The 288,358-nt window shown below is 43.2% G+C and overlaps 5 protein-coding genes across 18 annotated transcripts; 3 read left to right on the top strand and 2 right to left on the bottom strand.

The window, feature by feature from the left end:
* The first annotated feature begins 6,793 nt into the window (after nt 1-6,793).
* On the top strand, nt 6,794-10,689 carry RPL29 (ribosomal protein L29). Its single transcript, XM_073352458.1, has 4 exons — nt 6,794-6,950; nt 7,546-7,590; nt 8,433-8,497; nt 10,104-10,689. The coding sequence occupies exons 1-4, from the start codon at nt 6,809-6,811 to the stop codon at nt 10,191-10,193; spliced, it is 342 nt and encodes a 113-aa protein (XP_073208559.1). The 5' UTR covers nt 6,794-6,808; the 3' UTR covers nt 10,194-10,689.
* A 16,883-nt stretch (nt 10,690-27,572) lies between these two features.
* On the bottom strand, nt 27,573-44,365 carry TNNC1 (troponin C1, slow skeletal and cardiac type). Its single transcript, XM_073354867.1, has 6 exons — nt 44,234-44,365; nt 38,130-38,160; nt 36,113-36,259; nt 34,430-34,544; nt 33,258-33,394; nt 27,573-30,966 (listed from the first exon to the last, which is right to left on the bottom strand). The coding sequence occupies exons 1-6, from the start codon at nt 44,255-44,257 to the stop codon at nt 30,935-30,937; spliced, it is 486 nt and encodes a 161-aa protein (XP_073210968.1). The 5' UTR covers nt 44,258-44,365; the 3' UTR covers nt 27,573-30,934.
* A 10,756-nt stretch (nt 44,366-55,121) lies between these two features.
* Nucleotides 55,122-115,117, top strand: NISCH (nischarin). 10 transcript variants are annotated; one of them, XM_073352447.1, is made up of 21 exons: nt 55,122-55,436; nt 64,661-64,744; nt 65,643-65,825; nt 73,752-73,800; nt 75,779-75,942; nt 77,890-77,985; nt 88,190-88,285; nt 88,950-89,102; nt 94,367-94,435; nt 94,933-95,118; nt 95,350-95,478; nt 96,739-96,852; nt 98,598-98,703; nt 101,646-101,767; nt 103,170-103,225; nt 103,813-105,141; nt 105,650-105,824; nt 106,974-107,127; nt 109,864-109,992; nt 112,364-112,525; nt 113,692-115,117. In XM_073352447.1, exons 1-21 carry the CDS (start codon nt 55,350-55,352, stop codon nt 114,318-114,320), a joined length of 4,272 nt encoding a protein of 1,423 aa, XP_073208548.1. In that variant the 5' UTR covers nt 55,122-55,349; the 3' UTR covers nt 114,321-115,117. The 10 variants fall into 10 exon arrangements, with proteins under 10 accessions (XP_073208548.1, XP_073208550.1, XP_073208549.1 ...); XM_073352449.1 differs by lacking the exon at nt 94,933-95,118; XM_073352448.1 differs by lacking the exon at nt 95,350-95,478.
* Nucleotides 115,118-126,079: 10,962 nt separating this feature from the next.
* STAB1 (stabilin 1) lies at nt 126,080-226,634 on the top strand. 4 transcript variants are annotated; one of them, XM_073352441.1, is made up of 70 exons: nt 126,080-126,096; nt 127,265-127,423; nt 130,547-130,683; nt 133,022-133,137; nt 134,713-134,798; nt 136,347-136,416; nt 137,822-137,917; nt 138,389-138,505; nt 139,855-140,051; nt 141,042-141,172; nt 143,833-143,960; nt 146,146-146,237; nt 148,168-148,296; nt 150,638-150,784; nt 153,516-153,578; nt 154,707-154,820; nt 155,283-155,336; nt 158,440-158,520; nt 158,837-158,995; nt 160,618-160,680; nt 163,352-163,453; nt 165,127-165,213; nt 166,900-167,011; nt 167,768-167,948; nt 168,258-168,351; nt 170,215-170,373; nt 172,540-172,635; nt 173,088-173,183; nt 175,442-175,489; nt 176,800-176,930; nt 178,813-178,924; nt 179,148-179,225; nt 179,609-179,710; nt 180,466-180,573; nt 181,349-181,480; nt 184,120-184,248; nt 184,854-184,910; nt 186,652-186,747; nt 192,043-192,238; nt 192,584-192,679; nt 193,275-193,320; nt 194,647-194,726; nt 195,943-196,068; nt 196,642-196,715; nt 197,116-197,190; nt 198,526-198,645; nt 199,815-199,862; nt 199,999-200,082; nt 201,412-201,558; nt 202,062-202,199; nt 203,264-203,323; nt 203,435-203,611; nt 205,720-205,806; nt 207,868-208,014; nt 208,230-208,295; nt 210,536-210,764; nt 211,471-211,620; nt 212,991-213,095; nt 215,140-215,247; nt 216,307-216,500; nt 217,556-217,700; nt 218,560-218,693; nt 219,608-219,773; nt 220,279-220,385; nt 220,715-220,834; nt 221,175-221,327; nt 221,467-221,586; nt 223,196-223,342; nt 224,898-224,996; nt 225,937-226,634. In XM_073352441.1, exons 2-70 carry the CDS (start codon nt 127,343-127,345, stop codon nt 225,985-225,987), a joined length of 7,776 nt encoding a protein of 2,591 aa, XP_073208542.1. In that variant the 5' UTR covers nt 126,080-126,096; nt 127,265-127,342; the 3' UTR covers nt 225,988-226,634. The 4 variants fall into 4 exon arrangements, with proteins under 4 accessions (XP_073208542.1, XP_073208541.1, XP_073208543.1 ...); XM_073352440.1 differs by lacking the exon at nt 126,080-126,096 and having other exon boundaries at nt 127,215-127,423; XM_073352442.1 differs by lacking the exons at nt 126,080-126,096; nt 221,467-221,586 and having other exon boundaries at nt 127,215-127,423.
* A 2,813-nt stretch (nt 226,635-229,447) lies between these two features.
* NT5DC2 (5'-nucleotidase domain containing 2) lies at nt 229,448-288,036 on the bottom strand. 2 transcript variants are annotated; one of them, XM_073352445.1, is made up of 14 exons: nt 287,501-288,036; nt 274,402-274,586; nt 271,767-271,841; nt 269,884-269,939; nt 265,727-265,820; nt 256,925-257,053; nt 251,656-251,716; nt 250,917-251,019; nt 250,183-250,284; nt 245,923-246,004; nt 235,971-236,057; nt 232,827-232,967; nt 231,384-231,448; nt 229,448-230,370 (listed from the first exon to the last, which is right to left on the bottom strand). In XM_073352445.1, exons 1-14 carry the CDS (start codon nt 287,835-287,837, stop codon nt 230,109-230,111), a joined length of 1,779 nt encoding a protein of 592 aa, XP_073208546.1. In that variant the 5' UTR covers nt 287,838-288,036; the 3' UTR covers nt 229,448-230,108. The 2 variants fall into 2 exon arrangements, with proteins under 2 accessions (XP_073208546.1, XP_073208547.1); XM_073352446.1 differs by lacking the exon at nt 235,971-236,057.
* Nucleotides 288,037-288,358: the final 322 nt, after the last annotated feature.

Below are 288,358 nucleotides of genomic sequence, written 5' to 3'. Positions count from 1 at the left end.
CTTCATCTCTGCAGGAGTGGATTCATGAAGAATGCAGCAGGACTTCTTTGCTTCTCCCCCTGTGCTGTCTGAATGAACACTTCTGTTCATTTTGCATTTCCATTGTTCCTCTTAACAATCTTTGCCTCCAAGAAATCTTATTCTTTTAAACAATATAGCTTGTCTATTACACTCACTCCTGCTAATTGGTACCAATTGTAATTGTTGAGACACACGTGTCTGTCCACTAGGAACTGCACTGAGACAAGCAACTCCTTTAAACATGGGCTACCGAAAAAGAGTATCAGATGGTCTGGCATTCAGGCCCTGCTGACGTGGACCAGATTAGAACTGGTTTCAGATGACCCCTGACCACTTTACCAATCCCCTAAACCAACCAGTTCCCCTAAGGCAGTTAGTCACTTTCAATCAGCTAAGAAATATTTTTAATGACCTTCCTCAGTCTTAAAAAAAACTAACAGGTATCAGAACAGAAGAGCTGCAGCCAAATAGAAGAGCAAATAAAATGGGAAATTCCTGCATATTTTGCCAGTATTCCCCAGAGATTTCTGTTCTCCCTGATTGTGACTAATGATTCTACTTTACAAGGTCCAAACCCACTGTTTGTTTCCTGATGTGTTACACTCGGGCTCCTTCCAGTGGTTGCACTGCCTCACATACTTGCTTGTTTTATCTGCTATTCTTGCCTTCTAGGTTAGAATTGCTAAGCTTTTTTTTTCTCACTTTAGTGCTGGAGTCACCCATCCACTCTGGGATTTGCTAAATCTGGGTTAGGATTTAGGTGGACCCTGGGCCCTATTGCCCTTTGCAATGGGGCAGTTCTGTGGTGCTACAAAATTGCCTCATACCAGCATAACCAGCCAGTGGTGCTCTCTCGGACTAAGGGAATGGCTGGTAGTATAGCGCCTACAACCCACCCCTAAGCCCATGGAGCAGTGAGAGTGTGTCTGGGAGGGAAAAGGATTGTGAGGCCAAGGTGTTCCTACACCCAGGTAATCTCCAGTGGACAGAATGGTCGCCCTGATGCAGTCTGCAGGCATTACAGATTATAGCAGCCTTTGGATTGCTCTGTTCATGGACTGTAACAGCACCAGGGCAGGACTGGGTGAGAGTAAAGGTGTATTAAAGCCACCTTTGCATTCCTCCCCCGAGCTGTAAAGAGTGCAGATTATGAGGGCCCTGGTATGGTGACACTGCAGCAGAGGCTGTCTGCTCGTGAAAGTTGGGGAGCTACACTGTCTCTATGTGTCCAGCATCTTAAATAAAGAATCCCCTCCCCTCTCTCTCGCTCCCAAGGGGCAAACTTTGGAAATGGTTAGCATTAGGGACAACATGGGTCTGCCTTGCAAAATACAGTGTAACACAATTCCAATCACAAGCTGGTCTGGTGTAATTGACAATGTCTGTAAACGCCTCAAGCCTGTTGTTTCAAAATGGACCGTGCCAGGGAAAGGCAGATGAAAGGGCAGATTTGTTTTCTCTTTTCATGATGGGATACATTTTGCCATAATCATGAATGCTGTAAACTCCCATAATTAAAGTATAACATGTCGTACATTATAAAGTGTTAAGGAAATGCTTAATGAAAGTCTGGCATATCATCATATAAACAGATATATTAAAAAGGAAGAATTCAATTAATCCAATCATAGCACAACCTGTAGGCAATGTAGTTCTCTGCATACGGACAGGAAAATCTGCCAGTTTAATCTCCAGCTGCCTTGTTTTATTATTTATGTTATGGTAGTGCCTATATACCCATGGTGCTAGGCACTGTACATACACATAGTAAGAGTCCCTATTCTGAAAACCTTACACTGTATCTAGACAAGACAGACAGATGGGGAAGTGAGGCACAGAGAGTGCAGCTGAATTTTCTCATGGAAATTCAGTGGCACCTTATTCCCTTACCCACCTTTTTGAAATCCCAGTTTAAGTCACACAGGATGTCAGTGGCAAACCTGGGAACTGAACCCCAATCTCCTGATTCCCAGGCCAGCCTTCCTCTCACTGAGCAACACCACAAGGAATCTTACAAAGACTGATGCTTCCACCACTTCTATTTGAAGTCTTGTAGAAAGACATACTCGCAGGGTCAAAGGGATGAGCCTAGAACAAAAGGGTGAAAGTTTGCACAGCAAAACATTGGTCAGGCTTCTTTTTAAATGATTTCTTGGACCTGCAACAAAAAGCCACCCATTTCTTATGCGTTAGTCCTCCTACGCCACTTATGTACCATAAAGCTTCTCCATTACTGTAATATTTTGTGCTTATCAATTCCATTTATTTAGAAATGAAAGGCCTCTTTTGTGGGAAGATTTCAGCTGCAGCAGAATGCAGTTATGCAACTGAGTGTCTACTTTAACTCTTTGCTTTCTTTTTGGCTGGGCTTTAACAATCTGAGGGCCTAGATTTCCCCTTTCCTGACCTTTGGGTTGTCATTTAGCCCTGTGCAACATGGGGATAAAATACTCCCATTTGGAGGTGGCAGCATTTTACATGCACTTTGCACAGGGATGAATGGCTGCACAAGGACAGGCCCTGGGTCTCCATTTGAAAGGTAGCCTTGGCACAGCAGGAGGGTGGAGTGAGTGGAGAGGACACTGGGACCGGGGTTCAGGAAACCTGCATTCTCACCTTAGCTCTGCTGTGCGAGCTTGTGCAAATCAATCCACCTCTCTGGGCTTCCGTTTCCCCTCCCACCTCTTGTCCGTCATGGCTATTTCAGCTCCTTAGGGCAGGGACTGTCTGTCACTACATGTCTATGCAGTGGCTTAGACAACGGGGGCCCTGATCTTGACCAGAGGCCCTGTGTGCTACCGTAATTCAAATGATAAGAGGGATGTAGTGTTGTTAAACGTGCACAGCCAACAGGAAGTGTTGCCACTCAGACCTGTCACGTCTCATGCCAGTAGGAGGTGGTATCGTGTGTGTGTGTGTGTGTGTGCCTTATATAATATCTTGTTTTTGATCCCCAACTAGCTTCCTCTCATCTCCCCTGGCTCCCTGGCCCATCCCACCCATTGTGAGCTGGCTCTAGTTAGCTAAAATGCACATGTAGACAGGAACATACTGGGTGGGAGGTTCCCGCTGAAAGTGGACAACTAAGGAAATAGGGTGTCATTTGGATTTTAAACCCATAGCACTCCCTTCAAACTGTGCCTGCTCCCTATGCAATGTTGGAGACCACTCAGAAGTAGGCCAAGGGCTTTCAGAATCAGCATCGCAGATCTGAAACTAAGCATCAGCATGGGAATTGGCATATTTGCATGTAAACAGGTTGTTATAAGCACAAAGGTATCTACCAGCTTGCAGAGTAGTGGCTCATTTAACAAGGCTTACTGACAATCTCTGCTGTCCAGCATGTTCCAGCATACAGATTGGCAGTGGCACCTGAGGCATGAATCTACTGACAATGTACAACTCAGTCTGCTAGCTACAATAGCTAATGATTGACCGATGTCCACAGAGTCCTAGATTTTTCTATCGCATGCAAAGGGTTCCTTCATACCTGAATGCCTCTGAAAAGTTCCAATGACTGTTAAATGCATCCTAAATACATAAGGACTAGATCATCAGTTGCGTGAATCAGTGTAGCTCCACTAAGTCAGTGATTTACAACAGCTGAGAATTGGTCCAGCGACTATACTTCCTTGACAATCGGTGAAATAAACGAATGAGGGACTACTTGTGTTAATTCATTGCTCCAAGTATAAAGATAAGATAAAGGGGGTGGTTTCAGCAATGGAATTAGAAACTGCTTCTGAGATGTGGGAACAACAAAGTAAAATGAAATAATAAGGCTATGAGTGGCATATAGAGATTGTCTTCCATTGGCTGATACAACACTGTCTGTTCCTGTCATTTCAAAGGCATTTTGAGATTTTCATTTTAACAAATGCATTTTTAAAATCCCAGTTACAAACACCACTCTTTAACAGATGACACTGAGAATAACACTAAGTAATGAAGTCTGTAATCATTAAAACTGTTATTATACTCAAGATGGCCAGCTATTCATGATAATACAATAACTGAAGACATCACCTGGCTCATTAAGGCTCAGGATAAAAACTTGGGCCCTAATCCTCAACTGCTGTAAGCTAGCATAGCTCAATGGACTTCAACAGAATTATGCTAATTTACACTAGTTCAGGATCTGAGCCTGAGTGAAATGTGAAGCTATTTGTCTGAGTAGTCCTAAGCACGTGTGTTTATTATACAGCTTTACTCTGGGAACTTGACCTGATTTTCTATCCTGTACAACCAGAAAGAGATGAAAAGGGGGGGAAACTTCTCCATTTCTCCGTGTCTTTATTTGGTACATTTGACAGCACTAGGTGGATAGTCACATTCATTGTTTCCTCTGTGTAGCTTGCTGGGCTTAATGGGACTACTCGTTCTTAAAGATAAGCATGTGCATAAGTGCTTGCAGGATTGAGGCCTTTAATTATCATTTTAGCTGCACACTGATGTGATATTCCAAAGGGAGTTATGAGCAGTGTCTCCAAGAATCAAAACAGCATTTGACTCTCATTTGAAAAAGGCCTATATTTTATGAAAATAAAGCCACTCTTAACAAAGAGTTGCTAAATGGGTAACATTTTAATTAACAAATTGAGAACAAAATTGCTAATAAAATTATGTAACGTACAACCGCAGATAAGTATTTCAGTCCAAAATTTACCAACATTTTATTTTAGATGTTCTGTTTCTGATTCTGTGGTCAAACAGTGCCATCAAGTGAGAGAAACACACACAGATATACCAGACTCCAGTGAGAGACTGCTGAATTGGAATTCATTTGCAAATTGGATACAATTAACTTAGGCTTGAATAGAGACTGGGAGTTGCTAAGTCATTATGCAAGGTAACCTATTTCCCCTTGTTGTTTCTTCCCCCCACCCCTTTCCTCAGACTTTCTTGTTAAACCCTGGATTTGAGCTGGAAATGGCCCACCTTGATTATCATACACATTGTAAGGAGAGGTTTCAGAGTAACAGCCGTGTTAGTCTGTATTCGCAAAAAGAAAAGGAGTACTTGTGGCACCTTAGAGACTAACCAATTTATTAGAGCATAAGCTTTCGTGAGCTACAGCTCACTTCATCAGATGCATATCGTGGAAACTGCAGCAGACTTTATATATACAGAGAGAATATGAACCAATGCATCTGATGAAGTGAGCTGTAGCTCACGAAAGCTTATGCTCTAATAAATTGGTTAGTCTCTAAAGTGCCACAAGTACTCCTTTTCTTATTGTAAGGAGAGTGATCACTTTAGATAAGCTATTACCAGCAGGAGAGTGGGGCAGGGGACGAGAAAACCTTTTGAAGTGATAAACACCCATTTTTTCATGATCTGTGTTTATAAAAATATCCTCATTGCATTTTCCACTTTTATGCATCCGATGAAGTGAGCTGTAGCTCACGAAAGCTTATGCTCAAATAAACTGGTTAGTCTCTAAGGTGCTACAAGTCCTCTTTTTCATAAAGCAATAAGTAGTAGTTGCATTTTTTTAAGGGAAGGAGCTCTTTGGCACTGTTGAAGCAGGTGAGTGTTTTCTTACTTGAAGCTTTTCTGGGGAAGCAGAACTGAAGGCAGAGTCTAGAACTGTTGCGTTCTCAATTGGCTCGGCAACCTAATCTCATCCTAGCAGCAGAATTCCATAGCCCTAGATTTGAATCCCTAAAAATCAGAAACAGAGTTTTCTCTGTGAACATCATCCTGGCTAGGTACTTTGCTCCACAGACCAGCTGTCAAGGCAAGTTTGCTATTCTTCATGGTGCGGAGACCAAGTATTTATTTCTCGTTGGGATGAGGTTATGGAGGTTTTCTCACGGTTAACATGAAGGGGTGGTGGATGAGGGACTGGCTATTACTGTAAGCAGCACTGGTTGACATTCTATGAGTTCTCTTCTCATTTATACCAGTGATTTCAATAGATTTACTCTTAAAATACACTAGTGTAAAACAGAGGCGAAACCAATCCTTTATAATGTGCCTAAAGGACATGACTGTCTGTGCATAATAATAATAATGATTAGGGCCAGATCTCATCCTCTCTTTAGGAAGGAGGGTGTGTGAGTGTTGCTTTGTGGATTCATCCCCATTTCAAGGGGGTGGGGGGGAGAGGGAGTGTGAGTGAGACACACAGGTGGGCAGTCCCCGATGGGCTGAAGCTGGGGTGGACACGCACTGTCCCTCTTATTGCCCCATGGAGCCTGCCCAGAAAAGGTAACAGTCTGGGGGTCCTGGTGGAAGGCAGTACCTTCCTACCTTCCCTGGGGAACTTCCTCTGTGGAATGGCCAGAGGGCTAGGGCTTCCCAGACAGCATGGCTGCTATAGCGCCAGGAGAAGAGCTGCAAAGAATGCAAGGTCTGTGCACCACCGGGCCTTAGGGCTTCACACAGCACCCAGGGGAGCCTTCAGCCTGAGAGCAGGTCCTGCAGGAGACAAATCTCACACCCCTTCCCCCAGGGAAAGACGGGGGGGGGGGCTCCCTCTTGGAAACCTCGTGGCTCGCCGTGTCTCAGGCCCCCGGCCGTCACACTGGGGCTAAGCCAGGGCTGCCGTTCCCTGGCCAGGTTTGCCCAGGACTACTAGGCCCCCACGGCCACCTCAGCCCGGCTCTCCCGGTCCTGGAGCCGAGCCCTGCCCTGCCCACGGAGCGCTGGGCGGCTGCAAGCGGTGAAGCGCCCGGAGACCCCAGCGAGGGCGCCGCGGGGTATCCCGGCCACGCGACCCCAGCCTCGCCCCCAACACCTCGTCCCGCCTCCCCTGCCTACACCTCCCCGCCCCGGAACCTCCATGGTCGCGGGCCCTGTTTCCAGATGGACTCAGGGGACCGAGGTTTCCGGTCCCCGCTTTCCGCTTCCCTCGGCTGCTTTCCCAGAAGGCTTTGCAGCTGCCCCTTCTCTTCCGGCTCGGCCGGCGCGGTGGTGGAGCGCAGGTGAGTGTCGCTCCGCAATCCGGCCCCATCGTGCCCGCAGGAGGCGGTGGTGGGGCCTGTGCAGGGCGGGCTGTGATGGGGGTGGCCCCCGCTCTCCGCCTGAGGCGCGGCGGACGCTCCTGTGCGGGGCGACCCTTGGCTGGGAACGGGGGGGGGATCTCTGGGATCGGGCTTTGAGGGCTAGTCGGATCCGAGGGTAGGAGCTCGTTGTAGGGGGGAGCCGCTGGGGCTGCTGGGGAACCCCTGGGGGCTGGGGCTGCTGGGGAACCCCTGGGAGCGGGGCTGGGGCTGCTGAGATGGGGAATGTTAGGATGACGCTTAGGTCGAGTCTGGCTCCCACTGGGCTTGGGGCGCACATGTGAGATTTGTGGAACCAGAGGCAGGAGGAATTGGAACAGGATATTTCCCATTGGGTGGGTTGGGCGTGTGGCTGCAGGGGGACGGTTAGGGATAATCTCTTGGGCTGGGTTATATAGGCTGGGGTTGCTTTTTCTGCAGTCCCCTCTTGGAAGCATCAGAGAGCATGTGGGTGCAGAGGAGTCTGGTGTCTCTGTTCCTGCCTGTTCTGAGCTGAACGTTTCTTTCCCCCTCACAGGTTTAATCATGGCCAAGTCCAAGAATCACACGACTCACAACCAATGTAAGTTTAGGTCTGGTTCTGACCCAAAAGTATTGAGAGTTTAAAAACGTTGCTTGGTTTAGTACGGTCAGGTACAGTTTAAGGTATATTTTCAACACTGCCTCTTTAGTGCTTGTGGAAGAGAGATGGTGGAGATTGCCGGTGGGGGGTGACACATCTGCCAATAACACTAATACTTAGCATGGGCTTGGGATAGGTAAATATTTTGCCATCCTCTGGTTGTCAGAATAATTCCAGGTGTGTTCTGCTAGACTGCTAGTTTGGAGAAAGATTGGGTTAGGGTCTTCATTTTATTTTTCCTTCAGAAGAAAACCAACCAGTCTGGTGAGTTATTTTACACTTTTATGTCACTCAACAAGAAAGCATTCCTGCTCTTTTTGTGGCCTAAGGTGCCTCAAGTTGAAGGAAGTGACTGTAAACAAGCAAAAATAAAATGTAAATGGTCAAGTTGGTATATAGCAGCACAGAAAGGATTTGTGCTCACCTCAAAAAGCAAGGAAAACTGGTTTCTATGGATTCTTGAAAATCAGTTGTACAGTTGAATAAAATATTTTCTATACCGTTTTTCTCATCAAAACTTAGCTACAATAATAACATAACTGTTCCAGCAACTATTAAACTTCATGTGATGCAAAGGGAAGGAATTACAGAAAGCAGGAACTTTTTTGTTTGTTTTAAATTACTGATTGTATTTAAAAAGTTTAGATGTGTTGTACTGAATTCTGTATTGAGTGGGGGGTTTTTATCTGATAAATGGTGGGCAAAAATAGCATACTAGCCGGAATATTAGATAATATCTGCAGTTCTGTTTTTAATCTGTCAATGTTTCTATCTGTCAACAGCTCGCAAATGGCACAGAAATGGTATCAAGAAACCCAGGTCCCAGAGATATGAATCTCTGAAGGGGGTGACTATTTCTCTTTTTATAATTTTGCTGTCAGGTTCTGCAGTCTTACACATGAGCTGTAGACATCCAGCATCAGTACTTGCACACTTACTTTCCAGTCCTCTGGTTGAAAATGGTTGTCTCATTTCCTGATATGCGTGGGTTTAAACTTTACTACAGTAAACGTTATTTTTCTCTTTTCCCTGTTTTGCACTTGCCTTTCCTGCAGTCATATACTGTGTTGCAGATTTGTGTAACTAGCTATCCACAAACTGTGTTTAGTCTCACAGGCCTTGTCTAGACTCCACTTTAACTCTACTGGCTTAACACCTGTTAAAGCTGGGGGGTTATGACCCCTCAGGTGATCGTGAGCTGTCAGCCTCCACCCTCAAACCCTGCTTTACCTCCAGTATTTATAATAGTGTTTAAATATAAAAAAATGTTTTTGTTTTTTATTTATAAGGCGGGGTCACATTCAGAGGCTTGCTGTGTGAAAGGGGTCACCAGTACAAAAGTTTGAGAACCATTTTGTTAAAAGCATGGTACCTTACCTCTAACTAGGCTGCTAACATACATTAGCTGACACCTTTCAAATCCTAGTCTGGGCAAGGGTTATCTTTATTATTTCCCCTGTTTCTCTTCCTCAGTGAATATACGTGGGTTGGGTAATTATTTTCCATTTTGAATCCATTTGTTTTCTGCCTAAGTTTCTAACTTCACTGGTTCCCTTTGTATTATTTCTCTGTCCTTACTGGTGTTGAGAAACTCCCCTCTCTATAGGACAGAAGTGGCTTTAAATTCCTCTTAACTGTGAAATGAGACAGCTGCTATAACAGCGCCTCCCTTTTTTGGAAAATAAAGTTTACTTGCACTCAAAAGTGAATAAGACAGTCCCTTTGTTTAGGGGTTTATCTGTATTCCCTTGAAACCTTGGTATATGCAGTCATTCTTCAAAGCTTCCATAATGTTTTTTGGTTATGCCACAATTAGGGCCATTTTATAGTGTTTGACTGTGTTAGCTTGTGTTCACATTGGTGTGTGTCCACACATGCTACTGCAGTGGTACTGTGGCATAGATTGCTCCAAGAAGCACATAATTATTTCACCCTTATGCTTTATGAGTGAATGGGGAAAAAGATATCTTCTTACCCCATGTTAGCTAACACATGGTAAGAACAGACCATTTAACCTAGTGAAGACAAGGCACTGTTGGTATTGACCTGGAAATACTAAGAACTACCCCCAAAAAAATCAACAGGATTTGTTGGCGGTGATATTGGATCCAGAATAAATCATTACATGAAATTTTGATCTCATTGCATGGAAATTAAATTTGCCGTATTAGCGTTATCTAATTTCTGCTCCAAAGTGCTCTTTGTTACTGTTTCTAAAACTGAGGGGAAACACTAGCTTAGTTCTAAGAACTACACCTGTTGTGTAGAACTCTTATTTCTGAAGTAGTTTCAGATTTAAATGCCACCAATATTTGGGGACTTTTTTTTTTTTTAATGTGTAATGTATCTGTCCCAAGTGGGGAAACACTGACGCGCTTCCTCGCTTGAATATACATTTCAAATGACCTACGATTCCCTCCCCCAATTTGGTTTATTTTTACTTTGTTTTATAGGTTGATCCCAAGTTTCTGAGGAACATGCGATTTGCGAAGAAGCACAACAAGAAGGGACTGAAAAAAATGCGGGCCAACAATGCCAAGTAACCAGCGTGCCTCTCTGCAATGAAAGGACTGGCTTGTTTTGAACCTGAAAAGCAGTTTTTTCTATTGGCATTTTTTTCACAAAAAGCATTTTTATACAAATAAAATGAGAAGTAACAAAATTCAAGAGCAAACATCCTGGCCTTTTGAGTCTGAAGGCGAGCCTTCGAAATGTTGAGTTCTCAAAAATTCAATATTAAATATTCAAATTGTTTAAATTCCATATTAAATATCATTTGAGGTGTCTTAGAGGCTATTTATAGTCACCTGTGTGTGTATCTTTGTTCAGATTAATTGGAGTTTTCACAGTTGCCAGCTGATGTCTGTTGTCCTCAAAGGAAACTGAAATGACTGTTCCCCCATAGTGCTTTTTTAGTCTAACACATTATTGGTGTGACTCTGGTTTTGGATTTTACATACATGTTTCACACTAGCCTATTTTTCCAAGTTACAAAATGTGTGTGTTTGTTGAACTCTAAAAGTAAAGCTGGCAATGGAGCACCTTGTGTAAGTTTCTTCAAATGTAAAGTGTTTGTGTTGAATACCTTCCGAAGGAGTAGTCCTGTTCAAACAGTATTTCTTGGTACCAAAAGATATCCACTAAACTCTACATTTATATAGAAATAAACCTGAGGAATCTGTCATTGCCTAAGAGGTAAAATTTACTGTCAAATTACTTTGACAAATTACAGTAAAATGTCTTTTCTGTGTATGAACCAAAATACATGCTCTAAAGGACTAGCTTCCTTTTCCAGAAATTGCAATTTAAAAAATAGTTTTGATGCACCAAAATTCTTGCTCTAGCGGTGGTAGGTTCTACTACCGACAAGGTAGTGTAGTTATCCGGGGACATCCTAACTTTGCATAACCAAATTCTATTTAGGTATTTCTGCTGCACCCATCACTGAGGTCAATGACAATTTATCTAAAGCCAAGGGATTATATATAAAATGGGATAGCTGACAGTTTTAAATACACGGGGGAGGGCCACAGTAGCTGTAGTTTTCTGTCTAATGCCTTAAAGATAAAGCATCACCTATGAGGGGTGTGCATCCCCACATTAACAATGAGTCACTGCCTTATATGACTCTGGGCTACCTTTACATATCATCTGTCATTAAAATGGCCCCTTTTTACACATCACTGGCACGAGGTGTATCTTGGCTGTAGAGTTATGATGCTGGTAAAGCCAGCCTAACACAAACATTTTAAACAATTCACTTCAAAGTATGCTGTTGGCCTGATTCTCATTTGGCCTGGTCAACACAAGGTTTTTGCATCTGTCAGGCGTGTGATTTATTTTACTGAAACAGTTATAGTGTATGGGAAAGGCCTATACTTGTGTCAAGTCTACATTACAAAACTAAGTCAACCTAAGTACAGCCACCACAGTAATTAAATCACTTTTGCATGTCTACACTACACTCCTTGTGTCGGCAGTGTGCATCCTCACCAGAATGCACAGATTTCACGGTCAGTGGGGGGCATTGTGGGATGGTTTCTGAAAGGCAGCAATAGTTGATGTACGCAAGGCAGGGTCTACACTGTCACTGCATCAACCTATGTGCTACTCCTCTTGCAGAGGTTAAGTCAGCATAGTGGGCAGGTTACATCAGTGGGAGTTACATTTTAGTGTAGATACACAGGACAGGTCAACGTAAGCTGTAGTGCAGACCAGGCCTTGGATGACTGTATCCGCACTAAGGGGGTGTCACTATACCGGTGTAATTAAAACAGGGCAGCTTTTGTGTGTAGGCAAGTCCTAAGACCTCTTCACAGCACTCTGGTAGTGTTTGAAGCCATAAAGTAGGTGTTAGCTGTTTGGCTGTATGTGTGCGTGTGTTCTCTCTGTGTGCTGCCCCAGCTCTGCGCAGAGAGCAGGCCCAGCAGACGTCAAGCAAACTGCCCAATGACCACAAGATCCATTAAGGTACGAAGGCACCAGGCCAGGTTTATTGTCGACAAAGCACGGTAATAGCACCTGGCAGATTCTACAAGGATACCATGGCATGTATGCCTGTGACAATAGATGCAACTCAGTGAATGGCAGGACCTTCCATTCCCCCCACACCCCCCTCAGCTGGACAAAGAGACTCCCTCTGAGATACATCTTTATACCCTGAAACAAATTAGTACTGCCTCTGACATAGTTACTTCCCCCTGATATGGCTAGTTATCACCCATCACCTTGTATATGTTGGTTGAATCAAAACATCTCTATTACGTAAAGTCATCCTGACCTTATCTTTTGGGAGGGCTCGGTGTGTTCCTGTTATCCTTGGGGAATGTTTTTTGTACCATCCTTGATTTCGGGATGTTCTGGTACCACTTGATATCGGGATGTGTTTGTGTGAGTAATCTGTGCTTAGCATTTCTTAGGAATGTGTATTTCTGCATTGTCAGCCCTGTTCTTGCCAGATTTTGTGAGCAAGTCCCTCATACCAGGCCTCTGATACAAGGGCTTATATTTCAGGCTCTCTTCCTACTACATCAGTTACCTCATTTCATGGCGCCTTTACGCTACTAGAAAAGTGTAAAGATGGCTTAAGTGAAGAAGAGTGTCTCTGATCTCCAGCTGCCCATTTGGAAATGGTTTGCCTCTGGTTTTCATCAACTATCTCAGACCTGTTCTAAGCACTCTTGGTGTTGCTAGTCAGAAGAAAGCTTCTGTATTGCCTAGAAAGGGGACACAAAGCCAGTTGCATTTCCATTTCCTTGCTGGGAAGGAGATTGAGTAATAAAAATAGAGGCAGAACTATGCTATAGATCCAGCTGACTATTTTATTACACTGGGAAGAAATTGTGTGTATTGTCATTTATAATAGGATTCAATAAGGTACTTGAAAAATAATGGATAACTGTTGGGAGTTCAGGTGTGGCAACTGTCACCCCTGTAATTATGGATGTTATCAATGGCTCCCTTGCTGAAAACATGTGATCCATGTTTGTAGGGTCATGTAAAATTGCCAGACTTTAAGCAATTCCTGATGGCTTTACAGACTTCTTGTATTAAAATTAGTTGTTACTGTCTCTTTAATGAACTTGGTGGTGACTTGACAGTCCTGGAGATTGAGAGTCTCTACTGCTCCTCAGAGCAGGGTGCAGCACAGTGCCCCTTCATGCTGTCTCCTGCCAGTGTGCAACCTGGAAGAACAAGTTGTGACAGCGTGAGGGCTGACGCCAACCCTGTGTCAGCTCTTTAGATCACGTATTGTTTTTGTCTTTGAATATGACCATGGAGCAATTATTTGGTGGTGGGGTTGCTGTAGTGACACTTCACCACCAGATGGTGCAAAAGCGATGCTTGTCAGGTGAAAAATGGTCTGATGTTTATTCAAGGCATACACCTGCTCCCTTTTTTCCTTCTGCTTCTCCCTTGTAACTGGAGAGTCCCCAGGAGATCTGCCTGTAAAAACTTCTAGATACCTAGAGGATGAGTGTCGTCTCCCTTGGACCCAAGGAAGGGTGCTCTGTAATGAGGGGCATGTACCCCACACCCAGTCATGCAACAAACGGGTTAAAAGCTGCTATAGGAAGAAGCTGCCTGGGCTGTCAGTCAGTGCCAGCTGTGGCTGGTTAGGAAGCAGGCTTGAGTGAAAGGAAGAGAGAAGCTGTGGGTGTTTGTTTTTTCCTCCTCTGCAACAGAGAGCTGGGCTGGATTGTTGCTTTGGGAGCCAGGAGGGAGCGTAAGTCACAGAGGTCAGAGATGGTGAGGGCTTCCTTTCAGACCACCCCCCTGCCAGTGAAAGTGTGTTTGTGTTTTCTGGCCTAGTTTCTAATATTGCTGGTGACGGCCTTCCCTGGGGAAACTATTCCACAGTCTAACACAGGGATCGGCAACTTTTGGCACGCGGCCCATCAGGGAAAGCCACTGGTGGGCCACTAGCGGCGTGGGCTGAGGGATGTGCTGGCTGCCCTTCCTGCAGCCCCCATTGGCCTGGAGCGGTGACCAGCGGTCAGTGGGAGCTGCGATCGGCTGAACCTGCGGACACTGCAGGTAAACAAACCGCCTGGCCTGTCAGTGGATGTCCTTGATGGGCCGCGTGCCAAAGATTGCTGATCCCTGGTTTAACACATCCCCTGTGGGGAAGATTTTTCTCCTGTTTAGCCTCAATTTTCCTTCTTTTATTTCTGCCCCCTTAATCCTAGTCCAAGTCCCAGCTCTCTGTGCTGCACAGACTGTTCCTCTCAGGCTCTAGACCCATCAGTTATTTATAAGCTTTATTATCTCCCTCCCTCCCCCATCAGTTGACAAGCTCAGCATAGTTAGCTCTTTGAACATCTCCTCTAAATCAGCCCCTGCAGCCTTGGTGTCAGGGAGAGATGAATGAATGGAGGCAGGGGAGAGAGAGGGGGCAGGGCATAGAGAGAAGGAAGGCGGGTGAGAAAAGGGGAAAGCACAGTACGTACCAGAGGTGAGAAGAGCAAGAAATAACATAAGAGTCAGAACAGGGGAGACTTAGGAGAAAGGGAGCTGGAGGTGCAGATACAAGGTAGAAAATGGCCAGTGATACACAGTGAAGGGGGGGGGGGGATGTAACATGACCCAGTTTTTATTTTGAAAGAAGGGGGGGAATGAAGAGTTAGTAGCTGTCCCTCCCTATCCCCCTTCCCTTGGCTGCCATAATCTTGCCGAGTGCTTGTCTCTGCCTGCCCCCAACCCCCCCCAGTAGGCACCCTGCTTTTCCCACTTTGAACATTAAGTTCCCCTGCCAGAGGGTGTCTGAGTGAGAGGAGCTTCTGAGCCCAGAGGCCAGACTGAGCCCTGTTTCAGAGTTGCTACAGCTTGTTCAGGAGCTGGAGATGGCCTGTGTTAAATACATTCTGAAGCAAGGGACGCCAGTCCCTACTCTACAGGTAGCAAGGTTCCTGCATGGGCTCAGCTGGCGGGAGAGAGCCCTGTTAGTTTTAACCCTTCCTGCAGAGTCTATTTTTAGAGAAATCCCCTGGAGACAATCTAGTCCCCTGGGCCCAGACCTTCAGTCGTATTTAGGTGCCTCGCTCCCATTGATTTCAGTGGGAGATAGGTATCTAAATACCTTTGAGGCTCGAGGCCTTGATGACTTTTAAGAACAGGGCTGGTCCCTTCATGAACAACTTCTCGGTCTCTGTAGGGGGTCAAAAGCAGGACCGGCTCTAGGCACCAGCAAATCAAGCACATGCTTGGGGCGGCACGTTTCCAGGGGCGGCGTTCCGGCCATCCTTCCCCCCCCGCCCCAGCCCCACTCAGTCAACCAATGAGCCCCTGCGTGGGGCGGGGCGGCGACCTCAGCGTGGGGGTCCCAGCCCGGAGGTAGTCCCTGCCTTGGCCCCCCGCCACCAGGGGACAGGGGCGATGTGGCTCCTCCCCCCCGCCCACCCCTGCCGCACGTTGGAGGAGCTGGAGCAGAGAGGAGCCTGGGATCGGGGCAGGATCCATGGCCAGTAAGGGACCCACTGCCCCGGGCGGCTCGGCGCTGAGCGGGCGCCCTGGTCCGCCCCCCTCCCAGTGGCTGACCCGCCCCCCAGCCACTCTGTCGGTTATTGTCCCCTCTGCGCGGCTGGGGCTGGGTCTGAGATCAGGCTGGGGGCCCACGGGCAGGATGGACAGCCCCGAGCACCTCACTCCAAACACTGGGATAGCATTACGCATTCTTTTAACGTTACTAGTATCAGTGGCTTCTGGTGAGCGCAGTTTCTCGAAACTGAAATTCCTAAAAAATTATTTGAGGTCCACCATGTCTCAAAATCATTTGTCAGGACTTGCATTAATTTCAATTGAAAGTACCATTGCAAAAAATTTAGATTTCACTGAATGATTAAAAGACTATAAGTATAGCAAGTATAAAAACCAGAAAAATTCAGTTAATATAAATTCTTTTAATTTATGAGAAACTGGGCGCCCAGAAGACACTAACGTTTTTCATTACAGGGTATAGTTGAACCCAAATTGTTTGTAATTGTGATTTTGTTAAAATTAAATGAGTACACTCATAGGAAACTGTTTTATTTCACTAACTACAAATTCTGTTTTCATTTTTTTTTATTTTAAACAGTGAAAACAAAACAAAAACATTGCAAAGTGCAAACGTGTAAAAGCCAAAAAAAAGGGGGGGGGGATTTTTTGGCTTGGGGCGGCAAAAAACCTAGAGCTGGCCCTGGTCAAAGGTGACAAAGCTGCGGATCCATCCATGTATCTGTCATTCTGTCTAGTAAGGCATTGCAGTTACAATGCTTTATGCAATTGATGGGAAGAACAGATTGCCAGGAGCAGAGTTATAGTGGCTGCGGGGAGGCATGTACATTTTTTGCTGTACATTTTGGTGTATGTAAAATCTCAACTGTAACTTTGCCTTAAATCTCTGAGGCGATTACTCCTGGATGGCAAGTTCCACTTTTCCTTGTCCCCTCAGCATTTTCTCCCAGAAGTGCCAGCACCTTGAGTACCTTGCTCACAAGCCACAATACTTAGTGGCCACAGGAGAGGCACTTGGTCAGGGTTAGAGCAGGGGCTTCTGGTGCTAATGGGGAGAAGGGCCTAAGGGGAGAGTTTCTGAGCCTTTCTCCCCCACAGTAAAACTGCCTTTCTGAGGAGCCATTTCTCATCGCTGCCCTTCAGCCTGCCCTTCAGCCTACCCTTCAATGTGAGAGACTTTCCCAAATATGGGCGCAGCTACTTCCTGACCAAAATAGCCCGTGTGACACAATGCAGTGTGGAATAATGTAACCTTAATCCAGAGCTTCATTGTGCAGAGAGAGAGAAACGGGGACTCTTGAACTTTCACAGCTGCTCAGTGTCAGGTTTACTTTGTCTGTGTGCCTTTTTGATTCTTCCCTGTACGCGCTTGGGCATTCTCCAGAGGAGCCTTGGCATGAGCAAGACATTTGATTTCCAAACCCCAGGCAGCTGGAGGCAGAATCACACAGCTGTCCTTTCCTGCTTTTCTATTTTACTAGACTTCTGCTAAATGCAAGTCCATAGCGAGCCACAGCTTGTTTATGATCACCATTATGTATTATTTGTGTCACAGTAGCACCTGGGAGCTCTAGTCCTAGACTGCCACCCTGTTGTGCCAGGCGCTGTACCAACACCACAAAAAGCTGGTCCCTGCACCAAAGAGCTCTCAACCTGCATGTAGGCCAGATGCTCCACTCCATCCTCTTGGGCAGAGGAAAGCAATATGAGTAGAATGGATGGGGCAGCCTACGGTGGGATGGCCTGTGGGTTTGAGTGTAGGGCTGGAAGTTCCCAGGACTGACACCGACTGCTCCTGTGGCCTTAGCCAAACAGTTTAAATGCTCTGTTTTCATTTTCCCATTGGTAATCTGAGGCCGCTTAGGTGTATTTATAAAGCCATTTTCAGGTGAGTTCTAACCCTAGCCACCTAACAATGAGATTGTTCTGTATCACAAAACATTACTGGTCACCTAGAAGTTCTAAAATAGTTCCTATGAAGAGAAGCTATGAAATAAGAAAGGAAGCCTGTATTCTTTATTGTGGTCTAAGAGTAGTTGAGCACAGAGTCGGTGCCTATGGAGAGCTGCTGCTTCCTCTTAGGCACTGAAATCTTCCCATAGAAGTGCGTGGAGGTGCAAGGAATGCAGGGTCAAGTGCACAGTGCAGCAGATTGCACTCTAGATCTAGGGCACCGAAATGTTGTTTGTGTCCCTAATGTTTATTTTAGGAGTCCTAGGAACAAACACTAGGTTATGGGCTTCCCAGGGACTTTCAAAAAAAGGTGTTTGGCAGCAAGAGACCCTTAAACCAGTAGCAGTCAGCTTTGTCAGTAATTTTCTATACTTCTTTTTCCTTTATGTTAGCTATAAGTTTAAATTCCAGCCTTCTCCCTCCCCACTTGCCTTCACCATCTGCCTGATCCTGTCATGAAAGCATAGCTCTGTGTTTATGATATAACTGTGATGTCATCAATGTCAGATGTATGAATCCACAGCAGCAGCAAGTGGAGGAGAACGCCCTTGGGTAAACAGTCAAACATCCTTGATAGCTAGTAATGTGGCTATAGAAGTGCCTGGAAACAAGTGAAACAAGACATGGCTGTAACTGAATATGTAAGACAGAAATGTATTTTATGTTCTACTTAAAGTCTGCACTGATATTTCAGTTAGCTTTAACCACCATGAAAGTCCCTCTCGCATATGAGAAGATGGAAGGTACTTGATCAGGAAGAGTAGCCTCAGGGTTATGAAGGGTCTGAGCTTTATGCATGTGAAATTACTGTTGATAGAAGTACACCAAACTGGACGAGGCCAAGAGTGCAAGGTGGAGTGGATCTGGATTAGCTGAGGTGGGGTTCATGGTCTGGGTCTGAGGCTGAATCAGTGTCAGTCCTTGTGTTTGGGATCAGATTCCGTGGTACAGAAATAGCACAAGCTGTCCTTGCAAGATTTTGGCCTCAAAATAATACGCTTTGGAGATTTTCAGTATTCGGGGATGAATATCTTACAAGGTTGGCTGTGTCCTAGCCAGAATCAGAAACCCTTCTGGTGGTGGTGCAGCCCAGATTTGTTGTTATGGTTAACTCTTTGTTTTATAGTACACCTAGAGGCCCTAAGTGAGATTAGGTGCCCATTGTGCTTGGTGCTGTACAAACAGCTAGTGAGAACCAGTCCCTTCCCCAATTCACTTATACTCTGAATGGGGGGGGACGACAGAGAGGTGAAGAGATTTGCCCTGGGTGACACAGCAGGTAGTGGGAGATCTGGGAATATAACCCAGGTGTCCTGAATCCTAGAACATGGCCCTATTCACTAGACTACTTTGCTTCAGATCACAAGTGTCCTTCCCATCTCTCCACCCTGGCATGTAAAGGGGTTCAGATCAGAGATGCGATTCTGGGTTTGGCCCCTCTCTAAACAAAGTACATGGGGAAATAGTTGATTATGGAGTAAGTCCTCATGCAAAGCTTTGTGACCATGTCAGAATGTAATACCATGTGCCAATTTAAAACACCAAGAAAGGCTCTGGTGAGGGCATTTGCCCAAGAGGGCCAGTATTTACAATGCCATGGTACAGTCAGTTCAGCTGAAACTTTTTGCACAGAATCATGCTTTGGTGACAACCAGAAATAAGGCTAGATGTGGGTTTAATTTGTAATGCTTTGTACACAGGGCTCACGAGTACTTTTGGGCTGCATTTACACACACATGCTCAGGTGTCTCAGAAGTGAACTGATCTATATCCCTGCTTTGATCAGGTTCTACAGCTCTTAGGCATATGTCTGCATGAATGACGTTTTCACATGGTGAAACATTATTTATTACTAGTGATCCCTAATGTATGCCCATTCAAAAAACATGTATGACACTTTATTCACAAGATCAGCTGTCATTGTCTTGGTCATAAACCTTCTGTCTACCTCTCACAACAAGATGCATAGGAAGTAGCTTGGTTAGTGTAATGCAGTAGTCCCCAAACTTTTGAGGGTTGCACCTCCCGAGAGCCAGGGCCAGGAGCGGGGCTGTGGCCTGGGGGAGACAGACAGGAATAAGGGGGCCAAGGCTGGAGCCGAGGATGGGGGTGCATCAGGAAGCAGAACGGCAGCCAGGCCACAGAGTGGGATGGCAGCCGAGCCCCCTCCGGGGTGCAGAGCCACGCAGAGGCTGGGAACAGGGTCAGGCGTCACGGCTGGGGGCGGGGCCAAAGCAGAGCTGGGGGCAGGACGGGGCTGGGTGGCGCTCCCTCCCCGCCCCATGTGGGGATTGGCCTGGCCTGCTGCCACCCCCCCCAAAATGTTCCTCCACGCCCCCCAGGCACACCCCACAGTTTGAGGACCTCTGATTTAATGCATAACCAAACCTGTTGTGCCCAGCTCTGAGTGAAGTGAGGATCTGAATGTGCAATATACCATGGCTAGGGTGACCATATTTCCCAGAGAAAACGGGACCCCCCTTACCTGAGGCCCCCCCCCCCCGTGAGGTTGTTGTCCATTGCTGGAACCCTACCACCACCCCCAGTTCTGCCTCCCCCCTCTGCCCCCACTGACATCTCTGCTCACCCCCCCACATTCCTCCGCACTGCACCCCACTTTTGGGACAAAAGTGGGCATTTGTCCCATGTGCTCTTGCCAACTGATCTACTCAGTAAGAGCTAACGGGACAAATGGCTCCTTTTGAAAAGAAAAAAAAAAAGTTGGGACAGGGTTTAAAAAAGGGGCTGTCATGGCCAAAACAGGCAATGTGGTCACCCTAACTGTGGCAGGAATGCAATCTCTGCCGGCTAAAGAGGGTGCACAGAACATGCAGCTCTGAGCAGGTTTACGTGCCTGGCAAAAAGTGCCTGAGCCCTGGTTCCAGTAGCAGCTGAGCGCTGATACAGCAATGCCCTTGCTGGCAGTTGCTGGAATGCAGGTCCTAATTGTATTAATGTAGTTGCAGACGCATCCCTTTCGCCTGTGAAGTGGGAAATGAAAGAGAAGGGAAAACCTATCAGAAAGTGGTTTCTTCTGTTTCACTAGCCATTGCTTAGTTTGTGCCGGTGTCTAAAACAGCTTGGAAAAACGAGGGCATAGTGTTGTTCAAACTGCATAAGTATTAGGATAACTGGGTAAAAAGACTATGCTTTTCTGACGGATGGGAGGGATTTTTACCATCTGCAATTGTATCAGAATTGCCCCATGTATATGCAGTAGAATAGCAACTGCAGTTATAATAACTAGGATCAGAATTCCAATCCTCAGTCTTCAGGGTGTGGACTGAGCACCAAGAAGGAATTTCCTCCATGGTATAATAGTGCACAATTTAGGAACGTTATTTATGCCTTTCTCCCTGACATCTGGCATGGGCCATTGCTGGAGAGAGGATACTGCCCTAGATGGACTGGCCACGCTCATAAAATACTTGGCCCCGTTCACATGTGGCATGGACCATCCCTGACCCCTCAGTGAGGTGATGAGTGCCCTTAATCCGCACTGAGGTGAATAGGATCTGCTCTCTGCATTGTAGTCCTGGGCTTCCTCAGTATCCCTGTAAGACTCCTGGTTTGGCTCCCAAGACTTCCATACTCTCACAATTACAGTAACCAATCATCTTTTCCTTCGCCCAGATCAGCCCACACGCAGGAAACTTGGGGGAGGAGATCCAGGGTAGATGAACCTCTGTGTTCTCTGTGTGGGGGAAGGGTTTGTCCTCCAATCCTATGGAAGAAGCAGAGAAATGAGACCCCCAAGCCACACAAATCCAGATCTTGGGGATCCACTGTGGCACAGGAACTCTTGTGCCCATCTGCCCTGCCTGGCTTCCTGCCAACATGGCTGTGATGGGTCTGTGTTCACAGGGCTTCTCCTGCCAACAGTGGCTCCTGGAACCTTGGCTTAAGATGGCAGGAGGTTCCCTGCCCGTACCCATCCTGCACCTCACCAGTCCTGGGTCCATATCTCCACAAAGGACTCTGAGATCCCATTCCCTGCCTGTGAAGGGTGAGATGCACACATAGGAGCTGGGGAGGGTGGGGGGCCACGAGGAATGGGACCTTCCATGCATAGATCTCAGGGGGAAAGCCAGGCTCCTTGTGCTTCCATTGGGTTGAATCCCTGTTGGTGTCTGGCCATTGACTTCAATAGGGCCCAGATCTGGCCCTTTGTGAGCGTCGCCCATTTTCATGACTCTTGGGGGCTTTCACTGTCTTTTGAAAGGGTTGAGAACTGATGTGACTTGTTGGCAGCAGCTCCCATGGTACTGACAAGGCGTCACCTTCTCCCCACCTTGCAGATGCTCAGACTAAACCCTGACAGAGACATGTAGACACCAGCATGTCAAAGGGGATGACAGCCAGGGACAGAATGAGCTGACAGCTGCCTGATCAACACCTGCATCAAGTATTCCCAGCATGTCAGGAATAATATAGCTAGAAATAGACACTGTCGTACTGGCATAGGACATACCTCGCCTAAATAGTTTTAATGGGGGGTTTTAATTACCACAAGGCAGTTGTTTCCAGAGCCCTATGAGCATGTGCCGGCTGCATCCAACAAACCCAGAACCACAGAGCTCAGCTGGAACCAGTGGGGTTGGCTGGTTTTCTGCCTGAATAATGTAGTAATAACCCCTTGTGTCTCACTCAGTACAGCCCGTCTCCTCAACAACGCCGTGCAGTATGGTCCAGTGCTTTGCCCAGTCTCACGTGATGCGATTCCCTCCATTTCCAGTAGGAGGCCATTCTCTACATAATTCAGCTCCTGTTGGAAAGATGTCCTTGATACTCTAGATTCTCTCTCCTAGTGGTACCCGCTGTGTAACCACCGAAACCGTGAATCCCCCCAGCTTCACTCTGGACCTTGTGGCAAACTGGTTTTGCGATTGTAACACGAGTTTTAAGTGTGTTTGCGCAGCTATCTGAGAAATTCAGTTGCTCCCCTTAAAATGCCTGTGAATGTCCTGTTAAGAAATATAACCGGTGCAGACAGCCTTTTGGAACACTTTTCAGATCCTTCTGGACTCCATTCTGCAAGGCGCTGAACACCCTCAACTCCAAGGAGGCGCTCAGCACCTTGTAGCTGCTATTCACTCTGTGTCTGTAGGCGAATACCAGAACCTTTCTGTGCCTCCGTTTACTCTGTTGTAAAATGAGGATGATAACACTTCTCCCCCCCTTCAAAGTGCTCTGAGATTCCCCAGTAAGTGCAAAGTATTATATCTTAGGTATAAACACTTCCCTTTGGACTGAGGAGATTCTCCTTTCTGAGGGTGAAAAAGAGTTTGCCATAGGACAAAAGAATAAGTCTTAAAGGAATCAGGAAGCAGCAAACAAAATGCTACAGCCAGACAAACAGGCAAGCCAGCACCATGTGGTTCTCAAAGTGGATGGCTTTGAACGGCCTGCACCCCAGAAACCGCTCACCTTAGGACCACAGGGTCATCGGCTCTGGGAATGGCAGAGGAAGGAAAACACATGAAAGCAGAGTCCAAGGTACAGTTAATCAGACACAAGGTAAAATTAACCATGTGATGCTGCAACCAAAGATAGCAAAAGAGAAGGTGCCACTCTATGAAAATGAAGCATATGTTAGGGGTGGGTCGGAGAGCCCACCGTGTTTGCATGAAGAGTTTCAATTTGGGCCTAGTTAGCAGACAGATCCAAGTTTTGGGGTTTGGATCTGAATTCCCCCACAGTTCAGGGAGTGGAATTCCAGATTAAGCCCCATCCCTAGTCCATTCTGTGTATGTAAATCAGCAAGGCACGCTGCTCTGCACGTGCTTTGTCAGCGTGTATAATGAATGCTGGGTCATGGGAGCCCCAGAATACAGGGAATGGGTGCAGAGCAGCAGCCTGGGATCCAGCAAAGAGGCTGACAGATGTGAACAAGCTCCCCAAAGGAGCTCTGTGTGGCTGGGAGGGGTTGAATGGGGATGGGGAGCTGGGACCCTATTTGATTTCAGAGGGGAGAGTAGCATCCAAAGGTCTGGGTAGTTCAGAAAAGCATCCAAGTGCTTAGAAACTCATCTGAACCGAATCCCTGAACATTTTGGAGGTTCTTTCACAACTAAAGGAATGCACTCTAGCTGGCTAACATTTTACCTTACTACCCATAGCATAGTTTTGTTTAGTCTGTGATGATGGGGCCAGAGAGAATCCCATGGGTGCACAAGGTTGTGGGGAGGGTACCCTTTGCACATACAAATATGGAGTTTGCATACATAAATGCATGGAAATGTAGTCTGTGCATTATGTGGGTATGTAAGCATGTGAGCACGTTTTTGACCATGTGGCCATCAGTATTTAATTGAGGTAGTGTAGCCCAGCAGCAGACAGTGTCATGGGCTGGGTGTCAGGAGACCTGAATTTCTGTCCCTGCCACAGACCTTGCAGTGTGATGTAGAGGAAAGAGTGGGCAGATCACATTACTGCTCTGTGCCTCAGTTTTCCTAGCTCTAATATGCAAATGTTAATCCTCATTAGTAAAGCACTTTGGATGAAAAGTGCTATGTAACTACTAAGAATTACCGATGTTATTAATTAGGAATTATGATTATTAATAATCACCCTCTCTTCTGAGATTCTCTCTCCCCTGACATTTAAAAAGTCCATCAGTGGCATCCTGCAAAATGAAATTCAAGACTCTGTTTAAAACATCCTATTTATTTTGTATGTTGTTTGAATATGCTGAGTGTGTGTGTTGGAGTTCTCATTAGATTTTATTCCTACTTGGGGATTTAACTGGGCATTTGGACTATTTATTGTAAATTACATTTTTAGTTTATTTTTGCTAAGGTCCCAAGTAGGGCCTTTCAGGCATGAGGTGGTTATAAGTTAAAGCTTATGGACCATATATTCTAAAAAACACAAATACACCACTCTGAGACAAATGCTCACATCGTTCATGCTTAATTTGTGATTGCAATTACTGCAGCTGCACTTATAAATCGGGTAATTGTGCACACATCTCCTTAACTGGCCATTTGTGAACCAATTGAACGGATTTGTGCACACAGTTCTGGTAACTGTGCATGAAAACTAGGTACACAGCTGCATATTTAATGCTTTAAAATCTGTCTCTGTTGTTGTTATTAGGGGTAGAGATAAATGGTAGGCAGGTCTCAAATACACATATATAGATGCAGGTCCACTGACGGGGGGGCAAAGGGCCCGGAGGCCGCTGCTGCTGCGGTAGCTGGCGCTGGCATGGCCAAGGCTTCCGCATGCCCGCTCGGCTGAAGAGTGCACCCAGCCGCGTAGCCAGCAGCTCGCTGGGCACCAGCCAGTGCAAGCGCAGCACCGCCCAAATGTCAGGCGGACCACATCCGTGTGGGCACAGTTTGTGCGTGTGCGCACCAGCCGCTGCATGTGGTCCAGCTCCATGCCCATGTGGCGATGCCATGCTAATGCGCAGCGGCAGCCCATTGACTGTTCTGCCCTGGGGCCCGGAATTGCTGTCAGCGGGGCCTGTATAGATAAATTCATTGTAATCCAGCATAATTCTACTATACATCAGAAGCGATACTGATAAATAGCATATCAGAGCTTTGAATGTAGGAATACTACAGTGTGGGCCAAATTCTGGCTAATGCAGGGTAATGTGTGACCTCACTTCTGATGGGCACAAATATACCTATCACAAGCAGTATGAAAATTTGCACCTATTCTGCTTGAGTCCAACCCTTTTTGTGCATCTTGCTCCCTCATGTGCTCTGTTCTAAGAGTAGCTACAGTTTGCATGGGGGCCGTTCAGAGGGAACAACACTTGCTTCAGATGGCTGCATATGTATTTGAATATGTCCATGTGGCCCATGCCCATTTCCTTGTGGCTGTGCCCTTTGACCTCCTGCTCTTCCCAGCCGATCTACAAAGTGGTCTGTGCTCTGTGACTTCCTAAAGCTGGTAAAACTGAGCTGACAGCCTTCTTCCAACGTGCACTGCCTGTCATTTTTCTGCTCTGCAGGAATGAGCATCCTGACTGAAAACTTGGCCTTGTATCCATGGCCAATCCACATTTTTGTTGTTCTGTTTCAATTTTATTTGGTTAGCACCCGTTCTCGGTGTGGCCAGCTCCGCACAGTTCCCATTGACTGCAATGGGAACCACCTTTGACAATCAGGCCCATATCGCTCATGCCAGACGGTCATCTCTGAATAGAGAACTCCTCCATTGATCCACAAAACACGAGCTTCCCTGCTGGTGCGCCGTGACCCTCAGGGTCCATTGCTAGGGTCAGAGTCCATCTCCATGTCATTCAGTCCTTGGTTTCTCTGCCAACAAGGTAGTGAGTTACTGCCACTTGTGATGGATGCTGGGTTTTGTGATGCAGATTCTGGTTCATTGGGAATTGGACTGAAAGCACTGAGGGCCCAAAGCAGCATTCAGAGAAGTCAATGCAAAGACTCACCTTGGCTTTGATGGCTGTTGGATGGTGTCCCAGTTTCTTTTATGTAAGCTGTTTTATTTTTATGACACAAACTTTGGCATAATTTTAGAGCTGGTTAAAAGATGAGAGTTTTTCATGAAATATTGAAGTCATTTTTGTTTCACAGGTTTCAATCCAGAACAATTTTGTTTATTGGAAATTTGGGGATGGGGGAGGGGTCTTTTTTTTTAACTTAATTTTCTTTAACTTTGGGCTTCCCTCCCTGACCCTTCATTCCTTGTTTTCTTCCCCACTCTCTTTTTCCCCTTTCGTTTGCCACTGAAAAAGGGGAAAGGAAGGAGAAAGTAGTTTAAAAAATTTGGGTTTGGTTGATCTATTTTTCCATTTTCCATTTTCCATTTTTTGCTGAATAAATTTTAAAAAATGAAACTTTCTGATCTTAAAAAAAGGCCAGTTTTCAACTAAAAATGTTTTGGTAGAAAAATGTAAATGATCTCACCCTATTTTATATTGCTGTAACTGGAAGTTGCTAATAACAGACTGATGCATCTAGCATCCTTCTTAATAGAAAAACTGGAGGTGACTGCTCTGGCAAAGCTACTTCTTTCTTGAAGGTGACCTTCAAAGGAAAACAATGAGTTTCTGTTTTGGTTTTGTTTGGTTTGGTTTTGTGTGTGTATATGTGTTTTATCATATGCATAAACAGGCCTGAAAGAGTTTGGGATTTTTTAAGCAGCTGTTGTGGAGGAAGAGGGTTGCTTGTTTTTTTAATCTTAGAAATATCAGGAATGTCAAATCTGATCTCTGGTTTTCTGGAGGTTTCTTTGGATGACGCAGATATGTGGGAGTTTTCTCACCATTTAAGTGAAGGGGGACTGAGTACTGAATCTTCAACAAAGAGAAATTACTCCCAGGAGTTGAATAGGTGTTACACACCTTGAGTTTTATTGTTTGCAGTGGTGTTGTAGCCATGTTGGTCCCAGGATATTAGAGAGACAAGGTGGGTGAGGTCATATCTTTTATTGGACCAACTTCTGTTGGTGAAAGAGACAAGCTTTCCTGTTACACAGAGCTCTTCTTCAGGTCTGGAAAGGGTACTCAGAGTGTCACAGCTGAATACCAGGTGGAACAGATAGTTTAGCATAAGTAGTTAACACATCTAAGGGACCATTCAAGGTGAAAAGGCCAGTTAATACCCCTCCAGTTATAGGACAAAAAAGGAGTTACAGGTTGTTGTGATAAACCATAAATCCAGTATCTCTATTAAGTATCTCTACTAAGACTATGATTTTTAGTGTCTAGCGAAGTTATAAATTTAAGTTCCCAGGCTAGTCTTTTGTAAGTGTTGTGCAGGTTTCATTTGAGGACGAGGACTGAGAGGTCAGATCTAGAGTGGTCGTGTTGTGAAAAGTGTTCACCCATGGGTGATTGGTGTTTTTGTCTTTTTATCGTTTTTCTGTGTGAGTGCATTCTTGAACCAGCCACTTCAACTCGAATGGTCCCCTAGAACGCGTGTTAAATCCTTCTGCTAAACAGTCTGTTCCACTTTGTATTTAGCTGTGACAGTCTCAGTACTTTTCCCAGACCTGAAGAAAAGCTCTGTGTACCTCGAAAGCTTGTGGCTCTCACCGACAGAAATTGGTCCAATAAAAGATATTACCTCACCCACCTTTTCTTACCTTGAGTTGTAAACAGTCTGAATAAAAATCACTTCCTCACCCCCCCATTCCCCCATTAATCATGTTTTACTTGCTTGGCTTCTCTGACGTTACAAACCTAGACACAGATCCTGCGAAGGCCTACTCACATGCTTAACCAGTGCTTAATTTGTAATGAAAGAGGTGCCGGGGCTCAAGCAATTTTTTTTACATTCATAACTGATGTAGCAAGCCCAGAGGTGCTAGGACTATGAATTGCCAAGCCTAGAGGTGCCAAGGCTCAACCCTGGAAAGCCCTGGCACAAATTTAAGCATTGAGCTTTACATACAGTGCTGTAAGTTAAGCAAAGCATGTATGTGGATCATTACAGGACAGGTGCTCTCCTGGATCTCCAGTCAGCCAACAGGGCCTTTCAAGTAAAACAGAGTAGACAAGGCTGAATTTCCAATGTAAAATTCGAACAACCAGAAAAGAAATATCTGTGGCCTTCTTCATACCTCAAAAGAAGCAAAATAGCACATGAACCCAATTTTCCTTTGCAGATCACCTTTAAGACTCTGCCCATTTTGTATTAAATAAGTGGCAATACACTCATCTAAAAGAAGAGAAATGCATAGGGTGGGATACAGGCCTCTCAGCTTCGCATACATTTTTAATTTCACATAACTAATCATTTAAATACTTTTTTTGTTCTTAGCTAGAATAAAAACATCCTAGAGTAAACTGCATGCTGAAGGCACCAGGAGCTCTTTCTCCCTATTATCAAAGCCACTAGGCAATTTCTGACAGGCCCAGCGGAGAATTCCTCCAGCAGTAATATCTCGGTCAATATTTAAGGCCCTGAGCGATGCAGCTCTCTCAGCCTTTGGATGTTTTTGCTTTGCTTGGGTAAATGTTTGATTTCAGCAACATGAAAGCAATGTGAGAGCTGAGCTGTGAGTGTTAATTCAATGGAGATAAACAGCATGGCTGAGCCATGCGTGGGAGGAACTGTTAATGCTACAGGAATGTGATAATCATCTTCTCAGGGCGGGGTGGCGGGGGGACCTTGGGACCACTATTAAAGAGAAATAAGGGTTGGAAAAGAAGAGGAGATACTCCTAAAGAAGTAGTCCTCTGACCCTTCCTCTCTTGCTGCTCTGACTGCCCCCTCAAATCCCTGTCTCTTAGCTCTTTGTCTTCCTCATCAGGCCCCTCCATAATCTTGCCCATGTCTAGACCTCTTCTCTCATTCTTTTCTGCTCTCCACTTGCCCCTGTGCCCCACTTACTGCCTTTCTGTGCACTTGGGCCCTAATTCAGCAAAGAACTTAAGTGCCTGAACTTGTGGTTAGATCCCACTAAAGCCAACCGGATTTAGACTTGTTCTACACTTAAAACAGCTGTTGACACTGCGATGGTTCCCAGGGGCGTGAAAAATCTACACCCTGACCCCGTAGCTGTGCTGACCAAGGAGATGCAGCTAGGTTGACAGAAAATTGCTTCGATCATCCTAGCTCCTGTCACTCAGTAAGGTGGAGTTCCTACAGCAATGGAAAAACCCCTTTCATTGCTGTTGTCTGTGTCTACACTATGGGGTTGCAACTGCATAATTACGGCACTATAGCTCTGCTGCCCTAGCACCCATAATGTAGACATTCTTTAGGCTTAAGTGCTTTGCTGAATCAGGGCCTCTCAACTTTGCATTTTCTGTCATGCTCCCCCTTATGCTTGGAACAGTTTCCCATATCCTGCCCAGCAAGCTCTCTCAAATGCTCCTTCACATCCCTTCTTAAACCTGCTTCCTCCAGGGATCCTTCCTACCTTATTCCGCTCACCAATAATCTTGCCTCATTCTCCCTTCCATAAACTGTAGTGCCATATTCTGTCTCTCTTAGATCATAAGTACATATGAGTGTATATTTTTGTTTGGTGCCGAAACAAAGAACCACAAAAAATTGTTTTGGGTGGCTTTTACCCTTGGAGGGAAAAAATTAAGCACCTCTAACTAAATTTAACCACAAAACATCATTTTGAAATGAAAAGTCAATGTTTCATTTAGAAAATGTCTACACAAGCCATTTTGACTTTTGACTTTCATTTTTTATTCAACCAAAACTGTTTTGAATTCGACCTGAATTTGTGGATAGGTTTTGTTCATCACAAAGCTGCATTTTCCAGCAAATGAACTATTTGACGAAAAATTTTTGCCCAGCTCTAATCAAAAGCTTCTTAGGGCCATGGATGTGCCTTACTCAGTGTTTGTAAAGTACCATGGCCATTTGTGGCACAATCTCAGGGATATCTGCGCTCAGTAATGGAGATTATGAATAGGTTATTCTGAGGGAAGTGAGATATATATCTCTTTCATCCTGAGATACCCTTCCCTGCCCCCCTCTCTCCCTCCCTCCCAACACTGTGTGGTTTTATTCAGACCTGACACTTCACTGAGTGTCTTTCATCTGGGAATTCCTTTTGCTGGTCTTACAGCTGCAACTATAAATTGCTTCTGTGAAACAAGCAGGAATGAAATAACTACTCTAGCTTATGAATTATTTTATTAGCATTTCAAAAAGGAATCTTATTTCTGTACACATTGCCCGTACATTGGACTTAAAATCAATGGTTGGATGTGGAGGAAGAGTAGAGATTGTCAGAATGTTCAGTGACAGTTTAAGTGTCTCAAATCATCATTCAACTGAAGGTTCAAATGCTAACTGTTTCACTATAATATGTTCTAAGAGATGTGATGCAACCCATCGAGCGCTGGGGGGGGCCAAATCATGGTAGCATCAAATCCAATGGCAAATTCCTAACAACTTCATAGGAACAGGAATTTGCTCCAAATGCCTGATTCAATGTCTAGCTGTAAGAAATATGCAGGGATTGAGCATCTCAAAAAGGGGTTACATGTGAGTTCTGTGCCCTGCTGGCACAGTCTGCTGGCAGTCACTGGTTTTGCTTTTTACAGCTGATAGGTTCTTACTAGACTATAGGAAAAAATTCTTTACAGACTTAATGATATGTTCACTATGTTATCTGCTTCAGAGTGTGTCAAGGGACTCAAGACTTGGCTCACTCACATTTGCAATCGCTCAAAGGATCAACATCTTTGATAATTATTAGGTCTCTTACTTAAATATCCATGGAATGACCATCTGAGGCACTTAATAACAAACAGTGTATTCGCCTGATGGCCACCCTGTTCAGCACTTAGTCTTCATACTAGCAGCCAAGGGGACTCAACCACATAGACGAGATGAGGAATCAGAGGGCTTTAAAAGTCGAGGCGGCACGTCTTGTTTCAGATTTATTCAACTCCCTTCATGAACTCCAGGAATTCTGCCAAGGAAGGGAAATGAAAGACACATATTTTAGATGACAACCGGAGAGTCAATGTGTAGCACTTCACACTCTTTCTGGGTATCTCCAGAATCACCCTTCTTCTCTCACCCTTTTTCTCCCCTTTACAATTCCAAATGCCTAACAACATAGCTAGCTTTGCTCCAGTCATGGAGGGGTTTGTTACTCGTCCTGGAAGTGCCACTAACGTGATTCAGCACAGTGAAAGACCGGCAGTACAGAAAGACTTGAGGAGGCTTACTAGCTGGAGTCTGGGCTTAATAGACAGGTGGTCAAATTTCACTTATAAATCAGCATAGCCTCACTGAAATCAATAGATAGATGCCACTTGACATCAGATGACGATCTAGCTCAAGATCTCTAACATTCAGAGCAACAACTTTCTAAAAATGCCCTGTGCATACAATTTGAAACTGCAGCTCCCATTTTTTAAAAAAGAATCGTATTCACTGGAGCTGGTAGAGAATTTTAGAAATTTGACAAAAGTTAAAACCCAACCCTTTTATTTTATTTTTTTAAAAACCAGCTTCATTGAGTGGTGATATTTTAAAATTCTTACAAAATGTTTTTGACAAGCTCTCGTGTGTGTAACAGTTTTATTTTCAGTTTCTGACAGTGACGATGACTCCAGAGCATGGATTGTGCTGGAGACTGGTGCCTCTGTAGGTATGATGAAAGCTCTGATCCTGCAGCTTGGTGCATTCAGGTGAGTCCAGGTGCCTGTATAGAGCCCCTTTGAGTCTCTGGGGTTCTGTGGGGCACAGGAGTCCACTTGCATGGAGTCAGTTTCAGGATCAGGGTCTATGTAATTATAGTTCTCTGAAGAAGGTACCATCCAAGACCCCCCCACTATGAAGTCAGTTGTGTCGCTTGTGTGTAACGGAGAAGAGAATTTGGCCACTAACCTCCTGTTGTCAGGCCTCTAGCCCTTTAATACACCCCCATGGCCAAGAGTTTGATAATGGCAGAGTTGCCTCAGTTTCCTTTTTGGTATTCTGAAATGTGGCCTATAGCACTTGGCCTCTCTTTACAGCTCCAGACCCTTTGTCTGGGTCATTGGAATCTCTCCCCTTCTGGGGTGGTAAGGGGCCTCCCACCACTAGGCCTTGGGCCCAGTATCCCTCTCTCCCTTTTTCACCAGAGAAGGAACAAAGGAAGCAAAAACAGAAATAAAGTCCAACAGTCTTATGTTAGGGCTGCCAGTCCAAATCTGAGGCTTCAGCCGTTCCTGCCCCTTCCCTCCAAACTCACCCTCTCCTCTGGGTCCCAGCCCAGGAAATCTGTATGAGGCAGTCACGGGCATTTGTTTAGTTTCTGGGCTGCTTTCTACCTACAGCCTTTGCAGGCCTCTTCCGTATGGCACCCTTCTGCCTGGAAGTTGATATCTCCGGGCAGCTTTGCCTCATCTGATGCTGTGGAGCTTCCCTATGATGGCTCACAGCCTCTCCAGCAGTCACCCTGCTCTGTTTGGTTGCTGTTTTTTATCCCAGCTGTTTGCTCACAAGCCATTGAGCCCACAGCAAGAGCAGTTATTACTCTATTCATTCTGTGTCTTGCTGCTGTGTGGGGTCTATACACCCATCATGCCTTCCTTAGGTAGTTCTGGCAATAATAATAGTACAGAAGTGGCATAGGCAGTTATAAAGCAGAATCTTTATCAATATCATTCTTTGTATGGTCTAGGGAAAACCCCAGCCAACTCTTCAAATTTGTACCTGCAACTTTGTATGCATAATAAACCATATCTATGTGAGCTAAGAGGACACTTTGAATACCTCTCACCAAACAAAGTAGGACTCGTGCAAGCAAATTCAGGTGTTTGTTCTCCCCAAATATTGCACATGCACATTTAGAAGCTATTTTGAAAGGGTGGGACTACCAACTGTCATGTTTCAGAGCCTGAACCAAACCTTCTGGAATTTGGAGAGGAAGGATTGGATCCAGATCTTGGTTTTGCACAGATTCATTGCCTCTGTAATGGGTGGAAACCAATACCTGCGTCTGAACATCCTTCAAGATTGGGGGCAGAGGGTGTAACTCTGTACCTAGGTGTGCAGCCTAATTTTGAAGCTGGCTCATACTCTATGAAAGACCAAACACTAATCCCATACCCACACACTCTCAAACCGTGTGGGAATTAAAACCTGGATCTGAATTGTGAGTCTTGGGCCCATCTCTAATATATACTACTTACATCTCTTGTTAAGGTTCTGAGTTCCTCAGGACAATAGAGGTCCCATTTTTACGTTTAACCAAATTTAAACACCTACCATCATAGTCAATCTTGCCATCATTGTTTTTGTCTCCATCCTTCATCAGTTCCTCTATGTCATCTTCGGTGATGTTCTCTCCAGTAGCCAGCAGCATGCACTTTAGTTCATCAAGGTCAATGTATCCATCAGCATTTCTGTGCAATGACAGAATGGCTCAAAGATAAAAACCAAAAATACTATAAACGGATGGACAACCGCACCCCATGTTACATCGCTTCCACTTGGTCTCCAATCTGGTTTTTATCAATGAACTGCCCTTTAGTGACTCATTCTCTTGGGTTTCCTGTCATGAATTGGTAGGATAAATAAATGACTGGACACAACTCTCCCCTTTCTGCAGGTCTCTATTGGAGTAACCCTACAGGATTTGTGTGCCTCCTGAGACAAAGAAAGCAGAGAGTAGTAACTATTTGCTTCTGCTAATGAATTAAGGGATGGTCTTCATGGACAAATAGTACATGGAGAAGTAAAAGTCTTTTGTAAGTGATGACGACCTGATTCAGCAAACTGCTGAAGCATGTGCTTGGATCCATTTTGAAAGAGGGAAATTCTTTGAGTTTCCCTGGAGGAGACATTTTTCCATACCAACTTCTGCTGAAGGGGAAACGTTAACTTATGAAAAGTAAAATCAAAAGACAGCCCTTAATACTATATATTTCTTTTTCAGAACTACTTGTGGCACCAGATCGACTCAAGATTCACGTCTCTGCCTATTTACACAAAAATTGCCAATGTCTGAGCTGGCTCAGCCTATAATCTATCATCCTAACAATTAGATACAGGAATTGTCAGAACTTAATTACAACCTAATTTCTTCAAAAAGAGCCCGTGCACAAGATTTCAATGAGTCTTAACTATGTGAAAGTTAAGAGTTAATATCACTTGGCACAAAAAGGGTCTGACGCAGAGCTAACTTTCTAAAAGGACCCGTTTTAAAATTAATTTTAATTTATAAACTGATGAATGGCTTTACTTGAAATTTCTCAGAAAATGAATTCTATGCTCAAAGAATAAGTGCCGTCGTTTTGTGTTCTTCAGATATCACAAAGTGGTTGGTTGCTGCTTTCAGCAGAAAACTCAACTCTACTGTAACTATGGGGACATATTCGGCAGCGCCATAATATCTAGCAGTGTCGTTTGTTTTAGTGTATTACATTCCAGTCTCTTACTTATCAAACATTCTGAAGAGATCTGAGAGTTCCTCTTCTGATTTTCCTTTGCTGTCATCTTTCATACATCGGACCATCATAACTAAGAACTCATCAAAGTCTACAGTGCCGCTGCCTGAAGGTGAAATAAACGAGGTTTAGATTACACTACAATCTAGAAGGCAATTTTCCGTGTTTGTTTGTTTTGACAAACAGGCATATACATAAAACAGAGATTAAACTTTTATTTAGTAATCCAGCCACAGACTTCATGTTAGCAGCACTAAGGAGTGGGTAACAGATTATGGAATGGATTCACCATTGACTTGCACCTTATGTAGTCATTTAAACAAGTGCAAATTGAATATAAAACACAACCACTGGTGTAAATGTGTGGAAAATTCTGATCTGGTAGCATTTGACACCCTTGTTGCACAGATGTAAATTACTATGGAAGGTGCAAGACAGTGGAGAATCAAGCACTGTATTTTTAATGCTGATGGTATGTTATCATTTGTTGTTTAAATGACACTGGCAAGATATTTTCCTTAATTCTTAGCATAAATTTTCTTGCTTTTGTGTTTAACGAGCTTTTGGAATTTTGGAACTGAAATCTATATCAGTTTCTTTCCTAGATTGTTTTCCGCCAATCTGCACATGCTGGTTTGTTATTGTGAAGTTGTTTGTGGGTATATTATTGTGCGTCTACATATCCACACACTGAAGAATTTGTTTTTGTATTAAAAACCTGCACATCTACAATTCCATAGAATTTGCAAACACAGAAGAAAAAAATGGTGAATGAAATTTTCAACCTATAATCTTTGACGTGTCCTCTTCTGTATGCATCCTTATACTGCCCTCATCGCTATAGTATCTGAGCACTTGTGTCTCTTAAAAAAGGTTTGAGAAATCTCTTTGCATCCGTTATAGTAGTAATATTTTTAGTGCCTTCCATTTGTTACACTGGAATATTCAAAGGCATCTAAGACACTTAAGCATTCATTGAAATTCAGTGGGTGTCTGGGTGTTTGAAAACCTCAGCTTTAGCATTTTATAACCTACGGCCCCAGTCTTGCAACTTATTCCGCACAGGCAGAGCTCTGCTCCCATTGAGTCCTATTAGAGTTCCAAAAGGGTGGAGCGGTCCACCTGCATAGTTCAACTTGCAGGACTGGGCCATAAGTGCCCACAATAGCTCTGCAGTGCACCAATTTATGCAGTGGGTAGTGGCATCCAACTGGTGCACAGCATGCTGTGATGCCATTGCAGAGATGGAATTGTGGCCAATGGCCTTGTGGACAATTCAAAGTCTTACACAAAATGGCATTGTATCTTTACGATCCGCTCCACAGAATGTCCGTATCTACAGTATTACCAGAAGTGATCCCCCTGCATTAACCAGTGTGGTTACTCAGTTTGGCTGACTCCAGAAGTACAAAAGAACAGGTAAATACTACCAGAGTGTGGTTCTCTGTTTCCAGGGTGTCTCAACATTCCTGGTGCTTGGGATACTAATCTACTTTCTCTGGTGGAAGGAGAGTGCACTCTGTTTTCTTTCATGTGATTCTTGTGCCTGGAAAGCCTAACTGACCACTAACTGCGGAGTATTTAAGGTCCAGCCAATGACCACTGTGATTCTGGCCTTCTGTAAATGCTTTGCGGTGCACTGAGACACCTAGAGGATTTAAGAGAATAGCTCACCATCTTCATCCACCTCATCTATCATCTCCTGCAGCTCCTCAGGGGTTGGATTCTGCCCCAGCATTCTCATCACCTTCCCCAGTTCCTTTGTGCTGATGCATCCGTCCTCAGCACCCAGGACGAAGATGTCAAAGGCAGCCTTGAATTCTAGAGAGGAAAAGGAGAAATGGAGGGGTTTGCCCTTTTGATACGAGTTAGCACGCAGGAAATCAGTGGGAGTTTCATTGCTGTGGTGATCCAAGAATGGACAAACTTCAAAGGTGTGTCTGCGGAAGACTTTTTAGCTGTGTCAATGGAAGTCAAACTTAATTTCCTCCACCTCCCGTGCATTGGTGTGAAATCAGTCATCCTGCTGGGGTAAGCTCCACTCAACACCCAATTTAACACAGTGTGATCAACCCCAGTGGAAGAACCTGAGGGATTCTTTGTCAGCCATCGTAAAGTACAGTTGGAGAGTCTAGAGTAGACAGAGCTTAATGGCTCAATGTTTGGATAAGTACCCAGAAGTTCTAACGAGAGGCTGCTCAAGACAATCTGCTGCCTTAGGCAAAGCTTCAGTGTGCTGCCCCCCCCCTTCCTTCCACAGAGGGGTCTATGGGGGTGTGAAGTATAGAGCCCTCTAATGTGTTGCACTGTAACTGCCCTGTATAGACCTTCTGGCATGAACTAAAGGGAACCTAGTCCATGTTAACATAGTCCTGTTCACACAGGACTACATCAGCACAAACTCGCTACCTCTTCATTCCAGCAGGGTCTAGATGGAGCCATTAGAGCTCTATACGTTTGAGAGCTTTGCAGTCAGGGCTGTCCCTAGCTATTCTGAGGCCCTACACAGCTCCCCCACGGGGGAGTGGGACCCCAAGCCTCTGCGGGGGGTGGGGCTGGCTTGGGGGGCAGGTGGGAACCGCCCCCCAGCACTCACTGGCGGCATGGCTGGGGGCAGGTTGCTGCACTTCCCGCTGCCAGTGAGTGCAGGCCTGGTCCTGCGGCAGTCCTCAGGGGAGTGGGGGCGGGGCAGGGGCTTTGGGGCTGGGGTGGAGCAGGGGTGGGAAGAGGCGGGGCTGGGGTGGAGCAGCACGCAGCTGCACAGGGCACCAGGAAATGTGGTGCCCCAAATTTCCTGGTGCCCTACGCAGCTGTGTACTTTCTGTATGGGTAGGGACAGCCCTGTTTGCAGTTCACACCCCTGTAAATCACCTGCAGCACCGTGTAGACAAGCATGAGCATTTAAAAAAAATCACTTCTCCCAGAAATCTCTATGCCGCCCCCAGAAATCTGCCCCTCAAGGCAGCTGCCTAGTTTACCTATAGCTAGAACAGCCCCTGGTTCCAACTTCCCCACCACTGAACTTTTCAAACATCTAAGCTCTACAAAATTGGGCTGGAACTCTCACGAGAACAGGCTTTGTAACAAGATTGCTGGTACTCCCTTTCCTTATTATTATCCACGACTTTTGGCACATAACTGCCCAGAGGCCCCTGTTTAGCGCAGAACTCCATTGGTTTTCAAACTAGGGTAGGCGAGCTCTCATCAGGGGATACCCAAGGAAAAGCCTGTAATAGCAGACAATGCACTTTATTTAGCAAGACTTGGGAAATGAATCATAGGAATATTATGACCCTATGTCAGATGGGGGTATGCAGTAGACTACATTATTTGGAAAGGGGTACGCAGCCTAAAAAGTTTGAGAACCACTGTGCTAGATGTTGGCTGGACACACAAAAAGATCTTGTGCTTGCCCCAAAGAGCATTAGGACCAGAAATACCATGAAACATTATTGTAGCAATGCCACTGCCGGCCTCTTAGCCCTTTTCCTAAACTTGGGGATGAGAAGCCATTTGCTTTGCATTGTACTTTGGCAGCTGGAGGTATGGTTTTTCACTTGTGGCAGCAATTGTTGACCCTGAGCTGGCCTGTTCAAGCCACAGGCTAACACCATGGGTTGATAGCGGATTGACTATCCATTACAGGGAGTATCTTCTGTCTACAATGGTATCAGAGTAAAGATACACATACCATTTTTCTGTTCTTCTGTCAGCTGCTCAACCTGAGATGAAAATAGAAAGAGAAATTCATTTTTATTACACTTAATCATTATCATTAATTGATAATACCACTTATACTGCACACTATTTGTTCAAAATGCTTTACAACCCTTAACTAATCTTCACAACAGCCCTTCTTGTGGAGTAAGAGGGTCGTTTACCTAGATTGTTTTGGCACAGTTCCCCCCCCCTTTTTTTTTTTTTGGTATATCGCATTATTCTGTTCATCTTTTAAAAATATTTTTCACTCTTCTGGAGTTAACATTATTTTTAACCAGAGTACGAGTCTCAGGCATGTTGCATGATTAGCTTTTAGACAGTCAGGGCAGCATTTAATTATGCAATGTTGGGGGACTGAATGGGAGGAGCATTTGTCACACCTGAAGAGCTACTGTGTGGTGGTTCTTCCTATGGCTGATGTAGATGTAGAACAACTATAATTTTACAGTTAGCTTAAGCCAGATAATTGCATCAGGAATAGTGGAGAGCGTCGCTGTGATGCCTCCTTCATATTTGGGAATCGGACACTGAGTCGTTATATTCCATGGTCTGTTCTGGGTCACACACTGGAGCGTTTTTAATTTTCCATTTGTGCATCAGGTATCTGCAGCTGCCATGGTTTGTGCGGGTGCGGCTTAAGGTTACCCATAAGCTTTGCAGAAGACTGAAGCCTCAGATCTTCTGTGTTTGGTCTTTCACAAGATGTTTGTTTGTAACTTCTTGTGAACTCCATTCAGCTTTCCAAGCTTCATCAGGATTGAAGTCACATTGTCGGAGAGTAAGCGCATCATCCAAAAGGGCTTGTGTGACTTCAAGCAGTGGTAAGGGATATCTTTGAAGTCCTGGTGGATGGGAAGACTACTTTTCCTCGATTCATTAGACTTCTTGGAGGGTTGCAGCATTGCAGCAAATGGATGGGCAAGCAAAGTGCAACAGCACGGGCAGCCATGGTGTTGGGATCAACTTGATGGTTCCAGCAATGCACCACATTGCAGTGTTCAGTTGGACATCAACAAGTCAAGTGTGGCTACTTCTGGTCCATACCAGTGCAAAAGTACTCGGGTAGACAAAGATGCTGATGCCCCCCAGCTTGTGCTTGCCAGTTTCTGGACCAGGTTGACCCTGGTCTTCGTCTTGGTGGCTACCTTCTTCAAGAGTGGAAGATGGCAGCCTTCATGTGGTCCACTCTATTAAGTGAGAAAATCACAACTAATGCCATCAACCCAGAGACCGAACATAGATCATAGGGACTTCTGTTCTTCCAGTTTCTGTTATAGTCTTACATCATTGGTGCTCTAAAAGTGTGCTGAAAAGTGGAGGTAATACAGAGTCTGAAGAGGAATTAAATAAGGGTAACAAAATGAAATTGCATTACTACAGTTTAATGTGAAAAATCTTAGTGTAAAATTCACCCTGCCAAGTCCTTGATTAAGTAGGCTTTGTGCTCTGGTGGGAATGGACACCTGGAGCAATGCACAGAGTGGAGGCAGCTCCACAGCCCTTCCACAGTCTATTGAAGTCTATGGGTAATCCCAGAACGAGTGGACCTGGCCTGTCATGCCCTAGGTCTAATCCCCAAACTCAACATACCCATGGCCTTTGCAGGTTGGAGGAGCACCCTACTCTCCCTTATATAGGGGTAGTGGCTTTTCCCTGCATGTCTGCTATGCATCATATGTAAATGAGTTCCTCTAGTCAAGTACTGAATTAATACTAGACTGTAAGATAATTTCTATCTCCTTCCCTGATTATCAAGAGCAAACAAATAGGGGGGCTTAGTGTAAACTTGAATTAATAAGATACATCTACAGGAACAGAACATAAGAGCAGCCATACTGGGTCAGACCAAAGGTCGATCTAGCCCAGTATCCTGTCTTCCGACAGTAGCCAATGCCAGGTGCCCCAGAGGGAATGAACCGAACAGGATCCATTCTCTGTTGCCCATTCCCAGCTTCTGGGAAACAGAGGCTAGGGACACCATCACTGTCCATCCTGGCTAGTAGCCATTGATGGACCTATCCTCCATGAACTTATCATGAACAGCAAATAGGATTGTGTAGTTGAGTTACGTGCTAGTGGTCTGGACCAGTGGTTCTCAACCAGCAGTATGTGTACCCCTGGAGGTACTCAGAGGTCTTCCAGGGGGTGTTCAGTTCATATAGATCAGTGTCTCTCAACCTTGGGGTTGCAGCCCTCGGGGGGGGGGGGGTCACGGGATGGGTGTGGGGCATCACAAGTGCAGGGCTGGCATTAGAGGGTGGCAAGTAGGGCAATTGTCCAGGGCCCCATGAAGCTAAGTTACATGCTTCAGCCCCTGGTGGCAGGGCTTCAGCTTCACAAAAAGATCATAAGTGAAAAATAGGTTCAAATATTGCACTGAAATGTAAGTACACTATTTATAGTCCATTCAATTTATTTTATAATTATATGGTAAAAATGAGAGAGTCAGCAATTTTTCAGTAGTACCGTGCTGTAACACTTTGGTATTTTTATGTCTGATTTTGTAAGCAAACAGTTTTTAAGTGAGGTGAAACTTGGGGTACGCAAGGCAAATCAAAGTCTTGAAAGGGGTGCAGTAGTCTGGAAAGATTGAGAACCACTGGTTGGACAATGTTAGCACCTCTCCTCTTATCTGAACCTACTGCCCCCTCTCAGTTAATTCCTTCCTGATGTTAATGCTTCATTTAATACCACAGACCATAACGTCCTATTCAACCAGCCTGCTGAATTCGGTGGCACTTTCAGCACCTTCCTGGTTCCTTTCCTCCAGCAGCTATCCAACTGCTACGGCTTGTCGCCACCCACGCTCCCCTGTCACTAGGCAGCTCTATTGTGATGCTCACAGGGTTCTGCCTTTGGTCCTGCTCTCACGCCATTTCCCTACCCCCTTTCTGAAATCAGTTTGTGTAAATAGGACCCAAATCTGCAACCACTTTACCAGCCTATAACATAAGGCCAATGAACCACAGTCATTACCGATTGCTTCCCCAACTTCTTAGTGCTATATCCCCAGTGTTGCCAGTACACTCTGTTCCAGAGCTGTATCATGATCTTTATTCCAGTCTTGGGCCCTGACACCGCTTTATCAATGCCCCTTAATCTGGAGCTGCAGCACCCTGTCAAACAAAACACACATGCAGAGGACAGACCAGGGAAGCTGATCCATCCATATCAGATGCAGATAACAATAGCAGCAGGATTCTTCTTCAGCATTGCATCACGAAATCTGAACCTTTTTGTCCAGCCACCCATGATGGAAGGCAAGCAGCTGCAGGCTGCTCTTTCATTGTTTTGGCTGTAAAATAGGATAGCTGGGGACTCTGAAGGTATGAGCTATGCCTAGTAAATAAATGCCTATTGCCACTTTTGTGCCTTCCATGTAACTCAACTCTTTAGGCATGTTAGCTATTTATAAGCCCCAATGATTGAGGTGCTGGAGATAAAGATAAACCTTCTGATTATTCCCAGGATGTGAATGGCACTGGTATTTATCCTTGGACCCTTTTATCTGGACACTTGTCCTTGGCACTGTTCTTAGCACGGTTCAGTGGAGTCTGAAAGCATTACCAAAATAGCTCGGCATTTGTATAACCTTATCTAGACATGAATAGGCAAGATGAAAATCCACTGGACGCTGTTGGTGCATTTAGAGAAATTGGTGGGAACTAATTCAATGCTTTATTAAATGTGCCATCAACTTGCAACAAACCACAAATGGTCAATTCCTTTGAATCAAGCTAAGCCTCTTTAACTAGTGCCCTTTGTGTGCATAGATTTATAGATATAGGAATGTACTATACATAAATTAAATGATGGGTAACAATAATGCTAGGAAGATCAATTCATTGCAAGACTCTGGTAACAAGATAATAAACCATGAGATGAAATTCAAGTGGTTTATGATCTCCCCAAGACCCCATGATCTATTCCTGACCTTTTTCTTTTAGTCTCTGTATCTTCTTGTTTTGGGGGTTGACTTCTTTCATTACTGCCTCAGTGTGTAAATGCTGAGGATGCTGTCAGGATACATAAACAATGCCATAAGGTGCTGTCTTGGTTATTCCTTTTTTGGCTTTGTTCTTCATTCACTGTTTCCATCTGAAATTGTGCTGGTGAGAGCCAATCAACTTTGCCTTGCTTTAGTTACTCTCTAGATTTCTTCCAGTTTAATATTTTGTTACAGTACATATATTTAGGATCTTTCTTTATGGAATGGTCCAAGGAAATATCCTTTTCACTCAGTTGTACTGCATTTTAGAACCACGTTTGTGCCCCAACCCAATATTATTTTGCCTTTGTAAATTAATTACAGTACAAATGCAGCTATATTAACCTGCTCAAGACAGGAATCCCACTTCATCTAGCTACATTACAGTTTTTTACTGGTTCTCATCAACATAGTATCTGAATGTGCCCCAAGCTAAAAAACATTGGCATAGCAAAGTCTCTACTGGACTTCACGGAGTCTTCTTCTCCTCTCTCTTTCTTGGCTTTAGAACGACGCTATGCTTGGAGTAAGAAGTTTGTTGGTTATGGGTATGGAATTTCTTGTATTTGTGGCCCTTTTTTGAACTAAACTCAAACTCCATTGAAATCCATGGAGTTAGATTAGGGATTAATTTGGTTTTCTGGGTCTTTGACCTGTATGGGGTTTAGCAGGTTGAGAGGTATGAAAGAGGCTGAAAGTTGTGCATGGGAAACCTTCCTCTATCAGTCTCTTGACTCTAATTCTTTCCTTGTGCTAGAGAATGCATTCCATCCACCTGACTGACAGATCCATTTGGCTAATTGTTAGCATTGCTGGCTTCCAAAATGTTTCAGCGTTTCTTCATAACCATATGTGTGATGCCTCTAAACATTATGGCGCATGAGTCTAATTAAAGAGCCAATTGCAGAGACATGAATTTTGTTTACTTCTATAGGTCACTTTTTTATTTCATTCTTTTTGAAGACCTGGACTTTTGGCTCACTGAACCCAAGAGGACTAGGGTCTGTAGAATGGAGTCCCAGTTCAGTGCAGGTCATAGTTTAGTCTAATATGAAGGACAACTTGTTTTGTTGCCATGTGTCAACCACGATCCTGTTCCTTTAGGACATCTTGAACTTTTGAAAGAAAATATCCACATTTGATTTATCTTTATGCTCTTGATAGAAATGTGAAGATCAACCAAACCAATTGTTAGCTATCTGCAACACCATATATAACCCTGTAACTAACAACAAGAGTCATGTACAGAACATGGTAACACAGAATTTAAGGTACAGGGATTTATGCAATACAGATTCCAGAAAGATATCACTCTCATGTTGTTCTGCCTCCATATCATCAGCTATTTAAGGTACAAAATAATGCTGCATCTTTATTGGGGGGAAGACAGAACAGTTTGGGTTCATACAGTAAGCTTGATATGCAATGGTTGAAGGCAAAACTGCTTTCTTTTGTCCTCTTTAGAAAGCACATTTTACATTATAATTTTTTGCAGTATAGATATCAAGAACAAGGAAAGAGACACTGCAAATCAGATCACTTATTTCCTAAGCCTTTATCAAAAGGGGTTTTCAAAATATATCTTGCAGAAAAACATTCAGCCATGGAAATTGGAAATGGCAGCATTTTAATACACAAAAATAACAATGCTTCTTCAGTTCCTCATTGAAACAGTTGACCTGTCAGGTCCTGGATCAAGCAGTAACCATACCTGATACTTTGGTAGATTTTTCAGAATATATTTAAAATTACACTTATATGCCATCTCTCTATTTCACAACACAGAACCAGGGAAAGACTTATTACAAATAATTTAGCAGCTTATTTTTAGAATTATCTGCTTACAAGAAGAACGTTACATATTTAGAATTGCCATGGCATGAAAAATTCTATGTTCTGAACTAGAAGGTGCCTCACTACAGCTAACATTCCTAAGTGCATTTCATTGTTACATTAAGTACTCGCAGTGTAAAGACAATCATTGCTGTGCCTTATTGTGGCTTTAGGAAATCAGCAAAAACTCTTTGAAACATCATTCTAATACAACAAAGGCACCCTCACCAAGGTAACTTAAATATATTACTTACTGCTGCCTTGTAAATATCATCCATGGTTAGTTATTGCTGGTCAGAAGCTGGATAGGGAGGGCAAACACTACAGAGACAAACTTCAAGTCTCTGTCAGCTGTCCCCTCCTTCTATGCCTGCTAATATAGCAAGGTGTCAGCCCTAAATGTGTCACTCAGGGGCTGCTGCTCACCACATCAGCAATCTAACATATATCTATCAATGATACCCACTCCAAGCAAGAATTCCTCACCCCTGTGAGGAGGGGAGGGAAGGGGCACTGTGCAAGGCCTGCAGCTGGCATTCCAAGGGCCCAATCCAGCTCTCATTGAAGTCAGTTGGCTTAATACATTAAGTGAATACTGGCAAATATTCGTGTCAGGCTATGGGTTTGATCCTCTGGAGTTCCCTGGCAAATTTCCCTTTGAAGTCAGCGAGAACAGAAGGGTGTCCGGAACTAAATATAGACATCTGTTTGGACAACTAGCCCCTTTCTTTATAACAAACTGAACCCAAACCCTGGATCCAAATACTCCCAATACCTGTAATAGCTTGGGTTCTGATCCAAACTATCTCTGCTTTCTTTTTTTACAGAAGACAAACAAGTGGAAGAGCTTCCAATGAGCAATTTATATACATTTCTCCTCTTCAGAAAGTGAGTAAGCAGAAAAGGCTGTCACTTAAGTTTATGCTATTTCTCTCTCACTGCACAGCTATCAGGAACATAATACAATGGGCCATTGGGGTTCATCTACAACTCTGTCACTGACTCACTGAGTGACCTTAAGCAAGTCACCTAACCTCTTAGTGGCTCAGTTTCTCTGTCTGCAGAATGGAGATATTTAATATCTAGCCTCCTTCATAAAACACCTTGAGAGATGTTAAAGAAAAGACTATTAAGTGCCACTATTGTTTTATTGTATTGTAAATTCTCAGTTACCCTGGTGATGCTCACAAGTGACTTCACAACTCTCTATTCACTCATAAATTGTTGGTGCAAATCCTGTCCTCAGTTATACGGGTGCAAATCCATTGAAGCTGATGAATTTACTCTGGATTTTCTCCAGTGCAGCTGAGAGCAGAATCTGGCTCAGCAAAAATAAGCTTATCATCATTAATTGTACTATATGCATAAATAAATACATGAAAAGTGTTTGGCACATTGCTAAAGATCTTGGAACAAACATGGAACCCATGGTGAGGTCCTTTTCCTTTAGTAATCCGGGGCTCCCTCTTGTGTCCAAATGCAGACAGTAAGAAAAGCAGCAAAAGAAGTCAGCTAAACGTGACACCCGTGTGTTTCTTGAACTGTTTTACAAATTAGCCAATACCAAAAGCAACCGCTGTCTCTGCCCTACTGAGAAAAGGGATGTTCTGTAGGGGAGAGGATGGCTCTGAGGACCGGTAACATGATGTAAAACTCAGGTCAGTAATGATCATTTATGGCCTAATTTCCAGAGGTGCTGAACACCCGCTTAATTGCAAGTTTTGGGGGCTCTGCACCTCTGAAAATGAGGCTAAAGGTGGTCTATGTGAAATGAGTTTGGTGGCCTCTGTCCAGTTCTCTTTGGACAAGTATCCATATTGGCACTGATCAAAAAATGGGAAAATGAGTTTGCGAACAGTTTTCAAAGTTTTTTTTTCCCCCTGTTTTGCAGGCATGGAAATGAACCTGTTTTCAGTTTTTCTCCAGAAAAATTATGTGATATTATTTACTGAAATTGACTATTTTTCATTTACTGACCACCTGGTTTTCAGCAAGAAAAGATGGCTTCCAGTAACTGAGAAATTTTCATACCAACAAAATTACCAAAAATACCACCAAAAATGTAACCAAAAAAGGAACCTTTGGTTAATGCTAACAATAGTTTGCAAAAAGGTTACTTTTCCGTGGGGGGCAGGTATTTTGTGCAAACATTTTGACCATCTCTAATCCATATCATAATTAGCATTCATTGGCAGCCTTGTTGGTGGTTGCAGGGAGGCCAAGGACCAAATAATCACAGGAACATTCCCGTGAGAAGTAATTGTTCCAGGTTAGGATGGATGCACGTTGCCAGAGTGGCAGAGGAGAAACTTATTGTGCAGCTGCCTGTGTTTTAGCTGTTCTGCAGGCTCCTGCTAGCCTTGTTACACCTGTTCACCACACACAGCCGGCCTCTTGTCAGCATCAGCCCAACAAAGAAATTAAAAGAAAAAGGTTATTTTTTTTTCTTTTTAGAGCATATTAGCCTTTCGTAGGTAGCATATTAGTAGGGGTTCGGTGCTTTGGACACACAAAGGTCAGCACACGGCAAAGTGCTTCGTGGCTGTGAGTCATGGCCACTTTTCAAGAATACACTATTTTAAGGGAAACTGAAGCACAAAGAGCTCAATTTGTCCAAGGGCATTCAATGGACTGGGAACAAAACCAAGGAATCATGACTTCCAGTCCCCCTGTTCTAACCTCTTGACTGCACTTCTCTCTTGCTCACAGTTTGATTGAGCTTATGTCATTAGAGGCTTTATAATCAACACAGAGTAGTAGTTCGATCTGGGAGTTATGTATAGTGTAGCATACTATACAATAACAGTTCTTTGTCAGAAAAGTTCTATTCACAGCTAATATGTTATTTTATCTATTTTTGTTTCCCAGGCAGATAATATAGGATTCTGTGCCGAACAATACCATACTCATTTCAGGGAGCTAATGTGTAAGCCTGTTTGTGACCCCACAATGGCCTTGAAGGTCCATTGTGAAGCACACCTGTAGTGGGCATTATTCTGAGTGTGATGCCCAGTTCATGCTCACTTCCTGCCACTCTGGGAGGTGATTACTATGAGTCATTCCCCTGGTATTTTTAGTGCCTGGTCCAAAGCCCTTGGAAGGCTTTGGCTTTTGATCAGGCCCTCTGAGAAGTGAAACAGTGATTTAGTTAGGGTGAACAGAGGTTGGAAAGCTGTAACACATCTCAGTCAATGGTGTTTTGAGAAGGCAGAAGGGAAGGTGTCTTTCTCTGCTCACCAACCCTTGCTGTAAACAGCACAGTGCTTGTCCCCTGTGAATAAAATCCCTGCTCGCCCATTACTAGTATTTGTCTCCACGGAATGAAAACTGCAGTCACTGGTTGGTTATGTGGAATTCTGCAGAAAAAAAAATAGCATGCTCCTCTGAAAGTATAAGGGCTGATTAGACTGGCTGATGCAAAGGGCTTGTAAGATGTACTGACATCCCTATACCCAGAGGCCAAAACCTATTAGCCAGAAGGGAAAGTTACTTCTGTATCCTTGCGCAAGGACCAGGAGCATGACCTGGTTAGAAACCTGTCACAAAGCTCCCCAGCTCTGGCTGACCAGAAAGGGTCACTGTGATTCCCACCTATTCCTAGGCCCTGCCCTGTGTCTCCCTTTTTCGTATGGTCCTTAGCAAATGGATGTCTGATATGTATCAAGCTCTCTTCCCTCCCTGCCTCCTGATTGCTGTGATGGGAAGCTGCCTTTTGACTGCTTCAAGTAGAGAACTTCTCTTTGCTCCTCCCTCCTCTCCGCAGTTGGAGGGAGAATCTTTCTCCCCTCACTGTCCCTGCCTCTTGCTTGCTACCAAGAAAAGGTGATTTTTTTCTCCTCCTCAAACCAGCCTCCTGATTTCTGTGAGTTACTAGGACCAAAGTGGTGGTGTTGGCAAGGGGCTGCATTTCAAGGAATCCCATCTATTGGGGAGGGGTTACAAATACACCAATGTTTGTTCATTGTAAATAAGTGCTGAGGTGCTACAACTATGGAAACAAAAAGTCCATGAACTACAGAAGCTGCAGGGAGTAGAGGCAGATGTAGTAGCTGAAACTCCTTGAAACGCTTTTTAAAAATGAAATTATTTGACAGCGTCCCTTTAAAAACTAACCTGCTGTTTTGGAAAATCAGTCTCAAAAGCTTTCCCTTATTTCAAAAGCCAACACTAGCACAGTAATGTCTCTAATCATTGTGGTGTTGTAAATTGCAGTGCTTTGCACAATTACTGTAGAATGCTGTAGTTCACTGACTACAAACACGAAGTAAAATTAACCAGACTAGTTTTCTTTCTGGAAAGAATGAACCACAAAACCTGAACAAATGGGAGCAAGGGGGAAATGTGAATCCTTTCATTTTTAATAATCTGAAGCTTATGAGTAACTCAAGTAAAGAAAAGCTTTCAGTATATAGTCTGATCCTGCTGTCCTCCTGGAAGCAAAACTCCTGCTGACTTCCATGGCTGTTTGCTCTCCATTTTGATCATCACCCTCCTTTTGTGGGAAATCAAAATACAGTGCTGGTTACTGGGGATTGTTTCAAAGGGCATGCTCTTGCAGTTGTGGGAGGGCCCCGAATGCCATCTGCTTCTGAATCCCCCTCTAACCTTTAGATGTGATTCCCCAGGGAGCAGCATGGAGGATGCTAACATTCCTGCTTGTCCATAGTGTAGCTGTTCTGTGGGTAAACAGAACATCAGTCTGCTGAATGTCAATACAGCAGAAATTCACGTAATCTGGAGATCATGAGAGGCAGTACCTGTGGGCCGCAGGCTCTTTGTGGTACAATAACTGTCATTTCTATAACCTCATTCGTCTGTTAATCAAAACCATCTAAAGAGAAGAGGGTGGGAGGATTGTGTACTGATTTCAACACATTTTCTGATGCAGCTATAGTCCGCTTCACACACTCTAAGAGTGGCTATAAGAATGACTGTCTTTGGTTACACAAACAGGGAAATCAGAAAGGGGAAGGAGTGTAAGTCTCTGAGCTCTTAAGAAAGATTTTTTTTTCACTACTCACAAGGGAGGGTTTGATATGGCAAGGAGCTGAGCACGTTCTGTAAGATATTGAGTGTGCTCCTCTCCCTGCAAATCAATTGCAGATAAGGGTGTCTAGCACTTAAGAAGATCAGACCCTTTGTGAGCTCTTGAATTTAGTCAAGCAGGTTAAACGCTCAGTTAGGGTCAAATTTTCCTCTGTTACATCAGTTCAACCCTGTTGATTTCAATGGAAATTAAATGGTGTAATGGAGAGGGAAATTTCACTCTTGGTACTAAAGCAGTAGTGTCATGTGATTTTATCCGCCATAGACTAAATTCTGCACTGATTTACATCCTGTGCAACCCAGGTTAAATCAACACAGACTGACCCTGTGTTTGCTTAGTAAAGTAACTGAACTGCAAAAGAACATAAAAATGGCCACAGAGGATCAGATCAATGGACCATCTAGCCTAGTATCCTGTCTTCCCAAAGTAGCCAGTGCCACATGCTTCAGAGGGAATGAACAGAGTGGGCAATCATCAGATGATGCATCTCCTGTTGTCCAGTCCCAGACTCTGATAGTCAGAGGTTTAGGGACATGCAAACCATGGGGTTGCATCCCTGACCAGCTTGGCTAATAGCCATTGATGGTCTGATCCTCTATGAATTTCTCTAATTCTTGTTTGACCCAGTTATACTTCTGACCGTCACCGCATCCCTGTCAATGAGTTCCACAGGTTGACTGTGCATTGTGTGAAGACATACTTCCTTATGTTTGTTTTAAATCTGCTGTCTTTTAATTTCATCAGCTGACCCCTGGTTCTTGTGTTATGTAAAGCGGTAAATAAAGTACTTGCTGATTCACTTTCTCAACACCAGTCATGATTTTATAGACATTTATCATGTCCCCCTTAGTCATCTCTTTTCCAAGCATGACATTTTTGTGTAATGCTTCCTTAAACAGTGATAGGAGAAATGGCTGATGGGACGCTGACTGCATATGCTAATCCTGCCACCCACGCACAGTTGAGAATTAATTAGGAACAGGAGAACAGGATGAGACAAGATGACAAACATGCCAGTACAGCAAATTGTTATTTACCTAAGAAGATGGAACATTCAGAGGGATCTTAATTAAAATTGCTCTCTAAAAATATTTCCCTCATTATGACACAGTGCTTAGCAGCAGATCCTGCAGATGCTGTGGTGATGGCAGAAGACCTTTTTCCTGGAATGTATTCAGCTTAGGTCTTAGTCTTCTCACAGGCACTATCCCCTTTGAGGTCACAAAGCTGCGGCAAAGAAGGCCAGCGCTCCCACGCTCAGGAAAGAATAAAAAAAGCATGCATATATCAAGCTGGCATTTGCCCTTGGTGGAAGACTTGTCCTGCTTATTTACTGTCCAGTCCCAAGGTGCTCCTACCTGTTCTCAAGACACTGAGACTCTCAACACTTACTCTGTGATTCAGTTTTCCCATTTGTAAAATGGGACTAATGATACCTCCATTGTAAACTGCTTTGAGGTCTATGGATAAAAAGTGTTACATAATGTAAAGGGGGCTAATGATACCTCCTTGGTAAAGCACTTTGAATTCTACTGATGAAAAGTGATATATAAGAGCTAGATACTATTAATCATAAAATAATATTGGGACAAATTCTACCCTCACTTACAAAGCATAGTGTAAGCAATGGCAGAATTTAAACTGTCCTCTACACTGATTTGGAAAAAGAAAAGGAGGACTTGTGGCACCTTAGAGACTAACCAATTTATCTGAGCATAAGCTTTCGTGAGCTACAGCTCACTTCATCGGATGCATTCAGTGGAAAATACAGTGGGGAGATTTATATGCACAGAGAACATGAAACAATGGCTGGTACCATACACACTGTAATGAGAGTGATCAGGTAAGGTGAGCTATTATCAGCAGGAGAGCAGGGGAAAAAAACCTTTTGTAGTGATAATCAAGGTGGGCTATTTCCAGCAGTTGACAAGAACGTCTGAGGAACAGTGGGGAGGCCGGGGGGGGGGGGGGAGGGGAGAATAAAAATGGGGAAATATTTTTACTTTGTGTAATGACCCATCCACTCCCAGTCTTTATTCAAGCCTAAGTTAATTGTATCCAGGTTGCAAATTAATTCCAATTCAGCAGTCTCTCATTGGAGTCTGTTTTTGAAGTTTTTTTGTTGAAGAATTGCCACTTTTAAGTCTGTAATCGAGTGACCAAAGAGATTGAAGTGTTCTCCGTGTAGGGGCATTAGGGGACGAGAGCTGAGGAAGCGTTGTTCTAAGTCAGCCATAAAAATGTTGGCATACTGTGGGGCCATGCAGGTACCCATAGCAGTGCCGCTGATTTGAAGGTATACATTGTCCCCAAATGTGAAATAGTTATGGGTGAGGACAAAGTCACAAAATTCAGCCACCAGGTTTGCAGTGACATTATCGGGGATACTGTTCCTGATGGCTTGTAGTCCATCTTTGTGTGGAATGTTGGTGTAGAGGTCTTCAACATCCATAGTGGCTAGGATGGTGTTTTCAGGAAGATCACCGATGGATTGTAGTTTCCTCAGGAAGTCAGTGGTGTCTCGAAGATAGCTGGGAGTGCTGGTAGCATAGGGCCTGAGGAGGGAGTCTACATAGTCTACATAGCCAGATAAACCCAGGAACCTATCCTTGCAACAAAGCCCGTTGCCAACTGTGTCCACATATCTATTCAGGGGACATCATCATAGGGCCTAATCACATCAGCCACACTATCAGAGGCTCGTTCACCTGCACATCTACCAATATGATATATGCCATCATGTGCCAGCAATGCCCCTCTGCCATGTACATTTGCCAAACCGGACAGTCTCTATGTAAAAGAATAAATGGACACAAATCAGACGTCAAGAATTATAACATTCAAAAACCAGTTGGAGAACACTTCAATCTCTTCGGTCACTCAATTACAGACCTAAAAGTGACAATTCTTCAACAAAAAAAACTTCAAAAGCAGACTCCAACGAGAGACTGCTGAATTGGAATTAATTTGCAACCTGGATACCATTAACTTAGGCTTGAATAAAGACTGGGAGTGGATGGGTCATTACACAAAGTAAAACTATTTCCCCATGTTTATTCTCCCCCCCCCCAACTCCCCGCCGTTCCTCAGATGTTCTTGTGAATTGCTGGAAATGGCCCACCTTGATTATCACTACAAAAGATTTTTTCCCCCCGCTCTCCTGCTGGTAATAGCTCACCTTACCTGATCACTCTCATTACAGTGTGTATGGTACCAGCCATTGTTTCATGTTCTCTGTGTATATAAATCTCCCCACTGTATTTTCCACTGAATGCATCCGAGGAAGTGAGCTGTAGCTCACGAAAGCTTATGCTCAAATAAATTTGTTAGTCTCTAAGGTGCCACAAGTCCTCCTTTTCTTTTTGCGGATACAAACTAACAAGGCTGCTACTCTGAAACTGATTTGGAAGGTTCTATTTACATATGGGCCAAATTCTAGTTTCAATTACACCCCATGCAACTCCGCCCACTTCCTGGGGCATATCTCAGATCAGAATTTGCTCCATAGTTCTCCACAGGTCTTTATCTTAATTGAATTAAATTAACTCCTAATTCTAATTCTTATTTTTAATTAATTCTTCTATCATCTCTCTCTCTCTCTCCCTCCTATTTTTTGTATTTCCTTATTTCTTTACAGTACTTCAATCAAGTTGAGCCTAATTCAATCCTAAATTGCGTGGGTATAACTGAGGGGAGAATTTGCCTCTTTACTTTCTTTGTCTGGCATCCTTAGATTCTCTTCTTTTTTCTCTAATGTCTGCAGCTGGGGCTAGATTCTGTTATCAGTAACACTGGTGTAATTTTGGAGTAACTACAATGCAGTCAATGGGGCAGATCCTTATTGGTGTAAATGGAGTAAACAAAGTGGCTTTAGTGAAGTCAAAGTAGTTATGCCAATTTACACCAGCTGAAGATCCGGCCCCATGGATTAACATTTTTGTCACTGAAGTCAGAAACTGTTCCACGCTCTCTGTTCAGTTTAAATTGCCATTTCCACCTACCCTGGAACATTCTAATTCTGGCAATCTTCAGTTTAAAGCGCTTGTCCATGTCAGGCAGGGGCAACTCTGGGACAAGATTTCCTCACAGAACTGTTCTGTTGAGATGCTTGTGAAAGCTGCCATTACCACATTCTTATACTGTCATCTGCCTGAAAGGCAGGGCAGCTACTGTTTGATGAGTAAGACCTCAACTGGCTATTACAACAGCAAATATCACTATTCTCTACCATATTTCTTTTTGTTTCCAGCCCTATGTACCAGGGAGGGTATGCACTGGAGGGTATGCACTCCTGGAAAAATGATTTACTAGGTAGAGTGTATTGCATGAGTGTAACCCTTCTGCCCATCAGAGTTGGCAGCAACAAGGGCCAGGTTCAGTATCTAGGGGTTCCATTCCAATAACACAATGCAAAACCGGCTCGAGCCCCCACCCAGTGACCTGGGACAAATATATACCACCCCTGCTGGGCGCCTCCAAGAGGCAATACATCCCCTCTCGCAAACACGGAGTCTGAGTATAGCAAAAAAGCCTTTTAATAAGGAACAATTATTCCACAGAGAGAAACAATGTGGCATCATGTTGGGGAAACACCACCAACAGGATTCATAACACAATCCATGAGCAAAAAGCCACCCCAAGCAAATTGGGGTGTGTCCTTTCCCTTGGGTTCTTGAGTCCAGCAACCCGAAATCACCCAAAGTCCCAAAAGTCCAATGGCCCAAAAGTCTCTGTCCCTGGTCAGGGCAGCTCCAGAGTTCGAAAGTTTATCTACAGACTTTTACCTCCCAACCTGGGTGGAAATGGGGGGGGAAGGGGAAGAGGTAAGGGGCACCTTACATGATCTGAAGCTGACTGCCCCACAGCTCCATAGGGCTGTGCTCCGCTCCGCTCCACTCCACCAGCCAGTCCACGAACTGCTCCGCTCGGCTCCGCATCCCACAAGCAGCTCCCGCCGTCCCATGAACTGCTCTGCTCGGCATCCCACAAACAGCTCCTGCCGTCCCTTGAACTGCTCCACCAGCCAGTCCACAAGCCGGTCCAGCTGTCCCACAAACTGCTCCACAATATATCTTCAGGCTCCCCCACTACTTAACACAACACTCAGTGATTTCAGTTCTTAGTTTTTAGCTCTTTTGTGATTTCAGCTTGTAAGTAAGGGAGCCTCAGTGCTGGTGCACCATTAACCCAAAGTGAATTCAGCTCAGCAGCCTGTAACTAGACTCCTAATGGAATCAACATTAGCTCTGATATTCCACAGTGGAGAGAGGAGGAAGTGCAACTATCATGTAAGGCCCTCACCATGGGGGCCCATGCCACCAAGTATAAATACCTGTCCCCAGCCTGTCTCAATTCACAGAGTTTTGGAACCCATGTCCCTTGCCTAGTGAGTGCTACTTAGTTGATGGCAAGTCCCTCCATCATAACAAAAGACGCAGTACAGTTCCAAGCACAAAGAAAAGGAGTACTTGTGGCACCTTAGAGACTAACCAATTTATTTGAGCATAAGCTTTCGTGAGCTACAGCTCACTTCATCGGATGCATCAGTTCCCATAATCCCAAGCACAGTTCCCATAATCAGGGTAAAAACAATTTATTCTTCTTGCCCCAATAACAGAGACACTGGGGATCCCACAGCAGCCAAAGTGACCATTTGGGCAGCTATGGGCTCATGCTAGCCGGGGTGGGTGTGCCTATGCAAATGAGATCAGCCCTTGAAGTTCTTTTCCACAACTTGCCACACCTCACCACCAGATGTCAGGGTGGAGCTCATCCTGACTCTGCTTACATGAGTAACCCTCCTGGCCTAGGGTGACCAGACAGCAAGTGTGAAAAATCAGGACAGGTGATGGGGAGTAATAGGAGCCTATATAAGAAAAAGACCCAAAAATCGGGACTGTCCCTATAAAATTGGGACATCAGGTAACCCTGGCCTGATCCATAGCCCCGCCCCTAAACTGCATGCCCCGCCCTTTGAGCCATAGCACTGCCCCCAAACGGAAGGCCCCGCCTCTTGAGCATCAGGCTCCGCCCCCACCAGTGCTACGTCCTGGCCCCCAGCGCTGCCTCAGACTCAGCCTGGTCGTAAGCCCCGCCCCTCGCGTGTGCCAGTCGGCGGCGCAGGCTCCCAATAAAGTGGCTGTGCTTGGGGCGGGCCGCTGCCTTGGGGCGGCCGGGAAGAGACAGCGGGATGCAAACAAACATGGCGGCGGCGGTTGGTGGCGGGGGAGGCGGCGCTGCTGCCGGGGCCAGGCGGAGGAGAGCGGCCGAGTGAGCGCCGCGCAGCCGGAGCCCGGCCAGCCAGCCGCCCCGCGGGACGAGGGATGGAGGCGGTGGGGGCCGGGGAGGAGGGTGAGGAGCCGCCCAAGGAGGCCCGGATACTCGGCTCCGAGCTGGTGGAGAGCTACACGGTGAGCGGTTAATGGTTAACGCTGGAGGGCCGGGGGCCGGTGTGGGGGTGACGCTGGAGGGCCGGGGCCGCCCCCCGGGGGCCGGTGTGGGGGTGACGCTGGAGGGCCGGTGTGGGGGTGACGCTGGAGGGCCGGTGTGGGGGTGACGCTGGAGGGCCGGGGCCGCCCCCCGGGGGCCGGTGTGGGGGTGACGCTGGAGGGCCGGGGCCGCCCCCCGGGGGCCGGTGTGGGGGTGACGCTGGAGGGCCGGGGCCGCCCCCCGGGGGCCGGTGTGGGGGTGACGCTGGAGGGCCGGGGCCGCCCCCCGGGGGCCGGTGTGGGGGTGACGCTGGAGGGCCGGGGCCGCCCCCCGGGGGCCGGTGTGGGGGTGACGCTGGAGGGCCGGGGCCGCCCCCCGGGGGCCGGTGTGGGGGTGACGCTGGAGGGCCGGGGCCGCCCCCCGGGGGCCGGTGTGGGGGTGACGCTGGAGGGCCGGGGCCGCCCCCCGGGGGCCGGTGTGGGGGTGACGCTGGAGGGCCGGGGCCGCCCCCCGGGGGCCGGTGTGGGGGTGACGCTGGAGGGCCGGGGCCGCCCCCCGGGGGCCGGTGTGGGGGTGACGCTGGAGGGCCGGGGCCGCCCCCCGGGGGCCGGTGTGGGGGTGACGCTGGAGGGCCGGGGCCGCCCCCCGGGGGCCGGTGTGGGGGTGACGCTGGAGGGCCGGTGTGGGGGTGACGCTGGAGGGCCGGGGAGTGGGACCAGCCGAGGGTGCCATCCCAAGCATGGGGTGGAATGGGATCGTGGGAGGCAGGGAGGGGAGTAGGTTGCCCCCAGGTCCCATGGGTGAGATGGGGCCGGTGAGAGGGGAGCAGGACAACCCCCAGTGCACTAGTACTTAGCTCAGGGTCTCCTCGCGGAGTAAGGAAGGGAGTTGTCTGAGTGCTGGCTTTGAATAGCGATGCGGCCAATTTGGGTATCCTCCTCATTTCACTCCTCCCTCGGCTGCCCTAGGGAACGGAAGGGCAGAATTTTCAAAAGTGCCCAGTCCCTACTCCTGGGGCCAGATTTTCAAAAGTACCCAGTACATTGGAGAATGAGCCTTGCTCCTAATGGCGGAGCACTCTTCAAAATCTGGCCCCAATTGCTGGTGCTGAGCCCTTGGAAATCTGGCCCAGGAGCTCATTTGAAAATCTAGCCCTGTGGAGCAAAGCAGTGCCTTTTATTTTGGCAGGATTTGTATGAGTGGCTATCATGTTCTTAGCATCTGTTTGCTCTGAGAATTTGTCAGTAAGGGAAGATCGCTTTTAAGCCTAGACTAAATTAAATATTTTAATGGTTGACATAATGAAAACACTTTAAACCTGTCTTCTAGTTGAAAAGTTTTGAAAGCTTTCTTGGGGAAAATCAGACGATTTGGGGGGGTGATTGGGGTTAAAATTCTCAGTAGACATTTCTGAGTTTACTTAAACAACAACTTGGGGAAGGAATTTAAAAGCACGCAAATTCTGTTTCTAAACTATGTATATAGGAATTATGCTATACAAAATAGTTCCTTGGTCTGTTTTTCCGGAAGAAGCTGTTCAAAATAAAAAAAAGTAATTGCACATGTCCATTAAATTACTCTGTGTCTATAACTAAACATTTGTTCTCCTCCTAGGCTAGTTTACTGTGATTAGAACAATCTCTTCTCACTGAATCCATCAGTATGATTGCACAAACTTCATTCTGCCCACAGAATGAAGTGCTCTGAAAATGCTTAGAAAATTTAAAGGGACACAGTCAACTTAAAAATGGCTCTTTCTGAAATTTTTTTACCTACTATTGTTACAAGTACATCTAAGCTTACTGTAGCTGAAATTTTTGAAAAAAACTCCTTTTTCATGTTACCTCTGTGAACAGGGGTGCTGGAACAATTTATATAGTGAGGGTGCTGAGAGTCATTGAACCAAACTGTAAACCCTGTATATGATAGAAACTGTTTCAAGCCAGTTGGTGTGGCAGCATCCCCAGAATCCCTAGTTCCAGAATCTATCTATGAACCTTCACACAGTTTTTAAATAGGCAAGTGTGTAGAACCAGGAATTGGCAGGAGGACTCAGACAGATGTAGTGCCTGAAATTCTGTAACTGTTTAGAGTGATTTCAGAGTAGCAGTCGTGTTAGTCTGTATTTGCAAAAAGAAAAGGAGTACTTGTGGCACTTTAGAGACTAACAGATTTATTTGAGCTCAAGTTTTCGTGAGCTACAGCTCACTTCATCATGAGCTGTAGCTCACGAAAGCTTCTGCTCAGATTAATTTGTTAGTCTCTAAGGTGCCACAAGTACTCCTTTTCTTTTTGTTTAGACTGACTAGATTTCAGGTTTGTGTTGTCCCTTTAAACATGTGTAATGTGACTATTCTCCCTATTTTTTCCACACTTTGCAATGAGTCAGATGTGACAAGCAAATTTGTTTGCTGTTTAAGAGCAATCACTGTGTTCCCTGTACAGCAGGGGTTCTCAACCTTTTTCTCTCTGAGCCCCCCCTCCCCCCCAACATGCTGTAAAAACTCCATGGCCCAGCTGCGCCACAACAATGGTTTTTCTGCATATAAAAGCCAGGGCTGGTGTTAGGGGGTAGCAAGGGTAATTGCCTGGGGCCCCACACCATAGCGGGCACTGTGAAGCTAAGTTGCTCAGGTTTTGGCATCAGTCCTGGGTGGTGGAGCTTGGGGCCCGAGCGGCAGTCCTGCATGGATGGACTTCAGCTTTCTGGCATGGGACATAGTGAGTCTAATGCCAGTCACTTGTAAACTTAGATTTGACCTAAAATTTAAATTTTTATAAAATCAAGCTTTTATAAAACCTAAGGCCAATAGTAATGTTTTTATACATTTTTTAAAAGTCTACAGATTTTTTTAAAAATAAACACTTGTCTTGAGTGTTTGGAACTCAAACATTGCAACACTGAGAACGTGGAAGTGAAAGAGCCTACACAAAAGTAAAATGACTTAATTGTTTTTTTTTCAATCTGAGAAAAATGTAAAAAAAAAAAAAAATAGCAGCAAACTGAATTTTTGCAATTTCCGCTTTTAGTAATCCAAAGGTAGTGGTGGCAGCATTTATATTGTGATTTTTAAATTCTCTCCTTTGAAAGACAAACAAAAAACAACCAAGGCCTGGTCCTGGGTTTTAATAAGGGGCACCTGTATTAAAAATGCAGAATTAACTTAAACATTTAAATTAAGGGGGAAATAAGGTAAAAGTCCACCTCTGCTTTGAATTTTCTGCATGAACTTTTATTTTATGTTGTTGGTTTTAAAAGAATCAGATTGCTTTCTCTTACTGCTTCTTATTTTCTTCCACTCCATGAGACTACTGAATTCAAGAAGGTCACAGAGACTGGAAAAATTTAAAGAGCCATTTTAATGCCTGTATCTTCGTAACAGCTTTGTCCTGTAAAATATCAGGGGTAAGGCAACAGTTCTAGGTGGCTTAAACAGATGTTGGCAATTACCACTGAAATTGTTACAGGTGCTGAGGAATGGAAAGAAGGATTAAACTAACCTGAAAGAAACTAAACTTGCTATTGAGTCGCCGTTTGTCTTTGAAAACATTTATCAACGAAAATGTGAAGTCAGGGCTTTCTCTTGCTTTTACTACCTTTGTATTGTTCTGCTTGCTATTTAAGCTTTAGACATACCACAGCTTTGTCCTTCCTACATAAGCCATTGCTATTAGATACTCACTGAAGGTTGTCTGGTTAAAGAAAGGACTCATACCACTAGCACTGCATTTGTTTCCCCAACACACCTGGTTCATTGCCCCTGAGTTATGTGCTCCTGCATTTCCTGGCAATTGCAAACGTTTTTTAATCTAAATACTTTTCTTGATTTTTTAAAGGAAATTATTGCAGCTTCTTTTATTGATAGAGAGTTTTTACCTACTTGTAGCTTTATTAGGGAGGAAATATGATTTTGTGGTTGTTATGGGTCTGAAATTTGGAAGTTGTTGGTGATCTGCACACCTCTGCCCGAGACTTCGGGCAAATCCCAGTTTCTCCTTCTGTAAAATGGAAGTACTTGCCATTTTCACCATTGTGTTAGGCATAATTCATTAGCATTTACTATGCTTTGAGATCCTCAGGTAGAAGTTGCTATGGAAGTACAAATCATTCACGTCTCTAATGTGAGACCAGCAGCTTTCTTCCTTGCACATAGAGCAAGTGAACTGGAATCAGGCTGTAGCACTGATGTTCACTTTAGCAAATGGGGTTAAAAATCATACTGTTCTTTTTGAAATACTAACTTAATATAACATTTTCTTTATGTGCTTGAGAGGAATTCTATCTAGGATATAAACTCCTAACTACAACATCAACCTTAAAAAAAAATCAAAATTCTTATCAGCTATTTGTTTTGCATGCTAAATATTGGTCTTTGATACAAACATTTCAAACAAATAAAAAACTTGAAGTGACTAGACTGAATAAACAGCTTCATGTCAAGAATGAAGAGATACACGTGCTCAGTACTGTAAGAGTATTAGCACGAAAAAATGACTGGTCTATAGATACACTGAAGACTTTACAAAAGAGGATCTAACCTGTCCAAGACAATTAGTATATGCTAAAGGGAACAGAACCCCTCACTAAACAGAGCAATCTGGTAAAATGAGACTGCCTGCAAAGTGGGAGTTGTGCTCAGAGGAGCAAGCCAGTGAACAGTCGGGTTGTAAACAGTTCTGAGATTTAATGAAAAACCTGTGTATGGCTAAAATGTATGCAGAGGTCTCTTGCAGTAAGTTAATTTTTGTCTGCAAGACCTTACAGGTTGATGCAATTTTGTCATCTTTTTCACTTTGTTTATATCATTCCAACAGATGGCTTGATAGACACACAGCCCATGAAAACTCGTAATATAATAAGCGTAGTCAGCCTTGTTGTATTAGTGGGATCAAACAAAATCAGTTAGGAATAGTTTTAAACATTAGTCTGACAAATCTTTTTTTAATCAGATTTTTGCTTTAACAATTGGTAGTTAATTCTGTATCAGTTTTTGAAGCATTGCTTTGCAGGAAATCCAAGGCTCTATTCCTATTTACTGAGTAAGTTATGACAGTGTGGATTATTGTGAAGTGATTCACCAATACTCTGGTTGCTAATGCTTTTAGGGGTGTGTGTATATGTGTGCTAATACACGGTGAACAAAGTCTAATTCCTTCCTCCTTGCCGCAGGTTATCAGTTTATATTGAGAAGTTTGACGTTTGATTAACTGTACCTTTTACCATAGCTTGACTACTTCGAGTATTTTTGATCAGACATTATCCAGTCTGTGTTTTACATGTAGCCACAATGTATAACCTCCCATAATAGTTAATTCATAAAGCTGATTTTGCTGCATAAAGTATTTCCTCTTATTAGTTCTAAATTTAATACCCTCCGCTTTCATTAAGTCTTCCCCTTGCTTTTATATGGGAGCAGGTTATAGGGAAGGGACTGATAGTTTTAATCATATACTTAATAATTAGTACCACTCCAGTTTGTTTTTTTTGAATAGTCCTAGGTCAGGTATACACTAGAGCAGTGCTCTTCACTATTTTTGAAGTGGGGGCCACTTAGACAAAAAACCTTCGATGTGAAAGCCACATCAACCTGTCACAGATGGCTGAACACTCAGAGTTCTTTGTTGGTTGATATGGTAATAATACGGTTATTGGTAATATTGCTTGCGGTGCAGGAAGGGGTATGGGAGGCTGGCTCTGGGAGGGGACTTGGGACTGGGGTGCAGGAGGGGGTGAGGGGTGGAAGCTCTGGGAGGGAGTTTGGGTGCAGGAGGGAACTCCAGGCTGGCGCAGAGTGTTTGGGTGCAGGAGGGGGTATGGGGTTCAGGGCAGGGGCTTGGGCTCCAGGAGGGGTTATGGGGTGCAGGCTCTGGGAGGGGGCAGGGGCTTGGGTGCAGGAGGGGGTATTGGGGGCTGGCTCTGGGAGGGGCCTCGGGGTGGAGTGCAGGAGGGGGTGAGGAGTGCAAGCTCTCCGGGAGGCTACAGGTTGGGTGGTGGAAGAACTATTCAGAACCTGCCCATTGAAGGGGGTGGTACTTACTTTGGGTGCTGGCCCCACACCACTCCTGAAAGGGGCCAACTTGCCCCTCTGGCCCCTGGGGGGGCACATGGCTCTGCATGCTGCCCCTCTCTGCAGGCACTGCCCCCACAATTCCCATTGGCCACAGTTCCCCGTTCTCGGCCAAAGGAAGTTGCGGGGCGGTGCTTGTAGGCAGGAGCAGCGTGTGGAGACCTCTGTTCCACCTATTATCCCCTGGGGCTGCGGGGGCCTGCTGGCCACTTCCAGGAGCAGCCAGGGTAGGCAGGGAGCCTGTCTTAGCTGCAGCCCCACTGCGCTGCTGGACAGCGTGATTGACAGGGAGCCGCACTTGGGGTCCATGGGAGCTGCCACTGGCTCACGGGCCTTGCAGGGAGAACACTGCACTACAGACTTATATCGGTATAACTGTCTTTCTCAGGAGTGTGAAAAATCATAGAATATCAGGGTTGGAAGGGACCTCAGAAGGTCATCTAGTCCAACCCCCTGCTCAAAGCAGGACCAATCCCCAACTAAATCATCCCAGCCAGGGCTTTGTCAAGCCTGACCTTAAAAACCTCAAAGGAAAGAGATTCCACCACCTCCCTCGGTAACACATTCCAGTGCTTCACCACCCTCCTAGTGAAAAAGTTTTTCCTAATATCCAACCTAAACCTCTCCCACTGCAACTTGAGACCATTACTCCTTGTTCTGTCATCTGGTACCACTGAGAACAGTCTAGATCCATCCTCTTTGGAACCCCCTTTCAGGTAGTTGAAAGCAGCTATCAAATCTCCCCTCATTCTTCTCTTCTGCAGACTAAACGATCCCAGTTCCCTCAGCCTCTCCCCATAGGTCATGTGTTCCAGTCCCCTAATCATTTTTGTTGCCCTCCGCTGGACGCTTTCCAATTTTTCCACATCCTTGTAGTGTGTGGCCCAAAACTGGACACAGTACTCCAGATGAGGCCTCACCAATCTCGAATAGAGGGGAACGATCATGTCGCTCGATCTGCTGGCAATGCCCCTACTTATACATCCCAAAATGCCATTGGCCTTCTTGGCAACAAGGGGCACACTGTTGACTCATATCCAGCTTCTTGTCCACTGTAACCCCTAGGTCCTTTTCTGCAGAACTGCTGCCTAGCCATTCCATCCCTAGTTTGTAGCGGTGCATGGGATTCTTCCGTCCTAAGTGCAGGACTCTGCCCTTGTCCTTGTTGAACCTCATCAGATTTCTTTTGGCCCAATCCTCTAATTTGTCTAGGTCCCTCTGTATCCTATCCCTACCCTCCAGCGTATCTACCTCTCCTCCCAGTTTAGTGTCATCTGCAAACTTGCTGTGGGTGCAATTAATCCCATCATCCAGATCATTGAGAAAGATGTTGAACAAAACCAGCCCCAGGACCGACCCTTGGGGCACTCCACTTGATACCGGCTGCCAACTAGACATGGAACCATTGATCACTACCCATTGAGCCCGACAATCTAGCCAGCTTTCTATCCACCTTATAGTCCATTCATCCAGCCCATACTACTTTAACTTGCTGGGAAGAATACTGTGGGATACTGTGTCAAAAGTTTTGCTAAAGTCAAGGAATAACACGTCCACTGCTTTCCCCTCATCCACAGAGCCAGTTATCTCATCATAGAAGGCAATTAGATTAGTCAAATCCACGCCCCTGAGGAACAGTTATACTGACCTAACCCCCAGTGTAGACAGTGCTATGTTGGTGAAAGAGCTTCTCCTGTCGACATAGCTACCACCTCTCGTGGAGGTGGATTAACTACACCGAGTCAGCGTAGAAGCATCTTTACTTAAGCACTGCAGTGGTGCAACTGTAGTGTAGACCTGTGCAGTGTTTTATGTGTAGACCTGTGCTTTGCAGTTTCTCATGGAGCGCAAGTTCCACCATGCCCTTTGAGACTTCATAATTGGACTCAGTACTCAGGTGAATTTGTAATTCTTTGTTTGACCTAACTTCTGTCTTTTCGTTACTGTGCTTCAAACACCCAAGCAATGTTTTCAGTAGCAGCTGCTGTGCACTAGGTAGACTTCTTGATTGCATTCTGTTGTAGACCTCATTTTTCCTGCAGCATACTAACATATACATTCTGATGTTTCATGAACAATTAAGTGTCTTTGACCACTTTTAAAGTGTTAAATTGTAGCCTATTTTGATATCCTGTATGCTAGTCTTCTGGGTTGATTACATAAAACAAAGGCATTCTTCATTTATTAAGAAGATTTGAAAACTGATCATGAGTAATTTTTTTTTCAAATGTGATTAGTGATAGAACTGTTTCATTGAGTTACAACAGCTGTGAAATGGGACCACGTGGCCTGCCATCTCTTCCACATTCCTGATTATATCAAGTGATTTCAGGGCTCGCTGATCAGCTGATTATTCACTTCATGCACATCCCAGAAGAAGGTTAAACAATGTGGTGCCTTAAATTTTGTGTTTTCCCATTGTTGTACACATGGAGGTTGGCTCTGTTGGTTCAGGGTTCACCTCTGCTGCCCCTTTTATCTTCCTCCAACACCTTCCAGGTTTCATCATGATGGCTTCCTTCCAATCCATCAGAAGGTAGATTGAGAGTTTCCTTTAGAACCAGTCAGTGTGGCTTTAAAAGGTCATCTGCAAATGAAAATCTTAAGGTTCACCTATTCAGCACATCCATAATAAAATAGTTTTTGGGTCTCCCGATGTCAGTTGCTTCCAGCTTAACTGTAATAGCCATTCATGCAGTCACACTTGCCATGAAGCTCTGTCATAGCCCGGAGCAAGGTCATTGGGCCTTGAGTAATTCTGTTTATCTTGTCTGGCTTCTCAGTTTCTATACCCTCAAAGGGAATACAGTTATTTAAAAAACTGAAAAATCATTAAATGGACTTGCTTAGGAGCTCTGCTGGAGTTTCATGGTAGCTGTGAAGTCTGTACATGGTGTATGCTAAGTTGTCACACTGGGCATGATTTTGGTAGATCTGGAGGAGAGATGTTAGCTTTTAGAGTTGGGAGAGGTGCTTCTGAAGAACCTTTTATCCTGGCTGGAGGCAATGTTCAGAGCATAGTGCAGAAAGAGGTGGGATTTTGAAATATTTGTGGTTCACCTTTAAATCATACAGATAAATGGTAGCTGAGTTTAAATGCTCCTCAAGTGCCTTACTCTGCTGTTTGCTTTCTTTAGGTATACATTATTCAAGTCAGTGTTGGGAGTCATCAGTGGACAGTCAAACATCGTTACAGTGACTTCCATGACTTGCATGAAAAGGTAAAGATCAGAAGTCTGTGGTCTTGAGCTCTTGCAAAATAAATAACTTGTCAAATCCTGCTCCATAGCACAAGCTTACTGACATACTTTATATATATTTTTTTAAAAGGAAGGGATATTTGGCCTTTGGGATGTAGCAAACCTGCTCAATTAGTGCAAAGCAAAACCAAATAAACAAAAGCATTATTGCGCCCCTTGGAAGTTAGCATCTGCCTGTCACCAAACCCTAGAACCAGCCCTGCAGACTCTAATCCTTACACTCTTGGCTGAGAGTGCCATATGTGATCTGTTCACTAGAAGCCGGTTTCAGACCAAAGACTTGCTTCATGTGGGTTACTAATGAGCAGCCATTGGATAGTAATTTCTAATACCTACCAACCTGTACTGATTTAAACAGCAATATCGAAATATGGAATTCAAGGTCCAGACTCCAGAGAAACATATTTCACACTGCAATAATAAGTAAATAAAAAGATTTTGTGGTCCATTCAAAAGCATCTGGCAGTCTGGATTTGTCCCGTGGTCCGCCAATTAACTATCCCTGGTCTTGTGGAACAATGCTGGTGGTTGTACTTAATGTTTTTGGGGAGGCTGGGGAGGGTTGACGTTCAAAAGTTTGCACACAGTGAGTGCCAAAATAAAATATACTTATTATTGTTAAACTTACTGTGGTTGTTTTCATGTTCTAATATTCTTAACTCCCTCCAAAAAAATCTGCCTGAAATTTATAGAAATTGAGATAAGAAGCCAAACCTTTTGAAGTAACTGCAGTTTCAGAGAAATGTTACAAGAAAAAAGAAAACATTCTCTTAATATCTTAAGTTGTACAATATTGCATCCTTCTTGCAAGATCAAAAACTATTTCAGGTAATAACTTGTAATATTGCTGTTTCTACAGCTTGTTTCAGAAAAGAAGATAGATAAAAACCTGCTGCCTCCCAAGAAGATTATTGGGAAAAATTCCAAAAGTCTGGTGGAGAAAAGAGAGAAGGAATTAGAAGTTTACCTACAAATGCTTCTGATCAAGTTCCCCATTGCTGCACCCAAATTGTTGTCACACTTCTTACATTTTCATTTATATGTAAGTTGCATCCTAGCTATCTAGGTATTTATAAAGTGCCCTCTCACTGTGATATCTTGCCCATTTGAGTCAATGAGTAGAGCAGGAGTCTAGTGAAAGTTCACACCCTAATTTTGAGTAGCTTGGGTTTTTTTTGATGTGATTAAACAAAATAGCTTTAAAATCACTCCCTTTTCAGGATTTGGGCAACATAAAAATTAGGCCATAGAATGAGCTTTTCCAGTGAAATCTTTGATGCTATCCCTACTGTCATTGAAACTGTGCTAGCAAATAATGTGGACAGGGCCTTTGACATAAAACATGTGTTGGAGGGATACTCTGGTGCTTCTGAATGAATCTGCAGTTGCATTAATTGTTTATCTGAAATCAATATTGTTAGGTCTCAAAAGGAACATTATGTAATTGAACGCAACCCCTGCTTAATGATTAGTGGTTAGAACTGTGGTTCATATTAAGACAGCTTCCAGTAGGCCAAATGAAGAAAAATGGTCTCTCTCCAGGAAAACATACTGATGGAGTGGCCTCTAGAGAAATATCTCTACACAGCAGGTAGAATATTATAGCAGAGAATGTTTGAGGTAAGACGCAATAACTTCTTATTGTGATTCACAGATTGAAAATGGTTCATTCATCTTTTGTGATTGGGTTTCTCCTTTTTGTAGCATGCTGTTGTGTTGTAAGGATAAGCAGACATTACAAAGAGGAATATGCATTGGGGTTTGAGCAGGAAGGAAAAGTAGTAATTGCTTTAAATGGATGGATATGTGATGGGGTGGATCGTTATAGTTAAGGCTATGATTATGTCACAGAGGTAATGGAAGTCATGGAATCTCTGGCATTGAGGGATCCACGAGCCCCAACAGCAGTGGGTGCTGAATCCACTTATCCCTTTTGTCAGGGATATTTTTAGTGAAAGTCAGGGACAGGTCACGGGCTTCCATGAGTTTTTGTTTATTGCCCATGACCTGTCCATGACTTTTACTAAAACTATCCATGACAAAAACCTAGCATTAATTATAGTTCAATCCAGATGTTTTGGAATTGAGTCACAAATGATCAGTTCAGTATGTTGAATAAGCTTTACTGACTGAAGTAAAAACCATTTCAAAACACATAATGTGATCATGAGTTTATAAAGGTTGACTTGAATAAATAGAGGGTTTGTTTCACATTATTGCTATTGATCTGTCATTTTGAGGAGAAGAACTAGTTTAAATTAAATGACAACTTTTAAAAATATAACTACATAGTGACATGGCATAGTGTTTAAAATACAAGATTAGGAGATAGCTCTGGGTTCTAGTTTGACTCTGCACAGGCTTCTTGTGTGACCAAGAGCAAGTCACTTAATTTCCCTGTACTTTAGTTTCCCTATCTGTATAATGGGGGTTAATACTTTGATCCATTAATGTTTTGGAAGGCGTTTGATTTCAAATGGACGTACTTATATAGAGGACGTGCAAAGCATTATTGTGTAGGCAATTTAACCTATATTCTCCCCCTTCAAAAAAGTATTGATTTGGAAAATAGCATATTTAGGCAGACTTCTAGATCTAAATACACATTGTTTTTGTTTCTTAACTGTGGCTGCCCAATTTAAGATACTATGAGGTGTGAATTTCAAAGGTGCATATACCTGTAACTGCTGCTGAAATTGTGCTTGCCCCACACCTCTGAAAGTCAACCTTACGTGTCTGACATTGAGCATCTCAACTGTAACAGCATGTGTAATACTCTGTTTAAATTGATTTTTGGTTTAGCATGAAAGCTAATAATTTAATTCAGAGTACTTCAGGATTTAGAGTGCTTTACAAACCTTACTATACCTAGACTTGTGAGAATTAGATTTTTATTTTTTTGTAATTTTGACATAATAAGGATGTTTATTTTTAAGCATTTTTTTCTATTTAAATTTTCACAGTTGTGAGAAATTATGGGGGGAATATGTAAGAGGGGTCAGACAATTTACTGACAGTAGATAAGATTCAAAAAGTTTTAAAGCTTTATAGCTGTTAATACACAACTTGTCAACATTACATATCAAAATATACAAAATAAATATCCTTCAATCAAACTCGAATAAGTTCTCAAGCAGCACTTTTCTTCCTTTGCCTGTCTGTACATTTCAGTTATTATCTAGGGTAGTAGTTTTTCCTCGGTTTCTATTTGTATGCTGAAATCAGCATTTATTGACATTTACCAATAGCAATCTAATCCTTCCAAGCCTAAGTATACCTAATGAGAAAGGCATTGTAATAACATTTTACAGTTGTTCAAACTTAGGGACAGAGGTTGAGACTTTCCGATGACCATCTGGCAAGTCAGTGCTAGAGGTGAGAAGAGGACTTGGAGCCCCAACCCCCTGTCCTCTACTCTTGTGCTAGATTACTTTCTCCTTTGTGTCTGGAATATATCCAAACCCAGCTCATTGAAACTTACTTACTGCTACATATTCATCCACTTATCTTTATTTAAAAAATATTAGAACTGGGGTTAGCTAGCTAGAAATCATTCTGTCTTTGGATAGTACTTGTGTATTAGCAGCAAAGTGCAGTGCTGCTTAAATTATACCTCTTTTCCCAGTAGGCAAATCTGGGTTGATGTATGAACTCATAAAATCTTTTTGGATGTTCTAGAATACTTTCAAATATTTGCGTTAGTTACACATCAAAAACCCCTAAATATTAACTTAGCAATTCTGCTAAATAAAAATACCCTGCAGCAGGCTTTAAGAACATGATGACTGCTTAGGAAGGAGTACTGTGGAAAGGGATCTGGGGGTCATAGTGGACCACAAGCGAAATAGGAGTCAACAGTGTAACAGTGTTGCAAAAAAAGAGAACATCATTCTGGGATGTATTAGCAGGAGTGTAGTTCACAAGACATGAGAAGTAATACTTCCACTCTAGTCCACATTGATTAGGTCTCAACTGGAGTATTGTGTCCAGTTTTGGCACCACATTTCAGGAAAGATGTGGACAAATTGGAAAAAGTGCAGAGAACAGCAACAAAAATGGTTAAAGGTCTAGAAACATGACCTTTGAGGGAAGGTTGAAAAAAAGGGGTTTGTTTTTGTCTGGAAAAGAAGACTGAGAGGGGACATCATTACAGTTTTCAAATACATAAAAGGTTGTTACAAGGAGGAGGGAGAAGAGGTGTTGTTGTTAACCTCTGAGGATAGGACAAGAAGCAATGGGCTTTAATTGCAGCAAAGGAGGTTTAGGTTGGACATTAGGGAAAACTTCCTAACTGTCAGGGTGGTTAAGCACTGTAATAAATTGCCTATGGAGGTTGTGGAATCTCCATCACTGGAGATTTTTAAGAGCAGGGTAGACAAACACCTGTTAGGGATGGTCTAGATAATATTTAGTACTGCCATGAGTGCAGGGTACTGGACTAGATGACCTCTCGAGGTCCCTTCCAGTCCTATGATTCTATAACATAAGAATGGCCATGCTGAGTCAGACCAATGGTCAGTCTAGCCCAGTATCCTGTCTTCTGACAGTGGCTGGTGCCAGATGCTACAGAGGGAATGAACAGAGAATAGGGCAATTGTTGAGTGATACATCCTCTGTCTTCCAGTCCCAGCTTCTGGCAGTTAAATGTTTGGGGACACTCAGAGCATGGGTTTATGTCTGTGAGTAGCATGGCTCATAGGCATTGATGGACCTATCCTTCATAAACTTATCTAATTTTTGTTTGAACCCAGTTATGTTTCTGGCCTTCACAACTTTCCCTGGCAATGCGTTCCAAAGGTTGACTGAACATTGTATGAAAAATTACTTTCTTATGTTTGTTTTAATCCTGTCACCTATTAATTTCATTGGGTGATTCCTGGTTTGTGTGTTAAGTGAAGGGGTAAATAACACTTCCTTATTCCTTCCTCCATACCATTCATGATTTTATACACCTCTATCATACCCCCCCCCCCCCGTCGTCTCTTTTCTAAACTGAACAGTCCCAGTCTTTTAAATTTCTGCCCATATGGAAGATGTTCCATATCTCTAATAATTTTTGTTGCCCTTCTGTACTTTTTCCAATTCTAATATATCTTTTTCTGAAATAGGGCAACCTGCACAGCATGTAGTATTCAAGATGTGGGTGTACCATGGATTTATATAGTGATATATTTTGTCTTATTTTCTATTCCTTTCTCCTAATGGTCCTTAACATTGTTAGCTTTATGTGACTGTCGCAGCATACTGAGCAGATGTTTTCAGAGAACTGTCCACGATGACTCAAAGATCTCTTTCTTGAGTAGTAACCTTTAATTTAGACTCCCCATCATTTTGTATGTATAATTGAGATTGTTTTCCAGTGTGCATTGCTTTGCATTTATGAAAATTGAATTTCATCTGCCATTTTGTTGCCCAGATATCCAGTTTTGTAAGATCTTTTTGGACCTCTTGGCAGTCAGCTTTGGACTTAAGTATCTTGAGTAATTTTTTATAATCTGCAAACTTTGCCACCTCACTGTTTACCCCTTTTTCTAGATCATTTATAAATGTGTTGAACAGCACTGGTCCCTGTACAGATCGTTGGTGGACCCCGCTAGTTACCACTCTCCATTGTGAAAACTGACCATTTATTCCTACCCTTTGTTTCTTATCTTTTAACCAGTTACTGATCTATGAGAGGACCTTCCCTCTTATCCCATGACTGCTTACTTTGGTTAAGAGCCTTTGGTGAGGAACCTTGTCAAAGGCTTTCTGCAAGTCTGTGTATACCAGTGGTTCTCAAACTTTTGTACTGGTAACCCCTTTCAAATAGCAAGCCTATGAATGTGACCCCTCCCCCCCACATACCCTCTTATAAATTAAAAACACTTTTTAATATATTTAACACCATTATAAATGCTGGATGCAAAGCGGGGTTTGGGGTGGAGGCTGACATCTTGCGACGCCCCGCTTGTAATAATCTTGCTACCCCCTGAGGGGTCCCAACCCCCAGTTAGAGAACCCCTGGTGTATACTATATCCACTGGATCATCCTTGTCCACATGGAGTGAAAATTACAGGTACAACCATAAGTATGTTCCAGTATATTTATGCTTGTATCTGTAATTTTCACTCCATGCATCTGTAGAAGTGGTTTTTTACCCACGAAAGCTTATGCCCAAATAAATCTGGTAGTCTTTAAGGTGCCACCGGACTCCTCATTGTTTTAATTTGGTGTTTGAGTTCCTTCAGAACTCTTGGGTGAATCCCATCTGGTCCTGGTGACTTACTGCTGTTTAATTTATCAATTAAAAGGATGTGGGAATCTCCCTCGCATCCTCTGTAGTGAAGATGGATTCAAAGAATTAATTTAGCTTCTTTGCAATGACCTAGTCTTCCTTGAGTGCTCCTTTAGCACCTTGATAGTCCTGTAGCTGCACTGGGTTCCTGTTTCTGATGTACTTAAAAAAATTTTTTTTGCTGTTAGTTTTTGCATCTTTTGCTAGTTCCTCTTCAAATTCTTTTTTGGCCTACCTAATTATACTTTTACTATTGACTTGTCAGAGTTTATGCTCCTTTCTATTTTCCTCAGTAGGATTTGACTTCCAAACTTTAAAGGATGTCTTTTTGTCTCTTCTCACCTCTTTTACTCTTTTTAGCCATGGTGGCATTTTTACTGTGTTTTATAATTTGGGGTATACATTTAGTTTAAGCCTGTATTACAATGTTTTTAAAAAGTTTCCATGCAGCTTCCAGGCATTTCACTTATGTCACTGTTCCTTTTAATTTCCGTTTAACTAGCTTCCTCATTTTTGTGTAGTTCCTCTTTGTGAAGTTAAATGCTACGGTGGTGGGTTTCTTTGGTATTTTCCTCCATACAAGGATGTTAAATTTAATTACATTATGGTCGCTCTTACTAAGTGGTTCAGCTGTTTTCACCTCTTGGACCAGAACCTGTGTACCACTTAAGACTAAATTAAGAATTGCCTCTACACTTGCAGGTTCCAGGTCTAGCTGTTCCAAGGAGCTTTTATTAATGGTGTCTAGACATTTTATCTCTGCATCTCTTCTTAAGGTGTCATGTACCCAGTCAATGTGGGGATAGTTGAAATCACCCATTATTGGGTTTGCTGTTTTTGTAGTCCCTCTAATATCCCTTAGCATTTTACAATCACCATTGCCATTCTTGTCAGGCAGTTGGTAGTATATTCCTACTGCTATACTCTTATTACTCAAGCATAGAATTTGTATCCATAGAGAAACTTGTTGCACAGTCCTGTACTTACTTTTGACACCTGAATTGTCTCCTCTGCTATACTTACAAAATCTTGTAGCAAAGAAAAGAGGATGGGTGCTCCTGGAAGTGTAGCTGAAAACCGATCCTGTGAACAGAAGACTGCTGTGAACTAGACAAATAGAAATATGATTAGAGCAGTGCTAGAGACAGAGATTTGTTTCACCACCTCCCGGGTCTGCTGTAGGAAGAGGGACTCTTTACCCACAAGCTGATTGCTATGTGGCCTTTGGCAAAGTCATTTAACTTGTTCATATCTTACGGATGGAAAAACTTACTCTCCTACATTACCAGTGAGGTGGTGAGGATTAACTGGTGTTTGTACAGCTTTGTCATCAAGTGCATGTGTGCTAAGAATTACTGTTATAATTTGTTCATTTAAAACAGGAGCAAGAACAATTCTGTAGCACTGAATTATTTTTTAGAATGTAGTTTTTGTAGCTTTTTATCCTAAGTTTATTTGGTTTGAACATTTTAGGCTCATCCATACTCAGTGTAGTTTAAGTTCAGTTTATATTTTAGGATCATATTTTCTAAAATACTTGCTTCAATAAATGAGCAAAGTAGTGTATAGCTGATGGACAACTGATGAACTCTTGTCTTTATCCCCTTGTTATGAAGCATTAGAGCTGTCTGTGGACAAAGTAAACTTCTGGTTGAGTACTGAATTAAGAATTATTTGACTTCTGTTGCTTCCTCCATTATAAATGAGCTGAGTATTTCAAGGTTAAGATTAACCATTGCATGAATGTTTACTTTGGATACTGTTTTGGCAGGGCTTTCTTTGTGTCGAACAGAATCAATACAAGAATTATCTTATTACTATTGCATTGTGTCCAAAACAGCCTCTGAATTTCCATAGGACCGTTGCTCATCGTGGGTGGGAAATATTTCATTCTCATCTTGGTGCCTTTCATTCACCTCCTCTATGGACTTGGGGAGGCAGAAGTGTTGACATCCCTCTATTGAAATTTTTTTGCCCTCATCTTCCTTTCCAAAGTTGTCTACACATCTACCTGTTGACTCCTGGGGCTGCATTAATGGTGATGCCAGAGCAGGAGGTGGTGGCATAGCATTTATGCTGTCAAAAAGCAAATATGTTGAAGAAAAGTCTAGAGGAATGAATTTAATTGCCTTTTCTATAGCTATCCTTTTCTTCACACCTGTGCAAGCGAAAGAAAGCATATTTTCCATGTTAGCGGCATGCAGTCTGTCTGACATAGGAGAGGAACTCTTGAATGTTTAATAAATGAATAGCTTATTCCAAGACCTCTTTTCAAAATAGTCGTCTTGCCATTTCTCAGCATTGAGTGGTTACTAAAACTTGTTTAAGGAGTTAGCTTACTTTCAAGTAGTGCTAATATTCTTGGTAATATTTATTCTAGCGTCTGTTGCATTTAAAAGAGTAAAGACATCTAGTTAAGAATGTGCCTATTTACCTGTAGTCTAATGCTCTCTATCTAATTTGACTATTTTAATTTTCAAAATTATTGCAGGTTATTTCCTTAGTGACTTTAGTATTCTAAAAAATCCACAAGATATAATTATGATCTCAATATTTCATTTTTTAAGATATTTCTGAAGATCTTCAATTATGGCAGGAAAGGGAGATTTCTGATAAATGTCAGAAGTGTTAAACATTTGAAGAATGGAAAACATTTGAATTCGTCAGTTACAGTGGTTTGTTCTTTGCAGGAAATCAATGGGATCACAGCTGCGTTGGCTGAAGAGCTCTTTCACAGAGGTACTGTAATGAGTTGCCTAGAATTTAACAGAGAACAATAGCGTGTATTTGGTATGCAAATTTTCTTAAAATTATATTGCATATGAATATACATGAAATGACATGTCTCCAGACAGTCAGATATAGATTTTCCTTTTGAATGTTGTGGATCATGTTTTCTTTGGTGCTTTTTTGCTCTTCTCCCCTCTCTCTTGCTATCAACTCTTCCCTACTGCGTGCTCCTTATGGACAGATGATTTTGGTTTGAGCAATGCTCAAACCATTGTCAATGCTGGATTGTAAAGATGCTCTCAATAGCAATGTGGAAATGCAGTAAATAGACACTACCATGAGTCTGCTCTCCCCGGCTCTTGGAATGGACTTACTGAAACTTCTCCCAAACTCAGAACTCTTATATGATGAGCCCAGGGTGCCCTCGTCAGGAAACTTTCATCATACCTCTTGACATGACATATTATTCCAACGCTTCCTCTTGCAACTTACACATAAGTTTTTTCCACATTAATTAATATTATTTTAGCATAAGCTGAATTAAAACTTAATTTGTTCACTGTACGTAAATTTATGGCTATTTTGTACTTCTAACTTTATGGCTATTTTGTACTTCTAACTTAATAGCTTAGTTAACCTCATAATTATAGTATCGTGAATGCATCCTAGTCAGCTTGTTTAAAGGCATTCTTTCCTGAGACTTGGAGACTGAATGTCTTTTCCATTAGTGTAGTGAGTTATGCTTATGCTGCTGATGGAGCTGGTCACTATTACAGCAGAAGGGAACTTACGAAATTGTAAAACCGTTTCAAAGGGAGTATTAAGAAAATTGTGGAACTCTTTAAAATAATAGTTACAGGACAAAGTTGTATCCTGACTTGCAGTAAGTGCCACCTCATTAGCATCAACGGAGTTGCTCTAGGTTTACACTGATGTACCAGTAGCAAAGCAGAACCTGGCATTAGTCTGTAACTTCAGCACTTAGGATGAGATTTCCAAAGTCGTCAGCAGCTGGCCTTCCTCTGCTCCCATTAAGGCAGGGTGGGGGTGAGAATCATTGACTGAGTGCTTTTGGAAATCCCATCCATAATTTATAATGTTTATTATGAAAACTGATGCCTGTCCTGTTCCTAATGTCTAATTGCTGCATCTGAGTGAGAGGAGTAATGCTAACAATTCCAGATTAGTGTATTTGTAGTTTATTGGCTAGATAAAGGATAGAATTTTCAGGTGTCCATGAGGGCTGACAATCTGATGCTATTTCTTACTATTTGAAGAACAGTCCAAAATAAGGGTACTAGAGTGAGAAGGGACTGAATTAATGTTGATGGAAAATCAGGATAAGTGGAGATGCATTTTGTATTTCAGATAGTGGGAGTTCGTTTTGACATTGTGAGTACAGTGAGAGCCTTAGACCTACCAGTATAGCCATTATAAATGTTTTCTATAATTCCCCGTTGTATACAGCAAATGCTGGGAAGTTGGTAAATATTTTTTATTAAAAGGAACAACTGTTCTGCAAATGGAATGGTTAGTGTAAATTGTTAGGGAATTTATCTAAGGATAGCTTGGAGAAAGAGAGATCTTTTACATTAGATAAGTGGGCTTCAGTATGTCTGATCCTGGTCTGTTAAATGTAATGGGAGAATGCCTTTAACTCCGTTAGGAGGTTTAGGCCTGTTGTGGCTGAAGGGCCTATTTTAAACAATTAGATTTTCTGATGCAAGAAGTCCATAGTTTTCTGTTCTTCAAATACTTGGTTAAAAAGGCAAAAAATGTGGATGTTGCTTCAGTACTTCAGTCAGAGCTAGGGTGTAAAGGGCAACCAGTTAAATCTCTAGCATGAGACACCCACCATCACCACCGTAAATTCTCCTCTCTTGCGCCGTCCCCACAGCAGTGGTGGGCATCAGCTGTTTCTCCCTTTGGATGAAATCTTAAAATATTATGACTTCATGTTTCACATCACTGTACTCTTGTTTTTCAGGAGAACAGTTACTAATGGCTGGAGAGGTCTTCAGCCTCAGACCATTGCAGTTATATGCTATCACTCAACAATTGCGGCAGGGGAAACCTACGTGCGCTAATGGAGATGCCAAAACTGATCTAGGTCATATTCTGGATTTCACATGTAGACTCAAATATTTAAAGGTAGAATGTATTGATGTAAATAATGTAGACATTGTTTCCTGCAGTATACATTAGAAATTAATGGTGTGCTGTCAGTGTCAATCCTTTGAAAGCATGGAAACACCAATATTAAGGCTGATTAGGTGGTCCAGAGTCTTCACTTTATTATGCCTAGAAGCAACAACACATAGCAGCTGATATTTTCCAGCATGACATGGCCTCCCCAGAGCCCCACTGTAGGCACTTTGTACATAGGCATACAACCATGTAACCTTTCTGAGCATTGGTTGGCCTTTGGGAACGCACATAACTCCGTGATACTGTCCATCTAATGTAGAATTTATAAAAACTCTGCACCTGCCCCCACAACGTTCTCACTTCATTGTTTTATATCTGTAATTGTAAATAGTAACTGTTCCGTAGTTGAGGGTTGCAACTGAGTTTCCATTAAAGATCAATTTTAGCCCCTTGTAATCTTAACAATAAAAGCTCATATGGCACCTCAAAATTGGTAGGTTCAGTCTGGAGTCATGGCAGATTTTTCTTCTGCCAAATTTGAAGTGCACTGGAAAGGTTTTCCTCAGTTCTGATGTACGAAAATTAGAGAGCTCATCAGAATTAAAAAGACAGATATTTTTTACTCTTTATAGCAAAAAGAGAACAGCTTCTCTGACTTCTGATTTAAATCTATCCAGTTGAACTTAGTTTCTGAAGTCCAGCTGTAAAGATGACCTTTCAAGAATACTTAAAAGTTAAACCACTCGTTATGTTCTTGCATCCTTAATTAAATCTGAATCAATTTTTTTTATCTGGGATTAGAATAGTTATGGTGTCAAGGAGCAATGGGGGAGTCCAGTTCCTTAATAGGCAAAAATGAACAGCTGGGGAGAATATGGAAACTTCATCCGAAGCTTTTGTGCTCTGTGGAAGCAAAGATGTATCTGCAGTTCCATTTCTATGGAACTTTCCATTTCCCAGCCTTGTAGCTCCAATGCTACAGAATTTACACAGTCTTAGAGAGAGAAGCCTGTGTTCTTTGGCCCCAGTGGTGTTTTTTGAACCTGTAAGCTGTGATCGCTTGTGCCAGCTCCTTCAGAGCTTGTAAACCCCAGATGAGTCCAAGCAAGATATCCTGCAGACTTCTCAAATTCAGATGTTCATGGCAAGTGTTTCTGAACATTCTGTATTGGTACTAATATTATTTGAAGACCAGCAAATAAAACCAATTTGTAGTTTCTAGATTTGCACTTCAGTTTGCAGAAATCTAACAGAATACTCAACTTTTTCCAAGCTCTCAACTTGTAAATGCCTTGTCCTACTTGAAACTCTGGGATGGAAATATGCATAATTTTCTGATTTCATTTGAAGAAGAGAGATTATTTTTAGTGAATGGGGGATTAGGGTGTAAATTAGTTTAGAATGGAAAACTAGTTACCATCTTAGTTATGAAGTCTTTGCCCACAACTCCATGTGCTACAATGTATAAGCACAAGGTGGCAGCCTTAGGCCAGGTCTGCACTATAAACGTACATAAACCTATGAGTGACGCAGTTCTCCCAGTGTAGACAGCGCTATGTTGATGGGAGGGCTTCTTCCGTCGCCATAGCTACCGCCTCTTGCAGAGGTGGAATAACTATGCTGACGAGAGAAGCTCTCCTGTTGGCCTAGTTGCATCTTCACTGAAGCGCTGCAGTGTTTAAGTGTAGACCTGCCTTTAAGTTCAGCTCCTTGCTTTCTGTATGTTTGGCTTTTGCCTTTTAATTAATTTTGTCCTTCTGTTTTTTAAAATGCTAAATTGTGTTCAAGTGTCATTAACAGTGGAATCCTTCAACTTCTTTGGCTGTCATTTTAAAAGGTTCTCAGTTATTGTATTTATGTTTCAATCCCTGTAATTTACCACAGACACTGCAACAGACGTGTGTTGATTGGTTTTTGTGTATTAATTCCGTCTTTAATCTTAACTACTAGGTAACTGGCACAGAGGGACCTTTTGGAACCAGCAACATTCAGGAGCATCTCTTGCCTTTTGATTTATCAATATTTAAATCTCTTCATCAGATTGAGGTATGGTTGAGATACTGTTTGCTCAGTAACTTTCTAATGGCTATTCAAAAGCAGAGTCTAGCAATACCAATATTGCAGCGTATTGCTTAATATTGGTGAGCTATCATTTACTTTGGCTTGGCACTAGAAATAATTACAGTGTTTTATATTTATTTATTGTTAATAAGTGAGACAAATACCACTTCCTCTAGTCTGGAAAAAATGGATGCCAGACTAGATATTTAGAACAGCTGATATTGTACTTCCCCCTAAAGAGCAAGATTCCTAATAGAATAACAGTAGAACTTTGTTTTAGATACAAAAATCAAAACCAGAGTAGTGGTGATCTCCCTCCTCCTTAGAAAAGATCTAATAACAAAAAGTTTTAGCAAGGTCTCATTACTAAAACATCTTTACTTGTTGAAATACCAAATGTTTACAAATATACCATGAAATAAAATGTTTTCCCACAGTGCACTTTGCCGTGCAGTACTTTTGTTTGTTAGCTTACTTGTTAATTGGCAACATTTATTTATTTACAATTGGTCTGACATTTATTAGTGGAACTTAGCAAATTTCTGATAGAACTTCAGTCATTCATTTAATGTATTACATCATAGCTTGCTTACCAGACTGAATATTTACATATTATGGAGACCTGCCAATGTCTGTACCTTGTTTGGAGATGTAAAGGAATAGTAAACTTCCATTTTGGGAGTACAGTAAATGTTAAAAATGAAAGGACTCTGATGCAAATGCATCAAAGAAGGCATTGAATCAGCTAGAAGAACTCCAATCAATATAGATTCCAAGGCCAGAAGGGATCACTGTGATAATATAGTTTGACTTCCTGTATGACACAGCCCATAGAACTCTCCCAAAATAATTCCTGGAACCCATCTTTTAGAACCACAGCCAATCTTGTTTTAAAAATGGTCAGTGATGGAGAATCCACGACAACCCTGTGTAAATTGTTCCAGTGGTTGATTAATCTCACCGTTAAAAATTTACATCTTATTTGCACTCTGACTTTGTCTAGCTTCAGCATTAATTAGCAAATGTTTGTTTCCCATATAGGTACTTATAATCTGTAATCAAGTCACCATTTAACCTTCTCTTTGTTAAACTTAGATTGAGCTCCTTGCGTTTGTCACTGTAAGGCAGATTTTGTTATCCTTGAATCATTCTTGTGGCTCTTTTTTGAACCCTCTCAAATTTAACAACATCCTTCCTGAATTGTGGGTGCCAAAGCTGGACATACTATTCCAACAGCAGTCACACGAATCCCAAATACAGAGGTAAAATAACCTCTTTACTCCTACTTGATATTCCCCTGTTTATGTATCCCAGGGACACATTAGCTCTTGGGGCCACACCATTACACTGGAAGGTCTTGTTCAGCTGATTATCCACAGCAACCCCCAAATCTTTTTCAGAGTCATTGCTTCCCAGGATAGAATCCCCCATCATGTAAGTATGGCTTACGTTCTTTGTTCCCAAATGTATCTATTTACATTTAGCTGTATTAAAACACACATTGTTTGCTGGTACCCAGTTTCAGAGCAGTTTGGATCACTTGATAATCAGTGACCGGTCCTCTTCATTATTTGCTGCTCCATCACTTCATTAGTGATGATTTTGTTTTCTTTCAGGTCATTAATAAAAACGTTAAACAGCATAGGGCCAAGAACTGATCCTTGCAGGATCCTACTAGAAACACACCCCTTGATGAGTCTCCATTTACAGTTACATTTTGATATCTATCAATTAGCGAGCTGGTAATCCATTTATTGTGTGCCATGTTCCATTTTATAGAGACAAGGTACAGAGTAAGAGAGGAGCTCTGTGTAAGCTTGAAAGCTTGTTTTTCTTTCACCAACAGAAGTTGGTCCAATAAAAGATGTTATATCACCCATCTCGCATCTCTTTGTATTCCTGGGACCAACATGGCTACAACAACACTGTAGACAACAATGCTAATTTTCTATCATTCTTATTTCTTAATCAAAATGTCATGTAGTATCAAGTCAAATGCCTCACGGAAGTCTGAATATATTACATCAACAAGATTACCTTTATCAATCAAACGTGTAATCTTATAAAAAAAAAACATGTTAGTTTGTAAGGATCTCTCTTGTATATATCCATGTTGATTTGCATTATTTACATTACCCTCTTTTAATTCTTTATTAATCGAGTTCCTTATCAGCTGCTCCATTATTTTGCCCAGAACTGATGTCAGGCTGACAGGCCTATAATTACCCAGGTCATTCTGCTTACCCTCTTTAAAAATGGACACACTAGCTTTCTCCCAGTCTTCTGGAACTTCCCCAGTGTTCCAAGACTTATTGAAAATCAACATTAACAGTTCAGTGAGCTCATCAGCAAGCTCGTTTAAAACTCTTTGATGCAAGTTATCTGGACCTACAGATTTTAAAAAATCTAACTTTAATAGCTTCTGTTTAACCTTATCACCATATGATGAGGTTACGGAGTGGTGCACTGTGGGTAGCTATCCCACAGTTCCTGCAGTCTCCGCTGCCCATTGGAATTCTAGGTTAAGCTCCCAATGCCTGATGGGGCAAAACGTTGTTGCAGGTGGTTTTGGGTACATGTTGTTAGTCACCCCTCTCTCCGTGAAAGCAACGGCAGACAATCGTTTCACACCTTTTTTCCATGCAGACGCCATACCACGGCAAGCATGAAGCCCGCTCAGCTCACCGTTGCTGTTGTGTCCTGGGTGTTACCGTCATCAGACGGTGCAGTAGGACTGCTAACCATTGTCATCCACTGCAACTCTGCTCTCCTGCTCTTGTAAATGAGCTCAATCTCAACAGCAAATTTCTCCATGTTGTCATCATCCTCCGCTTCCGCTGCAACTCTGCTCTTCTGGTGCCATGAATCCACCTCGCAGGTCCTGTCGTCATTCTGTTTTCTCGTGGCATCCGTCGCCATCCACCGCTTCCGCTGCAACTCTGCTCTCCTGCAGATGCCATTCCACGGCAAGCATGGAGCCCGCTCAGCTCACCACTGCTGTTGTGAGCATTGTAAACACCTTGCGCATTATCCTGCAGTATGTGCAGAACCTGCAAAAGCAGGCGAGGAGGTGACGACAGTGCGATCACGATAGTGATGAGGACATGGACACAGACTTCTCTCAAAGAACGGGCCCTGGAAATTTGGACATCATGGTGGTAATGGGACAGGTTCCTGCCGTGGAACGATGATTCTGGGCCTGGGAAACAAGCACCGACTGGTGGGACTGCATAGTGTTGCAGGTCTGGGATGATTCCCAGTGGCTGCAAAACTTTAGCATGCGTAAGGGCACTTTCATGGAACTTTGTGACTTGCTTTCCCCTGCCCTGAAGCACAAGAATACCAGGATGAAAGCAGTCCCCACTGTTCACAAGCAAGTGGTGATAGCCCTCTGGAAGCTTGCAACGCCAGACAGTCGGGAATCAATTTGGAGTGGGTAAATCTACTGTGGGGGCTGCTGTGATCCAAGTAGCCAACGCAATCACTGAGCTGCTGCTATCAAGGGTAGTGACTCTGGGAAATGTGCAGGTCATAGTGGATGGCTTTGCTGCAATGGGGTTCCCTAACTGTGGTGGGACGATAGAGGGAACACATATCCCCTATCTTGGGACCGGAGCACCTTGGCAGCCAGTACGTAAACTGCAAGGGGTGCTTTTCAATGGTGCTGTAAGCACTGGTGGATCACAAGGGATGTTTCACCGACATCAATGTGGGATGGCCGGGAAAGGTGCATGATGCTAGCATCTTCAGGAGCTCTGGTCTGTTTTAACAGCTGCAGGAAGGAACTTACTTCCCAGACCACAAAATTACCGTTGGGGATATTGAAATGCCTATGGTTATCGTTGGGGACCCAGCCTACCCCTTAATGCTGTGGCTTCATGAAGCCATACACAAGCACCCCGGATAGTAATCAGGAGCTGTTCAAGTATAGGCTGAGCAAGTGCAGAATGGTGGTAGAATGTGCATTTGGATGTTTGAAAGCTCGCTGGCGCAGTTTACTGACTAGGTTAGATCTCAGCAAAACTAATATTCCCATTGTTGCTGCTTGCTGTGTGTTCCACAATATCTGTGAGAGTAAGGGGGAGACGTTTATGGCAGGGTGGGAGGTTGAGGCAAATCACCTGGCGGCCAATTACGAGCAACCAGACACAAGGGCAATTAGAAGAGCACAGCTGGGCACCCTGCACATCAGAGAAGCTTTGAAAGCCAGTTTCATGACTGGCCAGGCTACAGTATGACAGTTCTGTTTGTTTCTCCTTGATGAAAACCCGCCCCCTTGGTTGACCCTACTTCCCTGTAAGCCAACTGACCTCCCCCCTTTGATCATCACTTTCAGAGGCAGTAAAGTCGTCATTGTTTCAAAATCATGCATTCTTTATTAATTCATCACACAAATAGGGGGAAAACTCGAAAGGTAGCCTGGGAGGGGTGGGTGAGAAGGGAAGCATCCGGATGGGTTGTGGAGGAGGGAAGGACAAGGCTGCACTACAGTTCAAAACTTATTGAATGCCAGCTGTCTGTTGCTTGGGCAATCTTCTTGGGTGGAGTGGCTGAGTGCCCGTAGCCTCTCCCCCCTGCGTTCTTGGGCATCTGGATGAGGAGGATATGGAACTTGGGGAGGAGGGCAGGCGGTTATACAGGGGCTGCAGCGCCAGTGTGTGCTCCTGCTGCCTTTCCTGCAGCTCCACCAGACGCCTGAGCATGTCAGTTTGCTCCCCCATTAGCCTCAGCATTGCATCCTCCTCCTCTCATCGTGCTCCTCCCTCACGTTCCATTTCCTGCTTTCCTGGACTCTGCCATTGTTTGCCTTCACGCATTCTGCTGAGCTCTTTCAGTGCGGGAGGACTACATGAGCTCTGAGAACATGTCATCGCGAGTGTGTTTTCTGTGCTAGCCTCCAGGATGGAGATAATAGGGGGAGCGTAGAAACTTTGTAGTTGCAGGAGGAAAAAAGGGAGAGTAGTATTTAAAAAGATACATTTTAGAGAACAAAGGGAAGACTATTTCACACTGAATCAAGCAATTCACGTTACATAGCACATGTGCTTTTGGTACAAGGTCGCATTTTGCCTCTTATATTGAGTGCCTGCCAGTTTGGTGTGAGACATCACACAGGCTCGGCTGGGCAACAGAATTTGGCTTCACCCCCTCACCATCTTCCCCCCTCCCCCCACTGCGTGGCTAGTACTAGGGAAGATCCGTGTCAGCCAGATGCGAACAGCTCAGCATGAATGGGCCTCCCCCCACCACGTGGCTAACAGCGGGGATGATTTCTTTTCAGGCAAAGGCAAACAGCCCAGAAGGAACGGGCACCTCTGAATGTCCCCTTGGCGTGGTAAGGTGTCCTACCATGGAGGACGGAATAAGGCTGACCTCCCCAGAAACCTTCTGCAAAGGCTTTTAGAGTAGCTCTGGGAGAGCCTCATGAAGATGTCCCTGGAGGATTTCCGCTCCATCCCCAGACATGTTAACAGACTTTTCCAGTAGCTATACTGGCCGTGAATGCATCCCAAGTTTTCAGCGCAAATTACTCATGAAACACGCTTACTTTTAAACCCTGTATTGTATTTTACAAAGGTACGCTCACCAGAGGTGCCTTCTCCGGCTTCATGGTCCAGAAGCCTGGGTTGGGATGGTATTGGCTCCAGGGTGATGAACAGTTCCTGACTGCCGGTGGGAAGGGATTCTCCGCTTGCCTGCTCTGTGTCCCTATTGTAGCCTCTGTCCATCATGCCCTTAGAGATTTTGGCATATATATTGGCATTTCGTCTTTCAGAACGGAGTTCTGCCTGCAAGGGTTCTTCTCCCCATACAGCGATCAGATCCAGTACCTCCCGTTTGGTCCATGCTGGAGCTCTTTTGTGATTCTGGTACTGAATGGTCACCTGTGCTGATCAGCTTGCCATGCTGGCCAAAGAGAAAATGAAGTTCAAAAGTTCTCGGGTCTCTTCCTGTCTACCTGGTCAGTGCATCTAAGTTGAGTGCTGTCCAGAGCGGTCACAATGGAGCACTCTGGGATAGCTCCCGGAGGCCAATACCATCGAATTGCATCCACACTACCCCAAACTCAACCCAGCAAGGTAGATTTTAGTGCTAAACCCCTCGCCAGGGAGGAGTACAGAAATAGATTTTAAGAGCCCTTTAAGTCGACAAAACAGGCTTGGTCGTGTGGACGGGTGCAGGGTTAAATCCACCTAACGCTGCTAAATTCGACCTAAACTCATAGTGTAGACCAGGGCTTAGAGTAACATCTTTTGTCTTGGCTCTGGGAAGGCAGCACACTGTCCTCTTGTCCACCTGTGCCTTGCAGAATGTTTTTTAATTCTTCTGAATATTGAATCTACAACAAGGATTGCCTGTGTTCCTTGGACAGTTGGAGAACTTTTTGCGGGCAAGCTTGATTTTCTTAGTTTGGGCCCAACTGCCATCCGCATGTGTATCCCATACATCTTTCCGTTCCCTTGGACCTCCAGGATCTTGAGAGGTATCTTCTATAGTTTTCATGTTAAGGACCTGGTATCAATTTGAAACGTCTAGCTATGTGGAATTCTTCCCGGTCATCTTCTCTCTAGCAGCCACAGCCTGCCCATCCTTATCTGTCTCCAGCTATGTAGAATGCTGCTTTGACCTCTTGCCTCTGGTGGTTGAGCCACCAGGCTTCCTATGACTTCCTCTCTCTCTGATTCCTCAGAGGTCAGCTACATGATCATGATGATCCCTTCTGGCCTTCAAGTCTCTGAGTCTAGGCCAGTGCCATTTTTCCTTGGTGTTTCCCAAACCTGGCTGTTTCCTCAACTTCTCTGATTCTCAGTAGCATCTCAACTTGTCCCTCCAATCCTAGAATCTTTTCCTCCAGCACAGTCACCAACTTGCACTTCATGCACAGGAAATCCCTTCTGTCTTCAGGCAGGAAAGAGAATACATCCGTTGCAGGTCACCACCATTGTTCCATCACTGGCCATCTTAATATCACAAATAGTGCTGAACCTGGAAAGAAAACTTGCTCTGAAACCACCCGTTAGTTGCCTCTATTGGTTGGACCCTTACCATCTTTGACAAGGCACTGATCAAAGTTCCAAAGCCGAGAGCCTTGTAGCCTTTAGCAAGGCATCTTGCTTACTCAGTGCCCCATGGCTCTCTATGCAGCCCATACAGAGAGAACAAACAGTCATAGAATCATAGAATATCAGGGTTGGAAGGGACCTCAGGAGATTATCTAGTCCAACCCCCTGCTTGAAGCAAGACCAATCCCCAACTAAATCATCCCAGCCAGGGCTTTGTCAAGCCTGACCTTAAAAACTTCTAAGGAAGCAGATTCCACCACCTCCCTAGGTAACACATTCCAGTGTTTTACCACCCTCGTAGTGAAAAAGATTTTCCTAATATCCAACCTAAACCACCCCCACTGCAACTTGAGACCATTACTCCTTGTTCTGTCATCTGGTACCACTGAGAACAGTCTAGATCCATCCTCTTTGGAACCCCCTTTCAGGTAGTTGAAAGCAGCTATCAAATCCACCCTCATTCTTCTCGTCTGCAGACTAAACAATCCCAGTTCCCTCAGCCTCTCCTCATAAGTCATGTGTTCCAGTCCCCTAATCATTTTTGTTGCTCTCCTCTGGACATTTTCCAATTTTTCCACATCCTTCTTGTTGTGTGTGGCCCAAAACTGGACACTGTGCTCCAGATGAGGCCTCACCAATGTCAAATAGAGGGGAACGATCACGTCCCTCGATCTGCTGGCAATGCCCCTACTTACACATCCCAAAATGCCATTGGCCTTCTTGGCAACAATGGCACACTGTTGACTCATATCCAGCTTCTCGTCCACCGTAACCCCTAGGTCCTTTTCTGCAGAACTGTTGCCTAGCCATTCCGTCCCTAGTCTGTAGCAGTGCATGGGATTCTTCCGTCCTAAGTGCAGGACTCTGCACTTGTCCTTGTTGAAGATTTCTTTTGGCCCAATCCTCTAATTTGTCTAGGTCCCTCTGTATCCTATCCCTACCCTCCAGCGTATCTACCTCTCCTCCCAGTTTAGTGTCATCTGCAAACTTGCTGAGGGTGCAATCCACACCATCCTCCAGATCATTAATGAAGATATTGAACAAAACCGGCCCCAGGACCGACCCATGGGGCACTCCACTTGATACCGGCTGCCAACTAGACATGGAGCCATTGATCACTACCCGTTGAGCCCGACAATCTAGCCAGCTTTTTATCTACCTTATAGTCCATTCATCCAGCCCATACTACTTTAACTTGCTGGGAAGAATACTGTGGGATACTGTGTCAAAAGCTTTGCTAAAGTCAAGAAACAACATGTCCACTGCTTTCCGCTGATCCAGAGCCAATTATCTAGTCATGGAAGGCCATTAGGTTAGTCAGACATGACTTGGCCTTGGTGAATCCATGCTGACTGTTTCTGCTCACTTTTCTCTCCTCTAAGTGCTTCAGAATTGATTCCTTGAGGACCTGCTCTGTGATTTTTCCAGGGACTGAGGTGAGGCTGACTGGCCTGTAGTTCCCAGGATCCTCCTTCTTCCCTTTTTTGAAGTTGGGCACTACATTAGCTTTTCCAGTTGTCCGGGACCTCCCCCAATCGCCATGAGTTTTCAAAGATAATGGCCAATGGTTCTGCAATCACATCCGCCAACTCCTTTAGCACTCTCGGATGCAGCACATCCGGCCCCATGGACTTGTGCTCATCCAGCTTTTCCAAATAGTCCTGAACCACTTCTTTCTCCACAGAGGGCTGGTCACCTCCTCCCCATGCTGTGCTGCCCAGTGCAGCAGTCTCGGAGCTGACCTGGTTCGTGAAGACAAAGGCAAAAAAAGCATTGAGTACATTAGCTTTTTCCAATCCTCTGTCACTAGATTGCCTCCTTCATTCAGTAAGGGGCCCACACTTCCCTTGACTTTCTTCTTGTTGCTAACATACCTGAAGAAACCATTCTTGTTACTCTTAACATCTCTTGCTAGCCAAACAACCCACAGATGGACCAAATGCTCCACTCACTGGGTCCCGCTACTTTCAAGCACAGAGTCTGCAGCTACTCCCTCCACAACTCCTGTTAGTAGCCTCTGTTTGTGGCATTTATTTAATAAAGATTTTTTTAAATTAAAATTATCATGTGGGAAGGAAATACATCAGTAGCTCTTTGAGGGGATCTTAAAGGCTTCACCAGCTAAAATGCTTCATTTTCTGGATAGGGGCAGATCACTTTCTAAAAAAAGAACATGGAAAAGGAAAAATAATTTAACATGAGGGGTTTTATAACTTGAACGTTCATGCAAAGTACTGAATTGACTAGTTCTGGATTGACATCCTCTTTACAATAATAATGCAGACTTTCCCATCAGAGTATCAGCTCTGTCCTGGAAGAACTCCACTTCTAAGGACAAGAGGAACTCAGTTTCTATACCCATTCAAGCTTGTCTCTTTGATACTGCCCACAAGGGTGCCATTTGTGGTGGTGGTCATGCGATGTAGGCTTTTGTCTACTAGGAATTAACTGGACTGAGGCTACTAAGCACCTCAGATGGCAATGTTCTTCAGCCACTTCCAAAGAGGGGCCGGCTGGAAGTGGCTGAAGAACATTGATGACCTCCAAGTAAAAGGCTCAATATCCTTTAAATTTGTCATATGTAATAAAGTCTCTGGGAAATTTTGCATTCAGCCTAGTCTCCCACTTCTTATGACACTTACTTTTTTTAAAATGTGGAGAATGCGCAAGGATTGTTAATATGATCAAGTATCTGCTGCTGTAAATGTAGTTAAACTTACTTGCAAGAGTCCTTTCCGTTTGGTAAGAGTGAAGTATTATGTCCAGTTGCCTGGGTGGCTTCAGCATGATGAGAATTTTTACTTGTGCTGAGCAACTTTGTTGAAAGAGCTTTTTGAATTTTGCTGCTTTGGGGTTGTCCCACTGATTTCATTGTCTGCTTTGCTTTGGCTTGACCAACTTCTGGTGCAATAGATTGGATCAGCTCCTGCTTGGTCCTGTTTCTTATTTATATTCTTATGGAAAAGAGATTTTAGAGGAACACTGTATATGCTCTCTCTGTTGCTACAGTTGAACACCTGGTATACCAGCTATCACCAGCATCCTCCTTACTTAATTATTATGTTTGTTCTAATACTCATGTACTTGTGATTTATTTTGTAAAGGTGTATTTTCCCTTTAAATAGATAAATCACTGTGGTGCAAATCGCATTAAAGGGCTGACATCATCAAAGCACACTTTAATCACGATGAGTGTTCGGTTTTCAGCAACCTCAATGAAAGTAAGTGCAATTTCCCAAGGCTGGCAATTGTTTAAAACATGTCCAAAAGTATTACAATTGCAGGAGTGTTTATCTGAAGTCATGTCTTGCTGTGTCAAGTGTTACTATTAAAGCCATATGACTGAAGGGTCCTATATTATCTTGAGAGGTAATGTCATTTTTATAAATCAGAAGGAAATGTTTATTATCTGTGTACCAACTCTTTAACATCTGTCTTTACAAATAAAACGTTGACAGATTTGAAAATATCTTTATCAGAGCACAAGGGAACTATAGTTATTAATCCATAATCGTGTACTTATTTCTTGCTTCAGTTTTCTGAAGGGTGTCTGGTATTCATGACAACTGAAGGGTGTCTAGTATTCATGACAACTGTAGTTATTTCTCAATAATCGTAGTATTCAAGCAGATTCTCTGCTTGGATGGATTGGCTACTGCTGTCAGAACTCCCCATCCATATGCCCAAAATAAGCATAGTTCTTGTAGTTTCAAACCTGTCAGTCCAGATATTAAATTCTATTAAATTTAATCTGAATGAGTTATTTTAACATTTGCAAAGGTTTCTTATTGAACTGTTGCAAGACTTGTTTTGAGAACTATTCATTTTCCCTGAATGCATAGTTGTAGTGTTTTAATAATGTTCGTTAATGTCTGTCTTAAACAGGAAATTCTAGTGCCTGAGGCCTCTGAATTTGACCAATGGGAGCCAGAGGGTACCCTTTCAAGTTTTCCTGTGACCGCGGTTATCCCAACGTGGAAGACTTTAACAACTTTAGATATGAGTCACAATCGCATATCTCAGATTGATGATTCAGTGGTAAGACCTCATGGAGCTTAGTCTTCAAGACATTTTCTTGTTTGGAAAAAATGCACGGTGAGCATGCTGTGGAACAATCTAGATAGTCAGCAGGGCTTTAAATTTACATCGGAAACTTCCATTTGTCTAGAGGATTTCCATTTGCACTCATATTTTGCTTTTAACTTAAATTGTACATTGACAATCTAAATCATAGAAAAAGCAATATTTTTTGGAAGCAATGTAAGCAGTGAAATTGCAGGTTTGTTTAACTTCAGTAGTTTCTGCCCTCAGGCAAAGCAAGGGCAGCAGCAAATGCAGTGTCTGTATGGAGCATTTTGTGTATATGATTGTTGAATTACAGGAATGCTGTAGATCTTCTGAAACTTTTATGCTTCAAACTAGTTTTATTCTTAACCCAGTTATATAAAACAAAATCCGGTTCTGGGGTAGAACTTACTTTATGTTACAGACCTTTACTTATTGGTGTTTAAAGGCAGCCCCACTAGTTAGAGTAGCACAGTTGACAATGACTCACTATGAAAAGTCTTCCAAACATAAAAACCACATCCTAAGTATTCAGTCAAGACATTACTTCCTTTGTTTTCCTTTCCATGCTGCTTCTGCAGTTCCCAAATTAAAGATAATTAAGTAAACTATGGGGTTTTTTTTATCGCTGTCACTGCTATAATGTCTGTGTGCCTCACAAACACATTTTTCCTCACAACCAATGTGTGAGACAGGGAAGTAGTTATCCTCATAACTCAGATGGGGAACTGGAACACAGATTAAGTGACTTGTCCAAGGTCATGAAGTCTGTGACATAGGCAGAAAAGAATCTGGATCTCTTAGATCCAAGTCCAGGGCCTTAACCACAATGCATTTCTTCCTCCCTTCAATGTTTGCAAAGACTGATCTTTAGGGAGATCAAAACCAAAACAAGGATATAATGCAGGCAGTATAACATCAAGTCTCTGAATGAGACAGACTTTAATTCTGCAATATGAATGAGTTTGAAGGTAAGGGTATATATGGAATCTAGAGTTTATTGTGGCCCTATAAATGCTTCCTTGAGGTATTAAGTTGGTGCATAAATTGTAGACATAATCATAGACTATTAGGGTTAGAAGAGACCTCAGGAGGTCATCTAGTCCAATCCTCTTCTCAAAGCAGGTACAATACCAACTAAATCATCCCAGCCAAGGCTTTGTCAAGCCGGGCCTTAAAAACCTCTAAGATGAAGATTCCACCATCTCCCTAGGTAACCCATTCCAGTGCTTCGCCAACCTCCTAGTGAAAGAGTATTTCCTAATATCCAACCTAGACCTCCCCCACTGCAACTTGAGACCATTGCTTCTTATTCTGTCTTCTGCCACCACTGAGAACAGCCTAGCTCCATCCTCTTTGGAACCCCCTCTTCAGGTAGTTGAAGGCTGCTATCAAATCTCCCCTCACTCTTCTCTTCTGCAGACTAAATAACCCCAGTTCCCTCAGCCTCTCCTCATAAGTCATGTGCCCCACCCCCCTAATCATTTTTGTTGCCCTCCATTGGACTCTCTAATTTGTCCACATCCTTTCTGTAGTGGGGGGATCAAAACTGGACACAATACTCCAGATGTGGCCTCACCAGTGCCGAATAGAGGGAAATAATCACTTCCCTTGATCTGCTGGCAATGCTCCTACTAATACAACCAATATGCCATTGGCCTTCTTGGCAACAAGGGCACACTGCTGACTCATATCCAGCTTCTCATCCACTGTAATCCCTAGGTCCTTTTCTGTAGAACTGCCACTTAGTCAGTCAGTCACCAGCCTTTAGCGGTGCATAGGACTCTTCCTTCCAAAGTGAAGGACTCTGCACTTGTCCTTGTTGAACCTCATCAGATTTCTTTTGGCCCAATCCTCCAATTTGTCTAGGTCACTCTGGACCCTATCCCTACCCTCCAGCATATCTACCTCTCCCCCCAGTTTAGTGTCATCTGCAAACTTGCTGAGGGTGCAATTAATCCCATCATCCAGATCATTGATAAAGATGTTGAACAAAACTGGCCCCAGGACCGACCCCTGGAGTACTCCTCTTGATACCGGCTGCCATCTAGACATTGAGCTGTTGATCACTACCTGTTGATCCCAACAATCTAGCCAGCTTTCTGTCCACCTTATAGACCATTCATCTAATCCATACTTTTTTAACTTGCTGGCAGGAATACTGTGGGAGACTGTATCAAAAGCTTTGCTAAAGTCAAGATATATCACATCATCTGCTTTCCCCATATCCACAGAGTCAGTTATCACATCATAGAAGGCAATCAGGTTGGTCAGGCATGACTTGCCCTTGGTGAATCCACGTTGACTGTTCCTGATCACCTTCCTCTCCTCCAAGTGCTTCAAAATGGATTCCTTGAGCACCTGCTCTGTGATTTTGCCGGGGACTGAAGTGAGGCTGATGGGTGTGTAGTTTCCCATGTTCTCTTTCTTCCCTTTTTAAAATATGGGCATTATACTTGCCTTTTTCCAATAGTCCGGGACCTCCCTGGGTCGCCATGAATTTTCAAAGATAATGGCCAATGGTTCTGCAATCACATCAGCCAACTCCATCACCACCCTTGGATGCATTATATCTGGACCCATGGACTTGTGCATGTCCAGCTCTTCTAAATAGTTCTTAACCTGTTCTTTCACCACTGAGGGCTGCTCACCTCCTCCCCATACTGTATGGCCCAGTGCAGCAGTCTAGGAGCTGACCTTGTCTGTGAGGACCGAGGCAAAAAAAGCATTGAGTACTTAAGGCACTATGATGCCTCCCCCATTCAGTAAGGCTCCCACACTTTCCCTGACCACCACCTTGTTGCTAACATACTTGTAGAAACCCTTCTTGTTACCCTTAACATCCTTTGCTAGCTGCAACTCCAGTTGTGCCTTGGCCTTCCTGATTACACCCCTGCATGCTCTAGCAATATTTTTATAGTCCTCCCTAGTCATCTGTCTAAATTTCCACTTGTTGGAAGCTTCCTTTTTAAGTTCAAGCTCACCAAAGATTTCACTGTTAAGCCAAACTGGTCGCCTGCCATATTTGCTATTCTTTCTGCACTTCGGGATGGTTTGTTGCTGCGCCCTCAATAAGGCTTCTTTAAAATATAGCCAGCTCTCCTGGATTCCTTGCCCCCTCACATTAGCTTCCCAGGGGATCCTGCCGATCAGTTCTCTGAGGGAGTCTAAGTCTGCTTTTCTGAAGTCTAGGGTCTGTATTTTGCTACTCTCCTTTCTTCCTTTTTTGAGGATCCTGAACACAACCATTGCAAGGTCATTGGTGCCGAGGTTGCCACCCACTTTTACTTCGCCTACCAATTCTTTCCTGTTTGTAAGCAGCAGGTCAAGAGGAGCACGGCCCTTAGTCGGTTTTTCCAGCACTTGTACCAGGAAGTTGTCCCCAACGCTTTCCAAAAACTTCCTGGATTGTCTGTGCATTGTTGTGTTGCTCTGCCAGCAGATGTCAGGGTGATTAAAGTCCCCCATTCGTACCAGGGCCTGTGATCTGGAAACTTCAGTTAGTTGTCCGAAGAAAGCCTCGTCTACCTCATCCTTCTGATCCGGTGGTCTATAGCACACGCTCATCACGACATCACCCTTGTTGCTCTCACCTCTAAACTTAACCCAAAGACTCTCAACAGGCTTTTCTCCAGTTTCAAACTGGAGCTCTGAGTAATCATACCGCTCTCTTACATACCATGCAACTCCTCCACCTTTCCATCTGTACCTGTCCTTTCTGAACAGTTTATACCAGGGGTGGGCAAACTTTTTGGCAAGAGGGCCACATAGGGGTTGCAAAACTATATGGAAGGCCAGGTAGGAAAGGCTGTGTGTCCGCAAACAGCCTGGCCCCCATCTCCTATCCGCCCCCTCCTACTTCCCGCCCCCCCGACTGCCCACCTCAGAATCCCCGACCCATCCAGCCGCCCCTGCTCCTTGTCCCCTGACCATCCCCTCCCGGGACCCCCACCCCTAATTTTCCCCCCAGGATCCCACCCCCTATCCAACCACCCCTTCTCCCTGTCCCCTGACTGCCCCAACCCCTAACCACACCCCTGCCCCCTGATAGGCCCCCCGGGACTCCCACACCTATCCAACCCCCCCTCTGCTCCCTGCCCCCGGACTGCCCTGCCCCCTAATAGGCCCCCTGGGACTCCCATGCCTATCCAGCCCCCCCTGTCGCCTGACTGCCCCCCGGGACCTCCCACCCCCTTATCATGCTGGAGCTAGCCACGCCACCACACTGCCTGGCAGGAGTGGTGGGTCAGAGTGCTGGTGGCACAGTTCGCTGAGGCTGCAGGAGAGGGGGGAGAACTGGGGAGGGGCCAGAGAACTGGGAGAGGGGCCATCCGGGAGGTTAGGGGCTGTGCAGGATGGTCGGGCCCATGGGCCATAGTTTGCCCACCTCTGGTTTATACCTATCCATGACAGTGCTCCAGTCATGTGAACTGCCCCACCAAGTTTCTGTTATTCCAGTCACATCATAGTTCCTTGATTGTGCCAGGATTTCCAATTCTTCCTGTTTGTTTCCCAGGCTTCTTGCGTTCGTGTACATGCACCTAAGATAACTAGCTGATTGCCCTACTTTCTCAGTATGAATCAGGAGGCTTCCCGTCTTGTACCCTCCTCCTTGCGTTTCCTCCTGGTATCCCACTCCCCCGTTTACCTCTTGGTTTAGGTCACCATCCCCCGGTGAACCTAGTTTAAAGCCTTCCTCACTAGGTTAGCAAGCCTGCCTCCAAAGATGCTCTTCCCTTTCTTCATTAGGTGGATCCCATCTCTTCCTAGAAATTCTTCTTCCCGGAACAACATCCTATGGTCGAAGAATCCAAAGCCCTCTCTCGAGCTGACTCTTGCAATTTTTAGCTTTATCCGGATTGCTGCATAACCCAAATACCCATCCCTACTAAGATGAAACATCTCAAATGAGCTTGGGCTGTAATGATTGGCTTAATTGGGAGATAGCACATTAGTACTGAGTATGAAGCCAGAATTTCAAAGTAGAACTTGACCTTACTTCTCAAAGTAGAGCTAATGTTTTTTTCAAGAAGTGCCTGGTGCCACTTAGGTTGCTGAACTACCATATGTGTGAGTGAGTGATTGTTTTTTGGTTTTGTTCTTTTTACTTTAGAGACTCAGGACATACAAATATGCCTTTTTCTTTATCATTAATCAGCTGACAGCCTGGCAAATGTGGGCCGATTGGCAGAAGCAAAAGGGCATTTTACTGCATAAAACCATTTCTTTTCTTCCAGAAACTAATTCCGAAGATTGAATTCCTAGAATTGAGTCACAATGACGTGTCGCTAATAGAGAATGTACAGGTCAGTGACATTATTGAGGATTCACTTTTGTCTCCGAAGTCTTGGGATGTGAGAGCACAGAGCTTCTTCGTTTGGACTTTGTGTTGGCTGCCTTTCTCATGCATAGTGCATTAACTGTAAAGATTACATTCTGACATCATTAAAAACAATTTGGGCTAGCTCCCTCCATGTCCATGCTCCACCATATACTACTTTCAGTCCTCCATTTTCCCTCTCCCTTTTCTTGTTTCACCAGCTCCCCTGCAGTTCTTATCATTTTGCATAGCAACCAGCTGGCAATGAAGGCAATGTGGGTCTGTAGAACTGAGCCAGGGGAATCTCTCCCTCCCTACATGGGCCCACATGGGTGAATGAGACTATGCACAAATTTTTGCTGGCTAGTGTGCATTTTAATCTTGCACACAGCTGGGGTGAGCCTTAGCACAGTGTCTCCAATAGATGTTATTTAATTTGACTGAATTGGTCTGTGATGTTGCTGTTGTGTTCTGGTGTTGCAGCATCTTTACAACCTCATTCATCTGGACCTATCCTACAACAAACTTGCATCGTTGGAGGGTGTTCATACAAAACTTGGGAACATTAAAACTCTGAATTTAGCAGGAAACCTTCTGGAAAGGCTGTGTGGCCTTAACAAACTGTACTCACTAGTCAACCTGGATCTTAGCAGCAACAAAATAGATCAGGTAACTGATTAGCTTCATTGCAACAATAAAATTAATTTTAACAAATTGTCCTTCAGGTTATGGGCAGTTGGTTTCAAAGTTAAAATACGGATTATAATAGGTCTTTGTGCTTGCAGCATTATTATAGTTTTCCTGTTGTATACACCCTATACTTCATACATTTATACATATGCTCATTTTCAAAGAATGCAACTTTGAGTGACACCTATATTTATATGCAAATATTTTCAGATTGACGAAATAAGAAATATAGGAAGCCTTCCATGTTTAGAAAAGGTGGTCTTATCCAACAATCCTTTGAGCATCATTCCTGATTACAGGACCAAAGTGCTAGCCCAATTTGGGGACAGAGCCTCAGAGGTAAGCCACTTGGAATTTTTATTTGAATTCAGTACCTAAAAATCTTTTTATTTTCTAAAATCTGTAGAGAAAACAAGTGGCTAGTTCAGCTTTTTTTGCACAGCTGTTAAATTTGCAAAAATTCCTTTAAATGTTTGTAAAAAGAAAAGGAGTACTTGTGGCACCTTAGAGACTAACCAATTTATTTGAGCATAAGCTTTCGTGAGCTACAGCTCACTTCATCAGATGCATATCGTGGAAACTGCAGCAGACTTTATATATACACAGAGAATATGAAACAATACCTCCTCCCACCCCACTGTCCTGCTGGTAATAGCTTATCTAAAGTGATTTGGATTTGACTTGGATTTAAACTTGAAGAGTGGTCAGTTTGGATGAGCTATTACCAGCAGGAGAGTGAGTTTGTGTGTGTATGGGGGTGGGGGGGATGTGAGAAAACCTGGATTTGTGCAGGAAATAGCCCAACTTGATTGTCATGCACATTGTGTAAAGAGTTGTCACTTTGGATGGGCTATCACCAGCAGGAGAGTGAATTTGTGTGGGGGGGTGGAGGGTGAGAAAACCTGGATTTGTGCTGGAAATGGCCCACCTGATGATCACTTTAGATAAGCTATTACCAGCAGGACAGTGGGGTGGGAGGAGGTATTGTTTCATATTCTCTGTGTATATATAAAGTCTGCTGCAGTTTCCACGGTATGCATCTGATGAAGTGAGCTGTAGCTCACGAAAGCTTATGCTCAAATAAATTGGTTAGTCTCTAAGATGCCACAAGTACTCCTTTTCTTTTTGCGAATACAGACTAACACGGCTGTTACTCTGAAACCTGTCTTTAAATGTTTGCTATGTGTTGTAGAGATTCTCTATTTTAGAGAATGAAACCATCTTACTCCTGGCAATGTCAGCTGTGGGAAGAAAACTTAAGGCCTTGTGTGAATAGAGAAGCAGCACATTTACATTTGAACACAGTGTTTGCTAGAAAGGTGTGAAAATAGCTTTTCAGGCATTTTTGAACTTGCATTGAAAGTTGTCTCAGTCCTTTGGGAGTTAGGGTGGGAAGGTCTGGTTTTCCATGAAAAGTAACCCTACAGATGTACTTAGTTTTCCATTATGGTACCAGATTACTTTAAATGTTTGTATTCGTGTAAACAGACAGTGGTCATCTCAAAATAGTGGTGGTGTCTTGCTTCAATGAGTGCATCATTCTTTCAGTATTGTTATTGAGGCTTAACCAAACAATTTGTCTTTATGGATTTTATTCAGGTCTGTTTGGATAATATCAGTACCACAGAAAAGGAACTTGACACTGTAGAAGTGTTGAAAGCTATTCAAAAAGCAAAGGAGGTTAAGTACAAGTTGAATAACTCTGATAAGAAGGTGAGTTTTTAAGAGGAAGGAGGATCAGGGGCTAGAAACCATGTGAGTAAAACATGGACAATGTGCTGCTTGGGGGGAAAAAAAAAAAACTAAGATATTCTACAAGACTTAAATAATATCTCAAATTACTGGTGGATCTATTTGGCTTACTAATGAAGCATCTGTTTTGTAACAACTTCTACAAAACATGCTCTGCTTGCTTGCTTTAACGTCTGATGAACTTTAAATGCAGCAATTTTGCACGTTTTTCCTGTTCTGTTCCTTTAACTGCAGTAATGTCTTCTATGCCTTCCTTTCTGTGGTGATCTGGCAGATGAGAAGGAGGAGGGATAGGTAGAATGACTTCACAATATACAGAGTGGCTAACTTGATGAGAAGCACAGCTGTGCTGGTCCATGTTATAAGTTGTAAAGTCCATTCAAAGATGATCACTAAAAACAATGTCCACTGATTGTGCAGTAAAGTATTTAAATAATTTTTTAAAAGACCTTCCCTGTTGGCACTGGTGGGGATTTCTTTGATTTTGTTTCCTCGGGGAATCAAAGTCAGGTGAGACTGTCCCACCTCTGAACTGTGCCTGCAGTGTGAGCTAGGAGGGCAGTTCCCCTGCTCAGGTACACATACTCACACTTGCTCTCATTGAGTATATGAGCAAGTATAAATAGAAGTGTAGCTGTGATAGCGTGGCTAGCAGCGGAGTGCGTACCCACCAGTTTCTGGCTCTTTTGTACTTGTCACATCTCAGCTGTGCTTCTGCTGCCCATGCTACTGCTGCTACACTGCCGTTTGTACTCAATGAGAGCTAGTGCGAATGTGTACATCAGGGGCGGCCAACCTGAGCCTGAGAAGGAGCCAGAATTTACCAATGTACATTGCCAAAGAGCCACACTAATACGTCAGCAGCCCCCCATCTGCTCCTTCCACTCCAACCTGCAGCACCTCCTGCCCGCTGGCAGCCCCACCAATCCCACTCCCTCCCCACTCCTGCCCACCGCGATCAGCTGTTATGCGTTACACTGGAGGCTCTGGTGGGGAGTGGGGAAAAGCAAGGGCATGACAGGCTCAGGGGAAGGGGTGGAGTGGGGGCAGGGCCTGGGGCGGCGGAGCAGGGGGTTGAGCACTGAACACCCCCAGGCACACTGGAAACTTAGCATCTATAGCTCCAGCCCTGGAGTTAGTGCCTATGCAAGGAGCTGCATATTAACTTCTGAAGAGCCGCATGCAGCTCCAGAGCCACATGGTGGCCACCCCTGGTGTACCTGAACAGGGGAAGCACACCCCTCTCTCGTAGTGTAGACGTATCCTGCGTACCTCTCACCTGCAGTTAAAGTATGTTTCAGGTTTGCACTTTTGATTGTGGCTGTGAGGCCAGTTATAACCAGACTGTCCAGACTTGGCATTAGAAAAACTACCAGAAGTTGCTCTGTCCTTTTAGTCAGTCGTCTGACTTGCGAAATGCACTATTCCATCAGTCTAGATATAACTGGTTAATATTATCAGTATAATCAAAATGGCATTTTCCAGAATGGATCCTTATAACAGGATTTCACTGTAACAGAAAATAAAATATAGACTTGAATGGATGTGAACTGAAAATTGTTAATGACAGCTGAGCTTTCACAGAAAACAAGCCATGTGATTATGTGGATTTGTTTGAGTTCTTGGATCTAATATTTGCTCTGTATGTTTATTGTCAGTGGCGCTAGATTCTTGTTTCTTTAACCACTACGTACTTTCTTTATTAGATCAGTGAGGACTCCAGGCTCACTGCTGCCAGCTCCAAATCAAACTGTTCTCTTACTGTTCATCCTTCCTCTTCTTCTCTGCCTCATCCTGTCAGCTCCAGCCAAGGTAATCATGTATGTATCGTGCTGCTGGGCTGGGCCTCTTGGTCCTGTTTTTCTAGGCTGCATTGATATACATGAAGTTTATATACTGAATATGGGGCTTTGTCAGCATCAGTTGAAGCGTAAAGGCAAACGGGTATTGTCCCAGACTTCTAAGTTATATTTATATTGGCAAAATTCTGACCTGTAGTTTTCCTCTGGTGGTGTTAACTGAGGTAGCTTGTAGCATAAACCTGGTGCAAATCTTTTTACCACTGTATCTAATCCTGCTCAAATCACTGGTGGAGGATTACACATCCAGGTTTTCCTAATGTAGACAAAGCTCTAGTGCTCTAATGGCAAACCTATATGTACAGCGATGCTTTAAAATGTTTTTTCTTCCCTTTTTGGTGTTGGGATAATAAGAGGGTATTGATGTGGTGGTTGTTCCCATGTTGCTTTTTGACAAGAGACACAGTTAAGTCAGGAAACCTGAAAGAAGGTAGAAAAGGGGAGCAGAGAAAAACATCCATAGTAATATTAACATGAGGGTTATCACACTGATTCTAACCCTGTGATCTCGGTATACCCATTGTGCCAAAATCCTTTTGACAAATGTTCATAAAAGCAAACCAACTGCATAAATGGGGCATACCCAAAAAGGCTTTGTGCTCTGTGTACTGCTTTTGCAGCAGCCATTAACACTATTTATAGAGCTATGCTCATTCCTGCTGATTTACAGGAATGCTGATGCGTGACTGAGGATAAGTGAACATCACTGAGCTTTTTTGGCTTCAGTTCAGTTAGAAACACAGAAAATGATTAAATGGAAACACATGGTAGGGGTTAAGACTATTTCTAATTCCTTAAGATGGTATTGCAAACAAGGGAGTATGTCGGTCGTATGGGTTAGGATGGGAAGCAGTTGACCGTTTTCCTGTAAACATTTTAGTCCGGGTGAGGGAGGTGGAAGTGTCCAAAGCTCGTGCTCCTACTCTGGGAAAGAACAAGATGTTACCAGCATTTCTGCAAAATCTCATGGGGTTTCCCCAACATCATCTTCTATGAGAAGGCAAAGATCGTTATGATAGCACTCACATGATTATTTGTATGTGACCAATAGGGGAACCGACATCTCAAAGCAGATTTGGTTACCTTTTTATGTACCTCACCTAACCTTTCAATCTATTTTAGATTTCTTTTGTAATCTACAGATAAAATGCAGTCAATTTTTCTAAACTCTGGGCAGCTGCTACTTAATTTGTGTTTGGTATTTTGATTCTGTAATTGCTTTTCCAAGTACTAAAGTATTCCATATTCTAGGTCATTGCTTGAGAGTGGAGTTTTTGTTATAATATATCAACATGTAGCTTTAGATGGTTATCCATGAAGAAGTAAAAGGAAGGTGGGAAATAGCTGCAAAAATTGGAATTAAAAAATCGTTGGGAAATATTTAGATTTATTCTTTTTCCTGTTGTAAATGATTAGGAGTATGTTAAATTGTAGACTGAAAGAACCGGAGACTTATTGACTGAACGGACCAGTCATCTTGTAGAAATTTGCTGCAAGAAAGGTAGTGAAAGGAAAAAGGATTAAAATTTATTTACCTTAAAACTTCAAAAGTAAGTTGTTTTAGTAACAAGATGGGAAAGGCTAAAATTAAAGAAAAAATGTTGGAAAAGAAGTCCAATAACACAGCTGGCTACTATTGGAGTTAATCTATAAGACTTAATAATTGTAAGTATTTGGGCATCCAGAAAGGGGATTTTTTAAATCTCACTTGATTTTAAGAGTTCTAGTTAGAAATTTTGAAATATGCAATCTAATTATCAGTTTCACCGTTAGTCTTGGAACTACCAAGAACTGAACTGCACTCCCTGACACATTGCTTTTATGAGCTGTATTCTTTGCTGTCTTTCAAGACAACATCTGTTTCCATGATATATTAATCACATTAAATGTTACAGTAAATTGCTTATGGGAGAGATGTAAGTAGCTAGACAGGAAACAATATACCAGAAATAATGCTTAAGCGGCCTCTTAGCTACTTTTGTTCCCTACGTAGTTAAAGCAGTGTTTCCCCTGAGGAAATAATTTTTTTCATCTGAGTTGGGAAAGAATGTTTGATTTGACTTTATGATCTTTTAAAGCCGATCTAGAAAGTTGCATCCATAACTTCTGTACAAGTCCTGTACTTCACATCAAGAATTATAATATCAATAAATTGTCCAGGAACACTGGTTTCTAATCATTAATTAAAAGTATTTGTATGAAGTGCTGATATAAAACAATCCTTATTATTGGTAGCATTGAAAAATTGATTCACTATATCACGTGCATAAACACTATTAATATTATAGAGCTTCCCATACAACCCTTGCTTATACACACTCAGGCAATGTAGTTTGGACAGCTAATCCTTGTGTAACTCAAATCAGCTATTCTGAATCAGGTAAAATAACGGTTTAGGATTAGTATGTGGAATAGCAGCCACATTTGAGTTATCTGAGTATGCATGTGTGTGAAGGGTTTGGATTTGGTGGGATTTTGTAGCTGTAAACTAATAGAACATAAAGAGGTGAGAGAAAATCTCAAAGGAAGCACTGCATTTTTCAGCATTGCTCTACCAGCCAATAAATGTTTAAAATACATTATTCTTCAGATAACTACTGAGTTTATTGTACCAAATGTGGAGGCTAAATCCAATCATTTGTTTGAAAGTCCTGCTCTAAGTGCAGATCTCACTGCAGCTACTGATGCCTCCATAGTAAGACTTCAATTCACCATATAAACTGACTTCCTTTGATTGGTACAATCTGTTGTATGAAGCTATCCTCTACTGTATTAATGACTGCTTGTCAAGTTTTGCTTAGATATTTTAAGAATACTTGTCATACAGTTGCAGTTAGATAATGTGTTTTGGTTTTGTTTTAACATTCTTTTAAGAGCTATTTGTATTTGTTCTAGAAATAATTTGTAGAAAAACAGCCCTAGCCAGCAGTTTATCGCCATCCAGTAGTTCGACTCCTACAGACCATACAGTTACCCAGAGATGCTCTGACATATTAGACTCCAGATACAGAAATCAGGTAACTGTAATTCTCTTCCCATGTCCCTTCTGTTTAAAAATTGTTTTTAATTTATGGTTTTTCCTGGAGCAATAACTCTTCTTGTTAAAAATAATCCACAGCAGAATTTTCCTGTAAATCTGATTATTTCTGTAGTATGTGATCTATTGTAATGGGGCAAAGAAAAGTTAGCCCCAAATTACTTACCAGTTATTAAGAGGTTTCCGTTTGTAAAATATTGAAGCTAAATTTTTTACTCTGAACTTTTATAATAAATAGGGTATAAAATCAGTTTTCAACTTTTAAGCAAGGTATCGAGGGCTAAAGGCAAACCCACTGCCTCTCCAGCTCTAATGGACTAAGAACTAAAGACCTAATTTGCAGTAACTGACAGCTTTCAGTCCCTTGGACACAATACTGACTTTCAGTTTTCTTCCACCTGAACTGAATGTAACCTCTTCTGTAGTGCTAGAGGGCTTGGTCCACCTTCTAATATTTTAGAACCACTCAAGTAGTGTATGGAGTTGCAGAGAACAGGAATGTAGTGTCCTGAGCTTGCTTCACAGTATTTGCATTGTGATGTTGCAGTTCAGTGCCATGACATATTGACATAATGTCAGTATCGCATCACTGTCACTAACATCCACCTAGCTGCTAAGTTGGAGGGTGGGGCTCCCTCTCTCTCTCTCTCTCTCCTGTGTGGTTGCTTGAAGGTAGGATGGATGGTGGCAGGGGGGATAGCTATCCTCTTGCTGCTGGGTGGGAAAAGTTTCTCTTTGGTGCTGATAGGGAAAATCAGGGTAGCTTCAGTTTTCCCCATCCAGACTCCAGGTTCTTGATGGCTCCTTCACCGCTACTTGCATTTGTTAAGCAATGTTGGGAGCATTCCTGAATACAAGGCTGAGTCAGCTGGTGCCTTTGATCTGCCACTGGCTTAAAGAGATCTTCAACAAGTCCTTTTATCTCTCTATGCCTCCCTGTACCCATCTGCAGTAAAGTTTTGCACTGCATAGCATCCTTCATCCAAAGATCTCAGACTGCTTTTTATACGCAGTCTCACAACAACCCAGTGAGGTAGGTAAATAACCATTTTACAGGTGGGGAAATTGAGCCAGGAATAGAACCTATATCTGCCTACCTCATGAGATGTTCAGGCTGCTGAAGTAATGTTGGCAAAATAAGGTCCTCTAATGAGGTCCTTTAAGTGAAAATTAATTACCAAGTAGTACAAGAGGCATACCAGCCGCACCTTTGGATTCAACCACTTGTTGATCTGACAGACTATAAACAGCTCAAGAACCCTATATTGATTAATATTGTTCTATGACTACAACAGTGTTTACTGAAGTTTGTATGATGTTGTATGATGTATGTTCGTTAAATACAATGTGGCAGCTCCTTGACCTTCCTTTCTTCTCCTTAGGTGCCTACTTCTCTGTTGGACTTATCAAAAGAATATGGAAGAGGTCATCACATTTGGTGAGATAAAATGACTAACTTCTAATATAAATCTGATTATAATAGTTGTCAAATGTCTCTGGACACTGTGTGTCTCGGGACACAGTCCTGGCCTTTAAACCAGAACATGTTCCTGTGTCTGGAACTCTGCCCCTATTTTTCTCAGCTTGAAAATTTCTTCATGAAATTTCATTAAAGTTCTCTTTTGAACTGTGGGATGTATTTGAAAGTCCACAACTGCCTCAGTGGCTGTATAGTGGAGTGATCAAGTGACAAGGTGCCATCCTGCTTTAATACTGATTAAACTATCAGTTCACCTGTGTTGATTAAATTTATTAAGGATGAGGAAGAGAAGATAAGTGAACACATGAGTTCTTCTGTACACTTGTCAGTGCTCTATGGGTTAAGTTATACCAGTCTTGTGTTAAAAATTGGTGGCTGCAGAACACACAGATTCTGTACAAACTACACTGTGTTATACTTTCTCTTGAAGTGATTGTATAGGCTTGAGAACCAATGTCTTGATACGCAGTAGAAAAGGTCTTAGTTAGGTATGACTCCTCTTAAAATCAACCTTACACTTACTGTTGTTTTTTCTGTTTCTGAAGTTTGGACCATTCAGATGAAGAACATGGTGCATTGTCCGACCCTCGTAACACCATCATCTTGCCTTTTACATGTATGTCATACACTGCCACCAACCAGGATTTTATCCAGCACCTCTCCACCTTGATAGCACAGGCTTTGCAGAGATCACCCTCCTCCTCTACTGAAATAGAAAATAAAGGGAGCCCTGTGAGTGATTCCAGTGTCACGGATACTGAAGACGGCTATTTTGAAATGGGACTTGGAGACCAGACTTTCGAGTTCAGTGCTACTTCAGATATTGCCCCACCAGCTCTGGATAGCACAAGAGCAGAGAGCATAGACGTAGTCAAAGTTCTGTGGAGTTTTTCTATTCAGGTTCATAAAGGAGGAGTCAGGCAGTTTGCCTCTTGTTTGGTTTTGACTGATAGTGTAGTAACTGTATTTGAGATTCCTCATCAAGATTCAAAAGGCAGCTGCCAACATATCCCAGCTGCCTTGAAACTAGCACTGTGCTTTCCATATTCAGATCTTACAGAGTTTGGCTTTCTCATGCCAGAAATATGTTTAACCCTCAAGGTGAGAAATAATGACAACTGCCTATTTGTCATTTCGGATTCCCAAAATCTTCAGGATTTCTATTCCTGTTTACAAACATGCTGCTCTCAAAGCTGCACGTCCCTGTTTTCAAGTTCCACATTGTACTGTGGCAAAGCAAGCTTGCAAGAATTTGTCTACCAACTGATGGGATTTTATCACATTTCACCAGATGACATGGAGATAAAAGGTTGCTTCCCAACTTACCTAGTTTACAGTAATAAAACTGATGTTCAGAAAGCCTTGCGTCTACCAGAATCAGTGGGTGATAACAGAGCATGGTCTGACCATGCCTTGTGTTCTGCACTTCATTCCACATTGTATAAATCTGCTGAACAGAGTCACTATGCATTCCATCCTTGTTGGATATTTCTGACACCCCAGCATTTGCACATAGTAAAGGTTGATTTTAATGTAATGCCAGCTAAATGTATAGACTCAGAAGATGCAAGAAATGTATTCCAGCTGAGCAGGATTCCACTGGCTTCTGTTGTGTTGCATCCGACCAATCATCCCATCCAGCAGAAAGGGTCACTTTCAGATGGACATGTGCTAGAATTACTCATCGGACACAAATTTGTTACAGCAGTATTTGTTCTACCTCATGAAAAATTCCATTTTCTAAGAATCTACAGTCTTTTGAGGACACTTCTGCAGGACGTTAAAACTATAGTTATTTTGAAAGCTTCTAACAGTTTGGAATCAGTAAGAAAGCACCTCTTGGATTCAAAAAACAGACACGGCCAGACAACAGGGTAATTGACTCCCTTAAAATACATATGGTACAGCGTTGAAATTAATCTGGCCTTACCAGATGTTACTGGAAACTTATGTTTAACAGTGCAGCAGGGCCTGGGTGTATGAAAATCAGGCCACTAGTACTTGTAGCGTCTTTCCTTTCACTCTGGATACAGAGTTATACAATATCAGTTGACAGTTCACACCTGCTGCTCTGCTTTATGTTTACAACCTATTGTATGCGCTTGTGAAAGGAAGCTTTGCATTTTGCCTGAAACCTAGTAGAAGGAAAGCAAACGACAAAGATGTTAAAGTAAAATAATTTATGTAGTGAACAGGAAGTCCATTGAGAAAAGATATAGTACGCTGCTATTAAAACCACAAATCTCCTGTTCTGAACTACTGAATGGAATTTAAAGTATGAATGTTGCTTATGTGGGGAAAAACTCTGCATCTCTACTTGTTAGTTACAGTTTTTGAGTGTGCATTCTGTTGTGATGTTTCTTGATCTCTTCTGCCTCCTAGCTTTTGCAAGCCTTGTTTGACGCTATCATCTTTATATCCATCTGAATTTCTGATGCAGAAAATTACAGAAGATAACCAAATTCCATCTTATCTTCCAATCTCTTCATCTCTTCAGTATGTGGCTGGGCTAAAAGGAAATGCGATTGTGGAGTTTTTCCATAACAACATTGCTGAGGTATTGTGCGCAAATTAGGGACACTTTATGCAGGCTGCCATCAACCTTTTAAAACTAGAAATGTATTTAAAAACCTTTCTTGTTCAAACTTAAACCCAGAACATAATAGATACTCCTAAATCTGGAAGTTGCTAATCAAGACCCCAATCCTGTAAATGCTTCCAATTGAGTGAGCCCCTGTGCTGAGCCTCACGGAAGTTGTTGGGGCCCTACAAAGCTCTGGGTCTGGCCGCAAGGTCCTCAGTGCAGGATCAGTACCTAAATTAATGTCATATTTGTCTTGAACACAGTGTTTCTCCAAGGGTGCAGCTCTTTTTTTCAGTAAGAGTTAGGAAGTTACAAACAATTGAGGGAATGTAGTTGCGTGCCATTCAAATTTCACCAGATAGTTTCAACAGATGTCAAGTGTTCTGGGCATAACATCTAAGAAACTATGCCAGTAAGTTAATATAGTAAAATGCATTCTAATTCTACTTCCCAGTATAACGTGTGTCTGAGGTATTAGATGCATTTTACATAACCTCTTTCCTTCAGAGTGCTTTACCAAGATGAGCAAGTGCTGCTTCTGTTTTTACACCTGGGGAAGCTGGTACAGAGGTTCAGTGACTTGCCCAAGGTTGCAGAATAAATTTGTGGGAATCTAGACTAGAAGCCAGGTGGCCTAGCACAAATACTGGATCTAATTGCTAGTCATACTTCCTCCTTTTTTCATAAAGCTGTTTGAAACTAATCTCAGCAGTATTTGAAGGTTTGTGGTGAACTTTGAGATATGGCAGGCATTGTGAACTTTACATTTACTTATAGAAGCTCCTTAACTAGATTTTGCGGGTATAACTCTGCCAGGTTTGCTGGTTTTAGATTTTTTTTATAATTCCTCGTCAACTCTTTGAAACTTGGAGTCAAATATTGTGGCAGGCTAGACCACAACAAAAACTTCACGCATTCTCAATCTCATGCACACTAGAACAGTTTTACGGACAACTCTTCCGATACAGCTGTACTCAGCAACTATTGGGAAAATATTATCACCCTTTTGTGTTCAGATGTTGGTTTCTCATTGGTTTACCGTGAAAAGCAGTTCCCAAAAGCTGCTTCTAGCAAGTCAGAGGTGAAGATGTGCAAAATCAAGCAACACAATTTGTCTTACAGGTGGAAAATGAAGAGCTGAGACATCTTATGTGGTCTTCTGTTTTATTTTATAAAACTCCTGATATGGAAGTGACGGCTTGTGTGTTGCTCTCAACAAAAGCTATTTACTTTCTGTTGGATGATTCTGTAACTCATACTAATGAGCATCAGTTGGGTAAGACAAAAAGGGTTAATTTTGAATCTCTAGTAAGTTGCAGGGTTAAGTGGTAAGTGAGCCTCTATATTCACACTCGTCTTCCTTTATATTCAAGGTGATTTTGATTAGCACGCTTATTTTTGCAGCCAAGGGACTCTAAACATCCCATCATGGGTTTTTCCAGGCTTGCCCTTTGCAGCATGCATGCGTGCCTGAGGCTTTACCTTGCAAGAAGGGTTTTGGGTCTTCATCCAGCACTGCGCCTCAAATAGCCCCTTCTCCATGACATCTGTGCATGCTTCTTTCTGATGTTACTTAGCAATCCCCAGCATTTTCTGTACAAGTGAAATGCCATTCCATTGTCAACAGCAATGTGTGACAGGCCTAAGGATTGTATTGTGCTCCTCTTTCATGTGAGTAATTTACTGACGTACTTGTCAGTGGGAGTTGTGGTGTTCATGGCACAGTGTGGCCCTGAGAATGTGACATTCTCCCAGCGATATTTGCCCCCTTGAGGAGCAAAACGCTTCAATTGCTTTTGATACTGGGTCTCCTAGTCCGCACTACCTGTTTACCACATGATGGTCTTCTCAGGAGTGAGGTTTAATATTTTTAGATTCAGGTTGCCTAATTTTATTTTGATTATGTATAAGCCATTCCTTGAACATGCTCATCTTCAGAAGGCAAAGTACATGTTCCACCAAAGAATGGGCAGAAATGAAGAAAGTAACAAACTCTGAACACTGAATATAAGTAGGGTTATGTTTTAATGGCTTATCTGGCATGGTTGCTGAGTAGAGATCATCCAGCTCTAATCTAGTTGCGCACAAGTAGAGATTTCCCATCATGATGTTACTGTGGCTCATTATAGATCAGTGGCACGTGTGATGGATGGGTTTCTTCTGGTTTGGGCAAGAATAAGACTTCTTCATAAACCTCTTTCCTCTTAACAGTCCTCTGTTCACTCTGGCATATGCATTGTGGGCCAGATTCTTATTTCAGGTACACTACCAGAGATGAGGTTCAGAAAACTATTAGCTACCATTCATAAAGTGTGGTATCTTAGGACTAGTCTCTGCCTTTGAGTGCAGCCTATGTCCATGTGTTTAGGGCTCCTGTGCCTTTGTGATATACTTTAAACTCTAAGAAAGTCTGAAAGCAAGTTATATCATCCTCATAGATATTAAGGTCAGAAGGGACCATTATGATCATCTAGTCTGACCCCCGGCACAACGCAGGCCACAGAATCTCACCCACTCACTCCTCTGAAAAACCTCTCACCTATGTCTGAGCTATTGAAGTCCTCAAATCGTGATTTAAAGACTTCAAGGAGCAGAGAATCCTCCAGCAAGTGACCTGTGCCCCATGCTACAGAGGAAGGCGAAAAACCTCCAGGGCCTCTTTCAATCTACCCTGGAGGAAAATTCTTTCCTGACCCCAAATATGGCAATCAGCTAAACCCTGAGCATATGGGCGAGATTCACAAGCCAGATGCCCAGGAAAGAATTCTCTGTAGTAACTCAGATCCCACCCCATCTAACATCCCATCACAAGCCATTGGGCCTATTTACCATGAATATTTAAAGATCAATTAATTGCCAAAATCACGTTATCCCATCATACCATCTCCTCTATAAACTTATAGAGTTTAATCTTGAAGCTAAAAAGGTCTTTTGCCCGCACTGCTTCCCTGGAAAGGCTATTCCAAAACTTCACTCCTCTGATGGTTAGAAACCTTCGTCTAATTTCAAGTCTAAACTTCCCAATGACCAGTTTATATCCATTTGTTCTTGTGTCCACATTGGTACTGAGCTTAAATAATTCCTCTCCCTCTCCGGTATTTATCCCTCTGATATATTTATAGAGAGCAATCATATCTCCCCTCAACCTTCTTTTAGTTAGGCTAAACAAGCCAAGCTCCTTGAGTCTCCTTTCATAAGACAGGTTTTCCATTCCTCGGATCATCCTAGTAGCCCTTCTCTGTACCTGTTCCAGTTTGAATTCATCCTTCTTAAACATGGGAGACCAGAACTGCACAGAGTATTCCAGATGAGGTCTCACCAGTGCCTTGTATAACTGTACTAAAACCTCCTTATCTCTACTGGAAATACCTCACCTGATGCATCCCAAGACTGCATTAGCTTTTTTCACGGCCATATCGCATTGGCGGCTCATAGTCATCCTATGGTCAACCAATACTCCAAAGTCCTTCTCCTCCTCCATTACTTCTAATTGATGCATCCAGTTTATAACTAAAATTCTTGTTATTAATCCCTAAATGCATAACCTTACACTTCTCACTATTAAATTTCATCCTATTGCTATTACTCCAGTTTACAAGGTCATCCAAATCTTCCTGTATGATATCCCGGTCTCTCTCTAAATTGGCAATACCTCCCAGCTTTGTATCATCCGCAAACTTTATTAGCACACTCCCCCTTTTTGTGCCGAGGTCAGTAATAAAAAGATGGTAACGGTGAAAATTTTTCACTGAATGCAGTATTATCTCTCCTGTCTGAGTTTCTGGAATGTATCTGCATAAAGAAATCTTCCAATATTAAATGAGTAGTCATTAAAGAAAAATGCCTTTCAAGGCTTTGTTTCAAGCACAACAGTGGAGAAATTAATAATTAAATTTTTAATAAAGATCACACTAAGATATGAATGTAATTATTGTGTTTGTAGTCTAAACTTATCATATTTCCTTTTTATGACTTGCTCTTTATCATACTATATTCCTCATTCATTCATTAGACTTTTGGAACCAAGAAAACTCAGATTGTGAAAATCGCTCTTTCCACCTCTCTTGCTGCTTTGTGCTAAAACTTAACGATCTGCAATCAGTGAATGTTGGACTTTTTGATCAATATTTTCGAATTTCTGGTGAGTAACATTTTATCCTATAGATTTTTCTAGTTACAGATACTACTGTCATCTTGAATTCATCCCTGTCTTCGCTTCACTCTTGATACAGAGCACCATGTTATTCTGCTGTCTTTTTATGATTAACACATTTCCAATATGTTAACATTTATGATGTCACCCTGGTGCCACTATATAAATAAGCATGGCTGAAAAACACTGTCCACTTCCAGTGGCTTATGTTGCCCAATAATAATTTTGGGTTGTAAAATTTTACACTTTCCTCATCTTAAGTGAAATAAAATGTGGGGAAAATAGTCACTTCAGCCATGTGTAAAACATTCAAGGAAAGCAGGAGTGAACTTTTTCCAATTGAATGTTTCCTATCTTTTTGCACTGTGATAAAGATTTACATTTAAAGTATGCATGTGTACAGCACAGTGCACTCGAAGGATTAGGTGATCAGTGAATGACAATGGTGTGCTCTGCATGTTGAGTATGTTTTTCTTAATTTGTGTGCATAGTGGATGGCTCTACACAAGTGGAAAATATTTGTGTTTATGTAATGCTCTCATTGAAACTTGTAGCCTTGTGATGCCTCTGCAGTTAAGATTGTGTAGGCAGATAACCATGAACTAGTACAAAATAATGATGATTATTGAATCCGTGACTGTAGCTTCATTCAAACAAAAAGCAGAAAATGATTTAATGATGGTAGAAATGGAGATGGTAATGAACTCTAAACACTGAACATAAGTTACGTTTTAATGGTTTATTTGGCAGGCTTAATGAGTAGAGATCATCCAGCTCTTTAATCTAGTTGTGCACAAATTGAGATTTCCCAGCATATTATGAAATAGGTGCAAACTTTGCCTGACTCTTACTCTGTTATCAGAGTTAGTGTCTCTTGCCAAGAGACCATTCTGCCAGTTTGCTTGAACACGCTTACCAGATACATTGGGCTAGCAAACAAGGGAAATAAAAACTATTCTCCCCTAGTCTTTCATTCTTAAGAATTTGTAGCACCTTCCATTTTTAATGTGAATGTATCCAAGTCACTTATTAAATGTAATTTCCCATTATAATTTTTCTTTTGGCCTCCAGAAATTATTGTAAATGTTTATGCCTGGAAGCCTCTATTCCATCCTTCTAACCAATTTTTAAAATTGCATGGTATGTCCTATTTTCACATCTCAGTGATGTGATGCCAACAGAGACCTCCAGCAAAAGTAGACACTAAACTTCTAGCTGGCCTAGGGTAACATTTGCAAAAGCACCTGTCCCATTTGAAAAGTGACATAGGTACTTAGATGGCTAAATCTCAATGAAAGTCAAAGGGATTCAAGTGACTTAATAGCCTAGGAGGTTTTGAAAATTTTACCCCTGCTCTTCTTGGGACCATAATATAATAGAGTAGCTTAGCTCTCTTAAAAACAAACCACATCAGAGAATAATAATATCTAGGTCTTATATAGCACTTTTCATCAGTAAGGCCAGTTATTTAATTAAAATATAAAAAATTAAAAATTACATTTCATGTTGTGAACCTGAGACCCAACAAAACAAAGAAATCCAAAGTTAGTGCTACAGCTGTCAACTCTGTTCTTAGCTTTCCCTGTCGTGTGAAGATTGCGATTGAAGGTACAATTTGTACGGCAAGTTTATGGGAGACTTTAAGACTGAAACCCAGTCCTTACACTCTGTTTAAAGGGATTCTGTCAACTTGAAATCTAGTGAGTTTAATATAAGAGTTCAAGTATTACCAGATGCTGGACTAAATGAGGGGACTGATCACACAGTAATTGCCGTGTTTGTTCATTTCCTCTAAAGCACCTGGCATTGGCCGCTATCAGTAGACAGAATACTGGGCTAGATGGACCATTGGTCTGACCCAGTATGTCCATTCTTATATCCTCTCTGCTGTGGCAAAGATCCTAATGAGGAAACTGACAATAAAAAGGTGATGCTGTAGGTGACCTTAATCAAAGTGTAAGTGTACAAATTAAATTAAAAAAGCAGGGAGTTTTTCTTTTAACTTAGTTCACTTTTAACATCAGTAATTAAAATATTTTCAGAAATTTAAGTTTTCTTTTGAAGGTACATTTTCAAAGTAATGCACAGTCATGCAGTTAAATGTCTACATTCAGAAATGTTCACATCCAGTGTTCCAAAATAAAGTACCTTATGAATGTGCATGCTCTAATCTTTCAATGGGTCTGGGAGGGTCCCTTATCTTTTGGACAGAGGATCAGTTCTAACTAGTTAACCAAATAATGACACATCTCAAATCCGTCACTACAGGAAATATTCTATGGTAGTGAATAAACATCTGCTGAAGTTGTAGTAAAGCTACAAATAGATACGTAAGTGGCTTATGTTCTGTCTTTTCCAGGACATTCTGCGGATCATATAGTAACCTGCCTAACCAGAGACAGTTACAGTACCCATGCCTTTATACAGCATCTCATGGCAGTGCTGTCACTGCTGGCACGCACACCTTCACCAGAACCAGTAGATAAGGACTTCTACTCTGAATTTGGGGATAAAAACACAGGTAAATGGTCCATTCTACACTCTTAGGTTAGTATAGAAAGTACTGTGTAATGTGTATTTTAAAAAAATCCAAAAGTGAAAGATTTTATGCATTGATTGTTTGCTTCCTGTTAACTCAGTTCCACTTCCACTTGAAGTCTTGTGTGAGTTTACCCTGGACTTTCCTGTCTGAACAGAAATGTTTAATTTCAAATACATTTGCACAGGGGGAGACAATATGATCATATACCTTCTCCTTTTATAGAATCCAATAAATCACATCCCTTTCATAATCTTTTAGGCCATCTACAGCTGTAGCTTATATTTATGGGTTAGACTTGTAAGTTATAGCTCTTTAAGGAACAGTTCTCTTAACATCTGCAGGGAGAGGGACCTTTTTGGTCTCGTTAGGTTGTACATTCATGAACCAATAACAATGACAGATTAGATAAGATTTAAGGGATTTTAAAAATGTGTTAAATTCGTACCTTCAGCCATTAAAATGTGCTGTGATAAATCTGCTTTTGGCTAGATTTCTAAACTTAGCAGAGGGTTCTCTAAATAAAGCTGAATTTTTTGATGTTGCTTGTGATTATTTTAAGAAAGCTTTTAAGGAAATCGCTTAAGTCTGGTCTAAAGCATTTTACTTACAGCCATTTATGGTAGACCAGAAGCAGTGTATCCTCTTCCTACCGCAGGAGCTTGCTCCTTAGGGAGCAGTGTGCACATCATGATGCAACAGTAGACATAACACACAACTTGTGAGAAAGGTCTTTTCAGAGGGACCATTTAAAGATGTCTGTTCATCTGCTAAAGTGATAAGGGATTTCATATTTGTGTTCTCAATGATTCCATACTGGATTCAATCCATTTAGAACTCAGAAGTTGATTTGTCTCTCCAACTACTAGCAAGACACATACTATCTGTCATCTGAGAATCCAGCTATTTTTTTCTGCCTCTTACGTCACCACCACTCATAAAGATTCTGTAATTGGAACTGAAAATTATCCAATCCAAATAAATTATTCACTTATTTTATACAAATAAAAACTGTGTATAAATTGCTAAACTTGAGTTGTTCCAGCTGCAACAAACTGTGTCAAAGGATCTAATGTTTAGCCACGTGACAGGGAAGTATTGTGTAATACTGAGTGTAAAGTAAAATTCATGTATATTTGTGCTTGCAGGAAAAATGGAGAATTATGAACTGATACACTCTAGTAGAGTAAAGTTTATATATCCCAATGAAGAGGAAATTGGGGACCTTGCTTTTCTAGTGGCAGAGAAGATGTACAGTTTGGCTAACTTCCAGTCACTAAATATCCTTCTGTATGTGTTGGCATTTCAAGTGAATCGTATAGAAGAAACTGCTCAAGCCAATCGTTCACTTCAGCCTAAAACACTCATTTTAACAAGTTCTGATTTGTTCCTTTTCAATGAAGATTATATCAGTTACCCGCTACCTGAATTTGCAAAGGAACCACCAAAGAAAGACAAGTATCAACTCACAGATGGAAGACGAATCCGGGATTTAGACAGAGTGCTTATGGGCTATCAGACATATCCACAGGCCCTCACATTTGTGTTTGATGACGTTCAGAACCAAGATCTTATGCAGAACCTAACACTGGATCACTTTGGAGATACTTTCAGTGCCCCAAAGTTAAATGCTCAACATAAAGGCAGTGGGAATAGAGAGATCCAGTGGTACATCTTTATCCCAAGTGCAGAAAGCCGTGAGAAACTAATATCACTGCTTGCAAGACAGTGGGAGATTTTGTGTGGTCGGGAGCTGCCTTTGGAACTCACTGGGTAATTGTCGCACAGCTAAGTGATTGGAATGTGAAATAAAGCACAGTATTTGAATAAGCAGGACTTTTGGTATTATCTCAAAACTTAATCGGAGGCTGATGCTCGACTCTGTTGTCATTATGGTTCCCTTGTGAGTGAACAATTTAATACAGTAATATAGTATAAGCTTCTGAAGTGTTAACTGGGAGTTAAGCTTTTTGTAAATTCTATTTTTATGCAATGGTATACATACACAATTTTCATGAAGCATCCTGGGAAACTGTATGGAACAAAAGGAGTCAACACTAGACCTTGTCTAGAGCTGTTAACATTTCCACTATTTTTCAATATATATCAGTCTAGCTGTTCTATACAAACTATACTTACTGTGTAAATAATGGTAAGAAAAATGCTTGTGACATGTTAAAAGTGCAATGGTATATTTGTACAAGATGTATTTTATTGGGTATGCTGCTAACACTTATTATTTAATGACTACAAACACTTTTACATTTTGTCTTTGAGGTCAAATTTAATTGTTTGCTGCTAATCATGAACCAAGTGGCAAAAGTCACCTGGAAGAACCACAACTAAATGCTACATTTTCATCTGAAGTTATAGTTCTGTGGCAGTCTTTCATTATAGATTTGTAAAATGATTAAATCAGTTTGCTACCATCATGGAAATGAAGAGTGCCCAGCATTGATATACTAACATTTTGCCAGCAAATAATGGTGAATTTGCACCTCTGAGTACCAAGTGGTGTTTGTTGCCTACTTTCTCAATACAAATAAAGTGAAATTTGACAGTTTGTTTACCTGACCTGTTTTCTGTATATCTTTATTCACACTGATTCTTTCAAGCATTTGCAAGATTGTGTAAAGCAGCATAGTGCAGTGACTGCTATAAAGCTATGCCAGTTTAGACCAACTGAGTCTCTGGCCCTAACTCTAGAAATATAAATAATTGTTTTGGTGATGATTGTAAGTAAGTGCTTCTGATTTACAGCAAGGCTGTTTTGTATACATTCTTATACTATGCTCATCACTGTAGTATCTGAGCACCTTCCTGTAGTGCATTAACTTTACTAGCATCTATCTAATGGCAGGGGGGAGAATTTTGTTTTGGAATATTTTGTGTTATATACCCATATGTTGTGTGTTTATGTTGAAGAAGGAAAGGTCAAAGAAATGTGCCTTGCACTTAGCGGGAAGGTGTTGCGGTTTGTGCTCATCCTTAGTTCCTGTGGGAGTTCATTCTACAGCCTCAGACCAGGCCCAAAGAAAGCTGTCCTCTCCTGAAGTTACTGTAGAAAGTTCCATTGCGCCAGAAGAGCAAAGTTGTCAACCACAATCTTCATCTCAGAGCTTCAGTCGATCTTGTAGATATCCTAGGTCCAAACCATTGAGTGCCTTGAAGATAATGCCCGAGACCTTATATCAATATGATATTCTGTGGGAAGCCAGGGAGCAGAGGACAGGTTTGATGTATTTGCAGTAGCCCATGTTGCTGTGGAAATGTGTACCGACTGGAGCTTCCTACGCACAGAAGGCTTCATTCCCAGGCACATTGCAGTGCCATAGTTCAGCTGAGAGATGACAAAAGCATGAATAACTGAGGCCAGTTTGTCATACACCAGAATAGGACAGAATCTCCAACTGGAAAGCGTTACTGGCTGCCATGTCAGAGCTTAGCATCAGTGAGCAGTCCAGGACCACTCCTAAACTACAGACTGAATTAATCAATTATGGGTGTGAACCTTGCACCAAAGGAGACTGCCCTGTGACCACAGACTCTTCAGGAAAGCAAGACATCTCTTGTAGTTAAATCAGAAATTAATACATACTGAACTCAAGTAGCATTTTTACTCTTCTAAGCTTCGCTGCCTTTAGAAAAAAAAAGCTTCCTCTTTTAAAAGAGGAGAATTAGGGGTAAAAAATATTCAACGATGCTGGAGTCCAGTTGACTTACAATGAGTATTAGGCTCCTCAGTGCCTAAATCACATTTAAAATGATGACTTAATTTCTTCTGAAAATGTTTACCTTAGGACAACTAAAAAAAGTCTCTGTCTTGCAGATATTTTATAGAGAAGCCTAACAGATTATTTGTACACAAGTATAAGGGCCAGCGTCTGCTGTTTAAACCAGAGTAAAACCAGAGTGACTCCACTGGAGTTACTCTAGATTTGTGCCAAAGTAAGTGAAAGAACCTATTTGCACCTATGCTAAAGTGAAGAAGAGTGTTTAGAGATAGAGGCCTCCTAAAAGCAACACCTGGGCCTGAATGTAATGGAAGGTGAAAGCAATATACTATGCCTGTTTTACCGTACACCTACTTATTTGCCAGGTAGCACTCATTCAAAAAAATAAAACTGAGCAAATGTGAAGGGAATGGCTTCTTGAAGGAGCTTCTCTCTGGTGCTGGCCTTCTGTTAGATTCTTTAGTCCAAAATTCTCCACAGTCAGCCAAAAGTAATGTAGCTAGGGTACAACGTGCAGATTGTTCTGTTGGGAACAGCCACTAATCCCTGGCGGGCGGGGGACACACAGAATGGTCGTTTTATCAGATAGCGTTGCTACAAACAGTGCAAAATACTGGCTTGGAAAACCCTCGTCTCCACAGATTTTCAGGATTGCCTACCACAAGGGGGTTTTGAGTCTGGTTGGGACCTTTGACTGCTACTAGCCTGAATAAGAGCTGTTATAATACTGATGAGATGCACCTTGTGTGCTTGGAGGGATTTGCTCATAATTCTTCCTACTTGGGATGTGGGCGTTTGCCTTTTCCTTACACACCTTGTGTACATGTGGCTTAACATTCTAAGGAGAAAACTCCATCTTGCTGTTTGAGATCTGTTCTGGGAATCACATGTTCCAAATCAGCTCAAATCCAAAACCACTTGCCTTCCTGTTATGGAACCTGTCTGTCTGGAAGAAGTCAATACCTTAATTGCTTGAATGTTGAAACAATCAAATGTGACCTGTTCATATGTAGAGACCAAGGGCTACAAAAGCTTTAAAATCCACACTCCGTAGCTTCGGTAAACTAACAATCATGGAACCAGTAAAAAAAGAGTAGGATTCCTTCTCAGGATCTTTGTACCTGCTTCAGATTGACTTTCCTCCACCTCAGGGCAGAGCTAGTTAAATAATTTATTGGACAAATATTGCAGTATTTTTCAAATGATGTGAATATTTTTTTATTTACCCAATTTAGGGAGCTGAGTGAATGGTCTGTGAATTGCATGATATTTTTCTAATTAAGTATTTTCAATCACTTATTCAGCCAGATGAAGGACATGCCATGCGTAGTGTGTATAAAGCATCTTCCATCCTTCACCATCTCAACCAGCTCTTCGTTCACTTCAGGTTTCAGTTCATGATTGCTCCTCTGGGGTTTGGTTTTTAAAATCTCACTCTACGCATTTTTTCTAGCTCCCCTCTCACTTTGGCCCTAATCCTGCCGTTGGATCTGCTTTACATGGACCCCCATGCCCATGAAGAGCCCCCTTAAAATCACTGGGGCTTTGTGTGGATGCCAGGATCTGTCCATGTAGATTCAACTACAGGATCAGAGTGTTTGTTTCTATTCCACTCCCTTCACTTGGCACCAGCCGCCTGTGCATTCTTTTGCACATCATCCTCAGTGTTCAGATGAGTCTTCAGGACACCCTTCATCTCTGCACCTAATCAACTCCGTTTCTATTCTCATTCAAAGCCTCTGGTCTCTCACCTATACTTCTTTAATATCTATACCTCTGTTCTTAGTTATATCTCTCTGAAAGCATCTTGCATATAGTTGGTATAAAACAGGGGTGGGCAAACTTTTTTGCCTGAGGGCAACATCAGCATTGTGAAACTCTATGGAGGGCCAGGTAGGAAAGCTGTGCCTCCTCAAATGGTGTGGCCCCTGCCCCCTATCTGCCCCCTCCCACTTCCCGCTCCCTGACTGCCCCCCTCAGAACTCCTGACCCATCCAACCCCCCACACCCGCTCCTTGTCCCCTGACAGCCTCCTCCCAGGACCTCACCCTTATCCAACCCCCCCTGCTGCCTGTCCCCTGACTACCCCAACCCCTATCCACACCTCTGACCCCTGACAGGCCCCCCAGGACTCCCACTCCTATCCAACCTTCCCTGTCCCCTGACTGCCCCCCGGAACCTCCTGCCCCTTATCCAACCCCCCTCAGCCCAGTACCATGCCGCTCAGAGCGGCAGGAGCTCGCAGCCCCACCACCTGGCCGGAGCCAGCTGAGCTGCCCAGCAGGATCGGTGGGCCGGAGCACTGGCAGGGTGCTGAGGCTGCAGGGGAGGGAGGACAGCAGGGGAGGGGCTGGTGGCTAGCCTCCTTGGCCGGGAGCTCAGGGGCCGGGCAGGACGGTCCCGTGGGCCAGATGTGGCCCGCGGGCCGTAGTTTGCTCATCTCCGATATAAAAGATGCCCTACGAAATATAACTGCACTGTAAGCATTTTTGAGAATGCAAAACAAACATTCTTTATCCCTTGGGGCTAAATTTCAGTGTGGAGTTTTGTAGGTTCCTTTTGTGATTTTTTTCTACCCTAATTCTACTGTACTATGTACCACTTGCTATGCTTCTGAGACAGTCTTCAGATTGGTGGTATGAGCTATGAGAGCACAAATATATAAGTGAAAGAAAATTACCCAGTTATGAATAAAAATGGCTTCCCAAGACCATCTTACCTAAATTGTACAGGCCAGACCCACAGCTGGTATAAATTGCTGTAGCCCCAGGGAACTCAACCAAACCATATTGGTTTACACCAAGTGAGGATCTGGCCCTACATTTTTAACTTCCCCTATTTATTATAATTGTAAAAGGGTTCATCTAAATGAATCTTCTTTGGAGAATATGTGACTGAAGGAAAATAATCCACATTATCCTGATCTGAACTTTGTCTCCCCTGTTTCAGGATGAAATTTTACGGTGCTGGTTATGTCCCCATAACTTCCCATCTGTGCCATGTCCACTTTTATAGCGTGTCTGCGCCATTGTAGCTGACCATCCTGCCTGGATATATGTGTGTTTACATAATAATCAGGCCCTCCTTTACTTCTTTTCCTGTTCTTGTCAACTTAGATGCAGATTTCTGTATAATAAACTGTTGGGAGAATTAAAATAAAACTCCAGCCCTTTGTCCTTTTTGTTTAACTTTCTGATTAATACCAAAGATTATTAATTCATCTTCAGTTGTTGTTTACCTTAGAAAGAAAATAAATTAAGATGGGATATGATTAAATTATAGAATAATGAATGGTCTTGAGCAGTGGTTGTCAAATGTTTTTTCTGGTGACCTAGTTGAAGAAAATTGTTGACGCCAGTGACCCAAGGGAGCTGAGAATGAGGGTTTGGGGTGCGGAAGGGTCTCAGGGCTGGGGCAGAGGGTTGGGGTGAGGGGTGCAGGGTGGAGCCAGGAATGAGGGGTTTGGGGTGTGGGAGGGGGTCCTGGGCTGGGGGGGTGCAGGCTCAGGTGGGGCTGGGGATGATGGGTTTGGGGGGGCTTAGGGCTTGGGCAGGGGGTTGGGGTGCAGCAGGGGGTCAGGGCTGTAGGCTGGGGGTGCGGGCTCTGGGGTGGGGCTGGGGATGATGGGGTTGGGGTGCAGGAAGGGGCTCTGGGTTTAGGGGGCTCAGGGCTGGGGTAGGGGATTGGGATGCAGGGTTACTTCGTGTGGCTCCTGGTCAGCAGCGCAGCGGGGATGCTAAGGCAGGCTTCCTGCCTGTCCTGGCACCGCGGACCGTGCTGTGCCCCAGAAGCAGCTAGCAGGAGGTCTGGCTCCACGTGGCTCTTGCCCTCAGGCACCGTCCCCCCCCCAGCTCCCATTGGCCAGTGTGCAGAACCCCATGGCCCCGCCACCTAGGAGCCGGACCTACTGCTGGCCATTTCCGGGGTGCAGCGCGGTGTCAGAACAGGTAGGAATTAGCCTGCCTTAGCCGGGCAGCACCGCCAACAGGACTTTTAATAGCCTGGTTGGCGGTGCTGACCAGAGCCACCATGACCAGTGCCTTACATTCCATGACCTGGTACTGGGTCACGACCCACAGTTTGAAAACCACTGGTCTAGAGAAGATGTGTTAGGAGCATCCATTCTGTCTCATAATACAACAAGGGAGCAGTCAAATTAAAAGGTGGCAAATTAAACTGATAAATACTTTCACACAACATATTGTTAGAATGTGGAGCTGATCATAGGAAGTTATTGAAACTGCAAATTTAGCAAGATTCATAAAGGGACAAACATTTATATGAGTAATAGTATCCAGAGCTGTCATAATGATAAAAATTTAGGAAGGGATTAGGGTGACCAGATGTCCCGATTTTATAGGGACAGTCCCGATATTTGGGGCTTTGTCTTATATAGGCGCCTATTACCCCGTCCCGATTTTTCACATTTGCTATCTGGTCACCCTAGAAGGGATATAAAACCTCTTGCTTCAGGGCTTAAGGCAATTTCTATTGGAGATCAAGATGAGATCTATCAGAGGCAGGATATCTCCCACATCTGCCTTCTGCGAGGTTCTTCCACTGTCAGAGGCGGGATGCTGGACTACATGGACTTGTGGTCTGATCCCATAAGGTAATTCTTCAGTTCCTACAATAATGTTTTTTAAATGTCTCTTGGACCTATGCTGTGCATGGTCTGCTTGATCACTTCTAATAGCAGCAGATCTAATGTAACTACCAGCTGGTATCTGCATGTATATTGAGCTATTTACAGTGTCCCCTTGAAATTTTAAACTCTTCAGGGTGGTGGTTTCTACCCCCATATCCCTAATACTAGCTAGGATGCTTCAAAGCAGGCTGAGACTGAGAGCACTGTGTATTGCCTGCCCGCAATCCAGGCCTCAAGTAGATGCATGATGGGACAGTGATGTAAAGCTGTCTACTCAGGAGAAGGTTACTGTAATGGACAAGCAAAAAGGGCGGGAAACTTAAAAATGTGGGGCAGGGGTCAAAGGAGATTTGCAGACTCCCACAAAGAGAGAGAGAGTGAGCCCATAGCCACTTAAATGCTCTGTGGGTTCTTGTGAGACAAGAGCTTTTGGAAACTTGCATGTTAAATGTGATATTCCACTACCTTTCTCGCATTGACCTGCTCAAACTGAGATTGCAACATAGAGATGTTCTCCTGGAAGTTACTGTGTTGTTTCAATTCAGCAGCGCTCTTCTCAACTGCGCTTCTAGCATGAGCCAAGCAGCTGAACCATAGTTTCTTAGCTTTGTTTCAGCTGAATCCATGGCAAACCACTTGCTGTCACTTTAGCCAGTTATATTATCAGGTGTCTCCATGCCAAGTCATTATCGTATAGGACAGTCACGGGGAGCTGCACTACAGTAAACTAGTGTCTCACGCTGGCTGGAGCTGGTGGTTGCTTGAGCTGGGTTTTCAAAGCAGCCTAAAGGAGTCCCATTGAATTTCCGTGGGAGTTGTGTCTAACTTTCTTGGACTCCTTTGAAAATCCCAGCCTCATGACATTACCTAGTGGGTTAGAAAGGCAGCAAAGTGAAGCTGTTAGAAGGGAACATGTGGCTGGCACTGATTAGAGCAGGGAGAGATTTTAGTGTGTGTGTAAAAGAACTGGATGTAGGCCGTGGGGAGAAGTAGGCCAGAATAGACAGCAATCACTTGCCAATATTTCTATTGCAAACATCATGCTGCTCCTGAACTACTTGAATGAACAGGATGTGAACCTCGATAATATCCTCCTGAGTCTTTCAGCAACTTTTTGCTCCGAGACGGAGGTCAACACAGGCACTACTCGGCTGCTTGGAATATGGCAGTTGCTTTGTGTGTGCGTGCGCGAAAGAGAGAGAAACCCTCTCTCCAAGTCACTTTGCGACCTCTGTTTTTTGCTGTCCTAAGCAGACTGTTGTATGCCGGCCCCTTCCAACCTGCCAAAGAAGAAAATGAGTCCCTTGCAGAATCACTCTCTGCTCTGGCAACCAACACAAGGGAATTTTGCTGCCTCTAGGAACTTTGTTCTGCTTCGGTGGTACCGTAGGCCCTGTTCTCCTATATAGTACTTGTGGCTTGGCTGGTTGTACCCCTTAACGGTACCTTTGCAGTTCTGCAGTCATCTAGGCATTTATATAATTCTGAGCAAATAGAATTTGTTCTTCCAAAGAGCATAACAAGGGTGTTTATTTCTTTCCATGGATTTAAAATAATTTGCAACCCCCCCCAAAAAGCCACATGGTATGATAGAGTGGATGGTAAATCGTTTGTCTCTCTCATTTCAGTCAAGACTGTGTAAACAAAAGATTTCAATAGCAGGAAATTGCCCAAGCTAGCTGTGTCTGCAAACACTACAGAAAGAAGGCTGGTGATCCAGTGTTTCAAAATACAGATGGATGAGGGTGTGTGGAGGGTTGTTAGACATTGATACATATCTTGCCTTTGTTAGAGAAATTTATTTTCCAATTGGGGTTCATTCAGTTACTTGACTAAAACCCATGAACTCTACATTTACTATATTTACAAAACAAATGTCAATAGCAGTTGCTTTCCCAGCAATTAATAGCACTCAGCTTGTTTGGTTCACACAGTTATGGATAAGACAAATTAGATGGGTGTGTGAGAGCCTGTAGGATAAATATCAAAGGCCTCTTGAATGTAGTTGCTCACAACCTTAGGGGTGTTGATCATTGTCATCTCCTGCTGAAGTCAATGAGAGTTGAGAACGGCTCACCTGTCTATTGATATATTTATGTGGCTCTCATCACTCTTGTATTTAAGCACCTGACTTATTAAGGCCAAGAGCCTCAAAGGAATTTAGGTGCTTTACTCCCATGTTATCCTCACAATAAATACCCTTGGAAGGTAGGGAAGTGTTACCCCATTGTATAGGTGGGAGCTGAGTCACCAAGGAGATTAAGTGACTTGTACAGGAAGTGTGTGGCAGAGACAGAACTTGACTTAATCACTAGCACTTATTTTTCTTCAACCTCCAGGAGAGCAATGCTTCCCAGAACAAATACACGCTCCCATTCTGAAACTAGCATGTGTGGGGGAGGATTCGGAAATGTTTGAATGAGGACAGTGCACATTTCTTGAGTATGTTTTTTTTTTAATCTGAATATCTGAATCTTTCTAGTGCTCTCAAACGTCTTAAGGCACAAACAAGGCTCTGCCACCATTGTTCCTCATGGGCTACCCTTTCTATGTCTTTGATGTCAAGTCCCATACATTTTTCCTTTCTAAGCACTGTTTGATGGAGGGGTTCTCTCAGTTGGCCCCTTTTATGTGTTCCTTCAGCTGCACAAAGGCAGGTCTGTCATGGCAGATGGTCTGGCTTCTTTCTTAGCACATGTCCCAGACATTTCCATCATAACAAGTTGCTGAACTCTCTAATGAATCTCAGAACTGGGGCAGAGACTGCTATCTGATGGTAATTACTACTGGTCACCCAGAAACCCAGGGCAAAAGGTATCTGACCCTGTTAATACTTCTGGGTTTTTGTCAGTCCCGCAAGTTACTGTATCTGTTTATATTGTTCCAACTCCTGCAGTAACATGTAGATAAAAGTTTTCTCTTCATTAGGGCTGCAAGTTTTCACACAGGTTGCTGGAATAATAACTGGAATAAACTGCCTGTTCCACTAAGAGGCAGCAACTTTGGTTTAAAGACAACCTTTTAATCCCTTATTTTATGCCCCATCACCATAAAATGGAACTGCTCAGTGTTAATTTTAGATTGTGTATCCTCCTCTAACTTGTTTGTCTTAACTGAAGTATGCTCTGATAAGAAAGTGTAACCATTGGCACCATGATATATGTAACTCAGAAGGGAATTTCCCTACAGTAGGTCAGATACTATGGTGAAAGGCAGCAATATAAAACCCTAAGATTGGTCCTTGTTTCACCTTTTGTGTCTGTGATACTTTGGGTGCTCAGCACTTCTGAAAATCTAGCCATCATTGTCACATTAGGAACTACTGTGTACTGACGTTTTTTGGAAATCTGGCCCTTCTTTAGGTCCCTCAGTAGGAGCTTGGCTCTCTTGAAAATCTGTCCCCCAGCAGCGGATGCTGAGCAATTAAAAATCTGGTCCTCATGTGACTGTTCACCACAAGTGATCTATGGGCCACAGTTTGGGAATATCTCTTGAACATTCAGGTTCTTCATTCTTTCCAGCTTTGGAGTCTCTCTTGCTGCCAAGGCAGCTCTTAAGGACTTCTCTGAGAATTTATATAGGAAGTACCAATGTTATAAATTGTCAAAGTCCCCTCTTAAAGTGCAAGATCCAGCAAGATTACTGTATCTATCCTTGCACAGCTCTTACCCTCCCACTCCCAAAACATATGAACATGAGCACATTCCTACAACACTGGTAGCAGGTTAACCTTAACCATACCACAGTTCCAACAATTGCAATTGTACTGAATTTCTGCTTTGGCCATGTGTAATGTAGCCATTTGCTGAGTAAGCCTAAATCTCAAATCAGAGGCAGAGAGAAGAATGTTGCTGTCCAACTATTGTGCAGTGTAACAGCAATTTGAATATGTAAATTTCCATTCCACACTGCCTTGATTTGTTTATAATGAGTGACTTCCTCATTCTTTATAACTTGGACCAGCTTTAATAATTTGAGCTGGATTTTTGAATGATAACTTGTGTGATCAAACTTTTTAGTGATTTTTTTATATGCTGTGTGAATAAATTCAGCAGTACGTAAGGGGGATTATAAGTAGAGAGCATTGGACTTGTTCCTGCAAACCTTACTCTCACTGAGAATTACTAATGATAAGGAGAAGTCTATGCACATGACTAAAGACTAGTAACGTGACTTGGGGTACATAGATTTAGGCCTTTAATTTCTTGACTGGCATATTGCAGTAGTGTGGTGGTAAACAGAGCTCATGTATTTTAGCAGATAACATATTTTATATATTGCAACTACCCTACCTATTCTATTGCTCTGATCTACAGCCTGACCAAGAGAGTCATCTGTGGTGAGTTTAAGATATTGTTGCTATGGGTAACTGGGCTGTTTCCACAGCAAAGTGAGGCATTTGTCTCTCTATTATCAAAGGGAGGGTTTTCACAAGGAGCAGGGTAGCCAAATCAGGATATCTTTCAGTTGGGGGATGTAGGAGGGTCAGTGGGTTGGGGCATCAGAGGATGCTCATGATGGGAGGTGTTGGTTTTCATGAGGAAAGAAAGGTGAGGGAAGCTTTCCCAGCTGGGAAGCTCTTTAGGTTACTGGTGCTTTTCACTATGGAAGCCAAGGGAAAATTTGCCATTGGGAAGGTGGCTGGATTGGGGTGGGTATGGTGCCGGAGAGATGATGGCTGAAGCAGAGCTGGGCTGGGAGTACTTGATGCTTGGAAAAGGGAAGGACAGATGCATGGCCTTCCCTTTCTCCTCTCCTGAATATCAGTTTGTCTTTTGGCCTCCTTCTTCCGTCACTCTATCCCAACACAACCTTTTTGAATGTCAGGCCCCGTGGTGACTGCTGGCACCTGATGCCACTCCGCTGATCTGTACTTCACTCTGGTATGGACCGGAGGCTGGGTCTATCCAGGTGTGCTCCGTAGTGATATGCTGCCTGCATGGCCCTTGTCCCACGATTGCAGTTATCAGAATGCCTCATGGGGCAAATGAGCTGAATCGTCTGATCAAGCTGGAAGTGAGTTGCGGGACTGGGACTTTTTCTACAGGCCACAGTGAATGGATTTTTGCCTTGTTTGCTTCCTGTTGCTGGGAGATATATAGCACCACTGTTCGTCAGCCTGCATCTTTCTGTTAGATGGGAGAAGAGGTAGACTACAATTAACAGCATTAGTAAGTACGGTACCTATTATTTTCCTATCATGTTTTTATGCACTCTGGTGGGAATGTGTATGCCAAGTACTGTATTTTAATACATGCTGTGTGTGTGTGTATAGATATGCAAAGTCCTAATAAGTATTAAGAATTAATACATTCTGTGTTTATTTATATATACACACAAACACATTCTAAAAATGACTGATTTGCTTTTATACACACATTTGAAATGGCTAAAATAACCTATTAATATACTTAGTCACTGTCATCATGGTCTAATGGTGTTTACAGCTAAGTACTATTTGGAGAATTCCTTACGCCACAAAATAAATTGAATGTTATTGGCAACATTTGTAGATAAAGCGCCCATCAAACATGTTGTGAATCTTCTTAATTTTCTCTACTGTCAACAGCAAGAGATATTCAGTTGCAATCTCAATGCAAGGCCAAGCGTGTCTCTTAAATTTCAGGGCTTGATTACTCCAAGTGTTGAAAAGCATCCTCCCTGAATTACTTTAGCTACCAGTATTGTGTTTAGAAAATAATTTATATATTTTGCTGCCACCCACAGAGTCACTGGTATGCTAAATGTAACACTCTTCTTGTTGAGCAACTCATGCATTTTAAATAAACATCAAACCCCAACGAAGGGGACAATTTTGCTTTATAGGCAATATTTGTTATCTTTATTAAGTACCGTATAGACCATCTGCAAAGATTTGCCTTATAGAACAAATAAATATCTGCTGCAACAGGCAATGGATGTATGTGTTTTTTGGTTGGCTTGGTCGTATTATCAGCAATGAAATTAAATTGATTTGCCATCCAGATTCTACACTATACATTTGTCTCTTGGGTTTGCCTCCAGTTAAGGATACAATTAACATATTTCATTCCAATCAGTTGAAAGCTAAGGATTTCCTTCCATCTGTTTTGAACTGATATGTGGGAGGAAATCCGTAGATGTTCCTGTTTTCAGTAAACCTTCTACTCACAGGGGTGTGTGTGTGTGTGTGTGTGTTTAAAAAAAGGAGAGAGAGAAAAAAAGCTGTTGTTGACTCATGTTTGACGTTAAAAGTAGCAGAATTACTTCTGTATACTTTGGAATAGGAGATTCAGAGTGCGAAAGTGTTTTCTCCCTGTTTATGTTTAATCTCTGGTTTTTCTTGGATTTGATTCTTAGTAGGCGGTCTTATCTTACTGAAGTTGCATACTCTACATCAACCCCCCCCTTCAAGAAAAGGGTCCCATCTGTAAAAGCATGAAAATGCATCCTCCTGGGTTACTGTTTTCCTTTTTAGCTGCATGGTTCATTTCCACTGTTGAAGGGCAGAGTCAGAAGGTAAGTTCGCAAGTCTTTATTTTGCAGTTAAATGATTGTGGGACAATTACTCGTTTTTAGATGGCTGCTGTGTTACTGAAGGATACACCCCCCCAAAAAAAATGGTTTCAGTGTGAATTTAGTTATATGTTGAATCACCTCCCTAATTAGGCTATAAGACCATCTGTTACCTTTCCTCTGTGTGTATGTAATATCTATAGTCTATATTGTATATGTAAAATTGAGGATACGGAGTTTTGCTTGGATCTTAAGTAAACTTTGATTTACATATTATCAGCACTAAATGCAAAGAGGATACAATAGCAGCATGAGGTGGGCCCAATACTCTAAGAGGCTGAGCATCCTCGACTCCCACCAACTTCACTGGTTTCAGGGGGACTTTGCCCCGGTAGAATTGAGCCCTGAAGTGCCTTGTAGAATTTCCTCAGTGTTTTCTAAAAGTATTTCTAAACTGCAGCTGTTGAAAAGTTGGCTTGAAAACGGTTAAGGTTGACATTGTGCCCAGTGTGAGATTTAAGTGATGAGCCTTCATGCTTCTCAGAGAGACTGAGAAGATACCCTGTTTAAAACCCAACAGAAGCAAAACCCAGTCCAGAATCCAATCCCAAACCTGCCCAGGGGAGCATGAGGAGGTGGGAGTAAACTACTGCATGCTGATCTGTACAGCAGTGTTTATTCATATCAGACAGTGCAGCTTTCTCAGTGAATGAACAAACAATAGCTTCTTCACTGTGAAAGAATTGTCTGTCATAGCTCACAGGTTTTAAAAAATTGTAAGATTTTACAATAAACCCTTAAAAACTTTCAATTGAAATCTCTCTCCTTACCAAATAAATAAACAAATCCCTTTATTACCTGCACACTGGTTTGTTGTAGAGCTGCGTGTAACAGAAAGTGCTAGATAGTGGACCTAGTGATTAGTTATTGTAGACTTATATGTCAGTGCTATGTAGGTGTGTAATTAACTTTGAAAATAGATCTATCTAGGTGAATACCTCACAGCATTCACTGTTGTATCTAAGCATCTTGATGCAACAGGAAAAAACATGAAAGCTGTTTCTTGGCAATGTCCATATGAGTAATAAGAAATGTTTTCCCTTAGACAGATTTTTGTTTTGGTTCATACATCCAGTTCAATTTTCATGATTAGCAGCATTGTGAGGAATGTACATGTGGCTTTATTTAGACTGGTTTTCTCAGCTGTGTGGTGGAGATTAGCCATTTCAGTAGGATGGAAGGCATGTTCATTCATATTACAAAGTGTCTGCTGCCACTGCGTTTCTTGTCTCCTGCTGACAGAGGAATAAACTAGCCTATAAATTTAGAAGTTGCTTGAGAAATTTAGGAATCTTGTTCTCTAATGACAGAGTTGTGGAAGGGCTGCCCTCTATCAAAAAGTAGAGAGGGGTTTGCAATGGAAGGAGAGACATTAAGACTATTAGCAAAGGGAGCTAGGGATGTCCATCCGTCTAAAAAGGCATGATTTAGGAGGAGGCAGAGCACTTAAAGGGCATTCAAATGCCCAAACTTCAGGTGGCTCTTTTATTAATCAGATCAAAGGCAGATGCAATGCAAAATTGGAGGGACTCTGTCTGGAAAGTGCAGTGAACAAGGAATCTAATGTATACTGTATTTCTGTCATACCTTCCAGCCACGCTTTTCAAGTGCCCTAGAAACATTAATGAATGAAGCATTGCCACCTCATCTGTGAAGGAGGGGAATTAGATGGGGAAACTGAGGAATATCGAGCATAAGTGACTTGCTCAAGGGCACCCAGTGAAACTGTGTCAGAACTGGAACGCAGGTCTTCTATTGTACAGTCCTAGGCTCGAGCCACTGCTGCTACTTTATCATACCTTATTTTCCATATACAGTCTATAAATAACACCGTTACCCTGTTCACCATTCCACTATGCACCACTCTGCCCTTTCTGTACAGACTGGGACCTTCCATAGTCACCCCCGGATGAGTCAGAGCTCCTACCCCGCAGATGCAGGCCATGAATTCCACTTTACCCATCCACTCTACCCATGCAGGCCTCAGACCTATTCTCCAAACCGGCCTAGGCCATCACTTGTACAGCAGAGCAGAGTGTGGTGTCATTTCTTTTTTCTTTTTTCATTTCATTTCTTATTATGGTGTCATTTCTTTTTGGGTGGGCTGTCAATAATTTGAACATGCCACAAAGGCCGTGGATGAATCCATCATGTTGGTGACAGTATTCTGTGGAGACCTGAATCAGGTCGAGCAAAACAGGAGTGCATGGTATTCTAGTGGACAGAACGCTGGACTGGGACTCTGAAAAACTGGGTTCAATTCCTGGCTCTGCCATTGTCCTGAAGCATGGCCTTGGGCAAATTACTTCACACCTTTTTCTCCTTGCACCCTTTGTCTTGTCTAGTTAGACGGCAAGCTCTTTCCAGCAGTACATTGTGTTTGTGGACACCTAGCACAATGGGGCTCTGATCATGGTGGGAGCCTTTATGTGCTGGAAAAAGATCAATTATTTACAAAGAGAAGCAAAGTCAGCATCTGACCTCATCTCTGTTGCACAATAAGGGCTTGTCTATCTTGGCAATTAACAGCGCTGCAACTTTCTGGCTCAGGAGTGTGAAAAACACACACCCCTGAGCACAGCAAGTTTCAGCGCTGTAAAGCGCCAGTGAAGACAGTGCACCAGTGCTGGGAGCTACGCCCCTTGAGGAGGTGGGTTTTTTAGAGCGCTGGGAGAGCGACCACACAAGCCACCTTAAAGCATTGCAGTGGCAGCGCTCTAGGGTTGCCAGTGTAGACTAGCCCTAAGGAACCTTACCCACTAACATTTGTTACTCTAATAAAAGAAAATAAGATTAGAGTCAGGTCTTGGAGTCAGCCACCAGAATCGCTGTATTTGCACTGATACACCTTATCCCAGATCCAAGCAGGAGTAAGCTGCTACCACTGTAAAGTCATGGTTTAGCCTGTCTGCATTTGTGGTTTGCACTAAAGTAGCTACACTGCCTGCTGGCCCCGCTTGATGAAATTCCCAGTGTAAACCAGGGTCCTCAGGGTGGGGAGATAATGGGGGAAATCAGATCAGTGACTAAAGATAACAATTTAATGCTTTGCTTTTTTTTTTAAAGTTAAAATCCATGCACTGCAATGTCAAGACGATGTTCACCTTGGCTACACCGTGCACCTCCTGTGCTGCGGCTCCCAAAGTGGTGTGTCCAAAAGGGTGGATAAAGATGACCCAGGCGTTAGGAGAGAGAGGCTGCAGGTAAGGCCCATCTCCCTGTTCAGCCTGCCACATCAGGTTTACAGGTCGTTCTATAACTCTTTTGTATTTATTCTATATACTCACATATAAGTCAGCATTTCAAGGCATGCTTTTTGCTGGCCAGGGAGATGTTGCCTTATATAAGAATAAAGAAAGGGAGATGTGGCTGGTTTCTACCATTGGGTGGGGAGCAATATAATTCTGGTTTAGGCTTAAAGAAGAGGCAGCTTGAAGTGCATAATTCATGTATGCATACTCATGGTCATGTGTATAGATATACAGATAATGAGTATTTAATAGTGATATTTCTCTAGTGCAGTCATCTGAAGAACTCAGAGAACTGAACAGACATTAATTTCTTACACTTCATAACCCTGTGGAAGAAACTGTGACTAAAATTTTCAGAGTTGAGCGCCCAGAGTTAAGCACCAAAACCCATATTTACGCACCTTTTATTAAAGTAGCCTGAATTTAAGAGGTCATGAGAATTCACAGCTTCACCTGAGTTCAGACAGGAGTTGCAGGTACTAGTACCCATAAAAATCAAGACCCTTTTATTTAGGGGCCTAAATACAGTCTATGGCCCCAATCCTGCAGCTTGTTTCTTGTGAATAGACCCTTGTGAATCCCCATTGACTTCTGTGTGGTCACAGGGGCCTGTTCACATAGAACAAGTTGCGGGATTGGGATGGGAGGTACTTAACTCCAGGCACCCAAGATTAAAAATGTTAGCCTATGTGATTTGTCCAAGGTCACATATTGAGTCAAGGACAGAACCAGCTATAGACCCAGAAGCCGTTACTTCCCTTCTGCTGTTCTGACAACCAAACCAAATTCAGTGTCACCTTTGAATTTTTTAACCCTCTTATTTTCCTTTTGAAGTGCTGCTTGTTCCTGTATTTATTATGCTCATTCTGTTAAGCCAGACACATTTCTGTAGCTGAACTGTAATGGGAAAAGGGTGAAGGGAAAATGAATTTACCAAAAGGTTGTAAAAAAACGGAACGCTGTAGATTATCATCTGCAAATCTAGTCAATCGTGAACTTTAGCAGCTAACATTGTCCACTGTTTTCTGTGCCTTACTACTAGTTGGAAACATTTTAAAAATAGCCCCAGCCATTTTGCAGTTATTGCAGATATGTTTGGTAATCAGACTGGCACAATGGAAGCAATAAAAGTGTGAAAGAAGGCGCTTGAGACTTGAGTTGAGTCGATGAAGGAAGGTTAAGCTCTTGCCAAAGATAAATTTAAGGGAGTAATAATTATATGACTAGGCACTAATATTTTTTAATGTTTCCTTTATAAATGATTGTTAAGATTCCTGAAGCACCTAGAGGCCCCAAGTGAGATCAGCACCCCACTGTGCTAGGAGCTGTGTACACAGTCTCTTCTGTGAAGAGCTTATGTTCTAGATATGGCAGACAGAGGGACACGAGAGAGGAAGGATATTAGACTGATTTTACAACTGAGGGAACATAGTAGTTTTTCTAAGGTTGCACAGGGAGCCTGTGGCAGAATTGGGAACTGACCTTGAAATTCCTGAATCCCCATCGAGTTCATTAATCACAAGGTCATTCTTTCCTTTGTGAATTAGACAAAGGATTAAAAATGCATTAGTGACTTTAACTCAGCACTCTGCACTACCATGCTGGAGATCAGCAGAGTGCATTGCTCTCTGGCTCTGCCTCTGGAGCATCTTCCCCTGCCCCCACCTGCCCACAACATGACCCCTCTGGCAGAAGTGGGGCAAGGGAGCTCTAAAGCCAGCCATGCCTGCTGTATATCAACTTAGGTTTCTGACATGCTTCCCTGCCACCCCCGGGCGGAATCCTCAGTTTCCTCTTTAGGGCCACTTTAAGGTCACTTTGAGCCCCTTCAGCACCACACTGTGACCTTAGTGAGGCTGGTGATCTGTCTCCATCTCCCACTAACCTTAACCGTGCCAGTGAATATTTCATTATTTCCATGGATCGCAAATATGAGGGAGGCAGGGAGGGTCGGTCTTGGAGACAACGCACCCTTTCAGAGCTTTGAAGATGAAGACTGGGGCTCAAAACATGATCCAATATTTGATTGGAAGTTAATGAATTAATCGGAGCCCTGCATAATATAACCTCTTAAGTCTGGGTTGTGCTTGTGGTTCCGTGCCCCAGGACAGTGTATTGCACTCTTCATTCATATGGAGCGCTTTTCAAACAGTTTACTTGGTGTGGATCAAAAAGGAGCTCAGAAATCTCCCCTCATTGTCCTGATCTGTTATCATGTCCTATCCATACAGAACAGGTTGGGTCCCAAACTGTTTGTTACAATCACTGATCTTGGCTTTTTCTGTTTAAGATACAGCGTAAAGCTTGGAGAAGACACCCTTTCCCTACCAGGGTGCAGTCACATGTGTAAGATGGAAATTGAGAAGAAAAAATGCTGCCCGGGATTCTGGGGTACTGAGTGCTATGGTAGGTTCTTCATGGGTCCTTCCAGTCATTGACCGGTCAAGGCACTTCAAAGTTCTCCCTAGAATTACCAGTCCTGCAGGTCAGCTCCATGGGGAGTGATTTGTTTTCAGGATTCTCTTTCATGTTTCCAAGACACTTAGACTGGATCCCAAGGTTTTCAATATCCATGTAGGGAAGTTTGAAGGTCTTAGGAATGGAATCTTTCCCCAGCACATGATTTGAGCCCTGTTGTGTTTTGACTTATGGCAAAACTCCCTTTTGCAGAAGGTACTCTTATTTTTAAATAAAATGTTTTAAAAGAGAATTATTCTTTAAGAAAGTTTCCAAGGAAAAAGAAAGAGATTCCCTTCTGGGAACTTCAGTACCGCAGTATACTCTGTAGCTCGTCGCCTCTACAGCCACCTGTAAACACATGACGTCTCCAGCCAGGAATTAAAATAACCGATCTGAATCCTCAGTTACGTTTCAGACCAAACTAGTTGAGTCTGAAAATGTTTGGCTCATTTCCTGTTGTTGTTTTGGCGCTCGCTGGTTGTAGCAAGGCCAAGAAGCTGAATTACTAAGGCTATGTCTACAATACAGCTTGTGTCGGCATAACTTATGTCACATAGGGGTGTGAATAAACCACGCCTGTGAGCGACATAAGTTGCACCAACGTAAACGCTCATGTGCACAGCCCTGTGTCAGTGGGAGAAACTCCTCCCGCTCGTGGACATGGGGTTTTTTATGCTGACGGGAGAGCGGTCTCCCATCATCACCGAGCATCTTCACCAGATGCACGGCAGTATTGGTACAGCTGCGCCACGGCAGCATTGTACGTATAGACACGGCCTCAGTTACACACGGCAAATCCCACGCTCTTACCAGCACAGTTGAAAATAGAAAAGACTCCCCGTTTCCAGAGAGAGCCTGAGGTGATGAGATTTCTAGCCCACTTTCAGCCTTGGGTGGCTTGAATAAGCATCTAGACTCTGTCAGAGCGCAGATGACCCAAAAGGCCAAGCATAACATTTTCTAAAGCAGCCCTCTCCCGTTTTGGAGGAGCCATCTGGAGACACCAGGCACCTGATTTTCAGAGGTGCTGCCTACCCCAACTCCAGTTGGAGTCAGTGGGAGCTGCAGGCACTCCACCCCTCTGAAAAGTAGGCCTGGGGCTGTCTCAAACTGAGCTTCCAACATGACTGGCCTTTCCTGAATATTCAGCTGAAAATCTGTCCAGGTTTTCCGTGTTTCTAATGGAGCTAACAATATAAGGCCTGATCCTACAAAGATCTGAATGTCCTCAGCTCCCCTTGGCCTAAGTAAATTACAGCTCCTCAGACTCTTTTATAGCTCTTTGTCCCTAATGGAATGGATAATGTTTGTCATATATGACAACAGAAAAATAAAACTATTTGTGATCCAGTGAAGATAGGAACCCCCATTTGTTAACACAACTGAAGCCACCTACAGGCTGACATTTAATTCCTCCCGAGCCCATCTGTTTGCAATAACAGTAATGGTTGTTGTAAACACCCATACGGGGACACAGAAGTGTTGATTTTGCTTATCTGTGGCCTGTCTCCTGTTTGCCAGAATGCCCTGGTGGACCTGAAAAGCCCTGCAGTGGCCACGGAACCTGTTTGGATGGTATAACACGGAATGGAACCTGCACCTGTGAGGTCAGTATGGGATGTACTGTGAGGAAATGTAATGCCACTTGATGGAGGTATCTAGGTCCAGCCCAGGGGACGGCAGGGAAGGTGTTAACCCTCTGGCTGGCCAAAAGTGTATAGTTGTTTTCCATGAGTGTACGGATTTGTAGGGGAGCAGGGCTGGGCCAGCTGTGGAGGACTAATGAATTCCCCTCCGCATGTTGTACAAGGCACATGCTATGAGGAAGCAAGGGCTGAGAGAGTTTGGAAGAATCTCTAGGAAGAGATGGAGCTGACAAGTGGTGTGGGGGGATTTCCCCCATTCCCTGAGTGAAAAAAGCTGTGTCTAATAGCTTCCCTTGGGCTGAAAGAAGGCCTGGTGTATTTGGACCTTAATAGGCAGCACTTTCCTCACATTTACTTTTTCTCTTTGGCAATAATGTGCACACCAAGGAGTTTAGGGTCCAGGTCCTCAACAGTGTTTAGCTGCCTAACTCCCATCAAAATGCCTAAATAGCTTGGAGGATCTGGGCCTTATACTGCACCTAGATGGGCAGAATCCTTACCAGTTCTAGCTGGGCTGTCCACATCAAACCATGCCCAGGGCCCTGTCCAGCCTGCTGTGTTGGGGGTCTGGGTACCTATTCCTCTGCCAAACACCCTCCAGAAGGTGGAGGGTACAAGGGGCCTCTGTTCTGCTCCTACAGGGGCTCCTGTGGATTCACGTCAGTACTGCCCCTCATACAAGTCGTGTGGGAACAAGCTGAAAGACACCCCTCCTACGTGAGCTTAAATGTGCATGTGGTAGTTGACCTTAGAGGAGGCAATGGGGCAAAATTAAGCACACAGCTCTCTGGCCTTGTCAGGTCCTTCCTTGCTGCAAGTCTCACAGCTGAGACCTGCAGCTGCCTCGCAGTACCCATACATGCCTCATATACCCAGCTGGTTCCTGAAAGCATAGGAAGGGTCTAACCCAGTCATAAAAGAATTCACCCAGACACTGTAAGGATTGTAAAATCACAGCCCCATCGACTGACTGATGAGACCTGTGAGCGAGACCAAAAAAGGCCACAAAATTTCAACATGTTCTCCAGATCAGCAGAAAAAGAGGCCAGCTAAAAATCGAAACTGGGTTTGACGTATGTGGTTCAGCACAGCCAAGCCTGAAAGAAAACTGGGTATAGCAATAATTTAGGGCCTGATACTCAGCCCTATGAAGTAAACAGAAAAAGTCCCATTGACATGAATGAACTTCGGATCAAGCCCTCTGAGAGTGCACATGAGAGAACTGGTACTTTTGTTTCTAGTCATGATAACGACATTGTTTTTTCAATGACTGCCATGATTGTTCTGCTGTTTGCTCATTGGTAAAATTACGTCAACTCTCCTTTCTACTGCAAGGGCTATTGGTAAGGCACTTGTAAGAGCAGGTTTCTATTTTGTATCACTTGAGCATGAACAGAAAATGAAAAGGGGAAGAGGGGAGACATAACCAGAGTTATTTATCACTTTGCAGCTTGAACTAAGTGACATCGTAAGAAAATAATGATTGACCAATTTTTTTTGTCCTTTTAGGGGAGATATGGCGGCTCTGCCTGCCAAGATTGTCTGGATGAGAATCTGTTTGGCCCTGACTGTCAATCAGGTAAACTACAGCAATGAACAATCTAAATCAACTGCAAAGAGACATCCCCACATACCGCTAAATGAATGCAGTGGAAGAGGATGGCATAGGAGGGCTGATCAGTGGAGAGGCGGGTGCTACTGTCTGAAAATTATAACTGCAACTGCAGCCTTTTTTCATCATTTTCCTTCTCTGGGATGAGGCTGTTTTGCATTTGCCTGACGGGGAGGATGCTGAAACTATGGGATCAAGTGTGTAATGTGGGTCCAGCATTAGAATGTCTAAATCCCACTTCTGGAAGCAGCACTGAGACTTGTTCAGCACTGGTGTTCCTCACCTACTCCTGAGCTCCCAGATGTGGATTTGGGCATCCTGTTTGGGTGCCCACATTGGAAAGTTAGGCCTGCAATTGGTGGCTTTAATCATTGGGAACAGAGTGATCAGTTTGTGTAAGCTTGTTGTTCCTATATTTAATAAACAGAAGAATCATCACAGCCATCTCTTAGTATGGGTGTTCTCAGTCTCTCCCACCTGGGATCTCAGATCAGTCCCTTTTTCTCCTATCCCCCCCTTTCCCACTGTCCTTTGCATCCGTAACCCAAAACTCTCTGCAGTTTTTGGTTTAAAAAAACCCCAAACCAAAACCACACATCTTCTACTGCTACCTCCATTCCCACCCACTGGCTGCTTGCTGGTTCCCTCCCACCCCCAAGTGTCTCTCAGCTTCCCCCACATTGCCCTTCCTGTGAAGCTAATAAATTTGATGTCAGCAGAGATCCCTGCACTGTTTCTCACATGTTGTATTTCATAGAGCCAGATTATGCCTGCCCCTATTCCCCCACCCTTGTATTGGTATAGGGGATAGCCAAGATCCTCGTGTTTGCATTCAAGAAGTGCTAGCATCTTTAGTGACACTAACTGTGTCCCCTGGCCTCTCTCCTTCCATGCTAGCTGGTGGACTGCAGCAATCACTGGAGGAGGAGGGGACGGAGGACTAACTGCATCTCTGAAAAGGTGGTGTGGATGCTGCATTTGAGCTGCATGCTCCACCCATGGGCGTGTTCTGCCTGCCCCTGCACTCCCCAGACAGGACACCTCCAGGGATTCAGAGCTCTTAGTCCCTGCACCCTCCACCTTTTGAGGGTGGCTTGCAAAACCTCATTATGGCCCTGGCCTCTAAGAGTGAGAGGCTAAAGTACAGTTGCCTGTAGACTAAGGGGTCCAGATGGCTCAATATCAAGGGCTTTGTCCTATATCCTATTATTCCCCATGCTGATTTTTCACAGTTGCTATCTGGTCACCCTGCTGTAGACTTAAAAGCCTGGATTGGATTTATAAGCTTTCAGTGTGTTTAGTGGATGTATCCCAAGCACCCGTGTTGTTCCCTGCAGCTTCCAGTACGTGATTGTGTGGGTTTCTCTTGCAGTGTGTGACTGTCAGCATGGAGTGTGCAACCACGGGATCTCTGGTGATGGAAGCTGTACCTGCCATGGAGGTTACACTGGCCCGAAGTGTGATCAAGGTAAATGTTGGCATTTCCCTCCCAAATAATTTAGAAATCATGAAGTGGGCTCAATATATGTGCCCCCAGAGGAGGAGAAATAGTCTGAAAATACAGAGGAAGGATGGGCTTGTGGTTAAGGAACTGGGTGAGGACTTAGGAGAGCAAGAATCAATCCCAGCTCTGCGACAGACTCTGGCTTTGATCATGGGCGTTGTACAGCCTTCTCTGGGCCTCAGTTCCCTATCTGTGCAATGGGGCTAATGCTTCCTTTCTTCTACCTTTTGTCTGCCTTATATGTCTAGAGTGTAAACTCCTTGGCGTGGGCAGTTTCCTTATTATTCATATGTGCTGTTCACTGCATGCTACTGAAACCCCAAGTAATAACAGGAATCATTTAAATTATTTCTTGGCCTCCTCAGATGGTAAGTTGTATTATCCAGAGGCATCCGCTACAGCTGAGGGAACCCTCCTTTTGTTTTATGATTTCAGAACTTCCCCTTTGCAGAGGTGTAGCCTGCGGGAACAATGCCCAGTGTGTGTTGATGAACGGGATGGCAATATGTGACTGCATGCCAGGGTATAGAAAGAGAGGGAGCATATGCCAAGGTGAGACACCTCCCTGTGACCAAATCTTCCTAATTCTATATTCAGGACAATCTCCTGTGACTGGATCTATGTGGTGTGGGGCTGCCACTGACGCACCAAACACCGCTGCACCTCTAGCAGAATGTGGTTGTGCTGCCAGGTTTTCCCACATGCCTGGGGCCCAAGCCTGAGCCCTTGACTTGGGCAGAGCTGAGTGTCAAGCACTGTTCTGAAGTCAACAGATTTCTGTGCAAGGGAGCTTTGGAAAACCAAAGTAAAGACCTCAAGGCTGCTCCTTGTGTAGGTAGGCGAGCTGGAGAGAATGTGTCGTGTTGGGACAGGATTCTGGAGAGTTAATCAGTTCTGCGTGAATAATCATACAGTGCAGCCAGGCTAAACCAGGCTAAATAATGCATGTAATCATGCACTTCACTGTGGAGTCTCTGGGCTTGTCTACATGAACATATAATTTGTGGCAAGCTGGGATGTCAGTCTATCCCACACTAGCCTGATGTGCACTGCTCCACTTTGAAATGGGAATAGATCAAGTGCAGTAGGAAACTTTTTGTGTGCCACAGCAGGTCCCCACGGACAGTTAGTGCATGACAGGCTAGTGCAGGGTGGCTTTATACCCCAGCTTGCCACGAACTATGTGTTCGTGTGGAGAAGTCCTCAATGACCTCATGTTTAGGAACTCCTAGTAACCTGGGCCATAACAGCACTTTTTTCTCTGTCTGTGCTAGGCTAATGTGCCAAAATGGAGCTAGGTTAGTGTGCTTATGGAAGTGCCAGTTTTAGATGACCTGTAAGACTATGCAATTTTAATGGCTGCTGTTTTCCACCCCAGAGGTGGCTGTATTTCATGAATTGTTAGTGATCTTTCTCTCTCTCTCTCTCTCTCTCTCTCTCTCTCTCATTTAAAATTTGTTTTATGTTCATGAATTGCTTTTCCTAGGACTAAAAGACACTACTATTTAAATATAAATTACTATTCAGAGGTGGATGGATCCAAACACCCTACACATTTGGGGACCTTAATGGACCAAAACTCTGGTTTCAAATACCCTCAGAGTTTGTAAAAGTTCAGAAAGAGACCCAAACTTCTCATTTCTGGCCCTTCTCTTATTAACTTTTACGCTATTAATATGAAATGAGAACTGCTCAGCTCACTCATCCAAATCCCTCAGCCAAAAAATCTCCATTGTCTGACAATGGGTTATATAAGTCGAAAAGTTTCCCAGTTTAAACTGAATAAATTCCACATCCCCCATTATGTTTGTATCAGAGGGTTTCTACTGTAGTACTTCAAGTGCTGGTTTTTAATGAGGGCCTTGGTTATGCTCCCCTCTCATCTCTGTGTTTATGTATAGCTCAGGATCCTTGTACTTCATCACCATGCTCCTCGTTAGCTGTCTGTAAGGCTCTAAGACCAGGAAAATATGAATGCACTTGCAAAGATGGTTATCATGGAGATGGGAAGGTATGCCAACCTATCAATCCATGCATTACCAATAATGGAGGCTGCCCTGAGAATTCCACCATCTGTCTCTATAAAGGCCCAGGAAAGGTAAGGTGAAGAATTGCTTCTAATGAATTTGTATGTAGCAGTAGAAAACCAGGGAGAAATTGCTGAATTGGAATTCATTTGCAAATTGGATACTATTAATTTAGGCTTAAATAGAGACTGGGAGTGGCTAAGTCATTATGCAAGGCAGCCTATTTCCCCTTGTTTTTTCCTACCCCCCCCCCCCCGACGTTCTGGTTAAACTTGAATTTAAACTTGGAGAGTGGTCAGTTTGGATGAGCTATTGCCAGCAGGAGAGTGAGTTTGTTTGTGTGTGTGTGTTTCGGGGGGGGGGGGGTGAGAGAGCCTCGATTTGTGCTGGAAATGGCCCACCTTGATTACCATGCACATTGTAGGGAGAGTGGTCACTTTGGATGAGCTATTACCAGCAGGAGAGTGAGTTTGTGTGTGTATGGGGGTGGGGGGGTGAGAACCTGGATTTGTGCTGGAAATGGCCCACCTTGATTATCATACACATTGTGAAGAGAGTTGTCACTTTGGATGGGCTATTGCCAGCAGGAGAGTGAGTTTGTGTGTGGGAGGGTGGAGGGTGAGAAAACCTGGATTTGTGCTGGAAATGGCCCAACTTGATGATCACTTTAGATAAGCTATTACCAGCAGGACAGTGGGGTGGGAGGAGGTATTGTTTCATGGTCTCTGTGTGTATATAATGTCTTCTGCAGTTTCCACGGTATGCATCCGATGAAGTGAGCTGTAGCTCACGAAAGCTCATGCTCAAATAAATTGGTTAGTCTCTAAGGTGCCACAAGTACTCCTTTTCTTTTTGCGAATACAGACTAACACGGCTGTTACTCTAAAACCAGGTAACTAATTCTTCCAGCGAGTCTCGCTGGGCTAAATTGCATTGGCCAAAGCTGTTATCCTAACTTTGTTTTTGCAAGGATAGATCATCCAAACTTTTTGTGGGATGCTCTTGAATAAAAGTTGATCTGTGATTGCAAGATTTTAATCATCTGATTTTGCTTTCCTTAGTCATCTTGTGTGTGTAAGCCTGGAATGAGTGGCCTGTACCCTTCAGCAGGCTGCTCATCTGTCCGTGAGTGTCAGCGGTACTTCTGTGACATGACTGCAAAATGTAAAATCAATCCAGAGGGGATTGCCAGGTGAGTTGCTCCAAAAAGCGCCCTTAAAGATGCCTGTTTTTGTAACTAAAACAAGGCTTTTATTTGGATGAGCTGAATAATATTGGAAAACCAGAGAGATAGGTGGGGAATACTGGCTGTGGTCAGGTTTTGAAAAGAACAAAAATAAGAGTCTGTTGAAACAAATAAAAATCTTACATAAGTAGCTGTGACAGCCCCGCACCTGGGCCATAAGAGGGGCTGAACGTGGGACATTCAGTGTTTCATCAGTCCTCTACCACTTGAGCTAAAGGAGTAACCTCGTTAGCTGGTAGCAGTAGTAAGCTATCTAGTGGCACAGACATGTGAAGAGGGACACAGCACACCCTTTGCCAGCATGTTACAGGAGGACTCCTGGACAGGGCCCTTTGATGTGTGTTTAACGAAAGAATCTTCAACACTCTTCCAGTGTAGGCCCGTGAGCAGGAGAATGAATTAGGATTTTAGGCCAGTTTAGTGCCGGGTCTGACTGCTCAGCACAGCGGAGAGACATACTAAAACTAGCCTTAAAACAATTCCTGTAGAAAAAAAAAAAGTGCTCATCTGAGCAAACACTTTGGGCTTAATCGTGCTTCACGTGAGGCTGAGCAGCCCTCGGAAAGGGGAGCACTGCCTGAACCACAGTGTCTGGGAACATCCCTGGTGTAATGCCTTTTGGGCCGCGGAGGGAGCATGGTGAGGGGTGTCCCTTGCTACTCTGTACAAAAGGCATAGCCGTGGCCTTTCGCAGGGAAAAGAGAGGGAAGCCATGGCCCCATCTCTGATGCTGTCCCTCAGGTGCCATTAACACTGCTGGCTGCACTAAAAGGTCTCTCCCTGTTGTGTCCCCCAGCTCAAATCAGACAAATTATGGCTTCACTTCTGGGGATGTGCAAGGTGGGGGAAGGGCTCCTTGCTCACTCTTCTTCTTCTAGGGCCTCTGCTCTGGAGCAGCCGTTATTTGACCCTTTGCAGGGCTGGAGCCATGTAAACCTCCTCTCCTTGCCCTGTGTGTGGCTATCTGCAATTCTGAAATAACAATAGCTGAACTGATACTTGGATTGAACCCAGACAGGAAAAAGTGCAGGTTTCAGACTGAGATTCCAAGTAGCTGCCGCCTGATTGCTGCAAAGCTGTGTGAACTAGGACAGAGATTTTCACATGCAGATAAGCTTTGTTGCAAAACTCATTAGCCTGCCTGGGGCCTCAATATGCCTAGAGCTGGCTCTTGGAAAACACTGGGCAGTCTGTTTGGACCAGTGGAGCTGGAAATCCACTGAGATGAGTAGAAGTTGAGGGCTCTGGGACATGGCATTAGAAAAACAACATTCCCTAGATTGGCACTAATACCTTGGATGTGAAGCATGGCCTCAAGTGCTCAGATACTAAACAGCTCGATAGCTAGGCCTTGAGTAGGACTGGAAAACTCCAAAGGGAATCTCAGGGCCATCAGGAAGTGCTGAGGGTAGTTCATTAGATGGTGCTCTTTCTTCTGAGTCAGTCCTGAACCCTGGGCTGCAGCATGGTACAAGGGGCAGCTCAGCTGCTGCATTTGGAAGAGATGTAAATCCAAGGTCCTGACCGGCTGTGGCTGTTCAGATTCACCGGTGACAGGTGTAGCCAAGAGTGTTTTATCCCACATGTACCTGGTGAGATGGGTGTGACTTCATCTCTTGGCTACTGACATTGCAGCTGTGGCCCACTGCTGCATCTTTCACCCCGAGGTGAAATTATTGTCACACGCTCTATGTGAACGACACCTGGAGACTATCTGAAAACTGAAGCTGGTGCCGAATGAGGCCACTTGCTCATTTTTATCAGTTTCAGTATATCAACTTGCTGTTCATGACACGGTGGTTAAAAGGCCCGAGTCCTGTCTACACTAATACACTATTGCTACCGCCAGTGCAGCTGCACTGTTGTTGGAAAACTAAATGCCCTAATACAGTCAAAGCCTCACCAAAAGCACCGCCCGTCAGTGCTCTCTAACTTGCACTGGCTGCCTATAAGCTTCTGGGTGGAGTTTAAGTTGTTGGTTTTCACTTGTAAATTCCTAATGGTTTGGGTTCTGCGCAGGGTAAGAAACCACCTCTCCCCTATGTATTACGGTCCTGGTTGTGATCAGTGGCAGCACTCCCCTGGATTTAAACAAGGAGCATCAGGCAGGGCGCAGTCCATGAAGGATGTTCAGCTTTGGAATTCACTCCCCACTTCCCCCTTGGTTCACTAGAGCTTAGATTTATTAACCTTCTGCACATCCTGCAGAGCCCATCCTTTCTGTCTGGCATTTGGAAGTTGTAGGTTAATGAGTGTCAAATACTCTTTTTTTTTTTTTAAAGGAGTATTTCATATTCTCAGTATAATGGGTATCTTGTTTAATGTGCAGTTCCCAGGTAGCATCTTCAGATACAAAATATTGCAACATTGTGTTTTTGGATTGCTAATTCTATTTCATCCGGAGGGGGGTGGATCTGATCTGATGGGTCTCATCAATCTCTCCACTTCCTATGTTGTTCCTCCCTGCTATTTATTTAGGTTTTAACAGATTAGTGTGTAGTCAAAGTCTCTAGTCTGTATGAACGGATCACATCCAGACTTTATCAAGCCTACCAAGAACCATTTTTGTAATGACTATTATTTCTCACTCATATCTTACTCTTTAGCTGTGTCTGCAAAGATGGGGAGATTGGAGATGGGAGAAGTTGCTACAAAAATCTCATGAGTGAGATCTCTCAGCTGAATACTCGAGGAAGATGGTATAAGAAATTAAGCAGTGCAAACAAAATGTTTGGTAATGCTCTTCTGAATTATTTTGGGGAATGGAGCTAAGATGGGGCTTGGGTGCTGCCAGTGAATGGTTAAGATTCGAAAGAAAACTGAGATGTCTAATGTTATATGAAAAGATAAGACAGTGTCAAGGAATCTACATCTGAACTCTTCCTGCATGATGGGGCTCTTGCCAGCTCTGCGCGTGTTAACAAACCACAGAGATGATTCCTGTGTGAGAGGTATTAGTGCTGATTGACAGCCCTAGTGACTGAGGTCCTCTGTCCATGAAGCAGGTGAAGCGTAGACCTTGGTGGCATAAGCTTCACCACATCAGTCCATCAACACGCCTCAACCAGCCGGGACTACTTAGATGGTTGTTCATACTTCATTACTCTTTCATTCCTTGGGCTCTTTGTTAAGATGTCCAAAAGTGGTACAAATAATGATAGAGGCTTTGTGCTGTGGATACTTGTTTGCTAAGACTTGATGGAGATCCACCTCCTTGATTTCACGTAGGCCACCAAACAACCCACAGACAGTAGGCTAGATTTGAGCTGGCACTGTAGAGATGAAAGGCTTCCACTTTTTGTGCACTTTGGCACTCCTTAATTAAGTCAGAGCTCTGCACACATGGGAGGTGTAGTAGTAAGATTTTATGTTTGTATTTTGTATAATTTAAAATAAAAAATAAAGAATAATAATGTAGCATGTACTAAATGTGTTAGTGTATGATTTGATCATATCCTGCCAGCCACCCTTTCCGAAAGCAAAAAGGAATGGCCTAATGGGCCATTGGTAAAGATGCATCAGGCCAGAATCTGTGTCTGAGCTGATTTCAAGGCAGTAACAGACCTTTTAGGGTCACCACTTCGTTGTAGGTTTAGTATTTTAAAATAAGTAAAAGAATGCAATGATTGTTTTCTCTTGCATTGCAATTTGATGTTCCTGTTCAAATGCTCTGTGTAAATCAATTCTGTTTTGTGTGTGAATGAGAAATGTATGTTTGTTAAAAAAATAAGTGTAAAGGCCATCACCTGACCAAATGTTCTTTAAAAAAAAAAAAAAAAAAAAGGACAAATGTAAGGGCGCCAAAAGATTGCAACATGCCCCTATTATATTAAAATGTCAAAGGAGGGCAAATTAACTAGTCTAAAAATAAAACAGGCACCTTTCAATAAAAGCAAAATAGCTGTAATCAAAATCAGCATTGAATAACTCCCTAAAAAACGGAATAAAAATAAAGAAAACAATTTAAAAAAACAAGCACTCATCAAACAACAATTAATTACAACATGATGGTGCAAAACTCATTGGTCCCAATAAAAAAAAATCACTATATAAATAGTGGGCCTTGCCATAAAACTTTGGGTTCATCCTGCCAAGACTTCCCCGAAGCATCATATTGCAACCGACAAAACCCAGCTCCTACCTACCCGACATCAACGTAGCTGGCCACTAAATTAATCTGAACTCTAAACTGGTAACTATAACATCGACTGGTGGAACTCTGTGTGTGTGTAAGTAAATGCATATGCTAATTGTTGTATTTCCAATAAATGTGGCATATTGCCTTTTCCCCTGAAAAAGATCCTGGGTGCTTCTTATAAGCATGGCGGGGAGGGGAAGAATGTGTTAATGCAATGTGAAGGCTGCACATTTAGGCCCCAACCTGGCAAAAGCTCGTTTTTGTACAAACTTTCCTAAATAGTTTGTGCAGGTGGGCACTTGGATTCTGATCCCAAGCCCACTGAAGTCAGCGGAAAAACTCTCATCAATGCCACTGGGGTTTGGATCAGGCCCTTAAAGAATTCATGCAATGAAGTCTAACTATGTCCAGAAGTGACTCATCTTTGTGCAGAGACCATGAAAGTTCAACCCTACACATCAGAAAGTTATAAGCATGTGAAAACTGAGACTTAGTGTTGAAACTGTTCTGCAAGGTTAGGCCTTGATCTAAAACCCACTGAAGGTAACAGAAAGACTTAACTCTTAACTAATAACTTTCACTGCCAAGCTAGCATTGTGATATCCCACTACCAATCCCCTGATCCATCCAGTTCCCCATAAATTCACTCTGGTCACTCACTTTAGGCTGAAGACACAGGGATGTGTTAACCCCTCCTTCCCCAACAAGAGGAAAAATAAAACTGGTAATTTATGTTGTTCTGTATGCTTGGTAACTGTTTTGGGGTTTTGTTTTTTAACAGCTTCAGGGTGTTCTTTGGCACTGACAAAATATGGGCCTTTCACAGTCTTTGTGCCAAGCCTTCAACCGTATAGTGAAAGAACTGACTTCAACGTAAGTGTCACCCCCTTTTAGTAACCTCACTTCTTCAAGCTTTGAGTTCTGTAGTCTTTTTAAAGAGTAGCTGACCTGTCAGAGAGAAACTTTAGAATGCATTATGTTTAGAAACAATTCCACAGAGATACAATTCAGACTCTAGCTGAGATTAATTTTAATGGGAGATGCTAAATCCCCTGTGTTGCTTTGCAAATCTCAACTTCCCTCTCTTTCTTTTCTCCTTTCTTTATTAATAGACATTTTTTACCGCTGAACATGATTATGAATCTGTTAGCTCTTGCTTGCTCTAGTCTGTTTGAAAACCTCTGCTTGTGACACAGTGATAATTCTCAGCACTTTGTATGCCTTTTACTTTTTAAGGCCAGGATTATCAAAAGCACTCAGCAGTGGCTTAATTCTCCTCCCATTAACATCAGTGACTGAGTGCTTTTTAAAATCCCACCATAAACCATTTCTAAAAATATGAATGACTCCTCAGCCCTTGTGATATTAAGTATTGACTAGAGATGGGCTTGAGCAGAACCTGGGATCCAAACTTTGAGGGATTCAGAATCCCAACCCAGATCTGAATGTTGCAAATGTCTCTTGTAAAGACAAAAGGTTGAACAAAAACTCTGCATCCAAAACTCCTCCAGACTCTGCCGTATTTGTTACCTACATCCAGGTTTTGCGTCTTGGGGCCATCTCTTAGTATGATGCTCCTTTTAATGACGGAGAAGCCCAGGTGTTGACTTGCTCAAAGCAATGGGTTTCAGAGCCCAGATGAGAGCTCAGCAGTCCCTAATTCCCAGTCCTGTGCTGTAGTAGACCATGCAAATCCCTTTCGTGCTACCATTTTAAATGTTTTATGAAATTGTATTCATTTTCACATTTGTCACAAATGCAACCAAACCAACCATAAAACAGATGGAAACACTTGTATGCCATTTCCCCTGTAGAATGGAAAACTCTGCCAAACATGATCAGACAGGAGGTACACATGCAGGTTATTCAGCAAACATTTAAAACAAGCTAAGCCAGCTTTCTGCTTGTTACCTTAGAACACTCAGAAACAAGGATGAAGTACCTTTAAAAAATACTCCAAAACTGGCTTGTTGGACTGTGTCAGAAATGTAATTCCTACACATACAGCATAACAAAAATAACCATGCGATCAGGGAAACTTAAAAAAATATATAATGTACTTAGCAAGTCCTTGATAAAACTGTGTGGGCCACATTGTACTGTGTATTGGTGAGCAGAAGTTTCCTTGTGAAACATTGGATGTGGAATTTGGATGGAGGGGCAGTCTTATAACTTGTCCAAATCCAATAGGTTTCTCTCTAAATAAGCCCCTTAAAATCACTTGCTTTTGGATCAGACTCTTATTCTTGCTCATGCACACACAAATAGCTTCAACCAGAAGTTATTGGCTTGTTGCAGGAATCACTGGGTAAGAGTCTATGGCCTATATTATGCAGAAAGTCAGACTAGATCATCCTAATGGTACCTTCTGACCTTAAAATATATAAACCTGTGAAAATACTCTACTGCTGCTGTAAAAGGCTTCTAAGGGCCTGTCTACATGTGAAAGTTAATTTGGGTAAATTAGGGCGTGAATTTTAAAGTGGATTAACTATTCCCAATTAACTCCATGTGTGGATGCAAGTAGATTAAACTAATTCAGGGTAAGGCACTGATCTGGAATGAAAGCATCTGCACATGGAGTTAGTCAGGTATAGCTATTCTGGAATAACTCTCTGTGTAGATGAGCACTGATTTGAATATAAATTAGGAAATGCCTTCACTTTCTGATCCGGAATGTATATGTAAAGTATTTTTCTATGTGTATTAGACTGGAAAGACAGCTGAAACTATGTACAAGCTTTTTTATTTTTTTTTGGAAGGCATATCAGTTCTCCCTGTGTTCTGATTTATTTCCATAAAGGACACAATTGCCCAGCATTTATGCAAAATGCATATAATTCCTGGTCAGCATTTGGTGGAAGATATGGTCAAGATCAAGACGCTGTGGACGTTGTCTGGGCATCAGCTCACGTTTAATGATCAGATAAAGGTATCACAACATCGTACTAGGTACCAGGTTGCCGTTTTCACATGGTACGGGGACAAAGGTGTAAAGCTGTATCCCTGACACACTTTCATGCCAGAATCCTTTCTTCTTTATTCTGCCGCATTTTGACCAGTTTAGGACTTTGTTTGTTCCATAATGTAATAATCAAATCACAGAGTAGATGACCTATTATGTCTTCTATTACATCTCCGTGTCAATACAAGATGGATTGTTCCCTACCTGCCGTTTGTTCTATATGCTATGCATCCAGTTTTAAATAACCCAAGCAATGAACCTTCCCCTACTTTCCCTCAGAGACCAATATTCAGCATAAATTATGCTTTGCTTAGGATACTCTGTTTCATCCAGTTACTCCTAGATATACCCCCAAACAATTTTTTCTGGCCTCTTTAGCTTTTCTCCTTCAGAAACTTATACTTGGAAAAGGTACTTCCCCTTATTTGTTTTTAGCTACATCTTCATATTACAGTCTCTTAATCTTTCCTTGTAAGTCTACCCCAACCCCTTTGTGATAATTTTTGCTGCTTTTCTCTGAAGCTTTTCTCTATCTATATTGTCCTTGAATTGAGATGCCTAGAACAGTGTGTTGTCTAGGAGATGAGGTCTCACTAGTTTTGTATATAGTATAGGGAAACTACAGCCTGCCTGGTTCTGGATTATAGCAGATCCTAACAACACCCCTCGCACCAGACTCTGTGATGTGCTTCCTGAGAGGCACAGTACAGAAGGCCTAGCTAGGCAGGGGGGGAAGGGTGTCTTTCAGCGTCAGTTAGAGCAACCCCAGAGGCTGACAGTACTCCCAGTAGCCCAACCTGCTGCCTATGGGCTGTTGTGCAGCCCAGAATTTCTCTTGTCTCTCACCATCCTGGGCCTGGCTCCCAGCGTGCCCCTTTGCAAGAGTCTGCAAGCAGAACATACACCAGATGTGCATATTCCCTCAGGGGCAGCTCTCTTTTATTGCCCCTGTGCACTGTGAGGGTGGCATAAAGTAGGTGGAAGGGTCAGAATCTGGCCCCTAATCTTGAAAATAGTCATTGTTTTTTTTAAATAATCTGCATATCTGGTAAAAGAGACGCCTTCCCCTGTTATCAACAGTGTACAGAATACATGTGTCCCTGCTGGTAAAAGCAGTAAGTCTGCCTTCAGAATGCTTGTCCTGTGGGCTAGTAGCTGACAAATTCTGAACATTTTCCCTTCCAGTCAGCCTTTTTCACTGTACAAAATAGATTTTAATGATTCTGCTCTAGTATCTGGGATTTTTTAGCGGGGGAAGGCAGGGTGAGGCCACGTTTGGTTTGTTTCCCCCCATCCATTGTCCTCTCTTCATCCTGCACCTTTGCATTGTGGACTTGCACAGCTGGCCAAGGGACATCAGTATGTTTCCTCTCCCAATTTCCCAGCCTTGACCTTGGTTCTGGGCTTTGATATATGCAGGGTTCACAGAAGGGCAAAGCGGCATTGGGGGCTGTGGAATCTGAGCTGTGCTTTACAAGGATAGTTTTTTTTGTTTACTCAGCAGTCGTTGATCTGGAAAGTCTTCCCTTCCCCTTCCTTAGTTGTGTCCAAAGCTCTTAATAGTGTGAACAGAAGTTCAGAGCTGGGAGGAGCTATTCAAGAAATGTACAATGAAAAAAACAGGAGAATTTGCCTGTGCCTGTTTGGTGTTGGACATGACATTTCTGAATGACCCTGGAGCGTTAAATTGCACTTTATACTCAGTGCGGTATCTGTAGGCATTGTTTGTAGGAAGAATATACACCAGTAGTAGTAATTTGTAGTAAGATGAGACTGATTGCTTTGGCCATATTTCAGTGACCTTTCTCTGGCATCTGGGGCAAATGAAGGTGATAGCCAGGTCTCATGTTCCAAAGATGCCCCTAGATCCTGCTGCTCCCATGCCCAGTAACATGCAAGCAGGTACAGAGTCCCTCCTCACGCTGCTCGATCCAGGCTACGGCATGTTTCTGCTGAACTCATCCTTGTATGATGTACAGCTGTGCCCTGACCAGAAGTCTAGTTCTAAACTGGGGCAAGTCTAATTCTGAACTTCATGGCTTGATCCCATCTTGGTAATGGGGTTTAACCAGACCTCCAGATCCAAACAGCCCACAACTCAAAGATTGTGTCCAAGTATCACAGCTTGGACCGGTCCCTAATATGATCTTTATACATCTTTTCCCTAGTAACCCCAGGTAAGCTCATGGCCATGGCCATATTGTTTCACCGAAGCAGGAATTGAATCAAATGAAGTTTTACAGATATATACTCAGAGATCCCTTTGATATATTTTTCATAATGAAATAATCCTTTATTATTATCCCAGTCCTACAGCAAGAGCTTTAGGTATCAAGACCTGCCAGGGGTATTGTATACCGTCATTCAGTCGAACATACCAGCATCCAATGGAATTATACATATTGTTAACACTCTAAGGAAAACAACCAGCTTTCACAACCTTGGAAATCCACAGGTACATTGAACATTCCTTTCTCTTCTGTCCTTTGAAGGATATGATGATACACCATTTACAGAAATCTAGTCCAAAGGTTAATCATCTTAAATCAATGAGGCATTTGTTTCATGTATAATGTTATATATTTTGTTTTCTGTTTCTGACTAATCCAATTCACTCGGTTTCAGAGCACCGTTAAGAAGTAGCAACAATCACTCCAAGAGCTGGTTGCAGACTCAGGAGTGAGGGTTGTGCTGGCTTTTGTATAACTAGAGAATTTTAACCTCAGCAGTATAAGTTCCCTAATAATGGATGAGATAGAAACCAAGTTATGCAAAATGAGTGAAAGTTTTTCAACAAATATTAAAACCAAGATTTTTTTTTCAGAAGGGGCAATTCTGTCCCCATCACATTTCACTTTCCCATTATATAAATGGCGGTGTTTGCATTGAAAGCGTGCCCCCCAAAAAGGAAATATTACAAATTTTGATTTTTACATTTTGAAGCCACTCTTGTAAGGAAGGGGCTGTCTTTTGGTTAAGGTTTTGGACTGACGTTCTAGAGTTCTGGGTTCAATTCTTAGTACTGCCACAGACGTTTTCTCCCCTAGCTGGGAGCAGTATTTTTGCTGCAGCCGTTGCACGTATGCCTGTGTATGTTTATATTGTGTTCATAGACAAAGAACTGAATTCTTCACTGCCCTGCACCTTGTGTACCCATTTACACCCTTGCCAAGTAGATGTAAAATGCTGCCACTCTGCTTTGGTAGTGTTTGGGTAGCAACCTACGCTCAGTTTGCACTGATGTAAATGATTCACATAGGGTGCAGGGCAGTGCAGAATCATGCCCATAGAAAATGTGAGTATCCTATTTTACAAAGTGGCTAGACTAGAAAGCAGTAATATGTACAAATATCTTGCTTTCAGCTCCTCTCACTGTCACATTGGTTGTATAGAGCCCTGTGGCTTTATACAGGGTCCATTGTCTCCTTCATTGATATTTAAGAATATCCCTGCATTGCCACTTAAGTTACTTCTTTTCATTTTCTTGTGTACTGTAGCAGAGTTTAAAGAGTACAGTAGTAAAAAACAGAGCCTTGTAACCTGATCTAGCTCTCACTGAAATCAGTGAGAGCTGAACTGAGTCTTACATACACAGGTGCTCAGCTGCCTCATGGAATAAGCATGTTATATGTTCCTAGACACATGGATAAATGCGTGGTAGCTCTGTGCTAACAGCTCTCACTGCTACTTAGCATGCAATTAACCTGATAGTAGGGCTGACCCAGCACCCTTTCCTTGGCACATACACCTACCAGCTCCTCAGATAAAACTGTGGCATCAACCACAGGAGCCCCTGCTGCAGCATGCTTGATGAAACCTGGAGAGATCAAGGATTGGGGGTATCCATTAAAGCTGAGATGGTGCAAGAACCATGCTTCGAAAGGAGGGTTTTTTTTTTTCATCCCCACACCCTCATGAATGGAAACCAGGAGCCCTGAGAGAGTGCAGTGTCAATTATTGCCCTGTCAGGAGCAGAAGGCACAGGAGGACCATGATAATACTGGTACCTAGTGTCATGGTCCTACTGTGATAAGCACTGCCTTACTGCAGCTGGTAGATCTGGCCAGCCTGCACCCAAGCAGCGGGGTTCAAAAGTGGTGCCATTCTGTATGCTGCAGAGCATGGAAAGACACTGCTTTGTCTGAGACTGCAGGACACAGAGCTTTCTCAGCAGATGATCTTTTTCCATGCACCTTTGGACACCTCCTTCCCATTGTGACACTGTGCCATGAAGAATAATGATGACATGAGTTATTTTCTGCGGTGTTATCTCTAGAAACATGTTTGTATCAGCCCTGGTTGTTGGTTGTGCAGCACTTTCTGCTGACCAGTGTGCTAATTCCAGGAACTTTCACAGGGCAGTAATCCTGTGAAAGGGACACTCTTTCAGTATAGGCTTTGACTTTCTGGAATGCCATCAATTATTATTTAGTAGCTGTATTCCCGTAGAGCATAGGAGCCACAGTCATGCCCCAGGACCCCATTGTGTTAAGTGCTGTACAAACACAAAACCAAATCTGGGTTATCTTTTTCCTTGCACATTGTCCTTTCTGTCTTTGAATTTTTTGGTGTTTTAAAAAAAGCACTATAACTGTTATCCATACAACAAAAATGTCCGCATAGACAGCCCTACCAAAACAAAGGGCACTGGTTTTTCTTCATGTTTTCAGGTGTGTGCATGCATATGATGATTTTCCCCTGCTTTGGGTCTATCTGCTCTGTTCTCATATGCAGGTCGTATAGAGGGAACTTGTTTTCAAAATACAGGAGAGCAGGATTCTTGTGCACTGCCATTCACTGCCTACGTACAAGAACGGAGCTGATTTTGGTTTAGCTGGGAAAAGCATGTGGTTCTATCTTTGCAGCACTGATGACCACATGTTAGCTCCCACTAAGGTCAGTCTCCAAAAGACTGAAAGTGGGAGCTACAAATGTGCATGGTGCCTCTGAAGACTGGGTTTGTTGTGTGTAAGAGTGAATCTCAGATCTAAATTACATCAGTCTAGGTTGCTGTTGAGTCAACCAGGTATGGCAGATTTTTTAAAAATACAATGGGAACTACAGTATTCTATGACTTCTCTAGCGCACAGCTTGCAAGTTTTGAAACAAAGGGCTCTCTAGTTCCTGCCCTGACCTCACTTGAATCCCATCCATTCTTTCCCCTTCCCTTTTATCTCTACTTGCAGAAAACCATCGGGGAGATCCTTGCTTCAATGGAGATCTTCAGTCGATTTGAAACTATCCTGGAGGTGAGAGTGTTTGTCTGCCCCTCAGGACAGTGCTGTGGGGGGGACTGTGAACGTTTGCTGTGTTACGGCTGTAGCATTCTCTCAGGAAACGGGGTAGCTGTTTGCACTGAAAAACTGCATTTAAAAAAAATAGCTTCAGTAGCTTGACTTTCTGTAGTTGACATTTTTGCAATGTCACCACTTTTATTTTGCTTCCTTTATAAGAAAACTTAGTGTAGGTGAAAAGTGCTGGATTGACATCCTGGGGACAAAAGTCTTCTCTTTATCCATAGAACAGGTACAGCACAGTCAGCTACAGTTCAAGCTTCCCCACCAGTGCACTTCACACCTGAACCAAAGGGGGCCACATCTAGGAGAGAGAAGAGAGTAGATTCTCCATGGTTCATTCAGTCCATGGCCTCTCTGCTGTGACTGCTCATGAAAGCCTTGATTGTGTTGTGGATACCTGCCCACTAGGAACTGGATTGAAGCCACTGTTGCTTTTCATACAGATACTTAAACACAAATAGCCTTAAGATGATAATCCCCTGAGGCCCTTGTCCCTGAGCCAGGTTTGACCTGATGGCCCAAGGGAAATGTTCCATATCCTGTTGTTGGTCCCCTGAGCTGTCCACCCCCCCTGTAGTGTTACACTCTGAAATGTTTTGCAGCATTCCTGTTTTCAGGGAACCATTCCATCAGTTACTGTTCATTTGCAAAATGTATTAAACACATCTTGGAATATAGCTTTGATTCTATTTTTCTCACTCTAGTTGTATTCAGATAGAGGGGTTAGTCTATGTATATGTATTCTTGTTTGTGTAAAACCTGCAATGGGAAAGCACTAGTGAAATACCAGTTGCTTACAGGAGCTCTGTTTAAACTGTTATGACTGTTTTCTGCCAATAGCTTTTTTGGCTCAGCTGTTTTGCTAGGGCAGGTTCCTGTCTGTCTATATTAGGACTTTATGCTGCTGCCCATCACAGCAGAACTTGACCATTTTCAGTATACGTTTATTAGCAGTAGCAAAGTCCCTAGCGGACTACAGGGCCTTTCTGAATTTTCTCCCTTTCTTACAGCCCATCTTTCACTAACTCATCCTTGTTTTAGACTAAAAAGTTTCATTCCACTGCTGTTTAACATTTGCAGAACTGTGGCCTGCCTTCAATACTGGATGGACCAGGACCCTTCACTGTGTTTGTGCCAAGCAACAATGGAGTGGATAAGTTAAGAGATGGGAGGCTTATTTATCTTTTTACAGAGGTGAGATTTCATCAGTGTTTTGGATGAATTCCTCTTGTGGCATTAGGTTTCATGAGATGGGCTTGTGTCAAAGGGAGTATGATCAGTTAGGAGATTAAAATGGTACTGGGAAACTCAGAATTTAATGTAAAGACACGAATGTGTGTGATGAGCCTATCTCAGCTGGAAGTTGCTCTTTCCATATTTGAGCAAAGTATGTTCCAGTTCCTGTAATACTCCAGAAGGAAGCTCTGGTTTTCATGCTGATGTGACCAGCAATGGCAATCATATCACAAGTTCGGTTATATTGTTAAATGCAGTTTTTTAAAAAATTACCTTTCAAGTAAAGATACTGTAAAAATCCACGTACGTTTCAAATTCACTGGTTACCAGAATGCTTCATTTCCGTTCCCTCTTCTTTGTGCCAAATGCCGAGAGAGAGCATCTATTTATTGTCGTCATTCTCTCCATTTCCCTCCCTAGGGGATAAATAAGCTTCAGGAGCTTGTGAAGCATCATATCTACACTGCAGCAGCGGTAAGGCATCTTAGTTTCCAGTGTATTGGAGTCCTTTGGGCCAGCATATAATTAAACACTGACTTGCGTTCAGTTCTTCAGTGTCCCTCTAGCTACCTCTTCATTGCTTAGGCTTCCCACAGATGAAGAGTGAGAGAGATGTGACAGAGGCCCTGAGACAGCAAAGCATTTAAGCATGTGAGTCATCCCACTGACTTCAATGGGTCTACTCACATGCTTGAAGTTAATCGTGTCTAAGTGCTTGGCTGGATCAGGGCCCTAATGATAAAGCCCTTAGTTTCTTGGGTGGGCGGGTGGGGGGTGTGTGTGTGTTTTCTTTAACATTTTATCATTAAAATGAAAATATTACTCCACAAAACCTATGAGAGACGAAATGCTTGGTTTTTTCCTTTATTTTCAAAAGGTTAATTAGGAGTTTCCAAAGTTTGCCATTAAGGTTTATAAATGAGGCAATGTTAAGAGCAACATGTTTGTCCCTTTTGGACCAAATTCACCCGTGGTGTTAAATGCATTGAAATCAGTGGATTCATACTGTGGTGTAATGCATTCCCTTGTGTAGTCTAATATTTCCAAAAAGATCCAAGTTTTTTTTTCTCTTCTGTTCTAGATGTGTTCACATATAATGTGGGACTTGTGCAAGGTGTCAGATTGCCAGTCCGGGAGCCCTCTGTCCACATAAATGGTAGAGCACAGATAGTGGCGAGTCCACTCCAACGTGTCTCAGTCTTGACCTGGAGGGAGTTCAGCCTTCATGCCCACTTAGTTTATAGATTAGGCATATTTGCTGAGATTGCCAACAAAGGAACCAGTTAATACCAGTTTTGTTAATGGCTTTTGTGCTATGGACACCTACCCACTAGAAACTGGACTGAGATCCACCAAACTCATTGCACCTAGGCCACTGAATGACTGCCAGTCTCTGGTAACTTTTTGACCATTCTGAATAATGGATATTGGCAACCAGTGTTTGAACCATCCAGTCATCCAGGCTCAAAATATCTGATTTTATTTAAATATTAAATAAAAAAAAAGTTAAAGAATAAATATATTCATTCTTCTTTTTAAAAAACCGGCCTGTTTTAAAATTAAATTTGAAATTATTGCTACCTATATTAAGGCCTAAATTTACTATAATCTTTAAAAATAATTATAATAATAAAAAATGCTATATTAATAAGCCCTCCTCAAATTGTAATGGGTTAAAGGGAGCTGTTTTTTAAATTATATTTAGAATCAGTGGGTAGCCATCTTTAATTTTTTATGCTGGCTCAGGCTTTATAAGTATGACACAGTGTCATGTATTGTATTAAGCATCTATATAATTTTCAGTCTTTACAATGGAGCAAATGCTGGTATTTACATTTTTCTAAATGTCAGTTGAGGAAACTGATTGGGACTTGAAAAAGCTTCTTTTCCTCTTCCAATCTATGAGTAAAACAACATGGGAGAAGATTAGATCTACTGGTTCTAAAAACATGCAGGACATGATGTCCAGAAATAATCAGTTCAATTCACTAGCTAACTTAGTTTTAAGACCAAAACATTCTCATAAATTTATTTTTCTGATGTATCCAGCACATTTAGGAGAGTTTAACTAATAAAAAACAATTTTAAAATGCTGGTTTTATGGATTTTTAAATTAATTTCAATTTCCATCCAAATGCAGCATGAGACAAATCACAAGCAAAAAGTTAACCATCTAGAAGATAGGAAATTCATCACTTTCTGACATAATAAAAATGTATAAATTAAGATTCTAAATAACAGTATAATTGCTTAAATAAATGTGTATTAGTTATAGTGTTACCTTTCAGGTTAGCAAGAAGAAGGACCAGATTTAGTGAAAAGGCTGTATTTAGTTCCAATATAGAGCTTACATGGTGCACAGACCTTGTGCTAGTGCTCTGCACAGGGGTGAATTTCACCTGGTGAGAACATACAAATGTGACCCCCTTTTGTGTTTTGCTGCTGTTGTTTTTTTTGTCCAGCACAACTAACACCCATATTTCATCAGCTCAGATAAGGCCTGGTCCAAAGCACAAACAAGTCAATGGGAGAATTTCCATTGACTTCACTGGCTTTTGATCAGTACTTAATTCCTTGATATGAGTTTACTTTTAGTTGTCTGATCCTGCAGACACAAAAAGTGTTGATTTGTATCATAGGTGAGCTGTTAACATGAGGTTCTTAGCTACCTCCCTTTATTCTCTACTTTTTATAAACCTGTCCATGTTAAGAACAGAACTGTGAAAACTACAACCATTTTCCAACATGATTTGTGCTACAGTAGCCTGGTCTCTCTGTTCAGGGAAGACCATTGTTGTTATGTTTTGCAAACATGCTCTAGACTAGTGGTTCTCAACCAGCGGTATGTATACCCCAGGGGGTACTCAGAGGTCTTCCGGGGGTACATCAGCTCATCTAGATATTTGCCTAGTTTTACAACAGGCTACATAAAAATCACTAGCAAAGTCAGTACAAACTAAAATTTCATACAGACAATGACAGGTTTATACTGCTCTATATACTACACACTGAAATGTAAGTACAATATTTGTATTCCAGTTGATTTATAATTATAAGGTAAAAATGAGAAAGTCAGCAATTTTTCAGTAAGTGTGCTGTGACACTTCTGTATTTTTATGTTTGATTTTGTAAGCAAGTAATTTTCAAGTGAGGTGAAACTTGGGGTACTCAAGACAAATCAGACTCCTGAAAGGGGTACAGTAGTCCAGAAAGGTTGAGTCTGGCCCAAGCGCAACCCCCCCCTCCCAGCAGCACCCACAAAGGTGCCCCCCCTGCGCCCCTCCCCACGCCCCAAGGTTTTGTCAGGCGTATTTATAGTTTGTCATGGACAGGTCACAGGCCATGATTTTTTGTTTATTACCCGTGACCTGTCAATGACTTTTACTAAAAATACCCATGACTAAACTGTAGCCTTAGTCATGTGTGTATTTTGCAGAGGAAAGTTTAAATATTAAAGTCAACTCTTCAAAGCTGGTTTAGGGAGAGAATTTGTAGTGATTCTGAAATACATACAACTCTCTCTCCTCCTCCAGTTTGTTTTTCATAGCATTGTCTCCTTTTTGTATATATATTTCAGGTGACTGTGGAGAAACTGACAACGATGCCACAGATTATAACCATGGCAAACCAGATACTGACTGTCAATATCAGTGAGGATGTAAGCACCACATGCTAGAGATGGGCTGAAACCAAAGTCGAAATATAAACACTCAAAGCTTTGAAAAAGTTTGGTTCTGGAACAGGACTTTATGACTCAGGCAAACTCTGCTAAGTCCTCTGCTTAGTAAAGTAGATTTATTTAAATCTACTGTGCATTCTCCCCTCCTGTCTTCCACTAGGAAAAATGGATATTGTGTGGCTGATATTGAAGAGACTGCGTATTGTAATTTACCAGCATGTCTCCTTACGTTGTTTAAGAGTGGGAATGACTTAGGGTATTGATTTTGTTTTGTTTTGGGGGTTTTTTGGAACAGGGGAGAATTCTGTTGGATGATTCTGGCATTCCCTTGATCAAGAGGGACATTGTGGCGTCAAATGGAATCATTCATACCTTGGATGGCATCTTCATTCCCCCTTCGATAATCCCCATTCTGCCACAGAGGTGCAATGAAGAACAGCACAAAATCATAGCAGTAAGTCAAGTTTTTCCATTCTTTTCCCCAGTGGGTGCTACAGACAAACCTCAGATTCTAATTGAGCACAGAAGGTATGTCTGTGTATTCTCACACTGTGAATTAAATTCACCCACACTATGAACCCTGGTGCTAGACTGCCTCCAGAGCTAGCCAGTGTACGTGCTGTGAGTATTTCTTCTGCTAACACTTCCACACGACTTTGCTGGGAAGTCAGCTGTTTTCTCTTAGGAATTTGTTTTTGACAAAAGACTTAGAGCAGCACTTTTTCCCTCCTACCCAAGATATCCATGATTCAGAAAGGAGTTTAGCTCCTCAGAGGGCTGCTATTTGGGAATTGTTTGACATGCAATCCTTCCTGTTTATACCAGAGCTGCCAACCAGTTTGATAATGCCTGATCACCTGGCTCTGAACTTGTCTCCTATTAGTTTGGACTGGGAAGCCGAATCGTTTTTATTTCTTTATGTAAACTAAATCTTTTGAAATGCCCTGTGGCTTTGCAATGCCTTCTGATGGCACTTTTTCAAAGAGGCTGGCTGCTGTCCCATTGAAGTCACAGCAGGAGCACATAAAGATGTAGCAAGTGCTGTATGGAATGCTGATCCTACAATGAAAGGCATGCATCCCCCTCCTCCCACACAGCAAACCTCTCCAGCAGCCTTCATTTTAGTCCCAAATTCCCTACGTTCCACACAAATTTGGTGCCCCGTCACTTCTATTGTTGAAAATTATTTACATCTGAAATGAAGACTCTCTGCACTGAGGCTACAGAAAGAGTCGTTTACACTGAAGGAAGGAAAGGAGTACTTGTGGCACCTTAGAGACTAACAAATTTATTTGAGCCTAAGCTTTCGTGAGCTACAGCTCACTTCATCGGAATGCTGTAGCTCACGAAAGCTTATGCTCAAATAAATTTGTTAGTCTCTAAGGTGCCACAAGTACTCCTTTTCTTTTTGCGAATACAGACTAACATGGCTGCTACTCTGAAAACTGAAGGAAGGAGTTTCACAAAAGATTAAATTTCCTGCATGAATAGGTTTTTTGTGCCCCTTATTCTGCGTGTTTTTCACATACACTGTCCCGCATTTGGGCCAGAGCTGGTTCCTTCACAGAGCTCCACTGAAACCAGCGAGGCCCGTTACAGGTTTGAAGTCCACCTGTGTCCATTTCTGTGCTGGATTGAGGCCCCAGTAATAGCCCAGAAGTGATGTAAGAGTCCACAGTACTTCTGGGTGTTGTGAGACCTAAAGCATTAACTATAAAACACAGCTTCCAACACAGCTACAAACAATATCTATTAGCCAAAGGCCCGAGTGGTTTGTCCTCATCTCAGAGAGATGTACCTGCGTAACTCCCAGCACTTTGAGATGTGAGCAATACCCACAGAAATTATCTGGGAAACTTTTTTTCTTTAAATGAGAAACTCACCTTGTTCCTGAATCTTTACTTCTTAAAACTTCTTTGGTCATATTTCTTATTATGGCAAAAAAAAAAAAAGGTGTCAAAAGCAATATTTCTGCGTTGTTCTTCATGCATGAGCATAAAATGGGGTTATGTTTGAGTGTGTATAAATGTAAATACTTTTATGGGAAGGACTTTTCTTCTCTTGGTTTTATAACAGGGCTCTTGTGTTGATTGTGGGGCCTTGAACACCAGCGTTTGCCCTCCTCACAGCATAGAAATGGTAAATACCTTGTTGTTTATTTGTATTATAATAGCACCCATTGTGCTAGACACTGTACAGATACACAGTAAGAGTGCTGATAACTCAAAGAGCTTACAATCTAAATAGACAAGACAGACAACGGGTGGGAGTGGAAACTGAGGCACAGTGAGGGGAAGTGACTTGCTCAATGTCACACAGCAGGTCAGTGACAAAGCCAGGAGTGTAACCCAGGACTTCTTGGTCCTAGTCCAGGGCTTAATCCACTGGTCTATGCTGCCTCTGGTTCTGAAGTGTGCAGAACCTGATCACCGGAGTGACATGAAGCATTGTGTGTGTTAAGTGAAACTAGACTTCCAACACCCTGACTCCACCAGAGAGAACACCTTTCCCTACCAGTCGGATCTTGAAGCCCAGCCTTTGTCCTCCTGCCCTTTTCAACGTGCTAATCAACTGCCACTCAAAGGAATCACCAACCTTGATTCTACCAAAACCATGTTGCTGTTCCTCTAGTGTAGTGGTTTTCAAAGTTTGGGTTGCGACCCAGTACTGGGTCACGGAATGCAAGGCACTGGTTGCCTTGCTCAGCACCCAGGATCCCTGATAGCCGGCCAGTAAAAACTAGTAAAAACCTGTTCTGACACCACGCTGCACCCCTGAAGCAGCCAGCAGCAGGTTCAGCTCATAGGCAGGGGGGCCACGGGGCTCTGCGCACTGCCCCCGCCCCAAGCACTGGCAATACACTCCCATTGGCCGGGCGATGACTGTGGGCCTCCACCTAGGAGCCGGACTTGCTGGCTGCGCCTGCGCTGCTGACCAGGAGCCGCTGGAGGTAAGCCCATGCCCCAATCTCCTGCCCCAGCCCTGAGCCCCCTCCTGCATCCCAAACCCCTCATCCCCAGTCCTAGCCCAGAGCCCTGACCTCCTCCCACACCCCAAACACCTGTCCTAGCCCAGAGCCCCCTCCCACACCCTGAACCCCTCATTCCCGGCCCTAATCTGCAGCCCTCACCTCTTCACCCCAACTCTCTGCCCCAGCCCTGAGCCTCCTCCCACATCCCAAACCCCTCATCCCCAGCTCCGTTGGATCATGGGCATCAACAATTTTCTTCAATTGGGTCACCAGAAAAAAAGTTTGAAAACCACTGCTCTAGTGGGAATATGCACATGTTGTATCTTGGTCATTGGAAAGATGCAGCAAACCTGTTGTGCCTTGTCTAGTCACTTGTCTAGCCTGATTCTTGGTGGGTGCGACATAGCTCACTTTTGGTTCAGGCAGCCTGACTGGTACATGTTGAGTCTGCCAGGCTGAGGTGAGTCTGCACATGGCTCTGACAGGCAGAGTGGCTAGAGGTTGTCTGAAGCAGGTTGGAAGTGGTTGCTGATTGGGTGCCGCTGATGGGTGTTCCTGCCAGGTGAGGTCAGCTCTTCTTTTGTTGTTCAAAGTGGAGTTCGGTCCCATCAGATATGCTGTTGATTCCAGTGTTCTGAGGCACAAATTCATTCTGATTTCTACCTAGTCCCAGCTATGTGAATTATTTTGCTCCTAGCAGAGAAACAAATCCTGCAGTCCTTACTCAGTCCAGCTCTCACTAGAGTTAATTTTGCATGAGTTAAGGGTGTAAAACCAATCTCAGACTGGGCATGCCAAGAAAACAAGAAAAAAATATAGGGTGAGATATTCTAAAGACCCTATTTCTTTTAAAAAATGACTTGGGGACTTAATTATTTGCACAACTCTTGTCCTGATTTTTTAGGGCGCCAGCCATACTGAAAAGTTGAAAAACATTTGTTTTGAGTCGAACAAAACATTTTTTTCAACCTGAAACAAAACGTTTCCGTTTCGGTTTTGAACTGTTAGAACTTTTTAAAAAATAAAATTGTAGAAAATGTTACCCACAGTCTCCAGCAGCTATCGTCTTACTCCTGCTGTGAGACAGCAGCATCCCCTGCTTCCCGGCTGTGGACAAAGACCATCAGAAACGGTCATGCTGCTGTGGGCAGGTTTTGCTCCCAAGATTTAAAGTGCCTGGCTAAGATTTTCAAAACTAGTGAGTGATTTTCAGTGGCTTCATATTTAGGTGCCCACATTCTGAGACCTCAAAGGGGTCTGATTTTCAGAAAAGCCCCTTTTAGGTATCTCAACTTGGACATCTAAAAATGGGCCCCCACAAACTCACTAGTCACTTCTGAAAATCTTGGCCCTGAGTTTGCACTCTAACAGTAACTAGTGAAGTTAGAGGCATTGTGGGGCCAAGTTCATCCCCAGAACAACTCCTCTGAAGTCACTAGAGTTACCCCAGCAATTATTTCCACCTCTCAACTCTTTCTCTTTATGGGACTGGTAGCAAGTTAACTTGCTCCCATCATGTGCATTGTTGGCTTGTTAACCAAACAATAGAGAGACTTGTTTGTGACCCAGTTTTTAAGTACCTGCAGTGTTCTGCCCTAGCACAAGCTGTTTGATCAGAACAGATGGCCATCACTAGGGTCTGATTTATGGACTCTTGTGAGGCAGAGGAAGCAGTTGTATGCCTTTCAGTACAATAGGCTCTCCATAATGATATCTAGTTCACCTTGACACTCTCATGAACTTCCTCAGCTCAATGATATACAGTTACCCTTTGCAGCAAGGGGGAGGGGAAAAGCATGAACATAGCTGTTGTGCTGATGACTTGTTTCATTTCTGAAGGCTCAGGGGAACTATCCAAGTGAATGTGTCTATGTCCATGATCCATTAGGCTTCAACGTCCTGAAAAAGGGCTGTGCCAGGTACTGCAATCAAACCATTCTGGTAAGTGTGACGTATCGTATGCAAGGGCACATTTCAATTCAAGAGAGCTTAACTTGGCTTCTCCTGGCTTAGCTAGAGGAGAGTGTTTTGCCTTGAACCGGTTGGTTCCCAACTGGGGTACAAGTGGCCGGGGGGGCGGGGAAGTGCTCCCACACTAAAGGTATGTTTACCCTGCCGTCGGGAGGTGTGATTGCAGCATGTGTAGACGTACCCACGCGAGCTTTGAGCTACTCTAACGTGAGTAACAATAGCCGTGAAGCACAGGTGGTGGCACAGCTAGCTCCACTCACCCAGGCCCCTGGGTACATACTCAGGTCGGTGGCTACTTCCCATGCTACCGTGGCTTCACTGCTTTTGTCGCTGGCTCGTGCATGACAAAGCTAGCTCAGATATGTCTAAACCTGCTTCTGTCACATCTCCCACCTGCAGGATAGACATACCCTAAAGGTGTGGATATACTTCATGCCAGGGGTGTGATTCCCAGCTCAAGGAGACACAACCGCACTAGCACTGATCCAGTTAACATGCTAAAAATTGTGTACAGCTGCAGCCGCACAAGCAGTGGGAAGGGCTAGCTGCCCCCAGTGCACACCCAGATGAAGCCATAGATACGTACTCAGGGCAGCTAGCTTCTACTGCTCACGCTGCTGTGGCTATGCTATTTTTAGCATGCTAACTCAATCAGATCTAGTGCGAGTATGTCTCCTTGAGCTGAGAATCACACCTCCCACTCAGTGTCTATATCCTGTGTCCTGCCACTGGACTGGGGATGGACTGCACTAACTAGGGAAGTTCCCTCCTAGGGGTAAATATTCAGCAAAACACTTGAGGATTGATCTGTATGACTCCGCCGTTAAGTGCTGATGGAAGCTGCGTGGCTAAATCTACACGAGCCACCTTCAATGTGACAGGCTGAGGTGAAGGAAACATCGTAACAGAGAGCATGATGTTTATGACAGCTCCTCTTCTATCTCAGAGCCCCACACGTCTCTCAAAGGAAACAGAGTGCAGTTAGAGAGTGCACGTTAAGCTTGCAGAGTGATCGTATCCTGTTGCTGAAACTCTATCAGGTGTTTTGGGAAACAGCCTCGTCCTGGCTAGAGATGTCAAGCTGCTTGCAAGTGATCAGTCATCAGGGAGCCAAGAGTACACACTGACCTGTGTGCGTCTTGTGAAATGTTTGCCTTCTATTTGTTGTGCTTCTGTTAGCAAAGCATATCAGCTCCCTGGAGTGACCCAGCAGGAGCACTCGCCTTCCTAAACGATGCAGCTTTTGGCAGGGATGGACAAAGGGCAGCCATGGCTCAGAACAGTCAAAAACACAGGGCCCCAAAATCCAGCACATGGGCAGGAGGGGAAGGAAGTAGGTTTTGCTGGGGGGGGGGGGGGAGAACCCTGGTTGGGTGCGGTAAGAGGGTATTGCTGGGGGGAAGATTGAGGTGTGGGGGATATTGGAGGCATAGTTCAGAATCCAGGTCAAATAGTCCTTTTGATTAATCCACTGCCACTGGAAGAACTGAATTTAACACTTGCAAATGGAGAACGGCAGACTTGTAGTCTGAGCACTGAGAGGAACAAGAGAAAGAGATCTGAGTTCAGACCAAATACGTGTTGTATGGTGTTTAATACACTAAGCTTCTCCACACGGTGTACCAATGTTATGTCTTTTTCAGAAACCTGGGTGCTGCAAAGGATTCTTTGGTCCTGACTGCACTCCATGCCCTGGTGGATTCTCCAATCCATGCTATGGCAGAGGGAATGTAAGTGCACCAGAACCCACTATGTTGGACCCATGGCTGGATTATACTAGCCTTTTCAAACTCCTAGTGGGAAGCTGGAGAGTTCGGCCATGTGCATCTAATTGGCAGTGTTTACTAGGAATTCACATTCTTTGCACCAAACATGGAAATTATCAGGGTCTTGTGCTCAACTTTGCAAAGGCCAAAGAAACAGAACACACAAAGCTTGGGTATAGACAAAGGATGGGAAGGACATAATCTCAATTCTGTTACTCTTGCTCTCCATCTTAGAGTGGATACATCTTGTCTTTGCTTCTTTCTTTCTCTGCCTCTTTTTCTCCTGACAAGAGGCATCGTTTACAGTCTAGAGAAAGTAAGGACAGTGTCTGTGCTGTACATAGCCATTGATTTCTCTATACTACACCTTTAAATGTGAGAGGTGTGCCTGTCTAGCCAGGGAGCAGGCTTGTGAGAAAATTAAAGACAGACAGTCTTACAGATGGGGAGCAAGGCATTTCTTTCTGTCTCCTGGAGCTAGAAAACAAAATCATAGCTACGCACACCACAATGTCTGGTACTGAGATTAATGCCTCTTCTAGGATTTATACCAATGTAACTCGGAGCAAAATGTGTCCAGTAGCTACCGCTCCTACCATATTACTCACATTACATGCATATATGACTGTATACAAGTTGTCAATGCCCTGTGCAGAAGTGAAGTACTGCATGTTGTATTTGCAAGACAAGTTATGGCTGCTGTTGGAACTAAACTTAACATTTCCAGGCTGTTGTGCTTTCAAATCTCACTATAATGTTTCATTCATGGAGTGTCTTTTTTCACAGTAATAGTGTAAATCTGTATTCATAACAGATATCACAGTGTGACATACGATAGGCAGGGTTAACTTTTCTCTCTTGTGGAAGAAGACTCGATCAAGGCTATGGATTAATATATGTTCAGGGCTGATCCTTCTAAACAAAATAACCCTCAGCGCCAAACGCCATGGGAAGAACAATGTGTGCTCATCTGCTGCAATTCCAAATGGTATTTGTCAGTGTGTTTTCTGTCTCTGTAACTCTATCTGGGGCTCAAATACAAAATATTACAAGGCATTTGGCGCTAGCTCTGTAGGAACTGACTGCTATGCAGGATTTTCGATTACCACAAGAAACTTTTTTTGTTTTTGTTCTGAATGTACGGGAAATAATTCGCGTCATCACTACACACTCATCTTATTCCCACTGGACACAGGTCACCCGGTTTACATAAAGTAAAAGCACTTGAAACTTCATCCAAAACTTGAGCTGAATTTTTTCTGATACTTGAAAAAGTTTGGTGTGTTTTTCTCTTCCACTTTGCATGTGCTTCCTGCCTGCAGCTGGGACCAAAAGCAGAAGCTCCAAAAAATCACGAGTGTGTGTTCACATGACATTTCCAGCCCAGTTTTGCAGACCCCAGAGGTCTGAATAAACATCTGAACTTTCAGCTGCTGTCTCAATTTAACTACCATTTTAACATCCAGCTTCTTTGCTTCTGGTCACCAGTAGCATGTTAGCCTGTGTGGTTTTTTCTTGCTCCTAAAATGGTTCACAATCCTCCACGCTTTTCTGGAGCCTGTGAGGTTTCCCTTTAGACATTAATGTCTCTGTCACACATATTTTCCCTCCACCTTGCTCACTTCAGTTTTCTTTTTGCTTTCCTTCTAGTGTAGTGATGGGCTTCAAGGGAATGGCAACTGTCTCTGCTTTGAGGGTTTCAAAGGAATAGCCTGCCACATCTGCTCAAACCCAAACAAGCATGGGGAGAACTGTGATGAAGGTCTGTAATTCCTCAAGAAAGCAACCCTGATGGGTAACAGGCAGTAAACTGAGCAAAGTGGGCGTGGGAATGTAGGCATGGAACCTTTCCTAAGAGGGAGCTCTATGGACTAGTTTCACAAGGTAGGCCCTTCATTTGGGTTATTTCATGCTGGAGTAGGCAAAGCACGGATCAATGTCTGGCAGATGGAGTTGGGCTCAACTGAAAAATTCAGATCCAGATTTTGGAAACCCCCCCCCCCCCCAGCAGTGTTTGAAAGTGTTTGGATCCATCTCTGTCAGGAGGGAATGACCCAATACATCTTTCCCATCTCTAAGTGCTCTGAGGGCCTGGAGTCCAGTGACTGAAGATAAAATGCTATCATCCTTGCTTACCAGCCCCAGATAGGGTCTAACCCTGATGGTTTTGAATGAGATGGCTTTGAACATCCATTTCCATTAGCGTAAAGGCACCCCCCCCCCCCAGCTTTACTCATAATAACATCTTGCCAGATCCTTGGTTGGTATAAATTAGCATGACTGCATTGAAAACAGTGGAGCTGCATTGACTTATGCCAGCTGAGGATCTGCTCCATTAGGCATATTTTCAGGAAAAGCAGAAATGTCTCCCAGGTGACTTCTAAGAATTGAGAACTAATCTGACAGTCATTTGGCTTGAGAAGAGATTGCAAGAGAAATTGGAAAATCTAAAAAGTGCTCTCTCTGCAGGAGTTTGCCAACTCACCAGGCAACTGATTCTTCTCCGTGCGTTTGACAGATTGCGGTTGCATCCATGGAATTTGTGATAACAGGCCAGGCAGCAGGGGAACGTGCCAGTCCCATTCATGTAAGGATGGCTATACCGGGGAATTCTGTGACAGAAGTTCTCAGAACTGTGGCCCGACTGCATCTCAGTATTGTCACCAGAACGCAGTCTGCAGCTCCAACAACACAGCAAGGTTATTATTTACATTGCGGGGGGGGGGGAGGTACACTGGGGCAAGGGCTGTGTCGCTGTGCATGTTTGTACAGCAGCTTGCACAGTGGGGCTTCAGTAATATAAATAGGATGTAGCCAGCTCTGTGTATTGGTGAGTATGTGGTTGTCTATGCCACAGGAAATCACAGTATCAAAGAATGTCCTCACCGTGTTAAAGATGTGCAATCCTCTCATTGCTGAATTTTAATGGGGCAGTGCTAGCAGACACCCTCTGCCTCGCTGCTCTTCTGTGCTTGGGAATTCATGTCTCTTTGTGCTTGGTTTTTAAGGTGCATCTGTACTGATGGCTATGAAGGGGATGGATTTTCCTGCCTGCCCATTGATCTGTGTAGGAAGCCGGAACGAGGAGGCTGTTCAGAAAATGTGAGTGGGTAACACGGAGGAAAACATTAGCTACTGGCTAGAGCTGGGCTCCAGGATTCAGGAGATCTGTTCCCAAATCTGCCACTGACTCGTGTGGCCTTGGACACATTATTGGACCTGCTTATGCCTCAGTTTCCCCTTCTGTGATATAGGGTTAAACCCCACTTACCTCCCAGTGGTGATGTGAGGTATAATGAATTCAAGTTTGTAAAGCACATTGATGGCTGTGACTGGACAGTGCTACAGTAGAGCAAAGCACAATCATGTTTTTTAAACTTCAGTGTGGGGAATGCATCTGGATCATATAAAGGGGAAGCAGATGGGAGTGGGGCAAATGAAGGATGGATCTCTTTAAGAAGGCCAGCTGCCTCTCGTCTTTGATTTGTTATCTATGAGCTCTTTTGCCTATGTCAGGCTGGAATGTCCTGGTGAGATCTTCCTTTTCCTTATGGAAAAATCCTATTTAATTCAATAGTGAATAATGTCCCTGGTATAGAATTCTATAGGATGGCTCAGAACACCGATAGAAAGGGTCTCATTCTCTATGAAATCAGATGTAATTTTAGAGTAATTGTCTATAGAACCCTTTTGGTTTCATCCCTGTTAGTACAAATCTATAGGATTTATCCATGGATTTTTCTCTCCCCACCCTGACTTTGGAACAATTAGAGTCAGGTCCCAGAGAATCCATCCCAGGTTTTATGCAAGACCTAGTTATGGAGACAGTAAAAACAGACCGATATTTTCACCCACGCCCTGAATCTGAGCCTCTTGGAGAGGTTGAAAAGTCTGCATTCCACAGATCTAAAAGAAGCCAGAAGTGGAAATGCCATAATATCATGAGGGAGTTCCTCCTGCATCATTGCCAGCCCAATGGGAAGTGCATGAAATCTAACAAGAGCACCTGTTCTCATAAGATTCACAACCCAATTTTGCAAAACTAAAGATCTGGATGGTTTGAGCAAGAATCTGTTTAATTGTTCATTCGAAGGTGTTCAGATACTGCAGTGATGGGGACTATCTAAATATCTAGATAGAAACCCACACTTCTGAGATTTGCCCATGGTTACACGTTAGGGTGGTGAAGTGGAGAGGTGCAGAAGGAATTGCAACGGTTTAAGAGGCTTTTTCCGAAACTATACCAAGTCTTTCTGCCTCTCTTCCAGTTGGTTTTTAATCAGTATTATTTTAGAAACCAAGTTTATTGTGCCTTGTTTTGGGAACCAGTCAGCTGCTATTTCCCATGGGTAACTGGGTGGTACCAGAGCAGGTGAGAGAGGTATTCCAAGATCCATTCATCTATTACAGGGACTGTTTATTATTATTTTTTGTAATCTACTGATGAATAGCGCTATATAACAGCCGGATATTATGATGATGCTGTTACACATCTGCAGCCTCCTGGGATTTTGCAGCAGTAGGTGTAATGCTGCCCTGTGGCTGGGTCATTGGCAGTGGGTTTGAACTTGGGTCCTCTGAATCTTAAATACGTGACTGCTACTGCTTGAGCCAGGGCTTTAACAGACTCCTCAACCTCTGTCTGTGCTCAGCCACCACTAGACAGGGAAAGAGCACCACACAGACTGTTTACTCAGCGCTTCGCAGCAACATCAGGGATAAAATTCTCATCCTCCTCCAGAACCCGTCTCCTACTGCTTGAGCTCACGGTGAATTTCTGTTAGCAGTGTAGGGCCTATGACACACAGCTGAGCAATTCTGATTCTACCCAATTGGGGGATACTGTTAAACATGTGCATTAGCCAGTTAATTATATTACTTCCTGGGAAGGTTTCTCATCCTCAGTGGTTTTATTTTAATTTGTTTTAATTTGAGTTTAATTTGCTTTTCTCCCCTCCCCCACAGGCCATATGTACCAGTACAGGCCCTGGTACTGCCACGTGTCAGTGTAACAAGGGCTGGACTGGGGACGGCAAAGCCTGTGTTGCTATAGATAACTGTGTGCTGGAGACCAGAGGGGGCTGCCACATGAATGCAGACTGCAGCTTTGTTGGACCTGGGCAGGTATATTCAGCATTAACTGGTCCATCGCTGAGATTTATGGACACTTGCTATGTACACAACACTGTAGCCGTCTGAAATTCTAGGAGCAGCAATTTTTGTTGCTCCAGGAACGTCAGCAGCAAGGCCTACTCGACTGGTGTTTCTGAAAGAAATTGGCTTCCATTAAATCAGCAAAATTTAGTCCTTATATAGTAAGTTTCAATGAAATACTAGTAACCAATAAAAACCTAAGAATTCTTTGAATAGCAAGGACTTAGTTTAATAACTTTTTTTTTTATTTAAAGCGCTCCCCACAGACACCTCTCTAGCAATCTTTCCCCATACACAGCATTGCACAACTAGTCAAGGGCATTATGGGGGTAGCTCCTTCTCCTGAAGCATCAGGTGTAGGCCACTGCCAGAAGCACAGCTTCATGGGCTGTTAGTCTTTCCTGCCACAGGGAGTTCTGGGTTCCTGTGTCCTGTAGGTTCTGGTTTCAAACAACTGATATGTGGAGGTAGGTTTGAGGAGTGTTAAAATATAAAATAAATACATCAAATAGCCACAGCAGTTAAAGTAGCCATCCATTTGGGCAATTTTCTGTCTCTCTAACCATCTTCAAAGTAGGAAGGCCCTTATTTTGGCCTGTATTTTTTTCTCATCTGTTGGCAAAATCCATGGTAGTCTTTTAATTTCTTTTTAATTAAAACAAGAGTTAGTAAATCAGCATTCCTGAATCTGACAGGATCCTCGGGGTCCAATCTGGAATGATGCTATTCTAGTGACAAACAGCAAACCCCTCCAGATGCTGTGATCACTCAGCCACCAGCATACAGAGACACACCCAGCTAAATTGCATGAATGCGCTCTAAGCCACGCATGAACTATACACAAGGAAACACCAGAAAATCTCCCAAGTCCCCAGCCTTGCACCCCAGAAATATACAGCCTTTTACACTGCTCAAGAGTAGACCTCCTCTTGAACAATGCAAGGTCATTAATCAGTTCACCATTTTGTCAAAGGATGGGGGACACATACCAGGCTTCGTATTCTGAGCAGATTCCCCAAGCACTTTAGACAAACTCACTGGTAAAACTAAAACGTTAAAATAAGCTTAGTAACTACAGAAAGATAGATTTTAAGTGATTATAAGTAGTAGACACATAGAACAAAGGTGGTTACCTAAGAAATAAAAGTAAAATCACAGTCTAAATTCTAAATTTTATCAGACCAAGCAAGAGTTGAATCAAACAGCTTTTCTCACAGCACTGGATGTTGCAGATAAGTTACAGTTCCTAATACACAGGCTGAATTTCCTTGTCAGTCTGGGACCAGTCTCCTCAGTTCAAAGTCTGTCTTCCCAGTAGTGTTGTTGTCTTCAGTGTAGGTCGGGTAGGAGAGAGATGGTCTAGTGATGCCACTGTCCCTTATTTTCTACTCTCAATTATGGTCCAGACATGTCCTGGTGGGCCTTGCTGAGTCAAGAGTTGAGCAATCCCCATTGTGTGGTGTTTGTGTAACTGAGTCATAGAGTTGAGCAATCCTCATTGTGTGGTGCTTGCACAACTGTGTCTTGTTTGCAATTCCCCTGCTGGTCAATGGCTCGTAATGGTCACTTAACGTACGTTTGGGTGTGGGTCACCACCTTTGTTGTCACTTGAGACCTAGCAGTGGGCGTCTCCCAAACTCGCAGCATATTTCAATAACAACCGTCTCAAGTTGTTGAGCAACAAGTTGAGCAAAATCTCAACTTTGTGTACAATGATGATATACACATTTTGACAGAACAGTGAATTTCAGCAAGGCATGCTTTGTATGAAATGCCACCACCATACCAATGATGAATATGGGGGTTACGCTGTGATACTTTGCGGTACAGTGTGTCACACTGAGAGACCCTACAATAACAAACTAGTGCATGCCGGAGTGCTTTATATTCATGAGCAACCCTACCATAACAAACCAGTGTGTGCTCCGTAACAGAGGGAAACAGCCTGGTAAAGAAATATTTCCATTTCAGACTTTCCAGGGACTGTTAACAACCCTGAGAAGAAAATCATTTTAAAAATTAACTTAAAAGTAGACCTTGACCCAGACTCATTGAAAGAGGGACGGCATTAGTTGTGCAGTTGGGACACTCTGATAGGTCCGTAGTGAAGATCCTCCCTCTCTCTTCTACTTTCAGAGCAAGTGTATGTGCAAGAGGGGCTATGCTGGTGATGGCTATAACTGCGACCCCATTAATCCTTGCAAGCTGGACAACGGTGGCTGCCATGATTTGGTGAGTAGCTGGAGAATTCTCCAAAATCCTTCATGGGAGAGAATGTCGGGCCAGATCCTCAGTGGATGTATTTCGGTGTAGTGCCACCGACTGCAATGGAGCTATGTTGATTTACACCCACTGATAATCTGGCCTAATCTGTCTGTCTTTGTTGTGCAATAATCACATCTACCTGTGATGAAGCATCAAGGCTTTGTGGCCATTCGTTTTTCTTGTTTGTTCACACTCCCGTGTTTCACGAGGTTGTGCTAGAAGGTTTGGGGCGGGGGCATAGTTCTTAGGTGTACAGTGAAAATACACTATTTCAGCATACAGGACCATGAGAGGAAGGATGGCATTGTAGTTAATGCCCTATCCTGGGATTTGGGAGACTGGAGATCAGTTCCCACATTTGCCACAGGGTTCCTGTCTGTTTGATTACACCGTAATCCTTCATTTTCTTGTCCTCACAGGCTGCGTGCAAGCCTCTTGGAGGAGGGGAGAGGTCCTGTGCTTGCGCTCCCGGTTACATGGGAGATGGATTTACATGTTATGGAGATGTATTAAAGGTAGGGAGAAAATGAACATTATTCTCTTTTAATACAAAGAACAAGGGTTTTTTGCAGTAGCTGACTGGCTCATACTAAAATCTGCAGGTGACGACAGCTGACGGTTTGAATCATAGAATTATAGAACTGGAAGGGACCTTGAGAGGTCATCTAGTCCAGTCCCCTGCACTCAAGGCAGGACTAAGTATTATCTAGACCATTCCTGACAGGTGTTTGTCTAACTTGTCTCCAATGATGGAGATTCCACAACCTCCCTAAGCAATTTATGTATGTACCAATGATACATGTTGATTCTGGACTTGATTATTAGAGGTTAAATATACATAATTTTACTAACAGTTGCTACTTCTTGAAGTATGTATAAAGTACTTCATTCGAAAACAAAATAATTAAAACCTATGTCAGCGTATGCTTCAGTAATGCTATCAATCCTTTGCCAATTTTCCATCCTGACTGATATGTTGAACTGTCCAGTTTGAAACTTCAGCATCAACTTGAAAAAAATCCATACGTCTGTTTGAGTTGTGTCCCATGAATTAGAGAAAAGGGAAGCGGGGAATAGTTTGATCCCTGCTGTATTATTGTTGTTCAAGATGTAGTGACAGCTCTCTTGATTTACTGAAGAGTATTGCTGTAGGATACCACCCTCTGCTTTTCCATCAAAATAGTTACAGTTCCCAGGAACCCATGTTGGTCGATGCTAGTTAAGCAGGGTTCCCCATACACTTACATACAAAGTGAAAAGTCAGACAGCAACTAAAAAAGGGACAAATCTACACAGAGAACATAATGACAGGTTTCAGAGTAACAGCCGTGTTAGTCTGTATTCGCAAAAAGAAAAGGAGTACTTGTGGCACCTTAGAGACTAACCAATTTATTTGAGCATGAGCTTTCGTGAGCTACAGCTCACTTCATCGGATGCATACCGTGGAAACTGCAGCAGACTTTATATACACACAGAGAATATGAAACAATACCTCTTCCCACCCCACTGTCCTGCTGGTAATAGCTTATCTAAAGTGATCATCAAGTTGGGCCATTTCCAGCACAAATCCAGGTTTTCTCACCCTCCACCCCCCCCCACAAATTCACTCTCCTGCTGGTGATAGCCCATCCAAAGTGACAACTCTCTACACAATGTGCATGATAATCAAGTTGGGCCATTTCCTGCACAAATCCAGGTTCTCTCACCCCCTCACCCCCCTCCCAAAAACTTTGTGTGTGGTTTTTGGGAGGGGGGTGAGGGGGTGAGAGAACCTGGATTTGTGCAGGAAATGGCCCAACTTGATTATCATGCACATTGTGTAGAGAGTTGTCACTTTGGATGGGCTATCACCAGCAGGAGAGTGAATTTGTGTGGGGGGGTGGAGGGTGAGAGAACCTGGATTTGTGCTGGAAATGGCCCAACTTGATGATCACTTTAGATAAGCTATTACCAGCAGGACAGTGGGGTGGGAGGAGGTATTGTTTCATATTCTCTGTGTGTATATAAAGTCTGCTGCAGTTTCCACGGTATGCATCCGATGAAGTGAGCTGTAGCTCACAAAAGCTCATGCTCAAATAAATTGGTTAGTCTCTAAGGTGCCACAAGTACTCCTTTTCTTTTTACAGAGAACATACTTTCCCTCTCTCCTGCAAGGGGGGGTTGAGAATTCATGGTCTAACAGGGTCCCTGCCCACGCTTTTCCCCCTCTAGAGTACCTGATCTGACTCTTCTTACCATAGTCCGCATGGCAATCTGATGTATTTCCCCCTCTCCCTGGGTAGAGCATTAGGATGTAGGCCGAAGTTATAATGTAAACTACCAACAACAATTTCTGACTTGTGCCCTAGGTGTGTGATGTTGCAGAGCTCATATGCATCCTTCATTAATTAGAGAGGAGCCTAAGATCTGACTTGAACTTTGGGGAAGTTCTGATTTGGGTCTGGTTCTGAACTCTGTGCCCCATCTGAGTAGTTAGAAAAGGCAAAGGTTGTCAAGGAATTAATCACCTTAAACTTGAAATTAGATAAACTTGCAATACTTTGCCAATTATAAAAAAAAAATCAAGAGTTTAGATCCAGCTCTCTGACTTCGGAACACACCTTTGTGAGTGACACGTTGCTTCTGAAAGTTCTGTGTAGGCAGGCGGTAAGCACTTGACTCAATCAAGTTTGCTGTGTTTGAAACTTGAAATAACAAGGATCACAGGACCACCCTTCCCTCCCCCTGCTTCATCCCTCCCTACTAATCTTGGTGTTGCTTTCTCTTTTGGAAGGAGCTGGCCAGGAATTCCCACTTTGCAGGCTTCTATGAGTGGATTAAGGTAAAAAATGCTGACTGACGCAATTACAAGTGTTTTTGTAAAATATAAATTGTAAAAAAAAAAAAAAAAAAAAAGCAAAGATCAAAGATGCTGTTTTTAAATCTGCTGTTAAGAGGCAATTTTCCTTTGCATGTGTTGTTTAAAAAAAGGGGCGGGGGGGAAATCAAGCTGAACTTGCTAATGCATGGTACATTAATCAAACAGTCCCCACCTTTAGCTCTGGAAATGGTGGAATTTTTAAAATTACTGTGTATTTTAAAGTTTCAAATTAGTTGAGACAGTTTTATAGATTGTTCTAAATGGTTTGATTGATTGCATTTAGCTATGTTTTTAATAGCACCATGTGAAAGGTCAGTGAGGACCAGGCATGTACCCTCTTAAGTTCTCAGCACGATTTTATTACATAGGTCTGAGTGGTGAGTCACATGGCTAACTGCATGCGCTGAGATACCTGTTCTAGAGACTGTAACTGTGGACCCATTGGCTCGTAGGGCGTGTTTTAGGGACCATGCTTCTCTCTCTGGAAGAAACTGAGACCATCACACACTTGACCTTCATACTATATATTGCTGCTAACTCATGGCTCTTGTAAAGTAGCTGACTGCCTTGGGTGAAAGACAGAGACAAAAAAGTCATGGGACTAATATACAAATAGCGACCCTTCAAAAGTAAGAGTCAAGTTAAAAATTCGGGTAGCTCTTCCTTTCCCTTTCTTGTTACTGTCTTCTGTTCCCATTGGAACAGGGGGGTAAGCACTTCATGGAATGGAGTTGGCTACTGAAAATGTTCTCCAATACATGGGGCTAAATTTACAAGCAGGCACAACACCCATTCCATCAGTTACACCTGCATTTGCCAGATCATATTTGGTCCTTAGTCCAAATCTGGCCTTGGCTGTTCAAAGGCATTTACTGACTCAAGTGAATGTGCTCCTATTGGAACCATTTTTGAATAAGGTGACCTTTGGCACTGGCAATATAAAAAATATTAAGAACTTTCTCCTTCAGCAGCACCTGTTCTGGGGTTTGTTCCTTGAAGCTGCAGATTTCCTAGGTTCAGCATCCAGCAAATTAAGGTTGGACTGCTGTGGAAAAATTTTCCATGGCATTTGCTGACTCCCACCAGAACTTATTTCCCAGCCACCATCCCAACCACCAGCACAGCTCTGGGTACATCTGAATTTAAGCTTTAGTTCCACACACTAATCTTACATGCAGTGGGAGTGGGATCATAGCTACAAACATTTGTACTGCGCTGTAGATGTAGCACTGACTTGTTTTATTTGTGCATCTACTTGCTCTGGACGACAGAAGTCTCTCTTCAGCATCCCGGCAGGAGTCAATGTCACTGTTTTGGTGCCCTCAGAAGCCGCCATCAGAAACCTGAGCCAGGCCGAAAAAGATTTCTGGCTGAAGCCCTATACGCTGCCATTTTTAGTCAGGTATCGTTGCACTGTTACCATGCTCTTTAATTCAAAACAGCCCTAACTGAGGGCTGGAGATTGGCGTTCTCTCCGTATCATCACAGGGTAAAAACATAGCAGAGGTGAAACATCCAGCTGATGAAGTGTTTATTGGATGATTCAAACATAACAGAGGTTAGAAGATACAATGAAGGTTTATTAATTGCATATTAAAGGCAGGATGTTTCTCCCAGCCATGATGCAGAAGCAGCCCCACAGTGGGAGAAGGAACAGGGAATTCTCTCTGCATGCTGCTCTTTCTGCATAGAACATCTGGCCATACAGAAGATGTGAGAGGAGCATGAAACCTGCAGCTCTCTTACTTATCCACATCTTCTGGGGAGGGAAGGCAGGTGGTGACCCACAGAAATCTGGAGTTGGGCCCAGGGAAGATTAGTGGGATCAAAAAAGGGGAGGGTGTGTGAATACTGGCTGGGGAATATGGAACTGGTCAGGCTGGTGGGCAGGATGGAAGAGTTAAGGTCAGAGTTGTGACTGGTATTGAGGAGCAGGCAGATGATGGGAGGAGTTTTTAAAGCAGAGGGGAGAAGGAGAAAGTACTGAACTTGTGAGGAGAGGCAGCTTGGCTGAGTTGGTGCTGGAGGTGATGGTACACAGAAGTTGCTGCAGCTAGAACTGGGAGGGATCAAAGGTAACTCAAACCTGATGTTGCTGATGGAGAAGGGGAGAAATCTGGCATCTTCTTCCTTTTCAGAAGTGCAGGTGAGAAATGTGCATTAATGCCCCCCTATAATACTGGCTGCTGAGATTCACTATTGCAGCCAATTGCCTGGAAGAGTGGAGTGACCACCAAGTCCTCTGCTTTCCACTGAGCAGGGCTCAATCTCCCTGTCCCCTTCACACCTACCCCAGCAGAACTGGAGCAGAACAGTCCTGACTCTGTCCTCAGGCAGAGTACCAGGCTGTCTAGCTTAAGGGAAAAACAGAGCACCATCTGCCCCACATCCTGGGCTCCTCTTCCCCCTCCTTACCACACAGCAACCACTGGGCTGTGTCCATCCAGTGTTCATCCTCCTATCCATGCTCCCCTCAGTGTAGCTGCTGGGCTTATGCATCCTCATATCTGGTCCCAGTCAACTTTTGTATGTGGTTGCAACTATGCACGAGGTAGAAGGAAGGAGCATTTTGCCCAATGGGCCAATTTCTGGGGCCTCCTACAAAGCTAGAGTAAACTGGCCTTTCATGGGCAAGCTACACCAGGGTTAGGGAGGGACCACACATACTTATGAAGGCCAGATGTAGAGCAGCCGCTCGATGGCTGCAAATACAGCTCACTGGCTGTATAGCAGTTACAGGGCTGCATGGTGTATCTGTGTAGTTCATTGCCAGCAGTTTGGGTTTGGGGCAGATGTTTGCATTAGCTTTTATTGTATTCAACCCATTTCAGCCATCCCTAGTTGAAATGCCTCATTGAGGGACTTTGTGTTGTGGAGAGCTTAAGGACCAGGAGGGGAGGAGCTAGAGTACATGAGTTAACGTGAGCACTGGTTCAATGTCGCGATTAAACTCCCTGCAGAGATGAACTTTAGATAGCACCTACATCCTGTTGCAGAAATATCGAATCCTGGAAACACCTAAGGCTCGTAACCTCTTGCAGCTGAGTGACCTGCTATACTTTCAGATTAGCTTGAGTGATAGAGGGCTGCATGTTGTCAGTTGTCATCACCATACCAAGGGATTAATGCACATAATGACGTGGATATTGAGAGGAGGCCAGGCCCAGGGTTGTGGAGAGCAAGCTACATGATCAGACGGCAGCCAAGATAAGCCAGTCTACTTCAGAGGTCTGTGTTATAAAATGTGCTCTCAATTCTTCTTTACATGCACCTGTCACCTACAGGGCCCATTTTCTCCAAGGTTCCTTCACCAGTGAGAAGCTCAAAGAGTACAAGGGTGAGGAGTTACCCACTCTCAATCCACGGACCAGATGGGAGATAACCAACAGCAGTGGCGTAAGGGCTTTTTAATTGACGTGTGTATATTGGTAGCAAATTAAACAACACGTTTAGGGATATACTGTGCTGGAGGAGCCATTGGTGAGGACAATGCCATTAAATTCCTGATGTATCATGTAAGTCTAAGGTGCTGCAGGGGGCTTTGGACACAGATTATGTTTTGTTTCACGCCGCTCAGTGACCTACAATGTCCTCATGTTTCCCTCTTGTTATTTTTCAGGCTATAACCATTCAGAATGCAATCATTGTAGTAGCTGACATTCCTGCTATTAATGGCACTATTTATATCCTAAATAAGGTAAATCAGTAAGAACGACGTCTGGAAATACTAGGTTATATTGATGTAACACACTGGTTTTCTGTTGTTTATGGAGGTGTGGGGGATTCAAACAGGATCCAAGTAGAAGCATATAGACAAAAGTAGATCTGGATATTCAGAACTCATTCCAGATGCTGCTTGTGCAGCAGCATTTATATTTAAATCACTGCCCTCAAACTGTGTAGAAGAGTCCAATGCTTGGCTTTTCAAGAAAAGAGTCAAGGCCTGTCCATTCTGGGAGCAGAACCATGCTAACTACAACCATGCGTAATTATTGTCATTGTAGGGCAGGATTGCCGTGTGCTTTTCCCAAGCAGTCTCTGACCTGTGGTCAAGCTCATCTTTGTCTTTCTTGCGCTCAGGTTTTGTTACCACCTTTAGGAGATATCCCACCAAGTCGCCCCGGTCTGCAGCAACAGCTTGATATGGTCCCTGCATTTACTCTGTTCAAGGAGTTGTTACTGGTAAGCAATTGTTTGGATTCTATTGACTACTAAGTGTAGGAAGTTTTTTTGATAGTATGAAGCCACTGAACCAGCCTAACATTAGATCCAAGCCTGCATGGACAGCCAAGGAAAATCATGGTGATTTTTGTGGTGCTCCCAGGCTATGTTTTGGGACTAGGACAGATTTATAAAGCTGGCTAGCCAGCCTCCCAAAGAAATGAATAACTCCCACAGGGGATCAGACCTCACAGAAATAGAACAAGCCACACCTAATGAAAACTCCTGTTTTAGCTATAAAGCCTCTTTGGAATGGTTAGTTTCTTTGGGAGGTCTGGTAGACATTTTTTTAAATTTTAGCAACTTATTAAAATCATGGACTGGATCTGTAAGACCTTTTGTGTGTTTGTGCACGCGCACATGTACACACCTCAGAATGATAACAAACACTAGAGATGATGCGCAAGCAGGGGACTCGTAGATACACACTGTAAATATGAGAGAGGCCCATTTATCCAAGAAGCTGGGCCAGCATCAGCCAAGCAAGACTTTGGCAGGGTGGATTGCTGCTGTTTCCCATGACTGTCCTGGAAGTCACCTTGCATCTCATCCAGTTTTAAATCATTTCTATTGGAGTTCTTGCCCCAAGCCTCCACCTCCCTAGCTGATAGTCATATTTTATCTTTTTTCATTTGTTTTGGGTTTCTTGTTTACCTCTCGTGCTCTTTTAAATAAAACTAGTTCACTCACTAATATCCCTATTTTGCAACTTTTAGCAGTACCAGCTGATTGGAAAAATTGAGTCCTCTGAAAAATATACCATTTTTGTCCCAGGAAACAATTCAATTGAGGAATATTACCACGCTTCCAACATTACCCAACTGGTAAGATCACTGTTTGTTTACAGTCTGACTGTGTGTGGTAGTTATCAAGTACGGGGGCCATATTATACCATCAAACTTTAGATCTGAGTCCCTAATGAGGAATTCTGCCTAAAATTGTTTTAGTGTATAGAATAGCCAGGAGAAGTCATGTTTCCATACTGCTAACCGTCACCTGCTGAGCTTGATTCTGGACTCCAGCAGCTGCAGCTGGTGAAAGGGATCTCTGGGATCAGGAAGGGTAATGACAGGGAAGAACAGCAGAAAGAAGAGGAGGCATGGGAGTGGGTAGAGTGGGGGGGAAGATGTCTGACATTAGGAAGCATGGCAGGAAGGTGTCTCTGCAAGGGGGAGTGAAAGGAAGAGGTTCTCTGGGCTTGGCAATGGAGACAGGTGAAGCAGCATATAAGGAATTTGCCAGACCATATTTAAAATGGCCACTGCTACACAGTGTTGGCCATTTTCAATATCTGGACTCCTTACTTTAAAATTAGATTTGTATGTAGGCAGATCTAGCAAAATGTCCAAACTCATGGACAGTGCTTATGATTCAGGTAATTGTCCAATCCCTTAAAGAGACTTCCTAACACCTTTCTGGCTTTTTGAACAAACCCAGTCTTACAGGGTTGTTGGACTTAGTTCTAGAGCTGGTTATGGACATACCTAAGACTTGTGGACTTAGTTATTTCTACACTGTACTTACCTCTAGCTACCTAATATCTGTTTATGAAACAATAATAGGCTAAATGTTTTGCTTCCTGCTGGTCTTGATTTCCAGGATAATGACACTGTGCAGTACCATGTTGTACTTGGGGAGAAGCTCTCCTCTACAGACTTGAAAAATGGAGTCCATAAAAGCACAATGTTAGGATTCTCCTACTGGCTAATGTTCTATAAAAACAACAACCAGGTAAGGATGGGAGGGTTCTACTTGCTGTTCTAGGATGCCGTTGCACAATTTGTGGGGGAAGAGTCAACATGGTTTTTGTAAAGGGAAATCACGCCTCACCAATCTACTAGAATTCTTTGAGGGGGCCAAGAAGCATGTGGACAAGGTCGATCCAGTGGATATAGTGTACTCGACATTTTCAGAAAGTCTTTGACAGGGTCCCTCACCGAAGGCTCTTAAGCAAAGTAAGCTGTCATGGGGTAAGAGGGAGGGCCCTCTCGTGGATCGTTAACTGGTTAAAAGATTGGAAACAAAGGGTAGTGATAAATTACCAGTTTCCAGAATGGAGAGAGGTAACTAGTGGTGTCCCCCAGAGGTCTGTGCTGGGACCAGTACTGTTCAACATACTCATAAATTATCTGGAAAAGGGGGTAAACAGTGAGGTGGTAAAATCTGCAGATGATACAAAACTACTCAAGATAGTTAAGTCCCAGGCAGACTGCTAAGAGTTACAAAGGGATCTCACAAAACCGAATGACAGAGCAACAAAATGGCAGATGAAATTCCATGCTGATAAATGCAAAGTAATGCACATTGGAAAACATAATCCCAACTATACCTATAGAATGATGGGGTCTAAATGAGCTGTTACCACTCAAGAAAGAGATCTTGGAGTCACTGTGGATAGTTCTCTGAAAAAATCCACTCAATGTGCAGTGGCAGTGAAAAAAGCTAATAGAATGTTGGGAATCATTAGGAAAGGGATAGAGAATAAGACCCAAAATATGATAATGCCACTATATAAATCCATGGTAGGCTCACATCTTGAATACTGAAGGCAGATGTGGTTGCCCCATCTTAAAAAAGATACATTGGAATTGGAAAAGGTACAAAAAAGGGCAACAAACATGATTAGGGGTATGGAACAGCTTCCGTATGAGGAGAGATTAATAAAACTGGGACCTTTCACCTTGGAAAAGAGATGACTGAGGGGAGGTATGATAGAGGTCTATAAAACCATGACTGGTATGGAGAAAGTAAATAAGGAAGTGTTATTTACTCCCATAACCCAGGAACTAGGGGTCACCCAGTGAAATTAATAAGCATCAGGTTTAAAACAAACAAAAGGAAGTATTTCTTCATACAATGGCTATTAGCCAGGATGATCAGGGATGCAAAACCATGCTCTGAAGTGTCCCTAGCTTCTGTTTGCCAGAAGCTGGGAATTGGTGACAGGGGATGGATCAATTGATGATTACCTGTTCTGTTCATTGACACTGAAGCACCTGGAGTTGGCCACTGTCGGAAGACAGGATACTGGGCTAGATGGACCATTGGTCTGACCCAGTATGGCCATTCTTATGTTCTTAATTAAAACTTTGGCTGCACTATGATACGTAGGCTTCCATTTCTAGGTCACTGGTTCAAACGTAGTTGTGACCAAAAATTGCTCCCATCTGGAATCAATTGAGAGGCCTGTGTGAAGTGAATTATGGGGTCTATTCTGTGTCCAGTGGACTGGCTCTCAGTTCAGTACAGGTGTTCTGATCATTTAAAAAAAAATCATGGCAATTGTGCCCCATCCATACCCTCTTATTGCCCATCTCAGCAGGGAGGCCAGGGGCAGAGTGAACCATGAAGAATGAATTGTCCTATAAAGCTCGCTCCTCCTGGTTAAGGCCATGGCAGCCATCTCCATGCTGTGCATAGTCATAACAATGTACTCTTAAGTGCCATCAATTCAGCACTCTCTTTTGCAGTTTTTTGAAGAAAAACCAAAATAAATTAAAAGAAAAATAATTTCCTAACTAGCTGTAAAAAAAAAAAAAAGGAAAAAAAACCCCATTTTGAGATCTATGGATGAAAAACAATATAGAAGAGCTAAGTATTAGTATTCTGAATAATAATCATCGTACAACATTTTCCTGTGGTGGTGTGCTTTTTTCCCCATGCTTTCTGTGAGTCATGAAATCTTCTCTTCTAAAACAGCAAGCAGGGGAGACATATCAGTCAGCTCTCCATCTTTAGAGCAGAAGCAGTCTGTTAGGATAGAATGCTTTCTAATGTAAGTAGATTAATTTGTATTATTCTGGAGGGTATTAGGTGTCCTGTACCTGTAACTACTTCAGTTAGTGAGCTTGTCAGAACTAAACTAAACCAAACATGTTTCGGGTCTGCTCAGTTTTTAGCTAGGAGATCTTCGTGGTCAACCAAGGAACTGCAGCAAGTGGTGATGATTATTCATTAGGTGTGATGCTGAGAGTCCCCAGAAGACACTTGGGGGTGCTATTGATGGCATCCCCTTTTGGATGAGATGTTAAAAAGAAGAGTTCCTCAGCACCTGTCACTGAAGCACTCATGTCACTCTTTATAAGAGTTAGTGCAGTTGACCCCAGTGTTCTGTTTGATTTGCATCCTGGGCAATTATATTCTGTCTACCTTAAAAAAAAAATCCACTGTAATTTTTACTAGAGAAGTTTGTGCATGCAGAATAGCTGAGGCGCAGCCACTCCAGTGGTGGATGAGCAAAATATACAGTTTGAAAGCAGCTGGATGCTGTAGGATGAAAGGCCTTTGTTAGTTGTATGGTGGCTCTGTTATTATCATGGTGGCATCCTAGCTTTCTGATCGTTAACCAGACTGTTTTCTTCTCTTTGCAGACATTTGTAAACAACGTCCACTTAGATGGTAAATTTTTCGAAACCAAGAATGGGATGTTGATTGGGGTTTCTGGGGTTCTACAGATTCGGAAAAATCGTTGCACTGCCAATACCACAGTGATTCAGAAGGTAATTAGCTTTACATAAAGGTAATCACAGCATCAGAGAGCTCTGATATATAGTCGTCTTAACTCAGTCACAACCTGATGGCCTGAACCAGCTAATCTCAACTATACTTCTGTACAGAGCAGCTGCTCACTATGGGCTTGACACTCACATTGTTGAGCCACCTGCAACTCCGAGGCACTGGGGAGTTGTGGGGGCTCAGCATCTCTTAGGATCGGGCCCTGTACTTTTAGATGTAGTTCAATAAACTGCCACATTCACAGATGTAATTCCATACGTTGCTATAGCTGAGAAATTACATTGCATTTCCATGGGTGTGCTAAGGAGGAGGATTTGTTTCATGTTACATTCTGGCAGTAGTGTTTGTGTTCACAGTTCCATGTTAAAAATAAGACATTGCATGAAACAAACCCATAATAGCCAGGATTTCGCTACTAGAATCATTATGTGCTCAGTTCATTGTTTTGAGCTGGTGAATTTAACGTCTTGATCCATTGTCCAATGTCCTCTCTCTATATATGATGATTTGCAGAACACTTTAAAACTAGCATTTGAGTAGGACATTTTTAAAGGGACTGTGTGTGACTTCTCCTGTTTCTTGTCCCTAGTCGAAATGTGCTAAGTGTGACAGAGGGATCAAGTGTCCTTCTGGATCGGTCCTGGCGGTAAGTCTCTGATTCGTTTCATACCCTTGCATGTGGTTTAGGGAAAGCAGCAGTTTTGTTTTCAGCGGTGTGAATTGTGGAGGTAGGTTATGGCAAGCAAGAGGCCAACCCACTATTTGCTCATTCTTCCCTTATATTTATTAAAGAAAAAAGAGAGGTGTTTCCTGTCCTCATTGTTCATGCGTAACCACAGATGGGTTGAGGGCAAATGTGGGCTGTTCCAGCTGGAGAATATGGCACCCTGAACCTTCTCATGGAGCCAATAGTCATGCTGTGCTTGAATTGAAGGATTTCTTTAGAACATGCAGTCTAGAGTGGGGAGTCTGTTGAGCATGGTCTTAATCCATCATTGTGTTCCCATCTGCCTTTTAGGGAATTAGCTGATCTTTGGGTCTCTGCCAGCTACTTTATTTAGGCTGATTGCTGAGGGGCCTTGTACCAGTGGAAGAGGGAGCTCTGGGAAATTCCCAACCCCCCATGTGAGCAGAGGGGGGGATGAGCCACATCCATAGCTCAAATCAGATGCTGCAATGATTAAACCCTGAATACATAGTGGCAGTGGAGTCAGAGAAGAGTCCAGAGCACCTCTGTGAAGGGGGAAAGGCCATTGGCCAAGTAGAGGCTGGTGGAGAGTGAGATTATTGCCTACATTGGTTGGATGGAGGAAAGTGGGAGAGAAAGGGGGAGAGGGAGGCAGAGTTTGGGGACAGAGAAAGGGGGCTGATGCACTGAAAAGAATCTATTTATCTTCAATCGCTCCGAGCAGAACAATTTCCCCATTTTTATATCCATACATCCACCCTGCAATGTCTTCCCCTCCCAGTGGCTTAGTCTGAAGAAACCCAGTGCAACCATTTAAACTGTGTCCTCCACTTGTGGGGTACACATTGAGACCTTACCTGACGTCTTTGGGGAGGGGAGACGGATTCTGGTGTTGTGAGCTTTCATACACAGCGTATGCTGGGAGAGGGTTACGGTAAGAGAATGCATTTCAGTGTAACCAGCCCTGTATTCATGGCACTTGGGGATGAAATATACAGTTGTGCAGAGGGGCTGGCACAGTGCTTAGGCACTACTAAGTCTCATTTCAGACTTATTTTGAGGGCTTAAGTGGTGAATATTCCTTGTACTGGCCCTCTGAATGCAGTACATGCCCAAATTCTGGTCTATTTAACCCAGCAGAACCTTTCATTGACTTCAATGGCCATCTCACACAAGTATCAGTGAGTAGGATTTGGCCTGAGATCTCTTGTTTTTCCAATACTGTTGCTAGGGAAAACCAGTTTTTCCAGATTAAACTGTTAGTGAGGGTCACACAGATGGGTTCACTTGCCTCTCTGACTTGCCACTTTGTTTTTCAAAGACTGACAAATGTTTGAAAAATAATCAAGTTCTTCCTGCTGGTGGCAGTACTGCATTACACATTGGTGACGTGTGGCACTATTGGTTTATCTAATTCATTACATACCAAAAAGCATGCCAGGCACTTTCTCTTTTACAGGCAGATGTAATGGTTTTATGGAGAATAAAACTCTGGATTTTAGTCATCTGGAGTAACTACACATCAGGGCCTGGGATGCTGGTTTGCTCTCAGCTCTGACATTGTTGAGTTCTTATTGCCTTTCTTACAGACAGGATAAATAGTGTTGTTTTTCTGTTTCACCAGTGCATGGGCTGGCTCTGATATATGCCTGCTTTGATGGGCTGCTGGGTTATAATATTTTTTTAATTTTATCTGCAGGAAACTCCAGGAAAAGGGAAGATGCCACACTGTCCATATAAGTCTGGACTTTCAAAAGTAGTTGGTTGTTATTTCACCTGTGTTAAAGTTTCCTTAGTAAGTTCAGATTTTAAAGTACATTAACAATAATTTTCAGATTATTGTGAGAGACAAATCTTATGGCATTTTCATACAAGAAGGGGTCTGTGGGCGGGTCCTGAAAAAAACAAACTTGCAGAGATTTCGGTACATTTGGCAGAGTTTTTGTTCCACTGGGGGGGTTTGTAACAGTTTTCCAAATTTTCATGTGTTAATATTACCCCTTTGGACCTGAGAGGCTAGTCAAAGATTGGGGCCCTGTGGATGTTCCAGTTGGGAGCAGAAGTTGAAAGAGTCTAATATTTTCTTTGATGCAGTTTTGTTTATATAAAAGGCCTGTGTGTCTGAATGCAAATGGAATCAAAGAGCAGGAAACAGGTTATTTTGCTCACAGCACCAAAATAACTGTCTTCGCCTGCACTCTGACCCAAAAACCTCTTCCCAGGTTCTTTCAGGGTCAGCCACCATGCTTGGGCTCTCTTCCTCTGTCTGTTCTTGTCTCTTTTCCCTCCCCTACACACATTCCCAGAGCAATACTCAGGAAAAGCTCCCTGGTGGGTTCACACACACCTTTTGTCTTAGGTGGGATTTAAGTTTACAGTTACTTTAGCTGAAGGAGGAGTTCCCACCTACCAGTCTCAATGGGGTTTTAACTCAACCCATAACAAGATTTCACCCAGCCCATTACCATAGTTCTCTAATACATACATTTTGGCAGACTAAATTGTGTGACTAAGCTGACCAATTGAAACTGACAATACAAAAAATGAAAACAAAACAAAAAAAATCCCAATAGGTCCTTTTTTTTTTTCATTTGTTGAAAATTGAAAATTTGTAAACAGAAAAATTTGAAAGTAATTTAAATGATTTTTCAAAAATATTGTTAGAAACATCTTAGATAGAAAAATGTCAGTAATCTCTGGTCTGTGCATGTCTGTTCACTAGATGTATGTGCATGTGTCCAAATTCACACCAGCATCTGGTGCAGGCTTTTGTATAGGGCTCTGAACCATCTGGGAACGGAGGGATTGTGGGCAGTGCAAGGTGTCTGCAACCTCCCTTCCCCATGGCGGGAGGCTACTGGGACCTAGCACAGCCAGGCGGGGCTGGTCCAGGAGGGGCATGGCCACGGTAGCCAGGGGACAGAATCATAGAATATCAGGGCTGGAAGGGACCTCAGGAGGTCATCTAGTCCAACCCTCTGCTCAAAGCAGGACCAACTAAATCATCCCAGCCAGGGTTTTGTCAAGCCGGGCCTTAAAAACCTCTAAGGATGGAGATTCCAGCACCTCCCTAGGTAACCCATTCCAGTGCTTCACCATCCTCGTAGTGAAATAGTGTTTCCTAATATCCAACCTAAACCTCCCCCACTGCAACTTGAGACTGTTGCTTCTTGTTCTGTCATCTGCCACCACTGAGAACAGCTGTCCTCCATCCTCTTTGGAACCCCCCTTCAGGTAGTTGAAGGCTGCTATCAAATCCCCCCCTCATTCTTCTCTTCTGCAGACTAAACAAGCCCAGTTCCCTCAGCCTCTCCTCATAAGTCATGTGCCCCAGCCCCCTGATCATTTTCATTCCCCTCCACTGGACTCTCTCTAATTTGTCCACATCCTTTCTGTATTGGAGGGGCCCAAAACTGGATGCAATACTCCAGATGTGGCCTCACCAGTGCCAAATAGAGGGGAATAATCACTTCCCTCAATCTGCTGGCAATGCTCCTACTAATGCAGCCCAATATGCCGTTAGCCTTCTTGGCAACAAGGGCACACTGCTGATTCATATCCAGCTTCTCATCCACTGTAATCCCCAGGACCTTTTCTGCAGAACTGCTGCTTAGCCAGTCGGTCCCCAGCCTGTAGCGGTGCATGGGATTCTTCTGTCCTAAGTGCAGGACTCTGCACTTGTCCTTGTTGAATCTCGTCAGATTTCTTTTGGCCTAATCCTCCAATTTGTCGTGGTCACTCTGGACCCTATCCCTACGCTCCAGCATATCTACCTCTCCCCACAGCTTAGTGTCATCTGCAAACTTGCTGAGGGTGCAAGCTATCCCATCATCCAGATCATTAATGAAGATGTTGAACAAAGCCAGCCCCAGGACCAATCCCTGGGGCACTCTGCTTGATACTGGCAGCCAAATAGACATCAAGCTGTTGATCACTACCCGTTGAGCCCGACGATCTAGCCACATTTCTATCCATCTTATAGTCCGTTCATCCAATCCGTACTTTTTTAATTTGCTGGCAAGAATACTGTGGGAGACCATATCAAAAGCTTTGCTAAAGTCAAGATATGTCACATCCACGGCTTTCCACAGAGTCAGTTATCTCGTCATAGAAGGCAATCAGGTTGGTCAGGCATGACTTGCCCTTTGTGAATCCATGTTGACTGTTCCTGATCACCTTCTCTCCTCCAAGTGCTTTAAAATGGTTTCCTTGAAGACCTGCTCCATGATTTTTCCAAAGACTGAGGTGAAGCTGACCAGTCTAGTTCCCTGGGTTCTCCTCCTTCCCTTTTTAAAAGATGGACACTATATTTACCTTTTTCCAATCGTGCTGTATCAATATGCCGTATCCAATATGATGATACATCATTTCACTGCTGCAGCCTTCACCAGCTGGCTTCCTATGCTGTCCTAGATGGAAGTCAACGCTGCCGTATGTGGCATAACCTCCAGGGTAATAATTTTTTTCCTACTCCCCCCCCAGACGTTCTGGTTAAACTTGAATTTATGCTGGAAATGGCCCACCTTGATTATCATACACATTGTAAGGAGAGTGGTCACTTTGGATGGGCTATTACCAGCAGGAGAGAGAGTTTGGGGGGAGGGGGGGCGGAGGATGAGAAAACCTGGATTTGTGCTGGAAATGGCCCACCTTGATTATCATACACATTGTAAAGAGAGTGGTCACTTTGGATGGGCTATTACCAGCAGGAGAGTGAGTTTGGTGGGGGGGCGGTCAGAGGGTGAGAAAACCTGGATTTGTGCTGGAAATGGCCCAACTTGATTATCATACACATTGTAAGGAGAGTGATCACTTTAGATAAGCTATTACCAGCAGGAGAGTGGAGTGGGAGGGGGTATTGTTTCATGGTCTCTGTGTATATAATGTCTTCTGCAGTTTCCACAGTATGCATCCGATGAAGTGAGCTGTAGCTCACGAAAGCTTATGCTCAAATAAATTGGTTAGTCTCTAAGGTGCCACAAGTACTCCTTTTCTTTCAGTAATGTTGTGGCCCAGTTGGTCCAAGTGTATAGCCAATATTCAGGGCCTTGCGGGGTTGTTTGTGTTAGGATGTGAAATTGATTATGTGAGTTAGGTATATTCTTTGGTGCAACCCTGTTTGTTTATAAAGAATGTTCACAAAGCCCTGTTTCCCTGAACATGGCAGAAACAAACAGCAGGCAGTTTCCTTGTTATCTCTTTCCAAGTCTGCCTCTCCAGTGAGTTCTGTGCCTAAGAAGCTCTGTCTCTGCTGCCTCTCTGGGCCGTGCTCACGACTACTTCTCTCCTTTCCTGCTGGCTTTTTCTGTCTAAGGGCTTGTCTACACTGGCACTTTACAGCACTGCTACTTTCTCGCTCAGGGGGGTCAGAAAACACCTCCCTGCGTGCAGCAAGTTTCAGCGCTGTAAAGAGCCAGTGTAGACAGTGCACCAGCGACGGGAGCACGCTCCCTGTGCTGGTAGCTACGTCCCTCGTGGAAGTGGGTTTTTAGAGCGCTAGGAGAGCTCGTTCCCAGCGCTCTGCCGCGACTACACAAGCCACATTAAAGCACTGCCAGTGTGAACTAACGCTAACACGCACAATTCCCCAAACGATCCCCTAGCCCCTGCATTTGCAACCAGTTCCAGGGAAACTCCCTCAAGATGCATGGGTTGGTCCTCCTTAGGGTTAGCCATCAGGCCCAGGGTCTTGGGCAGTAGCCTGTTGTTGTTTCCATCTATACTATAGAAAAGGGTATTTAGTTACTCCTTCCTTTTAGTTTGGCACATTCATCACCCGTAACCAGATCTGTGATTGTTTATAGAGCCAAAGACCTGCTTGATGGCAGCCATTAACATCTTCTAGCATAACAATATTTTAAACTGGAAAGTGTCCATACACCAATATGCACCTTTCAATATATGTCCAGCACAGAGTGTTTTCTTCTGAGTGACGGTATAGCTTTGCTTTCGTATAAATTCCTGGTTACTTCTTCCATTCTACTCTGTTATTACTAATTCTCTCTAAAAACGTTTTTCTAACCTCCAGCAGCGCTGTGTGTTTGCTGGTCTTAAATTTGTTCTCCCTTGTTTTAATTTGTCAGCCTCATAAAATGCCAAATTCTGATCTCAGTTACAGGAATTGAAATAATTTCTTTAGGTTTATGCCATTATAACTAAATTCTGAAACTAGTACAAGCTGTTCAGTAGCACCCATCTTTTCTATAATCTGGTTTTTAAATTCCACAATTCTTACCCCCTCTTTAGAATAAATGGAATGTCTAGTTATTTTGTGTGCTTACTGTACATTTGTATTATAAGTAATATACTCACTTACATTCTTATATCAAGGGTATATTTTATTTTTATTTATATAATTCCTTTTAATATCACATTGCTAAATAGTATCTAGAGAATCTCTCTTGATTTTCTTGCCTGTAGTGCGGGGGTCGGTAACCTTTCAGAAGTGGTGTGCCGAGTCTTCATTTATTCACTCTAATTTAAGGTTTTGCATGCCAGTAATACATTTTAACGTTTTCAGAAGGTCTCTTTCTATAAGTCTATAATATATAACTAAACTATTGTTGCATGTAAAGTAAATAAGGTTTTTAAAATGTTTAAGAAGCTTCATTTAAAATTAAATTAAAATGCAGAACCCCCCCGGACCGGTGGCCAGGACCCGGACACTGTGAGTGCCACTGGACATCAGCTTGCATGCTGCCGTTGGCACGCATGCCATAGGTTGCTTACCCCTGCTGTAGTGCTTCCTGTAGACCCAAATGAAAGTTGTTGAAATGGAATTTCAGAGCATAAAAACTAAACTGATTTATTTTTGTGTCAAGGCGGGGTTAACAGATATGCTATTTTCAACTCACGACAGTCTTAAGTTAATAAACTTAGCAGCTACTGTCAATTAACATGGACATATGAGACAAGTCTAACAGTATATTTGCTGCTAGTGTGTCGTCATAATCAGCAATTATCAAATGATAAAATAAATATAGTAGCTACGTAAATACTATACGTGGGCCAAAGAGGGATGATTTCAATGATGTAGCATTTTCTATCCTTTGAGATGCCTTACTCCAGTCTATTGTGTCCTTTCTCAAAGGTCTCTGTCTGCTGTCCAGGTTACTATGGACATATGTGTGAGATGTGCCCAGGAAAGCCAGGCAGCTCGTGTTCTGGGAACGGAGTGTGCCAGGACGGCATTACTGGCAGCGGGGAGTGTCGCTGTCATGAAGGCTTCCATGGCACAGCCTGTGAGATGTGTGAAGTGGGCAGATACGGAGTGGGTTGTAAATCAGGTGAATTCACAGTTGCTATTGAAACTTGGAACTGCCATTGAACTCACACAGGGAAGAATGAGCTCCTCCATGTTTTGTAGGGCAGTTTGTGGGACACTTGCATTGCCACTGCCTGAACTGTATCTGTGTTGTGGATACAGTACTAGAGAACTTCCATTCCCAGGCCTTTTAATCTGGCTCACACAAGCACTGCTCACACAAGCACTGACGTTCCCTTAATATTTTTCTTAAAGAAACTAAAACTTCATCTCTCACATGTAGGAATGTATTGATTTACAAAGTACCAGACTTCTCTTTGCTCATTAGAGCTAGCTGGTTTGACAACGGCATGGTGTTTCTCCACAGTGTGTACTTGCAGAAATGGAATCTGTAATGATGGGTTGCACGGAGATGGGAGCTGCGAATGTTTCCAAGGTTGGGAGGGCATCACCTGTGAAAGAAGTAAGTGTCTGAGGGAGGCACATGCAGTGTAAGATTCTTTTCACACAGGCCGGGTGACTGCTGAGCATGGCTTGCTTTTGTTAGTTTGTGATACAGCTAAATATTTCAGTGACCCTGACTGGTAGTTTTGGATTGATTTTTTTCTTCCCCCCTTTGGCACCATATGATGATAGGGTTGCCCCCTTTCTAATTGCTGGAAATGGGACCCCTGACACCCTGCCCTTACTCCACCTCTTCACCCAAGGCCCCGCCCCCATCACTCGCTCTTATCCCTCTTCCCCCTGTTGCTTCGTGGACTGTCTTCACCTCCATCCCCACCCTCCAGCTGGGCTCCCTCTGCTCTGGGGCTGGGACGGGAGCTGCTGCAGCTTGACAAGGAGCCTGCCTGCTAGGAGGCAGCCCCAGCGGAGCAGGGGCTGGTGTGGGTTAGTGACCCGGCACCGCTCGCCACCGCACAGTAACCTGACTTTTGGTGTCCAGTCAGTACATCTGACTGAACACTGAGCCAATTTTGAGTTTTTTATCCTAGACAGCTGAAACAGTGGAGCTGTTAGTAGGCTGGAAAGTGAAGTGGCGTTCCTGTCTTCTCTTGCAGGAATTGGGATTGATTTGTGTAATAACACTTGCCACCTGATGGCCAAGTAAGTACAACCTTGGTGCCAAGGACATAAAACAGTGTGTTTGTGGCTGTTTTACGTGGACTTGACTTTGTTTGTGAAAACATGGAAGGTTGGTGTGGGGAACTGAACACTATATATTAATTAATATACCTGCATAATTATTTATTCCACCCTTTGAACTCATCTTGTGTTTAAAGCCCCTATTCTTTCTCTGGAGGAGTGAGTGTGTGTGTGTGTGTGTACGAACCCTTCCCAAACACAGTCTGTGGTGTGGAGACTGAAGGCAGACTGTGCCTAAGCTGAATCATGCTTAATTTGCAGGCACATTAATTTCAGATTACATCCCCCTTCTAGAAATGAGACAAGCAGGCGGGTTGAAATTAAGAACTGAAAAATGCTGGCACTCTGCTGAGCTCTGAGCAGGGTCTGGCTGGTTACTGGATGACATACACAATGTTAAAATGTGGCAATTGGTGCTAACATTAAGTAGGCTTAACAGTATTAACTAGAAGACACTTTAGGGTTGGGGAATGGGGGCGTTGTACGTATTCAGTGAGCATTTAAGTACAGGTGACAGGTGCTAGACTGAACAGGCCCAGGTAAGACAGCAGCAATGCGAGCTTCCCCCACTGGCAACCCACTGTCCTATTAAGGAGCCTCTATAGTGACCTGGAGGGGCCACCTCTAGGAGTAAAAAGGTCTCCCAGTCTCCATGCTCGGTCAGTCCTTGGCCTCTCTGCTGATATTGCTGACAGTAAGGATAAGCAGTGCCTAGTAGAGCAGTGTTTTTGAGATGGAGACTCACTGGCTTGCTAGGAACAGGGCTAAAGCCAACTCACTTCACATATGCACCAGAAAGACATCCGATAGTAATGACCTTCCATCCCTGCTGACCTGGGCCAAGTTAAAAACAGTGACTTAGAGAGAAAGGGCTCCATAGCCTATCGCCAGTCAGCTGAGCTATCCAGTCCCTTATATTTTCATTCTGTCCCTGAAGATGGAATGGAATAGGGCAACCTTCTTTAATGCAGCTCCAGCATCTACAGATGTACAGAATGGTGTTCACAGTCCCAGTGTGCTTCATGCACTAAGCATAGTGCTCTCTTCTTGATAACTGTCCCTTGCAGCTGTTACCCTGTGCATGAAGTATTTAGATCAGTTTTTGGCATTGTAAAGAAAAGCTTAACCGCTTGATTTTGTTTCTCATATTATATCCAACTCACCTCTTACCATAGTATCTAGCTGCCATAGTAGCTATAATTAGCATTCTGTAATGTTGAAGTCTATCACCAGGTATAAGATTAAGGCGAGAATGTCGTTGTTCATTCTCTTCCTTGGTCATTTCAGTTGCATTAATGGCTCTGTAGATTCCCTGCCTACTTGCTCCTGCTCTGCTGGATACACTGGGAATGGAACATACTGCTCAGGTATTTCCAACACACATGCCATGGTTCCAAGTGCGCTCGAGTGCCAGCACAGGCTACACAAATGACCGATCGCACAAGTTTTCTTGTTTTCACAGCTGTAAGATTCTGGTTTTAGTTTGTAAAAGCGTTGCAAGGTATTGAATGCATGCTAAGACATTACCCAGCGCAGGATCACCAAAACCCTGTTGCCCCAAAGTGCAGAACCTCCTATTGACTTCTGTACGGAGGGTTTCCTGGATGGGACCCTAATGCAACCCTTCTGATGTGTCTAGACCAGAGAGGGAACTGTTCCTGTTGCTCAAGTGGATAAAGGGAATGGCATGGGAATTGGCTGAATTATTTCTAGAATAGTTCCAGACACTCAACAGATTGCAGTGATGGATCAGGTCCACAGAATGTACCTTCTTAGATTGTCTAGAATTTTAGTCTATTATTTGACCATTTCATGAAAATGCAGCCTTGCTCAATAAATACTATTGAAACAAAACTCTCTAGGACAAACACATTTATTAACCTTCTCCCCCTTCTCCAAAAAAACAATCCCAACTCAAGACACCATGGGGTTGAAATCGACTAGATATAAAAAAAAAAAGATTTAAAGTATAATGTTCTAACAGAATCACATTGCTTTTTCTGACCGTTTTTAATTATGCAAAGATTAGGCACTTTAAGCAATAAATTCCAAGCCAATCAAGTTACAGTGCCAGTAAATGTAATAGCTCGCCTTTGGTATTGATTTCACCAGAGTCGCTGTACAGACCAAAAAGCTTTATTTTAATCAGGCATGCTGCTTTTTTTCTGGCATAGCTTGTGGCTATTCACACAGCAAGTACTTCAGAGCAGTCGGGTGTTAGCTAATCAAATTCTTATACCGATTAATTTGATAGCTCATCTTCAGCATCAGCCTCGGGAGCATCTTTATTAGTCATCTGTGTCTATAAAGGAGCTTTTCCTGCATCAAAAACAATCTTTGATTGAAAATGGTTTAATAATTTTTGTTAAAACAAAGTCTGTCTGGAAATAAGAGACACTTTAAAGCCCAGAAATATAGCTTCAGCTCTTAGAAGCAATATCTTCTTTCTCTGAGCCTGAGGAAAATTGCATGAAGTTCATTACTTGCAAAACACCATCTTTGCGATGTCATCCACTGGGCTTGGATATACCATACTCCATATGTATCCCCCCAAATCTTTTCCTTTGTTGTTTTTGGTCACAGAAATAAATCCATGTGTGATTGATAATGGCGGTTGCTCCATATATGCAACGTGTACTAATGTCTCTGCTGGAGAGAATACTTGTTCTTGTAAGGAAGGCTATGCTGGAGATGGGACTCTGTGCCAGGGTGAGTGAGTGCTCTGATCCACGTTTTGACAACAATACTTTGCAAGGAGATGAAATCATGCTGATACGGTGAGCCAGACCCTAATGCCAAAGGTCCACATATCTTTAGGAGCATCACAACTTGTGAGAAAGTTATAAAAGCAAGTCTAGAGTTGGTTAAAACTGGAGAAGTGTTAATGCTGGTAGTCAGCACTTATGTCACTGCACAACTTGATACCACTTTACAGACTTGCAAGGATTATTGCTCTATTTTAGAGTCAGGGAGACTGAGACACATAGGCAAGCCATGTGGCAAGTCGAGGTCAGACCTTGGATTAGAACTCAGGAGTTCCTTGTTCCCCACCACATGCTCTAAACCACATTTTCAAGACCAAGAGGAAGTGATGAGTGGAACTTTGTGGTTTCCCCATCACTAAACTCTCATGGTTACTGGTGTGATGAGTTGCCTCTGTGCAGCTGTATCTCCAGCTGGAGAGAGCTCTGTTTGCTATTCCTCTGTCATGTTTTTCACTCACTGGTCCCCTCCCACTTTCGGTTTCTGCTGTGTTGACATGGATCTGCTCCCTTGATGCAGAAATCGATGGCTGTCTAGAGCGCAATGGGAATTGCCACAGCTATGCAGAGTGCACTAAAACAGGCCCAAATCTGGTAAGCAAATCCTTTTCTCAGCTGAGTTCATGTGTCATTCTCCTTTGGGGTCACTGGTAATCTTTCCCTTGTGAATCTTTTCTACTAAGATTTTGCATCTCTTCCCTTTCATATAGAAGGATCTACTCGTAACTAACTGCTAACTAGAGGGGACTCCATGTCTGAGAGCTGCTAATTGCATATTGGCCTATATAAAGTCTGTTGGCCAAAGGCTGGGGAATTTTCTTAGGTGATTTCATAATAATCACGACCTGGTTATTAATGAATGAACAGGGTGCGCCCTCAAACTATTATGTGAAATATGCTCTTTCTCTTCTCACCCCTTTCTCCTGCTTGAGTACTTGTACATTTTCATTATTGTTTTTAGCTCTACAAAATAGCTTTGTTTTTCCTTCCACAGGTTGCTTGTAACTGTCTTCCTGGCTACAGTGGAGATGGTGTGAAACAATGTGTCCCCATCAATCTTTGCAGTGAGGTTTGTCTGCATTTTCCTCTTACTACTGTCAAAGGACTAAACCCTTAAGCTTTCCTTCATGCAAACCATTAATAGGCAGAGTTATTCAAAGTTATCCAGAATGCAGCAGTTCAGAATGATCTAACTTGTCATGTTATGCTTTTAATATGCACACTAATGCCCTACTGCACTTCTCTGATTCATTGCTTCCTTTCTACTAGACAAGCTGCTTGGCCACTGGAATGGGTTACTAATGTTGATCCAATTTCTAGTGCATGTAAGTTTCCACGGTCCAGAGAAAAACAAACAACATCGCAACTTGCATGAAACCATCACTCTTATTGGCAGCCTCAACAGAGAAAGCAAGCTCCCCTCTCACTCCTGGAGGTGGAACTCTGTGTCAGGTTTGAGACCTATTGGTGGAGAAACTTGCATCTTTCATGTTCAACTAGTTCTGCTCTAATCCTCTGTAATAGGCTGTCAGTTTTTATCTGACACATTCCATCCAGGTGTTGATTTTGCTGGGAGAGTGTTAAATGAGCTTTTGTTGAATTACCAGTGCAGATGACTCATTAACCCAGCCACATATAAGGAAAGTCAGAGAGGCACTGGGGAGACATGATCTAGTGTGTGGGCTGAGCAGTCCTGAGAGGGGAATCCTAGGAGCTGCCAAACATCAGGAGAAACTTTCATTTGAACTTATTTTTAATTTCTTTTTTAATAAAACCAAACCCAAGGGAGGGGAGAGTTTAGGGCTCCACATAACATATGGACTGAGCTTTTAGAGCAGGCTGGGAAAGAAGCCTAGTCTCACACAACCCCACAGTTAAGTGTATGGTACTCCATATTACCTCCCCCACCTTGTCTCTCTGGTACTCCATATATCTACTTCAGAAAGCAGAAGAGCTGAACTGAGCGGAACTGCGGTTTCATGCAGTCTAGGCCTTCCAAGTCTAGTTCTTAGATGGCTAAGCTGCCCCATGTAGAAATCTTAAAACAAATACCTGCTATGCTATTTCATTACTTTACTTCAGCTGAAACAGCCACTGTAAACCATTATTTTTCTTCTTCACTAAATTCTTCAGAGCTGTCTTATTTGAATGGCTTTTCCTCTGTTTGGTCTGGTGTAGTTATCTGTCTCAGAGCAGTGTTTGCCAGCAGGGTGGAAGAAAACTTGAGGAAAAAAGACTAATAAAATATTGAGTTTCAACAGGAGTGCATGGCACTAGGGGGCAAAACCCAATGTCTTAAGTCAGGAACAGGCATGAAGAGTGGGTGTCCAACTGCTAACTGGTAAATAAACCTTCAGACCGCTAGCTGTGTGACTAATTGGGATGATCTTATTTTTCCTGCCAGAATAATGGAGGCTGTAGTAGATTTGGTTTCTGCAAGTACACTGGACCTGGGACTCGAAACTGCTCCTGTGGTTGGGGCCATGTTGGAGATGGGTTCACTTGCAGAGGCAATGTGTATCAGGTAAGTAAAGTGCATTCAGCTAGGATTGTGTTTGAACGGGCACTAGTCTGGGTGAACTACTTCCTTTTCTGAAGCAGCACACCAGGAAATAAGCAGGATACTGAACTCTTGTGACCTGGAAATATTTGGAAATTCAGCTGAGGGAAATGTATGAAAGACCCAGAAGGTTAGAAGTACATTTAATCCTGGCCAGGCATCCCTGCTAACCAGGAGAAAGCTGAAACAAGAGGAACCGTTCCCAGGAAGATAGCAGTAAAATGCAGCTGCACTCTGAAAAGTGTCCCTGTGAAAGTGGCTCTTGGGGTTCCATGGGTGGGTGTGACTTCCAGCACCAGTGTGTTCAGGGGACAAATAAAGAGTGTTTTTCAGGAGTCACATCTGGTTCTTCGGGCTGGTGGAACTGGGAGAGCATAACTAGTTTGAAAGGCAGGGGCTCAAGGCAGTCAAGGAGCATGTCACCAGACTGGTTGTCAGGGAGGCCTGGGTTCTGTTCCCAGCTCTGTCCCGACTCATTGTGTGACTTTGGGCAAGTCACTGAACCTTTCCGTTTCAACAGTGGTGCCTATAGTAGATCTACGGGGGAAGAGCTCTTTACACGTTTGCCATGTTAACTCCTAGTATTAATTACAGTTGTTATGACAAGGGACTATGTGCCCTGCTCAAGTCTTGTGTGTCTCTTGCTGGCTGTAGCTGGAGATATCCATGCTGTTGGCACAAACAGGCTAACACAGTGTGGATGTGTGTGGCTGCTCAATGGGCAATTCTGGAAGAAAAGACGTGGCCCAAATGCTAGGCCAGGTAAAACCCCTGAGTTAACTCCTATGAAGGGGGTGTCTACATTAGGCTTTTCCCCTAAAATTTCCCACCCCTGCTACTATGGATAGGTGGTAGCAGTGGGTAAGGTCCCAGTGCAGGTTGTCTACCAGCATTTTAACCCCTGTGTTGTCTAACGCTTCTCAAAACCCTGGCTGTAGCAAGCGTGGGAAATACTAGGAAAACAAGCTTAGTGTAGTCAAAGGACCTGAGTGTCTATGAGGTAGGGAGAGCACCCTGGAGGTCAGTGGCAAGGTCAGTTTAGTGAGCTGATGGGAAGGGTTTTCTTTGCATCAAACCCCAAGAGGTTTAAATAGAGACTCACCGTTAACATTCGCTGTTCTGATTTATTTTAGGAGCTCCTGAGAAGCGAAGCAGCATCCGAGTTCTTTAAGCAGTTACTGGTTGGTGGCAAGCAGTAATTATTGTCTAAAAGTATAAAATTGCCAGATGTTTTCTTGAAAAGCTCCGACTAATGAGAATTGTGTTTGGTTTCTGTTTTGCTTTGTTTTTGTTCCTGGTGCTCTCTGTGTGCTTTAGGCCTTCAAAATCAAGGAGTTAAGTGGGGAGGGGCCTTTCACCGTCTTTGTTCCACATGCAGATTCAATACAAAACAGTACAACGGTAAGCAGCTCCTGCTTTCGGACCCTTTTCTGACTCCCTAGCTTTGTCAGTTATTCGGTGTGGTCAGGCTGTGATGATTTCCTCTCAGACAAAGTTCTGTTTCCTTAGATTAATTTAATTGACTCGAGGTCAAAAGCACCCCAAGTTTTTAACTGTATTCAAATCCTGAGGTGCTCATTGAGTTCTTCCTCAGTCTCTGCTCCTGTTCAAGCCAATAGCATACTTGTAATGTGGCCTCTGGTATAACAGAACCCTCCACTAGGAGGTGCACTAACCATCTTGCCAGCCAGGCTGGATTCTCTCCTGTTCTGGCATCACAATACCATTAGCTTTAGAACTACACATGACCCCAATTCTGGCGTAGAGGAATCCACCCCTTACTTCATTTTTGTGTTTCAGAATATAAGCTTTCATTGGAAAATTAATTAATTGTCTAACTTTTGTGGTTACCAAGAAAACCTTTAAAAACATGAGCTGTGTATAAACAGAGACACTGATGTCTACTTGAATCTGCAGACAGCATGGAGTGATAGCTCTGAGGGGGGTGAATTGCATCCCCTTTTGTGTCCGAGGGAGTGTTAATTCTGAAACGTAACAAGGACAATCAAAATCTCCTGCTTCACCACAACCCCTGACAACTGGTACTGTGCAGTTCTGCACTGTTAATACAAATATCTCCAGACCTGCAAAAATTTTGGGGCAAAGGAAAATACATGGAATTTAATATCCCATGGTATTGTTTGTTTTCATACTTCTTTCAATAAACCTCTCTGTTGGTTGTTTTGGTTGGGTTGGTTTTGGTTTTGTTTCTGTTTAATTTGCATTCTGCTGTACTGCAGTGGTATGGACATGGGGCCCTGTCCACAAGCCTCAAAGCTCAGAAACAAATGGTCTCAAAGGTCAGGGTTGTTCATACATGGGGGGTTGTTTTAGTCCATTACAGGGAAAGGGACCTGTGCAAAACCCAGATCTGGATCTCCCCAAAGTAAGCCTGGGGTTTTGGCCTTCAGAATGTGGCCAACCTGGATGCTGACAGTTTGAGGCCAAGGTTACTTTTTCTCCTTGAGCCAGTGACTTGAACTTTGCTCTTACTCCCATCATCTGAAGTGACTTGGAGCCTCTTTGGAATAGAACTCCATAATTCAGCTACCTGTGATCCATTTTACGTGTATTGGATTGGGACTTGGCTTTCAGCAAGGAATGATGGTTAAGGGTTGGTAGAGCAAAAAACTCATAATATTCCCTGTCATTTTAGTCATTGGCTAAATTAATCATTTCCAGAAATGTCCTGACATGGTAGTCTATCGTATACCAATTTCCTTCCTTTAGTTCAGTGAATGGAAGAACAAAAGCCTCATCAAAGATTTGCTTCGCTATCACATAGTGAGTTGTCGGAAACTGCTGGCCAGCGAACTGGAGACGCACAAGTCCATCACTGCTTTGTCAGGACACAAAATAAGGATTGTGGTGAAAGAGGTAGTTGTCAGTCATGATTAGGGCACCGTGTCTGTCACAGATTCCATGACTTTCCATGACCTCCGTGACTTCTACAGGGGCCAATGTGGCTGACTCTGGAACCAGCTGCTCAGGTAGGCCCTGGGACGGTCACATCAGCCGCTGCTGGAGCAGCTTCGGGGATAGCCACACCAGCCACTGCTCTGGTGGCCCCCAGCAGCCGTCCAGGAGCAGCCGAGGTCCATGGCTCCGGGCAGCGGTGGCCCCTAAGTTCTCCCGCCAATCCCCACCCCAAGATTTAACCACAGGTATTTTTAATATAAGTCATGGACAGGTCACAGGCTGTGAATATTTGTTTATTGCCCATGACCTGTCCATGACTTTTACTAAAAATACCTGTGAGCTAGCACCTTTCATCTAGAAGGATCCCAAAGCGTTCTGCAGGTGAGCTATAGCGTGGTCTAAAGTGGGAGGTCACATATTACTGGAAATCTGCATTCACTGTATTGTCCCTTCTTCTGCAGAATAGTGTGCATCTAAATGAGGAGGCAATGATCATCACCAGTGACATTGTTGGCAAGAATGGGGTGATCCATATCATTGACAAGATTTTAATCCCTGCTGATTTGCAGAGTCTGAACATTTCTTCCCACCTAGCACAGGTATGTCTGAAACAATACCATTTTAATGAGTGATCATCACCCTGAGAGTTTTCCCCAACCCCAGAATGAATGCTAGTGTAGTGAATGAGTAACACTTCTTTATATTTCTTAGGCACAGGTTACTGTACTCTAGGAATTCCATTTATCTGTAGTACATGGGGTGGTTTAAGTATAAAGAGGTTAAATTGTGGAGCTAGCTGTGCTTATGGTGCAAGTGGACGTGTGTAGTGGGTGGTGAGGAAGCTAGGGTCTATCCATGCAGGCCTGTGATAGGACAAACCTGACAGGTAAAGGTGTGCCCAGATTGCCCTTTGCATCACTGGATAAAGATCACACTGTATGACTCAAAGCAGGTTAACTAAAGCCTCTCTTGCATACTTGGGACGGTCTTCACTGGGCTTTACATTGCAGGTTTTAAACATCCAGCTCTGTATGTCAGACAGGAGCAGTCAAAAAGTCATGTTGCCATTGGTTGGCAGAGCAGCCCCTTTGTTACCAAATTCTAACACACATGGTGCCAAATTCATGCCTGGTGTAATGCCACTGAAGTTAATGGAGTTACACCAGGGATGATTCAGTCAGCTTTGCCCATCTGCTAACTCAGGGATCTGCATTTAGTGTTTGCTATCGTGCTGGGGGCACACTCTTTATGTATCACTCTAGTAACCCATGGCGTTCTGGGCCATATTATGTTCAGACATGGCACCCTGTGTCTTGTAATGCCCAGACAATTACTTTTGAAATGCAGACATTCTCTTGGGAAGTAGGAGAGACTCTCATCTAGAATTATGGGAGTTAATATTGACCTGTCCCAGTGTCCGCTCAAATGCGTAGAATGAGTTACTCAGACCCACTGCTATTTACCTATATTAAATCACTACTCCAGAGCAGAAATTGACCGCCACCTTGTTTAATCAGCCTGTCATAGCAGTCCTCAGAGTCAGCAAATGCAAAGTCTTGGCTCTAAGAATTGAGTGAATTTTCTCATTTATCAGGAACTCTGGTAAGAGAAACAAGCTCTCACATTTTGTAATGGTTTTATTTAATTTTTATTATTTTTCTAGCAAAGCATCACTGAGGTGGCAGAATCATATGGCTACAAAATCTACAGCAAACTACTCCAGGTAAATGGTTTGAACTCTCTAGCAATACTCTCTAGTTCTGGGCTATGTGGGTCCTTCATGCAGGCACAGCATGTATTTGTTGTTTCCATCTGGTCTTGTGTCTCTGTACAGGAAGCAGAACTGCTATCTCTGGTTAACAACTCTGCTCACAGACCCTTCACCATGCTGTGGCCTACTGATGCTGTGTTTAACACCCTGCCTGAGAAGATGCAAACGTGGTTGTATAGTAAAGACCACAGGGACAAGCTGGCAGCCTATCTCAAAATGCACATGATTAGGGACACGAAGGTAAAAGGCTCAAGCCACCTAAATTTATTTTTATATCAGCCAAGTACTCAGGGGTGAAAGTAAAATTTCTCTTACCGGTACAGGGGCGGGGGGCAGCTTTGCCCCCTGGAATAGGCAGGGCCTCAGGTGGGAGGGGCGGGGCTGGGGTAGTCAGCATCCCCCGCCAGCCCACCCGCACTGCCCGGGGCTCAAGCGGTGATTTAAAGGGCCCGGGACTCCAGCTGCTGCGGCAGTAGCAGCCTGGGGCGTGGCAAAAGGGGCAGGGATGTTAAAGCGCTCTTGTCCACTCACGCCCCTTCTCTACCTACGTTACACTGATGACATCTTCATCATCTGGACCCATTGGAAGGAAACCCTGGAAGAATTCCACCACTATTTCAACAGCTTCTACCCCACCATCAACCTCAGCCTGGACCAATCTACACAGCAGGTCCACTTCCTAGACACCACGGTGCAAATAAGTGATGGTCACGTTAACACCACCCTATACCGAAAACCTACCGACCGCTATGCCTACCTTCATGCCTCCAGCTTCCATCCCGGACACACCACACGATCCACTGTCTACAGCCAAGCGCTGAGGTACAACCGCGTTTGTTCCAACCCCTCAGACAGAGACCAACACCTGCAAGATCTTCACCAAGCATTCCTAAAACTACGATACCCACACGAGGAAATAAGGAAGCAGATCAACAGAGCCAGACGTGTACCCAGAAGCCTCCTGCTGCAAGACAAGCCCAAGAAAGAAACCAACAGAACTCCACTGGCCATCACATACAGTCCTCAGCTAAAACCTCTCCAACGCATCATCAGTGATCTACAACCCATCCTGGACAACGATCCCTCACTTTCACAGGCCTTGGGAGGCAGGCCAGTCCTCGCCCACAGACAACCCGCCAACCTGAAGAATATTCTCACCAGCAACTACACACTGCACCATAGTAACTCTAACTCAGGAACCAATCCTGCAACAAACCTCAATACCAACTCTGCCCACATATCTACACCAGCGACACCATCACAGGACCTAACCAGATCAGCCACACCATCACAGGTTCGTTCACCTGCACGTCCACCAATGTGATATACGCCATCATGTGCCAGCAGTGCCCCTCTGCTCTGTACATCGGCCAAACTGGACAGTCCCTACGTAAAAGGATAAATGGACACAAATCAGATATTAGGAATGGCAATATACAAAAACCCTGTAGGAGAACACTTCAACCTCCCTGGACACACAATAGCAGATTTAAAGGTAGCCCTCCTGCAGCAAAAAAACTTCAGGATCAGAGTTCAAAGAGAAACTGCTGAGCTTCAGTTCATTTGCAAATTTGACACCATCAGCTCAGGATTAAACAAAGACTGTGAATGGCTAGCCAGCTACAAAAGCAGTTTCTCCTCCCTTGGTGTTCACACCTCAACTGCTAGAAGAGGGCCTTGATTGAACTAACCTCGTTATCCCTAGCCTGATTCTTGCCTGCATATTTATACCTGCCTCCGGATATTTCCACTCATGCATCTGACGAAGTGGGTATTCACCCATGAAAGTTTATGCTCCAATATGTCTGTTAGTCTATAAGGTGCCACAGGACTCTTTGCCGCTTTTACAGATCCAGACTAACATGGCTCCCCCTCTGATCCTGTATTAGGGTATTCACACACATTTTCATTTAGAAGGTGCCAAATTCAGTTCATCACAATGAGTGACCTCGTTCCTCATTGGCCAGTATTTAGACATCCGCCAGGCATTGAGGAAAATGCCTGTGACTCCTAAAAGCTGTATGGATTCATCCCCCCCCCCCCAAAAAAAAGTTATCCTGTTTTAAAAATGTCATCCAGCCTGGTAGCAGAAACAAATACTGACTCTGGCATCAGAGTCATAAATAGGCATGACACAAATAGGCGAAGTGAGGTTTGCAAACAGCCTGTAGTGTGAAAATTATTCCTCTGAGCTATTTGACCAGATACTTCAGGATAACAAATACAGCTGAAGGAAATGAGGGTTGGTTTGTGAACCACTTAATAACCACTGAAGGGTTCAAATCCAAACTGATGATAATTAAGTAGTTCCAGCAGGGAATCAGTTTGTTACTTCTATCTGTCTTCAGATTGTAGCTGGTAACCTGCCACACATTGCCTCTGTAAGGACCATGCATGGATCCACCATCTCGTTTAGCTGCAGCAAGAACAATGTCGTAAGTAACAGAGTCTTGGTTTTATATTTTTTGTGGAAATGATATATTGAAGCAGTTGAGTTGTGACTGCTCCTACAGAAAGGGTCACCTGCAAGAATTAAACTTGGGTTCTCCTCATCTAAAAAACATGAGTGTCAACTTTCTGAGCTAAAGGATCAGTTCTTCTGACTGGGAGACAGTAACACACTTATAAACCTCTTTACCTGGCTTAGCCACTAGAGGGAGGCAAAGACCCACACAGTTATTCATGTGGGTTGTAATTGAATGGTGAGTAGGTACTAAGTGTACAGTGCATGTGTGCGCGCTCAAGCAACTGCAATGTACTAGGGGTAACAGAAGGGATATTTTTTATTAAGCTGATGTTTCAGAAACCTTGGAGAGTTAATGCTGTTTTATACAGAACAGGTAATGGTGAGCTAAATTTAGACAGAAAAATGTAAATGAAAATAGGAAGTGTTTTAAGAAGAGAGGGCCAAAAAACCACAATTGCTCAATCAAGAAAGAAGACAATTTTGGTTAAAAGCATATCTTGGATTAGTGGGGACGTGAAGGCAGCAGTTAGAAATAAAAATATATATATGACAAATGGAAAAGGGGGGACTTAGATAATAATTAGTATAAAATAGAAGTTGTGAAGTATAGAAAATTGATAAGGGAAGCTAAAGAACTCAATCTGTTTAGTTTATGCACAAGAAGTCATAGAGGTGGCTTGATTACAGTGTATAACTGTCTCCATGGAGAGAAAAATATGAGCACTAAAGAGCTTTTAATCTTGTGGAGAAAGGCATAACAAGAACCAGTGGCTGGATGCTGAAGCCAGACATATTTAAATTAGATATAAGGCACAGTTTTTTAATAGTGAGGATAATTAATCACTGCAACAAACTCACAAGGGGAGTGATGAATTCTGCATTCCCTGATGTCCCCAGATCAAGACTGGATGCTTTCTGGAAGGCATACTTTAGTCAGCGATAAGATATCTAGCCTGTGTGTACACAAGGTCAGATTAGATGATAGAATGGTCTTTTCTGGCCTTAAATTCTATGAATCTATTGAACCTTGGTTTCTGATAAGTAAGTTCTTCCAGCTTTTGTAAAAGTTTCACTGCTGGGTTTCGCCTCTTCTGGGCTTATGGGAAGCATTTATTGACTCATTGTTTCTCAAATGCAAGGGGCATAATAGTTAAACAAGTGGAACTGGGAGCCAAAGGTTCTGGCTCTTAATTAGCTCCAGTCAAAAAAAATGTCAACATTTTCTTTTCAACAAAAAATGTTTTTTTTGTCCAAATGGAAATTTTGCATGAAAATATCCATTTTCATCTATTTTTTCAAGCTTTTATAGAAAAATTGATGTTGGTTGTTTTTCAACATCTGAACCCTCCCAAAATCTATGAATGTTTTCAATTAATATTTTTTGTAGAAAACAAAATACATTTTTTTACTCCCTCTTAATCCTGGCTCTGCTGCTGACTCGCTCTGTGTAGCCCTGATCAGATCTCTTAACCACTCTGTGTCTGCTTCCCATTATTAAAAATGGGTGCAATCTTACTCTCTTACACAGGGCATTTAATTAATTGAGGTAGATCAATTTGATCCTCAGATGGGAGATTCTGTGCAAGAATTTATCCCCTCCCCCCATCCCAAATACTCAGGACAGAGCATGTGCATGGGACGTGGGACTTAATCGTTTAGGATGAATTACATGTATATCTGTGCAAGGTTCTCCAAACTTAAGCCCCAGGGTGGATTTGCACAGGCACTATGGGAATGGGTAGAGTGGCCAGGAAATGTGTCCATCTCTTGTGCACCACAGGCAGGGCCCAAATAGACCAACACAGAGGATCAGCACTTACAGGGATTTAATACCTTGCAAAGGGGCAGCCTGCCCACCTTAGGGAATGAATTGCACCCGGCTTGGTTCCCCACAAAAAGTCCTAAGTGCCTGTGCTTTGTGCGAGCTGGGAGCTGCATTTCACCCTCTCTGCCCTGCTTATAATGAATAAGACCTGGCAGATGCGTTATAGCTGAGCAAATCATTCTCTTTTCCTCCTTTTCCTTGCAGGGGGAGCTCTTAGTGGACAATGGCAATGCCAAGATTGTCCAGAGGCACATGGAGTTTGATGGGGGCATTGCCTATGGCATTGATCAGCTGTTGGAGCCCCCGAACCTGGGGTCCCGCTGTGATGATTTCCTCTCCGTTGAGCTCAGGGTGAGTGCTTAGGCTCTTATAAATAATAAAGTGCCCAACACCCACTCGGATGTGCAGTCTGTGTAGTGCTACAATGTGCTGCAGCCTGTGAAAGCAAATCAGGATTATTGACAGGCTTGGATGTCGGGCAGGGTGAGCTCACCACCCTGTGTTGCAAGCAGGCCTGTAATGGACAGAGAAAGTGAAATGTGTTTGTTTTTCTCCTCCCCGCTCAGGGTTCAGTTGAGAGCTGTGGTGTTTGTGGTTTCGAGCCTTCCTGTCCCGCTGGATCAGTTCAATGGGTAAAGTGTGCAGCTCTATCAACTTACTGAGTCAGTCACTGCTTGTAAATTACTGTCTATGGCTCATTACAGCTCATAAAGCTCATTACAGTGCTTTAACAGCAGTCAAATAACTAACCACCAGGGGTGGAATCTCTGAGCCCCATGTGACTCTGCGCAGGCCCCAGAGGTCTGCCAGTGTAGAGTCATTTACAGGATTGACACCTAAATCAAGCACAGCCATGCTATCTGTTCTTGACTAGTGTCCCTCACTTCTTGTTTACACTGTAGGCTTTGAACCATTCAGGTTCAGTCCCAGCAGCTGCAGAAGTCTAGGTCACGCTGCGCATGATGATAATGCAACCCTGTATTCAGAGCATGGCGCACATGCCATCCTCTGGGATTGGTTGTGTCTTAGTTTTTCAGCTACCCACTCACAGTAACTCAGGCGCCTGAACCAGCGAATGTGGTTGCAACAATGACTCCCGAAGTTTGGGGCAGAGGCCTGCATGGTGCCTTGGTGGAGAAGTGAATGACAACACCATCACACCCTCATGTGGGTAGACGTGTACAAGGCAAAACAAACCCCTCAATACTTCGCTCTTTTCATTCTGGGACCTATTTCTGTTCTAGTGTCACGCAGTTTTACGTGGGTCTCAGTAAAGGGTGGCAGAAAGCTGGACTAGCAGGTGCTGCTGCAGGTCAGGATTAGGTTGGCAGAGCCATGTGATTTCCCGAGTCCAGAATGGCAGGGGTTTGCATCCAGGCTGGAATGAGGTGCACTGGCAGATCTGGGAACAGCTAGCTATGCCTGCCACCTGCCCACTCAGTGCCTGTGGCTGTCTTGTGCTGCATCTCTTGCTTCCATTGACAGGACACTCCTCTCCAATAACTTTCCAGACAGCTCAGTGGTTTGTAGAGGGCGCTGGTTTTTAATTAAGAGCTTAGTTGGGCAAGTTGCAAAGTGGAGGTGGGGGCGGCATTTCCTGTGCAGTGCCCATTAGCAGGAGTGTAGAAGGGAGAATGGACTCCTGGTCAGGGCACTGGGCTGGGATTTAGGAGACCTGGCTTCAATTTCCTTCTCTGCTACAGACTCCCTGTGTTACCCTGAACAAGTCACTTAATCCTTGTGCCTCAGTTCCCCACCTGCGCAATGAGGATCATTCCCTACCTCGCAGTGGTGTCGGGAGGTGCTGAGTTGCTATGGGAGTTGGGGCCTTCTGCTATCATAGCCGTACATTTTCCATCAAGTACCCGAATGGCCATTGGATTTTTTGGCTGTTTCTTGTAGACTCGAGCAATCTTCATGCTACTTTGGTGTCAGCCAGGAGTGCTGGGTCCAAACAGCAAAGGCTCTTTTATTGCCAGGTTAGCAGTTTAAACCTTGGTTTGGAAATTAAAGAGCAATTCATCCTTCCCAGGACCAGAACCTGGGTACTGTTATTTAACCCTAAAACCCAGGGTCCTTGCTGCTCAGGTCACTTTTTGTAAGAATTTTCCCTGGAAGCTTGGCCCATACGCCAAGAGCCAACCCTCACGTAGTGCATTGTCATTTTGGTCATCAATGGGGATTGAACCTGGGACCCCCTGAGTTAAGAGCATGAGGCTATGCAGCTTGAACTAAAGTACTGATGCCCCTGGCTGGCACCTGCTGGAACCTCCTCTTCGCTGTGCATGATGCACAGAGGAAGACAGAGAACATACATTGAACAATGGAGTTACACATGTGCACACTGGTTGGCTGCTGGCTTCCACCTCAGAGCTTGCTGTTCTTTGGTGATGTAGCTGCAGACCTCTGGGATGACAGGGGCTACTTAAGTGTGACATTATTGGTAAGGCGCAGCAACAGGCTCCTGGGTATAGATTTGTACCTATGCTCACACCAGCCTGGCCACTCTGATCCTGGTGAGGCAACAAGTTTTCACTTGACAGCTTGACCATTGATTGTTCCATGCCAAATTCATTTTCTGCGTTGTCATGTACCACCGACTGCCTGATAGTCTGCAAACACGGATTTCTACCGCCACCTGCCCCTGTCTTCTCTGTCCTTCATCCCTTGCCACCATTTGTAAGGTGATTATACTGAAAAAGGAATATCGGTAGCGCCTTCCTCCAGTATGTGAGTTGGTTTTTAGTTGTAACAATTTTACTAATGTCCTTGGAGAAGTTTCTCCCTTTAGTTAAGGGGCGGGGAAGTAGCTAGTTGGGACAAACCCCAGGATATTGACAGTTTTGACCCATTGTTGTCATTTTCCCCACAGGGCAAAAGCCAGACTTGCTTTTATTACGAAAATCCGTTTTCCAGATTCTCTTATTTTTCACACCGCAACTATCTGTTATCAAGACCTCATTGGTATCCGTCAGTGTTTGATAACGGCAGTCGCTGGCATTCTCTTCGGAGGTCCCTGACAAAAGGGTGCAGGAGGGTCTGTTTCTCCGCCAGCTGGGTACCGCAGTGCTGTGCAAACCACTACGGAAGAGACTGTCAGGGTGAGAAATCTGCACCGCTGCGCCCACCCCTGGCACAAAGGAATTCTTTTCTCTTGTCACAATGAGGTGTCCTCTCTTAGCCAGATGGTGGTGCCTACCCATAGATGCTCCTTTGATGGGTCACCATGAAGGCTGGTAGCTGTCACATTTTTGTCATGGTATTTCTCTGTGTGCAATTTTTTCTTTCTAGCCCTTATGTTGCAAAGATAATCTTATGGTGACCGATGCAGTGCTGTCTTCCTGTGTTATCCCAACCAATAGTGCTGCTGCAGCCAGTTCCTTTTCTTTATATAAAGCAAGTTAGGAGAGTCAGGAGACATGCAATAGCGAAATGAGGTTTTTCATCATTTTTGCATGAAAGTCATGGCAAGGGGTTATTCCCATAGACATTTCGCACGCATTAGAGAGTCTGTGGGAACATCCCTTCCGTGCACCTCACCAGGACTTTGTTAGGACCACCTGAGGCAGCCCCTGAGGAATCCATCCCAAGGGTGAGGTGAGGCCCAGTGGATGCTGGGACACCAAAGCTGTGGTGAGTCGGGGGTGTAGACTGGGAACGCTAGCTTTATCCAGTAAACCCACCAAATTCACTCTTTAACAACTAACCAAGTTTTTATGAGTAGTTTTCCCTGCCTCCAGGAAAAGCAGGAACCTTTTCTTGCCTAGTCTCCAGTTTGGGTAACTTATCAAGGCTCTGTGTTTTCAGTCTGCCCAGGAGGGCTGGAGGCTCCCTGCAGTAACCGTGGTACTTGTGATGATAGGATTGATGGGTCAGGACGATGCAACTGCACCGAGGCTTTCATTGGGACGGCTTGTGAACTGTGTGCGCCAGGCAGATACGGGCCAGGCTGCCAAGGTACAGACCTATAAACAGATAACCAGAAATGACCGTGATGTGTGTGCGCATCGTAGTGGTCTGTGCAATACACTGAACAGACTGCAGAGGATGGGATTAGTTCGTTTGACCTGACGGGGTGGTAGACTTGGGGTTAGATCGTCTGTCAGACCTGAGGTTAGAGGAGCAGTTTCTATAGGCAATGACGACTGTTTGGTCTGTAGTGCACTGTGCTCCAAGGGGTAAGGAAAACCCCTCCGAAACTCTGGGCTCATATTGTGCTCTCAATTTTAACATTTTAAGCATAGCTTCTCACTGAAATCAGTGTGAGGGGTTACCCTTACGTGAACGGCACATTGTGGCCGCTGGGACGGTTATGATAGCATAGAACTGTCCTTATTCCAATAACAGAGAGGTCATCAGATTATAGCTACTGTGGAGGGGAAGCTGCACCCTTTCTTAATCCCTCTCTGCAGGACTCTGTCATCAAGCCAGCTGAATAACACTGGCTGCCATTTTTCCTGAGGTGTAAGAGGCTGGGCTGTGATGTGTACATGAGGCAGTTCAAGGCCAGGCCGAGTTGGGTATTTCCCAGTACACTTGCTTCAATCTTATAATTCACTGATGCTGAGGCCTTTAAGGTGTGTAAGACGCTCCCTCTTCCCCACTTGGTGCAGTTAAGCAGCTCCATCCATGTCAGTGAGAGTTAAGCATGTGCTTTGAGGTGTGAATGGGCCTCTAATCAGACAGGCTTCTAATTAGAGCTGCCATGTGTCCTGAATTGGATGGGCTTGCGAGACATTGGATCCCCCTGCAGTCTCTTTTGGGGTCAGTGCTGCCCTGATGTGCTGTGTCAGGCCAAGAGGAAGACAAGACCAGGGTTAAGAAGCATGAAACCTAGACTCCTTCCCTGGGTTTGGCATTCAATGTGCGGGACTCACAAGCATGGGAGAAAGTTTAAAAGGGATTCACTGACCGGGGGATTTTGAGTAAGTGACTCACAAGCCGCCAAGGGGAGGAAAAAGAAAGCTAAGGGCATTTGCCAGAGGGCTACAGAGCAGAGAGGGGAAGGGAGCCCTCCAGGAGAGGTTAAGCAAAGTTTAGTTGGTCCATCACTAGTCAATGCCCTGGACCGAGCACAGACGGGTGTTGGGGAAGAGGCCATGGACATCAGCACAAGTAGCGAGAGTTCCTGGCTGCAGTTTTACAATTGCACACAGACTTGTGGTAATCGCCCGTGAAAAATTCTGCAAGCATAATTCTAAAAGTCCAGGCCTACACAGAGCCCTCATGTAGCCATATGCCAAAATCCATCTTCCAATGCTACCCTTCCCTTCTCAAGTGGATCATCTTACAGGTGTGTTCTTATCTTCCTGTCTGTTGCTTTGCAGAGTGTAAGTGCACAGAGAATGGGATGTGTAATGAAGGCTTGAATGGGGATGGGATCTGTTTCTGCACTGAGGAATGGACAGGAGAGCGCTGCGAAACCAAACTAGGTAACTTACACTTGACTCTACAGGTGAAACTCCCAAGTATCGTTCCTTCCCTTGGGCAGGTGGTTCTGTGAATGGGCACCTGTAGCATCAGTCACATGTTGTCTTTTATTTCATGGTTATCAAATTTATCTCTGTCCTGTTAGGTTTGCTCTGGATGCATGAGTCCATCTGTTGCTATCTTATTTTTACAGCATCCAGACACGTTGCTGCAAAGCAGCTCTGCTCTGATGGCTCAGCTGGGGTGAGGTTTTGTGGCTGGGTTGGCGTACAAGCACTATTTTTTGTAGCTCATGCTGTGGAAGTGAGTTTGTAGGAGAAATCTGAATGAGGCGAGCGTGGAGTCCGGACGCAGTACCTGAGAGGTGGGATCCCCAGCTTGGGTAGATGTACCTGTGCTAGTGTAATGCCTATAAACCCCAGTTGTCAGCAGGCAGGACAGAACATGGGATCTCTGAAGCTTCATGAATGAGTCTCTACTGCATGAGCCAAAAGCCACATGGCTGTTAGCCAAGCTTGTGGAGGACTCATCAATCTCTAAAGTCAAGGTGCCACTAGAGGGAGACAGAGCACCACACCATGCCGGCATGGGTTACACTAGCTTGACTTGAGCTAGTGCCTGAAGATAGCCAGTGGCCTTTGCTGCAAGTGGCAGCTCGGGCTGACTGTCCATGCCCAATCCCGCCCGACCTCCTGGGAACACACTAGGGCTGCTAGCCCAAGCCACTGCCTGTGCCAACATGGCCACACTGCTACTTTAGGTGCTAGTTCAATCCAAGCTAGTGTGTGAATGTCTGTTTGAGCTGGGAGCCCAGCTGCAGTGCAGACATACCCAGAGATTCTGGACAGCACTGCAGGCGTGTGGGAAGGCAGCTGCAATTGCTCACATGTTTCTCTGTTTGGACCCCCACATTTGAGTTTAAAAATTTGGCCCAGCACGCCTAGCTAAGGCCCATGGACATGCTGACAGTAGACGATAGCAGCAGCCAGAATTGGACATAATAAGAGGAACCGTGTGGAGAGAGGGGCAGGGAATTCATAGTGTAGATCTGGGGGTATTAAGGAGCAGACCCAGGTGCACCAGAACATGTGGCAACCTGAGCCAAACAATCCCTGCCATACACTGCTACAGTGAGAACACCATTGAGCTGAACACTGGAACAACCCTTCCCTTTGGAACATCTTTGCTTCTTATAATGTTCCCATGAAGAGCTCTGAAATGGGGCAGGAAGTCCCCAAAGTGTGATTGTTCAGTGCTGGGTGGGAATTGAAGGCCTGATCCTGCTGGGTGCTGAGCACCATCAAGTCACAATAAAGACCATGGGAGTTGTCTGGGCTCTGCACCTCTCAAAATCAGGCCCTGAATTATTATACTGCATAGGGCCCTAACTCTGCAGAGACTTAAGGCAGACTTGATCCTGCCAATCTGCTTCAGAGAAGAGGATTTTTTTTCTTGTATCTTGGGAACCCATTGATCTAAAGAACCCAAATGTGCCCCCTGAGACGTGATCATGTTCAAGATGATCTGAGCAGACAAGTGGTTTCAAAAATACTTTGAAAAAGTTGGCTTTTTAAAACAGAACGCTGGTCTCCACTGGAGACCTGGCTGGCCCATAACGACACCTGAGGGTTTGGGCAACTAGGGTTGGAACAAAGATACAGGAAGTTAGGATGTGAATGATCCGGAGAGTTCTCATTTTTATTTAAATTGAGCAAGAGGGAGGGTTTAGGCAGCCTGTGGGGTGAAGGGCACTGATGGGGAGCCAGGGGACGGAAATGGGGTCAAGCAGGAGGAGTGAGGTGGACTGGAAAGAGGGATGTTGCTCCAGGCCAGGGGATCAGCAGGCCAAAGGGTATGAAGGTTACAGTGGGAGGAACGAGGCATGGAGACCAGCCCCAGCTTGAGGTAGGGAGTGGCGGGAGATGCAGGAGCAGAGCTGCACTGAGCCTGGAGTGGGAGGGTGGAGCATAGATTGCAGTAGGACTTGGAGATGCATCTGCATGCAGAGTGCAACCTACTGATTTGAATGGCTTGTTCTGTGACTAGCTGCAACGCCGGTGTGCTCCCCAGCTTGCCACCCCAATGCCTCCTGCCGAGCCGATAATATCTGTGAATGCAACTTGCATTATGAAGGAGATGGAAGAACTTGCACAGGTACAGTTGGAGCATATGGCCTGGGCCTGAGCTGGGCAATCTCTAGTGTTCTGACAAATGTGGAGGTGTGGCTAGTTTGGAGAATGAAGACAAATTAAGGTGGTATCAGACAAAGGAAAGATGGGGGAAATAACACTTACTCCTCTAATCATCCAGACCAGGGATCTCAAACTCAAATCACCACAAAGGCCACATGAGGACTAGTATATTGGCCTGAGGGCCGCATCACTGACACCCCTGCTGCCCCCAGCCCTGCCCCCACTCCACCCCTTCCATGAGGCCCTGCCCCGACTCTTCCAACCCCTTCCCCACCCCCATTCCAACCCCTTCCCCAAAGTCCCTGCCCCGCTTCACCCTTTCCCTGCCCCTATTCTAACCCCTTCCCCAAATCCCTGCCCCAGCCCTGCTTCTTCTCCACCTCCCCCCCCCCCTCCTGAAAAGTCCTAAGCACTGCCAAACAGCTGTTTGGTGGCAGGAAGTGCTGGGAGGTAGGTGGAGGAGCGGGGACGCAGCACGCTCGGGGGTGGAGGAGGGGCGGCCGGGGGAGTTATGGCAGGCCGCAGGAAACGCAGCCCACAGGCCGCATGTTTGAGTCCCCTGATCCAAACCTTTGTGGAATGATGCAGGTGCTTTGTATTTAAATGGCACAGTGCAGGACATTATCAACCAATCAGTATTTAGGCTTGAGATTTTCAAATCTGCCTAAGGGATTTGGATGCCTAATTCCATCTCAGCCTTAATATATACGATCTGTTTCTATTTTAATCTACAGGGAATGCCATTAATAAATACCAGTCCCTGTATCCATTATTGTGCAATATTCCTATTCTGTCAGGCTCATTGCAGTATACAGCTACTCTCTAATTACACCCACTGCCATTAGTTTGCTAATATTTAATTGTGGTATGAAAAGACCAAAAAGGTATTTGTGAAAGAAGATTGATCCAGGCAGGACTCTCCCGAAGTCACACTGGGGACTGTCCCGCTAACAAGGGCTGGAGGATCAGGCCCTTGTAAAGCCTGCTGAGTTAAAAGGCTGAACTGTCTTTCTTGCCTTAGTGATTGACCAGTGCCGGGATGACAATGGAGGGTGCAGCGAGCATGCCAACTGCACTCAGGTGGGTGTTCAGCTCTCCTGTACATGCCTACCGGATTACCAGGGAGATGGCTACGTCTGCAGCCCCATAGACAGGTGTGCGGATGGCAGGAATGGAGACTGCAGCGAGCACGCCTTGTGCATCAGCACTGGGCCAGTAAGTATGTCGTGAACACCAAAGGCATTTGGCTGCCCTGCCCATGTTGTGGGAACAGCATTGAGATGGACGAGGAACACTGACCCCAACACACAGGTGCAACGGCAGCAGCTAGTCTACATGGCAAGAGCCATGAGCAATAGCTTTCTAGTCAATGCCTCCCCAGTCATTCAACCCGCCCGATTCCCCAGGGCTCTCTTGTCACCGTGTGCCATACTCCGAAGGCTGGGGAAGCCTGCCTTGCTGCTAGCTTTCAGGGGTTAGCGTTCCTCCCCATACAGCATGGCGTGTTCTCTGCCTAAAGTGAACCCGGTCCCCTAGAGTGTGGGGGGGAACAAAGAATGGTGTGGGAGGGACTGCCTGTGGGACGGGGAAAAAGCTGCCTCCCCCCCGCAGTGGCACCAGGTCTCTTGCAGAGGGGCTGGTGACTGTTCTGCTGCAGTGGGAGGCAGGACTGGGAGAGCCCATGAAGGCGGGAGTGGGGGGGGGTGTCACAGCTGTGCTGTGGAGCCCTGCTCCGTACAGGGCAGTGTGCAGAGAGGATTTGGAAGAAGGCCAGCGGCCGTGCTACACAATTCTGCTTGCTGCCTCCCTCCCCTAACAAGAGGTTGGGTGGCAAGGGCCATGGGAGTGACACCAGTCCTGTGGCGGGAGTGGCAGCCACGGAGCTGCTTTGCAATCCTGGGGGGTGGGAGGGGCATTTTTCCATGTAAGTTTGGCTGGACATAGGATTTGTCCCCCACAGTGACTGAGCCCATCCCCTCTCTGGGGTAGGGCCACCACGTTGGGAGCATATTCCACGGGGTCACCTTGTGACATTGCGATTATGGCCTCTGGTGGCACCGCCAGATCACACCACTTCTCAGGCCCAGGGAGGAGCTCAGCCTGGGTTGCAAGACAGGAGGTTGTCCTGTTATGGTCAAACTTCGCCCAGAAATTTCAGGATGGTCAGCAACCCCATTGCTAGAACCAGCCAGGCCTCAGCAGGAGATCATGGGCTTCCTGAGCGCTGGGACTGGCCTCCCTGCTGCCCCGGGGATTCCTTTGTGTTGCAGAATGCTCGGAAGTGTGAGTGCAAAGTGGGCTATGTTGGCAATGGAATTCAGTGCCTGGAGGAAGCTGTGCCACCCACCAACCGCTGCCTGGAAGAGAACGGCCACTGCCACCCCGAGGCCATTTGCACTGATCTGCACTTTCATGGTACGAGTCCTTGTTGCCACCACTTTCCTCGTCAGAAAACAGGAGTTGGGGAGGCAGAGGCAGTTCTGTCGCCTCTTATTTCAGACCACCCCGCATAGAGGAGATGGGTAGCCCGTTTTCCGGCCCCAGGCTCTATCAGACATAAAGCCTGTTTCCTCCCCTGAGATTTCTACCTCAGACCCAGTGGGGGCTCAAGGGTACCTTAAAATTCTCACTCTCTTGCCTCTGTCACTTGTTAATGTGTGAAATCTCACAAGTTAAACCAGGTCAAGCTGCTTGGAAGAGACTCGAAGAAAAGCCCTCATGCAGCAGGAAGTGGTGGAGTTGGGTCAGTAGGTGGTGCTGTTCCCCTGGAGTCTAGGTTGAGTCAATAACCAGTACGGAGTTAGGGAGCACTAGTGCAGAATGGCTTCCATCTTCCCCCCCAGAAGTGGCTGTATTTTAATGATAAATAACCCTGCTGGTATGTGTGTATATCCTTTAAAATGTCAAAAGTAGATTAGGTTTGCAAGGTCAGATTCAGTGGTGTACACTGGCTGCTTGGCATTGCCAGTGTGGTGTCCAGCAGCTGCTGAATCTGGCCCTTGCTCTCTAGGTGTGAGAGTGAGAAACACACACACACATTTGTGTAGATAAGTATTTAGGGTCTAGGTGAAAGGCACTTTATAAATATATATTATGTTGGATCTTCAGATGCAGCCACCTTGCTGATTTGCAGGAATAATCGAATGCCCCTAAAATTGTGCCCGAGATTATTTTCGGCTGTAAGATCAGAGGGCTCTCTCCCAGTCAGGCCCTGAACCTGTGTTTCCAGAGAGCTCCCTGAGAAGTGACATGCACTGGCATGGTTGTTTTCCAGACAAAACCGTTGGCGTGTTCCACCTCCAATCGCCAAGAGGGAAGTACAACTTCACCTACGGGGAGGCTGAGGCTGCCTGCCTGGCTGAAGACGCTGCTTTGGCCACTCTCCAACAGCTCTCAGCAGCTCAGCAGGTAAAAGCAGAGTCACAGCTGAGCCAGCTCTCGTACCTCAATGGGCCTGAAAGCGCCAGGTTGGTGATGGGTGCAGTGATCCACCTCGTTTTGGCTTTTTGGCACCTCTCCTTTGGGTTGGAATCCCAGCTTTAGCAGCAATGTGGGAAGCAACCTAGGGCAAGTGCTCTTTTATACAGGGTTCTGAGTGTGTCCATTACAGCAGCCGGGTACACCAGTCACATGGCCATTAGCTATTTCAATAGATATTATCCCTTCAAAGTGCCAGGTGCCTTGCACTTCTTTTTCTGTGATGGGATCGCGCTGAAGCTGTGTATGAGCCACAGTGCCCCAGAGCTTCGATGGGCTGGATAAATGCCAGGCAAATGAACAGTATGCAGTGGTGGTGTAGCCGTATCAGTCCCAGGACATTAGAGAGAGAAAGTGCGGGAGGTAATAACTTTTGGACCAACTTTGGTTGTCTTTCTCTTGCCCAATAAAAAATAATGCTTTATGCCAATGAAGCATCAGGTTTCTGTTTGCCTAAGTAAAATGATGTCCTTCCAGGCTGGGCAGTGGAGAGCAGTGTATGAATTACAAGGGCAGGAGTATCTCCTTTATATAGGGCTTTCAGTAGAGAATACTAAAATGAATCAGTGCTGTTATAAGAAAAGGAGTACTTGCGGCACCTTAGAGACTAACCAATTTATTTGAGCATAAGCTTTCGTGAGCTCACATCCAATGAAGTGAGCTGTAGCTCACGAAAGCTTATGCTCAAATAAATTGGTTAGTTTCTAAGGTGCCGCAAGTATTCCTTTTCTTTTTGCGAATACAGACTAACACGGCTGTTACTCTGAAACCAGTGCCGTTATAGAAACTGATTCATGGCTCATACAATCCTGTCTCTCACTGGACAACTTCTTTTCCTATTGCAGATGGGTTTCCATCTATGCTTAGTTGGTTGGCTCAATAATGGCACTGCAGGATACCCAACTGTATACCCGACCCCCAGCTGTGGCTCCAACCACATTGGCATTGTGGATTATGGCTCCCGAAAAAACTTGACTGAGAGGTGGGATGCTTTCTGCTACAGAGCTAAAGGTATGGAGAGACTCAGTATTGGCTCTGTTGCAATCTGCAGCAGGGAATGTGATTACACATGTTTGTATCTCAAAGGTGTGTTATATCAAGAATTTATGCTCCTTTTGATTATGCACACACCACAGTGTCAAGGGGAAAACCTACCCAACACATCTGCAATACGCTGTCACTTGCCGGTTTCCACTACATTGGTTTATGCCCTGAACATTCTTATTTAATAACATAAAGCACCAGAGATCTCAAAGTGCCTTACAAAGGCAAGTAAGTGTTTTGAGCCTCCCTGTTACAGATAGAGAAACTAAGGCACTGGGAGGTTAAGTGAGCTGCCCAAGTTTACACAGTGGTGCAGAGAAGCCAGGGTTTGAACGCCTAGTCCAGAGCTCTATCCACTGGACCACAGCTGCCTTCCGCATGGACAGAAATCCTAAGCAATAGTTCAGTGTATTTGTTGTCTGAAGAGCTCACACCCAATCCTGTTCCGCTCACATCTTTCTCCCCTTTGCAGATGTGAGGTGTAATTGTAGAGATGGGTTCATTGGAGATGGCTACTCCTGCAATGGAGATCTCCTGGCTGTGCTGGCTGAGCACTCCAACTTTTCAACCTTCTATTCTGTAAGTGTTGGTGCCACATTCCCTCTAGCCGGGGAAGTGGGAAGGGACATGCTCCTCAGCAAAGCGAAGAAGGGAATAATAGGGAATCCCCAGATCGCAAAGGTTTGGAAACGAAAATCACTGAAATGGAAGACAAGATTGTGTGCTCTCTGAAGTGCCATGCACAGTGGGAGAGTCAAGCTGCTTCCTCTCATTGCCAGTTAGTGTCTCTGCTATTCTAGCAAAGGTGGGGAGAATTCACGTGACATCTCCTGGGTTCTGCTGGCCAGAATGTTCTGACAAACCCGCAGCTTCAGGCTGGCACTTAGGATTCTCTCTCTCTCTTCCAGATGTTACTGGATTACACCAACGCCACGCAAGATGGACTTGAGTTCCTCAACTTCCTCTCCAATGACACCGCATATAAAACTCTCTTTGTACCCTTGAATTCTGGCTTTGGGGTCAATATGGTGAGAAAGCTGGAGAGAATATGGGATTCTCTCATCACTGGCGACACAGAACTAATAGCCATTTGAATACAGTGTTGTTGCTTCCTTGAAGGATTAGGGAAAAATGCTCCAGACTGGCTGAGTGGGTTTTATGTCTGAAGTAAGTTTGTTCTGGCTCTCTTTTGCTTGGAATGCAAGAACTAGTCTGGGGCCTTGTCTACACTGCACTCCAAGAAGTCTTTCTCCGTTGACTCATTGGACAGCATACAACTAAAATGTTGAAAGAGCAGCAAATGCCTGACTTATTTTCCCTCTGCTTTTGACTCTGCCTCATCCTCACTTCTAAACTTTGTTTTCTCAGAAATTAACATGGGAGGAGCTGAAGCTCCATGTCTCCCTGAGTGATGTTCTCCTCTTGAGCTCCAATCTCACCAATGGTACCGTTATACCTTCCTGCTCCGGCTACAACCTTCTCATTGCAGACGCTCCCCTGCTGAATAGCACGCATCCCCCTGTAAGTATGTTGGGCCAGTTCAGTACTCAGCCAGCTTCTCTTGCGTCTAGGTAATGGGTAACGTTTCCTGTCCAAAAAGGCTTTTTCTAAAACATATTCACATTGAGTCCCTTAATATTGCTGCTTCTTCTTGTGACAGGGTTCCAAAGTGATTAATAATACCCTGATAGTACAGTGGGACATTCTGACTTTCAATGGAATCATTCATGCCATCGAGGGGCCACTGAGGATGCCTCAGCAGCCTGTGCATCTGAATCAGGCAAGTTGCTTGTTCAATTCCATTGAGAGTTTAAATGGCAGGTTTAAGAACACATGTTGGGTTTGGTTACCCTGCATCAGAACAGGACGAGTCCCATTCGGTGCGCTCACCAAGGCCCTACTGTGTTGCGGCCTGTGTCATTAAATAGAGTCCAGCCTAGCCGTACTCTGCACTGCTGCAGTGAAGAATCAGACTGGGGCCACACAAGCTTGGGCTCCCACTCTTCGGGGTAGCTGTGATGTGGAGAGCAGGGAGATAGCTCGGTAAGGGTAGGGCGCTTGCCTTAGAAGTCGCTAGCATGTAGAATTTTATCAACAGACCTTTGTGTTAGTGTGTGTCCTCATATAGCCAATCCTAATGCATTCTGTATGGTGTAACGTGGCAGGAAATCCCGGTAAAGCAAAGCAAGAATTATTTGGTCATTTGGGCCCAAGGCTACAGCTGAGGCTTGTGCAAGTAACGTAAACTTGCTGTGCCTCAGTTTTCCCACTGGTAAAATGGAGATAATACTTAGCTACAGCACAAGTGGGCTGAAGCTAAATTAAAGTACTTTGAGATCTTTGGGTGGAGGCTGCTAGGTATTAAGATATACCTACTGTATTGATATACAACACAGGGATGAATTTAGTGTGAATGGCTCTGCATACCGAGTCAGTTACCCTTTAGTTCTCCTGTAGTATAATGAGCTATACATACACATCAGAGAGTTCTTCTGACCTCAGATCATGTATGTTAGTTACCAACTACTTCCTCCTCCCTGCACAGAACTATACCTGAGTGTTTCACTTTCCGGCAAAGGTCTGTCCTCTTCTCCTTGATCATTGCTGGAACAGGCATCCTTTCTGCCTACCTGGTGCAGGTGGGCCTCCAACTCCATGGCAGAGCAGCCCTCCTCACCTTCTGCCTGCTGTTTTAAGGGACAGGAAGACCAGCTAATGGCCAGTTCAAAGACATGAGAGAGTGTGGTACCTGTACATTTTTAGATGTATTTGCATAGCCATTGCTATGACTGGACTATAAAACATTGAGAACAGCATTGAGCAAACAAGTGGCACCAGTACAAAAACATAGGCCCCTGCTGTTAAGTAATCCAATGGATAGCTTCAGTCTGAAAAATGCACTCTTTTGGCCACCAGCCAACAAAAAAAGAGAGCTAGTCTCCTCTCGTTCGGCCTATTGCTGCATGCCTTGAAAATGTAATAGTGCTGAGTAAAGGCATGTCCCAAATCTGCAAAGGGAGGAGACAACTTTACATCACAACGGAATGTAAGGTAACCAGTGTAGTGATGATGAGATGCATCAGTGTATGTATTATAGCTTCTTTTGAAACTTCCGGGCAGTAGTAGGATAGTGAACTAACTGGTTTATTCTACTACATAGTTGATCACTTCCAGTCTGAGCTGTGTGTGTAAGATGGGATCAGATCAGGAATGAGTGCAGCACACAGGGGAAATAAAAACCTGCATAAATGTTCCAGGTAGCCAGCTCTCTATTTCAGAGATGTGAAAAAGTTTAGTTCACGCTTTTTTAACACACCAGTTGTCTTAAAATACATAATGAAGAACTGCCTTAAACACAGAACTAAAACAACCTAGCGTGTCTATTACAGGTTACTAATGCTACAAAATCATCTCCTCCTGTGACCATCGGGGTAACATCCGCTGCTGTTGTGGTGCTGCTGTTATTTGCTGTTGCCGGCGTGTCCTATTACTACCAAAAAATAAAACCCCCAGGATTCCAGTTCCACTACTTTCAGGTTTGGAGAAAAGTATATTTGCTATAAACAAACAAAACCCCAAAAACACCTTGCTTCAGCTTCTCTCACTAAAGCACAAACCATTTCTGTTATCCTACTGCAATGGTCATATGCATAAGAGCTCAAGCTGTTACAGTAGCCAAACTGGGTGACTGCATGCAGCTAAGAACTCTTGTGGGTTTTTTTGCTTTCTGATGCATTTAAATGTCAGCCCGTAGCTAACCTCTCCCTGTCGAGTCGCATTTACATGTGGCCTTTGGACATGGATGAATAGTTTCCCCATAAAAACATTGAGAAAGTTTTCCAAGACGTATTTCCATCTGTTATGCTTGGTGTTAGGCTATTGCCCAGGATGTATTTCTGGAAAAAGAACTTGGATGGAGAAGTGCTAAGAATTCTCATCTTTAAGGGCTTGTCTACATGAAGCAAATTCTAATGCACACAGATGTTTTGTGAACTAACTGGCCACTGCTGGCACATCCTAAAAGTTCCCTAGTGTGTGCCAGGAGGGTCTACGCAGGCCAGTTGGTGCGTGTTACTGCACCATGTATACAAGCCCAAAGAGTTGGCTTGGGTGAGAGACACACCTACTTTTAATCAAAATTATTAAACATGAGGGTGGAGGGAGGTTTAAACTACAAGTAAATTCTTTAAGGTAAGACAGCCATTGCACATGGGACATGGGGGAAAATAACTATTAAGGCTGCAATAAAGGATTGTTTGATGTAGTTGACCTTCCAGTTTATACTGTCACAGCTTATGAAGGAGTGTTACTACAGCCCTATGCTCTTGGCCTAGATCTAATGAGAATTTGGGTCACTGCAACATTCTCTTCTCATGAGGGGTTGTTGCTGCCCCCATAACTTGCAATACTAGGGCCATGTCTACACTGTAGGCACTACAGTGCCATAGCTATGCCACTCTGTAGTGTGGACACAGACTACTGTGACAGCAGGGGTATTTCCTGTGCTGGTAAGTTAAGCATTCTTCCATTGACCTAGCTGTGTCTATTACTGGGGCTTAGATTGGCATAGCCTGACCCTCATGCCATAGCTATGTAGACCAGGCCTATGATTTAGCCACTATGGGAAGAACTGGATAATTTGTAGTGTGGTGTCTGCAGACTGCATACATGTAAATTACAGCTTAAACTAGAGTGAGGTTACCAAAGAGTCTGGTCTAGGCAATGGAACATGTTAAAAAGTTGCTAAGCACCTTAAACCTGCATTGTTGTGTGGTAACAGGTATAAATGGGTATGAGGAGAAGGAAGCTAGAAATATGGAAACCAGTGTGGGAGGTAAATGAGCAATATGGATTAAATTACTCTTAACTGATCGCTCATAAAAATAATTACCTTTCTGTGCATCTTGGAAAAGATTTTACATTTAAGAAAAAACTCCACTGCCTTACTAACTAGAGTCTGTAATTCAATTTCATTTTCACTACCTTGTTAATGCAAGGAACCATAGAAGTGCTCAAGACTGCAGTAATTATGAACTCACCTCTAGAGGATGTGGAAGATCGATACCTAATCTCTTGTACCTTTGCACACAGGCTGACCTGGAAGAGGAAGAGCAGGCCAGGAACCCACCCTTAGTGTCATTCCCAAATCCTCTCTTTGGGGCCCAGAGCTTGATGTGTGAACCATTTGAGGTAAGAAAATGTTTCATCAGAACAAAACAAGTGAGACCACTTGTTTAGAACCTAACCAAATTGGGGGAAGGAGAGTTCATGCTTGGTAGGGGTGAATGGGATTTGGTAAGGATGTAAAAACAACCCTTAATCTGCACTTATCACAGGGATGCTTGAGCCAGACAAGAGAGGAATCTCTGGACATGTCTAAACAGATATAGTGCTTCAGCATAGTCACTTGCTACAAGGGTTCCCCAGTCACTATAGTTAGTCCACCTTATGAAGAGGCAGTAGCTAGGTCAATGAAATAATTATTCTGTCAACCTACTGCTGTCTACACTGGGCTTTAGATGGCTTAACTGTGTGAAAAATCCAACTCCCTAAGTGACACAGCTGGGTCAGCCTATCCTTTAAGTGTAGACCTGACCTAAGGTAAGGGGAATCTCTTCTCAGTCCAGGCATTGAACTCCCATTGACATTTTTAACCATGTTAAAAGCAAACACCCTGCACCTATAAACTGAATTAAAAGCTTCAGTGAATAAGTTTTCAATGTTGATTTAATAAATTAGATGGCAGAAACCACAGCTGGGTTTTAGCAGGCAAGGACTCAGTATCCTCTTCCACTGAGAAACTTCTTCTTCTCTTAGTCTATTTACTCAGGCTTTGCAGGGGAGAGATCAGTATAGAGGTAGGGTGATGTCCCCTTCTTACCCCAACCTGCTGCTACTTCTATAGCAATTTCATGTAGGGAAGACTGCAGTAAAGATGTTCGCTGTAGTGTCAGGGCAGTGAGAACTCCCTTAGTCCCCTTCAGAACTGGAATTGCCTAGGAAACCAGCCTTATGTTCCTGCTGCTAAACATGTAGTGAGTCAAGGGTTAACTTTAGAATCTTAAAGGATGTGTTTGTCAAGTTAGGAGCCAGCTGAGGACTATGCTAACAGTTTCTATGTCTGTTTCAGGACTCTTTCAGGGCCGAAGATTTATCAGACACCTGCAGAATTCTTGAGTAAAGCATACAGCAAGCCAAACAAAGGGGGAAAATAAACCACCATGTTCTTGCTGCATGCTAGTGCTAAGTGGAGCTTGCCCACATGTCCTGCAAGGGGTAAGCAGATGAAGAGTGAGCTAATGGTTAACAGTAAACCAGACAAACTCATCAGCTAAGATACCTCAGTTGAACTACCCTAAGACATACATACCTGCAGTTACTCTGATGACTAGTGAATGTCCTTGTTGATGCAGCTAAGAAAACTTTCACTGGAATAGCGAACACATGATGCCAGGCTGCCACTTGGTGCTCTGCACTGATTTCTTCCATAGCTGTAGGAGGGGAAATTCACTACATACATCTGAAGAATGTTGCTTTAAAATAGTACCATTTGTAAAATATAGCCAGTACTACACAGTCATAATCCTCCAGGGCTAAATTATATATATAATGGAGTGGCACACAGCACCTGATAGCTGGAAAAACAGTCTGGCCAGAAAATCTAAGCCTTTAAAGGGGTGAGCATGACAAATGCCTTTTTATTCAGCTGGTTTGTTTGCTTTAATCAAGTGATGACTCTCCAAACAGGCTTAGCCTGAAGTCTGTGCACATTGCACTGTTTTGCTGATTAGTATTGTGGTTCTTCAATAAACTGCACTTTGAGAACAAGTCTCCTTGTCAGATTCTCAGCTGTTAGGGGTTAGAATTGCATTGGTTAAGTGAAACCAGATGGTAAACCATTATTTCATACTGTGATACTTTGTTTATTTACCATACTTCTATATAAGTTTAGAAGAAAAGAACCTACCATAATGAGCTACAGAAAGTTATTTAGACAAGAACTTTAACATGCTACATTCCAAATTATTCTCAAACCACACAACCACCATTGGTGTGTTAAATTTTCAGAGAGCCAAACATCCACTTGAGTTTCCTATTTATTTGAAGACCAATTACATCAAATTTGGGTGGCTATACTATGTCTTAGCAAAGGCATCTAGAGGATGCCCAGTCTGTCAAGTGGTAAAGTTGCCACCACAACATGGCAGATGCTCCTACAGCAGAGGTAACATTCTTCTGTTGCAGCATACACATTACAATTCCAGGGTCACAGATCACAACATGATAGTCCAAGACATTACATCACTAGAGAATGCAGTAGTATTCAAATGATATAGCAATGTTTAACAAGTTATTTACATTAATGCTAGTTATTTTGGTGTTCAAACAAAAGGTGGAATAGTTTCAATGTTTAAAAAAAAAAAACCTCAAAGCCATTTAACATCCAGTCACCAGGACAGGTACCCTGTTTATGCACTTGAGGTATCATGTTCCCAACTGTGGTTAGAGTTGCTACTCACTGCCAGAGTTATTCTACCTACTGTCCTCACAGCTGCTGCATTAATACTGTTTTATGGCACTGGATTATTTTACACATTTTCCCTAGCTGCTATGGGATTTAAACTTGGCACAGAGCAATAAGCCACTGGCAGTCTGTCTACTAGGCACATAAAGCCTTCCCCTTCAAAGCCACACATGCACTAAGAATTCTCTGAATAGGCACAAATCTACAATGTAGCTTTTAAAATGAAGTTCACCTATCCTAATGTTCTCAGCCCAGATAAAACTCTTGTGATGTGGAATGGTGAAATTACAAATTTCTGTATCTTCCCACACAAGATGAAAGATGCCATTTCTTGTAATTATAGCCACTGATATTTTTATACTTCCCCTAGCTGCACAAGTCTCATGTACCAAAACTTTACTACAGATTAAAGGTGCTCAAACCTGAGCTTGACCTTTTGCTACAGTACATAGAAAACAAGGTTCCATCATGATAAACTTTCATTATGCAGCAGTCAGTCAGTTCACAGCTCTTGATAAGTTATTTAGCATTCCCCACCAAATCCATCCTCCTCAGAAGCAGACACTCCAGGGCTGGTGCTTGGGGGACTCTGCCCTGATTTCTTTAGGGCAAGCAAGTTTTGCTCCTACAACATATCTTACACACAGTAAAGGAAATCATGCACTTGGCTGTGCTGCCTTAGTGCATAAGAGGAATACAGTAATCTTTAGCATCTCACACCACAAATTTAGCCCTAACACTGAATGGAAAATTTCAAACATCAATTTCCTTTCCACGGTTTCCCACAATCCTGCTATGTCTGAGCTCCTCCATTCAGCAGCTCCCAGAGTTGGTTCATAGTTGCAGCCCCATGAATCATTCCAAAGCTATGTAGAAAAAAATCATCAGTAACAAAGAACTTCAAAGGAAACCCAATGCACTAGGCAGAGAGCCCACAGGGTAAGCTTGTGGGAGATGCTGCTAGCAGAAAGGGCATTGAGACATTCTACAGCCCAGGATCTCCTGCAATTCTCCTATGTCTGGAAAGTAGAGAGCAGTGAACAAAAGAAAGGCGGATTAAGAGGAACATGCCCTACCACCTACAGCCCCTTACTGGAAAACAAGGCCCACATTGTAATGGCCTATAAAAGGCCTTTTTGAACATAGACTCAAACCTTCTCACCAAAAGTAAATCATTGTTGAGTTTTCCCTTAGTCCTGCTCAGATTAAGAGTCAGAAAGCTCCCCTTCTTCAGCACAGGAGGGTGAGGCAGTGAATAGTTTTTCTTGCTCCTTGTGGGTTTTTGGTTTTTTACTGCTTGTGGATGTAGGTGTGCTGCTGTGGCCTTCCACAGTACCTGAAGCCTTCTAAAAACTGCCTTCTGAGTCCTGCTCTGCCAGGTCAGCCATTGGGAAGAGGGGGGCTTTGTTAGGAGCTCTTTCCCTACAGAATTCAGCATCTACTTCAAGATGGGGGAGGGATGGGGTGGGGCACTTGAGCCCCACAAACCTCTTGTAAAAAAAAAAAAAGTAATCAAAGTTTGTCATTGTGAATTTTCTACCTAAACAGAAGCCGAGGCAGAGCTATAGCTAGAAATCACTGTCTCCTACCCAAAAAGGGCATGAAGTAATCCCCATCCATTGTCAACAACACTGGTTTCATTTTTTGGAAAAATATATTTAAACACAAGATTCACTGACCTCTCCATGCCTGATCACAATTTATCCTTCTTTCTTCCCCCCCGCACCCCCAATACTGAATCAGAATAATCTCTTCCACAACTGTCGGAACAGCCTTGATGAGTCAAGAATACGAACAGGCCTTATTCTAATCTCAGTTTTACATAGGGGGTGCTGTAGCTTCACACCAGCCCATGACTTCAATTTGTGCAAATACAAAGGCATTGCTCATCTTATTGAAAAGATGAGAGCTCTAAGCTCTTTACTATAAAACAAAGCTATGTCATTTAAGGTAGTGTTTTAATTGATTTTTCCAGCAAATAAATTTTAACACTGAAAACTAAGTGTTGACTTAAATATATTTAAGACTAGGACATAATCAAAGATTTAAAATCCATTATAATATAGTGATTAATTTAGCTTCAATGCTTTTCAAAACAATCCTCAAAGACATGGCAAATGATGGCAAGTACATATTTTAATTTCAAAGGCTGCAAAAATGCACCTTCTAAGCAGTGTGTGTCAAGATCTTAGCTTTTGAACTGTTTCTATAAGTGAAGGAAAAAAGCCACTATATTCACAGACCAAAACATTCAAAAGTTAGGTTGCCTAAAATCAGCTTTCAGAGGCGCTGAATAAAGCTTTAAATTTATGGGAGAGAAGAGTGGTGGGTTTGCTTAGCACTTCTGAGAATTGGGCCACTTCTAGCTAAGGTGCCTAACTGCAGTGTTAGGAGCCTAATTTCAGCTACCCCATAAGAAGATTGGGGCCAGAATTTGGGCAGGGACTGAAGATGGAGTTCTAAAAACTTTAGGGGCTCATGAAATGAAGCTTGCTGTGATTGTTTTACTTCTACCTACCCAACTCTGAGAATGCTTTGCTAGTTAAAATAGTCAATCATATCTCCCTTCCATTTAACTTAAGCACCAATTTGCTGGCAAGGAAGATATTTGGAAGTGCTGGAAGGCAAGGTTCAGTGATGGTCAGGGACAACGCACAACCCACACCCGTGTTAAAATCACCTTTAACGATAGACAATCCATGGCCAAACAGCCTGACCCTTTGTACAAACAATTCTAGCACTACATTACTGTAAAGTTCAGCTCACACACTTTCCCTTTATCGGATGTGCACCATCTCCTCCAGGAAGGGGGTCTTCATACAACCGGTGCAGAGCTGATCCATCCAGAGGGGCGCCTCGTGCTGCAGAGGGGTGCGCCGGGGGAAAAAGGTGAAGTTCACATCATAGTTCAGCAGGCAGCTGATGGATGCCATGTAGATATCAGAGAACCGGATCAATCTCCGGGAGAAGTAAGTTGGGTTGTGGAAGGTTCGGAAGATGCTCCCAAATTGAGGATTGAATAGGTTCTTCGAAAGGGACCTGAAAGGAGAGGACTTGGTTTGCACGGGCTAACATTTAGAGAAATTATTAACAGAGATTTTGTAACTAATTTTGACAATTCAGACCTTGGAAACAGATACTTTGCACAAGGTTTTAAAATTTCAGGGTACCAAAACCACCAGGGCAGGTACTTTCCTTATGGGCTGGGCTGTGCTGTGATAGAAAAGACAGCAAGAGATTACTACTGGAGTCTAACCTTAATTGAAGATTACCCAGAAGTGATGGTATTAATGGACCTAGTGAACGTAAGCAGCAAGGGCTACAATTTCCTCTTAGGGAGGATGAAGACAATGGTTTGATATCCGCTGCCAAGTCATTCCACGCCTGCCATAGGAGTCCTGCCCTGTGGGAAGAATTTATGTATCTATATTGCTTAAACTTTAATGTTAACAGGATAAAGCAAGACTCATCAGGGCTGAATTGAAACAAGTTTGTTCAAGATGCCTAGTTTCATCTAAGTAAACGGTGAGTAGGCTCCTTAGCCAAGCTCTTGAAGTGAACAAGGAAGATGAAAGCCTACGCATTTAGGCCTGGAGCCTACAACACTTACTCATGTGAGTAAGGACTTGCCAAGTCAGCTTCTTTGGATGGAAAAATATAGATAGCAATGAAAACAATCTGGAGTGGAATCTGTCATTTAAGTGGTTGCATCAGTGGAGTGAATGCAGGTGGAATGACAATACTTTCTGCACTGTGAAAAGATAGCTGTGTAGCTAGCTTAAAAATTCTATTCGATTTCACAGAGAAATCTCTTACAGCAGACCTCTGACTAAAGGACAAAGCTCAGCCCAGCTTCACTTTTAGAAGTTGCACTGCTTCACTAGCTACAATCATCAGAAACGAACTGGGCACTGGAGATCCAACCCTTGATTTCAAGGTATCTACATTCATAGGAGCATATTCACAAATTTAGAGTTTGCACAGAAATATTCTGCGAGGAAGGGAAGTTTGCTCATCCTAAAGCACTCTCAGATTTAGATACATTGAGTCACCTAATTTCCTGACGCTCTTGCATCCATTCCAGCAGCACCTGCTTTGATTCTGCATCTTGATACATCTAGAACAAAAAAGCCCAGTAAAAGAGTTAAATCTAAACACAGACTTTTCTCAAATCCTTTTTCCTGCAGGTGATAGTGGCACTATCAACTAGGTACCAGTTATCTGTCTATGGCCCTTGGAGCTCAGCAACGTCTTTAATTTTCTCCTTACTGTTGATAATTGTAAGTGTCAGCGACTAAGAAAAAATACAAATTGTGAGACGGGCTGTAAATCCACCAAATTCCCTGCTTTTACTCTCTAGTATTTGCGCTCTAGGAGATGCATCACAACTATGCACTACTTGGTTTAGAGAGTAGTCACTGGTTAATCCCCCAACACTATCTAGCAGAGAGCGTTGGTTGCTTATAGCATATTAATGTCTGTGGAGGATACAAAGAATCCTCACGAAAACATCGGTTAAGTCATACACTGTGGGTTTTTTGCCTTATATTTGTGAAGGAGTTTAGGTGACTAAAGAGGGAAGCAGTAACAGCAGTGGCTTGATGTTGCCATAGCACATGCATAGGGTAATCTTCCTCCAATCAGTTTTGACACCTACAAATTTCTTTGACATTAAATTGCCTTGTGCATCTCAGAAACTCATTTTCCCCAGTCCCCTATTAGACTAAGCCAGAATGAAATTCAGGTCTGCAGAGATGAAAGGTAAGTGCTCACCCACTGCTTTCTTAGTCATGATTAGCAAGTTAACAGATAACATGCAAAACCATTCTTTGAGCTCTGCAGAGGATCTATAACCTACACTGATTTAAAAACTCCATTAGCAGGGATTTGATTTTAGGACTTGCACCATCTTATGAAAAGTGCCATCATTTATTAAATTAGTGGAACTGAAAGCCTAGCGACAGACAGGAAAGCTGCTTCCAGTCTGTTTTATTTCACAAATCAGAGTAACATTCTTCTGATAGTTAGCCCTCCCACTTGCTTTTATAATTGTGGAAAGGATACTGGAGAAGGAATGAGAGATGGTTAATTAGAACTTCAGGTTGCCATGAGACCAGCAGGATTTGGAACATATTTTGGAGGATATGTTATTCACCTGCCAGCGTAGTAGACACCCATCCCCATGTACCACCAGACTAGTATGCAGAAGGAATTGTATTTCCTCATCAAAAAAAAAAGTATGCTACCAGCAACTCCACCTCTGCCACACTACCTTAAATTCTTATTCATAAAACACCACTGCTATTCTAGTCTGGGACCTAATTGGAGAATAGACAAGTAGTAATACTATGTCATGCAGCAGTTTTATCAGAATGGTCCAGTCTACAGGGGCACAAGGAGACCAAATGCAATCTGACCCAAGCCAAAAATCTAAACCCTAGTTCTGAGACTTGAAGGCTAGTTAGACTCATTAGCCTGGCTCTGCTCCATCTTACCTGCATTCTCTCCAGCAGCCCTGTGAGTGCCTGTTGCCAGGTCAGCGAGTGCATGTACTGCTCTGTATTAATGATCCGGATTTCAGGTTCCAGTTCTGGTACAATGGCTCCTGTCCTCCAGCCATGACGCAGCATCAAGTCCTAGAAAGCAACCCAGAATTTTACACTTTATCTTACAACACTCTCAGGTGTAAGTGGTTTTTGAGGAACAGGACTAGAGTTTTCAGAAAAGCAGCTTTGCTCCATTTAGTGTCACTGGCTTGACTGTTAGTGTTTTTATCCTATGGAAAATACTGGCTCATAGGGTCTGGAGCATCATTGTAATGGTGCCCTCAGCTTCCTGTAGGGCAGAGAAAATAGAGGTCTCTGCTAATCTCTTCCAAAACCAGGGCAGTTAAATTGGTTCAGAGATGAGGGCTCTTACATGACACACTCGGGTCCCTCTTCCACACACACCCTCCACCCCTTGTTCTGTGAGCTAAAAGACCAAGCAATCAAGTTCTGCACTAGACTGCAGGGCTACATCACCATTCTTTAATGCCAGGGGTAGAGTTTTCCATAAAGTGCCACCGACACACAGACGCAGTGAATAACAGCAGACAAAGCCAAATAAGTCCTTGCCCCATTGCAGTCTCAGTTGTATGAACAGGTTAAAGACAGAGCCAATTTTTAGCTGCGTTTAAAAAAAATAAAATTAAATTTAAAAAAAAGGTCTCATCTATACACAGATGTATATTTCACGGAGATAGGCCTCGAGAGCCATCAGCAAACTTGAAATAAGATCTTGCTAATTGTTACCCTTTTTAGAAAGGGAAGACCTTAAAGATTTGTTTAGACAAATGATTGGCGTCTTCTGAAGCAGACATGGAATTGTTGACACCATGGATTCATTTAAGACTGTTGTATTATAAAAGCAGAATACTCTGCTCTTGCCTGAGGGAGCCAGATTGGAAAAGGGCCCAAATAGCAGGTCATGGGAAAAATATATGATCCCTTGGCACCTTAGAAACAATACTTGTTATGAAAAAAATACAGTCAACTGGGTTGAACAAATGCCAGGTTAAAAGGGAACCACCCATTAGAATGAGCCACAGCAGAAAGTCAAGAACAGCCAAGTATATTGCTTTTCTGAATATAAACTCACTGACCACACTGCCTCAGTTGGACATTAACATTTAGGATGCATATTAAAGGCACCACTTTGGGATTTTTGTCCCCATGATGTAGTGATTCATGCACTGCAGTATTAGGAGTTTATTGCCTCAGAAGCTCAGACACAATAGCCAAAACTATCCACTTGGTCTGATGCCTTCTTAGTTACTGGAGAAGATGAACCACACAGAAAATAGTAAAAACACAGTGGGTAGTGCAATCTGTGAAACAGTGGATTCTCCATCAGTGAGAATTTTTCAATCAAGACCCAGCAGAAATTAGTTCAGGGGAATCCTATGGACTGTGTTATACAGAAGGTCAGATTAGATGATCACGAGGTCCCTTCTGGCTTTATAATCTATGAAACATGTCAGTGACAAACCACAAACACCTAAAATCATAATTCAACAATAGCATGAGTACCTGCCAAACAATATGAAAGCATATCAATGTCAGGAATAAGATGGGCAGTAGGCAATGGTATTACAACAAAAGATAGGCTAAGATAAGCATAGTGGGGATACCAAAACAAACTGAGGAAAGGTGACCATAAGTAAGGCTACGATTTAATCAAGGGTATTTTTAGTAAAAAAGTCATGGACAGGTCACAGGCTTCCCCCCGCCCACCTGTGATCTGTCCATGACTTTTACTAAAAATACCCCTGATTGAATCTTGGGGCAGGGGGAAGCCTGTGGCACCAGCTGTATGTATATGGGGGGCAGGGGGGGCGTGCACTGAGGCCTGAGAGGTCAGTGGCTGCTTCAGCTGCCACCCGGGACGGGGGGGAAGGGAGGAGAGAAGGGAGGGAGCCTCCCCAGCCACTGCTCCAGCCGTCCCAGGACTGCTGCTGGGAACTGCCAAACTGCGGCTGCTCCTGCCACCCCCGGGACTGTTGCTCAGGCGGACCCTGGGGCCAGCCACACCAGCTGATGCAGAGGTCACGGAGGTTGCAGGAAGTCAGAAAATCGGTGACTTCCACGACCTCTGTGACAAAAACAAAGCCCTAATCATGAGCAACAATTAACACGAAAAGGGAGATCATCACTGTATCTTCCAATCCATCTCTCTTCACTGCTTTCTTTCCTTCGACACAGTGGTGGTAACATAGCTCCATTCTACTCACTTTGTCCTCCAACGTTTGCCGATGGAAAGATTTTGAGCCAGTGGTTCTCAAAACAGGGGTACGCATACCCCATGGGATACGCGGAGGTCTTCCGGGGGTACATCAACTCATCTAGATATTTGCCTCGTTCAGTGTTTCTCAACCATCGCAGGACAGGTTGGAGGGGCTGGGGGTCGGGGGGAGGGTTTGCAAGTGAAGGCCAGCTTTCAGGGCTAGGAAGCAGGGCAATTGCCCGGGGCCCTGTGCCACAGTGGGCCCTGCAAAACTAAAAGTTACATGTTTCAGTCCTGGGCGGCAGGGATTGGGCACCCTGAAAAAAGTAAGTACAATATTTATATTCCAATAGATTTATTTTATAATTATATGGTAAAAACGAGAGAGCCAGCAAATTTTTCAGTACTACAGTGCTGTGACACTTTTGTGTTTTTATGTCTGATTTTGTAAGCAAGTAGCTTTTAAGTGAAGTGAAACTTGGGGTATGCAGGACAAATCAAAGTCCTGAAAGGAATGCAGTAGTGTGGAAAGGTTGAGAACTACTGATCTGAGCAATTCCTATAAACTCAGTCTCTTGCTACCTGCCTCCTTCTCCCTACACACAGCCACACCATTCAGTTCAACAGGGCTTTGTTTTCTCATAGGAATATTCTAATTCCACTAAATTCAAAACACACTTAAACAGGAAAACTAAGTTAAAAAAGCCACAGGAGAGGGTTCTACCTGGATCCATGCAAAGGTATCTCAGTAAAAACAGGATATAAAATTATGACAAGAATTAAGTCCTTCTTAAATTCCAGCAGACAAAAACAAAACAAAAACAAAAAATTCAGCAGTGTTGGTATTAAACAGAAGCAGACATGGTTCTACTTACTGCAAGATCGCTGTACAGATGGTCACCAAAATAAAGTACTTTGGACCCACGCCAACCTGTTAGCCTTAGAAAATCAAACAAATTTCCCTGCAAAGAGAGGGAGAACAAACAAGAATGTGAATATAAACCAAACACCTCATTTTTCTCTGCAAGTGATGACACTTCACTGTTTTGTCAAGGAGTTCAAGAAAGCAAAGTATTCGAAGTAACTTGACTTCCTAATAAGACAATGTAAAGTTAAATTCTCATGAAATAATTTAATATATAGACACTTAAAAATCTCTCCAAAAAGAGCTAGCTGCATTTGAGAATACAATGCACCAGTGTGATAGTTATTTTGGCAATACCTTCAAGTATTAAAACAGAAATATCATTCAAAAGTCAATGTATTTACACCATTTATATATTTTGTACTTCATTCAACTGGGGGAGTAGGACTAATTAATTTCTCTTTTATAATCAAGTTTCACTTCCTGGTTCTCATGCACTGACTAGCCACTTTTCATGGGCTGTGCTGTATATACACTGCTTACTGTATTTTTCACTCCATGCATCTGATGAAGTGGGTTTTAGCCCACGAAAGCTTATGCCCAAATAAACGTGTTAGTCTCTAAAGTGCCACAAGGACTCCTCGTTTTTGCGGATACAGACGAGCAGAGCTGCCACTCTGAAACCTGTCCCTTTTATGTAATTTGCCCTTGTTCTAATCAGATTGTCTGGCTTCCCACCACACGCATTTTCATCTATAGTCAAGAATGTCTCAAACTAGAATACGAGTTGCTTTGGAAAGCTTTTCCAGTGATGTGCCCTAGATAAGCTCATTTACTTTACAAAAAGTCAGAAAAGCATCAGAAGGAAAAGCAAAGTCCTCCAGGCTTCACATCAGCTTAGACAAACCCCATCTGACATCTAGAATAGCATGTGCACAATTACACGTTTCTCGCAATTGTTGCCAACTGTCACATATAACCTCCCTACTTTGTTATTAGGAAAACATGGGCAGCAGCTGCAGACATGGAGGAAAACTAGAGCTACCAGATTGAATAGGTCAGAAAGGTGGTATATTTAACATCCTTAATATTCTGGTATGTTAGACAGTCAGGATAATTGTTAGAATCCTCTCTCTTTAGGTTTTAAGACTCTGATCTTCAAAGGTATTTAGGCTCCTAACTCGATTGAAATCAATGATTTTAGGAGCCTAGAACACCTTTGAGGATCTGGGCCTAAATTTAAAAAATATATATCCAGAGGTCTCAGTCAGGGCTCCCTTGTCATAAGCACTGTACAGTCAGCAGGGCTGGATTTACACCTTATGCGCTCCTAGGCACAGCATCTTCAGCGCTGCGCCTCCCCTGGCTACAGCTGACCTTCGTGTTTTTGCCATAAAAAAATGAAACTTTTAACCCACTTTTAACTTTTAGGCACCCCTAGGCACGTGCCTGTGCCTAACTGGAAATCCATCTCTGACAGTCACATGGTAAAATGCAATCCCCCGCACCCCAGGGAGCTTACATTCTGAATGTCAGACAAAAGGCAACAAGCGAGTGCAACAAATATAAAGAGGATGGAGGGTGAGAACACGGTGTTAAAATCATATTGTTACATATGGAGATAACTTGGTTCCAAGACTATTTAAAAAACAAAGAAAAGATTTATATTAACCAACTGGAGCAGACTTTTCAAGTCAATCCATCTGTTACTGTACTATTTATTCTACAAATCTATCATCCATAAACCCCATTAACTTTTACCTAACTAGTGATGACAATGCCTGCAAAGCAGCCTATAAATTCTTCCCCATTCTCCACCCCTTCTTGCCCTGCAGTAGCCCCAGCAAACCGGGCACTTGGGTTGTGTGGCTTAATGCTCACTTGGTATTGAATGCCTATGGTACAGAAATAGGCCCTCCTCAGGAAATGCCTTGAGCCTTTATCATTACTACTCAATTATGTGTGTAGCAAAAATAACGTCTTTAACAAGCAGGTAAAGATCAATTGCCAGGACATGTACTGAAAGCCCATTTTCTCATCACTACTCCAAGTGGAAAAAAAAAAATCTAGCTTTAAGCGTTCTTCTTATGCAGAGATTGCTTACGACCAGTCCTGTATTTGACTGACTACAAATTCATGGCTTTTCATTCAGGGCTGCTGATGCCCAACAAGACAGTCTCCAACGTGCCAGAGAGGAAGCTGATTGGATGTCTAGCCCAAAAGCTGAAATAAGAGACTTTAAAACACAGCTGCAAAAGGTTTCAGAACTAACCAGCAGCATCCAGATCATTTTTGACTCTTCCCCTCCTCCCTCTCCCCCTGCCCTCAACCCTGAACAGTATTCGAGGAACTGGTGGCTGCAATGTAGAAAGGTTAGAGACCTTACAAAATGGTTTGGAAGTGCAAGGTGGTGCCATAGTGAAGAGGCATTACCAAACCACTACAATGGCTGGTTAGAATGTCAGTTTTGCCTTTGAACTTAACAGTTGCCTCTGGATATTGTCTCAAGGATTTTACGGTTTTCTGGGTAACGGCACCTTCAGACCCTGCCCTGCAATGCTCTAAGCACAGTCTGGTGTGGGGAAGTGAGATGGGAAAGGGAGAAGCATCAATACTGTAGAAACAGTGATCTGTGTGCTGTTTCCTGCTGGTTCAGGTAATGACCTGTGACTAGCTGCAGAAGACTGACCTAGCAGTCAGAAGAGACAACAATCCTGAGCAAAGTCACTGGTTGGGTGTGGGAGGAGAGAACACAGTCCTCTGCAACTCCTTCCCCTGGATGCTCAGGGGAAAAGCTATCAAGAAAACCTGCTCTCTTTCCATGTAGATGAAGTAGTTCTTCACCCACCCCTTTCCCTGGTTTCCATGGGATTGGGGAGCCACCTTTCCTCATGCTTGTGGGGAGGAAAGTCAGGAGATACTCAAGGCTTTGGGTGCACTCGCCCCTGGGGAGGGAAGGGTAAACATAGGCATCAGTCCCCTGGAAGCAGGAAGTCAGACCCTACAACAGCACTGAAGAGCATGATTTCTGAGAACACCAAAGAGTGAAATCACAAGGGGGGTGGGCTAGAGAAGGAGGAGGGGGAGAGGGAAACAGAATTAGTAGTCCAAGACACAGTAGGAGGGAGGAAGAGATCAAAACATTAATATAAAATGAACTCAGAACAGAGAATGATATTGGGGAAACCCAAGACGTTGCTTCAAATCCCATGTTATAAAAGGCTTATTTGACTTGTTTATCAAGGATCTATTGAAAAGAATCTCTCCTCCTCTCCCCCAATTGCTGTGCCAGACAATATTGTTTAATCCAGAATTGGGTGCATTAACAGCAAGGTTCAGGTAAGCATTTCAATCCCTTGAAAATTCAAAACCATCTAAGCATGTTCTGATACAACTAATTTAAATCCAAAACCAACCCAAAGAACACCCATATTCGTGGGCAGAAAGTCCGCAAACCAAAACGCTTTTGCAACTCAAGAGAAAAAAAAAATCCCCAGTGTCTGAACCTTTCCTAATGTCCATCTATACTCAGGAGGAGTACAAGGAGGTATGATTCCAGTTTCCCTTGAAAGTCACAAATCAAACTGGGCTTTTTAGAAAATAAGTAGCCAAATACACCCCCTTGCAGCAATGCTGACTCTCATGCCCGTTTAAACTGAAAGCTGGAATGAGCTACTCCTTGACCCAATATTAGATTCTTCCAGCAACACAATCTATTGCAGTAACAAAAACACAGGGAGCTACTGCCAAACTAATCAGCCATTTGGGCATCCTGTGTGCATATTGCACATATGCTGGACTGCCCTCCTGTCCCATAATCATCATCATCACAAAAACCTGACCCAGCCCTATGCCACAGCATGAGCAATACTGGAGGCCTTGAGTAATAATCCTGTTGTACACTGCTCCAAGAGTCTCAAAATGCTTTGCAGATTATTAAAAGCTCACAGCAGCCCCATTAGGGAGTTACACCTATCTCCTAGAGGGAGAACAGAAGTTGAATGACTTGCCCAAAGTCATTTCCAGCACTAGCAAGGCAGCCCAGTGGTCCAGACTTTCAGTTTGCTATTGTAACTGCAAAACAGTGCTTCAGGCACATTAAAGCCGGTCAAGAATTTAGAAATGCAACTTGGTATAGTACATTTCTAACCCTAAATCCTGCTCATGCTGTGCTTGGGAGCGCCCTTGGAACACCTTGCTTTTGGCAGCTTTGCGACCTACTGCATCCTCAACCAATGGCTCCTAGCTGGCTGACAATGCTACTTTAAAGCCCTAGACCTAAGGTCACCCACTTCTTGGGAAATTCTGCACCAATATTAAATATTCTGTGCATAATATTTTAAAACTCCGCAAATTTTGTCAAAAATAACACTACATAATCATCCCAGTTTCAATTACTTTGGTAATTTATTTCAATACCTGTCAGCAAGTATGTCTAACACAAACACAAAAATTCCCTCAGGAGTAGAGAGTTAAAGAAACCCCTATGACAACTCAGTTCCTTTTTCTCTCTACCCCTTCTTCCCCCTAGAGCCCAGCTGGGGGGCCAGACACCCACAATCCTTCCCCTCCCACAGCCAATACACCTGAACCCGCTAATCCCCAGAGCCCAGCCACGAGGCCCCAAAAGCCCAGATACCCATCCCTCCGAGAGCCCAGTCACGGGCCACCCCCTTGCCCAAATACCCCCACCCCTTTCTCCCGCCCGCCCCCCGAGCCCAACCGTGCCCCCCCCCAGCCCAGACACCCACCCACCCCTTCCCCTCAGAGCCCAGGGACCCAGAGGGAGAAATAGCACGATGCTGGGCCCCATGCTTATGTGGAGTTTCCTGGGCACCACAGTCTCCTTCCCCCTGGATGTGTAGGGAACTGCAGCTGCTGGGATCCCTCTAGCTCCTTCCCCAGCCCCCTTGGCAGTGTCTTCTATGTGCAAGCTGGGTTGTGCCAGGTCCAGCAAGACCATAGTGGGAGCCAGCAGCACTGCAGCCCATTTCTGTGAGGGAAGAAATTCCACACGCACAATGTTAATTTCTTCAAAATTCTGCATTGCACAATGGTGCAGAATTCCCCCAGGAGTAAGGGTCCCAGCTACACTAGAGACCATATTGCTATCTATGAATTACCCAGACAGTTTTACTCCTCTGGGACATTGCAGATCATGAAGCCAAGGACAAGACGTGAGAGCACTGGGGACAGTTGAGGGGGATCTGGCTGTAGAAAGAAACTCTCAGACAAGAGATTCAATTAATCTATACTCATCTTTAGGAAATGCTGCAAAAGCTTCCTCTTTGAAAAAGATTTTCTGCCATAATCAGAAGGACACTCACAGTATCAACCATCCTCCCTCCACCAAAACACCCCCACACCTTTCCCTGAGCAAAGTTTTCTATAACCTAGAAAAGACGACAAACACTGCATGAATCCTGCCAGGGACTACGCTATTGCCAATCTACATTATGTGAAAGGTACTCAGATATAGTGATGGGTGGCAGTATAAAACTCAAAGATTGATAACTGAAGACATGGGTTAGTAAAAAGCAAGCAAGCAGACTTAGGCTGCAAAATACCTTTAGCAACTACCTAGTAAGGGAAGGGTAGTGAGGAAGGTTTGATTTGCAGAAATGAGAAAACAGGAAGCAGTGGGGTAGAAAGATCCTCTGTCATGGCACTGGAAGACGAAGGGGGCAGCAATTCCACGACATGAGTCAACTGTCATGCCACCTGCCTGCAAGGATCTTGGTAAGCAAACTACCACTGCACTAGCTTCCAAGAGCAAGAAAATTGCACTGACTAGTCTCCTCACTACACCACTGCCAGTTAGCCATTGCATGTGCATATAGCTACACTGACAACTCCACTAAATCCCTGGCATTTGTCCAGTCACAGGAAATGGCCAATTACTCAAAATTTAGAACTGTACAGCAATTTGCAATCAACATTTCAGTTTATTTTCTCAGAGCTACAATTCACTGCAAGAGTGACATTTGTACTTTTCCATGGAGTTTGTACATTTCTTCAGGCAGCCCATGATCTACTGTATGTTGCTAGGAGTCTGCTATTTCTGTGGTTAGCCTGTAACCACCAGTTCACAGAAGGCAGGAAATAGTGCTTACTCTGGGAACTTGCAGGAAGCTGTATTTTAAGTGTAAATTGTATTTAAATTGCCATGCTACTAACCAGAAGAAATCAGCCGCCATTCTGCAGTTACCCCTGGGAGTGGACTGATCAGCCAACAGTTTTCTCCATAGCTCATTTTCTGAGACTGATCATTTATACTGTTCATTGTTAAAGCTTTATTTTGGCTTTCCAACTTTTATTAATGAAGGCTAGAAATTAGTTTACAATTCCTGCACTGGGCTCTCACATTGCCAGTGTCACTTCTCACTCACTAACATGGCCTCCAGAGAAAGCAAAGAAAGGCCAATTCTAATTGAAGTTTAGTTTCAAAAGTAAGTGACAGATTAGACACAGTCAGGTGCTTTTCAGCCCTTTCTGTGAATTTCCTAATCTGCTGAGTAGAGAAAAATTGAGGGGTTTGCTCTCTTTAGAATTAATCCTAAAAGACAAGACATGAGCAGCAGCAGTCCTCAGGATCAAGGCATAGGAAGGGCTGAGTGTACCTATTTACACAGGAGGGGTATATAGCATTGCCTGGGAAATGGATTAGACAGACAGACAATCATGCAAACCTCAAATCTTGCCGCACTTGACCATTATGTCAGTCTGGTTCTGAATAAAGAAAGGGATGCCAGTTTTCCCTGCCCACCTACTTTTCTTTAAGTGCTCATACACATGTGCAATGCTTTGCAGAGAGTAACCAATCAGTCCTCACAATATCCTCATTAGGAAGGGAACTCTCTCGTTATCTAGAGGGAGAGCATTTTGGAAAACAACAACAAACAGCAACAACAGTATTTAGGGTGCCAAGTACTTGGTCAGCACAGGCATCTGATTTTCAACTAGGTAAAGAAGAAATCTGCAATCGCGTTGCATGAGTCACATACAGACAGGGATAACAAGGCAAACTGTTTTAATCATGCTGTTAGGTATCAACACTAGAGCTTTGCAAAAGCTATACAGCATCATCAGGATGCAAGACGACGTGCTTTGTTCTATCTGAGACAGGGTTTTTATAGGGTGGACACCCTTTTCATAGGAAGATGGTCTTGTAGACCACATCCCTTCTTATCCATGCAAAGGCCATCTTTTACTACTTGCAAACAGACAACACCACAGCTAGTGTAAACAACTTACCAGAAAATAGAAAAATACTTTAAATTAATTTTTGACAGACTACTATGCATGAAATAATGAGAGTAAGCACCTCAGTACGCTATCGATAATAGTCCATGGACCAGAGCATGAGAACCCCCAACTTGGAAGATTCTTGTAAATGTAGGATTTACGAATACTACTTGGATTAAAAGATCTCAAAGCAATTCACAAGTCATTCTCACAACATGCCTATGAGGTAGGAACTCAATTTCTGGCTCTCCTATGGGACTGTGTGAGATCTTAGGAAAGTCAGGAATCTTTATATTTGTAACCACATGTAAGATTGAGTTAATACCTACCTCAGAGGCAATTACCTTCTCCTTGAGTAGCAAAAGACGCAATGTGTAAAATATAATCCATTCTGCAGGAGGATAAATGCTCCCCTTCTCAGTTACACTGAAACAAGCCTTTTTCATCTAAAGTAGCTGAGCAGGGTCTGTTTCTAGGTAATTACAGAGTTTGATAATTGGGTCCGGTGTCTCAGCCCCTGAGCTACACAAGAAGTCCATAGGGAAAGCAAGCTCAGTTGTATACTTTTCTGGACACGTAACCTGGATAACAAACTGGATCAGAGATGTGGACAGAGACTTTTCTGCCAGGTAGTATTTTTGTGTAACTTAAGTTTTGGGCCAGGCTAACAATAATCTCTCTAATACAGGGCTAGATATTTTTAAGCCATTTTATGATACTGTTTCTGCAAGACAGCTAACAAAATACTTGTATTTAACATACTTTGATCAGAGTCTCAGAGCTATGTCAGTCATCAACAGGAGCCTTAAAGAGAAGCTGTCCTTTGACCTCAGACGAGGGTAATGGCTTTGGGTACAAGGTCTCTGAAATGAAGGGTTTGAATCTTGCTCCCCCAAAGCAGGTCTGCACAAGCTCCCAATCACCCTTGTAAGCACCATTGGGACATCTGGGAGAATTCAGTAACTGGTAAAGTTATGAATTAATTTTGCTGCCTAAGAAAGCTAAGGGAACAATAATGGAGACTATCAGACACTCCCACTAAGTTGTCTCGAAAATTCCAGTTACAAAAAGGCAAATCTTTATTTTAAAGTGTTACAAAGAAGGTTACAAGATTAAGCAGAGAACACTATTGACTATTCATACAAACTGCTTATTACCAGAATAACCTTAACCCATTATTAACTATTAAATGCTCTACTGAAATTAATTATTGGAATCAAAAACAAATATTTTCCAGTTCTCCTTTCTTCCTGTGCAAGGAAAGCAAATGAAGTCAAAATCTGCTTGCAGTTACCTTGGAAATAATAGCAGAATCTAATTCACAAGCCTGCTGCTAAAGCAAGTAGACATAGCTGTTACTGATCTTTGCCCAAATTCCTCCATATTGACTACTAGGGAGGGTAAGTGTTAAGATATAGCAGTGATGGAAAGCTTTTGGCCTGTGCAATAAGAGTATCAGAACTGAGACACATACAAGTAGAACTTGTCACTGAGGTCCAACACCTAAGATTAAAAATCTTGTCAAATCAACAGGGAGCCATGCCCTTAAAGGGGCTTTTTTGCCATCACTCCCATCCTGTACTACAGAACATGGGACATAAGTCTGCAATATTTAAAAACTGGAAGACAAATGAAATGCAACAGTCACTCAAATACACAAATGGCCACATTCTCCTGTTACATTAACACAACTGCATTGACTGAAATGAGTTTGTGTCAGTATAACCAAGAGAAGAATTTCTCTCTGAAGAATGCATGAAGTACACCGTCTATTGAAGAACAGAGCAACATCCAACTTTGGTACATTCATGAAACAGAACAAAGACAGCTTTTTATTTATTTGCTATCTTAGATATTTGTTTCACTTATTGCTGTTCAAGGAGAAACTAATACATGAGAAATAGGGAAAGATGAAAGAATTTCTGATGTTCTTGGGGGAAGTCTACACACAGAAAGTGCACTGGTTTAATTAAATCAGTGTACCTTCTGTATGTGGACTCTCTTGTACAACTAGTTATATCAGTTCAGTTTGCATCTGTTAAGTGCACAGGCACAAGCTAAACTGATATAAACCAAATTTAAACTGATTTAAGAAAGTCTCCATATAAAGTTACATTGGTTTAACTAAATAGTTAAGTAACGAAAGATGTGACTTTTTAATAAGTACAACTGTGTTTAGACTAGGCCTTACAGTTGCAAGGGTCTTAATCAGACCTATTATCCCTAGAACAGAAGAATCCCAGTTTTAAAGATCTGAAGCATAATAGCAGAGATCTGACAGATGTACTGGAGGTTCTGAAAGCATCTGAGAGTGGAGGTGAGGGAAAGGGATAGGATGAGTCTTCAACACCATTGGAATCTTCAGGGTGAGAGAGAAAAAAAAAATAAGGAATGGAAGATGCTATCTGTAACATTAGAAACCAGTGTGTGTGGATTCTGACCCATGCCACGTGCCCTCTTGCCCTTGTCACGTAACTGAGACCAAGACTCCCTTTCCAGCACTCTTGTGTTTCACACCCCATTACACCAGTCACCCCAAATATGCAGATGAGCTATTTTTCATATCACCAAGACTGTACAGCTTTTCTGCTTAAAAGAAGGGAAAAAACTTTCACCAGGCTTTCCCAGGAACTTCGAAGAACATAGGAATTATATTAGTCCCCATGATTTTAGAGGTAATGAGCAAAGGAAATACAAGGCTTTATATTTTTATTTACCTGTTTGTAGATCTTTCCCTTTTCTAGTTTGTTTATTTTGTCCCATTGGAGTGAGCCTTTGTCATCCAATTTTCTAAAAGGTCTAAAAAGGAAACGGGGGAGCAAGAGTTAAGTAACTCACATTTTTCCAATGGCCATACACAGCTGTAAATCATATCATGAAGCTCCTAAATTAATGTTATGTAACTTGTACAGAGTGAATTTTAAGCAAAAAAAGTGACCTTTAGCTTCCTCTTCTCATGAGGATAAAATCTAGTTCTAGTCTATTAAAGTTTTTGTATTAACCCTCCCTACACTACCACAAACACCTGAAAGGTCTGTATTGCTTTTGAGGGACCAGGAAAACAAATACTACAGTCAGTCAGTCTTTTGCCCAAACGTGTTCCTACCCTGGCTGCTATCTCGTTTTTGAGGCAAAACACACCCCATTACATACTACACTACTAGGGAATCTCAGAAGAGGGAAAAGCAGCTCTTGTAGCAGCAGAAACTGGGGGCTGGTGGAATGGGGATGTAGCCTCCTTTCCTAACAGTATCTTGGCCATGATACAACCTAGAAGTGGAAGAGACTCCTCTGTGTGCCATCTTGCTGGTATCCCATCAGTGTAGGAGTGGTCTCTGTTGTATAGTTTCTGTCCTAGTGTTGTGACTAAAAAGCAACAGGGATGCTAGCCATTTCCTTGAGAGATGGTTCCACAGTGTAATACAGCTCATGACCAGCAAGCTCTTCCTGATATGCAGCCTGTGTTTTCTTTCACCCTATTAACCCTTATTATATGACTTGCTGCTCTGCTAACAGTCCATCTCATTTTGGGGTATGTGCCCTTCAAATATTTGTAGGGTTATGTCTCCCACAACCTCACTTAGTCATTTAGCCAAATTCTACTTAAGATTAATTCATTCTCTCATAAATCATGCATATCTGGCTCCATTTAAACTTTATCTTACAATTTATAGCACTAAGGCATTGGTATTCAAAAACCCCAAGGTCTACATGTTGTACCTAGATACCAAGACAAGCTGTAAATCTTTCTCATCATAATGTAGATTAGTCACCTCCTCATGCCTGAAACGAAGGGAGGTGCCCACCTCTGAGTGGATGTTAGGTTCCTAATAATGAGGAAGGCTGACTTGAGATTAAATAAATGAAAAAATAAACATTCTGATGCCGCTTTCCTACGCTATTAGGAGCTTATGGATGTGAGGGGGGGAAATAAGGAAAACTAGTTTTATCTAGTGTGCATATTCCAAGATACTGTACCAAGAATGCTTGTAACCCTCAGCCTTTCAGAGTACTCTCACTTTCTGATCCTGTTTTGGTAGGTTACTTATTATTAGGATTTATACAAAAAAACAAAAGGGGGCATCTAACCAGAGCGGTCATAAAATTACAGACACAAAATTATACCATCCACAGAACAAACTCCCCTCTCCCACACATAGTAAAGCTTTGAAAGAAATTCAAACAGCATTCATTATTTAACATGGTTTATAATGATGTACAGAAAACAGAATATGAAATAAGATATAAAGGTTTAGCGCTACATAATAAGGAGCAGCATAGTAAGAACAGGACTATTATTCACTATTTGCACAGAATCAAATACTAGGTACTGGAGATAGGCCTGGGACCGTGTCCCCATACCTAAGAGTTTCCAAACCAAGGATGATTAGAGATGGAGAAACATTATTAAAAACAGTAGTAAATTTAAGAGTTCTCTGAGAGAACAAGTGTGCCTAACACCAAGATATGGTTATTTAGATCTTTTGATAATTATTCAAACAATAGCATTATTTATACATAGCATTGTCTGCTAACCAGTTGGTTCAACACAACTGTGAATTGTGCAGTATTTTATGTAAATTATAGTGGTGCCCCCTAGTGCTGCCCTGGAACAAATGAACTGGTTGTGACAAACTCAGTGTTTATATGCAGAGGTCTCGTATTAAAAATAATAATAATAAAAATATTTAAGTTGAAAGCATTCACTGAAAGTTACAGGAATGTTAGAAGGTAGAAGTTAACTCTCTCCAATGTGCTACTGTTTCTGCAGATCTGTAGCATAAGTGGTCTTTGGTGGGTCATAGAATCATAGAATATCAGGGTTGGAAGGGACCCCAGAAGGTCATCTAGTCCAACCCCCTGCTCAAAGCAGGACCAATTCCCAGTTAAATCATCCCAGCCAGGGCTTTGTCAAGCCTGACCTTAAAAACCTCTAAGGAAGGAGATTCTACCACCTCCCTAGGTAACGCATTCCAGTGTTTCACCACCCTCTTAGTGAAAAAGTTTTTCCTAATATCCAATTTAAACCTCCCCCACTGCAACTTGAGACCATTACTCCTCGTTCTGTCATCTGCTACCATTGAGAACAGTCTAGAGCCATCCTCTTTGGAACCCCCTTTCAGGTAGTTGAAAGCAGCTATCAAATCCCCCCTCATTCTTCTCTTCTGCAGGCTAAACAATCCCAGCTCCCTCAGCCTCTCCTCATAACTCATGTGTTCCAGTCCCCTAATCATTTTTGTTGCCCTTCGCTGGACTCTCTCCAATTTATCCACATCCTTCTTGAAGTGTGGGGCCCAAAACTGGACACAGTACTCCAGATGAGGCCTCACCAATGTCGAATAGAGGGGAACGATCACGTCCCTCGATCTGCTCGCTATGCCCCTACTTATACATCCCAAAATGCCATTGGCCTTCTTGGCAACAAGGGCACACTGCTGACTCATATCCAGCTTCTCGTCCACTGTCACCCCTAGGTCCTTTTCTGCAGAACTGCTGCCTAGTCATTCGGTCCCTAGTCTGTAGCTGTGCATTGGGTTCTTCCGTCCTAAGTGCAGGACCCTGCACTTATCCTTATTGAACCTCATCAGATTCCTTTTGGCCCAATCTTCCAATTGGTCTAGGTCCTTCTGTATCCTATCCCTCCCCTCCAGCGTATCTACCACTCCTCCCAGTTTAGTATCATCCGCAAATTTGCTGAGAGTGCAATCCACACCATCCTCCAGATCATTTATGAAGATATTGAATAAAACCGGCCCCAGGACCGACCCTTGGGGCACTCCACTTGATACCGGCTGCCAACTAGACATGGAGCCATTGATCACTACCCGTTGAGCCTGACAATTTAGCCAGCTTTCTACCCACCTTATAGTGCATTCATCCAGCCCATACTTCCTTAACTTGCTGACAAGAATACTATGGGAGACCGTGTCAAAAGCTTTGCTAAAGTCAAGAAACAAGTAAGCAGTCAGTAAGCAGCATTGTATGGCCATGTCACAGGATGAATGGCTCTCAGGGAACATGGGTCCTCCCCCACCAGACATACTTTGTGCACTTCCCCAGGTGGAGAAAATGAGCAAAGTACATGACAGGCAGGCCTTGAGTGGGCTGGAGGAAGGAGACAAGACAGATGCCTGTGGAGAGCTAGAGGGGAGACTCCAAGTAGGAAACCCAGGGAGAATCAGCATTCAGTACAGACACATAAGGAGCACAAGAAGGGAGCTCAAGGGCTGCTAGGAGACTGCAGAGCCTAGGAAGAGCTACAAGTTGAGCTCAGAGGGCAAGCTGAAGGTTGTTTTGAAGTCTGAAAGAGAAGACCGATCCTCAGAAAAGAAGGGCTCTGCTCAGCTTGAAACTGGGGTGGAAGACTTTGTTCTGGACTTGGATTTTTTTTTTTTTATGACTTAGCTAGAAGGCCAAGTCACCACAGCAACCAAACCAGGATGGACAATTGGGAGAGCCACATACAGATTGAAAGTACCAAGTAACCACCCAACTTAAGTTACTTTGCCATTTGTTGGAAGGCTTGTTAAGTGCAGTAGGGGGAAAAAAATTGGCACCTTCACAAGTTATACAATGTCCAGGCATATTCAGCTTTCATACAAAAGCATTCTGCTACTCTGTTCCTTTCCATTTCTTCTTCTGTATCATAAAACCTCTGATTTTACTTTGTTAATGTCCCAAATTTAGGAACAAATTCTGCTTAGGATTTCAATAGAATTTTTTATTAACTGAGGAATATATTTGCCCTAATAGATGCTAATGAATATCAGGAAGCAGGAGACCCAATTCTGCACCAGGCTTAGAATTTATGATCTAATACACACACACACACACACACGCACGCTCCCATAAGAGGGTGGATGGTTTTTATAACAACATTTTTGAGATGGGTGGAGGGAGAAAACAAAGAAATGTTGGCTTCTGAAAAGTTCTACAAGCCACCATGCAGCAGTGCAACACGCTACAATGGAACATACTTGCGTCTGTCAGTGAAAAAGGTGGGTTTATCAGCTTGCACAATGACCATGTCAAAGAGGTCCCGCCAGTTCTTGCCAACCATGTGTTTCATTCCTTTATCTCTGCAAACAGATGGAAAGGTTAATATTCCAAGTAATCCCCTCTCTGGCATACACAACCCAGAGTAAAATCCATAAAAAGCTTTTTTCAATTGGGCTTAAAACTTTTTTTAATGTAATAAACCTTGAAGCGCAGAGACTTCAAAAACCTTCTGACTCCATTTGACTGTACATAGGAGTTGCACACCAGTTGTTGATCATTAACTTACTCCTACCATGACCTAAGGAATTCTCCCTCTACCCTACCCTCAAAGCTCAGCAGCTGTCCACACAACTCTGTGCCTTCAGGAAGCAGAGCAAGTCTGCTGGCTCAGGAGATATTGTTCTGTTGGTATCAGTAGTAAAAATGATGGCAAAATAATACTGGCCAGTCACAGCCCCAAAAGAAAGTCAGAACAGCTCCTCCCTCAAAGACAAAAGAACTCTTGTGTGGTATGTGTGTTTAATAATCTTTTACCACAAGCCACTGCTCTCTTCCCCCACATTGAATAGCATTCCACTGAAACATCCCATTAAAAATAGCCAGTTTACTGTCTTCAAATCCTCATTGAGGAAAATAGGCCCCAAATCCCACAGTCTAATGCATGCAACTATAACCATTAATTCATATTATTTTTGTAATAGAGGATACTCACACAAAGCTGAAGGGGCTGTTTGTAATAAGGAAGAGTTTCTTGTTAAGGTTAACCAGTCTGTTTAGGACAGCATAAGTTTCATCCCCATGAAGAATGTATTTCTCTATTTTTAAAAAAAAAGTCCGTATCACCTTTTACTATCAATTTTTTCCACCCGCATATTGGTAAACATTTTGCCAGAGGGTTTTTAAAAAGGTTACATATGACATCGTCTGGAATGCAGAGGCCCATACTCTTGGGTACACAGCATTATAATTATTGAAATAATAAGCAAGATGAATAGAGCATCACAGCAACAACAAAATAAAAAGCTAGCTTTACGTACTAGAAGAGTTTGCCACCCCCATACACAACTGAGTGAACGTGCTTTTGGGAGGCAGGTAAATGTGAGAAGGCTCCCTGTATGTGAAGAGACAAGATGAACAATTACAGTGTCATAGGGCTGACTATATTGTGGGGGGAAAAAAGAGCTCATCTACAATAGCTATGGCATGAAAGGACTGTTCTTTTCTTTGTAAAGCATCCTTGGTCAGTACCAAAATACCTCTTTCAACTCCTTGGATAGCTTTAAGCATAAGCTATGAACATGACCTTACTGTATCTTGCTATTATCACTATCACTATCATTTCTAGTCTGGTGATGTACTGTAAAACCAATAATCCATTTACACATGTAAACATTCAATAAAATATGCATTAGCACTGAAAATTAAGAACAATGGATTTAAACTTAACTGACCCATGTCCTTCTCAATCCATTTGTACATCATTCCTTTCACGTGCACATCTTTAATGGCATCCTAAAAAAGCGGAAAACAGCTTTCAGTTTTAAATCTGGCATTAACGGGACTATTTTCTACTGCCTCAAATGCAACCTTGTTGTCAAGATGGATCAACAGAACAACAACGCATCTGCTTCATTTGCTGCAAGGACAAAGAGCTAAGAGGACAATAAGCCAAGGACATTCTGCAAGGGGATTCACTATTATAAGTATAAACAACTACATTTATGAATTTGAACATGGTGGGGAGAGAACAAAAAACTTGGTTTTATTCCAGCCAATGGAAATAAAGACATGAACTGTAATTACCATAATGTGTTTCAGAGGGGTGCCCATGTTAGTTGTTTTTGTTGATACAGACAAGGAGTCCTTGTGGCACCTTAGAGACTAAAATTTATTTGGGCATAAGTTTTCAGATGCATCTGACGAAGTGGGTTATAGCCCACGAAAGCTTATGCCCAAATAAATGTATTAGTCTTCAAGGTGCCACAAGAACTCCTCGTTGTTTTTGCAATTAATATGTTTACATAAACAATGAAAGTCTAAATTAAATTATGCTTTGGGCAACTCGATTGATCCTGAAATAATGACCACCTGGCTTTGAGTCCCAAGCAGGGTCTGGGAGTGCTCCGTAAAGGCAACACAAAAAACCCTATGGAAAGAAGTGATCACAGTTATCAGGCTTGGTACACCACTGTTCCTTCGCAGGGTCTCTGGGAGTACACCCTTCCAGATGTCAGGCTTCAAGCCTCATCTCTCCTGGGGTGGAATTCTGCAGTTTACCTATTCTCAGACCAGGTTATAGCCCCTGGGTACCAAATCATGACTAAATTCAGCAGGATGGAACGGATGGAACCAGCCAACTCCTCTGCAACTGTGGATTTGAGGCTGACTTATCTGTCTCACTGTATTACCTTTCCTGGTTGGCCCTCAACAGCCCCTTTCAGCCTCTGTGACTGAGCCCTGGTCGACACTACAAACTTATGTTGGTATAACTAAGTCGCTAAGGGGAGTGGAAAAACCACACCCAGAGGGGCACGGTTATACCCGCTGAACTCCTGACATAAACAGGAGGGCTTCTCCCCAACATATCTACCACCTCTCAGGGAGGTGAAGTACCTATGCCAAGGGTACGTAGCATCTTCACCAAGTGTAGACAAGACCTTACTCTATTCATTACCTATGCTGATGGGAGTAGGTGTACATAGTGTCTACAGTGAAGTGCTGCAGATGAACCACTGTAGCATTTTAAATGAAGATGTAACCACAGAGTTTAATAGAGCCAGAGAGTTTAAGGCCTGAAGGGAACATTTAGTTTGAGGCAGAACTTCAATTTTAACCTGTTCTGTGCAGGTGTCTGTGTCAAGATTTAGGGGGTGTTGGAATGACACTGTTCTTCAAGCCATCTACCAAAAAAATTCTCCCTATATAAACAAGGATCATTTAAAAAAATATATTGATCTGCCTATGTGTCTCTCTTTCATTATATATAATAAGGTGAGGAAGCCCAAATGGTGCACAGGTCCTGGTCTCTTTCATACATATAGGAAAGAGACAGATACCCATGCACTATTTGGACCTCTCCAACCAAGAATCCCGACATCCCCCCATCTACTAAGGCTTGCAAGCTACACACATTTGTTCCAAGAGCGTCACTCCTTAAATCAGCTCATTTTCAGATTGTGTTTGTTAAATTTGTTTTACTTCTGTTTTTCAAAGCCAACACCAAATTCGGAGGGGGGGGTGGGGAGAAGGAGAGCGAGTGAGTGAGTTACAGACACTTTTCATTTGTAACGGTTTGGAGTTATATAGAAGTTAAAGTTTTTCCTAGGGAGCTTAAACTGGACATTTTTAGATCAGACACGTTCCATCATACCACATGTTGTACCCCTTCACTGCAGATTCCTATATCAGGGTCTACAATAATTTTAAACGTTTATATGCAGCAGCAGCTGCTTACCAGGTTCCTTTGTGGTGGTGGCAGAGCTGATGTTCAGCAGCCGCTCGAAGGCCATTTAATTGCTTGCTGACGGAGGACCAGCATTGAAGATTTGAACTGCACATCGGGACATGTTTAATAAATTGCGCTTAAGACTTTCAACATTTGGCGTTCAGAGATAAAAATCTGGTTAAACCCTAAAAACCGATGCCCCATGTCATTCACCAGTAGATCGGTCTACTGGATTAAGAGGCACAGGTACCAAACTGTGATGGAGTTATCACCACAAGTGCAAGCTCCTGTGCAGAAAAAAAATCTCTCTTCTGATGGCCTACCATTGGTGACGCAAGCAGACAACAGTAAGTACTTATGTGCCAAATCTACATTCATAGTGGAGAAAAGAATGGGGGTTTGCTAGGCTCCTTGGTCAGACTCCTTAGCCCACACAAATAAAAAGAGAGCCCAAATTTATATTGCAGCTGGAACCTTGAAAACCCTGGGAGATGCCACGTGATGTTAGAAAAGCTCTCTGAAGGATGGCACAGTCAACAAACAGTTATGCCCTTCGTCCCCCAGTACCAAGATTGCAGATCAACCTGAGCCTGTGAACAAATTGCTCACTTGCTTTAATCCCTGTGGCAACCAGTTAATATTTGACCTTTCAACCAGTACAGAGTGCCCAGCTTCATATTAAAGACAACAGCAGGTCTTTGAGAAGTGCCCCAAGATAACTGTGAATGTTTAGATTGCCCATGATAAATGTTTCTTGCCCACTAACAGCACCAGTTAGGATAAGTGTTGCCAACATGAGCCTGATCCTAAAAATACCTTTTAGTTCACTGAAAAAGATTTCCTGCAAGGGTGGAGGAGGAGCTGCCAGTTTGTTTCCAAAGCTATTCCCAAAGTATGGTATGTGCATCGTTATTCTGAGAATGCTCAGTTCTAGGAGTTGGCAACAGAGTGGGAGGAGTTTTGTATTTATTTCTTCACAAGAACTTCTGTCCTACTTTGCTGAATAACATTCTGAACCATGCCTGGCAGATTCTTTGCCTTCCAAAACACAAGAATTAGCCTCAGGGAGTAGTTACACCAAACAGGTAAGGTTTTAAAGAAGTATATTTACCCTCATTAGTTCTCAAATCAGACAAGATTTCCCCGCTTTCCCCAATTCTGCACTCGCTGGACACCCATCAGAACACATCACAGCAGGCTGATTAATAATTATTGTGCTTTACATTTTCAGAATGCTGTGTAGGTATCAACCCACACAATGCACCCAGTGAGGTATATTCTGTAAGCATCCACTTTATACACATGAGAAACTGCAGAAGATAAAGTGAAGTAACTTGAGGCCAAAGAGCAAGCCAATGCAACAGCCAGGATTAGAATTTAAGAATCTGAAAGTGCACTCATTCTTCTGGATCACACTGTAGTGAATATTGTTGCCATCCATTAATAAATGGCATTGTTTTAAATGTGCTTGTCTATACCTATAGTACAATCATTTGGTCCCAAGCTGTAAATCCATCCAATGGCTTTGAAGAAACCATCGACATGACTCCTCAGGACTCACTCCAAAACCAGACTAAATAAGTGTAATGCAATTTAGGAAGGCCTTTACGACCTTGATAACCAGCCACTAAAATGAAATATGCCATGTACATTTGTCTCTGTAGTCTTTTTCCCTGCTCTGTATATTACAACATTGGTAGGACTGCTCCCAGAAGCTAAAAGTTACACAGCTGTTTTATATACTTTCATCTACTATACAAGGTGAAAATTTCAGAGACTGTAATGGTGAAAAGCATATCTTCAGATTAATCTACTTAATGAATTGTCCTTTAGAATGTTTAAAATAACCAGACACTAAGTTAGTACTAACTGTATAGAGATTTTTTTTCAACGCTTAGTAGCAAAAAGAGAAAAAGGATTCCATGTTTTGATCATACAAATACCTGTATTTTAAATCTGAACATCAGTTTGACAGAAAACTCTAGGTTAGGTTAAAGTTAGAACAAAGCTTCCCATGTTCTGAAGTGTAAACAGTCAGTTGGTGTTTTGAAACACCAACATCTTTTAGCTCACAGGTCTTTTTCTATTTTGCAATCAAATTATAAAATAAGTGATGCTCAAAGTATCCGTGCTCTTAACATCACATAACCTCATAAAGACAGGATAAACCCATCTGTCCTCTAATCACCCCAGTAGGATATTAAGGCCACAGAGTAAAATAGAACATCATCAGTTAGCCCTTATCCAGTTGTTCTTACACTTTGGAATAGTGTGGGTTGAAAGGATGCATCTTCCCTAGGAAAATGATGAGTTAATACAAGGTAAAAATCTTAGTGAACGTGAGTTAAGTAAGACAAACCAGTTGGAGTTTTCCCACGTTAGCAGGATGAGGTAAACCAGGTTTACCTTGAACTACCTTGTCGTCACTAGGATTTTACCTTGAGTTAGAATGTTCTAACCTTGTGTTAACTTTTTTCCCCACCAGGGAGGGCAAAAAGCATGTTGATGAAGTCCTCACCTTTAGGTGAAAGTTTGTACGCTGCTCCTCACAAGACCCCACTTAATCAAGTAGGAATTGAGAGCCCCTGCCCATGGAGGAGAAACCGTATGTCCTGCATAGGGGGAGACCTGGAGTCTTTCAGGGCTCTATCTAGGTCAAAGGACTGATGGGACTCACCCAAATTTTACCTATAAATTAACTGAAAATTCAGAATACAACCATGCCATTAAGCTAGTCAATAATTCCCTCACATGAGTGAAGAGATATCCTGCCCATATTGGTGGGCAACATCATAATAATTAAATCAATGCTAAGGGTTTGGGGTTGTTTTTTTTTTCCAGAGGTAGTGGGCCGATTTTATTTTATTAAATTGCTCCTTTTAAATAAGGGAGGATCAGACAATGGTCTACAGATAAAAGCTGGGACTTCCTGAAGCAAGTTGAATGAAATAATTCAACTCTTCTGTCATTTCTGGGGCCCTGACCTAGCAGGCCTCTAAACACTACCAAAATAAATGTTAAAATAAATAATAATAATAATAAATAATAATATAGTGATCTAATAGTATACAAAGAGAGCTCAAATGTTCTGGGTTTTTTTAAAAGCACTGTATGTGCACCAATGTTCCCCAATTAAAAAACTGGATGTTAGAAATAATAAAAGCTTGAGTTTGGATAGTACAGAATTCACAAGCAAAAACAAAAAGGCATAAGATTAACTGTGCCATATATATACGCACTATTGCGTCAGCATTTCAAGTGTTCCTTATACTCACAGATATGTCCTTGTAAAGATGAACCTGGTCAAACTCAATGCCATGATTTATGAAATAGTCAATGACTGAGGAGAGCAGGGTCATTTCAGGAAGGGAGAAGATGTCCATGAATTGTTTAATTGAAGGACCCTGATCAGAAAGGGGAAAAAAAAGTTGTATTAGAAATTGCAAGAAAGCTGTGAACATGGTGTTAAAGAGTTCAGTATGGTTTCCCACACCAATTAAGATGGGGGGAGGCCTCACCACAGGATGGGAAGAAGAGAAACGAAACATGTGGCTTGTAGCCATACCAACTTGTGCTGGGTTCCAGTCAAGCTCCACCAGCTAATTAGGGCTGGCTCACACGAGTTTCCAGACAAGACTCCAAAGAAAGCCTATGTACTGCCGGATGTGTCAGCAACTTAGCAGGTGACACTCTGCCCTTAAATTAGGTACTTATATAATGTAACAGTTCTTTGGAGAAAACAGGTTGCCTGACCACTGTGGTCATTCGATAACCACAGCACTTTCGACAAGATATGGGGAATTAGCCAACCTAATACAGAATTCTTCACTTCCTGTTCAGAACTGCTGTATAACATTGCAGTGCACTGAGAAATGGTTGTGTTCCACTCCCAAAGTGGCTACAGGTATCCCTGTAAATCCCCCTCATCCCTCTTACAAGACTGCCAGGAGGCTGTGTTAAATGTTTATTATGTGTTTCAAGACTCTCGTATGCAAAGGTATCAACACTTCAAAGTATTATGCTTAATTATTCTCCTGGTGAGGTTTCAGATGGTATTTAACCCATCAACAAGTAGCAAAATGATTTAAACAATGTGTGCCCAAAGATAACAATGGCCCGAAAACTCCTGCCACACAATGCGATAGGAAAGGGAGAGAAAGAAACAGTTAAAGGCATCTTTGAAAAATAGCTATTATTGGTATAGTTCTAATCTTCAGTTTCCACACAACTCCCCACAGTTATTTCAATCCCGTTAATTATGCAAAGGCTGAGTTTATTGTAAAAGTTATAAGATTAGTAATAAAAAATTAAATGACTATGGGCCTAATTTGGCCCCACTGTGAGCAGATATTACTCCACAGATTGCATCATCAAACAGCAGTTTTTGGACCATGAATTCTAGTTTAATACAATTTGCTAGCTTTATACATGTAGAGCTCTCTCCCTCAATACAACACAGATGCAGTGGTGGTTATTTTGTATCTCTTTCTGACGTACTAATATTTGGAAAAGATTCCCAAAATCTCTCCTGAGAGCTGCAGATGAATGAGTAATTTAGCTTTTCATTTGTCTAGTGCCAGAGCGGCTGAGATCATAATTAAAGATGCCTGGTGACGGAAAAACAGTTTGGGAAGTGCTCGGAACTGCTCAAGAATCTATCATATATCTAGCTATCAAGGATGTCTGTGCACTCATTGTATACCCCAGAGCCTGGAAGTTTGACCCGTAAACAAATTCCCTAGCAAATAGAGACCTATAGGCCCAGCACACTCCAGCATGTCCATGGCCTCAAAGTCAATGCGTATAAAGACAATAACACGGAAATATACACACAAAGTATACAGATATGAGGAAGTGATCACGGAAGGCCTGTACCCCTGAAGGAAAGAGGGTGAGTGCTGACTCACTAAGAAACGTATGTCAAACCTTCTAGATGTAGTAGGCATTTTTCACCAGGCACAAAAGATAGAGCATTTCCAGAAACATTTTCCAGATGTTTAGTGTCCCCAACCCCATGGTGACAAAAGCACTACCACAGAGCTCAATGAGAGCTCCTTCTCCTCCCCCTCCACGGCCAGCCATTACTGAGGGAAACTATGCGCTCGTTCCTCAAACCAGACCACAAAAAAAGTGTTGCATCCAGGCAACCTGCACAGAGTTAAGATACTGTTCCATTTCATCCCAGATGGAAGAGTCCACTGATTCATCCACTGTATTAGACTATATCTATTACAAGAGTGTCAAAACATAGGTGACATTTTAATTGATAAAACATAATTTGGAATTTGGTTAGTAGACTCATGTGGAGACCTTTGCTCTTGCAAAAGTGTCATGTGATTGTTAATGACCAGAAGTAGTCAGGACCTGTTTTTACATCTCATCCAAGAGACGGAACCTTCTTTATTAACTGATGTAACAACTTGTATTAATTTTCATCCTTCAGTATGAAGAGATTTAATTATATTTGTTGTACAAGAGCACTTTGGCACTACTAAGATGACACGAACACTGAATCTGTCTATTTAATCCGACCATTGGTCCACCAAGACTAATGCCCTGCCTTTGGCAGAGGTCAATAACGGATACTTCAGGGGAAAACCAAAACCCTGTAGAATGCATGTATGCAGCAACAGAATGTCAAGAGGTACGTGAAGAATTCCGTCCTGAACCTTACGGCAAGGAGATCATGATGGCCCCTCCTGATGTTAAAGTCTATGAGATTAGACCACAAAGTGGTTTATTTATATTTTAACTTGGACATAGAATTACCTAACCCCTTTTAAAATCTAGTTACAATATTTAGTCCATGACCTCGTTACAGTGCATTCCACAGAGTAACTGAATACTCATCTCCCCATACTATGGGAGTTGTATAACAAGGAGGAGGGATTGATCAGTTTCTGCTATGCCCTCCATAATGTAATTCATATACTTCAGTCAAGTCCCCTTCTAATGCTTCTCCCTTCCAGGCTTTAAAAAACAGTTGGAAGTTCAGAGCCCAATGTTACACCTCTGAACTAAAAAGGCATGTAAATCCTTTTGAGACACTGTCTCATAGCTCGTCAAAGGATATGGCAAATATTCAGCTCAAGAAAGAATACAAATGGGTTTTGAAAGTGATTTTGCTATCCTTACTATAAACCCCTGTAGTTTAAAAACTGATCATTAAAAAGAGATCCAGTGTAGCTATGAAGTGATTGTGAGGGAATTTCTTCTCCTCCTTTACAGCAGGGTCACTCAAAGGAGTTTAAATTTGTGCACAGTGATTTTAACAAATACCTTACAGGTCTAGGTTAGAAACCAAGACGGCAAGCCAAACATCTATGATGAACTTCAGGAGTTTAGGGAGAATCTGTTTTAATTAGTAAGCAATCAGCAGAAGCACAGAAAACATTAGCTTGAGTTCGTCGGAAAGTACTTGTAGGAACTTTGCACTAATGTTCTATATTTCTGATTCTAATATACACTTCCAATTCTCTCTATGCATTTTATTTAATTCAGTTGATCTTTAATGGTTTAGAATTGAATAATTCCTTCGAAGTACACTACAGACACAGGAAGTTTAAAAGTTTGCATTCAGCTGTGAAAGATACAGTAGAGAGGATTTGCTGAACCAGTAACAATACCTAATGGCAGATGAGAGACTTGTTGGATCTCTGGGTCTTTCTGACCACAAATCCTATGCAACATGTACTGTTGTGTTTGGAATGATAATATTAAAAGTCTGAAAGGGAATACAAAAATAGACTTTTTCCTAATTAGGATTAAGATTGGTTCAACCAAGTTTGTCATCACTGCATAAACAAGCTGAAGAGGGAGAATTCCAGTTTTTCTAGTTCCATAAAATAGACCTGACACTCTCTAAAACTGATGTGCTCATCTTACCCCATGGCAGGGCACTGTTTCCAGAAGGAGCCATAAAAAGCATTATACACATTAATCCTTTAATACATGCAATAAAGTCTTAACATGCTTAAGTGTCAGTCATCTGCCTACTAGCAAGGGTCAATAATAAAATCTACCATGGATTGCCCAACATGTGAGCAAAATTAAGTCCCGATTTCCCAGTAGGGACTGGAGTACGGTTCTGGGATATTTGAGGGGCCTTTGCATGTGTCTCTCACATGCACAGACCTGGAGAAGAGCTCCATGTAAATTCAAAAGCTTGTCTCTCACCAACAGAAGATGGTCCAGTAAAAAAATATTACCTCCCCCACCTTGTCTCTCCAACATGCACAGAGTATCATTGACTGGCTCCTGAACAAGCCAGATCCTCATTGCTCATCACCAAAGGAAGATTCTCCTTGTGAAAAAGGGGAAAAAATTAAAAAATAAATAAATAAAACGATCTCCCTGGTATCAAAAATGGGAACAAAAGGAAAAAATTGATGAAAATGTTAATGTGTCTAAGAGATCACAAAGAAAGGTAGCTAGTTATATTAGAGCACAAGTACTACCGTAGCTATACTTCATATTTAGGGCAAGTGCAAGTCTAAAAATTTGGAAATTTGCTATCCACAAAAAGGGCTACATTTATGAGTGCTGTGTGTACAGATATTTCACATTCTAAACAGACATACACACAACTTAAGAGCTGTGAATAATTCTCAGTCACAAACAAAGCCCTTTGGAAAAGCAAATACTAACAGCTTAGATTAGCCTTTCCCATGATAGAGAAATCAAAGTGACCTTGGGTTGTTGATTTAGCACAGCTGACTTAAAGGGGCATTACTGGAATGTTTTTGAGGAAGCCTGCAGTTCAGCTACCAGATGATTCACCAATGCCAGAAGAACTAACTCAGGGTCTGAAACTAGGTTGGGGGTGGGATTTATTAATTTAGTTTTTCCCAAAGCTTCCATGACACAAAGCTAGACAGTTCTTCCAAAAAAAACAAACAAACAAACAAACAAAAAAAACCACATTTGACTCCAGCCCAGTTCCTTTTCAGCCAATATAGACAAATTTGAAAGGTGCTAGTGGAAGAAACTTAATATTGCCAGACCTCTGAATGTGCAAAAAACCCAAAACACAGTGAATCTGATCCACAGAGAATAATTAAAAAGCAGTTTCTGGAGCCCTATGCAGTGTTGAAGGCAGATGGATTTCTCTGGCTGTCTGTTCTGCTCATACATGCACTTGAATAATAATCCAGGCTCAAGGTTAGCCGATGCACATTCATTCTCTGGAAATAGTATTCAAGCCAAATGGAACCATTAAATCCAACATACCTTTTATATTTAACATTTTAAAATGCTTTTTGAGGAAAAAACCTATCTAAAGATACATTATAGCTCAAAGATATCTCATCATGGAATAGGGATTATAAATTCTAATTCTATAGTACAAGATGATGTATTCATGTAATATTTAAGAAAAGTTTTGTAAAAGAGTTCCAATAGTTCATGGATTAGGGACCCAATTTTATGGGGCTCCTGTATAGATTATTTAGGTTAATCTTTCTGTCTACCCAATGGGACTCAGTGCTCAGTCTAGAAGATACCATCAGAGATGCTTAGTTTGCAGTTCTCAAACTGTGGATTTGTGTCTCCAGAGATAATGTGCTTGTTAACAGCAAAAATGTTTTTAAATAATATATAGAGGTGAGAAATAACAGATCTTAACCCAATTGTCCCTCTGCAAATTTGTGTACACAGAGTCAATCCCTTACCTATCTCTAAAAGTGAAAAAGTTTCAAAAAGTTAAATGAATAGAAGATTGTTGGGGGCAGAATAGATCTGGACAAGGAGAAGAAGTCTGGAGATAAGTGTGAGAAGGGTGGAACAGGTAGTAAAAACAAAGAAGTGAAACTGTTTGAGCAGCATATTGCAGAAGTCTTGAGGTCTTTCTGAGTGTAGCCTTCATTGATTTGAGATCTACCATACCATTCTCTCACTAGAAGGGAAAATCTATAATGGCAGCAGGCCATAAAAAAGACCCAGTTTGGGAATATTTTAATTAAGTTCCTCTACCTGTGGGTAAGACAGGCATATGTGCAAAATGCAAACAGTGCAAGAAAGAAATGCAAGGCCTGGTTGCCCAACTGAAACAACATCATGAGAAGTGTTCCTTCTCAGGAGAAAGCTGTGTTGAAGATGATGAAAGGAACATGTCTGAACATGCAGGATCTTCAGGTGGGTAAACTTTTTTATTTCATACTTCGTTCTTAAGGACTGCCTGTCTTCCTTCTGGACTATTCTTGAATTCTCATGTTTGAGCAAAAAATATAGTTGTTACTCTATGGTACTAGCTAGCATTTTAGATGCAGTTGTGATAAAAAATAAATAGCTGAAACAGGCAGATCTTCCTTTTACAAATTCACCTTTAAAGTAGTACTGAGTGTCAGTGAATGCAATGAGTAATACTAAATGAGCAGTATGGTAATTATTAAATAACTGCATTGACTTATTTTGTTTAGGAGAATCCATCCTCAACATACAGGATTCTATCTACCTTCAAGATCACCATCATTTTCTATAGTTTCAGAGTTATCTGCCAATGATAGTGTTTCAGTGGCACCATGTATGTCATATAGCCACAGTATATCACCTGAAGCAAAAAGAAAAAAATCTCCATCACCCAGAAACAACCATAGATAAGTTTGTGATAAGAACCAGCAGATTACAAAAGGAGGTAATTGATGAAAAAATTTCCCAGTTTGTTTATGCAACAAACTCTCCTTTCCATATGATTGAGAACTTTACAGGGTTCAGTCATTAAGATCAGGATACAGTCCACCCAACAGAGCAGATGTCGCAGGCAACTTGCTGGATAAAGTGTATGAAAGAGAAATTGAGTGGTGTGCAAAAGGTCTAGAGGGTAAAATTGTTAACCTGAGTCCTGATGGGTAGACCATTATCCACAATGATCCTGTTGTATGTGCATGTGTGACAGCAGAAGGGGGGAGAATGTCTTCCTTACAGAAAGAATTGATATATCAGGAAATGCACACACAGCAGAATACTTACAAGAAGTAGCAGTAAAAGCTATAACAAACTGTGGGAAAAAAAAAATCAAATGTCTAGTACGCAGCTTGGTCACAGACAATGCTGCAAATGTATCCAAGATTAGAAGAAATTATTTAGAAGAGAGTCCCAAGCTAACATACAGTTGCACTGCTCATTTGATGCACCTCCCAGCCAAAGGCTTCAGTGTTCCAGAAATAAAGGCTAATGTTGTTGAAACTGCAAAATACTTCCGTAACAACCACTTTGCAGCAGCTGCTCTGAAAAAAGTGGGAGGAACCAAGTTCACTCTCCCAAAAGACATGCAATGGAACTCAGTAGTGGACTATTTTGAGCACTAGATCAAGAACTGGCCTAATCTGATGTCACAATTTTGTTCACAAACTGTCAAAAACGGATGGCACTGTCACAGCCAAAGTTCTCAACATTGGGCTTAAGAGAAATGTTGAAGACATGCTGAGTACCCTGAAGCCTATTTCTATAGCTTTGAACAAAATGCAGGGAAATAGCTGTTTTATTGCTGACGCTGATGAAATTTGGAAGGAACTGAGTGAGATCTTAAAAAGAGAAATATGCAATGACAGTATTACGTTAAAGCATTAAAAAAAACAAATGGGACAAGCACTATCTCCAGCTCATTGTCTTGCAAATATTCTCAATACTCGGTACCAAGGTCAAACCTTAACTGCTGAAGAAGAGGAGTTGGCTATGACATGTAATCATCCCTCCATAATGTCAACTATAATAAACTTCAGAGCTAAGGGTGAAACATTCAAGCAATATATGTTTGCTGATGATGTTTTAAAGAAAGTCACACCAATGAACTGGTGGAAGTCACTTAAGCACTTGGATTCAGAGACTGTTGAAGTGATAATCTCACTTTTAACAGCAGTAGCTTCTTCTGCCAGTGTAGAAAGAATATTTTCTTCCTTTGGAATAATTCATTCCAAATGGAGAAATCGTTTGGGACCTGAAAAAGCAGGAAAACTTGTTTTTCTTTTCCAATTATGAACAAACAGGAAAATGAAGGTGAAGATGACTGAGTTAGCTGCAGAAGCCAATATTTTAAGTTTCTCATGTTGACCTGGCTGACACATCAGTTTTTGTTTTTTTAAATATTTCATTTAACTATTTTAATTAAAAACAATTTTAACAAAAACAAACCTGATTTTAAAAAACTTGAATGTTTAACTAAATTCAAAAAGTCAGATGCTTGTTTTGTTAAAATATTATATGTTTGCTGTTGGGGAAAAAAAAGCCAGGATACATAATGTTGTTGTTTTAGTTAAATAACACAATTTAAATGTCTATCCAGTGACGTTCTCCTCCTGATACAGCATAGCAAGATAATCCTTCAAATATTAATGATTAACCTGGTGAATTGGAGATAGTTCACCTCCCAATGACTTCATAAATATCTGCTTCAATTACCTTTGGTAAATGAAATAACCAAACAATCATTCATTTTCTGATATAGCTGAAAAATGAATCTGAAAAGTTTTCAAAATAAATCACTTTAAAAATGTATATAGTGTATACCTTCTAAAAATGAAACCTACATCTATCTCTGAGTTGTGAACAATATGTATTAAGGTTATAACAATCAACAAGAATGCACTTTTATTTAGAAATCCATGATTACATCGAGTCTTCCTGACTAGTGATTTAAATCAAATCCACCTTGGTACCAACTATACTGGGATGCTTGTTCATTAGAGAACACACACACGAGTTGGCTCTTTGCAGATATCAATTGCTGTTAAATGGCCTGATGACTGTCATTAATTAGGTGGGCTGGAATTGAATGGGTGACCTGAATGTGAAATACACCATACCTCATTATCAATCGAGAGCCATTGAGTCCTGGACCAATACCCCAACGATTAAAAAAAATATTTCCGCAGGTAGTTCTCAACTTCTACATCCGCTTGAATAAGCTCTGGGGTAAATTCCCACAAAAGCAGAATGTGTTTAAACTAGCAAGCGTTGTCCTTTTCTAATCTGGAAGAAGCTATAGTCATTCTCACTTACTCCTTATGCAGGAAGGTTCCCAGCTGACAGTAAAAGCCAACATATCAGTTTTAAAGAATGCACTGAAGTGCTGCCTACAATACCTTGCCATAGAAGTCACTCATCTGGTACAGCGGGATGTGCTGCGTACCACCATACAATTCAATAACCTCTTCATCAGGCACTGGCTTTAGCCCTCTACAAGACAAATCACAAAAAAAATTGCATCACTAAATGTTAGCAGCCACTGGGCTGCAAACCAGAGGGGAGAGAGGAAAGATGAGTAACCTCCTTCTATAACGCTCTAAAGTGGAGAAGAAGTGGATCTTAGCATGAAGTCTGTTTTTACCACCACATGACATTTCACTCATATCCACAATTCTGAAAGAGCAGAGATAATCTTCCATAGGATATTTGTAAACAGATACATAAGATCATAATATAAGAACATAAGAACGGCCATACTGGGTCAGACCGTGGCCAATGCCAGGTGCCCCAGACGGAATGAACAGAACAGGTAATCAAGGGATCCATCCCGTCACCCATTCCCAGGTTCCAACACCATCCCTCTCCATCCTGGCTAACAGCCATGGATGGACCTATCCTCCATGAACTTATCTAGTTCTTTTTTGAACCCTGTTATAGTCTTAGCCTTCACAACATCCTGTGGCAAGGAGTTCCACAGGACTGCTGCTGCACATTGAGTGGATATTTTCAGAGAACTATCCATGACTCCAAGATCTCTTTCTTCAGTGGTAACAGCTAATTTAGACCCCATCAATTTATATGTATAGTTGGGATTATGTTTTCCAATGTGCATTACTTTGCATTTATCAACACTGAATTTCATCTGCCATTTTGTTGCCTAGTCACCCAGTTTTGAGAGATCCTTTTGTAGCTCTTCACAGTCTGCCAGGGACTTAACTATCTTGAGTAGGTAACAGGCTCTAGCTTGATTGAGAAGTTTCTCTATACCTTGATTTAGTTAACACGGGAAAGAGATTCGGGTTCCATATATTTTTATCTCAAGGAGGACAAACACCATTTAACAGAGGTGGCTGGCTTTGATCTTGCCATAGCAAGGTCAGACTAATCCAAGATGCAAAACTTCTCCTTCTCAGAGAGGCAGCACATGTATCAACCAAAGACCAATGTACAATTCAAGCTAGTCAGCATTGTATAATTAAAACTCATTCAGAGTTCCTTCAGTAATTATTGTATTACTAACTTAACATGGCAAGAAACTGTGATGGTGTACAAAAAAGTTTCATGTGGCTTTGTATAACTTGTGCAAATATTTTTAACACAGAACTGAGGCTAAAATATATTTTACTGGTTAGTTTAGCTTTCGTAACCAAGAAGGTTGTCTCCATAAAAGACTATTAAACCTGGGTAAACCTTACCTAATATGTCCCCCTAACATTCAACTATGCTTTCAGGATTTAAAAAGCTACGTAAAATTATCTCCACATCTGCAGACTGAGGCACACGTTTATGCAGGATTTTTTTGTAATTACTTGTTTTGCAAACTATTTACTCATCAAGCCTTTATGACCCTTTCTTCTGACTCAACAGATCAGAACATTCTCTTTGAAGAGTTTTTTTTAAAGTTACCCTACTTGTTAAAAGAAAATTTAAATATTTACACAAAGTCAATTTCTATAAACAGCTTTAAAAAAAAGTTATTTGAAATAACCCTCTTATACAGGTTCAGTGAAGGATGTTGCAATGCCTGGGAACCATAAACAGGGTAGTGTTGAAAAAGAAATTCTCTTTGATTTTGGAACTCTGCCTCTGGTAATCTTGGGGGTTTAACGTAATCAGAGCTTAACTGCGAAAAGGCACTGTTCCACAAGTAAAACAGTCAGCTTCCATAGTCAAAAGGCTCACGAAACAAAACATACACCATTTTATGAGTACTTCTTTTAATACAGAATCCTAACACGCACCAAAAAAAACCAGGAACGGCTTATTTCTTAAGGCCAGTGCAGGATGGTTCCCAACTGCAGAGTCTCCCATGCTTTGTCAGGTCTGCTTCAAATATATAGGATATTGGTACTTGGGAGAGGATAACAGAACAGCCAGAATGATAGATCATTTTTGAAAAGAGACTTTTCTTGCTTTTGCCATATCATCATTAGGAGCCAAATCCCACATCCATACTCCCACAAACTGTTTTTAAGAACTGTCAAGGGAGTCCGTGTCTTCGAATGGACACTCTTAGGTCTCTATTGTAAATCTAAAATAAACTCATTACAATCAGTAGAAATCTGCCCAAATTAGGACCTCAAAAGTTGGCCCTCACTGATTTAGTTCCCTGAATTAATTAAAAAAATATTCCCCTTCACTGTCTATTCTTGCTTGACAAAGCTGAATCAGAGAAACATATTCAATGGCTTTAGACCAGCCTTCACTGCAGAGGGCAACTTCAATATTAGTGGAGTTGTATGCACACACTGTCCCCTGTATAGAACTGCTGTTATGAGCTACTTGTTCTTAAAAGGGATGTAGTCCCACTGATCCACCCTTTTGCAATCTTAGACAGGGGCCGTGATATGGGGAAAGGAATGCAAGGGCTGACTGAGTCTGCCTGCCAATTGCAATACCGGCTGCTGAAAAGCAAAGGGGAATTCATTAGGCAGGAGACAGATCTCGGGGATGGGAGGGTTAAGAAGTTATGCCATCTCACTGTGCACGTACAGGTACATGTATCTTTCAACATCATAGCGTGGGACATTTCCAGCCAAACATCAGACCAATAGCTCATTGCAGAATTCTCTAGCCACCCTCCCCCACGTAGAATGCTGTGCTTTGGCTGCATCTTCTGGCCTTGTCCCAATCCAAAGAGACTGGGGGAGAGGGAGCAGGGCTGCAACAGTGCCTCAAAAAAAATAAAATAAAAAAAATTAAAAGTGGGATGCCACCACAGCCTGTGGCAGAGGAAGCTGATGTTGACACACATTTGTTACTTTGTTTAGGTCCCTGAAAATCCTAGGGCCAGGTCCAGACAGAGTTCCACATGACATTAATTCTATCCTTCCCAGTCTAATGACGCTGTATATTGCTAAAAGTAATGCACAATTGTTATTGAAGGTGCTGAGAGCAGTGGTGAAAGTCTGCAGACTATTTACTATTTCGGGTACCTGTTTCCTATTTGGGGGAGTTGAAGGAGGGGGAGAAGAGAGACAGAGTGGACAATCAATACTGAAGCTTTACCATGCTCCCTCAGTGTAAATGAATTGTTTGCTTAACATTGGCAAATATTTGATGTGCTTCATTTTGGGAGTCATTGGCCCAAAGTAGAGTTTAAAAGTATGGTGGGGACTTTAGCCATTAGTTGCCTTCATTTGGGAAAAAGTATTTAACTATTCCAGCCATCAAAAAAGTAGCAAAATAATATTTTGCTTTAATGTTCTCTGAAACGCTTCAGAGTTTTTGCATTGGAGCATTCATGTGTTCTATTGCTCTGTATCGGTCTCCTTGCTTCTCAAAGGAGAGTCTTCAAGTCCAATCCTGCAAGGTGCTGAGCAGGTTAAAGTCTCCCAGGGAAGTCAGTGGGACTTGCTGGTGCTTACACAACCAGACAGGATTAGGACTTGAAAAGCTTTTATATCGAGTGTGTCACTCCAACCGCCAGGATGCAGCATGTAGTGAACACAAGAGCAGCCAAAGTAATCTGTGTGCTACATACCAATGCTCTATTCAAGGACTTCTGGCCCACTTGTTTAAGAAAGGCACTCCCTATTACTTTTCTTGGCACTTTACTCAACTTTTTCCACTCAAGAAAAATGCCTCCATCCAATGGAGTTAAAATCCATATCCTTATTTTCATCTCCAAACAGCTTTCTTTCCAGCATTGGTGAGCATACTCCTGTCAGGATAGGCTTTTTTCATGTATGGACGGCTCTATGAGAGTGAGTCTTTCTCCAGTCCAATGACATAGGGCAATTTTTCTGACTAATTAGACTGCATTGCAACCTGCAGACTTAGTGGGTTAAGTGATCAGATGCATCACTGTCCATAAAAAAAAAAGTTACATTTTCACTCCCACACTTAGCTCCATATGCTTGATAAAAGCAGCCACCTGTAACTGCATGTCAGGCAACAGCTTGTAATCATTACTTAGCAAGTGGAGACAGGATAAGCTAGAGAAGGTTGCTTTCCCCATTTAAGTCAAAAACTTTACAGACGTGAGACTTTGCACTCCATCTTCAGCATGAACCCTTGGGGCATTTACTAAATGCATTAATATATGACACACCTATATGCAGTCCCCAACTGGACATAATGGAAAGCATCAATCTTCATCAGAAGACTCTGTGAAGAGAGAAAGGTGAACAGTCTTCATTGGTTGCATTTGGTATAAATTTAGTCAGGAAAAAACAAACAGATTAAGTTTACTGATGTCCCAAAGAAATAATAAAAAGTAGAAAAATGAATTCTAGTTAAAAATACATTCAGATTAGGTTAGTTTTAAGTTGTGCTTAAATCACTTCTCTCTTCATAGCGACATTTTAGAACATCACAGGGAAAAATGCCAAATTGCCATGAACTGAAGCATTACATAATATTACATTCCAACTCAGGACCTATTACAAACTTTTTCTGGGGGCTGCAGGTGGAAGAGGAATGGAGTACAGGAGTTCTTTAACATTAAGACAAATCCTTTGTGTACACATAGCAGGGGAGGGGCTTATGTGTAAGGAGATTTAAGGCGAGTCACATCTTACTTAAGCAGAACTAATAGTTCAAGTTTTTGTGCCAAATCTTATTTTCTTTTTACTTTTTTACTCCATGCTCAAGTTCCCATTCTTGTTCCAGAATGGAAACATTAGACCTTCTCTCTTTTTGTATTGATATTCTTTATTCACAAGGTATCCCTTCTTTTTTATTTCCCCAGGCATTATGCAATAGCCATAATGGAATTTAACCAAGTATGGCCTCTGAGACTAACCCAGTACCACTCTGAGAATCAGAGATAACAGTGTGGTATCAGAACAATTTATCCCTTCACTTCTATGAGTGCATGTTACATTGTTCCCTAATGTTCCTAAACTAAGAGGCACTCCCATATCTAGCATATCATCATACTATTGTCAAGCCTCCATTCCCACCTTCTGAACAGGAATAAGCAGTTATGCTGAACCAAAGCAAACAGGCAGTACACGCTTTTTGCACAGAGCTTGATTTTCATGTTTTGAAATGAGAAATAAGGCAGCCCACACTACTACCCACCCATTGAAAGGAACAGTTTTCTTGCATCTGAGTGATGTGTGCTCTTATTTCAGAAATCTGTGCTTGGATAGTCACAAGCAGAACACAGAAAGTGATTGGACAACCTCTCCTGCTGCAAAGTCAGAAACATACATTCAGGACAGACTGTTGCCATAATGTCAGTTTCAGCATTACAGCTTAGCTTGGGCAGAAGAGAAGACAACCTGGGAAATATAAAATTCCTTCATTCCTCTTTAAAAGGGTGCATTCTCTAGTTATGCTGAAGTGATTGAACACACTTAATTGGTTCAGAAATAACCAGACTATCAAAAGAAGACTAGCTTGTACCAGTAATTGTCTGTCTCCCTACTGAATATAAGCTGTTTAACTGCAGCGAGGTGATATATTTTTCAGAACTATACTTTTATGTGGTTATCTAAAGTTATTGAAAAAGGAGGGTTAAACAAAAGCTTGTACTCTGTGTGCTTCTAAGCCTCTCAAACATTACAGGGCTTCAGAAGGAATGTCTGAGAAGCTACAAAGCTTAATGAGTTGTTCTGGCCCTCTATTTCAAATACTGGTAGTAGTGAAAGAAAAACACCTCTTCAGTGAATAAAGGCTGTAGCTACATACCTTTTAAATCACTGAAGGCTATTAAAATACTGAGAAAGAGAAACGAGAGAGAGAGAGAGAGAGAAACACAAGAGACTCCATGTAGCCAGCCTTTTATATTAGTTCCATTTGTCCCAAGGAGATTACAATCTAAAAGAACCTATGCAGGGACAGATACAACAATCCCTAGTGCATATTCTTCTGAAAGTTGTTCTATCACATGTCATTACAGGAAAGAGATGGGACTGAGTTATATGACAGGCAGATCAATACTGTGCAAGAGAAAACAAGTATGAAATTTAAATGTGTGTCGTTCACCTTTTGCACATCATAGTGAAGCCCTCTGATGGCAAATCCTGGAAGGTAATCGTATTTCTTGAGTCCTTCTGGATACTGGAAAATATTTCATGAGAAAGCAGTTAGTTCAGTGAAGCAGTGCCGGATATTTAAGAAATTTTTTCCAGTTGACAAGAGAATGAAGAATTTGGTATACTGAATTAGCCCCCTAGACCACCAAATCCCAGTACCCTCCATCCAACAGTGGCCTGAGTGAACCAAAAGATGCCCAAAAACTATACTGCAACTGCCAAGATTTGGGATTCTACAAACTGGAATGTTTGCTTGGGCAATTGATCCCTAACTCCTATACCAAATACCTAGTGCCCTGAAAAGAGTAACTGTATCTTGAGACGGGCTTGAAAGCCACTTACTAAACCCATCATATAAGGGAAGTTTTTCCCAAACAGCATGAGAAAAAGCTATACTAAGCCACCAATTTCTGAATGATTTAAACTTTTGGAGTTTTATTTCATTTTAATAAAAAAAGAAGCTATTCTAAATCTTTGTGCTCATTATGATGAACTTCAAAATGTGAAACACCTCAGGGCTCTCTTCCCAGGTGTGCAGACAGACAATTGCATTGTATTTACTGTTGCTCAGAGCTCTGCCGAGCAGCCACCAAACAAAACTGACATAGTTGAAATCTTTTCTGAGCAGCAACGAAATGAAAGAAGCTTGTCAGTTTCATGCTGCTGCAGTTGGGGAAAAAAAGCTTATACCGTCCCCCCCAAAAAACAGCATAGGTAGACACTGGAGCTACTCCCTGGGGGATGACAACTCCCCCCCCCCCACATCCACCTACACATGAAAAATTATTAAGAAGGGGGGGCAGGGGGCTTGAAAGAGGTTGATGAATCAGAGCTTTCTGCTGCCCACACTTTCTCTCTTAATCACAGAAAGGAAGCTGAGAAATGGGTAGAGTACTACTAGAGGGAGTGGAGTTTCAAGTTGCAGATACTTTCTAACTAGAACTCATGCCAGACAATGAGAGAGATCCTAATACCCTCCACCCTTCCCAGTATCTGGGACTCTTCATCAGAGAGTTCCCCCTGGACCTTGCAAATACAGATTCTCTCCCCACCCAGTCTTTTACAGCTACCTCTGGCTAGTAGGTGTCTACTATGTTTTCCAAGCCCTAGTAATGATAGGTATTATTAGTCAATATCATACATTCCCTATTTAAAAATTCCTGGCATCTGTCATCCTACACCCACAAATTCTACACAGACTTCCTTTTTGTATGGTCAGTGATTTATTTATAAGCCATATTCATCATGGCAGATGCCACATCTGTTAGCCTGCGGTGAGCAGACTATTCATTCTGAAGATTGTAAGTGTCCTATTCTGTATGCATTAGTTGGGTTCCCTAAAGAATCACAATAAATATGTAAAAAGAAAAGGAGTACTTGTGGCACCTTAGAGACTAACCAATTTAATTTAAAATTAGTTAGTCTCTAAGGTGCCACAAGTACTCCTTTTCTTTTAAAAATGGTTAGTCTCTAAGGTGCCACAAGTACTCCTTTTCTTTTTGCGAATACAGACTAACATGGCTGTTACTCTGAAACCAATAAATATGTAGGATCTCATTCCGTACCCATCACTATGATATCAGAGATCCTGGCAGAAGATGTAGGCTGGAATTTAAGAGAGAGAGAGAGAGAGAGAGAGAGAGAGAGAGAGAGAGAGAGAGAGAGAGAGAGAGCGCGCGCGCGCCAGGGTGTTAAGATGCCTAACTTATCAGGCTCTTTTGAAAATCCTGGCATAAATATACTGGTTCTTTTGATAATATTTTTTTCCATTTTCTGGAAGAATCCTGCATCCCAATTTTAAATGGATTGGTACAGGCTGTCCTATGTCCCAATACTTAGTTTTGCTCCACTGTGAAAGAATGGGTGAGGCACAGAGGGTGTGGGGAGAGAGAATGAGAATGGACCTGAAGCCCTAAAATGACAGGGGGAAATACCATTGCAAAACCATTGTGTGACATGGTTAGGACACTAGGGAAAGCAGTGCAGCTTCAGCCACACACCTATAGGAATTTGTATATATTGAAGTACTCAGCTTTGTATTTCTTTTCTTAAACGCAAAAAGTGCTGCTAACCTGTCAAATAAAACAAGACAAGAGAACATAGGCACATCCAATGATATGATATATTTAACAACTTAGTCTAGAAAACTCATTAAGTCCCATATAACTAACTATAAAAATAAAATCACTTGTTTCTAGGGCTACATGGGCCCATCATTAGCTCAGTACTGGCTGTTGCCCATCTTCTGATTTGGGGTTAGGAGGAAAGAGGAGGATAGATAGATATATAGATATAGATAGAGTGGTGGCAATGTTTTTTGTTTCTTTGTTTTTTTTAAAATAGTGGCAACTCTGAAGATGCTCAGACATTTGCAACGTTACAAGAAGTCCCAAGGGAAACGGATTGGCAGACAGAGTGCCAGGTTCATGAAATATATAATTACATAGCTATCACTACAACAGACAATGTATACATACACAGTGGTAATAAAACAAACTTTACAGGGAATGCTTTACTAAAATATTTTGCGGAAAAGAAAACAGTAAGATTAATGAAAGAAACCCATCCTATTATCAGAAGTTTACCTTGTACTGTTCAATTAGTATGTCTCTGGCAGTGTTGAATATCATAGAGTGTAATAAATTAGAGTACTGTGCTAATGTATAATCATAATCAAAGCCATAGATCTCAACATCTCTCAAGCTGATCTCATTATTTGCGTAGATAGCTGCAGGGTTAAGGAGATTGCAGACTCCTGGTGGAAGAAGATCTGGAGGGGGGATTGGGGCAGGGTGGAGAGAAAAGAAACCATACATTAAATTTAATTTATTTTTAATCTGGAAGCAGTTACTTTGTAAAACAGTGCTATTTTTCCCCTCCAAGGAAAGGGATTTGTAATACTGCTGTCAAAGTCTAATATTAAAACTACTAAAATATTTCTTCCCATGAAAAGGCATTATAAAGTTTCCAGCCACGCCTAGTGAACATGGCACCTGTTTAAAACAGCAAGATTAACATTTATTTAGTGACAAGATGTAAAACAACGTTACTGATTTTCTGACCTATGTAACATTAAATAAAACGGATTTGGGGATTTAAACCTGCCAAATTTCTGGATCACAGCAGCTAGTCACCTGTAGCACCAGCTGGACATGCTGTGTGATAGCTAACTGTGGTATGCAGAAAACATATCCTTTTGTTCATATTTTGACATCAAAACAATCTAGACATCAGTTGTAAGAAGTCAGAATTATTAAACCAAAGGTCTAGAAGATACTGTTTGTCATCCACTTGCCATGGAACTAGAAAGACTTCACAAAAGAAAGAGTTATTCACATTTCGTCTGGTTGGTTATTTTATTTTCTCTACTCTTACTGCACCCTCTGCTCCCCATGTACACTGAGAAAGATAAGCAGTTTAAAAACACACACACGGCTCCTAGAAAGCGCAATGCTGATAAAAATTGTTTATCAGAGTGAAGCAGAGAACCTATTGCCAAAACAGATCTCCCAGACCTTACAAATTTTCTGTGACTTTACAGGAAGGTACATTTTAAGTCAATCATGAGTGCAGTGTTTAGCTCAGTTGCATAATGGCACAAAAAAGTTTTTAAACAGCCTGGTCATTCTGAATGCTTATGTATCCTCTCCCCCAACTGGCTACTGTAACACCACAATGAAGCAGGGCAGACACCATCAAGCTTGCCATTGTCCACAAACTTTCGCTACAAGATGACCAACTGCAGTAAGTGCTACTTCCTTACATAAAGTTCCCTAACTTGCTCACATGGGGCCGGGGGGGGAGACACAGAAGGGAAGGGGAATAGAAAGGGGACACAACATAGCACATTACTCACCCCACCCCATAAATAAAATAAAATGTGCTTTCTTCCCTTAGAGATGAGCCTCTGTTATGGGTTCCGTTCCTGAGCACTCCTATCTGCCTCCCATTCAGTTGTACACACAAACCAAAACAGTGTTTGGCTATTCCAAAATCAACTCCGATTCTCAATTTGGAGCAAATCAAACTATTATACATTAGATAGTGGCAATGGCTGGTTTCAATTAAGACTTAATCTGTTACCGTTACAGAAAAGGTGAGGCTCACTGCTGTATTATCCTATGTGAAACCCACAAGTGCACCTATTGCTGACTCAGTAACAGACAAGTGATCACAGTAGCAGTAATACTTGAGCTATTTTGAAGGTAGGAAAGGGAAACCAACATTATGAAAATGTACCTCACCTCTGGTCAGAATCCCCCTCCAAGATTAGTCTGAATTCTTCTATACTGCAAGAACTGCAGCAGAACTGTTATAATGGAAAGCAAACCTCTGAAGCTGAGTGGATGGCTTGGTGACTACACAGCAAACACAAGAGCTCTCTTCCAGCTTTAAAGCGCTCTGACTTGCTGTGCTCAAGGGGGTGATTTTTCACACCTCTGAGCCAGCAAGTTAGAGCACTATAAAATGTAAGTATAGCCAAGCCCTAAGCTGGAGACAGAGTTCCTGGAAGAGGCTGAAGAGTGTGAATGCATTTGTGGACATATAGAGTCCTTCAAGATCTTAAAGAAAGAAAACAAAACAAAACAAAACAAAAACCCCCAACAGCAATGTAAACAATATTTCAGAGGTTTGTTTATGAGGTGATAAATATTTATGTTTAGAGAAAGTCTCAACAGGCCCTTTATTTCTTTCTGACCCTGAAAACAATGCATGAACGTGTGACATGCTGACTTTTTCATGGCTGGAGGGCATAAGTTTTTGGAAGGAGAAGGGAAGGGGTGGGGGGAAGCAAGAGGACCCACCCAGCTCACCACAACAGGATCCAAACCAGAGGGGTGAGCACCTTCATCTCCTGTTGAAGTCAGGGTAGAACAAACCACTTGCAAGCTTGCACCACACATCCTGTGACACTTTAGGGTTCAGTGAGAGGTTGGGTCACCACCTGCCCTGCAACTTTGGGTGCCTTAATGATATGCTGCTGTGACTCTCAGCCCAGACACCACCACAGCCAGCAGACAAGCACACAGGTCATACCCCGATTTCCACCAACCAGGTACTGTTTGTTGAATCACCCCAACACCCTCACAGTCCTGAATTCCCCCAAAACATTCTGCCCTGTGACACTCTGCTGGGTTTCCCAGCAGTGTGAGTTGCTGCGTTACCCATCTCAGCCCCAGCAAGTGAAAGTTTCACTACTGCTAAGCTCTATGACAACTCCTTGAAACACCAGCTTGTCAAACCATCAAACTAGAGTGTGGAAGAGAGACAGCCTCTTCGCTATAAAGACATGGGGGCTGAATCTCAAAGGATAAGCAATTGAATCAACTGATTGTATACAGTATTACTGTATTATAAAGGTGTATTGAGTAACAGGGTTTCATAAAAGACCTGACACTCTGATTAATATAATTGTGAAATGTATGCATCAACACAATATGAGGAATTATGGATATTCACAAATAAGATTTAAAGTCTGACTAAATACATGGAGAAACAGGTTCTCCCCCAGACAGGAGGGAAGGTAGCTGTCTACCTGTCTCCAGTGTAAATTAAGCATTGCAGAATCAAAACAATCAGCAGGGAGATGAGAAGTCAAGATGAAGGGAAGAACAGCAGGAAACCTGCCTGCCTCCTGAAACAAAGTCAATTTGCTTGGTCTGGTCTTACTTTTCAAAGAACATATTTCAAAAGTTACTGAACTATAAAAACAAAGGGAGAGAACCCCATAGTTGTCCATCACTTTGGGGGAATCAAGGGGCCAGAGCTCTTGAAATCACAGGAACACTGGATCCTTCGACCAAGTGGGCTGAAGTCTCTGGAAACCGAATATAGGTGAGAAACTTACTCAGGCAAAGATTGCACCTTGCTGAAGTTAAGTTTTAGTCTTAGGCCCGGTCTACACTAGAAAATGAGGTCAGTGAAAAATCCACACCCCTGAGTGGCATTGTTAAGTCGACCAAAGTTCCCATATAGACAGCGCTAGGTTGACGGAAGAGTTCTTCCATTGACCTAGTTACTGCATGTTGGTAGGTAGATTATGTACTCCAAAGGAGAATGCCTCCCTTCAGCTTAGGTAGCATCTACATGGAATTGCTACAATGGTGCAGCCGTGACACTAGCATTTTAAGTGCAGACACATCCTCAGAAGCATATTTTTACTGTTAGTTTGTAACCATTTCTCTCTTTACTCCTTTTACTTGGTATCAGTTAAACCTGACTTTGTTCAATAAACTTGTTTTACTTTAACTAAAAACCAATTCAGTGCTGCGATTGAAACAAAGTGTTTGTCAAACCCCAGTTAAATTGCTGAGCTGCAGTGTACTGTTTCTTTAAAGGAGCAAAATACTTAGCTGTCACAGAGTCTGGCGGTAGCAACATTCTCACTTGCTGAGGCCGAGAAGGGTAACACAGTAATTCACAATTGTGGGCAGAGGCAGTACTGGCCCACTGGAGGCCTAAGCAGGAATATTTTTGGGTGTCTTTCCTCCCCCCCCCACTCTAAAAAAAAGAGAATGGCGGGCCTTCCCCTTGAGCTGCTTGGGGCCCTAAGCAATTTCTTAGCCTGCTTATGCCTAGCACCAGCACTGCCTCTGGGAACCTCAGCAGCGTGTCACTGGGCAGATGGTTTGGGGGAAATTTGGGACTGGGTGGGTGTTGGGGCCACTTGGGCAGTAGAAGTCAGGGTGTAACCTGCAGACGTGTCTGCTGGCTGTTGGTATCAGAGCCGAGAGCCACAGCAGAATAGCATTTAAGGTACTGCCTGCCTTGCAGCTCTGGGTGACAACCCCTCGCTGGTCTGAATCCCAAAGCTCCGCGCACCCCTACATCCCCTCTCCTGTAACGCCATGCGCAGACTGACTTCTCGCTCTGCAACTGCATAGTGCTTTGCTAATTCTATCCAGACCCAGTGTGATGGTGCGGGGAAAATACGTTATGCTATTGCTTGAGCCGTGACTCTTTTGTGGGGGGGATGGGGGAAGAACTCCATAGCTATCCATCCCACAACTGTCACCAAGTCAAAAATAAAACCGTGCTGGTCCTTTTTAAAGTTCTTTAGGCATAGGGAGCAAGTTTTGTGCGTGTGCATAACGGGAGTTAGCCAGTTTACCAGGCATCAAGTGTTTCTTTGAAACCAATCAGTTTCAGATGTTTCTCTCCCATCCAGCCTACATTGCCACCTATCCCCTCTGGTACTCTCCCACCCCTATGCTGGCCACTAACTTTGTTCCACTCCAACACCTTAGGTGGTCATCCATGCCATTAGCACTCACAGAATACATGTCCACCCACCTTATTTAAAACCTTAAGGGAACCAGTGCTGTAACAGAAAAACTTTTCCATTTTCACCTTCTTTGCTACAACCACTTTGTGATCCACACACTCCCTTCTTGGATCTCTCCCCAAAATTAAATCTCAGTGCAATGTTTTCACCACACAACAGTATTTAACCACTCAAGTACTCATACTATGATTTTTCCCCATTCCTGAAATACTCCTCTCTTTGTTCAACTCCATCTTTAGGTAGATCAAAGAACAGTTGCAACATCACTTGGCTCTGGATAAAAAGAGCTTTTCCTCTGCAACATACGTGGCTCTCCCCACGTATTTGACTGCATCTTAAAACAAAAGCTCCAGATGCTAACCTGAGATGCCCATTGAAGGAAGGCTGTGTACGGCACAGACACATATTAGGTCAGTGCCAGGCCTGTGATACATATCAGCTTCATTATAAATCATTTTGTCTTTGGCAAGAAATCAGGCTCAGTTTCATGTCATGGCCAGCATAGCTGCCTTGCTCACCAGATGATACCATGATAGCCTATGACGTACCCAGATGGCAAGCTGTTCACTGTTATAACGAACGTGGCTCTGATACTCACAAGCACCATACCAAGCCATCTTGGTATAAGCTCTTTTTTAAAAAAATTATTATTAATTATTATTATTATTCAGAGCAGGATTTCCTGTTTCTTCTAGGAAAATATCAAACCTTTAATGTTACACTTGAAACAGCACCCCAGACACTTAACAGGTCATTTTTATCACTACTTAACATACAGCTTACTCTGGTGGACTTTCCATTTAGGTGCCATTTGAAAGCTTTTCAAGTCAGGTGAATTCAGCTGAAATTAGGAATTAGTGAACTGTGTTTTGGCAAAATAACCACCAGTCTCAATTCCCACCTTCCTTCTGCTCTTTAAGGTGGAGTCCCAACAGGTCTCCCTAGCAGGCCCCACAGCAAGACACTTCAGGGCTTTTTTGTACCTTGCCTGAAGTGAACCATGCCTCTAGTGGGGAGAGGCAAGTACTGAGCTTTTTGAGAGAGTCACCCTTCCTGCATTATATAGATATTTGTTTTATATTCTCCATGTCTCATGTATGACTCTGCTAGATATTATAACAGCTTAAGACATTAAGTGTGTATAGCTGATTGCACATGAGGAACATGGATCTGAATTCTATTAGGAATTACATTTGACCAATTACAAGCCATGAGGTATGTATTGCTCTTTCAAATTCTGCTATGCTCATGGAAGGTGTACATGTATGTCACAGAGCATATCCGACTCACTAGAGCAGAGGTGGGCAAACTATGGCCCGCAGGACCATCCTGCCCAGCCCCTGAGCTCCCGGCCGGAGCTCACACTCTGATAGGGCAAAGGGAAAGAAAACAAGCTGCAAGTTGCCTGCCGGCACGGGGAGTCCCCAGCAAATTCAAGCTATCCTATACCTGCTCTAGGGCTGGGCAACAGGCACAGAATCAGGGAGCCATAATTGGTTGGTAGTTCTCAATTTCCACCCTCTCTCCTGGGTTGCCTTGTGTAGGGAGGGGAGTCATCCTTTGCTAGCTGCTCCTCTAGGCTGTGGAAGAGGCAGTTGAGTCCATATCCAGCTCTCCCTGGCAGGTAAGGCAATGGAGCACCCAAAGCTCTCCTGGAACTGCTAAACAACTGTAACAGTGAAAAGACTCCAAGTCCTAACAGCATCCCCAGTTCATATCAGCTTTGATGGGGGGCAATTAGGGAGGTAGCGTCTGCATCTTCCCCCAGAGCAATGGGGTTAATTCAAACTCTTCAGTTTAAAAATTGCACAGCCTGGCTCAGGGAACACATTTTCAATTCATGATCAAATACAAATGTTCTTCTTAATACAGTCACTCTTGAGGGCCACAATTGTTTGAACATCACTGCCCTAGGTGAAAGGCTCATCATACAGTAGGAGAGAGACTAGTCCTACAATATGCACTTCAAATCACTAGGTCAGCACCAGAAAGACTTCATTCCATGGCAGGTCAACATCGTGTTGCTCGGTGCGCCCAGCAGCTATGACCAACACATTTAAATAGGTGATGCTTGGAAAACTGGATGACAGGCTAGAAAAGGAGAAACTCCAGTGGAAAATGGCTCTTGCAAGCCTGATAAAAACAGGGCTGCTCCTTGCACTGAAATCCTGCAGCATTTTGCAGTTAGCAGCAATATCCTAGTTAGTCACTGTCTAGTCAGCATTTTACCCAGGCAGCAAGTATACGAATTAATAGATGCAGTATCATTGTATGGGCAAAAAGAGCAAACTCTTGCTACAAAAAAAAATTGCATAATTGTAATTTATTACAACTGCCTACTAACTCTGCTGTGGTTAGGGAAGCAGTCACATTGCCCTGTTAAAACATGACTGCTCAGGGACTTCTAAATCATCTCATGAATATACTCCCTGTGATGAAACTTGGCATACGTACTTCAGCCAGAAGGCAAGGGTATTGGTTAGATCTTTTTTGCATTTCTGCAACCACTAAAATGCCTGCAACACCCTTCACCCACTAAATATGGCAAGTCATCTGAAATATTGACCAGCTGCTGGTGCTAATTTAAAAACACCCCCTAGGTTCTAACTTGCATTGCTCTTGCACAGCAATGTTCCACAACTGTTACAGCTCAATAATACCTAACACCTAAAATGAGAGCACAGTTGTTAACAGTTGGGCAATTTATTAAAAAAAAAAAAAGAAAACTTCAGGATCCCATATGACCTATGTTGACTTGAAAAACGTCCAATCATGTATTGTGCATTTTCAGATCCTATTTTTAACCAGCAACAGATAAGAGTACTCAGTAATCCAAAGGAGACTCTCAACACTTCAGTGTCAGAACCAAAATGTTTTAAAAAGACAGTCCCTATGCCCCCCAAGGAATTTAAAATGCCATACGCATTAGCTTCTAAATCTCATATGTTTAGTACCAAGTAATAAGAAAGACTAGTGATAAGCCGCACTATATTTGCCATGATTCTCCTCCATGTCCCACATTAAAAAGCACTCTGCATGCAAATTACCTTTTTTGCCTGATATTTAATCACCTGCCTCAAATATGCAATTAATAAACCCCAAAAGTGTCTAGTTTCATTACTGGTTCCAAGCACGTCTTTATTATTTTCCAAAGTGGTGTTTTGTAGGATTTTACAGCAGCATCTGAAAAAAATTTAAAAGTACCAGTAACTCCTCACTTAATGTCGTAGTCATGTTCCTGAAAAATGATACTTTAAGCGAAACAATGTTAAGCAAATCCAATTTCCCCATAACAATCAATGTAAATAGGGGGGTTATGTTCCAGGGAAATTTTATTTAAACAAACAATTTAATACTGTACACAGCAATGATGATTGTGAAGCTTGGTTGAGGTGGTGGAGTCAGAGGGTGGGATTTTTCCCAGGGAATGCCTTACTGCTAAATGATGAACTACCACTCAGCTGAGCCCTCAAGGGTTAACACACTCTTGTTAACATAGCCTCACGCTCTACAAGCCAGCACGAATGGAGGGAGGAGATACAGCATGGCAGAGAGACAAAAACTGTGTGTGAGAGTGTTACTGACAGATCCACACACACCCCGTGTGTGAGAGAGACCCACCCGCATTGCTCCTTTAAGTATGCTGACCCCACTCTAAGTACACTGCCTTTTAAAGTAGATCAGCAAGTTGAGACAGCAGCTGCTGCCAGGAAGCTCCCTCCTTCCTGAGCCCTGTCATGCTCCCCCTCCACTCTGTGGAGGAGCACCGGGCAGGAGAGGGGGAGGACACACTGACCTTGGGGCCCCTCTTCCTGCACAGCAAGCAGGAGGCTCCCGGGAGCAGCTCCAAGGCAGAGGGCAGGAGCAGCACATAGCAGTGGGGGAGGGACAGCTGAACTGCCCGACACTTGACAGTCTGCTGTGCGGCTGCTGCACAGGGAATTTAGGGGGGCTGCCGGTCCACCCTGGTTCCACCAGCTAGCTCCAACGGGCTGCTCTTTCTGCAAGCAGTGGACAAAGCAGGTGGCTGCCAAACGAGAGGGAGCATTGTGCAACTTTAAATGAGCATGTTCTCTAATTGATCAGCAACGTAACAAAATAAAGTTAATTAGGACGATGTTAAGTGAGGAGTTACTGTAGTTAAAAAAAAAAAAAAAAATGTTGTGACTAAAGCAGCCAGTACAGGGACCTTGTTCTTATGGTAGACATCTTCCAGCACCACAGATGGCTCTGTAGTATCAAGGCAGTAGGCTCCATCTTGGCAAAGACCAACAGGACTTGTGCTCAAAGTGCAGGTCTAACAAAGGGTATTAAATGACAAAAGATGATGCTGAAACAATGCTGAGGATTTGACTTTGCTGTTTTTAAAGTAGCAATTTCATTCTAAAAATACTTTTCAAGCACAGATATCTAGAGCCTCACAAAGAGCTTCAGGTATTAACCTCATTCTACATTTGGGGAAACTGAGGTAGATGGTGACTTGCTTAAGGTGACAGGGGTCAATAACAGAACTGGGAACTGAAACTAGAGATCTCCTGACTCCCAAACCCAAACTTTAAGTAATTCGTATAGCACCTATTGCAGTAGTAATTCTTGGGACATTTAGCTACCAGTTCTGCCCAACAGAAACTACTTAAGTTGCAACATATTATAAATGTTAGTTTTAAGAGTAGCCTACAACAAGTGATGCTACACTGAGAACCAACAAGACAGAGCCACCTATTGTTTGAGCCTTTGAGTCTGCTTGAGACTTGCAACATGTTCAGAATGAAAACATGCTAGATCAAAGAAAGACATCTCTATGATGTACAGGGATCAACATCAAAAAAAGCCCACACTTCTCTTCTTATTTTATACTATCTCATTGAAAAAAAAAAAGGGGGGGAGATACTGAATGTGTTTTGCAGTATTACTCAAGGCAATCCATTAACCCACACAGTTTACATACTTGAGTTTCTTACACAAAGGTCAAACACATGCAGCAACAACTTTACAGTTACCATCTCCAATCCTCTCTGCAACCCCTTTTCCAATATCATGTTTTCCCATCTCTTAACTGCTATGACCTTTTTCTTGCTTTGGGCCTAATCTTTCAAGGGGCTGAGGACCTCTCTCAGTTTGGAACTGTGAGCAACAACAGGAGTCCAGGAGGACATTTCCAGATCAGGCCTTTTTGTATGCCCCAAACTCATCAGCTCTCGGCTCAGCCATAGCCGAGAGCATAACATATTTAAACCACATAACATATTCAAAACTACCAAACCACTCCCAAAATATCACCATTTCCCCTGCAACCTCACCTCAGGAACTCTGGTATCTGATGTCACCTTAATTTATTTTACAAATTTGGGAGGCAAGTTTGCAAGTGATCTCCAAAATATTGTTAAATTCAAAACAATTCTCCACTGAAATTCACATGCATTCCTTAAATCCATGCTTTAGTAAGTGCTTAATTTGTGCCTCTGGGCTTGGCAGTTCATAGCCCTGGGACCTCTGGGCTTTCTGCATCAGTTATGAAAGTAACAAACTTGCTTGAGCCCTGGCACCTCTTTCATTACAAATTAAGCACTGGCTTTAGTCTCTCCCAAAATCCAAGTTAAAGCTTCAATTTACCATAGTCTCTCTTCAGCAGTACCTAGAAATGGACACATCTACTAAGTCTCCATAGCCAAATCGTCACTTGTTTTCCACTTTTGTCAGAATTCAGTACCATAATCTCAGTAGCACTAACAAAACAATCAGATCTTACTCCCTTGGATTTAGTGGTCAGAATACGAAGGAACTGACATATTGGTTCAGATTAATTCATCCACCAAGCCTGATGTTCTGCCTCCAGCAGCAAATAACTGATTTTTTTTGGTTTGCTTTATCTGAAAAAACTCCTAGAACATACATGGGCACTATGCAGTATTGTTAGCGGTTGGTCCTGGATGGGGTTGAGGAAAGAGAAGAGTGTGACTTCTCACTCCAGCTGTAATAAGATTATCCCCAGAAGCATGTGATTTTTGTTACCGCTTTGTTCCTATATGGCTCATTCTTCCCAGAGCATGCCTCTGCCATATCACATTTATTAAAATATGGAGACCACAGTACAGTATATAAACAAATACATAAGCTAGACGAGCGGTTAATATATAAAATGTTTTTGAATGGTGAGGTACCATACATAAAGAAAGCTGTACTGAAAAAAAAGTACACAATAAGTAAAAGTGCATAATTCTAATCACATCAGCTTTTGCATAGCTATTAACTTTATTGCCATGTTCAAGCACACCATGGTATAATGCATGTCCAGTACTCCATGAAATGGTTGTGAACTTCTGATGCATGGTGCTTTCCCGCACCAAACCCGTATCATTGCTGTTTAGTGTGTGTAAACAGAAGCTTCCCTATATATTATTCTGTTCCAACTCTGAACCAAGCACTAATTGCACAAAAGCTAATTACAAAAGGCAGAGTTCCTATTTACATCTTGATAAGCATTGATAATGGGGAAAAATGCAGAAAGACATGCTTTATCGGTGAAGAAGAGTGTTCGTAACATACAGAATTTGTAAGATTTACCCAAACATGACATTGATTCATCAAAGATCTGACAACATTTTCCACTGTAGTCAGTCTCTCAAACATTTGCAATTCAGCCACAGAGGCTCATTTGCCACAGAAACTTGAAATAACTGTCAGTCAAGGAGCAAATCTTTGACATCAGATTTGGCGTAAGTCAGTTTTAAATCATAAACAAGTTATGGGACACAAAGAATTCAGGATTTACACTTTTTCCTGCCAGGACTCAACAACTGGTTGTGTGTGTTTTCACCTGTGCAGGTTATTAATCACAGACCTTTTTATACAGTGTATGGAAAATACCTTACTGAAGGTCTGAGAAAAGCACATTAGTTACTTCACATATTGTGCACTCTGCATTTGGTACTGCTAATCATATCGCACAGATTGACATCACAGATATATCACACACAAATGCAGACTGTTGTAATAATGGAAACAGAAGAAGCCATAGTTAGTCATGTCAAGAAGTCTGCAAGTGAAGTTGCTAAATAAACATTTATCAAGAGATTGTACTAGCTTCTATCACTACATACATTCAAGATTCAAAATTTTAAATAGAGAGGTTCTCGCTCCTCTTTTAATACTAGCATAAAACAAAAGGAAAAATGAGCTCCAAGATACTGCTAGAGCAACATTAGGACTCCGACAAGTTGGAACTTTTTTGCAGTTTGAGGCTTAAAATGAACATACCCATTCTGACAGCATGTACTTAACACATCCTATTGTCTCTTGTGGAAACACAGTACTTACCTTTGCACATCCCACTAAGGAACATACAGAACCTTACATTTTATAATCTCATTTTTCTTTTGTTTGAAAAACACTCAAGATAAAACAAGCAAATATAAACAGAAGCAGCACAGTCTTCATAGATGCATATAACTATACAACAGGAGCACTTCCTTCCTCTTCCTAACAATAACAGCCTTACAAACAGCTATTTCACAGTAGAAAAAGAAAAGTCAGACTGTACCTAGCCTTGCAAGGGTGCTTACTCAGGGCATTCCAGGGATTAATAAACCCACAGGAGAATATCCTCCTTTATGTTGTGCTGGGTAAGCAACTGCCTAACAAACTGTTTTAGAAAATTTAGTGAAGAGGTGCTGAAAGGCGCTGGTTTGACAGCCTTGGAGACTGAAGTCCTGTATTTAACCACAGAACAGGTACAACACAAGTACTGGTGACATAAGTTTGCCCATGCCTAATATCTTGATATGGAAAGTATTCCAAAAAGGAGTTCTGTATCCATTGCCTTGCCCATGTTTACAAAAATTCAGAGTCATAATTCACCACCAGTAAACAACCACGTTGTCAAAAAGTGCCAGTGTCCTGGCAACATTAAGTGGAGATTTACAAGTCTGAGTTTTGCTGGGGCAGATGCATGCCCAACCCATTAAGGAAGGTGGCTACTAGTGCCCGTTACAGTGATGCTTTTGTAGCGTGGACGCTGGGGCACTACAAACCGTACCCAGACCAGCACCCTGGGCAGGGCCCGTGGTGTGACCCACCAGGCAGAGGGCCTGCCCACCTGCTGACTGCGAGCGCAGGAGTTTGCTGCCGCACAGCCCCGGGGGTGCACGCTTGGAGACTGACCGCAGGGCATTTTCCCTGCGGGGGAAGCGGCTGCCTGAGGCGGAGCCGGGATGGGGCTGGGTCTGACGGGTGGCTGGTTTGCTGGCAGCACTTCAGTCTCTAGCGGTTCCCCGTCCCCCCTGTGCCGGAGGCAGGGCACAGCCCGGACCCCGGGGGGAGGGCAGCGTGGCCCGGGAGCTGAGAAGCAGTACGAGGCACCGCAGGAGGCGGCAGGCCCAGTGCCCGGAGCCGGTTCTTACCATACACCAGTTTTTTCATCTCGTGGTATCTGGCCCATAGGTAGGACTTAGTGTCGGCGCCCTCGGCAGGGCTGGGCTGGCTGCTCAGGGGACTGCCTGCGGCCGGGCTGGGCTCCGCGGCTCTCCGGGCTCTGCCAGGGACCGACTGGGGTGGGGACTGCCCCGCAGACTGGTGCTGAGCCCTTTGCTGGCCCCAGCCCGCCCGCCTGCCCTCGCCGGGGCCGCTGCTGGCGGCGGAGCTGCAGCTCTGGCAGAAGACGGCGGCGGCCAGCTGTAAGCCAGCCCCGTTACCCTTCCACAAGCCGCTGCCCGCAGTCTTGAAGCCGACGGCAGCCATGGCCTCCCCGCGGCTCCCCGGCAGGCGCGGAACTTAAGACGGCCGCGAAGAACCGCAGCCCTCTGGGAAGGGTCTGAAGCCCGCGCGCCCTCCCATGCACGGCCGCCGGCTCCGGCCACCCTGCAAGCCGAGCGCCCAGCCAGCCGCCCGCTGCCCGGGGACCGCGGTAACTAACTCCGCGCTGCCAGCCAATGAGCAGCCGAGCGAGGCGGGCCACGCGGCCAATCCTCGATTCTGCAGAGGAGCCAGCGTTCGGGGGCGGTCTCTCCAGACCAGCAAGTCCCGTCTACACCGCAGCCACATGTGGGCCCCAAGGCTGCGCGGCGGCACGGGACTTGCAGTTCTCCCAACTGTTTCACTAGGGACCTGGTCAGGCAACCGACGCGCCAAGTACTACAGGTCCCATGAAGCATTTCGCCAATATAGCTGGAGGGTATTTAAATATTGTTTATTGCAGCTCTGCGGTAGCGATATTCAGGGCTTTGCGTGGTTGGGGGGGAGGGGGTTTGGTGTGCGTGGCA

This window comes from Lepidochelys kempii, chromosome 7, assembly GCF_965140265.1.
Source record: "Lepidochelys kempii isolate rLepKem1 chromosome 7, rLepKem1.hap2, whole genome shotgun sequence".
Taxonomy (NCBI): Eukaryota; Metazoa; Chordata; order Testudines; family Cheloniidae; genus Lepidochelys; species Lepidochelys kempii.
The sequence above is the reverse complement of the archived record's forward strand: the minus strand, read 5'-3'. Positions and strand labels throughout refer to the sequence as shown.

Coding starts and splice junctions, on each gene's coding strand:
- RPL29 (XM_073352458.1), top strand. CDS start 6,809: ATGGTCGCGGGCCCTGTTTCCAGATGGACTCAGGGGACCGAGGTTTCC. Junction 6,951..7,545: donor GGCGCGGTGGTGGAGCGCAG/GTGAGTGTCGCT, acceptor TCCCCCTCACAG/GTTTAATCATGGCCAAGTCC. Junction 7,591..8,432: donor TCACACGACTCACAACCAAT/GTAAGTTTAGGT, acceptor ATCTGTCAACAG/CTCGCAAATGGCACAGAAAT.
- TNNC1 (XM_073354867.1), bottom strand. CDS start 44,257: ATGGATGATATTTACAAGGCAGCA. Junction 38,161..44,233: donor ATGATATTTACAAGGCAGCA/GTAAGTAATATA, acceptor TTTTCATCTCAG/GTTGAGCAGCTGACAGAAGA. Junction 30,967..33,257: donor TGGCAAGATTGACTATGATG/GTAGGTGTTTAA, acceptor CTTCCTTGGCAG/AATTCCTGGAGTTCATGAAG.
- NISCH (XM_073352447.1), top strand. CDS start 55,350: ATGGAGGCGGTGGGGGCCGGGGAGGAGGGTGAGGAGCCGCCCAAGGAG. Junction 94,436..94,932: donor CGCTAATAGAGAATGTACAG/GTCAGTGACATT, acceptor CTGGTGTTGCAG/CATCTTTACAACCTCATTCA. Junction 98,704..101,645: donor TCCTGTCAGCTCCAGCCAAG/GTAATCATGTAT, acceptor TATTTGTTCTAG/AAATAATTTGTAGAAAAACA.
- STAB1 (XM_073352441.1), top strand. CDS start 127,343: ATGAAAATGCATCCTCCTGGGTTACTGTTTTCCTTTTTAGCTGCATGG. Junction 178,925..179,147: donor AGATAACCAACAGCAGTGGC/GTAAGGGCTTTT, acceptor GTTATTTTTCAG/GCTATAACCATTCAGAATGC. Junction 181,481..184,119: donor TCTATAAAAACAACAACCAG/GTAAGGATGGGA, acceptor TTCTCTTTGCAG/ACATTTGTAAACAACGTCCA.
- NT5DC2 (XM_073352445.1), bottom strand. CDS start 287,837: ATGGCTGCCGTCGGCTTCAAGACTGCGGGCAGCGGCTTGTGGAAGGGT. Junction 246,005..250,182: donor TTTTTCACTGACAGACGCAA/GTATGTTCCATT, acceptor TTTCCTTTTTAG/ACCTTTTAGAAAATTGGATG. Junction 231,449..232,826: donor GGCTGCTGGAGAGAATGCAG/GTAAGATGGAGC, acceptor TTTTTGTTCTAG/ATGTATCAAGATGCAGAATC.